The sequence below is a fragment of the Balaenoptera borealis genome (assembly GCF_965194805.1).
Source record: "Balaenoptera borealis genome assembly, chromosome: 13".
Lineage (NCBI taxonomy): Eukaryota > Metazoa > Chordata > Mammalia > Artiodactyla > Balaenopteridae > Balaenoptera > Balaenoptera borealis.
In genome coordinates this window covers 3014979-3258771 of record NC_138870.1, presented here as the reverse complement: position 1 = coordinate 3258771, position 243793 = coordinate 3014979, and the positions used below count along the sequence as shown (strand labels likewise).

Here is a 243793-nt window from a genome sequence, read left to right as displayed (position 1 = left end):
GAAGATGCAGACAGGAGAGACCATCTTCCCAGAGAAGGTGAGAGAATATCTTTCCACTGTGTTTAGTGTCAGAGAGACAGGAGGCGGAGCTTCAGGGAGAGCTGATTTAGCTTCTGTTTCAGCACCAACGAATGAGCAACCAAGATTACTGTTCACCCTTTCTCCTTGTAGGTTTCCCAGCAACCAAGCAAACCTGAGTGGAGGGAAATAATTGGTATTACTCAGGTGAAAACTGCACAAGTCAAAGCTAGTTTTTCAACTTGGATAATTGTCTGTTGACTTGCTGGGGAATCCTCTTCCCTGGGGGCAGAATGCTGGAAGAGAGCTTGTACTGGTTTGGAGGCAATCACAGTGAAGGCTGGAAAGGGAAGCCAGACCCAGCCATAGATGCCAAAAAAGCTTCAAAGCGTATAGTTCTGGTCTGGGTCACGTCTCGAGTTTGAGGACTGCATTCAGGACTCATTTGCTTGGGAGGGAGATGAAGTTATACGCTCTCAGTATGTGAACTGCCTGGGATCTTTCCCAGCCAATGAGCTTTGTTCTGACCCTTCAGCACAACATCTCTGCCCTCTTCCTCTGGTTCCCTTGACTCTCTGTGATGTAGTCTTCCACAGATCCTTCTACAGGGATGGTAAATATTCATCTGTTTCCTAGTCCAGTATGCAAAATGATTTAGGACCACAGATGGTGGAGCTAAGTCTAGGGGCTTGGCCCGGGCTCATACAATTCTTTCTATCAGCCAGACAGAAGGGCTCAACTGCATTGGAAATCAGGAGAAGTAGCCAATAAGAAGCATTCAGTGAGGGTCTCCATCTTCTCCTGGGGTTGACCTCTGCAGTAGCAAACTCTGCAGAAAGATTTGTGAAAGATGGACTCGTGGAAGAAAGGGACAGGAAAAAAAGATGTCTTTAGTAAAGAGCCGCCCAGGCAGCATGGATGAGGGTGGGGAGGAGAGGACGAGAAGAATGATGATGTGGCCGAGCGGGTTACGGACGTGCTGGGAGCGAGCTCACAGTTTCCAGGGTGAATATATTTCTCCAGGGTAGCAACATGTGCAAAGGGAGAAACCAAAAAAGTACCAGGTCTGAACTTCGCAAGCCTGAGTTTGAGTCCCATGTGAGACAGGGTTACCTACATCGCCTTGAGTAAGTTATTTATCGTCTCTGAGCCCATTTCCTACGTGCAAAATGGAATCAGAGAAACCTACAGCTTTGGGTATGGATGAGTTACATGAGTTGACTGTGGCCCTTGGGGATCACTTCAGCACTGTTCATTTCTCTCTCAGGATTTCTCTCAAAGGATCTCAGGCCTCTGTGTCTCAGTCGAAGACACTGGCTTAGTGATGGCCCAGAGTTCCTCACTGATTTATCATTGGAATTTCCAACCAAGGTATCTCCATGAAATACATTTGAATAGCAGGGAAGCTCCCGTAGTAAAAGAGAAGAGGAGGGTGAGGGTCTGTGTTGGTAGAAAGCAATATGGAGGGTGGGGCGGGAGAGGGAGGACTCTCTGGGTGCAATGGGAAGAGCGCCAGAGGCTTAAGATCTGGTTTCAGTCCTGATTCCATCACCACTTACTGGTCATGTGAACTTGGTGCAGGTCACCTTCAAGAAACCGAAGCTTACTTGTGAAGTCTGTCTGTAAAATGGAGAATATCTCCCCTGTTAGTCTCCTGTGATGGTGAGAAATAAAACACACGTGCTGTAAGCTCAAAGGTGCTGCATTACTATCATTATTATTCTTTTGGCCACGCCGCATGACTTGTAGGATCTTAGCTCCTCGACCAGGGATCGAACCCAGGCCCTCGGCAGTGAGAGCGCAGAGTCCTAACCACTGGACTACCAGGGAATTCCGCAAAGGTGCTGCATTATAACGTAGACATCCGGTTTTAGGAAAGGGGAAGGGTAGCGCTGGGGTTATGGGATTTAGTATATTCTGACATCCCTATAGTCTAGAGTAAGAATTGCTCTGGATACAAGAGTTCTGCTAACATACCTACAGGTCACTGGACACCCCTCCCTTTTACAAATCAGAATTTTCTGCTCCCTGTGCTAGCCTCGGCCCATTTTAGAAAGCTTAGGTTGACTTAGAAAGTCTCTTAGAAAGCCTCTGTAATTTGGGAGAAGAACCTTTGTGGTTTGGCTGGACTCTGACATCCTTGCCAAGCCAAAGACAGAGTCTGTCCCATCAATACTACAGGTGACATGCTGGAACTTATTTTCTCCTTTCAGGTACAGTTTGTGTGATATGGCCCTGGGCCATTCAGGGCAGGTGCCAGGGCTGAAGTGGGAGAGTGAAAGGATGGAGAAAATCATCAGAAGAACCAGTGAGCATCCAGTTAAATTGACACGATGATGAGCAGACCTCGGTGGCAATATTATGCCACCAAAAATTGTCACCACAAATACCTCTGGATCTGAGGGAGGATGACAGCAAGCTCAACTGACTGAGAAAGGAATTTGGGTCTCAAAGTCCAGATCCTTCCCTGCTGTGATGTCACTGGGAGTCGAAAAGGGATTCGGAGCAAGTGGTCTGAAATCAGGGTCTGATGTGAGGCAACCACAGGAGGAAAGAGAACAGAAGAGGGAGGGAGAGTCCCAGGAGTCTCCTGGCCTCCTCACCCTTCCCCACCCCTGTGCCCTCTCACCATAAGCAGGAAAGTAACCATCTGTTCAAGGTATAAGAACAGAGGAGGAGTGAGAAAAGGAGGGCACAGAACTGAGAGGTGCAGACTGATCTCTTTCCTTTTCTGAATTTCTTTGGAATTCACTATTTGGACCAGAAACTCTACCTTTAAAGTGTCACTTTTCTTTTTTAGTGGAATATCTTTTTCCTCGACTAGATGGCATGCTCCATGTTTTATATCTCTCCCAGTTCCCACATAATAAACACTTCAAGGGTCTGGTCGACCGAAGTGGTTGCATACTTCTCCCCAGAGGGACAGTCTTTAAGGAGAGAATCATGGGGCTGCCACCAATTTTCATACAAAGTCCTGAAAGTGATTCAGCCTAACGTCCAGGGTGGTTGCCCCCAATGAGAGAGAGAGACTCCACGTGCAGGGGCCCTGGTCACCTCCCACCTGCCTTGGCCAAGCTTGTACCTTCTGGCCGCTCCTGTCTTGGTCTTTTGGAGAGAAAGAAGGGGTGGGAAGTGCACACAGCTGTGGTTTGGACCTTCACAGAGTCATTTCCCTGGGGCTATTAGTAGAGAATTGTCCTTCAGATTCACCTTTTGCTGAAGAACTACACTGAGAATTCTGGGGGACGTTCCATCCTGGGGCTACCTCCCTCCTCAAAGGGTACCAAGTGACAAACAGACGCTGTGCTGCGTCCTAAGGATGTACAGTTCTCCCCCCTTTTTTTTTAAAATTTTTATTGGATTAGAGTTGCTTTATAATGTTGTGTTAGTTTCTACTGTACAACAAAGTGAATCACCTATTCGTACACGTATATCCCCTCTTTTTTTGGATTTCCTTCCCATTTAGGTCACCACAGAGCATTGAGTAGAGCTTCCTGTGCTATACAGTCAGTTCTCATTAGTTATCTATTTTATACATAGTATCAATAGTGTATATAGGTCAATCCCAATCTCCCAATTCATCCCCCACCCCCCCGCCCGACGTCCCCCTTGGTATCCATATGTTTGTTTGTTTGTTCTCTACGTCTGTCTCTATTTCTGCTTTGCAAATAAGATCATCTATGCCATTTCTCTACATTCCACATATATGCATTAATATACCATATTTGTTTTTCAGTTCTCACTTTTGAAGCCTTACAGGGAAGTTGGGAGACTATACTCAAACTCAAAGTGAGTGTGCACCTACCAGTGGGTGGGTACACATCAGGCTGCCAGTTGTGCTAAAGCTCCAAGGAGGATGGGGTTGCTCAGCACTGGGCGGGTCCAAGAAAGCTTCATGGACCTGAAATGGACCTTAGAGGAGGGGTCAGACCTGACCAACTGGACCAACTGGAAAGGAAAATGTGTTGGAGGTGGTGAATAAACTCATTTTAGCTGGAGCAGCTTTCACATGGCCATGTAAAGTTGGAAAAGGTTTCGGAAGACCTTGAATGCCAGATTTACAGTTTGCACCTTAATCAGTAAGCACATTTTCGAGCAGGTGTATGGATGCGTAGAGGATTTTACAAAGACGATCTGGTGGTAGTGGAGAAGATGGGGGGGTGGCAGGTGGGGAGCCTGGAGTTGGGGGGCTAATTAGAAAAGTTCCAAGAGTCCAGTAGGACCTATGGGATGGTTGGACATCCAGCTACAGTGGTAGCAGAGGGAAGGGGAAACCACTCAGTTATGTGAACGGTTGTGTTTCAACAGTATTTGCATGTTGTTCATTTGGCTTTAAAATGTCCGGGAATGCTTTTGACCCCCTGCTTTCCCCCTAGTCTCCTGAGCATTGTCTCCAGGAGAAAAAGCAAAAAAGAAAACTGCAGTGTTCCCCCATGAATGACCTTAGGCAGTCCACTGTGCTCCTCTGGACCTTAATTCTCTCATTTAAATCAGATAATAATGTTTTACCTGCCTGAAGGCAGAGAACTGGAATTCAGAATATCTTGATGAACTTTTTTAACTCTAGGAGTGAGTTTGTGTTTTTGTTGTTGTCATTTTGTTGGTTTCTTTTCTGATTTGTAATTTTTCCTCAGAACCCTCCAACATCCATTCTCCCCCCAGGCTCTGCCATCCTCGTCTGGGAGCAACTACTTGGGTTCACCCTGGGGGCCGTATAACTTTCCCAGGGTTTCTTGGAGATGTGGTTGGGAGAGGAGACCGCGGCTGAATTGAGGCGCCACGGCTCCCCAGCTCCGATGTCTACTCTAAGGCAGGAGTAGGGTCGCTGCGGGCCACGAAACGCCCCAAGCCGCAGCCTCCCCAACACTACCCCCGCCCCGCGCCCCGCGTCTACAAAGCTTCGACCTCACTCGTGCTCGGGGAGCAGAGTGCAGATCATACCTGCCCCACGCACCCCCGGCTGGCGGAGGCGCCGGGGAGTGACCAGCGAGGCCTGAGCGGCCGTCGCCTTCCGGGCCCCGCTCGGGGGCGGGGCCCACCTGTGCCGCGGGGGCGGGGCCGGGCCGGGGGCGGGGCAGGTGGGCGGCGGGCGGAGGCGCGGGCGGCGCGGGAGGGGGCGGGGCGGGGCGCGGCGCGGCGCGGGGCGGGGCGGCGCACCTGGGTAGCCTCCTCGTGGGCAGCCCGAGAGCGGGCGGCGAGTGAGGAGCGGCGGCCGGCAGCGAGCCCGCGTCCGGGTGTGGGCAGGAGCCGGCGGGGCCTCAGGAGGAGCATGAGCCGGCGCCCCGCGGCGGGGCGGCCGGGGCGGGCGGCCGGGGCGCGGCGCTGAGAGACGCTGGGGCCGGGCCGGGGGCGCAGCGCCATGGGGGGCCCCCGGGCCGCGCGGCTGCTGCTGCTCCTGCGCCCGGTCAAGCTGCTGCGGAGGCGCTTCCGGCTGCTGCTGCTGCTCGCCGTGGTGTCCGTGGGGCTCTGGACTCTTTATCTGGAACTGACGGCGTCGGCCCAGGTCGGCGGGAACCCCCTGAACCGGAGTGAGTAGCGCCGGGGCCGCGGCAGGCGCGCAGCAGGGAGGGGGCAGGGCCGGCGGCTCCCGCGTCGGGGGGACCCGCCCCCCATCTCAGACCCGGTCTCCACCTCGCTGGGTCTCCAGGTGCCGGGCGCCCCGCGAGCGGGAAGCCGGGGGAGCCTCGGGGCCACCCCTGGCCGCGCTGGGCTCGCAGACCCGGTGCCAGAGAAACGCGTCCACGCGGGCTGAGGTCCGTGTCTGGGGCGCCCTCGGCCGCCTCCACCAGGCCGCTCGCTCCGGTCTGCGCGGCCCAAACTTTGCTACCCGCCTTCTCCGTGGCTCGCTCCGTTTGCTCCCCTGCGGCGTTTTCGGGGTGGGGGGGTCCTTTATTTTAACGATACCGCCGTGAGCCACTCGCCTCCCCCTCTTCCCACAGGCCACTCCCCTCCCAGCCCCTTCCTCTTCCTTCAAGTCTCCCACCTCCCTCGAGCGGTCCCCTCTCCTGGTCCTGGCCACCCCCGCCCCCGCCCCCCACCGGGTTGTCTGCAGCCCCCCTCGGGAACCCTGCGGAATGAGCTGAACCCCCCGACCCTGCTCAGGGCAGCTCAGTGGACCGGGCAGTGGGTAGATTCCTGCTTCTCTTTTTCCACGGAGCCAGAGCCACTTAAGTTTTCTGTGCCTCAGTTTCTTCCTAGGAAAACGGAGGGGATCCTCTCTTTCTCTTTTTACTTCAACAGGCATGCCTGTCCGAGGTGATTTTCAGTTTACTACTGACGGAGTGAAGTAAAACCTCCCAAGTGTCAGGCACTGTGTAAAAGGTCGCTGCAATAGTTGGAAAAAAGAGAAACTCCCAGAACTACTAGGTGCCCTTCCCAAGCCTGAAGGGTGGAGGCTTATAATTCCAGACAACGTATGGAATTATAAACATTCCCCCTTTCAGGAAACCTAAGGGACGACTGATGAAACTCTGGTGAGAAGATGCTCTAAGTTCTTGTGTCAGCTGTTCTGCCCAGGGCTGGGTGTGGTGCTTTGCCTCCTCTTGTGGCCAAAGACAGGGAATTACTAGGGTCAGTAGTTGAGCTGGTTCAGGACAGAGATGGGTATTTATGGCAGAACCTCTCACTCTGTGGCTGCTGAAATATTTCTGGCTGTGTGTTAGGAGACTGGGCTTCCATTCCTGGTTCTGACGCTAACTAGTTGGGAAATCCAGGCGCAGATGGCAGCTTCTCAGGTAGAAGGAGGGAGTTGGTCCCTTTCAGTGTGGACACTACGATTGTGTGATCTCCCCGCCTGAGCATTTCCAGGGTCAGGGAGCCCAGCACACCACGAGGAAGGGTCTTCCCAAGTCAGGTCCACAGGTCTCAAGTAGGAGAGTTCTTCCTTCTGAAGACCAATCTGCCTTCCCTCAGCTCCCCAAGCCTTGCTCGCTCCTCTGAAAGACAGAGTGTATCTATTCTTCCATACCATGGCCACTCAGAGGGTCCCACGTGGATGAGCCCAGGTGGAGTGTGGGTGGATGGGAGGCCCTGGGAGGGATCTCCCTTCTCTCCTCCTTGGCCACCATCTTGTTAACCTGGTAGCCAGTGGAGTCCTCTGCACAGATTAAAACCAGAGAGGAGGGACTTCCCTGGCGGTCCAGTGGTTAGGACTCCACGTTTCCACTGCAGGGGGCACGGGTTCCATTCGTGGTCAGGGAACTAAGATCCCGCATGCTGTGGCATGGCCAAAAAAAAAAAAACAAACCCAGAGAGCAAAGCAGTTGCTTTGTGACCCTGAAATGAATGGCCTCCCATCCGCCTCCCTCACCCTCCAACACAAACTTTTCCTTTACCCCAAGGGAGCCTCCTCCTCAGAGACCGGAAGCAGTTTGCCATGATCATCATCTCACACCTGGCTCCCAACCTCTGTCTCCTGTTGGCTGTCTCATCCTTAGCCATCAATTCCTGGGTCAGTTTCTTTTCCCTTCTAGATGAATCTTCACTTTCTGACTGGGTTTCCTTATTCTTTGTTTCCTTTTCCAAACTGACCCTTCTCCAGAAGAATGTTCTCAGCTTCCTAGTCCAGAATTGACTTTCCGTTTCCCTAACTGTTGTTTTTAACGGGGGTCCAAGCCTGGGCACTGATGGATCCCTCGTATCCTCTTCTCAGCTTCCTAGAACCCTGAAGCCCACCTGCTGTCAGGGTGGCTTGTCATGCCGGGCTGTCCCATCGTATTCTACTCTTTCCTTGATTTCCTTTTGGAATGAGATTTAGACAGTGGCTGTGCTTTCTGGCTCCTGGTCCCCCATCCTTTGTTTTTAAGAAGCTCAGACATCATGCATCAAAGTCCTGTCTTGTCTTATAGGTCTTAGTCCCAGCCATTCCTCTGGAGGGAGAGTGGGGAAGGAGGGATTAGAAAGCAGAGTGGTAAGAAGAGGGTTGCTAGCCTTCCCTCCCAAACACCCTGGCATACAGCAGCAACCAGAGCCCCAGCTTGGCTCTGCTTCCCAGCAAGCCACCCTGCCTCTCTCTAGCAGCCCCTGCCAGCTCACTCCACCACCAGCCTTCCTGTCATCTGTAAGGCCAGCCTCCGTTACCAAGAACCTTTCATTTGCCTGTCCCTGTGTGACTGCCGCCCTGATCTGGTGCTGGGAGAAGTGTATGGAGAGCTGGTAGTTACAAACTCCAGGGTGGTCAAGTAATGACAGGGAGCGTGCTTCCTGCTTCTTATGGAATAACCCCGTAGTTTGAGATGGGTGATATGCAATTTGGGCTCCATCTGTAGAAAAAGGTACAACCACGTTTGGAGTAACTTCAGGGAGAAGCCACCGAAACTGTTCACGGATAGAAGAATGGGTCCCTTGGACAAAAGAATGAGAGCTGTTTACTCACTCACGCACTTATTTATGTATTTATTATTATTTTTTTATAAATTTATTCATTTATTTATTTTTGGCTGCGTTGGGTCTTTGTTGCTGCGTGCGGGCTTTCTCTAGTTGCGGCGCGCGGGCTTCTCATTGCGGTGGCTTCTCTTGCTGCGGAGCACGGGCTCTAGGCGCGCGGGCTTCATACTCACTCATTTAAACAAATATTTGTTTAGCACATAGCTCGAGCAGGGCATTGTGCTTGGTCACTTAGATGTGGTGATGATTCTGTCACGGTTTCTGCCTCTCACAGCTTTCCCTCTAGGAGGGGAGTTCAGGTGCGTATATGAGAATAATCATAATGGGAGACAACCGTTAGGTTTTACAGAGGTAGAACCTGCACGTTGCTGTGACACTTCTGGAAGTGGGACACGGCTCTTTCAACTAATATTTCATGGAAGTGGTGACATTTCAGGAGATCTTGAGGAGTTGGTAAGACTTTAGCGGACGCAGAAAGAGAAAGCTATTCCAGGCAGAGAGAGCAGCAGAAGCCAAGACCAATAGTCAAGGAAAAGTTAGTGTTTGGAAATGTTGAGCATCTGGGTTTGGTGAAACAGAGGGTGTGAAGGAGGATAGGGGATGGTGCCATAGTATGAAAGACTTTGAATAACAACCTTAAAGTGTGGCATTTATTCAGTAGATAAGAGAAAGCAGTCGAAAGTTTTAGAATAAGGTAGTGTTGTAGAATGGGTAGGGAAATAGTAAAACTGTTTAACCATACTGTACTTTGGTATGGATGGTGGTGCTGGGATGGGGTGGAAGGTTCCTTGCTGTGGCTGGCATTAGTCTTTAGCTGCTGGGTCATGGAGTTTTCCTGAGGACAGGTCAGGGCTCTAGTGGGACATTCAGAGGGCCTGGGGCAGTCACTATATACCAACACGTTCATAAGTGTTCCAGTATTTTGAGAACTGGCACAGGTGTACCAGTATATACTGGCTGAAAGCAACCCCGGGCACAGACTATTATTGGAAGTTAAAGACCCCGTCCTGGCAGCTTTTAACGAGCTATACCCATTTGTTCAGACTGGGTTAGCTACGTCCTGCCTGAGGGCAGAGGTCTGGACTAAAATGGTTTCTAGGTTCTTTGCTCTATAATTGACCTACTTCTGAGACCAACTTGGTGCTGGAACCAAGCGATCACAGCTGGGCACAGAGCCAGGGCCGAGTGGTGGTGCACACCAGCCTCTTTCCACATCTCACAAGGCTGGGTCTGCAATGTTCCCATTTAAGTGTCCAGTGTACCTGCTAAACGCCAAGGTGTTTCCAAGTCTGAAACCTATAACACATCTGTCCGGCTGGCCCCTGCGATTCCTGAGTGACTCTGAGTGGGCTGAGGTGGCACAGCCACAGATGTCAGGCGGGCCCTGCGGCTCCCGGGGTCACCACAGACATTCCGATTTGGAAGGGAGACAAACCCTCCAGTGACAGAGGTAACTCAGGGCAGAACAGTAATCTGAGACGCAGGCCAGGAGAGAGGGAAAAACAGATGAGACAGATGTGTGGGCAGAGCGGGAAGGCTGTGGCTTAGAGCTGAGCCTCAGAGCAGAGGCAAGTGTGGAGGGAAGCACAGCTGCTTCGTGGGCCCCTTGGGCCCGGGACCCTGTCACGTGTCGCCCTGGCTGGGCTGCCCCTCTTTCCCATGGAGCCTCTGGCTCCTTTTCCTCTGTCCTACTTACCTCTCTTTATGCTGCCATTCTGGCCACCCGGCTGCTGCATGGAACTTCAAGTCAGTATTCAATTCAGGGCAAATACTAGGCACTCAAATACCTTCTGGTTATGGATGGTAAGCTCTGAATTTCCAAGCACCTGATATTTTCCACTGGCAGATAACTTTGCTTATCAGTGATGGATCCAAGAATAGAACCTAGGAATTCTTGTTCCTCATACCATAATACATCTAAACAGCAATAGCCTTTAAACACAAATGCAAAGGATAAGAATTAAGCCATCAATGCTTTTCCTATTAAAAGTGTGTTTCCTTTGGACCAGCGCCGTCTGCACCAGGACCACAGGGTGTGAGGACAGGGGCCCTCGCCCAGCCTTGGCCTCTCCTTTCCTGGTCTCTCTAGTCCTTTCTGACGTGGCCGCAGAATCCCAGCAGCACAGCCGGCCCTGCTATCCTGCTGTCATCCAGGGACCCTCGTGTGGGCTGAGGCCCCGATCTCCTGCTCGGTAGTGATTGGGCTGCCGGCCGCCCCTGTCCTGGGAGGTGTCCAGATGCCCCGCACGGTTCTGACTGCTTTGCAGCACGAGGCCTTTGAAGCAGCCACTTCTGTGCTGGCTTTAGGAGTGGCTGGTGGCGCACTGCAGTAGTTTTCCAGGCCCCGGAGCCTGGCCTGGGCTTTATGGAGCAGAGCAGAGCAGCCGCCAGAGCAGAGTTTGCTTTGGAAGGGGGCCTGGAGGCTGTTCTTGGAGTTGGCCGCTGACTGTCTGCTTCTCTACCGGGTTCCACCGCTCTCAGATCCTACCCTTTTAATTTCCACGAGCACCTTCCTTCTATCCGAGGATGATGAGGTCTCAGCGAGGCCAAGCATACGTTCTGAGCTTTCAGACAACCCTCCTTTGACCTTGTGATCCACAATTAATAGATTTCTATGTTACCTGATATAAAAAGTACTACTGGAAGGGGTGAGAGTAGTTTGGATGGGGTATGTATAAAGGGTACTGGGCTGAATATGTTATACATTTGAGCAAAGCATGACGGATAGATTAAATTTTTACAGACTCTTAGGTTCCAACAAGCACTGCTTTCAGTGTTAGAAGTATCCATGAGATGAGCAAAAATGAATATTATTTTTAATCTCTGTGATATTTTAGTATGTAATTTACTTCTTATGCTAAACTTTAAAATTTTTATACCATTGACCAACTCTTTTAGAAAATAAGCATACAAATTATCCATGTGGTCCCTGTTTTTTTTGTTTTGTTTTGTTTTACTTTTCATGGAAGTACCTTTTTTTGTTTGTTGGGTTTTCTTGTTTGGTTTGGTTTTTTTTTTTGGCCGCCCCACGTGGCTTGTGGGATCTTACTTCCCTGACTAGGGATCGAACCTGGGCCCCTGGCATTGAAAGCCCAGAATCCTAACCACTGGACCACCAGGAAATTCCCATGGGAGTATGTTATATGTACAGAAAAGTGCACATGTAAGGGTACAGCTTGATGAATCCCCACAAACTGAGCATACCCTTGTAACGAACACCCCAATGAAGAAACAGAATGGTACCAGCGATTTCTGTCACTACCATAAACATAGATTAATACAGTCTATTTTTATACTTTATGGAAATGGAATCACACAGTATGTGATTTATTTTAAAATAATATTTATTTATGATTATAAAACAACACATGTTCATTATGCCAGATAATGGCTGTGTATCTGGACCACATTAACCCCTATAAAATTACCTTTTTGTGCGTTAGGCACCTAGTACAACTGATCCAATAACTTAAGGAGGGGCAAGACCCAGGACCTAAGTGCTATGAGATATAGCCCTGTGAAATTCTCCAAGGATGGGATTGAGAGTCATTGCTTATCCTGTGTTTGAGAACCTTCCAGAAATGTTTCTTCTGGTCTTTATTTTTTTTTCCAGTTTTAGAGATATAATTGACATATTAAAGTGTACAACATAATGATGTGATATATGTATACATTGCAAAATGATCACCACAATAAGTTTAGTTAACATCCATCATCACACATAATTACAATTTTTTTTCTTGTAATGAGAACATTTCTTCTGATCTTGATATTAGAACTAGCTCTGCTCTCTTGAGCAATCTGTTTGTTTTCATTTTTATTGGCCATGTAAATTATATAACCACTCAGGTTTCTCCATTTGTGTTGGTTACTAGAAAGCTTTAGAATTCATTTTTTGGTTCATTTGGAAAAAAGTGTAAAAGATTTTATGATTTCCACTTTGGTACCAATTTTATTCCTCTATCTTTTTCTTTTTTTCCCACAACTACTATTAGTTTATGTCATCTTATATTCTGTGGTACTTGCCGCTTTAACTTTTTCTGGACCAAATCAAGGCATAAAGAAATCAATAAAAGTGCTATGGTATATATAAAAGTATGAAGAAGAAACTGACAGTCACCTATAATCCCACTACTCTGACCTAGAGATTCTTGAAAAGAAAAAATAAAGTATAATAGCTGTGATAACCAGATGCTGGATTCTGGAAAGAATTCTAGATTAAAAACCCCCCAAAACATGAATTATTATTTTCCTGATTTTTTTGTTTTTAGTTTATTTAGGGATTGAAAAATTGAATGACATTCAAAAATAAATTCTCACCTCCTTATGTGTGACGCGGACATCAAAAGCTTGGAATTTACTGACATGCTGGGGCCTGAGCCACTGTCATTGGAAACAATGACGTAAATGTAAGAAGAATTTAATAAAGCTTGGGGCACCCCTTACAATACTAATAAAACAACCGAGGGGACTGGCCAGGAAGACCAGGAACCTCAAGTTTGTCCTTTGGGCTTCTAACCTCCCCAGGCCTGTGGGGGCACCAGGAGTGTGAAGAGCTGTGGCTTCTGGATGCAGAAGGTCACAAACATCAGCCGTCCAGCCCCTTTGCTAACAGATGAGAAAACAGGCCAGGGGAAGAGGTGTTATCTGCCTCCTACCCATTTCTTCTCTTCTTTTAAACTGTGTTTTTGGGAATTCCCTGGTTAGGACTCGGTGCTTTCTCTGCCAGGGCCCAGGTTCGATCCCTGGTCGGGGAACTAAGATCCCATAAGCCATTGCAGGTGGAATTGTGCTTTATGGCACCAAGACCTGGGAAGAGGGCCCAAGGTGGGAAAAGGAGAAGGAAAGGTGGGGGTGGGAATAGAGAAATGATATTCCAGACAAACCATGGATTTTATAGAGGCAGACCTGGGAGATACTGTGGGTTCAGTTCCAGACCTCCACAATAAAGTGAATATTGCAAGAGGGTCACACAAATGTTTTGGTTTCCCAGTGCATATAACAGTTATGTTTACACTATACTGTAGTCAGTTGAGTGTGCAGTAGCATTATGTCTAAAAAAAAAATCTACATACCTTCATTCAAAAATACTTTATTGGTCGAATTCGGGGAAAAAATAATTTATTGGTTAAAAAAATGCTAACCATCATCTGAGCCTTCAGTGCATCATAATCTTTTTGTAATAGTAACATCATTAAAAAAAGTAAGTAACATCAGCGATCACGGATCACAGATCACCATAACAAAGAGAATAATAATGAAAAAATTTGAAATACTGTGGGAATTACCAAAATGTGACACAGAGACACGAACTGAGCAAAGGCTGTTGGAAAAATGGTGCCGATAGACTTGCTTGACACTCAACGCAGGCTTGCCACAAACCTTCAGTTTGTAGAAAATCCAGTATCTGAATTGGGCGATTAGGATTGACATGTATACACTGATGTGTATAAAATTGATGACTAAGAAGAACCTGCTGTATAAAAAAATAAATTAAAAAATTAAAAGAGAAACTAATACTAAACTTTCTTTGGGTTATTTGTATGGAAATATGTTAATATAAATGTTTCAGACATTACAGGACATTCCTAAAAATCTTATATGTTCTGGTATAATGTTATAAGTCATAATTCTAGTTATTATTTTAAAATGTGTATCAGAAATAATTAAATTTCCTTGTCAATTGCATGATTATGAACTTTCATCAAATCTTTAGCCATGGTCATTTTTAAGTCTTTTGTCATTTATAGACAGTTCTGGGTGTACTCTGATGCTTTTGCAAAAGTGTTCCTATAAAAGGGTTTCACCTTCAAGGAATTCATGGAAAAGTCTCTGACAAGCACAGGTTTCTGGTAACTGACTATACTGCTGAACTGAATGAATAAGCATTTTCAGAACTCTAATGGAAAACTGATGAATTCATAAAAGTGCTAATAAAAGATCAAGATGAAAAAAAAATTAATCACATGGGACTGAGTGAACCATGTGATGAGGATAATTATAATTTTTGTGACTTTCTGTTTGAATTAAAAAAAAAAATCCAATATCTGCGAAGTGCAGTAAAGCAAGGTACGCCTGTATAAATGCCCAGGAAATTGAGTGATGTGTAGTTTTCAATTCTTTTTTATTTTGCAAATCTTGAATGGCTGCAGAGGTGATTTAGTTTAAAACTTAAGTAAAATGTTTATGGAGCATTTACTTTTTTGTGAGGGACTGAGTGGGATAAAAAGCATTGATGACTCCTGGAAAAACTTATGGAATTTAAAGACAGGGCAGGGTTCAAATCCAAGCTTTATTTCTCACCAGCTGCAGGACTTTGTATAAAGTACTTATTCCTTTTCAAGCCTCAGATGCTTCATCTGGGTAATGGGGTTATATGACCTCCCTGTGGAGCTTTTCTTATGATTCGTTTGATAAGATTTAGCCAGCCTTGCACATGTGAAGTGCCCAGTTAGACTGAACATAAGCCTAGCACATGTCGGGAGCGAGGAGAGAGTTGGCTCCCATCTCTTCCCCTGCAGAGTTTACAATCTGGTAGGAAAAAGGCTGGCAGGCAGGAGTATGGAGATGTATTCCTCAGCCGGCCCTCTTGCCACTGTCTCTCCAGCTTCTTGGCCCGTGACACAGCTGTGCCCGGTCCCTCCGCCGTCTCCAGGCCATCCACTCCCGCACCTGCCACCACACGCACATTCTGCCACCAGTCTCTTTTCCATCCTCCGTCTTTCTGTCTGCACCCCAGACACAGATCTGCACTGATGGGGAGGGGTGGGTTAGAAGTCAAGGGTTTTGTGGAGAATGAGAGCCATTTGGCGACGGGCCAGGGCACCAAAGTTCAGCAGTTGGGCAACGTAGCCTGTCGCTCTACTGCGTGTCCCTGAGTGTGCTCGGAGGACTTCCGGGACTCAGAGGCAGGAACACTGGGCTTTATCTCTGTTTTAATCCAAGCTCTGAAGCTGACTTGTCGCGGGTGCTTGCACAGGTCCTGTTTCTTTTGAGGGCTTCAGTTTCGCAGGCTTCCATTCAATGGGATGCTTGTTTCCGGGTCTGGTTTGGAGCCACTACCGTGTCACAGAGGGGCCAAGGGGCCAGTCCATATTTGGACTTTGGGCTCCGGTCTTTCAAGACTCAGTTGCCTGGCGGAGGGGTGGCAGTTATCCCAGAGCTTCTGGCTATTTGGCCTCCAAGGTCATCCCTGACAATGTGGCCTCCATTCAAGCAGTTGCTTCAAAGATTAAAGGCCTCTCTGCTGAGATCTTCTTACAAATCCCCTGATCCTCTCCTTTCCACCCTTCCTGCCAACCGGGGTCCAAATGGATGTGTGCAGGCCTGTGCACATGCACAGCCCCCTCGCCCGCCAGCTGATCTCTGGACCTCTCACCACCGCTTCTTAGCCAAAGATTCGGGGCGGGGGGGGGGTGCGGTGAGGACTTGGGAGGCTTCCCCAGGAGCCAGGCACAGAGTGTCGGGGTGAATTCTCAGTTCCTGGTTCTTCTTTATTTCAGCTGAGCAGAGGGCTGGGAAAAGGGAGAGGCTGAGAGCACATCTCAGGTGAACAACTTCCAGCAACAGAAGGCAGGCAAGCTGCATAGGCACAAAGAAGGGGTAGAAAATTAGGGAGGGACATTGAGACAGAGGCATCTACCCCATTTTTTCTTTTGATTCAATGACTGTATTTTTCATATCTGTAAGTTTTACTTGGTTCTACTTCAGATTTGGTTCCTTCTTAAAAATTGTTCTGTTTTTAATACTCTAAAATTAATTTTGCCTAGTATGTTATCTAGAGCTGCACCAATGTTCACATCTTCATTTTTTGGCCCCTGGAGATTGCCCTTACTTTATGGAGCCCTTAGCTATGTAAATAAGAAGTTTGTCAAATTTTATGCAGCATTTCTTAGTGTTCTGCTGTATTTCCCCAAAGGAAAAGCTCTGGCTTGAAGTTTTTTATTTTTATTTTTTATTTTTTATTTATTTTTTAACATCTTTATTGGAGTGTAATTGCTTTACAATGGTGTATTAGTTTCTGCTTTATAATAAAATGAATCAGCTATACATATACATATTATGGCTTGAATTTTTAAGACCTCCTCCAGCTCCAAGAGTCTGTTGTTATTGGGGTGTGTGTGTGTGTGTGTGTGTGTGTGTGTCTAAGCAAAGGTGGCTATTTCCATTGGAGGGGGTGTCTAGCATAAGCTAACTAAAAGTTTAGGGAACTCAGATCCTGAGGGCAGAGGCTCCCACAGTGTGAAGGAGATGAAACTGGAAGGGTGGTTGTTTGTGACGTGATTGCAGAGTCTTCAGTGCCAGGGTGCTGGGCGTTTGGACTTGGTAGAGAGCAATATAGAATTTTTTTAATTTCTTTTTTTTAATTGAAGTATAGTTGATGTACAATATTATATAAGTTACAGGTGTACAATATAATGATTCACAATTTTTTAAACTTTTTATTTCATATTGGAGTCTAGTTGATTTAACAATGTTGTATTAGTTTCAGGTGTACAACAGTGATTCAGTTATACATATACATGTATCTGTTCTTTTTCCAGTTCTTTTCCCAGTTAGGTTGCTACAGAATATTGAGCAGAGTTCCCTGTGCTATACAGTAGGTCCCTGTTGGTTATCCATTTTAAATATAGCCGTGTGTACATGTCAATCCCAAACTTCCTAACTATCTCTCCGCCCTACCTTTTCCCCCCTGGTACCTTAAGTCTGTTCTCTAAGTCTGTGAGTCTGTTGTGATTCACAATTCTTAAAGGCTATACTCCATTCATAGTTATTATAAAATATTGACTGTATTCTCCGTGTTGTACTATATATCATTGTAGCTGATTTATATTATACATAGTAGTTTGTATCTGTTAACTTCCTACCCCTTTATTGCCCCTCCCCCCTTCCCTCTCCCAACAGGTAGCCACTAGGTTGTTCTCTTTATCTGGGAGTCTATTTCTTTTTTGTTATATTCACTAGTTTGTTGTATTGCAACATAGATTTTTGAAAGCAGGGATTTGATATGATGAAGGCAGTGTTTCTTATTTTCATCCACGGATTCATGCTTTAATTCTTCAGACACTTACTGGACACCTTTTTTTCTTTTTTCTTTTTCTTTAAAGCAGTTCTTTCTTTATTTATTTTAAAATTTATTATTATTTTTTGGCTGTGTCGGGTCTTTAGTTGCAGCTCGCGGGGTCTTCGTTGCAGCACCTGGGCTTCTCTCTTGTTGTGGCGCACGGGCTCCAGAGAGTGTGGGCTCTGTAGTTTGCGGCACGCGGGCTCTCTCGTGAGGCGCGCGAGCTCAGTAGTTGTGGCAGGTGGGCTTAGTGGCTCTGCGGCATGTGGGATCTTAGTTCCCTGACCAGGTATCGAGCCCACATCCCCTACATTGGAAGGCGGATTCTTTACCACTGGACCAGCAGGGAAGTCCGTGGACACCTTTTATGTCCTAGGAACAGTGATTATTGGCAGATGAAGCTGCTGGAGGTTCGTAGGATGGTTTGGCAACAGAGGCCACCTAGGTGGTCACTGCAGTGACCTAAGGTGTGGGCGATGAGTGCCTAGCTGAGGAGGGTGACAGGAAAGCTGAGACCTGTCAAAGAAACACGTGACACTTTGGCAGTATTGTTGGTGCAGAAGGTGATAGGATACTAAAGTTCTGGGTTTCACACCTGGTCCTCTGGCTACGCTCTGCCGTGATCATTTAAATTAAGGGCCGCCTTGCACAGCCAGTATCTCAGAAGTGGTCTCTGGGGAAAAAAGTGCCTCTGTTTCTTCTTACACTTTCCTCTGGGACCTGGATGCCGTGTTGGTCCTTCAAGAGAATACGTACAAAGGGACAGGAGACAGACACTCACTCATTCACCAAATATGTAGTGAGTGTGCGGACATGCTGGCAGTGTTGTAGGTATTAGGGGTGGAGAAGGGAACCAGACATTTCAGGGCTTTGCTGTCAGGGAGCTTACATTTCATGAGGACAAGACAGGTAATGAACACTTCAACAAAGAGATGAGAATTTCAGATGGCGGTGAGGTCTTGGGAGAGAATGAAACAGGTGATGGCACAAAGTGTTTGGATGGAGGGTGGGAGAATTGAGGCCGGGAGAGTGAGGGGCTCCCGAGGGTCAGTGCCACAAGCACCCCAGGAATTCAGAGGATGGGAGCTGGCAGAGGGGGGACGGGTGGACCAGGGTCAGCGCTTGTTTTCAGGAGAGTATCTTCCTGCCACCTCCCATAGTGCTGGAAGAGTGTCCTCCTTCCCCCTCCTTCTGGGGGGATAGGATTGGCCTCAGACTCTGGCTTTCCTGCTGGGAGTACCTGAGCCAGGGGCGCTGGCCAGGGGCTCTGTCTAGGCTTGGGGAGAAGTAATACAGTAAGTCCTCTACAAACGAACGAGTTCCGTAAGTCCAATTTGTTCGTAAATCCAACAAAGTTAGCCTAGGTACCCAACTAACACAATTGGCTATATAGTGCTGTACTGTGATAGGTTTATATTACTTTTCACACAACTAATACATAAAAACAAATAAACCCAAAAATTAAAACATTTTTAATCTTACAGTACATTCCCTTGAAAGATACAGTAGTCCAGCACAACAGCTGGCACACGGGGGCTGGCATCGAGTGAACAGGCAGGAAGAGTTACTGACTGGAGGAGGGAGAGGAGGTGGAAGATGGTAGAGCTGAAGGATCGTCAGCAATAAGAGACGGAGGGCAAGCTGCAGTTTCACTCATGCCTGACGTTGATGGACTGCACGTTTGTATCTTTGAAATTTCGCAACTTGAAGGTTCATATGTAGGGGACTTACTGTAATGTCTGTTTTTCCTTTATTGCAAACTTAGATTCCAAAATTGGGGTGTGGGGAGCACATCCTACGGGCATCCCCGTTGGAATGAACCTCCGCCCCCCTCCCTCACTCTGCTTTTTTGTACTCCGTTAGGGTACTTATCAGAGGCTGCCTTGCCTGAGTTATTTCTGTTTGTCTTCCCCCACGAGATTGCATTTCTTGAGTGCCGGACCTGGGCACTTTCCCCTTGGTCTCCCTGGTGCAGAGATTTTTAACCTTTTGTGGCTTGTGTACAGTTGTAAGAATCTGATGAGGAAACTGGCGACCCTCTCCCCAGAAGTTTGCCTCCCCCCTCATATTTTGCATAATATTCTGGGGAGGTGCACAGGCCCCTGACACCCCTCCGTGGATCCCTAGTTGAGAACTCTGCCTGAGTGCCTTGCCCGATACCTGCACGTGGTAAATTCTCAGAGTTTGGTTGACTTGGGGACATCCTCCCAATTAAATCCCTCTACCCTAGTTGCGGTGGTGGAGAGGGGGACAAAGAGCCAGGAAGCAGTCCGGCTGCTAGGAGATGCAGAAGAGCGTGTATAAACTCCAGGAGTGACTGTCCGGAGAGCAGTAGCTTCATGGTCGCTTCTCGCCTTGGGGAACCAGAGCTGGTGTCTCCTGTCCCTCGGGCTGATCTTCCTCGAGCTCTTCACTGCTGCTCTGCAGGCTCACGATACCCTTCTGCCTGCCGTTCATGCCCCTGCCCGTCCTGTCAGCCTCATCCCTTTCCTGAAGCCTTCCTCGTTGTTTCTGTGCCAGCTGACCTCACCCTTTCTGGAACGTCTGTTGAACTATCTGAAACTTACAGCTGATATTTTCTTTGATGCCTCCTCCGTCTGGGCTGGTCTTGTGAACTCCAGCTTAGGTTGTCAGAGAAGCCAGAGGTGGCTCCCAAGTGTCCGGTCATGGCAGTTTGGTTCACCGCCCCCCCCCCCCCCACCAGCACTGATGGAGTCCTGGGATGGGGCAGGTGGTTAGCTTAGAATTCAGCCCGCACAGGCTTCATTGGGCCTGCATTTCCCCTGTGTGGACACTGCCAGCCCTCCTGCCTTAACTTCTGAGGTTGCTGTGGTGTCCTCCATGCCACCTGCGGGTGTCTTTACTCTTCCCTTTCTCCCTCCCTCCCTCTCTTCTCTCCCTCCCTCCCTCCCTTCCTTCCTAGCGTATGACTGAGCACGTCTCTGAAGTCAGACTACCTGAGTTTAAATCTGTGAGCAGGTGACTGAGCATCAATGTGTCCTGGTTCCTTATCTATAAAATGGAAATATTAATAGTAGTACCTACCTCACTGGGTTTTATCATGACAATTAAGTGAAGTAACACATATAAAGTACTTAGAACAGTTCCTGGTACATACTGTTTAATAAATGTTAGCTATTATTATTATCACTTAAGCAGCTTGTAAAGCCCCTTTGTCTCTCTTTTGATTGGTTTTTGGGTGCTTTCTCTCACATATCATAAAGAATCCGAGGATAGGGATGGAGCACAGAGATTTTAAAATTCTGAGATGGAAAATACCTGCATTTCTTATTCCAGGTCAGTGGCAGGCATCTCCAGTAGAACATGAAATTCTCTTCCTGAGCCCAGTTGCAGACTCAGAATTTTTCTCAACACAGCTCGCCAGGCTGTCATTACAAGTTGACTGGAGTTGCCTCTTAAAGTGCAATGTTTGCCCAGCCTTCTGATTTTACCAGTGAAGGATTTAAGGCCGAGAGTGTTTTCAGCACCTGCCCAGGAAGCAGTGCTGGGCCCAGAACTCCCAGTGCCCACGCAGTGCTCTCACCATCCCTTTTTGTTTGCTGAGAAGCTTCCTTTTAATGTCTGAGTTTCATGTGGTCCTTTTTCCCTGATGTGTACTAAGTATGCATATGACTGGTTCTCAGATCTATTTATCTTGCCAGTTACCTAGCTGAAGTTATTGCCATTTAGCTGGGGGTGGATCATGTGTCCAACTCAGCTGCTGTTGGGCTGATCTGTGGGTTCTCTGAAATTTCTCCAGCGACACTCTGCATTGATAGTGCACTGATGGCTGAAGGTCACCTGCAAGGAAGTTCTTGTTGACGTTGAATTCTCATATTGCAAAGGGCAGCCAAGACGTGACAGTCCTCATCCAGCAGGTCCCTTTGTCCCTTGCACCATCCCATCCTCAAAACAGAGCCCATTCTGCTAAAGAAGCATAGACCTTAAAAAAAAAAAAAAAGCACGTGGAGTTATGATTTCCTATCTTACCTCCCTGAGTTGAGGAGGGATGGGGAATAGGAATAGACAAAGTTGATTTTATTTTCTTATTTATTTATTTATTTATTTATTTATTTATTTATTTATTTATTTATTTATTTAATAGATCTTTATTGAAGTATAATTGCTTACAACCACTATGGAAAACAGTATGGAGGTTCCTTACACAACTAAAAATAGAACTACCATACGACCCAGCAATCCCACTACTAGGCACATACCCTGAGAAAACCATAATTCAAAAAGAGACATGTACCACAATGTTCACTGCGACAAAGTTGATTTTTTTTTTTAAATAAATTTATTTATTTATTTAATTTATTTTGGCTGCGTTGGGTCTTCGTTGCTGCACGTGGGCTTTCTCTAGTTGTGGCGAGCGGGGGCTACTCTTTGTTGTGGTGCGTGGGCTTCTCATTGTGGTGGCTTCTCTTGTTGCAGAGCACGGGCTCTAGGCGCGCAGGCTTCAGTAGTTGTGGCACCTGGGCTCAGTAGTTGTGGCTCGCGGACTCTAGAGCGCAGGCTCAGTACTTGTGGTGCACAGGCTTAGCTGCTCCGCGGCATGTGGGATCTTCCCGGACCAGGGCTCGAACCCGTGTCCCCTGCATTGGCAGGCAGATTCTTAACTACTGGGCCACCAGGAAGCCCGACAAAGTTGATTTTAAATCAGAAGAATCCAGGAGCACGTGAATCATGAAACCCTTTGGTAGGAAAATATGTAACAAATTTTGAAAAATGTTATCTTCTTTCTTCTCTGTAGGATACAAGCGGATGAGGGCTGATGTTTTCATAATCCTAGTATTAGGATTATGGAAGTCTGTAACTGGCAATTCTTTTTGGGGGTAAAAGATGAAATGGATGACAAATTGAAGAAAAATTGCAGGTAGACAGCAATAAGTGGGTTCAGAACGTGTTTGGAAGAGTTCAGAGAGGAGGTGGAAAAAATAATATTAAAGCTTGATATAGCATGTTGAATAAGAATTCAACTTTGCTCTGATGCATGAAAATTGGAAAAATATTTGCATAAGTAACATTCTACAATAGTGAAGCTTTAATTATATTACTTAGGAAATACCACCTGTCTGTTGCAGGGAAACATTTACAGAAGCAGGAGCTATTAAATTGGAAGTTGATATTTACCACTTTGAGAAAAAGAAATGGGCATAAACTGCCCAAGGTACTTGTTGATATAAAAATTAGGGGGGGTTTGATTTCTGGGAAATGAAAATATACTGTAATATTTTTAGGGAAACAACTATGAAGTATTTTTGGCACCCCTTACAGATCCAAAGTAGTTTTCTCTTAGTTTAGCAAGATAAACATACATTGTACATAACTTGGTTTGTACAATAAATGATTATGCTTGGTATATTTAGATGTCGGGAAGCCTGAAAGGCAGAAAAAAACCCCAATGTTGTTTCTTCTAAAACCAAGAAAAAAAAATTCTCAAGAAGGAGTTGTTTTTCTATACTTTTCTGCTCCTTTATGTCTCTGAGAAGGTTTGGAAACTCCCAGGGCGGTGAGCACTTTCCCCAGCTGGCAGGGCTTTCATGAACCAGTCACGTGAGGGACGCAGTGGACGCCTGGGGAGAACAGTGGCCCTTGTTTCACGTGGAACCTTCTTCCCGGGAACTTGGAGCCAGTCAGGCTGCAGGCATACTTTGGGATTAGAGGCTGCTGCTGCCCCTTTTCCCGAAGGAAGATTAGTCATTTCCACCTGTCTGGGAGGGTGTCCTCGGCCAAAGCCTATGGGTGGGGGACCATTTGCGTGCTGAACCCTGGAATTCACTGGGAAGACAGCAGATAGGGCTGCTCCTTTATTAGAGAGGGCAGGCAAGAGGTGCCGGCATAGACAGACCCGTGAGACCCACTGGAGGGTTCCGACTCTCAGAAGAGGAGAGAGATGCGGACGGCTCAGGAGCTCAGCGGGCTGCAGTCTGTGGTCCAGACTCTCCCCTGGGCAGCTCAGCTCCTGCTCAGGGCCTTTGGGTTCACGGCTGTGCCTCAAGGGTGTCACTGTCCTGTCCTGCCCAGAGCCCTCCCCTCCACCAGCTGATGGATGTTCCCTGGGCTGCCAGAGCTGGAATGGGGGAGTGGGATGTGGAATCTGGTCTTCAGCAGAAGGGGCTGCACCTGCAGGGGCCTTTGGCTGTCCACAGCCAGCCAGTGAGGGAGACAGAATGAACCGTGAAGGAAACGTGGAGGAGGAGTCGTGCTGCTAAGGAAGAGACGAGCAGTGGTGTCAGGTGCGGGTGAGAGGTCCCGAAGGGAGGCCTGGCGTGCTTGGCCAAGCAGCAGGAGGTCACTGGTGAGCTGGATGATCGACTGAGGCCTGTCCTAGCAGAAGGGGGAGAGGAGAAGCCATGTTACAGAACCAGAGCATCTGGACTTTCTTTTCAGCGCAGTTTTAGGGGAAAGGACCCTGGGCTGGAGTCAGGGGACCCGGGTTCCAGTCTTGGTTCTGATCTGAACTGGCTCTGTGACTTTGAGCAAGTCAGTTCTGCCCTGTGGGCCTCAGTTTCCTTATTTGCAAATGGAGCAGGCTCCGCTCCTTGGTCCTTGAGGTGCTCTCTGGCTCTGACATTGTTCCCAGAGGAAGCGGTGTTTGCATCAGCACTGAGGATTCTGAGCTGGAGGTGGCTGGAGGAAGATTGGAAGCGAGAAGGTGCCGGATTCAGAGCCCGTCTCTACTCCCTTCCTAGCCGTGTGACCCTGCCTTCCCAGGCAGGCAGAAGTGGGAGGTGGGCACTGGGTCCAGCTCTTACTGGCGAGACAGTGGCCGTCCCCCACCTTCCCCTCCCGCATTCTCTCCCACTCACCTGGGAGTAGGAGGGTAGGCTCCCCAGGTGGGGTCGGTGAGGGAGGGGTGAGGCTGGATGAGCCCTGGGTAATGGTCTTTGGGGCGATGGTCTCGGAAGCCTTTGCCTGGAGAGGCTCAGTGACCTTGCAGGCATTTCACAGCCCCTGGTGACCACGGTCGTCTTCCTTGTAGCCCTCTTACTCCTCTGCATTTCTGAGCAGCCCCCCCACCCCCCGCCCCGAGCCTCCCCGCCGTCCCTCCCTGCCCCTGGGCAGCCCTCTGTGTGCTCAGCCCTCAGAGGCAGGCCTGCTGCCCGGGATTGGCCTCTTATTTTCGCAGCTCCAGCCACAGGCTTCCTGACCAGACCGTCAGAAGCCGGGGGGCTTGGAGGTGGGGGTCAGGGAGCCACGGGCTTGGGCTCTGCCTCAAAAGGTGCCCCTCCCGGAGGAGATGCCCCTCCCAAAGAAAGGGGCGGGCACTTCTGGATTCTCCTCCCTCCCAGGGTCCCCGGCTCAGGTCAGCTGACTCGGCGAGCGTCCCCATGGTCTCTGTGTGATGGGAATGATGATCCTGACCCCACAAGGCCATGGTGGCCGATTGAGGCCCTGGCACATTTAAGCTCTCAGGAGAGTGTGTGTTGCTTTCCTTGCTGGGCCTCTAGCTCAGAACAGGACAGGGTGTACCCAGAGGTGCAGACGCGGAGGAGAAGCTGAGCTGCCACACACACATGCCCCTGCTGCTCCTGTTCCCGGTCCCCCGCCCAAGGCTGACCCTGCGGGGGGAGCGGGGCTCGCTCTGTGCTGTGGTCCCTGCCCCCTTGCTGTCCTGAGGCTCCCAGGCTCCCATTACCTCACCGCAGGGCCCATCTGGCAGAGGGAGCGTGGAGCTGCCTGGGTGGAGAGCAGGAGGCTAATTTTAGACCTGGGGACTCCCTGCCAACAGCTGTGGCCGCCTGGCAGCGGGGCTGGGCTGCCCGCCGGGAGCCCGGGGCCCAGCCCTCCAGGTCTGCTCTCGGGAACACATTCCTGCCTCTGTCCCAGCTGCAGGGATGGCCTGGGGGGACAAGGGTTCCTCTGCACTGGGGGTGGGACCTTGAAGCCACCGCTTTCTCCAAGTCTTCCTTTCCCCTTCTTGCATTAAGATATTTCAGTCCTCCGTCTCTTTCTAGGTGGCTCTATACCCCGGAAACTACTGATAGGGCACCTCCATCGTGGGGCAGCTGGGGCAACATGGAGAAGAGAGAGAATCCCCAGACTGTCCTGGGTTTATGGGCTAAATCCAGCCTCCCGCTCACCACCAAGCTAAGTCTAATATCGTTTTTCTCAACCTTTTTCCTCTTGGCACACATCAAAAATGACAGAAGAAGATATTTGCATCACATATGGAGGTAAAGAGATAAGCATATTTGTGGTTGGAGACAGCCAGCCCTAGGGTTCTGCTGCCCCGGGAACTCAAGGGGTTGGTACTGGCACCTGTGTCACCTACGTGAAGCCCACAAGTGGGTCAGGACACACCTGTTGGAGGCTGTGACATCATTCTCCAGCATGCCAAGTCCCAGCCCCAGGAGACAGCTCCTGGGTTAATTGTAGATTTGTGCTGGAAGGGGACCCAGGGAGCATGGAACCTGTCCTCACCTTTTACAGATGAGGAGACTGAGGACTAGAGAAGCTTGCCCAAGGTTAAGCAGATGAGAATTAAAAAAACCAGCTCTGGTTCTAGTTCTGCTAGGACATTTTTTCATTTATCCAATATTTATTGAATACTGTAAAGTTCAATATTCTGGGGATACAAAGATGAAAAATAGTTGCTGGGACTCAATCTGTTTTTGGTGAAAAGAAAATCAAGGAAAAAACAACAACAACAAAAAGATACCGTTTTTCCCACCATCATATTGGCAAAAATTAAGGATTTTGACCTTCAAAAAAAAGATCAAAGAAACAGTTCAGGAAGGTGGTTATTTTGGGGGGGAGAGAGATGGGAATGAGATTGGACAGAGACACAAGGGGCTTCAAAGGAATTGATTATGTCTACTTCTTAGTCAGACTGATGGGCACACAGGTGTTATTCTTTTTTTGATAAATTTATTTATTTATTTATTTTTGGCTGAGTTGGGTCTTCACTGCTGCGCGCAGGCTTTCTCTAGTTGTGGCGAGCGGGGGCTACTCTTGGTTGCAGTGCGCGGGCTTCTCATTGCAGTGGCTTCTCTTGTTGCGGAGCATGGGCTCTAGGCGCGCGGGCTTCAGTAGTTGTGGCACGTGGGCTCAGTAGTTGTGGCTCGCGGGCTCTAGAGCGCAGGCTCAGTAGTTGTGGCGCACGGGCTTAGTTGCTCCGCGGCATGTGGGATCTTCCCGGACCAGGGCTCGAACCCATGTCCCCTGCATTGGCAGGAGGATTCTTAACCACTGCGCCACCAGGGAAGTCCAGGTGTTATTCTTTAAACCATTCATCTATATCCTTTTATATGTGATATAATTCTTTTAAAAAAGTAATTTTAAAAATACAGGGAGTTTACAAACTAGAGAAAAATGGCCTTTGGGGGGCTTAGGTAAGGAGAAGCGAGACAGGTCAATCAGTTATTACCTGGCAGGTGAGGAGTGCTCGTGCAGAGCTATTGTAATAATAGCCCACCGTGTGTACTTTGCAAGGAGCTCATTCAATCTTCACAATGGCTCTGGGGGGGATGGGAGCCTTTATATAGATTCCACTTTACGGGTGAGAAAACTGAAGTTCAGAGAGGTTACTTACCTTGTTCAGGGTTTTGTGGCGAGTCATCTTTGCAGTCACATTTGAGTGCGGACATCCTAGACATTACATGGGTTGATTTCACAGTCAGTTGGCCTATGGGGTCGGGTGGAGGATGCAAAGGCAGGAAGGTTACTTAATCTCTCTAAACTTCTACTTCCCAATCTGATAAATGGAACTCATTTTACTTGGTGTTCCTTCTTGTGCAAATAATTTGAATATAAAAGCACTGTATCGGTGTGAAAGCTGACACTTACTGAGAAATAATGCTGTGCCAGCTACTTCTCAGGTCGTACCTCCTCTGATCTTCCCTCCGCCCCACTGAGAGCACCAGGCAGTCTGCCTTCTTGCTCTCAGCATTCCTCTGTTAATAAAACTCTCTTCTCCCTGCCTTCTCCAGGGGAGCTGGCTTCAACTTTGCCATGACGTCCATTCCGGAGCTGAGATGCTAGAGATACAAAGCCCTGTCCTTAGCCCACCCCCAGCGTGAGTGATACTGTTCTGTTGGCCCACGCCAAGTTCTGTGGTTCTCTCTGGGGAGGCACCATCACCCTCAGCTGAGAAGGGGAAGGCTTTGAAATCCTTAGTCTGTCCCAGCGGTTCTCAATCTGGCTGCACATTTGAATCACCTGGGGAACTTGAAGGACTATCCTTACCAAGACCTCACCTCAAGTCAATCAGTTAGGTTGAGGGGTGGATGAGGGCTAAGCATCAGCTTTCCAGGTGATTCTAACGAGTAGCCAAGGTAGACCACCTTAGTTTAGGGCTGCGGTTTCTCTCTGCATGGGATGAGCTAAGAAATAAAGGGCGATGAAGAGGAAGGGAGTACACAGCTGAGCAATGACCAGGATGCCCCTGGGCCCCAGGCTGGTCCAGGATTAGGCCAGGGAAGCCTGGAAATGGGACAAGGAACAGGGAAGGAAAGACGGTGAGCAGGAAAGGAAAGAGGAGAAAATGAAAAAAAAAAAAAAAAAGCTTGGTGTTGGAGGATGCTAAATTACCCCCTGTAATGACCCCATACCTGTCCAGCAGTACCTGTTCTGTGAGTTCAGGTCCAGCCAATGAACATTTGATAATTCGGTGTGTGAGAGCTGCAGCAGGTACAGAGAAGTGTGAACCCCACCCTGTTGGTATTGCAGGAGCTATGGTGTTCTTGCACAGACAGATGTGTACATCAGAAATAGTACATCCCCTTGACTTGTTCTCCCCAGTGCCCAGAAACCCCCTCACCTTGGGTAAAGCTTATTACTTTTGTTTAGAGTCTGTCATGTGAGGGCAGGAACCATGTCTGTTTTGGGTCTTAGTTCTGGTATTGCCCAGAACCTAGCATTATGCCTTCTTCAAAGAAAGCCCTCAGCTGATTCCATATTTGTTTAATGGAATTTGATTGTTTGAAATAACTAGTGCAAGGTGAGTGCTAAGGGAAGCTGGAGCATGATTATGTGCTCAAGTGCCTGGTACAGGTAAGAGAGAGAAAATCTAGCTGGGGGAGGAAGGCTTTGTGGTGGAGGTGGGATTTGAACTGGGGCTTAAATGATGCAGAGAACTTAGAGAAATGGAGGTGAGGGACGATGAAGACAGAGGGCCAGGCCAGGCTCTTCCTCACGCCTTGATGGGAGCAGAGGTGGCTGCATTCCCCAGGGAAGATGGGCAGGGGGAGGAAAGAGGTCCTTACAGTCCAAGGGTGGCTAAAATCGAGAGATGCGGAGGGAGGAGCCAGCTATGGGGAATGGCTACAGGCTCAACAGATACGTGAGAGATAGCTGAGGTGACCATTTAAGTAACTTTTGTGTCCCCTTTGAGCCTGATTCTATAATGTTAGGAATCAGCAAATAGGTACTCTTGTGGTGGGTGGTGCTCACAGAGGTTCCATCCAGGAGCAAGACATGTGAAGAAACCAAGACCCAGAAATAAGTGAATAACCTCAGAGTTGGGAGTCCCAAGCCCTTGGCTGGCCACGGAGAATGACAGAGCAGTGGTTCTCAGCCCCAGCTGCATGCTAGACCATCGAGGAAGCTGAATAATCCAGGCAAAGGGGTGGAGGTTATACAGGCATATATGTTTGTCAGCACTCATGCAACTGTTTACTTAAAATGGATACATTTTATTGTATATAAATTATACTCAAATATAGTTAATTTAAAAACAAAACATAGTGGAGCAGAAACCTCCATAAGAACCAGTGCCAGGGTAGGAAAACCTAAGCTGTAACTGACAAATTGCTGGAGGCTCGGTGTGGACAAGTCTGAGAGTTGAAAACTTCAGGGGGGAGAGCTATCGCATAGCATAGTGATTATGGTCAACAATACTGAATTATAAACTTCCAGGTTGCTAAGAGACTTGATCATAATTGTTCCCACCACAAATATGTGACGTGATAGAGCTGTTAGCAAACACTAAGGTGGTAATCATATTGCAACATATAAATGTATGAAATCAACATGTTGTACACTTTATGTCAATTAAATCTCAATAAAAGAAATTTAAAAACCCCCAAAACTTCAGGGGTGCCCAGTCATGGGGGTGGGAGGTTACACTTCTGTGTTTTTACTTCCTGGAGCTCTACCAGGTCCTCGTTCACCTACAGTGAACACTGGAGGAAAATACCCATACGCTTCCGACAGGGAAAGGGGAAAGGACCACTTTGAAATGTGCCAGAGCACTCTGTTCTTCTTAACAAGGTCTGCCCTAAGGAGAAGGTATTTTACCAGAGCCTGACTTACCTGGGGGAAGGGAAATACCCAACTCCAGGCCATTCTAGCCATCCTGTATTAGACCAGGAATTAAAAAATCTATGATTAATATGCTAAGAGCTTTAATGGGAAAAGTAGACCATGCAAAAGCAGATGGATGATGTAAGGAGAAAGATCAAAATTCTAAGAAAGAATGAAAAGGAAATGCTGGAGATCAAAACTGCTGTAACAGAGATGAAGGATGCCTTTGATGGGCTCATGAGTAGACTGGACATGCCAAGGAAAGGATCTCTGAGCTTGAGCATGTGATGATAGAAACTTCCAAAACTGAAAAGTAAAGAGAAAAAAGACTGAGCAAAACAAAACAAAACAGAACAGGATGGACTATCCAAGAACAGCAGGACGACTATCAATACAAAGTGCGTAACGTGTGTAATGGGAATACCAGAGGAGAAGAAAGAGAGAAAGGAACAGAAGAAATATTTGAAGCAATAATGACTGAGAATTTCCCCAAATTAATGTCAAACATCAAACTACAGATGCAGGAAGCTCAGAGAATACCAAGCAGGATAAATCCCCTCTCCCCAATCATATTCAAACTTCAGAATATCAAAGATAAAGAAAAACATCCTGGAAGAAGTTGGGGGGTGGGTGGAACGCCTCACCTATAGAGGAGCAAAGATAAGAATTACATCTGACATCTCAGAAACCATGCAAGCAAGAAGAGAGTGCAGTGAAGTATCTAAAGTGTTGAGAGAAAAAAACACCAACCTAGAACTCTGTACCCTGTGAAATTATCCTTCACAAGTGAAAGAGAAATACTTTCTCAGACAAACAAAAATTGGGGGAATTTATTGCCAGTACACCTGCTTTGCAAGAAATGTTAAAAGAAGTTCTTCAGAGGGAAGGAAAACTATATAGGTGAGAAACTCATCTATATAAAGAAAGGAAGAGCTTTGGAGAATGAATACATGAAAGTAAAATAAAAAAAACTTTTATGTTTCACAGATAACAGTTGTTCAAAATAATAATAGCAACAATGTATTTGATTATGTACGCTTATATGTATGCTTTAAACATCAGTGGGTCTAAATACACCAGTTAAAAGACAGATTGTCACATGGATCCAAAAATAAGATGCAACCTACATTGTCTACAGGAAACCAACTTTAAGTATAAAGATACATATAGATTAAAAGTAAAAGAATGGAGAAAGATATACCATGCTAACATTAATCAAAAGAAAGCAGGAATAGCTATATTTCAGACAGAGCAGATTTCAGAGCAAAGAAAGTTATCAGGGATAAAGAGGGGCATTAGATACTAATACAACAGGAAGACATAACAATCCTTAATGTGTATGTGACTAATAGCAAAGCATCAGAATATGTGAGGCAAAAAATGATGGAATTGCAAGGAGAAATAGATGAATCCACTAAGATAGTTGGAGACTGTAATACCCCTCTATCAGAAGTGGACTGATCCATAAGGACATAGTTGAACTCAACAGCATCATCAATTGACTGGGTATAATTGACTTTTATAGACTGCTTCACCCAACAACACCATATTACACATTCTTCTTAAGCTCACACTGACTATTCACCAAGATCACTTTCTGGGCCATAAAGCACACTTTAACAAATTTAAAAGAGTAGAAATCATACAGTGTCTGCTTTTGGACTGCAATGGAATTAAACTAGAAATAACAAAAAGATTGCTGGAAAACTTCAAATACTTGGAGATTAAACAACATACTTCTAAATAATGAGTCAAAGAAGAAATTTCAAAAATATTTTGAACTAAATGAAAGAGAAAATACCGCTTATTAAAATTTGTGGGATACAGTGAAAGCAGTGCTTAGAGGGAAATTTATAGCATTGTTTTAATGTATATATTAGAAAAGAAAAAAGATCTAAAATCAATAAGCTTCCACCCTAGAATGCTAGAAAAAGAAGAGCAAATTAACTCCAAAGTAAGCAAGGAAAGAAATTTTAAAGGTTAGATCAGAAATATAAGTGAAATTGAAAATAGGAAATCAGTAGAGATAATCTATAAAACCAAGAGCTGGTGGTTCTTTGGAAAGATCAATAAAGTTGATAAGCCTGTAGCCAAGCTAAGAAAAGAAGAGAGAAGACACAAATTACTAGTATCAGAAATGAAAGAGGGGACATCACTGTAGATCCATGGACATTAAGAAGATGATAAAGGAATATTATGAACAGCCCTCTGCCTACAAATTTAATAACCTAGGTGAACTGGACCAATTCTTTGAGAGATCCAGTCTGCTAAAACTTACATAGGAAGAAATGGACAATCTGAATAGGTGTATATCTATTAAACAAATTCAATAAATGATTAATAACCTTCCAAAACAGAAAACACAAAACTCTAGTGGGCTTACTGGTGAATTCTAGTAAACATTTAATGAAGAAAGTATACCAGTTCTCAACAGTCTCTTTCAGAGGATAAAAGCAGAGGGAATACAGTTGACCCTTGAACAATGCAGGGGTTAGTTGGCGTATAATTTATAGTTGGCCCTTAGTATCTATGGTTCCTCTGCATCCATGGATTCAACCAACCACAGATTATGTGGTACTGTAGTGTTTACTATTGAAAAATATCCGTGTATAAGTGGATCCACAAAACTCAAACTAGTGGTGTTCAAGGGTCAACTTAACTTACAGTTCATTCTATGAGGACAGCATTACCCTAATACTAAAACCAGGGGGAGAAAATTACAAGAAAAGAAAACTGCAGACCATTATCTCTCATGAACATAGCTGCAAAAATCCTCAACAAAATATTAGCAACTTGGGGCTTCCCTGGTGGCGCAGTGGTTAAGAATCCGCCTGCCAATGCAGGGGACACGGGTTTGAGCCCTGGTCCGGGAAGATCCCACATGCCGCGGAGCAACTAAGCCCGTGCGCCACAACTACCGAGCCTGCGCTCTAGAGCCCGTGAGCCACAACTACTGAAGCCTGCACACCACAGCTACGGAAGCCTGTGCGCCTAGAGCCTGTGCTCCGCAACAAGAGAAGCCACTGCAGTGAGAAGCCTGCACACCTCAACGAAGAGTAGCCCCTGCTCGCTGCAACTAGAGAAGGGCCGCGCACAGACAAAAATAATAAATTAATTAATTTATTTAAAAATAAATAAATAAAATAAACGTCTTAAAAAATATTAGCAAACTGAATCCACAATGTATAAAAATAATTATACACCATAGTCAAGTGGAATTTATCCCAGGTATGCAAGGCTGGTTCAGTATTCAAAAATCAATTAATGTTATCCATCATATCAACAGGCTAAAGAAAAATCACATGATCATATGGATACATACAGAAAAAACATTTGACAAAATCCAACATCTATTCATGATAAAGTCTCAGCAAACTAGGAATAGAGGTGAACTTCCTCAACTTGACAAAGAACATCTACAAAAACACTTGCAGCTAATATTGTACTTAATGGTAAGAAGCTCAAAGCTTTTGTCAAGTTTAGAAACAAGGCAAGAATGTCCCCTCTTACCACTGTTTTTCATTATACTGGAAGTCCTAGATAATGCAACAAGACAAGAAAAGGAAATAAAAGTACACAGATTGGGAAGGAAGAAACAAAACCACCGGGCTCCCCTGGTGGCGCAGTGGTTGAGAATCTGCCTGCCAATGCAGGGGACACAGGTTCGAGCCCTGGTCTGGGAAGATCCCACATGCCGTGGAGCAACTAGGCCCGTGAGCCACAATTACTGAGCCTGCGCGTCTGGAGCCTGTGCTCCGCAACAAGAGAGGCCGCGATAGTGAGAGGCCCGCGCACCGTGATGAAGAGTGGCCCCCACTTGCCGCAACTAGAGAAAGCCCTCGCACAGAAACGAAGACCCAACACAGCCATAAATAAATAAATAAATAAAATTAAAAAAAAAAACAAACCACCTTTGTTCACAGATGATATCATCTATGCAGAAAATCTGAAAGAATCAACAAAAAACCCTCCAAAACCCCCCAAATTCCTGGAACTAATAAGCAAGTGTAGCAAGGTTGCAGGATACAAGATTAGTATGCAAAAGTTAGTCTCTTTCCCACACGCCAGTAATGAACAAGGAATTTGAAATTAAAAACACATTATCACTTACGTTAGAACCACCCCCCCATGAAATACTTAGGTGTCTAATAAAATATGTACAAAAGTTATGAGGAAAACTATAAACCTCTTATGAAAAATATCAAAGAAGAATTAAATAAATGGAAAGCTATTCTAAGTTCATAGATAGGAAGACTTAATATTGTCAAGATGTCAGTTCTTCCCAACTTGATACATAGATTCAATGCACTCCCAGCCAAAAACTCAGCAAGTTATTTTATGGATATTGACAGTCTGATCTAAAGTTTATATGGTGAGGCAAAAGACCCATAATAACCAACTCACTGTTGAAGGAGAGGAACAAAATTGGAGGACTGATACCACTCAACTTCAAGACTTACTATAACTCTACAGTAGTAATCAAGACAATGTGGTATTGACCAAAAAAAAAGAAAAAAGAAAAGCCAAGTAGGTCAACAGAATGGAATAGAGAGCCCAGAAACAGACCCACATTTAGTCGACTGATCTTTGACAAAGGAGCAAAGGCAGTAAAATGGAGCAAAGATAGTCTTTTCAATGAATGGTGCTGGAACAACTGGACGTCCACATGCGAAAAAATGAATCTAGGGCAGACCTTACACATTTCACAAAAATCAGCTCAAACACATTTCACAAAAATCAGCTCAAAATGGATTACAAGATCTAAAACACAAAACTATAAAACTCCTGGAAGTTAACAGGAGAAAACCATCTCATGTTAGGTATAACAAGGACTTCAGATACAACACCAAAGGCCCAATCCATGAAAGAAATAATTGGTAAACTGGACTTCATTGCAGTTAAAATCTTCTACTCTGCAAAAAGTCAGAAGAATGGGAACACAAGCGACAGACTGGGAGAAATATTTGCAAAAGACACACGTGATACTGGACTGTTATCCAAAATATACAAAGAACTCTTAAAGTCAACAATAAGAAAAAGAATAGCCTGATTTTTAAAAATGGGCAAAAGACCCAAAAAGATACCTCATCAAAGAAGATATCCAGATGACAAGTAAGCATATGTTGAACGTCATATGATATTAGGGAATTGCAAGTTAAAACAACAGTGAGATATCACTACACACCTGTAAGAATGGCCAAAATCAAAAACACTGAGAACACCAAATGCTGGTGAGGATGTGGAGCAACGGAAACTCTCATTCATTGCTGGTGGGAATGCAAAATGGTACAGCCACTTGGAAGACAGTTTGGCTGTTTCTTACAAAACTAAACATTCTCTTACCATCTACTCCAGCAATCATGCTCCTTGGTATTTACCCAAAGGGTTGTGTGCACACCAAAACCTGCACACAGATGTTATAACAGCTTTAATCATAATTACCAAAACTTGGAAGCAACCAAGATGTCCTTCACAGGAATAAAGACGCAGACGTAGAGAATGGACTTGAGGACACGGGGAGGGGGAAGGGTAAGCTGGGACGAAGGGAAAGAGTGGCCTGGACATATATACACTACCAAATGTAAAATAGATAGCTAGTGGGAAGCACCCGCATAGCACAGGGAGATCAGCTTGGTGCTTTGTGACCACCTAGAGGGGTGGGATAGGGTGGGTGGGAGGGAGACGCAAGAGGGAGGGGATATGGGGATGTATGTATATGTATAGCTGATTCACTTTGTTATACAGCAGAAACTAACACACCATTGTAAAGCAATTATACTCCAATAAAGATGTTAAAAAAAAAAAAATGTCCTTCAGGAGGTGAATGGTTCAATAAACTGGTACATCCAGGCAGTGCACTAAGAAGGATTGAGCTGTCAAAGCCATGAAGACATGGAGAAACCTTAAATGTGGATTATTAAATGAAAGAAGCCAGTCTGAAAAGGCCACATGCTGCATGATTCCAACTATTTGACGTTCTGGAAAAGGTGAAATTGTGGAGACAATAAAAAGATCAGCGACTGTCTGGGGTTAGGGCATAGGGGAGGCATGAGTCAGTGGAGTGCGGAGGAGTTTTAGGGCAGGGGATAAAGCCCCTCTTCAATCAGCTCCTCCTGGGCAACCACTGTTCTGATTTCTCTAATAGATTCGCTTTGCCTCTTCTTGAACTTCATTCAGATGTTCCCTGAATTATGATGGTTTGACTTAATGATTTTTCGACTTTATGATGGTACAAATGCAATAGGCATTCAGTAGAAACTGTACTTTGGGGAATTCCCTGGCCGTCCAGTGGTTAGGACTCCACGCTCTCACTACCAGGGGCCCAGGTCGGGGAACTAAGATTCCGCAAGCCTCGGGGCATGGCCAAAAAAAACCCAAAACTGTACTTTGCATTTTGAATTTTGATCTTTTGCAGCAGTAGTAATACGTGATCTGATCCTGTCTCGAGATGCTGGGCAGCAGCAGCACAGCTCCTAGGCAGCTCTGCAGTCATGAAGGGTGAACGACTGATACACTTAGAACCATCCTGTAGCACCCAGACAGCTGTTCTGTCGTTCACTTTCAGTACAGTACCCAATAAATTACATGAGATATTCAACACTTTATTATAAGATAGGCTTTGTGTGAGGTGATTTTGCCCAACTGTAAGCTGATATAAGTGTTCTGAGCATGTTTAAGCTAGGCGGGGTTAAGCTGTGATGGTTGGTAGGTTAGGTGTATTAAATGCATTTTCGGTTTATGATGTTTTCAACTTATGATGGGTTTATTGGGACACGACCCCGTCATAAGTCGAGGAAGATCTGTGTGTGAATGGAGTCGTGCAGTAATGGGCTCGTGTCTGGTACTTTCACTAGAAATGGTTTTGAGATTTGTCCATGTTGTTGTTTGCAGCAGTTTTTTGTTTTTTTTTTTTAATTGATGAGTAGTATTCCTAATTTTGGCTAAACCATAATTTGTTTATCCATTCTTCTCTCGATGGGGATTTGGGTTCTTTCCAGTTTGGGCTATTGTAAATAAAACTACTATAAACTTTCTTATGCAAGACTTTGTGTGGACATATACTTTTATTTCTTTTGGGTATATAAGAGTAGAATTTCTAGGTCATAGGGTAGGTATATATTTAATTTTTGTAAGAAACTGCTAAACTGTTTTCATAGTATCTATCATTTTATACTCTCACTACTAAGGTATAAGCATTACATTTGGTGTACATCCTTACAACATTTGGCAATATCAGTCTTTTAATTTTAGTAATTCAAGTGGTTTTGAGGTGGTATCTCATTATGGTTTTACTTTATATTTCCTAGTTGACCAGTGAGGTTGAGGACCTTGCCATTTGCTTGTTAGCTATTCCTGTATCTTTCATGAAGTATTTAAATCTTAGGTCATTTTTAAATTGAATTGTCTTATTGTAGGTGTTCTTTTTAATATTCTGGTTATGAGTCCTTTGTCAGACACATTTTACACATTTCCCCCTCACTTTCAGGCTTTTTCTTTGTCTTTTAATGAGCAGTTTTTAGTTTTGATGAGGTCCAGTTAATTTTTTTTTGTCTTTTATCATTAGTGCCTTTTATGTCCTGTGTAATAAATCTTTTTCTATCCCAAGGTTATTAAGCTATTATCTTCTAGATATATTTTCTTCTAGAAACTTAGCTTTTGACTTTAGTTCTGTGATCCATTTTGAATTAATTTTTCTGTATGGTGACAGATATGGATTAAGTTTAATTTTTTTCCATGCAGATATCGATATGTTCTAACTCTATTTTAAAATATTTTCCTGTTTTCCTTTCCCCATTGAACTGCATTGGAATCCTTATTGAAAATCAGGTGTGTGTGTGTGTGTGTGTGTGTGTGTATTTCTGGACTCTTCTATTGGACTATCCAAATTTGATATCTATATCATACTGTTTTAATTGCTGTCGCTTTATTGTAAGTTATGAAATCTTATAGTGTAAGTCATCCAACTTTGGTCTTTTTCTTTATGATTTTCCTAACTATGGTCCTTTAGCCTTCCTACAAATTTTAGAATCAGCTCATTAAGTTCTAGAAAAAGTCTGCTGGGATTTTGAATGGAATGAAATTGTGAGAGAATGGACATCTTAGTAATACTGAGTCTTCCAATTAATAAAAATGTAGTATTTCTCTACTTATACAGGTTTTCTTTTTTTTATGGCATCTTTCTTTTCTTTCTTTCTTCCTTCCTTCCTTCCTTCCTTCCTTCCTTCCTCCCTTCCTTCCTCCCTTCCTTCCTTCCTTCCTTCCTTCCTTTCTTTCTTTCTTCCTTTCTTTCCCTCTCTCTCTCCTTCTTTCTTTTTGGCTGTGCCAGGCGGATTGTGGATTTAATTCCCTGACCAGGGATTGAACCTGGGCCCAGGCAGTGAAAGCCCCGAGTCCTAACCACTGGACCACAAGGGAATTCCCTGTAGGTTTTCTTTAATTTCTCTGAACAATGGTTTGTAGTTTTCGATGCCAAGTTCATGCACATCTTTCACTAAATTTATTCCAGTGTGTCTGATGTTTTATGATACTCTTGTAAATATTGTATTTTAAATTTCATTTTCAATTGTTTATTGATAGTATGTAGAAAATACAATTGACTTTTGTATATTGACCTTGTGTCTTGCAACCCTGCTAATTAATTCATTAATTTTTTAAAATACTTTTTTAAAAAATTTATTTTATTTATTTATTTATTTTTGGCTGTGTTGGGTCTTTGTTGCTGTGCGTGGGCTTTCTCTAGTTGCGGCGAGCAGGGGCTATTCTTCGTTGCGGTGCGTGGGCTTCTCATTGCAGTGGCTTCTCTTGTTGTGGAGCACGGGCTCTAGGCGCATGGGCTTCAGTAGTTGTGGCACGTGGGCTCTAGAGCGCAGGCTCAGTAGTTGTAGCGCATAGGCTTAGTTGCTCTGTGGCATGTGGGATCTTCCCAGACCAGGGCTCAAACCCGTGTCCCCTGCATTGGCAGGCAGATTCTCAACCGCTGCGCCACCAGGGAAGCCCCTAATTCATTAATTTTAATAGTTTCTCACTTGCTTTGGGTTTTCTAAGTACATAATCTTTGAATTAAGAATAAATGCAGTTTTATTCATTCCTTTCCTGTCACTATGCCTTTTATTTCTTTTTCTTGCCTTACTGTGGCGGCTAGTAAGTTCAGTGTTGAAATACAATGAATGTTGTTTTGATCTTAGAGGGAAAGCTTTCAGTAATTCACCATTATATCTATCAAGAGTTTAAAAACTGTCAGTATATCAGCCACTCTCCTTAGTAGTTCCTACCTGTATCTACGAGCTTTTAACATGGCCTCAGGTACATTTTCCATCTCATTTAAATGTGAATCATCAAGATTTGGAGGTAGTTTAAAAAATTAATAAAAGTAACAATAGCCATCGAGGTGGGTGGTGCATTTTCTACATCACCTGGAACTGATGGCCCAGCAGCATCAGAGTCCGTGCTGGGAGGTTGACCATGCTTCTGCATCGGTGTCTCAGCCTGAGGTCTTCTCAGTGCAGTTCTCATCCTCATGGGCGTAGGCCACCTTTAGAAAAGGGCCTTATTGTCCATTCTGCAAAATGCACCATCAGTCAGAGAGTTCACATTGCAAGCTCTGGCATTTCAAACACTATTTATTTATTTATTTGTTTATTTATTTATTTATTCATTCATTCATTCATTCATTCATTTTTGGCTGCGTTGGGTCTCCGTTGCTGTGCACGGGCTTTCTCCAGTTATGGTAAGCGGGGGCTACTCTTGGTTGTGGTGCACAGGCTTCTCATTGTGGTGGCTTCTCTTGTTGCGAAGCACGGGCTCTAGCCATGTGAGGTTTGGTAGTTGTAGCATGCAGGCTCAGTAGTTGTGGCTCACAGGCTCTAGAGCACAGGCTCAGTAGTTGTGGCGCACAGGCTTAGTTGCTCCGTGGCATGTGGGATCTTCCTAGACCAGGGCTCGAACCCGTGTCCCCTGCACTGGCAGGCGAGTGCTTATCCACGCCACCAGCAGGGAAAGCCAGTGGCCCTTTACTTAAGCTGAACTCTGCTCACTTAGCCCTACCCTGAATTTAGGAGCCAGGAGGCCAGCAGGTGAGTCCTTGGGCTCTGAGTTTCTTCTCCCTCCTCCCCACTCTGTAGCAACCCTGCAGGATTGGAAGGGACCAGCTTAACATGCAGGTGTAACTCGTATGGCTTGGGAGAATTTCCAGAGGGATATGGCTTTCCTTGTCTCAGAGACCCGTGAGGAGTACTGGAAGCTGAGGCGTTAGGACAGGGATGAAGGAAGACCCACCGATCGGCCCCTGGTCACCAGCCGTGGCGATGAGCAAGTGGCATGAGCACCAAAGCTGGAGCACACAGGGCCCCGAGGGCAGCGATGGGAGAGTGGAAGGCAGGCTGCCTGTCTGATGATGGGGGCCTGGGTTGTCTTTTTTTTTTTTTTTGGCTGTGCCATGAGGCATGCGGGATCTTAGTTCCCCGACCAGGGATCAAACCCATGCCCCCTGCAGTGGAAGCGTGGAGTCCTAACCACTGGACGGCCGGGAAATTCCCTGGGGTGTCTTTTCCTTGGTAACCGAGAGTCATTAGCCAAAGCATTTACGGGATTTAGGATCAGATGTCACGTGTTATTTCAGGAAATACTGTGAGAGTCCCCACCTGGCTCCTTTGGTTAGGAGTTAGGAAATCTGGGGGTGTAAAGGGAGACCTAGAGTTTGTTTGTTAGCTTCAGACTCTGGCATAAACAGGTGCTGGAGGATTAGTAATAACCGGTATTTGTGGAGCACTTTCTATGCAATAGCTCATTTAAATTTTTTTTTTTTCACTGTTCAATCTTTTGTCTCTTGATGTCTAAGGCCTTCTTCAGAAATTGAGGTATGGTTAATGTACAATATTATATGCATCAGGTGTACAACCTAGTGATTCACAATTTTTAAAGGTTATACTCCATTTATAGTTATTATAAAATATTAGCTATAGTCCCTGTGTTGTAATATACACCCTTGTAACTTATTTATTTTATACATAGTAGTTTGTACCTCTTAATCTCCTACCCCCATCTTGCCCCTCCCCTCATTTAAATCTTAAAAGCCCCCTTTCGAAGTAGGTATTATTTTTCTTTTACAGATAAGTAAACTGAGGCTCAGAAAGTTTAGCACAGGCCAACTGTAACAGAGTCAGGATTTCAGTCCAGGTCTATCTGACTTCAGAATCCATGCTCCCAGCTACCTCAATATACTGCTCTTCTCAAATGCTTTTGGCTTAGTGGTTCACTTAACTGGGGGAGGCTTTCCAGTTGCCCTCTTTGAGAGTCCTCATTTCCTCTGGAATTCTTGGGACTTTCTCTTTCCCGTTTGTCACCTTGACTTTCATTGTAAGCCTTCACTCAGTTGACCAGTGCACCCTTCCCCAAATGCACCATCTGAAATAAGAAACTGAAGGGTCGCCTAGACCTCAAATAGGCGATAGGTGATGTGATGTGATGATGTCTAAGTTTGCTTCCTATTTTCAGCACTTAGGAGGTATCCATTATATTTCCAGCCTGTGCTCAGGGCTTGTGTGTACAGTTGTGCAGGTTGTATACTGCACAGATGCTCCCCTTCTGGGGAGTGTGCGGGGACAAAATCTAGCATAAGCTCCACTTACCAAGTTGCGTGCCCAGAGGAAGGGCACCAAGGTACCAGATAGGTTAATGGTAGTCCTGACTATGCTGGAGTAGTGCAGGGTTACGTCTTGCCCTTAGGTAGCTTTCTTTTTTCTTTATTTTTTTTTATTGGAGTAAAATTGGTCTACAATGTTGTGTTAGTTTCTGCTGTACAATGAAGTGAATCAGCTGCATGTATACACATATCCCCTCCCCCTTGGACCTCCCTCCCACCCCCCACCATCCCACCCATCTAGGTCGTCACAGAGCACCAAGCTGAGCTCCCTGTGCTATACGGCAGGTTCCCCTAGCTATCTATTTTATACATGGTAGTGTATTTATGTCAATCCTAATCTCCCAAATTGTATCCCCATGAAATGATGGAAGCAGGGGCCAGGCGGTTACGAAGAGCAGAATTACAAGAATATCAATGCTCATGGATGATTTATATTTTAAAAGTATGTATACATTGTTATACTTTACTGGTAGTATATAATTTGTGTTCATATATGTATCTATAAAATAAAAGCGCTTTCACGTCCTTTTCCCTCACTTGTATTCCAATACGCTTTCTTGAGGCGTGGAGAAAAGGTTGAAATTCGTTAGCTCCTTGAGAGCTGCGAAGAGCCCCATCTATGCCCAAGGATGTGCCATGCCATGTCACCTGTCAAGGATTATGGCAGAGAAAAGGCTGAGAGCAGTGGAGCCAGAGAGCAAGTGATGGTAACTCAGTCCCTTGCCCACCTCTAGTTCCTGTTTTCTCTTTTGGCGTCTCTCAGCCTTGTCCCTTACTGACTATATTCATTCTTCTTCTTCTTCTTCTTTTATTTTTTTGGCTGCATCGGGGTCTTAGTTTCGGCACGCAGGGTCTTCCTTGAGGCGTGCGGGATCTTTCGTTGTGGCACGTGGGCTCTTTGTTGTGGCACGTGGGCTTCTCTCTAGTTGTGGCATGCGGGTTTTCTCTCTCCAGTTGTGGCGTGCAGGCTCCAGGGCGCATGGCCTCTGTAGTTTGCAGCACGCGGGCTCTCTAGTTGAGGCACACGAGCTCAGTAGTTGTGCTGCGTGGGCTTAGTTGCCCTGTGGCACGTGGGATCCCAGTTCCCCAACCAGGGATCAAACCCGCGTCCCCTGCATTGGAAAATGGATTCTGTACCACTGGACCAGCAGGGAAGTCCTTTCTTTTTTTTTTTTTTTTTCTCTCTCTTTTTTTTTTTTAATTGAAGGGAAATTCATGTTACACTGACCTTTTTTTTTTTTTTAATTTATTTTTGGCTGAGTTGGGTCTTTGTTGCTGTGCGTGGGCTTTCTCTAGTTGCAGCAAGCAGGGGTTACTCTTCGCTGCGGTACACGGGCTTCTCATTGCGGTGGCTTCTCTTGTTGCGTAGCATGGGCTCCAGGCGTGCGAGCTTCAGCAGTTGTGGCTTGCAGGCTCTAGAGCGCAGGCTCAGCAGCTGTGGCACACGGGGCCAGCTGCTCTGCGGCATGTGGGATCTTCCTGGACCAGGGATCGACCCCGTGTCCCCTGCATTGGCAGGCGGATTCTTAACCACTGCGCCACCAGGGAAGCCCAACACTGACCTTTTAAAATGTACAGTTCAGTGGCATTTAGTACATCCGCAGTGTTGTGCGACCATCACCTCTGCCCTGTTCCAAGATGTTTTCATCACCCCCAAAGGAGATTCCGTACCCTTCAGGCAGTCACTCTCCATTCCTCTTAGCCCCAACCCTGCCAACCTCTAATCTGCTTTCTGTCTCTATGGATTTACCTATTCTGGATATTTTGTATAAACGAATTCATAGAGTATGTGACCTTTTATGACTGGCTTCCTTCACTTAGCATAACGGTTTTAAGATTCATCCATACTGTAGCGGGTTATTAGTACTTTGTTCCTTTCTCTGGCTGAATAATATTCCATTTTGCAGAACAGACCACATTTTGCGTATCCATTCATCCGTTGATGGACGTTTGGGTTGCTTCCACCTTTGGCTGTTGTGAATAGTGCTAAACACTGGTGCACAAATATTTGTTTTGACACCTGTTTTCAAGTCTTCTGGGCGTACACCTAGGAGTGGAATTGCTGGGTCACATGGTAACTCTTCTTCCTGAGGAATGGCCTTTGTTCATTCTCTCTGAGCACTTTGTGCCATGCTTGGCCTCCCCGTCTCCATCCTTCCACCTTCACCTCGTCTCCACGCCAGGATGTAGACATCCTGTCCTTGGTGAGGCCAGCTTGCCATCTCCTTGTTGCTCCTCTCTTGTGCAGTAGGACAGCCATCCTCCAGGGTGTTTGGATTTCCTGCCCGAAGCACCTCCTAGCCTGTTTGCAGTCACTGAGATCCTTAAGACCCCTCCTGGGTACAATGCCCACTGGGTTTCTTAGTCCCTGCCCACCTCTGCACCCCCCCACCCCTGACTTGGACGCCCATCCCAGATTTCCGGAGCAGTGACTAAACAATAAACAGACCTGCTTCTACTCCTCTAGCCTTATGCCCCTCCCCCGCCCTGGCCACTTGCCAAGTCCTCTGTGTTTGCTCCTGGGCTTATTGATACCTTAGCAGTGCCCTGCAGTTGACCCGAAGAGAGATTGTTTCTCCCTCTTCCCGACTGATGCTGCTTCTGGTGAGTATCATGAGGTTGGCCTTTATGCTTCTTATGCTGAGAGGTGGTTTTGAATGAACGAGATGCTGCCTCGCCATCCCAGCTCCCACACCCCCGTTTCCACCCAAGTCCACTTACCACCCAAAACTGGACACTAAAGACTGCAGGTCACTACAAGGCCACACTCTGCTGGCTTTGGATGCTTCACACCAGTGCCCTGTACTATGCGCTGGAGGGATGCTCTCAGACCCACGATGAATTTTAATAGCTGCGTCTGTGGGCCCATTTAACGCTGACTTCCTGATTTTAGTTGGGTCTTGATCCATTCCTTGGTTTGTGGGGGTTTTTTTCTTTTTCTTTTTTTGGATCCACAGTCATGTTGTTGGTTTTTGATACGCTCTCAGGAGGCGAGGATTCCCGCATGTGTGGGATCATACGTCGGGGTAGGGGGGAGAGGCAGGTATGGCTGGGTTGGTACCTATAAGAGAAGAAAATTTCCTGATTACAACAACAAACTGAGGGAAAGAATACCCAGAACACCAGAGTCGAAGAGTTTGTGTTGATGAGGCAACATTTATAATTTTGTCTTCCTGGATGTTCCCAAGTCCATCCTTAAAAAGCCTCCTTCCAGGAGCTGGACAGCCAAGGGGGCATCGGCCTGCCCTGAAAAGGATCTCAATGATGGTATCTCTTCGACAGTGGAATTGGGAAATCCAATTAAATGGCAAGTTGGTGAATCTAGGGACCTGGCATTGGAGCTTTGGTGTGGCCGGAAGATGGAAAATCTGGTGGGGGTGATCTGGGTCAGAGCCCAGAGAGCCCAACAATGTAAAATCTGCGGACAGACCTCTTTTAGAGGCCTGGGGAGGCTTCTAGGGACTGGTTTCCCCCTTCAGGAAGCTTGAGCTGGTTGGGGGTGGCATCATGAGAGTCGCCTACCTGGCTGTGGTCATTCTGACCTTTGTACGTTTAGCTCGGGTGCGGGGTATCAACAAGTTAAGGTCCAAGCAGGTGACTTAAGTCAAGGAAGCAGGCCCTGTGTGGGTGGAGACGCACGCCGGGTGGGGTGTGAGGACTGGTCAGCGGGCAGATGTGAACCAGAAGGAACGTCTCAGCCGGCTGGGGTGGGGCCTCCCCGGCCCCCCACCCTGTGTTGCTGCCTCTGTCACACATCTTGTCCCACCCCCCGGGAGGGGTCTAGGCCTCCCCTAAAGCTGAGAGCAAAGGCCAAGGGGAGAAGGGGCCCGAGCCTCTTGGGCTTCAGGATAAACCAGACATGCAAGGTGAGGATTGGGTGTCCTTCCAGGAGGGGAGATCCGGTCCAGGCAGATGAACTTGTTTATGGGTGGTTTCGCCGTCACCTCCCTTAGGGCATGGGCCCAGTTGGCCGCCTGTGCAGGCCACCTGTCGACAGCGGCCCCAGCACCCCTGAGCTCTTGGCGGGGCTCTGCCTACAGCAGCTGTTGCCGGGGCCCTTCGCCCGCCCGGGGCTGGGCCTCCCCCGACGGAAGCCATCGTCACAGCCTTGCTGGGTCTGCTCCCAGTGTCGAGTTAGTCCCAATGATCAGGACCATCAGGACGTGGAAGTTGGTACAGGGGACGTGGGGTGGAGACACAGGTGCAGAGAGGTCAGAGGAGGGAGGAGAGACCAGTGGGAGGAGGGAGAGGAAGGGACAGAAAAGCCTCAGGAAGAGAGGCCACGACAGGCCAGGGAAGGAGACGTTGAAGTCTGGGAAGGTGGGGAAGAGGTGGGGAGGTGCTCAGCACCGAAGCGGACAGTGTGGCAGCTCTTCCCATCCTTTCAGGACAGGTGACATCTTTCCTTTCTGTTTAAAAAAGTTCCCAAGTAGCAACTCCTGGGCAGGTGCAGTGGCTCAACAGAGGCAAGCGGGAGGCCGAGGCCGTTTAGGGTTTGCACCCGCTATTCCTGGCGTTGCCCAGGTTGAGATCTGGGTGCCGCGGCCTGGCCCACCTCTTCTCTCTCCTGCACCCCTGTCCTCCACCTACCCAGGGCTGCACCCCATGATCCCACATCCCAGCTGTGCCTCCCCCCTCCACCAGGGCCGTGCCTGCAGCTCACACGCCCCCCCTGCAGCTCACACGCCCCCCAGCAGCTCACATGCCCCCCCCAGCAGCTCACACGCCCCCCTGCAGCTCACACGCCCCCCTGCAGCTCACACGGCCCCCCAGCAGCTCACACGCCCCCCTGCAGCTCACACGGCCCCCCAGCAGCTCACACGGCCGCCCCCCCGCCCCACAAGCCCACCTTTCCCGGGAGCCCCCGACATCGCTGCCATTGGGGGTCAAATCCTCCGCGGCTCTTGCACAAAGCGTTTCTCCTGTCTGTGTCTCAGATTTCTGATCGCTGCTAACCCTCCTTGCTGTGTGGAGCCCTGAATTCATGTCTTTAAGGAACTTGGGGCTTGTCAGATGAAAGATTGTCCGAAGTCGGCTTCTGTCCTCCCCCACCACCCCCAGCAGCCCTGCCTCCCCTTCTTCACCGTCTACCACGCAGACAAGCCCTGATTATCCGGGCAGGTCCCCCACACCCGGGGCCCGGCAGACCCCACTTCTCCAGGCCTCATCCCGCCAGCCTCGGCAGCATCTGACGCCGCTGACCACCTGTGTCCTTCTTGTTAAAATTATACAAGTAATGCATGCCTGTTGTTTAAAAAGAAAAAAAAAGAAGAAGAAAGAAAAAAATCCAACATTGTAGACTTGAATTTAAGTAAAATATAAAAATCACTAGTCCTCCCACCTCTCCCGTATAATCATGAAACATGTCTCAAATCCAGCCCGCTCTGCCCATCCCCTTCTCTAAGCATTTACCAGATTCACATATTTAAGTGTCTGTTAGCTCTTCTTTGAGGTCAGGGACTGTTCATCTTTATCTGTGTCTTCAGTGCTGGGCACAATGCCTAGCCTATGGTCGGCATTTGTTAGGTACCCTTTGAAAGAATAAATGAATGAAGGAATGAGTGAATAATAGGAAAATTGGACTAGCATTCAAATCTCTGCTGCTTCCTTGTTGGGTGAACCTCAATTTCTTCACCCTTAAGACTGGAATAATAATTCACGTCCTTTTCAAGTTAAATACGATGCTAGTGATGGTACCGGCACGGTGCCTGGCACGGCATGAGCCTTCAGTAAGAATCCTGTTGAATCGAATTCTGAAAGGACCCAGTTGTCCTTCTCCCTCCACAAACCTGGACCTGCTCCCCTGCTGCTGAATGCCCCCCTCCCCACCCCGTGCAAGGCCTCTGCTGCCAGCTATTGAGAAAGGGATATGAAGCTGCCAGCTGCCCTTGGGGAGCTTATGGTTGGACTGGGGAGGTGTAGGCAAGCCCCAGACAGTGGGTCGGAATACCGATGCCGAGGCTGAGCCAAAGGCCCAGTGTTGGGGGAGGGCAAGGGAGCACAGGGGAGCATGTGTGGTGATGGGGCCAGGTTGTTGAGAAGAACGGATGAACGAATGTCAGGCCAACGTTTATAGATTCAGACAGGGTATTCCATGTAGGGGACGGGTGTGACATCACCTGCTGACTCTCCCCCAGATCTTAGCTGATCCTTCTGGGTCAGGGACTCAAGCTTTTTGACCATGATCCACAAAAAAGTGCACTTTGCATTGCCAGTGCAAACACATACTTACCGTTATAGATGTAACTGGAACAATTTAACAGCACAATACTTCCTTCAGCTCGGGGGGTGACTGTGATGCTTTCCTTTCATTTTTTTTTTTTTTAAAGATACTGTTGGTGTCCCACTAAGTTGATTTCATGGACCACTGATGGGTGGTGGTCCTCAACCCAAAACACACTGCCCAGCTCAGCGATTCCACGTGAGGTTTTCTTTCAGTTCCATTCTCTTGGAGCTCGTGAGCTCCAGTTTTCCGCTGAAAAGACCACAGCTCAGGGAGGGTCAGAATTTGTCCAAAGATATTTACCAACTAAATGGCAAAGCCAGGAGTCAAACACAGGTCTGTATGACTCCATGGCCCACTGCTGGGTCGGGTCCCTTTCTCTGACACTTTGCCTGGGGGCTCTGCCAACCCCCCGCTGGGCCACGGATCAAGGAATGTTAAACGTGGCCCACTTCTTTGTAGCCTAGGATGCTTGGCCAAGGTGACAGCTAAGCCTGCCTTGTATTATCAAGTGCCACACAGCCTAAAGCTGAGCAAGAAGCCCTTTGACCCCAAGATTTTAGTATCAACCAACCCCCTCCCACTGCTAATATGCAGAGTTGGTTATAGAGAGAAGGTACAGTAAGATTAACCTGCTGCTGGGACTTTGCTGGTGGTCCAGTGGTTAAGACTTCACCTTCCAATGCAGGGGGTGCGGGTTTGATCCCAGGTTGGGGAGCTAAGATCCCACATGCCTCGTGGCCAGAAAACCAAAATATAAAACAGAAGTAATATTGTAACAAATTCAATAAAGACTTTAAAAATGGTCCACACCGAAAAATCTTAAAAAAAAAAAAATTAACCTGCTGCCCATCAGCCAAAGATAACAGGATAAAACCGTGTCTTCACTGCCCACAGCACTGTCCTCATACCTCTCCCTCCTTCCTTTGGAACCCCTAACTCAGAAATCAGGGGCCGGTCTCCTGTGCTACTCCAGGGAAAGAAGGAAAGCTGAAGAAAGGCAATTAGAGGGGAAGGGATGAGTTGGGAAGGAAAGAAGCTGAGGAAAACCAGGAGTACAGACGGAAGATGGGCCTTGGGACTGTAATATCTGAAATCCTAAAGCTACCAGAAGGCGGTGAATTTTATAGGGAGAAGGAGGGGATTAAAGGGGTTGTCCAGTCACAGTTATAAAATCATGGGAGGGGAGAGAGAGAGGGGTCTGGGTGCCCTGTTGAGATAAGGGTGAAGTGAGTGACACTGTGGGCAGAACTGGTGTCCAGCCACGCTGGTCTGTCTCCCTTTTTGCGCCAGGCAGTGGGTCATTGATCGAATTATCGTGCATGCTGACAAGCTCAGGCCAGAAGGAAGTGTAGACCTCATAACAAAGACCACTGTTACATTCGGTTTGCCTTTGAAATCTCTTTTATTTCATATTGGAAACTAACAAACAGAACTTGTTTGAATTGATCTTGGTGCTTTTTCGTTCAGTGGACTTCAGAGCACTAATTATATATATAATGGTTTTTTTGTTTGCTTTTTTTTTTTTTTAATTGATTCTTGTAGCATTCTGGAAAGGGCAGGGGTTGTTATTCTTTGACACAAGCTAAAACAGAAAATGGCCCACCACTGAAGAGTGGCAGCATGGCCGAGTGGCAGAACCAGGATGAAATCTAGGTCTGATTTCTAGATGCAAAGTTCTCTCTGCCTTGAGTGCCAGGGCTGCCACGGTCGTGGCAGGAGGGCCTAGGCTGGGCTTGCACAGATTTACCACTTCCGAGGTTATCTCCATGCAGTTCTAATCACTCCGTTATTCCATGCCCACTAATCAGTTTGTACTATGTTAATTAATATAGTTCAATACGTACTAGTTTAAGATTTGAGCCAGTTAACCATCAGCTTAATACTTACTAGTTTGCACTATATTAATTTATATCTGTTGGTGCTTTTGTAAAAGACTCATCTTTTCCCTTTGTATTCACCACAGGGTTTAGCAGACTTCTACGCTGTGTAAGCGGTGAATTAGCTAGTTATCTGGTACCTTGGCTTTGACTCTCTTCCTAGAATAAATTAACATCAAGTGAAAGGGTAAAGACAGGGATGGGTGACCACCATGCTGACTGCCCCCCCCACCCGGGAACTGGCAGTGGCACCAGTGTCCTTTCCAACCCTGAGAGCCCAGCCAGGGAAAGGAAGGCACATCTACACTGTCTCCCCACCCCCATCCTTTTTGGATTGGAGAGTTTCTTTGGATAAACCCCAAATCGATTAAGAACTGGCTCTTGCTGAAATTTGCCAAGGGGAGAAATTTGCCCCCATCCTTGGGTTGCGCTTTTGCGATTTCTGGCCTTTCTCACGCTTTCTCGTCCCATTTTCGGAATGTTCTCACTGGATGTGATACTGCCTCCCCGCCACACTCCATTGTCGAGTGAAGACCCTCGTTTCACGTTAACCAGGCCCAGGATTGCTATCTGCAGGGAGATAGGGCTCTGAATAAGTCTGCCTCTCAAATCTCCTGGGCATCCGGAGTTGATAGGAGTTGGGGGCGGTGCGTGGGGAGCTGGAAACAAAGCTCTGCGGAGCCCGCCAAGGATTTCCAGCCCTCTCCCATGAAGAGCCCTAGTTTGGGGACAAGCGGGAGGACTGCCATTTGCAACTCCACCCATCTTTTTTGTCTTCTTTCATTTGCATAGATTTGAGCCAGTTAAGCATCAGCCAACACTCTTCTTATAAATCAGACTGTAACCCAATTTCTCTCTCATTTTTTTAACCTCTAAAACTGCATAGGTACAGTGTACCTGTAGACTTGTCCCTGAAAAATTCTGTACAGTTCAGAATTTTTTTTTAGGGATGAAATATTTTAAATGTATTGGGGGGGGGGTCTTTAATATTTAAAGAGGACCCGTGATGGATCTGCCAGCAACATGCAGTTTTCATTTATGTGTGTTTATCATCAAATCACAGAAGGTGACATTTGGAATATCCTTAAATGTCATCATTTGATAGGGAAGAAAACCGAGGGTCAGAGAGTTCCCAAAGCTAGTGAGAGAACAAGGACAAAACCCTGGCCTCCTGCCCCCTGCCCCAGTGCCCTTCCTATCACAGGACAGTGGAATATAGCACAGGTTTCCAATTTTGATTCTCCTTTATTTTTATTTCCATCTCTTTCCTTCTACTTAAAAGCTATCTTTTATTTTATTTTATTTCATTTATTTATTTTTATTTTTGGCTGCATTGGGTCTTCGTTGCAGTGTGCAGGCTTCTCATTGTGGTGGCTTCTCTTGTTGCAGAGCACGGGCTCTAGGCACGCGGGATCAGTAGTTGTGGCGCGTGGGCTCAGTAGTTGTGGCTTGCGGGCTCTAGAGCACAGGCTCAGTAGTTGTGGCGCATGAGCTTAGTTGCTCCGTGACATGTGGGATCTTCCCGGACCAGGGCTCGAACCTACGTCCCCTGCATTGGCAGGTGGATTCTTAAGCACTGCACCATCAGGGAAGCCCAGCATCTTATTTTTATATTTCACCTCTTTAATCCAGATTTGTTCTCTGTAGTTGTCCCTTGGAACACCATAGCGTCTCACCTGCCTTAAACCCTCCCCACCATCCCAAGCCCCATGTCCACTGCCTCAGCCCTGGCCTTTTTCCTCTGACCTCTGACCTCTCCTTTACACAGACCCCTATAGCAGAGCTCCAGGGCCCTTCTTCCCCCGGCCAGGGATTACGAACGGACTCCTTTTAGGCCTGACCTTCTCCGCCTTGGGACTTAGACAAACCAGAGTAAGGGAAGAAAGAGACAACCCTCTGTCTCCTTCCACAAAGCCCCCAGCAGGCTTCCCACACTGAAAAATAGAATAAGTCCTTTCTCAGAAAGGAACAGGGGGGCTGACGTCCTTTCCTCCCTTGCAGCCCAGGGAGGCTGACCAGACAGTGTGTAACCGACGCCAGGCAGAGGTGCCAGGCTCCACTGGGAAAGGTGGAGACCGTACTGGTTTTTCTCACCCGACCGGGAGTCTCTGCCAGGCCCCAGCCGGTGTCTGAGGGCAACACGCTCCTGGGACGCTGCCTTTCTCATCACCGCCTGCTTTCCAGCCCCTCACAGATGATGGACAAGTTGTCCTGAGGCCGACGGGGGCCGAGGACAGACATCTGTACCTAATGACCTTCCCTTGATCCTTGCGTCCCCTCCTTCTAAAACTCAGACCCCATTTAGGTGGGTGGATGGGCTTGTTGAGCAAAAGGCTGACAGCCTAGAAGTACTTTGCAAAATGCAACTGCTTAACAATAAATGAGCATTAGAGGGTGGCCGGGGACCGCTGTGTTTTAAGAAACTCTGCACTGAGAGGATTGGAGACGGGAGGTTCCCAGGGTAGGAGAAGCCTGGGAGGCAGCACTGAATGGGGGAGGGGAGCCCTCCTGGGGGATTTGGATGGTGCTGGAACCCAGATACGGAATAGGAGGAAAAATAGCAGCTTTGCTCCCAGGAGTCTTTACCCTCCCAAATGCTGATTTCATCAACCCAAATCAGGTCTCTGCTCCTGTTTGCTGGGACCTATTTTAAGAGAGTCTTATAAATATACAAAGGCGGAAATTCCTGGATGGGGGGGGTTGGCAGGAGAGGATGTGGTTCCACTCCAGGACAGGATCTGACTCAAATCACACCTCCCTCCCAGATTCCAAGCTGTCACGGGGGGGGATGCCTCCAAGGTAGTGCTTGGAAGGAGATGCCGAGGGCAGATCAGGGTGGTTCTAACTGCGGCCTCCACCGTGTGCGGGGTGGGGTGTGGAAGCAGGGAGCAAAGGGGACCCGGGGCCCTCTTGTCCACACTCCCAGGGAGCCCCTGCACTGTCCTGAGAGTGTGTCCTTGGGGGTCAGCCCTCCCATCCCCCGCTGTCTTCCCCGGGGATGGAGACCTTGTGACAGTTGTCCCCTCCAGGACCCGGTGAACTCAGTCAGTGTTCATGGAACTGAACAGTCACGGGTCTCAGAGCCTGGAGAAATAATCCAGACCCTGGCCCTTGTTTTTAGGTAAGATGAGTGAGGAGCTCCGCCTGCTTCAGCCGGTAAGCTGCAGGGCCTCTCCACAGCACCCAAGCCAAGCACATCTTGACGGGGATGGAGCACCCGAAGATGGGGCAGCGAGGTGCCCTGTGTGGGGCTAAGGGGTGGCAGCAAAGGGTGCTAGATACCCTCCTGGCCGTTTTGCACAAGGACAGGTTTTGGGAGAACCAGGAATTCTACGCGCATTTGCCCGGATGCTGAGCTGGTTGGTGGCCTGCTGGTTTTGTAAGCAGTAGAGATAAGGCTCTTTTTGTCAGCTCTTTGAGGGATCTGTGTGGGCGTCCTAGGGGGTGAGAAAGCACAGTGGGCGGGGGCAGCAAACCGCCCCCCCATCTCAGGCATCCTCCTGCCACCTGAGAAACGCTTTGCTGGGGGGGTGTGCGGGGGGAGGGCCTGGTAAAGAGAGTCTGGGCTGAAAGGGAAGCAGGCCCTTTCCAGTACAAGTCAGACTCTTGTGAGCTGTTTACCCGCCTCCTGCCCAAGGGTGCAGCGTGAGTCATTTAATCTAATTGGTTTAATAAGTAAACGATCTGGGTACAAAGTAGAGAGGGTTGGGTCTGAACAGGGTGGGGGGGGGCAGTGCTATCGACAAACCCTACCGGGCAGCTTTGAAAAGAAACCTGTTGCCAGCTCTCTAGGGATGAGGATCACTGAACTGGAGGTGGAGGTGCTCGGGAAGGCGTGGGGACTGGGGAGCCTCAGGTGTTCGGTGGAAAGAGAAGTAGAGGCCTCGTGGGTGTATTTGCTCACTAAAGTATACAATTCAGTGGTTTCAGTATATTCACGAGGTTGTGCAACCATCACCACTAATTCCAGAAAATTTTCATCATTTTCAAAAGAAACCCAGTACTGCACAGTAGTCACTCCCTATTCCCTTCGCCCAGAGCACTGGCGACCTCTCATCTACCTTCTGTCTCTATGGATTGGCCTCTTGTGGACTTTCACGTGAATGGGATCGTACAGTACGTGGCCCTTTTTGCTGGCTTTTACTTGGCATCATCGTTCGAGGCTCATCCGTTTTTTAGCCTGGATCAGCATTTCATTTCTTTTTATGGCTGAATAATAATTCCATAGTGTGGATACACTACTGCATTTTGTTAGTCATTCATCACTGATGGACATTTGGGTGGTTTCCACTTTTCAGCTATTATCAATAGTGCTGTGATGTTTTTGTTTCTCCTGGGTGTACACCAAGGAGTAGAATCATGGTATCTCCGTTTAACCTTTTGAGGAACTGCCAGACTGTCTTCCGAAGTGGCCGCCCCATTTTGCATTCTCCCCGGCAGGATATGAGGGTTTCCATTTCTTCCACCTCCTCACCAGCACTTGTTGTTTTCTGTCTTTTTGATGACCACTATCCCACTGGGTGTGAAGTGATTCTGTACTTGTTTTAATATAATTTCTACCTTCTCTTGCCAATTAAGGTAGGTCAGCGTCTTTGCTCATAGATCAGCTGTCCCAGGTGGGAAAGAAATGTGCTCCAGGACACAGAGGTGAATTGTATGAGATAAACAGCAGTGTTTACAACAATTGAAAAGATGTCCATGATACTATCGTTGAGGGAAAAAAAAAGGCAAGTTGCAGGATAATATGTATAGTATAAGTCCATCTGTGTTTTAAAAAACACATACTTCCATCAGATTGGCAAAAATTTTAAAGACGAACATGTGGTGCTGATGAAGTTGCCTGGAAACAGACGCTTTTAAATCACGCTGGTGACAACGTGGATTGTTTTCAAACCATTTTGAAAAGTAATATGTCAATTACTAAAATTTAAAAAATATATTGTACCTTGACGTCTCACTTTGAAACTTGATTGCAGAAATCGTAGCAGCCACACAAGCTGGAAGCATCGTTTGGAAACAAGTGAATGTCTGTCAATAGGAAAACAGTCTGCTAACTTGTGCTATAGCCATACCATGAAATGTTATTGCAGCTATTTTTAAAAAATGGATTATGTTTTAACCTAGAGAAATGTCCACAATGTGAGTGAGGAAAGCAAGTTCCAGAGTAATATATGTGTAATATGAATATATCTTTTAAAACAAAAAAAGTTAAGAATTCTGTTAGTGTGTAAACAAGTGCAAAGGTATGGAAGTTGGCCTGACTGTTACCATTAGTTGTGGTGAGGAGAGAGAGAAGGAAGAGAGATACTTAAAAATCATATGCAATTGACCCTTGAACGAGGTAGGGCTTACGGTGATGACTCCCCATACAGTCGAAAGTCTGAGTATTACTTATAGTCAATCCTCTGTATCAGCGGTTCCTCCATCTCTGTGGTTCCTCTGTATCTGCAGCTCCATGTCCACAGATTCAACAAACTGCAGATCATGTAATACTGTTGAACTATTATTATTATTATTACAGTAGTACTAGTACTGTATTTACTATGGACAAAAATCTAATCTAAGTGGACCCACACACCTTAAACCCATGTGGTTCAAGGGCCAACTGTATCTCTCTGTAGTTCACCGGTTGTGGTGAACACTTGGAATTTTTAGAAAACAAAAGGAACCACACATAGGAGGAGTTTGTAATCAAAGCAGAAGAGTGGGTAAGAACAGATGCTGGAACCAGAGACCTTGGGATCAAATCCCGGCTCTGCCACTTACCAGCTGTGTGGTTTTAGGAAAGTTACTTAACCTCTTTGAATTTCAGTTTCCTCATCTGTAAAATGGAGATAATGGCAGTACCTACCTCAAAGGGTTTCTATGAGAATTAAATGAGGTAATATTTATAAAATGTTTAGTACACTGCCTGGCACATTTTAAATGCTAAATGTTTTAACCCTTGTTTTTTCTATTATTATCTCCAGTATTATGGAGCACTTCCTATATGCCACTCTCATTTGATCCTCATAACCAGTAACCCCGTAAGGTGTAAATCCTACTAATATCATTGCTTTAGAGAAGGAAACCAAGGCTTTAGAGATTGAGATCATGTAGCTAGATACCATAGCATCTGACTCTGCAGCTCTTCCTTTTAACCATTGTGTGGAGCTGGATGGATACTCTTAACAGTGACATCATTTCCTCAACAAGTGCCTACTATGTGCTAGGCATAATAAGCAAAATAGGTATGGGGAGAAGATAGATTTTATACACACACACGCATAACATGTCAAGTGGTAATAAGTGCTATTAAGAAAAGTAACGGGGACTTCCCTGACGGTCCAGTGGTAAAGGCTCCGTGCTTCCACTGTAGGGGTTGCGGGTTCAATCCCTGGTCGGGGAACTAAGATCCTGCCAGCCGCGTGGCACGGCCAAAAAAAGAAAAAAGAAAGAAGAATAACACAGGGTAAGAGAAGGTGGTAACTGGGGGCAGAGAGAACTGTTGTAGATGGGATGACCAGGGAAGAGAGAAACAGCCGTGTCCATATCTGGGGGTGTGAAGACCCTGAGGTACTGCATGCCTGGTGATGGGAGGAACAGCTAGGAAACCAGAACAGCTGGAGTGGAAGGGTGATAAGGGGACGGGAGAGGAGATCGGGGCAGAGATTTAACACGAGAGGCATCTTCAGTTGAGTGACCCTATCGTCTGTGGGACACTTTTTAAAAAAATTTATTTTATTGAAGTAGAGTTGATTTACAATGTTGTGTTAATTTCTGCTGTACAGCAAGGTGATTCAGTTATACATACATATACATTCTTTTTCATATTCTTTTCCATGATGGTTTATCCCGGGATACTGAATGCAGTTCCCTGGGCTCTACAGTAAGACCTTGTTGTTTATCCACTCTCTATATAATCATTTGCATCTGCTAATCCCAGACTCCCACTCCATCCCTCCCCCACCCCACCTCCCCCTTGGCAACCACAAGTTTGCTCTCTATGTCTGTGAGTCTGTTTCTGTCTCATAGGTAAGTTCATTTGGGTCATATTTTAGATTCCACATATAAGTGATATCATATGATATTTGTCTCTGTCTGACTTACTTCACTTAGTGTGATCATCTCTAGGTCCATCCATGTTGCTGCAAATGGCATTATTTCATTCTTTTTTATGGCTGAGTCGTATTCCATTGTATATATGTACCACATCTTCTTTATCTATCCCTCTGTTGATGGGCATTTAGGTTGTTTCCGTGTCTTGGCTACTGTAAATAGTGCTGCTGTGAACATTGGGGTGCATGTATCTTTTCGAATTATAGTTTTGTCTGGATATATGCCCAAGAGTAGGATTGCAGGATCATATGGCAGCTCTATTTTTAGTTTTTTGAGGAACCTCCATACCGTTCTCCATAGTGGCTGCACCAGTTTACATTCTGTGGGACACTTTTGATAGTGCAAGTGGGTGCTGATAATAAGGCTGCCAAGACAAACAGTGTAACCTGGGTCTGCCCCCAGTAAGCCTCACTCATAGGATCCAAAGGACCTTGGATCGTATTCGGAGTGAGCTGGGAAGGAACTGGAGCGTTTGAGCAGGAGGTTGACGTGGCCTACATTTTGGTGGGGTCACTCTGGCTGCTGAACTGTAGGGGGTGAGGGTGGAGGCACAGGGACCAGACGAGAGATGGTGGCCGGGACGAGGTGGGGGAAGTAGAGGTGTCAGAAGAAGTCAGACTTTGGGTAGCTTTTGAAGGCACAGATGACTGGACCTGCTGATGGATTGTATGTGGGGAGAGGAATCAAGAATGATTCAAAGATTTCTGACCCGGGCAGTTGGAAGGCTGGAGCTGCCGTTACTAAAATGGGGAGGACGGGGAGCAAGCATGTTTGGCAGGAAAAATCAAGAGTTTGGTTTCAGGCCTGTTGAGTCTGAGATGCCTCCCAAATCTCCAGGCAGGGGAGTGGGTTCGTAAATCAGAGATACAGACGTGGATTTCTGGGGGCGGGCAGGGGGCAGCTAGGGAAGTCATCCACGTGCAGACGGGATTCCCAAGGACCAGAGAGTGGGGGCATAGACAGGAAAGAGGATAGTCCAGACTGAGCCCCAGGGTGGGTTATCCAGCTGTGAAGGTAGGCGTAATGAGGGGCATTATTAGCAAGAGAACTGAGCGGTGGCCCGGAGGGAGGGCAGTGGGGCTTGCAGGGGTCATCGCTTTCTCTTGGTGAACCTCTGCACTCTGACACTGGGGGAGGGTGGTGTTCATCTTTTACTTTCATCTTGGTAAAGACTTCTGTGTTTCACGCGGGGAACCAAGGTGGGTGCCTGGGTGGGGCTTGGAGATGGAAATAAACCAGGTTGCCCTGTAAAAACCATGACTCCTTAAGGGCGGTGACTTACTTCCATTCCCAGGCCCAGCAACTCCACCTGCTTCCCAGAGCACCTGCCCTGGACCTCCTTCGCCACGAGGTCTTCCCGGACCACCAGGATCCTCCTCTCTGAACTCCAGGGGCCTCGCTGCGCCCTGCGTGTGTGAAGCAGACTTGTGTCGTGGAAGCACAGGAGGCCTCAGACCTGTGTGTGGAAGCGGAGCCCCCTGTGCGTTAGCAGCGCTGGCTGAGGCTCCTCCTTCCCACCTGGGCTCGGTCCTTTGCCTCCGTTTCCCCCCGGCCACGGCTCCAGAGCACCGGCGTCGCCGGGCTGCTGGGAGGGTCGACCCGGCAGCGGTGGGAAGACTGTGAACTTTGGAGCCAGACGGGTCTAGTTTGAATTCCAGTTTGGGCACTTATGGGATCTTGAGTAAATCATGTAGACTCTTTATAAAGTTTTATTTTTATTTATTTATTTATTTTATTTGTTTATTATTTTTGGCTGTGTTGGGTCTTCGTTGCTGCGCACGGACTTTCTCTAGTTGTGGTGCGCGGGGGCTACTCTTCGTTGCGGTGTGTGGGCTTCTCTTGTTGCGGAGCACAAGCTCTAGGCGCGTGGGCTTCAGTAGTTGTGGCACATGGGCTCAGTAGTTGTGGCTCGCGGGCTCTAAAGCACAGGCTCAGTAGTTGTGGCACACGGGCTTAGTTGCTCACGGCACGTGAGATCTTCCCGGACCAGGGCTCGAACCCGTGTCCCCTGCATTGGCAGGCAGATTCTTAACCACTGTGCCACCAGGGAAGTCCCAGGTAGACTCTTTAAACCTCAGTTTTATTACTGGGAGAATGGGGAGAGAAATATTTACCTTACAGAGTTAGTGTATGTTGGAAATTAATGAGTGAATAATGCTGGACGGGGTAAACAATCGGTAAATAGCAGCTGGTACCGTGATGCTGAGGCAGCTGCCTGTTACCCCGTCTGCAGGGAGCAAATGTTGGTTTAATTCATTCAAGGATCTCATTAATCTTCCTAAGGGAAAGGGGGGGATGGTGGCGAGCTGACTCAGCTGAGGCCCTGAGAGGCTAAGGAACTTGCCAAAGCTCACACAGCTGGAAGTGACAGGGCTGGGGCTCGATTCCAGATCTTCCTGGCTCCCAAACTGGCCCTTCACGCAGAGCCGGGCAGAGCGGCTACATGTACGTACTAGATGCTCAATAAATCCAGCTAATTGACTGCCTGCAGCTTCTGCTTTAATTCCACAGGTCTCTGTTTTTTTGAGCTTCCTTCCCACTATGAACCATTTAGTGCAGCCCTCGCAACTCTAAGAAGCTGATCCAAGAAGCCACTTCAAAATAAATAAGAGACTGTGCCTTCTTTGTGCGAAGCCTGCATCTGTTTTTGTGTGCTGGTGAGCTCTGGGGAAACCTAGCGCAGTGCTCTGCCCACTCTGGGGAATATTTGCATCTTACTCTTCAAATTGCCTACAACAGGCTCTTTGAAAGACGGAAAACATAGTCCCCTAAGACCTGGGAATGCTAAACAGTTAATAGATCCCCAAGGGTCTTCTGGATTACTAGGATACCGACCGCTATCACGGGTCATTAAATATCAAAGTTTATGCTCAGGAGGCCAAAAAATAATCTAAGTTCTCAGTGCCTCACTTGTCTTCACAAGTACCCCAGAAACCATTTAGGTAACACACAGGTAAAACGAGAGTTGCTCGGACCAAAAGGTTGCGATCTCAAAGGTTGATCGCAGCGCGTGGCTCGGTGGTCGTGAGCCCCGCCTCTGCGTCTTTGGAGCGTGCTTGTGGGCCTGGCTCCTTCTCCAAAGCTCTCTCTTTCACTTTCTCCTATTTTGGGAAGGATCAGCGCCGTCCGTCTGTCCGATTTCGGGCACGAGTCCTTGAGTTCCTCTTTGGTTCCTGCTGGACCTTGATTTGTTGGTTCACTGAGGTTCTTTAAGACACATCGGGCACACGGATTCGGGTTGGGTGACCATGCTTCTTAGCTCAGTATCCTCAGCAAAAAGCGGGTAGAGTGGAGCCTCACCTCACCTTCCGTAGTGCTCGTGGCCATTCTGGGGACGTTTACCCTGAAAGTCTTTTTTTTTGATTTGCCAGGGGAGCCACTTAGACATCGTTGGCTTTCTACCCCTCCATGTGTCCTTGATGTGGGGGAATTTCAAAACATACCTGGCCTCGCAGTGATTCTGTACTGCCCCCTCTTGTATGGTTTGGGCCGGCTGTCCCTCTGTCCAGCATGGCCTGTGCCTCATGGGGAGGAGAGTGCTGGGGAAATGGTGAGGGGTGGGGGGGGGGGTGAGGGCACAGCATGGGGTACAGGGTCTTGGAATGAACTTTATCCTCTTGAGCTATTTGTGCATCTTTGGCCAGATTCCTGTTAACCCAGCTATAGATAGGCTAGATCGAGTTGTATAGATCAGTCCTGTCTGGTCATTTCACCAGTGAGTTTAGCAAATTTGGTGAGGCTAAGACAATGGCGATCTGTGAAACCGATAATTTAGTGTCAAATAAACAATGTGACTGTTTGGCCTGGGTTTCCAGGAAAGATGAACTGTTGCAGACATGCTATTGCCTTGGTCAGACCACATAGCCGGACTTTGGGTTCAGAAAATGTGGTCACTGACACATCAAATAACCAGTTGACTTCATCAAATTTTCACTCTCCTATTTATTGCCCTTTTCTCTATAGACCTAGAGCTGGTGTTTGACTGTTTGGAATATAAAGACCATATACTAATAGTTTAATCAGCCATCCTAGAGGGCAATGTTTCATTGCATTTGTGTGCGTGTTTGTGTTTTTTGTTTTTTGTTTTTTGGCTGTGCCACACGGCATGTGGGATCTTAGTTCCCCGATCAGGGATCGAACCTGTGCCCCCTGCAGTGGAAGCACAGAGTCCTAACCATTGGGCTGCCAGGGAAGTCCTCATTGCATTTGTGAAGCTAAGAATAGCCTGGTAGAGATTCTCTTATGGTATTTAGCTCAGTAGCATTGGCACTAACGTAGATATTTTAACAACTACACTGTAGTCCAATGAGCAGAGTCTTATTTGTGAAGGTAGAAAACAGACATCACATCAACCAAGCTGACCATCGCTGCTCCTGCCTGGCTCCTTTCCCACCAAGTCTAAATTCCTCCCTATTCTCAACTATACTTACCTTTGTTTGTTTATTTTAAAAAGTGGTCATTAACCCAGAGAAAAGGGTTTTTTTTTTCTTCCATGTAGAGTGTTGATAAATAACCTGGCAAAGGAGTATTTAATGTGCTTGTGGATATTTCTGTATACGTGGATTAAATATTTTTTAATAAAGGTGCTTAGAGGACAAACTGTGGTAAAAACAATGAAAGTTATTTCAATGAAATCATTAGTCGTTCGTTGAACATCTTCATTTTTTTAATGCCATAAGTTTATTTACAAGCGTATCTAGTACAGTTGGATTTGTTCCTTAAAGTAGCTTTCTTTTGAACTTTACTATAGCCACTTTTTAGATCACATACAGTAAGTCCCCTACATATGCACCTTCAAGTTGTGAACTGTCAAAGATGCAAACGTGCATTCGCATGTCCAATCACGTAAGTTAGTTCACGTGTCTGGCGTACATTGTCACGTGTCTGCATCCCTTACAAGTGGTTGTGCTTTTGTGTACTTTACTGTACAGTACTGTATAGAGTACAGTAGTACAGTATCTTTATTTCCAGCCCAGAACCTGTGCTGTCAATGTCAGGTGTGAGTGAAATTGCAGCTTCCTCCGTCTCCTATTGCTGACGACCCTTCATCAGGGTCATCGACCCTCTACCATCTCCCACCCCCTCCCCCTCCTCCAGTCAGTAACTCTTCCTGCCTGTTCACTCGGTGCCAGCCCCTGGATGCCAGCTGTTGTACTGGTGCTACTGTACTTTTCAAGGTACTGTACTGTAAGATTAAAAATGTTTTCTTTATTTTCTGTGTTTGTTTTTTATGTATTACTTTGTGTGAAAAGTGTTATAAACCTATCACAGTACAGTACTATATAGCTGATTGTGTTAATTGGGTACCTAGGCTAACTCTGTTGGACTTAGGAACGTGCTCTCGGAATGGATCTCATTCGTATGTAGGGGGCTTACTGTACTGGAAAACATTCCATACAGAAGTAAGCTTGAGTAAACATTTGAGTGTTATGCATTATAATGTACCAAGCTTATTTTATCTTATTTATTTTAAAATTTTTAAAATATTTATTTATTTATTTGGCTGCACTGGGTCTTAGTTGTGGCATGAGGGATCTTTGTTGCAGCATGCGGGCTCCTTAGTTGAGGCATGTGGACTCTTTGTTGTGGCACACGGGCTCCTTAGTTGTGGCATGCGAACTCTTAGTTGCGGCATGCGGGATCTAGTTCCCCGACCAGGAATCGAACCTGGGCCCCCCTGCATTGGGAGCGCAGAGTCTTACCCACTGCACCACCAGGGAAGTCCCATACCAAGCTTATTTTAAATGCAGATATTGCTTTAATGTAGTTGAGTATTTTAAACTGAAGTTTCCAGTTTGTGGGTCTCCCACCCGGCGGGTATGGGATTTGATTATATTGTGAAAGTGCCCCTCCTGCCATGTCATTGTGGCTTCTTTGTTTTCGGATATAGAACATCTTTTTTGGTAGGTTCCAGTCTGTTTTGCCGATGGTTGTTCAGCAGTTAGTTGTGATTTTGGTGTTTTTGTGAGAGGAGGTGACCTCGGTGGAGTCCTTCTCCTCCACCATCTCGTCTCAAAGGAAACCGAACATCTTCATACTTAAAGCTGTGGCTGAAGGGGTCGGAGGTGCATGTGGCACAGCTCTGCTTCTGAAGGGCTCTGAGGCCTGCCTTTATACACTCACAGCTTCTACATCGAGAACTGGTCTGGACCCAAACGAGCAAGCTCTCAAATACCCGGAGAAACGTGTTCTGCAGGCTGCTTTAGACCATGGCCCTTTGCTCAGCAGGGGCCACACTCAGTTGACCACAAAGTGCTGTCACCGCCCCCGATCCTGCTGTACATCTCGTGCCAGGCTCATCACAGGGGACAACCAGGTTAGTCCTACGGTCTGGACGGAAGATCCTGATCTGGAAGAGAGGAGACCTGGGTTCCAGTGCCGGTTCTGCCTCTAACTTGCTTTGTGACCTCAGACAGTGACCTCGGTCTTCACGCCGTCAGTTTTCTTTATGTAGAATGTAGGGGGCTGCAGTGATGATTACTAAGCTCCCCTCGACTGCAGTGCTTACATTTTTTTTTTATAATTATTTCTTTAAATATCTCCTGCTTTAACCATGAACTCTTTTTTTTTTTTTTAATTAATTAATTTATTTATTTATTTTTGGCTGTGTTGGGTCTTCGTTTCTGTGCGAGGGCTTTCTCTAGTTGTGGCAACTGGGGGCCACTCTTCATCGCGGTGCGCGGGCCTCTCACTATCGCGGCCTCTCTTGTTGCGGAGCACAGGCTCCAGACGCGCAGGCTCAGTGATTGTGGTTCACGGGTCTAGTTGCTCCGCGGCATGTGGGATCTTCCCAGACCAGGGCTCAAACCCGTGTCCCCTGCATTGGCAGGCAGATTCTCAACCACTGCGCCACCAGGGAAGCCCCCATTTTTTTTTTTTTTAACCAAGGTTAAAATGAATTGATGAAGTGTTACTTTCAAAGACTCTGACAGATGATGGTTTTACCTCTCTTCCCAAGAACTGTGTTTTGAACATTGTGTGTCTGTATGAGTCTGGAATTTACTTTTCCTGAGGATATTCTAGATAATCAACTCTCCCATCTTCCCCCTATTCTGTAAAGTCTTTTAAGTATTATAGAACCAACTCTGTGTGTCTGTGTCTTTCATACTTTCAGCTATATCTGCATTTTATGTGCCCCTGCTTAAAAAATAGGACTCTCAGACAAGTCCCACTTTTGTTTTAGGAATAATGGTCAATTATTGAGTTCAGCTATTTTTGCATGGAAGATTCAGAAAATCCCCATGATTTTCACGTGGAGGGAGGGAGCAGTCTCCCTCCCTCCACCTGCTCTTCTAGAGGAGCTGCAGGGGTCTCAACCCCACTGCCCACTGCACGCCCCCCTTCTCCACCAGAGGGACACCCGGCCCAAGCTGAGGCCACTCGGACTCTTTCCTGGGAATTTGTATTCTGAGTAGAGACACACAGATACTTGGAGCATCATTGGCCGTCTGGTGAGGTCTCCATCACTGCCCTGGTCCTTGGCCTTTCTGGAGCCTGGTTGTGTGCTTCTGGCTGATTCTCTGAGCCACGCTGTAGTCTTTCCCCAGATTGCCTTTCGTCCAAATTAGGAAGGAGGAGAGGGAAAGGAAGGGAGACAGGCAGGCAGGCCCCTGATGCTAACTGAACAAACTATCTTGAGCGAAGGGCCAGTTTTTCTACTTCTTGATTTTGGCTCCCACCCTGTCACAGGTGTGGTCTCACTGCGCGTTACCAGTAAGCAGCTTGCAGCCCTCACGACTCACCGTGGGAGTTCAAGACATCCAAAGTGGTCCACACCGCACTGTCCTATGTTGGTGTTACAGAAATGTCAGCTTGCATCCACAGGTTCCCAACGTTTACTCTAAGCTCCTGTACCTGTCTCCTTGAGGATGGGTAGCCCCCAGTTTGTGGACCCGTGTTGGCACTGGGCTGGAGTTCTAGGGGCCCAGGTAACTTAGCCTCTCTCAGAAGCTGGGATGTGTTGAAACTGCTCATTTCCACAGAGGCTAGTGGGCTAGGATGTTGCTGTCCATGCGGAGGGCCCCGCCGTGGGCACCCTCGGAAGTTCTGCTCTTCCTCTTAACTTGTTGGCTGGGAGGCTCCACCCTGCTCCCACCCACGGTCCACAGACTTCCTGCATCCTCAGGCGGACACGAGGTTTCCCACCTTGTCTCTGCCATGAGGGCGCAGCAGCCTGGCCCCCCTTGGCCTATCTCTGGAAGAATGGACAAAGTTTTTAGCAGTTTAAAAGAGAGCACCTTCCCAAAAGAAGAGAATGCAGGGATTCGAACGACACTTGCCCACCCATGTTCACCGCGGTGTTATTCACAGTAGCCAAAGGTAGAAACAACCCAAGTGTCCATCGACAGATGAACAGAGAAACACAATGTGGTCCATCCATATGATGGGATATGGTTCGGCTGGAAAAGGAAGGAAATTCTGACACATGCTACCACACAGATGAACCTTGAAAACATTAAGTGAAAGAAGCCAGACCCGAAGGCCAAATATTGTATGATTCTACTTATCTGAGGTGTCTAGTGGTCAGATTCATAGAGACAGGAAGTAGAACGGTGGTTCTAATTCCAGCTGATTTACACAGTGTGAATGTAATGATGAGACCTAGTTCCTGCCAGCACGGTGCTAACGCTCAACCCTCTCCTAGACAGTTGTTCAGCAGGACCCTTCCCCAGCCAGGTTCCCTGTAGCCCACTGAACCCAGCAGCCACGAGTGAGCACGGTCTTAACCCTGACTCCTCTTTGACGGTAGACAAGTCCGTTCACTTATCTGTGGGTCTCTGTATCCCCATCAGCAAAATGGACATGACTCGGGCTTCCCTGGTGGCGCAGTGGTTGAGAATCTGCCTGCCAATGCAGGGGACACGGGTTCGAGCCCTGGTCTGGGAAGATCCCACATGCCACGGAGCAACTAGGCCCGTGAGCCACAACTACTGAGCCTGCGCGTCTGGAGCCTGTGCTCCGCCACAAGAGAGGCCGCGATAGTGAGAGGCCCGCGCACCGCGATGAAGAGGGGCCCCCGCTTGCCGCAACTAGAGAAAGCCCTCGCACAGAAATGAAGACCCAACATAGCAATCAATCAATCAATCAATCAATCATTAAATCTTAAAAAAAAAAAAATGGACATGACTCTAGGATTGGGATGAAAATATAAGAGAGAGCTTGGACATGAAGGCATTGGATGGAGGGGTCGTGGTGGGATGCTGCTGACTCAGGGCTGGGGGCTAACACAGGACGCCGGCCTCCATCCTAGGCGTGGTCTCGCTCTTGAGCTTCTGCTAGTGTGATATTCTGGAGGAACGCAGCGCCCAGGTCCTCGGCTGGAGACCAGAGCTACTACCGGGCATGCCTCCCGGTCTCACGCTTGGCCCTCCTTCCCCGGGACAGGTTACGACAACCTCAGCTTGGCTTTGGCACGTCAGCTCCGTCAGACCTCACCAGCTAGAGGCTGGCAGCCTTCAGATCAGATCCTTCATCTTCCTTGTTCTCAAGGCTGATGGAGAAGAGAGAAGGGTTCGGCTTGAAAGAGTACATTGTTCTCAGCGGAGACATCAGGGGAGAGAGGCCTGGAGGTTGGTGGCTCTAGGTTCCAAACCTAGTCCCTGTGTGGCCCTAGAAAACTCTCTTGGCCTCGGGGTGCCTCTCTCTTCCTGCTTCCTTTGGATTCCATTGTTTCCTCACTCAACAAACAAAAGGGTCTGTATTAGATACCTGTTAAGAAATATTTTTTTGTTTTAAAAGAGTCAGATGATGGGACTTCCCTGGCGTGGAATCAGTCAGATGCCCTGGGTTTGAGAATCCCAGCTCTGTTTTCTAAGGGTTCTGAGGTCTTGAGCAGATTGTACTCTCCGAACTGCCCAGGGCCTCAGTTTTCTCACCTGTAAAATAGGAGGAATATTAACACCATCCTGAAAGGATTGTATGAAGATTAAACGAGACAGTGCCTGTCCGGTGCTTAGCACACACGGGCCTGGGCAAGTGCACACGTGTTAGCTGTGACGGTCACCCTGTTACGTGCACAGGGTACCAGGCTGCTGCTGGGTGGGGCGGGTTAATGGGTGGATGGGGGATTTGTAAGCAGTGCTGCTACCCTTCCCGGTCCCCTCTGGCATTTCACTGTGGTCTCCCCATGGTCTTCATAGTTAACTTTGCTGTCCCATGTTTCCCACTTCTCCCCTCCCGTGTCTCTCGTTAGTTGGCTGGGTGACGCTCTCTTCTTTTTTATTTTTTAAATTTTTAAAAATAATTTTATTTATTTATTTATTTATTTTCGGCTGTGTCGGGTCTCTGTTGCTGCACCCGGGCTTTTCTCTAGTTGCACCGAGCGGGGGCTACTCTTCGTTGCGGTGCGTGGGCTTCTCATTGTGGTGGTTTCTCTTTGTTGCGGAGCACGGGCTCTAGGCGCACAATCTCAGTAGCTGCAGCTCGCGGGCTCAGTAGCTGTGGCACACGGGCTTAGTTGCTCCGCGGCATGTGGGATCTTCCCGGACCAGGGCTCGAACCCGTTTTCCCCTGCATTGGCAGGTGGATTCTTAACCACTGCGCAACCAGGGAAGTTCCTCTCTCTTCTTTTTTAAAGGCACATTCCCAGTGGAATCTCCACCCCCCCCTCCCCCAGTCTTTTTTCCAGCGTTCAGTTTTTCCTTCTGGTTCCCGCTCTTTCTTCCTATGACACCTTCTGTCCCTGACAGTCCTTCGAGAACTTTAACTATGGAAAGTACCCCTCCCACCTCCATCCAGTCGGGAAGGAGAGTTCTGGGATCTCGGGCCTCCACTTCTCCGTCCTTCCACCTGGAAAGGAGTGGGAGCCAGAGCATGGGCTGTGACTAGCTGCTGGGCCATTGTCTGCTGTGGCTCCAAACCCCAGAGCTTCTGTGGGCTGCGTCAGGTCTTCCGGTGGGTCCTGGTGACCTTTCTGCTGGGATGACTCCAGGGCCGTCTTCTGGAACCAGGGTTTTCTTCTCTCTGTGTTGCTTCTCTGGAACTCTGGGATCTTGGAGACCAGTTCTCTGGTCCCAGAAAATGTTTGAAGAGCACTTTGAGGTTCCTGCAAGTCTGGAAAATCATCACAGCATCACACCATCAGCATCTGGTGAGCTCAGCGGCCTGAGGTGCAGCTGTCTGTTGCCTAAAGCAGGAATGGCTTGTGCGTGCCCTGCATGGGGCGCGGTGTGGGTCCAGAGCACATGCACGAGGCCACAGTCACGTGGATCCCTTCATTCACCACGATGCCCACCCCAGGTGTGCCAGGAGTGGATGGAGCTGAATGTCTCCTTTTGTACCTTTCTCCCCATTGCAGCAGTTAGCAGAGCTCTGAGTATACAGCAGGCGCTCAATAAGTGCCTGGGGATTGGTTGGTTCATTGATTCATGCATTCACTCTTCCCAGCCTGCCATTGCTTACCCTTGACCGCCACTGAACTTCCTCTTTGAAAGACTCCAGGAGGGAAGAGGATTGCCCCACTGCTCCTCCACGTTCAGAAGCTTGTCTGTGTCCCAGTGCAGCGGGATGACTGGACAAGAGAGTCTGACCCATGGGGTCCTTGCCCAGGTCCACCTGAGGATTAAAGCACCTCTTCAGTGGGCATGGATCAATTTTAGAAATCCTGGACCCTGTTACCTCTAGATCTTCCTGAAACCATCCCATTTCATCCGGGGTCTTCGTCAAAATTCCCCATGGACAGAACTGTGTTTGTGGCTCTGACTGTCCTGTCATGACCCGGATGAGTACATGGGGCCTGAAAGGTTGTGGGGTTTGTTTTGTTCTTTGTCACGATGATGGTGATGATGACGATATCCTGGAGGTGCCTTGGCGCCTGGCCAGACCTTCGGGGACCTCTGCGGGTCGATCCATGGCTCGGGGGGTGGGAAGTTACAGAGCGGGGCTGGGTGCAGGCCTCACCCACCCCCTTCAAGTCTCATGCTCAGATCTGGATGTCCGGGTGAGCAGGACACAAGCAGCGGGGCTGAAGTGCACAAGCACGTCCCTGGCACAGCTCCGGCGCCCCCCGTTGGGCCCCTCGGTTGGCAGCCGGCAGGGCGGTGGGCACGGCCCCTTGCGTCTTGCTGGCGAGCCCCGGCCTGCCCTGCTGCGGCCCCAGCCCCATGGCAGCTCAGGGCGGGCTCGGCAGGGAGCTGGGGGTGGCTGGCTATTCTGCTCTGAGCCTAAGGGCCGGTGGGCAGGGGGGAGAGGCTCGTCGGGGCCCTTTCCGTATTTCTGCTCATCAAATCGAAGAGTGGCTGGGGAGACCTCGGGACCCCACCGGTCTCCCGCCCTGCATACCCTCCGCCCTGTACCTGTGCTACGAGGGAGCGTGAGATGGAGCTGGACCCACACTTAGGACCCTCCTTGGGGCCCACCCTGCTCCAGACCCGCGGCTGCGTGGTTCACCCTCGTGTTGAGAAAGAAGAGGCTCCGAGACCGGGGCGAGGGCAGCAGGCCCACTCGCAGGTGCTTTCTGCCCAGTGTTCCAGCTGATTGGGGGTGTTTGGGTCTCCATGCGCCCTCTTGCTCTTATTTGGCTTATATGGGGAGGTGTTATTGGTGTTATTGGCGTTAGAGGGAGTGGGGAGCTAGTCAGTGGGGTGTCGGGGTGGGGTATGGGCGGGTGAGTAGGAGGTAATTGGGGAGGGATGGGCCGGTGACTAAGGTGTGCCTGACGCCAGTTGATGAGGAGGTGGCAGAGCTGGACCAGGTTCTCAAGTCTGTTCCGTAGAGAGGCGTGGAATTCAGGACACAGGGTTCAAATCTTCTGTCACTTACTATCTCTGGGACTTTCAGTGAGATTTTTATCCTCTAAGCCTTATTTTCCTATAGGGTTGTTGTACTAAATAAAATCATCTATATTTCATTTACTATAAATATAGGTATATGCCCGACACGTAAATGTTAAGGTTACATTAATAATAGTTCCTCTTGCATCACGTTCTCTGGGGTGTCACGGCTGGAAAGGAAAGGCCATGTCTTTGCTGTCAGAGATTGTGGTTTGCCTTAGGGACTCTCTCCCAGGTGACAGTTCCTGGCTTCATCCCTGACTGTGCCACCTCGGGTTTCTGGTGGCGTCCAGGCCCTGCTGGCGTCCAGCCACGGCAGCTTTGCTCTGCGGAGCCCACATGACTGGCCCTCGGGTGCACTCCAAGGTCAGAGCCTTGCTTTTTCATCCCAGGACTCCGTGCTGGTTCCTGGCCTTTGTGGAGCCGTGCCCGGGTGTCATGACCTCCTGTTCCCTGGACAACCTGCTGTTCTCTAGTGGGACAAGGGCCCTGTCTCTGCTCAGCTCCTCTGGGGTTCACCACCTTTTCTCTCTACAGACGCTGAGCTTCTTAGCAAATCGTCTGCATTCACCCCAGATCTTTGAGTCTTTTACACCTATGGAGCCTGTGGGACCAGCCCTCCTGGCTTGTCCTTGAACCCCACCTTCCTACAGCCCTTGAGGGTGCAGGCCTTCCCCTCTTGCAAAGTGCGTCTTAGGGCAGGTGGGAGCCCTTTCCAGCGGAGCCCTGCCCGAGCTGGAGATGGAGCTTCAGAAACACCACGCTCATTGCACCCCGTCCCCGCCATGCTCCCGCTTCTCTCTTGGGCATTCCTCTCAGCCTCTCCTCTGACACCCGTCCTCCCCATCTCAGTAAGCGCAACTCCAGCCTTCCAACGGCCAGGGCAGACATCCTGAATCATTCTTGATTCCTCTCCCCATGTCCAGTCCCTCAGCTGAAACGTCACAATCTATCCAAAACCTGTCTGAGCAGCCAGGGGCTGCCTTTCCCCCTTGTGTGAATGTCCCTGTGGACCACGTGACACATCAGCGAGAGAATCAGACCAGCGATCAGGAGAAACTAATGCCAGTTTCACATCTGCAATGCTGTGACCGATCGTAAACTGATGAGCTGCAGTGTGTTAATTGCTTGTTGTGTTCCAAGCACTAAGTCCTTAGCGTGGATTATCTTATTCACTGTGTGACTTCACTTCTCTGTTTCCTCATCTCTAAAGAAGATGACAACAGTTCCCAGGGAGTTGGTGAGGATGCAGGGAAATAATGTAGGTGAGAGTTTTTTTTAAAAAAAAAGCACCAAGGGGGACTTCCCTGGTGGCGCAGTGGTTAAGAGTCCACCTGCCAATGCAGGGGACACGGGTTCGAGCCCTGGTCTGGGAAGATCCTACATGCCGCGGAGCAACTAGGCCCGTGTGCCACAACTACTGAGCCTGCACTCTAGAGCCCACGAGCCACAACTGCTGAGCCCACGCGACACAACTACTGAGTCTGCGCTCTAGAGCCTGCGAGCCACAACTACTGAGCCCACATGCCACAACTACTGAGCCCACATGCCACAACTACTGAAGCCCATGTGCCTAGAGCCCGTGCTCCGCAACAAGAGAACCACAACAATGAGAAGCCCGTGCACTGCAACAAAGAGTAGCCCTCGCTCGCCGCAACTAGAGAAAAGCCCGCACAGCAATGAAGACCCAACGCAGCCAAAAATAAAATAAATAAATTTTAAAAAAAAGTATCATCTGAAAAAAAAAAAAAAAAGCACCAAGGGCAGTGCTTATGCTGTATTTTCACCGAAGAACCAAAGAGATGCTCTCCAGGCCTTTGAAGAGTCCACATTGCACAGAGGAGAGATGTTGGCAGAGTTCCGGCTGATGGTGAATTTGATAGCCCAGCTTTGTGAGGGCAGAATGTGAGGCCCACGGTGGTGCTTTATCTGTCACCTGAGATCGGGGCGTCTGTCTCCTGGCACAAATGTGACACCTGTTGCAGGAGAAAGGGGCCCTGGCAGCTGGTGCTCTGGCCAGGAGCAGGAGTTCACTTACCCGAGGGCAGGTGACAAGTGTCAAGAGTTAAATCAGCACATTCTTTAGCTCCTGGTTCCCCCAGGGTACCTCTGGCAGGGTTAACACAGCGGAAAAGCTCCACACCGTGCCTGACGCCTGCTGTGCACTCAGTGAATATTAACGGGGTTGGGGGACAGGTGGGTGATGGGAGGGGTACAGAGAACAGCCGGGCAGCAGAGAGGAAGTGCTGTCTGTTACCCCCACCACTGAGTCGCTGCTGCCCATGGCCCTCTTGCTTCTCTGCACAGAGGAGAGAGGTGGCGACTGGCCGTTTCCGGTTTTTATAAAACTCTCGAGGCGCTGGGACTCACATCTTCTGACGCCCAAGTCCAAAACCCTGAACTCAGACATTGATGGGGGACGGGGTGCTAGTTGTGTCTGACACGCACAGTATTTAATCCTCACGGCAGGGGCAGGGGTCTTATCTCCACCAGCCAGAGACAGAAGACCAGAGAGGTTCAGTTACTTGCTCAAGCAGTTACCGTTTATAATGGTGGCCATCCATGGAGAGCTTCCTGACTCCAAGCCTTACTGTCTTTTCCACACTGTGAGGTCTGCCAAGGGCGTTTCCTGCTCCTTGAATCGCTAAAGGCTGGGCTGTTGACTGTCTTGCTCCAAGTAATTTCAAAGCCATCTAGATGAACCTGTGACCTGGGCAGGGCCTGGTTAGGTTTAACCACTGACCTCCCCTCCCTTCTGTGGATTTGTCCTTGTTTACTGGGAGAGCCACCTGTTACCCTCTTTTAAAGAGAAATAGAGCCAGGCACAAGTTAAAGGTGATGGACAGGTTTAACTCAGTACGATCACAGTGTGGGGAAGAGACTGAGGTATAGAGCTGAGCTCAGTTCCAAAGGCAGCCAGGGATTTACAGCCCACGAGTTGCGTGAGGGGTCAGTGGATGGAGAATTAGCAGGAGGAGACATCAGGGTGGGGGGGTTCTTGCTAAACTGGCCTAGCAGCATCCTGGCTACCTGATTGGGTTCAGGTATCAAGGGTGGAGGGTAAACAGAGTTAACAGGATTCTTCCTAAAAGCTGGGCTGGGCAGGCCAAGGACAGGGCCCAAGGACCACGGCCTAGTCGAAAAGAGTGCTCAGAGGAGCCCTTCCAAAGTTTGGTCCAGGAGAGAGTGTTCCTTGTCACTTCCCAGTAAATGGTGACTTGTCTCACCTTCCAGGAGTCAAAGAATTTGGCTGGCACTGAAAACTAGTGTGTGGGAAAGAACATGCCTGGGAGACACGCCGGAACTCCCTCGGATGCGGCAAATTGCACTTTTAGGGTTATATCCTCACAGCCTTGTCTACAAGTAGGTCGTTTTCAGCCACAGAGCAAAGTCAAGGAAGAGGTGACCCAGTCGTTCTGAGGCAGAAGCAAGGCAGCGCCTCCCCTCCCCTCCCACGGTGCGACTCACTTGTCCCCCAGGCCCCTGAGCCTCCAGCTACTAATCCACAGCCCCCGGGGCCTGGGCAGGGATGGGACTCCTTTGTTAGCAGTGTCTTAGCCAGGTTAGCGCAGGAACACCAGGCAGGAACGTAGGGCTGGGTCTGGGGACATTCTTTCTCTTTCTGTCTCCCTCCCTCCCTCCCTCACCCTTACGTCACCACACTGGCTCAGGGATCCTGCTTCCCCAGAACATCTCTCTGTGTCGAACTAGTCTGACCTGTTTCTGCCTGCCAGCTGGCCAGCCATGGAAACAGCAGAGACCTTGATGGCAGCAGGATAAACCTGCGGAAGTCCCGATAAACATAACATGAGTGGACGGTTAATGTCTGCGCAGAAACCCAGGGGCACAGATCCCCAGCGGACACCTCTGCCCCCGGGTCTCCTCCAAGTCCACACCAAACAGCATCCACAGGAGAAAATGTAGGCGGGAAGAGGAAACGCTGGCTGGTGAGGCAGAGAGGCTCTCTGTTCCGATGCTGGCTTCGAGACAGCGGACTCTGTGACCTTCACCCTGGGCTTCTCTTTCCCCATCTGTGAAGTGGGGGTAATCAGACGTGGCCCAGATGGGATCACGCCTGCGAGGTGCTGAGTAAACCCTGTGGAGCACCCAGCATGTAACTGGGTAAGAAAAGCTCCCCGGCCGCGCCCCACATTCCACCCCCCTTCCTGGAGGTATTCACACACACACGCTGCGGCAAAGTGCTGATGTCCACCTTCTGTGGCCCGTACCTGTGGGCTGTGCTCTTTCCTCTGTGTCTGGTTGGCTGGTTGTGCCTCTACTGGTGCCCGCCTGGGGGTCCTAGGATGCTTCTGCTTCCAGGCACCTCTTGGCTCACGGTGGCCGGTGGTGCCCGTCTAACTCCCGGGCAGCGCCCACGGCAGTGTCCTGGGAGCATCTCGATGAAGCTGTTGGAGAGCTTTCTGCGCTTTTGCAGCCCAGTGGGTTCCATCTGAACTCTTGGGTTCTAGCCTTAGCTTTGTCACTACAGTGGTCCCACCTGATCCGTGATTTCGCTTTCAGTGGTTCCTGTTACCCAAGGTCAACCAGGGTCTGAAAATATTAAATGGGAAATTCTAGAAGTAAACAATTCATAAGCTTTCAAGTGGGTACCGTTCTGATTGGCGTGATGAAATCTCACGCTGTCCTGCTCCATCTTGCCCGGGAAGTGAGTCACCCCCTTTCTCCAGCCCCTCCCACCGTTCGTCATTTACTAGCTGTCTCGGTTACCAGATGGACTGTCCTGGCATCGCAGTGCTTGTGTTCAAGTGACCCTTATTTTACTCAATACTGTCCCCACGGTGCAACGGCAGTGATGCTGGAAATTCGCATTTGCCAAAGGAAAGCCATAAGGTGCTTCTTCTAAGTGAAAAGGTGAAACTTAAAGAAAGAAAAAAAACCGTAGGCTAAGGTTGCTAAAATCTACGGCACGAGCGAATCTTTTCTTCGTGAAATTGTGAAGAAGGGAAAAGAAGTTTTTGGTGGTTTTGCTGTCACACCTCAAACTGCAAAAGCTACAGCCACAGTGAATGATAAGTGCTCCATTAAGATGGCAGAGGCATTCAATGTGTACAATAAAATATTTTGAGAGAGACTCATTCACATAACTTTTATTACAATATATTGTTACAACCGTTCTATTTGATTTTCAGTTAACATTATTAATCTCTCACGGTGCCTAATTTGTGAATTAAACTTAATCATAAGTATGTATAGGAAAAAACATCGTATATATGGGGTTCGGTACTATATGTGGTTTCAGGCATCCACTGGGGGTCTCGAGTGTATCCCCTGTGGACAAGGGGGTCAGCTGTGTTTGCTAAGTGACTCCAGATAGCTGGGCTTCCATTTCCTCACCTGAAATGAAGACTAGGTGGTCTTGAAGGCCCCTCCCAGCTCTTGGTGGCCTGTGATTCTGCCTTATGGTTCCACAAAGTCTCCATCCTGCCCGAGCGTCCCCCTGACCTGTGGGCAGCCCCGGCCCCCAGTGGACAGCGGTGCTGACCACTGAGCTCTGATTCTCCCCCCCGGAACCCTCAGCGGCTCCTTGCCCCTTTGCGTGGCCGTGAATGCACGCGCATCTCCCTCATTCTCACCGTGATTTGGCTGTTACCTTCCCAGGTGTGTGAAAGCCGACCGGCTCCAGGGCCTCAGGGCTCAGATGTCAGCCGTCACACACAGCCTCTAGATGCATCTAGGAGGAGCTGGACCTCAAATCTCATATCTCCAGCTGTTTATAATTCTGACAGGCAAACGCCAAGTCCTGGCCCACGGTCTCCTGGCGCCCCCAGCTCTGGGTCCATCCAGCAGCCCAGCGACTAACGGTGGGCAGGGGGAGGGCCCCCCGTCAGATACCCCGCCGGCTCCCTGGCTCGGAGGCAGGGAGGTTGTGAGGGGAAAGCTCAGCTCGGCCGCCATGCACCCAGTGGCTTTTGGGCGATATTGGCCTCGACAGGCAGCCTGTGGTGGTCACATGGCAGGACAAAGCTCCGGGTTCACCTGGCCTGGTTCCTCCTCTGAATTAGGAAGGACAGCGAGTCCTAACAAGAGATGAGCTCATGCCCTCGCTCTCTGCCGTGTTGACCTTGGCCGAGGTTGTGACTGTCCCCCTACACTCCACCCCACTTCATACCCACCCCATGACGAGGGCTCAGGAGCCACAGAAGGTGGCTGTTATTATGCCCTGAATCTCGCAGATTTATGAGGGCTTCAGGTCATGCTGACCTTGTTCCTCTCTTCTTCTTTCCCTTCCTCAGGGTATGGCAGCTGGAGAGAACTGGCCAAGGCTCTGGCCAGCAGGAACATTCCGGCTGTGGATCCAAATCTCCAGTTCTACCGTCCCCAGAGGCTGGGCCTCAAGGTACGTGGCAGGGTCAGCCCGTCCTCCCTGCTGGTGCGTTAACGTGGGTCCTCGGCTCCCCCTGCCCGCAGAGCCTTCAGGGCGTCCTCACGTCCTGTGTTAGGGCAGGGCAGAGCAGGAGTCCCTGGATGGCAGGCTGGCCTCACGGGCTCTCCCAGCTTCGTGGGTAGAGACGTCCATCCTGCCTTCCCCAAAGCCTTGTCGCATAGTTCAAGATGCCCAAGTCTGAGCCGTCCAGGCATGTGGCCTCCATCAGCAGCCTGAGCCGGACCAGCACCTCTCGCCTCTTGCCGGAATGAGGACTGGGCTGGTACTTTAGTGACAGTCCCAGGTGCTTGCTGCTAGGAGTCAGAGATGATGCGGTAGATACGGCCCCTCCCTGCAAATAGCTGGGGGCAGATTTGTAATGGAGCATTTTCCCTGTGGTGTTTCTTGGGCTGATGGTCCCTAGAAGCTGCTCTGGGTGGGGATTAGGGAACTGGAGGTCCAGTTCAGCCTGGAGCCCTAAGGTTGAGCCTCTGAGCGTAGAACAGACATGGATCTCCAAGGCCGGACCAGAGCCAAACTGAACCCATGGACCTGCAGGGTAGGGAGGAGTTGGGGTGTCTCCCCCAAGGGGGCTCCCACTTGTTAGGACAGATGAGTCACAGAAGAGGGAGGCAAGGTCCCTGCCCTCAGGAGAGCCTGGTCTAATTAGAAAAAATTTTTCCATATGGGAAGACTGAGAAAAGTCAGGAAAGTAGAAGCACCTCAGGGGCATACATTGGAGATATATTCCTGAGGGATATAGTGTGAGCCAGAAAGGGGAGTGTCCGTAAGTTGATAAGCCTCCGACAGCAGGGCTGGGTCTCCTGACCCTCTGCTTCCACAGGCACTTTCAAGGGGCCCCAATCCTGTTGTCACCCTAATATTCCCACCAAGTTCATTCTCCTCTGCTCGGCCAGGACCAAGACTCCGCGAGAGGTGGCCGGGGGGACAGCAGCTACCTGAAGTGGAATAAGCCGGTCCCCTGGCTGTCAGAGGTGAGGCTCTTGGAGAGGGTTAAAAAACAGTGTTTATAGGTAATTCCAGAGGCTACAGAAAATTTTCTTCTAGTGGTTGTTATTGAAAATTTTCATCTAATTTGAAGAAAAAAATTAAAGGGTTCCAGGCTCATTGAATTTTCTTCCTTTAGAGAAGCTCTAACATTTGCAGAGCCTGGGCCTACTGGGTGCCAGGCTTTGTGCATAATCTCCTGTCAGCTTTATGACCCTATAGGATAATACAATAACCTCATTTTATGGGTGAGAAAAGCAAAGCTCAGGAAAGCTACAGGACTTTCATGTCCATGTTAATCCCCAGTTATAAAATTCAGCTTCCCAAACTGTCTTTTATGGACCATTAAGTCTCATAAGATATTCCAGGCAGAAGGGAATCCACTGTTAAATACGGTTTCAGATCTATAGACATCCACTCCCTGGAAATACACATTAGCACATGAAAGGCTCTGAGTTCTGCGGTCATCTGTTTGACTTGGTTTAGCTCAGCACGTACCAAACTTATTTGCCTCCTGAACTACCATTTCCCATGAACCATTAATATTCTATGAAACCAGTGTTCTAAGGGACATACACGAGGAAACTCCGCTTTAGAAACTTTTTATAGGAAGCAGTTAAACGTGTGAATGAAAGTTGTCATAAGCATCATCATACCTTTTGTGTACATAGGATTTGACAGATGCTTTTTCTTTCGGTGAAGAAGCAGAGGCTCAGGAGGTTAATCACATGAGCAAGATCACCTTGAGTAAAAGCTTGTGCGGAGACTCCAGAGCAGCGTGGTGCTTTGGGGGTGAACATTGTAAATTTAGGTTTTGTATCGTACAACTCGTCCAAGCCTTTCTTGGCTGGGTGCTGTCAGCCAGCCCGTCATCTCGTCCACACCTGTCACAGGTTGACCTCTTCCGCCTGGGTGATTTTATTTCCACTCCACCCATTTGCCGTGGGGCGGGCGTGAAGGATGCGGTGTCATACAAAATATGATGGTAGGTTACCTACACCATGAAATTGCCTCTGTTTAAACCCTCAGAGAGGATGGATTACAACACCCGCACACCTGTACCAGGTGATATCATCAGGTAATTAGGCCCTGCCCCGCCCCACCTGGAGATGGCATTGTGCAAACCATTGGTCCAGCGATCCAGCCTTCTGTCCTTTGAGGACAGTTGGATTATTTATTTATTTATTTTTGGCCTCGGCTCTCAGGATCTTAGTTCCCCAGGAATCAAACCCGTGCCCCCTGCCGTGGAAACGCGGAGTCCTAACCACTGGACCGCCAGGGAAGTCCCTGGATCATTTTTCTTAATGAACCAATTATTTTGAAAGATTATAACTACATAATATTCTGCATTTATTAATCATTAGTTTTCTTACCTTTTTTGGCCAATCAAGGATGGAGATATATACGTATATATCTCCATGAAAGCAGTGACAAATAGTAAATAGTGATTAAAATAGGATTGACTTTTTAAAGAAATAGTTGATCTTTTAGTAAGTGTGTTTAGCCTTTTGGTGGTAAATGCCTGATTTCCACTGACTTTGTCCTTTTATTGTTAAAAGTGGCTTATAGGGAATTCCCTGGCGGTCCAGTGGTTAGGACTCTGGGCCCTCACTGCCGAGGGCCGGGGTTCAATCCCTGGTCGGGGAACTAAGATTCCACAAGCCACGCGGCATGGCCAAAAGAAAAAAAAAAAAAGTGGCTTATAAAATCCTCATTACAATCTTCATGGATCTTCAGGGAATCACTGATCCAGTCTCCTTATCTTACCAGCAAGGATAATTAGGCCCTGAATGTTTAAATAACTAGCATATGCCATCTCCCAGCTGCAGTGGTGCCCCCTCCTCCAGCCCGTCGTGGGGACCTCGGTTCCCCTCTCCTTACCTGTCTCCTGCCTTTTGACACACGGTTTCAGCAGGAGGTGCTCAGGTGAAGGACACATGTCACTTACTGAACATCTACTAGCTGTCAGGGCTGTCAGGTTGCACTGTTGTTGCCCCTTTCCTGGCGATGGCTCCAGAGGGGTTGACTCAGTCACTCCCCCAAGGTGGCGTAGCTACTGCAGCCCTGCCCTGCGGGTGAGCACGGACAGAACACGGGAAGGCTGACCGTGGTCTCTCCCTTGACCGTCTCCCCGCCCCAGCCCTTGGCCGACAGCTCAGGGTCTCCGAGGCCAGCAGTCGCTCTCAAGCGAAGCAGGCTTAGTCAGTCCACTGCCTATCAGACCGGGAGTGGACGGCTGGTGGGCTGGGCTTCATGGGGTAACCGCTCTCAAAAACTTGTCCCTGTCAGCCCAGATCATAAGACACTGATTAGCAAACCCCACTAATTAACAAACCTCAATGCCAGTTTATTCACTTACCAGTCAGTATACGGTCCACTGACCAGACACTGTCTGCTGCTCAGGGCGCTCCCCCCAGAAAACCAACATAATTATAAGAAAGAAATTCGGGGAACGCAGAATCAGATCAAAGTAAGTCAGAGTCTGTGGGTGACGTCATGCGGGCTTGGTGAGGTGGCGTCTCTCCTGAGAGGAGGGCTGGGACCCTGATTCCCCTCTCAGACTCCCCCTCCTTTTTTCTCAAACAGTTTTATTGAGATATAGTTCATATACCATATAATTCACCCATTTAATGTGTACAATTCAGTAGCTTTTAGTACATTCATAGAGTTATGCATCCATCACTTTCAATTTAGAACATTTTCCTCACCACTAAGGAAACCCCTCAGCTGTTAGCCATCACCCCTTCACTACCCCCTAGCCCCCAGCCCCCAGCAAGCACTAATCTACTCTGTCTCTCTAGACCTGCCTGTTCTGGACACTTCATATAAAGGGAATCGTACTCTGTGTGGTCTTTTGTGTCTGGCTTCTCTCACTTGGCATTAAGTTTTTGAGGCCCATCCATGTGGCAGCATGTATATCAGAACTTTGTTCACTTTTTTGCTGAATAATCTTCCACTGTGTGGATGGACCACATTTTATTATCCTCGATAGATGGGTATTTGGGTTGTTTCTGCTTTCGGCTCTTGGGAATAAATCTGCCGTGAACGTTTGTGTACGGGTTTCGGTGCAGATCAGGCTGCCCTTTATTCAGGGCCCTGAACCACCACCATCATACACGTCACCGTGGGGAGACACAAGTGACACCACAGTTCAATTACAAACCATCTGTTCCAATGGGGATAATTCCCTCCATCAGAATTTCACCAGATGGGCCTCGGGCCCTGTCCTCCAAATCTAGAGCCACCTCTTATCCTCTTGGAGCCGGGACCCCCTGGTTTCCCAGTGGGAGCTCACTCAAGGGGCAGGTGTGAACAGGAATCAAGTAGCTCGGGTGGGCTTCCCTGGTGACGCAGTGGTTGAGAATCCGCCTGCCAATGCAGGGGACACGTGTTCGAGCCCTGATCTGGGAAGATCCCACATGCCGCGGAGCAACTAAGCCCGTGCGCCACAACTACTGAGCCTGCGCTCTAGGGCCCGCAAGCCACAACTACTGAGCCCACGTGCCACAACTACTGAAGCCCGTGGTGCCTTGAGCCCATGCTCCACAACACGAGAAGCCACCACAATGAGCAGCCCCCGCTTACCGCAACTAGAGAAAGCCCGTGTGCAGCAATGAAGACCCAACACAGCCAAAAATAAATAAGTAAATAAATTTATGAAAAAAGAAAAAATAGTAGCTCGGGTGCTAGAAACTCTGAACAGGAGTCCGGTGTGTAGGAACTGGTGACCTCATTGTCCTGCTGGGTGGAAGTCACGTGGTCCAGCCAGGTGTGCTGGGCTGCTCACCCCTCCTGGAGGTGGACCTGGCCGCCCTGCCTTCGTGCCCTCTGCATCTCAGCCTCTGCAGTAGCCCGGGCACAGGTGGCTCGTTTGTCTGCATGTCTCTCTCCTCTGAGGACCCCTTTTCATCTTTGCATCATCACTGGTACAAAGCAGGCACTTGGTGCTTATAGAATAAATGAAGGAACATATGGTTCCAGACTTAGCTTCTCCAAGCATTTGTTCACTCAGATCATTAAGATGTGCAGGGAACCCACAGGAGGGAGCTGGAACTCTGCCTGGGGAAGTTGCAGAAGCCTAGGGAGAGAGATTTGAAAAGAACCGTGAAGGGTGAGCTGGAGTTTGCCGGGTGGGGAAGAAAGGAAAGGGCCTTCCAAGCAGGAAACAGCATCTGCAAAGGCACAGAGACGTGTGTGCGCTGGGGTGTAGGTATGACCGGGAGTTGGGTGAGGTGAGGCTGGGAAGGCAGGGTGAGGTTTTGTCCAGAAGCCTCTGGGAACCCTAGGAGGTGTGAAGCGGCAGAGTGGGTGATCAGATCTGTCTTTAGAAAGACAGTTCTACAGGCAGTGGGAGGAGTCAGTGGTGGGAGATGCCTCCATCCGGGTGGGAGGCTCTGTGAGCCCAGCGAGGCCTGGCAGAGACCCTGTGGTGGGTGGAGGGCAGTGGACGTGGTGGGTGAGGACCCACCAGGCTGCATCCGCACCCCCAGAAGCCCTCCCACTTCCACAGGGTTCATTGCTGTGTGTCCTCAGGGGCTCAGTTTACCTCTCTGGGCCTCAATAGTCTCACCTCTAAAATGAGAGGGTTCAGGGGACTTCCCTGGTGGTCCAGTGGTTAGGACTCCGAGCTTCCACTGCAGGGGGCGTGGGTTCGATCCCTGGTCAGGGAACTAAGATCCCGCATGCCGTGTGGCGTGGCCAAAAAATAGAAAGAAATAAAAAATAAAATAAAATGAGAGGGTTCAACAGGTATTTTCTCCACTGCTTGTAGGCGGAGGTTTCCAATCCGTCTTTGGCCGTGGACGTGTTCTGGGCATGGGAGTAACCAGTGCTCTTCCTTGGGCCTTAGCTCTGCTGGACAGTGGAGAGAGGGGACAGAGGGCAGTGCCGACAAGCCGGAGTCCCACGTCCCTGCCCGACACAAAGTCTCCAAAGCTTGGAGGGACACAAGCCCTGGGGGTGGGTCACCAGTCAGGGCCTGGGGAGGAAGAAGGTGCCCACTGGTCCCTCGGGGATGGTGTCCATCCCCTCCCACAGCCTGAGGGCAGGTGGAGCATGGCTGCAGGGGTGTCTCTGTGCTGAGTCAGGGCCTAGCCCCCGGGGATGTGGATAGTCCTCCGCCTGCCTGGGTTTCCGGCAGCATCTCAGGCTCCGCTGCTATATAAGCAGGGCCCTGAGGGGCAGGTGGGGGGGGCTAGCCCAGCTCCTTCCTCCTTTCCCTGCCCAAGCCCTTGTAGCCTCTGGCCTCCTGGCTGAGCACAGCAGACTTTTGGGGGCATGCCCCCCCCCAGTTTGCTGTGGACTCAGAGTCTCCCGGGCGGGGCATGGAGGAGGCGGCCTGGAGGAGACAACTGAGTCTTGTAAACGGGACTTAGGAATTTCCCCAGAAGTAGCACAATGTCCCCATTCTTTCGTTCCAAGAAGCCCTAGCCTGCCCCCCACCTACCCAGCCCACATTCTCTCTCCCACCTGTCCCAGCCCCCCACTCATATCCTGGGGAGCTACGGCTGCTACCCGCGGTCCCCCCGCGGTCCCGGGAAGAGCCAAGTTGCTGAGGGCACGGGGTGACGGGCTCTCTGCTTGGGGAGGGGACAGTCCTGTCAGGGGGCTCTCCCCGGCCCCTTCTCTCCCCCGTCATCCCTCCCTGCGGATCTCTTGCTGAAGCCCTTCTATCTGGGCTTCCAGTCTGGGTGTCCCTTCCTCATCTGTCTCCCTTAAGGGCGGCTCGGATTTTGATATCTGACGGCAGGAAGGGCAGGGCCCATTTGTGTGGCCTGATTGGGGCCCACCTCCCGCAACCTGGAGATGAAGCTGGGGAGGGGTGCGGGGAGTGGGGAAGGGCTGAGATGGGGTGATCTGAAGCCCTTTGTCAGGATAATTTGGGACCCTATCCCCACCCCCTCCCCTCTCCAACTCCCCACCCTTCCACCCACTCAGGGTCCCGGCTGCTGCCCTTCCCCTCCCCTCCCCTCCAAGGGGGGCCCTGTGCTCCAGGCCTCCAAGCTCAGTCCCGTGCCCACCGGCCCCACAGCCGAGGAGGGGAGGCAGGTACCTCCTTGCTCCTACCTTCCCAGGGCTTCCCCAAAGGCCCAGGCACCTGGTGGGCATCCCGGCAGAGGCCTGGGCAACATGAGGCTTTGAGCTCCCAGGAGGGCAGTCAGAGCCCTTCTGCCGATGGGGCCCCCAGACCTCTTGCAGCTTTGCCAGCTGCTTCCCCACGAGGGCAGCCAGTAGCACGAAGACCTCGGGTGGATTAGGTTTCACCCAGACAGCTGTGCGGGCGTCCTCTTGCGAGGCGGTAGGGGAGGGAGAGCGGGTCCGGCTGAAACCCCAGCCTGGCGCCTCCCTCCTGCCATTCTGTCCTGGCTGTTACTCCCCCTGCCTGGGGGATGCAGACCAGCCCACTTCCTGCATGGAAAGAGCCGGGAGTGTGTGTATGTGCGTGTACATGCATGTGGGCGTGTGGACACGTGCAAGGACAGAAAGACAGCCCCAGGCCTCAGGGCCAGGCCACGGGGATGAGGTTCCCCAGGCAGCCGTGGGTGCCGAGGATGGGAACGGGCCTGGCGTGGACCAGGACCTTCAACCGTGAGGAGCGCTCGGGCCAGGGCTGCAGGCCGGCCCCATCTCACGCTCACACGCTGTCCCTGCCCCATGCAGTTCCGGGGCCGCGTCAACCTGCACGTGTTTGAAGACTGGTGCGGCAGCTCCATGCGGCAGCTGCGGAGGGATCTCCACTTCCCCTTGTACCCGCACGTGAGTGCCTCCTCCCCCGCTCCCCTCCTGCCCCGCTCCTGGCTCTCACCCCTGCACCCGGCTTCTGTCTTCCTCATCTTCCCTTGCTTTTTTTCTGGTTCTTTTCCTTTCCTTTATCCCGTGGACCCTCTTCTGACGCCCACAGTGTCTCCCTTGTTCCCTTCCCAGGGATTCCTTGGCAATATAGTTTACCTGGGAGGCCTCCACATGCAGTTGTGGGGCTGTGCACTGTTCACGGTCACCTGGATAAAGAAGCAAGTGGGAGCGGGAGGCTTGCCTGCCTCCCGGGTCCCGCCTGCCTCACTCCCTCCTCGTCCTCCCACCATCCCTGAGCAGGCCAACCTCTTCATTTCCCTCTTCCCTCTTCTGGGTGATGATTTCCCTCTGGTTTCCTGGCACAGATCCGCACAACCCTGAGGAAGCTGGCCGTGTCCCCCAAGTGGACCAACTATGGCCTCCGCATCTTTGGCTACCTGCACCCCTTCACCGACGGTGAGGCCAGGCCCGGATCCCGCTCTTCCCCTTCCTGCCCGAGTTCTCAGGGTGCCCGGAGCACATTGCCCGCCCTGGGTCAGCTGGACCCTGTTAGCCCACCCTCGGGGGAGGGGGGGAGTTTGGACGTGGTGAGGCCTCACGCAGGCCCCCAGGCGGCCACTTCACGCCCTGATTTGAAGGGTCTGGAACTAGCTTGTCCCTCCCTGTAAGTCTCCATCTCCATGGGGTCTCCCAGGGTATAGAGACCCCCACTTTACAAAGAGGGGAGCCCAGCAGCAAGCCCCCAAAGAGAATTTAGCCTGAGACGTGAGAGCCCGCTATGTGGAGGCCCGTCCTGCTCTCACCTGGAAACTGCCCCCATGCCCAGGGGAGATCCAGTTTGCCATCGCCGCCGACGACAACGCAGAATTCTGGCTGAGCCGTGACGACCAGGTCTCAGGCCTGCAGCTGCTGGCCAGCGTCGGCAAGGTAGGGTCCCCACGGCCCCATGGGCCCTCCCACCGCCCCCAGGAGCCAGGTCACCTGCCTCCATCAGGACACTCTGGTGTGACAGCCAGGGAAGAGGCATGAGAAGCAGCATTCTCCCCCATTGCCTCCCATCTTACAGAGGGATGGACTGGGTGTGGCCGGGAACAGACCCCGGGAAGACTCAGGACTGGGCCACACCTGTCCTGGGTGCTCTGGTCCTGATGCTGAGGATTCACGCGGTGGGCGCCGGCTGCTGGGGGAGGGGCGTGTGAGGAAGGGGAGTTACTTCCCGAGTGGTCCCGCGTCCCCTCCCACCCTCCCCATCTCCCCTCCTCCCACCTCCCACTTTCCTCCTCTCTCCTTCTGCCTGTGTCTCCTCACTCACCACCTCCCACCCTCCATACTTTGTCTTTGCGTCTGCCCTTCTCTCCCCTTGCTCCTCACACCTCCAGACTGGAAAAGAGTGGACTGCCCCTGGAGAGTTCGGGAAATTTCAGAGTCAAATGTCCAAGCCAGTGAGGTGAGTATGGAGCGTGGTGACAGCGGCAGAAACCCCAGCCTCCGTCAGGTGCCAAGAGGCTAGCTTAGGGCCGGGGCCCGGGCCCGGGGGGAACTACCCCCACCTTCCACCCCATCACAGAGGTTCAGCGAGCCAGGGCCACGTGCGTTCAGGTAAACCAAGTCTTTGATTAGAGACCATCTGGCCCATCCTTCCTCACTTTACAGATGAGGAACTGAGGCCCAGAGAGGGCTGTGACTTAATGAGGGTCACACAGCTGTTCTGTAGCACTCAGGACTGGAAAACAGAATGGGTCTCCTTTCTCCCTGCCCTTGCTTGCCCGTTTTCTCCATCCCTGCAGGGTCTTTTCTGAGCTGCAGAAAGTTCCGAATGGCGGGGGGCCCCTGGGCAGGCTGGAGGGAAGGCCTGGAGTGGCTGGGATGGGAACTATCCCAGCCCCAGAGCGCCACCTGGTGGCCCGCACACACTGGCGAGAACACGTGTTGGCTTGAAGGTGCCAGTGCTGGTGTTGATGGTAGTGAGACAGTACAGCTTGCACAGAGCACTGGCTGTGCCAGCCCCCGAGGTCACCACTTCCCGTGTGACTCGGCACAGCAGCCGAGGATGAGGGCTCTGAAGCCAGACTGCCTGGGTCCAAACCCCAACTGCGCCCCTTATTACCTGGGGACTTTGGGCAAATTACCCAAATTTTCTGCGCCTCGGGGTTCTTATCTGCAGACAGGGATTACGTGAGTTCATGTGTATAAAGCACTTAACACCGTGCCTCCACATAGGAACAGCTCTCTGAGGGTTAACAGAGAGCTGAGTATCCTGGGAGGTTAGTGCTGTTATCCCATCTCACGGGAGGGAAGACTGAGGCCGCCCTGTCAGTAAGTGGTGATGGGGGTTCTGACCCAGACGCTCGCCAGCAGGTCCCTGGGACCAGGAGCAGGGAGGGAGGGATGGGGCGTGTACGGCGCTGGGAGCGGGCTCAGGCGGCGTGGGGGCCTGGGAGACAGCCCCCTGTTCCCTGCCCTCTCCTGCCAGCCTGTCAGCTGCCCGCAGGTACTACTTCGAGGTGCTACACAAGCAGAACGACCAGGGCACCGACCACGTGGAAGTCGCGGTGAGCCCTCGAGGTCCCCTCTGCCTCTGTGCCTGGCCGCCCCTCTGCCCAGGCCCTTGAGCCCTGTTCCAAATCAGCCACCTCCAACCTGCCGCGTCCACCCTCTCTCCTCTCCCAGTGGCGACGGAATGACCCCGGAGCCAAGTTCAGCATCATTGACTCTGCTTCCCTGTCCCTCTTCACAAGTGAGTGTCCTGCCCCAGCCTGGGGACGGGCCGAAGTGGGGCTGGCTTGGGGGGGCCGGGAGGGGTGCTTGGAACGAGGTGTGGAGGGTCCGGACCAAGGAGCAGAGCCTGAAGGGGCGCTACGGTCAGAGATCCTTAGCTCCCGGGGGGTCCGTGACCTGTGAGCGCCTTCCGGAACCTCTCCGAGCCCTCGCCCCAGAAAAACGCCCGTCCGCCTCCACACGGTGTCGTCTGTATGATTTCAAGGGCATCCAGAGACCAAGACGCTCACTCCAGATGAAAAGCCTCTGAGGGAGGCCAGTCCCTGTTTTGCAGATGAGCCGCCATGGTTCTCGCACGGCCGTGGCCAGAGGAGAGAAAGCGTTCTCACCTCTCTCAGGCTGCAGTCAGTGGACTCCCCTTGCATACTTGTTGTTGCTTATGATTTCCCCTGCCTGGAGGCCCCACTGAGAAGTCGCCACCGGCAGGTGGGCCGTGTGGGCCCAGGTATAGGAGGAGTGGGCAGAGCTGAAGCCCTGGCGAGGAAGGGAAGGTGGGTCTGGAGGAGACCGGGAGACGGTGGGAAGAGTGTGTGCGCGGAGGGCAGGATGGAGGGCGGAACGGAAGGTCTGGTTCCCAGGAGAGGGCGGCAGTGAGGAAGGGGCAAGAGGGGTCGGGGGAGGCTGCCGGTGACCGAAGCAGGAGGTCAGGGCAGAAGGGCCAGTTGGTGCCAGAAGAAGGAGGGAGATTGGAATCCATAGATTGAGTGTGAACCAAGAAAAAGGAAGCCCGAGGCAAATTCAGAAAAGAAACCAGTGAGATGGGCCAGAGGTAACCGAGCTCTTATCTGGGGCCAAGGCAGATGATCTCAGGAGGCAGAGAGCAAAGACAAGCAGCCAGCCCCCGGGGCTGGTCAGATAGGGGACAAGTAGTCTTGAACACCAGGCCCCCAGAGGGAGGTGAGGAGCGGGTGCTGGAAGCCTAGGGGCTCCCTGCTTGGTGGGCGTGGGCTTGTCTGCTGGAGAAGCTGAGACACACAGTCTGGGTTCACTCAGCTTTGTGTGATCTCAGGCACATGACTTCGCTTCCCTTTGCCCAAGTTCCTTGTCTGTAAAGTAGGAATGATGATAATAGTACATAAGCCACAGCAGCTCTGAGGATTAAATGGGTTGATATTTGTAAGATGCTTGGATCAGCGCCTGGCTTATTATTTAGTAAGTGCCCTTCACGTGTTTGTTAAATAAACAGACTTCTAATGATGAATTTCCAGCAGATAGCAGTTAAAACATTTTGAGGAAGAGGTGACTTTTCCCAGCTCACACAAAACTGTGGTGTGTGCTGGCCCTGGGGCTGGTGGAGGGGGTCCAAGGGAGACCACAAGTTGTGGAGGCAGGGCTGGGGGGAAGCGGGATTGAGCGCATCCCATACTGTACCAGCCTGGGGATACGGAAGCCTTGAGTCGGCCCCTTCCTGGCCCCTCCAGGAGGCAGGGGCCTGGCTTCTGGGCTGACTTTCTCTGGGAGTCACAGCTGCCCTCTGTTCTTTCCTCCCTGGGCCCAGATGAGACAGTCCTGAGGATGGATGAGGTGGGCCACATCCCGCAGACGGCAGCCAGCCATGCAGGCTCCCCAGACCCTCTTCCCAGCGATGAGCAGCCCCCGGCCGACATGCTGCGGCCTGACCCTCGGGACACCCTCTATCGAGGTACGACCTCACCGCGGACTTGACCTCCCGCCAGGGGACACGCTGCCAGGTCCACGGATGTTGGGGAGGAGGCTTCTGTGCTAGCACAATATCCCCAAATCAGAGACTCTTTTCTTTTACTTGTATGAAATGTACCATGCATACAGAAAGGTACGAAAATATAGATGTACCACTTTGCAATTGTACAAATCATTACACAGCAAACATTATAGGACAAGAAATAGAGCCAGAACCCAGGTGTGCCCTCTGCAATCACGTATGTCGGTTTCTTATTGGATTCTAGCTCTTGCCGTCCGGTGAGAGAAGTACGTCCCCACTAAGGTGTAGGAGTCTTAAGCTGTCCAGAGTGTTTACATTTTAAAAGACGACAAAGTGTCCCCTTCCAGCCCTGTCCCCCCACCCCGCCATGGCAACGGGAAGGGAATTCAGTTACCGGCACTTCACTAGGAGGAGGCTTCGTGGCCTCACTGGGAGTTTCTAAACCTGTTTTGAGACTGGCCCTGTACAGCGATCCCAGCCCTGTACAGCGATCCCAGCACTGTCCTGTGCCTCGAATCAGGCGCCGCGTGCGAGCTCTCTGCCTCCAGCTGCCCCTGGAATCCACCCCCACCCCCAAGAGTGGTGGCAGCCTCCGCTTGGTGGCCTCAGCCGCCGGGCTGGACGCTGCCACGAGTGAATACAGAAATGTGTGGGCTCGGGGCCGCAGATCCAGCCCTCGCCCCGCAGCCGGGAGGCTTTATGGCTGTGAGCCGGCCTGTTTCAGGCTCCCTCACCCAACCTCACCCCGCCTCCTTCTGCCCCAGTGCCCCTGATCCCCAAGTCCCAGCTCCGCCGCGTCCTGCCCGACTGTCCCTACAAGCCCAGCTACCTGGTGGACGGGCTTCGTCTGCAGCGCTACCAGGGACTCCGGTTTGTAAGTCTCGGGCCGGGTGGCGGGGACAGGCGTGGGACGGGGCTCGCTGCCCGTGGCCGGGACTGCAGAGGCTGGCCCCTCCTCCCCACGCCACACGCCAGCGGGCGGGATGCCTCCCGGGGCCCAGAGAACCGGCATTTCGCCGTTGGGCTGCCCTGCGGAGCCCGGAGGCGTGCAGGGTGGGCTGGCTGGGGCCTCCCGCCCTCCGCCCCGAGGGTGGCGGTATTATTAAACTTATAGACAAGGCGCTGGGGAGGCGAAGCTGCGCTTTAGAGAACCCCTAGCCCGCACGGAAGCCCCAGGGGCAGGACCCCGCTGCGCCCCCGGGTCCAGAGGTGACTGCGGGAGAGGCTGGGGGCAGCCGTGGGGCAGGGCTGAGAAGGCTTTTGGTGGCCGAGGCCTTGAGCTATGTTGAAAGGGGGCAAAAGACAGTGCAGGGAGTAACAGGGGTTGTCTCGGGACTGTGGGAGGTGGCGGGAGAGGGAAAGGCCGCAGGAGGGGTGGTGGGGGGGTGGCCTCGGCTGCAGCTGCGGAGAAGGAGCCAGGGCAGGAGACGGGGACATGCACACGGGGAGCTTGACTCGGGCACGTTCATCCGGAGCCCGGGGGAGGGCACGTCAAGGGCGGGCTGGAATCCAGGTGCTGCACCCCCAGCAGCGCTGCTCTCCACCTCCAGGTTCACCTGTCCTTCGTTTACCCCAATGACTACACCCGCCTGAGCCACATGGAGACCCACAACAAGTGCTTCTACCGGGAAAACTCCTACTACCAGGACAGGTGAGACACTGATGGGGCAGGAGCCGGGAGAGCTGCCTGGACCAGAAGGGCCACAGAGACCCTCCACCAAGGAGCCTTGGCGCTTCCTGGGTGCTTCACACAAGCACACGTGCACACACGCAACCTCCCCCCTGCACCACCGGCTGGGCGTGACCTCAGGCCGCCCCTCCCACCCCCGCCATGGCCTGCAGGGTGCCCATGCCAGCCTCCCTCACTCCTGCAGGCTCAACTTTCAGGACTACATCAAGATTGACCAGCCTCCGAAGCAGGGGCCAGAGCAGCCAGGTACAGAGTGACAGCCGAGCTTCCAGGCCAGGCCGGAGGGTGACAGTCCGGACTGTGCCAGCCGCCCCCTCCCCCCACGGGAGCTTAGAATGCAAACCCCACAGCCCTTCCCCCCAGCCCCAAGGGTGGGGGGAGGAGCCCTTCTCCCCCTCTTCCTTTCCAAGGCGCGTGTAGAGGACATAGGGCCCTGGGGGACGCTACCTGAACTGCCCGAGGGCCTCGCTACCCCGGACCATCATTAGGGAAGCTCTGCTCTGCAGAAGCACCGTCTTCCTGTGGCCTCTCTCCTTGCAGTACTGGGGACTAAGTGGGGCTATCTGCTGGGTCCCTGCATGTGCCAAGCCCCGGCTAGTGCTTTCTGTCCTTCGTGTCACTCACTCTTGACAACAGCCCTATGGAAGATGGAGACCCTGGCTTTAGCTGAGGTTGAGTGACTCACCCCGGGCGCAGTGCAGGCCCCGCCAGGGACCCCCACTGGCTCACCCACCGGTCCTCAGCCGTCTTGTGGATCTTGTTGGGGAGAGGTTGAAACCCCATGCGAGGGATGGTTGTTGTTGACAGCAGGTTCTGAGGAAGGCCTTCTAGAAGAATCCCAGTACAGAGAAGTGGCAGAGGACACCCGTGCCCCTGACGGCCAGAACACCAGGACACCAGAGGGGAAGCAAGGGCCCCCGACGGCCCCCGGGCAGGACGCCACCAACCGCCGCCTCCGAAGCCTGCGGAGACTTCTGGCTCGGCCCCAGGAGGGCCTGGTGGTGCCCTCTCCCACGCAGAACTCCACAGCCCCCTTCCCAGCGAGGACCAGCGCCATCCCGGCCCGGCCAGCAGAGAAGAAGGCCAGGAAGCCCAACCCCGAGCCCCACCAGGCCCCACGGCATCCTGACAAGTGGTCCCCGGGACACCCAGCAGGGCACCCGCCTCCAGTGAAGAGGCCCAGACCCGCGGGTGGCAGCCCCGGGAAGACGCTGGGGCAGTCCCAGTGGCTGAATCAAGTTGAGTCGTACATTGCAAAGCAGAGAAGGGGTGACAGGACTGAGCCTCTGGACCCCAGGAGGGGCTGGCCTAAGGAGGAGGAGGAGGTGCTGGCAGCAGCCGCCGGCCAGGAGGGACGAGCGGAGGGAGAGGACGAGGGGGAGGAAGAGGAGGAGGAGGAGGATGTGAGTGAGGTGTTGGAATACCTGTCCATGTTCGACCCGGTGGTGAACTGGGACCAGACCTTCAGTGCCGGCAACCTCGACTTGCAAGCCCTGCGGACCGACTGGATTGACCTGAGCTGTAACACGTCTGGCAACCTGCTGCTTCCCGAGCAGGAGGCGCTCGAGGTCACGCGGGTCTTCTTGAAGAAGCTTAACCAGCGCAGCCGTGGGTAAGGTAAAGGGCTCTCGTGGGCTGGGCAGGGGGGTGGCCCTGGCCGCAGGCACCTGGGAGGATGAGTGCCTGTCGGGTCTCGGTCCCACCATCAGGCAAGGTCTGAGATCCCTGGGGCCTGGCCCAGGACACGGGCTGAACACTGGGAAGGCTGTCAGGGAGGGAGCTGGTAAAGAGATGGGACAGGCAAAACGGGGGCTAAAAAGACACCTTGAGACCCAGATGTGGGCTAGAAGGGCGGGGGCAGAAGGCATGGATGAGTGCTTTGTTCTTTCATTCATTCATTCAACCCACCAGTATTCTTCTGATTGAGATGAAAGGCACGTACCATTCAGTTCACCATGTACAGCTCAGGGGTTTTTAAGTGTGTTCAGGATGTTGTGCAGCCACCACCGCTGTGTGATTCCAGAACATTTTCATCGCTTTTATTTTTTTTCAATTTATTTATTTTTTAAATTAATTAATTTTATTTTTGGCTGCATTAGGTCTTTGTCGCTGCGCGGGCTTTCTCTAGTTGCGGCCAGCGGGGGCTACTCTTCTTTGCAGTGCGTGGGCTACTCATTGCGGTGGCTTCTCTTGTTGTGGAGCACGGGCTCTAGGCGTGCGGACTTCAGTAGTTGTGGCTCACGGGCTCAGTAGTTGTGGCTCACGGGCTCCGTAGTTGTGGCCCACGGGCTTGGTTGTTCCGCGGCATGTGGGATCCTTCCAGACCAGGGCTTGAACCCGTGTCCCCTGCACTGGCAGGCGGATTCTTAACCACTGCGCCACCAGGGAAGCCCAATAGGTGCGTTTTTAAAGATGGCAGCAGTGCTCACTGGAGCGGGTAAGCATCGTGCGAGCATGTTAGCCAACAGCAAAGCTGGGCAAAGACCGAGGTCTCCTGACGACTGGCCTTGCTCCCACGTGCGGGAAGAGTGACCCAAGCCCCTCACCCTTTCCGCCAGGAGGTACCAGCTGCGGCGCATCGTGAACGTGGAGAAGCGTCAGGACCATCTCCGTGGGGGCCGCTACCTGCTGGAGCTTGAGCTGCTGGAACGAGGCCAGCACCTGGTGCGGCTCTCGGAGTTCGTGTCCACGCGTGGCAGGCAGGGCGTCGATGCCGCTGGTGGGGAAGAGGCCGAGGCCCGGAACCTGCAAGGCCTGGTGTGGAGCCCACACGACCGCCAGAGACGTGTCCTGAGTGCCCGGGCCCCGGAGCCCAAGCTGTGCTGGCCCCAGGGCTTCTCCTGGAACCACCACGCCGTGGTCCACTTCATTGTGCCGGGTGAGCCTCCTGCCGCCTGGGCGCTGTCCGCGGAGCAGGGGCCTCACGTGATCACGAGCACCCGTTCTCTGCTCCCCGATGTGATTTCACAAGAACTTGCGGGAGAGGCCACTTTGGGAAACTGGGGCTCACAGGAGAAAAGTAACTAGTCTGAGGTCATGTGGGCAGTCAGGGCTGGAGCTGGGAGGGGCGCTGACTCATAGGCCAGCGTCTCTTCTTACTGAACCAGCATTCAGGGTTGGATGTGAAAATCAGCCGGGGCTGCTGTCCTGGGCTTTACAGCTGGCCTGGGGCAGTGAGACAGGGAGGGCGGGCTGGCTGGCTTCTATAACAAGAGAGGGGAGCCCGTCACAGGAGTGTAACCGTAGGGTCGGACAGGACGTGAAGGATGACCGTAAGATGGACAGCTAGAGGGTTTGAGTGTGAGAGCCCAGGAGGGGTAACCATGACAAGCTGATAACAAGCCCCAGCCCCAGGCCTTCCCGCAGAGCCCTCCCTGGGAGGCTGTGCGGGGAGGGGGGTGTAGAGGCCCCTGTAACGGTGAGCTCTCCCTCTGCCCTCCGTCCCCCGCTGCTCTGCTGACCTTTCCCGTAGCCGCATTACCCTCAGCAAAAGTCTGATGGGACTCCTGAGCACACAGGAACCGGGAGTGGAGGTGCCCTCTTTTGCATTACCTCTGCTTCTTTCTCCCCGCCCGCCCCACCTGCCCCACCGGGCAGTAAAGAACCAGGCGCGCTGGGTGCAGCAGTTCATCAGAGACATGGAGACCCTGTTCGGTGTCACCGGCGACCCGCACTTCAACATCATCATCACCGACTACAGCAGCGAGGACATGGACGTCGAGATGGCCCTGAGAAGGTCCAAGCTGCCAAGGTGAGGGTGTTCTCGGCAGGGCACAGCCTGAGCCAGCTCTTCCTGAAGTCCCGCCAGCTTCCCTGACTCCCAGCCTCTAGCTTTTCCCAGAGGACGCACCCGCCTGCCCGTAGTCCCATCCCAGGAGCACGCGTCACCTCTCCTCTGCCTGCCAGCTTCCACCTGGGACTGCCACAGCCGGGCCCTGAGGCTCAGCCCCTCTCTGTTCTCCCCGCAGCTACCAGTACCTGAAGCTAAGTGGGAACTTCGAACGCTCAGCCGGGCTTCAGGCTGGCGTGGACCTGGTGAAGGTAAGCGGCCTGAGAGACGTGACTAAGGCTGCTGAAGAGACGCACAGACGGCCAGCTCCTCGGGGAGGAAGGGACGAGGACACGGGGTCCTCTCTGCTGCGCCGCAGGGCCGGTACCGGGGTGGGAGCGTTTGTGCGGGGTCCTCGGAGTCCGTGAAAGGTCCGGGAGGAGTCGGGATTCCCTCTCTGACGGTGAGAACTGTGCCCTGATGCCCAGTACCGTGGAAACCCATCCAACAGTTTGCTTCACGCAAGTTTGTCAGTCACTGAGATGGGAAAGAGCCTGAGGGTTGTCCTAGAGAGTGACCTGGGCTCCTGGCCGTGGTCTGCAGGGGCTGCTGACCCTCCCACCTCCGTCCGCAGGACCCGCACAGCATCGTCTTCCTCTGTGACCTCCACATCCACTTCCCAGCTGGGATCATCGACGCCATCCGGAAGCACTGCGTGCAGGGCAAGATGGCCTTCGCGCCCATGGTCATGAGGCTGCACTGTGGCGCCACCCCCCAGTGGCCTGAGGGTGAGCCTGTCCTGGGCTGGGGAGGGTAGGCGAGGCCTCTCTGCCTTGCTTCTTAACCCAGAGCTGGAAACAGTCATGTCTACAACGGCAGCACCCCTCCCCCGCCCTCCCCTCCCGCTCCTCTGCTCCGCTGGACAGACCACAGAGAAGTGCCCCCAGGGCTGAGCTGACAGCAGCAGCAGCAGCGATGAACATTTCCCGCCTCATCTTCCCCTCCTTTTGTTCATCAGACCTTTATTAAGCACTTACTATGTGCCAGACGGTGTGCTGTGTGAGGATACAGAGATGGGAGGAAGATTCCCCACCTGGAGAGGGAGCGGCGCGAGGCTGTGCCCTCGGGGGCTGCTGCCGGCAGAGCCTCCTGTAGGGCTGTCGCCGGCCCTTGGTCCCTCCCTGGTAGGACTGCTGCCTTCCCTGGACCCGGAACCTTAGCTCGGGGGGCTTCCCCCCCACATAGGCAAGGGGCTCGCTCAGATGAGAGTTTTCAGCCTCAGCCTTCTCTGTCCTCCTGGCCCTGGTTCAGCTCATCTGAGGCTTGTCTGTCCACAGGCTACTGGGAGGTGAATGGATTTGGGCTGCTCGGCATCTACAAGTCAGACCTGGACAGGATCGGGGGCATGAACACCAAGGAGTTCCGAGACCGCTGGGGTGGGGAGGACTGGGAGCTGTTGGACAGGTGAGCGGGGAGCCGGGGCACCTGAGAGGCCTGGGGGAGGGGCCCTGGGACGGGGGCAGGGCTAGATCCCCCCCCCCGCCCCCCGGGCCCAGCACCGCCTCTTGGGGGTCACATTCCTTCCCTCGCTGAGGCTGGATCTGTTGGCGGGGATGCCGCCTTTGCCTGTGTCACAGGGCGGGTGTGGTGGGTGCCTGGCAGACTGTCGGGGGGAGAACACACACTCCGAGCTGTGTGGATGCGAACGGTACTGTTCTCGGCAAGGCTCCCACCTGCCCACCCGGGAGAACACGGCTGGGGAGGAGGCTGAGCTTGTGGCGGTGGATAAGAGACCCGGCAGAGGGTCAGGAAAAGAGCCAGTGTGGACCATTAAAGGGCAGCAGGTATCCAGGAGGTTCTGGGTCCCTGGTAGAAGGGAGCTGGGGGGAGGAGGACAGGGTCTGTGGTGTGTAAAGAAGAGGCAGGACCAGCCGCGGCAGGGAGCGGGTGGGAAGAGGGGTGGCAGCAGAGAGCAGGCTGGTGGGACCCCAGGGTGAGGGGATTTCAGAGCATGTGGGTGGTGAGGAGGTGGAGGCTTAGTCTGAGATTCCTCCTTCCAGAATTTTTGCCAAGAGAAGGGGAGGGATGATCCCTTGGGATTTGAGCTTAAGGCGGGGGGTGGGGGCCAAAGAAGGGAGAGGGGAAAAATCCAAGAGAGAAAGGGTGTAATTGCTGGAACAGTGCCCAGAGGAGGCGGACAGGCAAGGTCAGGGGCTCCGGGGGAGAGGAGACCTTGACAGGGAAGAGACGCTCTTCTTCCTGAGACACAGGGCACTTCCTCACCCACCAGTCACTGGGCGCCTGTACTTGGCAGGTGATTTACATCCATCACCTCCTTTATTCCTCCCCAGAACTCTGTGAGGTAGGTGTGATTGTCTCCGTTCTCCAGATGAGAAAACTGAGCCTTGAGGAGAAGTTAACAACTTGCCCCAAATCTCACAGCTATGACTGTTGGAGGCTTAACAACCCGGTCTGCTTGTTTTTTCCCTAGAGAGCAGGCAGGAGGGAAGGTGACAATACTGAGGGAATTTAAGGTGCAAAGGAGGGAGGGTGAGGGAGCTTGTATTAGATAACGCAGCTCCCGTAAAGCTCTGTTAGTCAGACCCCAAGGTGGACAGAAGCCTGGGCTGGTGTTCCCTCCACCGCTGCGAAGAGGCAGACCTCAACCAGTTCTGGACCTGCCTGCCTCCTCTGAAGCCCGAGGAGAGAGAAACGGCTCCAAATGCCAGTTATTTCCACCCGCTGGAAGCACAGGCCTCCCGACAGGCCATGCATGTGGAAAGGGGGCGGGGAGGGATGGGAGAGGTCTTCTCTGTGTCCTCCACACTCCACCCCTGACCCCCGCCTCCATCATCACTGGTCCTCACCTCACCCTCGCCGTACCCAGCCCATCGTTATCCTTTCTAGAGGGAGAGGCTCTGAAAGATGCCGTGCCTCATAGGTCCGGAGCTGGGCTTCCAGCCCAGGCCCTTTGGCTCTCTTTGCACGCCCCACCCGCTCCCCTGCCCCGTGGGGAGTAGCCAGAGGGTGACAGGGACAGGGCCTGGCGGAGACGTGGAAGGCAGGCTCCTCGGGGGCCCCCCTCCCCACCCCCGCCTCTGTGCACCTGTCACTCATCCGGTCCCTTCCCACCCAGGATCCTCCAAGCAGGCCTGGAAGTGGAGCGTCTCTCCCTCCGGAATTTCTTCCATCACTTCCATTCCAAGCGAGGCATGTGGAACCGCCGCCAGATGAAGACGCCATAACCCCGGGGGTGGCCCGCTGGACCCACTGCTTCCGGCCCCTGCACCGCAGTGGCCTGGCCAGTGCCCGCTTGCTGCCGGAGGGGGAGAGGGAGGGGAGCAGGGGCCGCGCTGGGCCCGAGGGGCCTCCGAGCCGACACCCCCTGCGCCGGCAGCCGTCCTCCATGGAAGGAGGCCAAGGCCTCTCCCCACCTCTGGGCCTCCGGGGCCAGGAGATGGGAAGGAGACGGGACAGCTCCCGGGTAGGGCGGTGGAACCGGGTTGAGGAAGGAAAGCCCTCCCTGGGTGACACCACCCTGACCGGGAGGTGCCTTCCAGCGTCCACCCCGGGTTCCTCAGGGGGCAGTGGCCGTGGACTGGGAAGCTCTCCTATTGGACGTATTTTATTGGGGTTTTTATTTTTTTAACAGAAAACCAAAACTGTAACTGTCCAGATCCAGCACTGACTGTGAGGGGGCAGAGTCGTGCATTAAGGGGGGGCCCCGCATACCTCAGACCCACAGGTGCGTCCCTCGGTCCTTGACCAACAGCTGATTTGTAACCCAGGAGCCGGCCTCACGTGGAGCCGTTCTCAGCTCTCCCGCAGGCATGTGGCTCCAGGACACGCATATCTCTCCCAGGTGGCCACCCGACAGCTGGCCACCGATTAGGGCATTAACCTTACCCTCCAGGTGGCACTAACTCCAGACTGGCATCCTCTTCCCGGTGCCACGGGGGGCTGGGAGCCGGGGAACCGATGGGCAGGGGGCTCCTGGCCCCCTGGTGTTGGGTGAATAGGCCGTGTATCATGGGCAAGGTGGGGAAGGCAGGGACGAGAAGCCCCTTTCTGTCCCAGCGGCCTGTGAGCTGGGCCTTGGGGACCATGTGAAGCAGAGCCGGGAGAGGATGAGAGGAGGGGTGGGATCCAGCGGGAAGGGATGAGAAGGGAAGTGGGAAGCTTGAGTGCTCACAGCCCAGCTCCCTCCTGCAGAGAGGGCCCCAGGCCGGCCCGGTGGGGAAGACAGGAGGAAGACACTCTGAACTAGGGAACAGGGACGGTGGGGGGGAAGGTCTGGGGAGGCGAGGGCATCGCTCTGAACTACTTCCTCACATGGAAGGAAGCAGGGCCGGAGGATGAAAAGTGAAGCCGTTTCAGGGAACACAGCCCTTGACCTTCGTAGTCTGGGGCACCCTCTCTGTCACCTACGATCACGCACGTATCTTGCACTAATGATCCCAGACGCCTTCGTGGCTGGGGATTTTTCTACTGCTGCTGCCTCTGCCGCTACTCTGATTCACCAACGGTGCATCGGACACTGCATCTCGAAGCCCAGTGTCTGTGAGGAAGGGCGTAGGGGGAGGTGCAGCTGGGCCCAGGGGGCCAGTCAGCTGGGCCCAGGCTCCGTGCTGTGGCAGAGTCCAAGTCACAGTACGTGGAGCTGCAGGGTCTACTTGGTGGGCCCTGCATTCACCAAGAGCATGAACTTGGCATATGGGAGAGTGGAGCCCCTCGAGAACCTTCTGGAGCTTGAAGAGAATCCCTGCCTCCCTCTTAAGAAATCAGGAAGGACACAGACTTTTCAATTCATAGATTGCGGTTTACGGAGGCCATATCTGCCCTCAGGCTGTGGCTTTTTACGGTCCTTGCTCAGGCTCCGTGCCTTGGGAAAGGGCTGTAGGGAGTAGGTGAGAGCTGCAGTTGGCTGGCTGGGGTGCCACGTTTCTCTTTGGGGCCACTCTCATCCCTGGGCATCGCCCTGCAAGGCCCGAATCTACCCAGACAGCCCTCCCGCTTCACCCCTCCTGATGACAGGAGCCCGCCCAGCCTCCCCTGCCTGATGCATCACCCCCTCTGCCCCAGCCAGTGCCTTGTGTTTGAAGTTTGTTACCTCCACACCGCCTGCCTTAATGGAGAGGGCCTGGCACGGCCCCTACTCTGTAGGGAAATGTGTAGGGTGGGGGGAGGGAAAGCATTGAATACAGCATCTTCTCAGAAAACAAAACGCTCTTGTGTTTTCCTCTTGCCCATCAGGGTGGGAGAGGGGTGGGCCCAGGGTTCACGTCGCCGTCCTGCAGCTGTCAGGCCTCTGATGGACGTGCCAGGGACCCTCCACACCACCCTCCACCCTTCACCGCCTGGGGGGCGGGGGTCAGCCCTCCCTGGGCTGTGGTTTACTCGAAGGGGCGCACCTGGTTCCTGCCTGAGGAGCATTTTCTGAGCAGTAGATTCGTGGAGGTTGGTGGTTTCAGTTGAGAAAGGATGGTGGACACAGGATGGTTGGACAAACAGTGGAGAGAAACTGAGGTGTGGCTTATTGTAACAGAGCAGATAGGGACTTCCTGGGTGGTCCAGTGGTTAAGAATCCACCTTGCGACGCAGGGGACGCGGGTTCGATCCCTGGTCAGGGAACTAAGATCCCACATGCCACGGGGCAACTAAGCCCGCGTGCTGCAACTACGGAGCCCACGGGCTCTGGAGCCCGCGTGCCACAACTAGAGAGCAGCCCGCACGCCGCAACTAGAGAAGCCCGCGCACCGCAACGAAGATCCTGCGTGCCGCAACTAAGACCCAACGCAGCCAAATAAATAAATAAAATGTTAAAATAAATAAATAAAAATAAAATAAGAGAGCAGACAATCTAAAGTCGTTTCTGTTTGAGCTGGGGGTGCCCTGTTGCTGCTTTACAGGTACAAAGGTACTGTCCTAGTCATATTTGGTCTAGGCAGAGATCAAAATTAGTTTTTATTCCTTAAAACTCATGCCCAAGAGGAGGTGCTGCTATGAAAGCTGGGGCAGCCTATAGTAGGGTCTCAAAAAGCATCATGCGTACACACACCAATCCAGAAATGACTCGTCTGCCACTGGTGCAGCAGTTGGTAATTAGCCCAAGGCACTCGGGCCGGGAAATTTGACTCAGCAGGACCCGGAGGAGAGGGAATGACTTAAAAGCCTTTTCTCCCTCCAGGCTTGGGGTTGCTCCTTTGAGCCGTTTCTAGGACACAGATGGAGAGAGCAGCCCGGGTGCTCGAGCCTCCCCAGCTGAAGACATAAAGACTGACTCACAGTGGATTTGCAGAAACCTTTAAAGAGAGAAATCATTCCATCCCACAGAAAGGGAAAACAGGCCTGGAGCAGAGCGGAGGAATGGGGTGGGGTCAGAACCAGAGTCCTTAAGCTGGGCAGGCCCAGCCTTCGGTAGGCATGCCTGAGGTACAGGAGATGCTGCCAGGAGGAAGGTGGGTGGTACCCCAGTCCGAGCTCAGGGCACCAGACCGAGATGAGTTCACTTAAGCTGGTAAAAGGGCCCATCTTTGTTCCGGGGCCGAGGGTAGGAAGCAAGGGCATCTATGTCGCCCTTCCAGGAGCTCTCCCAGGGGCTGCGGACTGTGCCCACCAGCCTGGCAGATGAGCGGGGGAGAGAGGAGGAAGCAGTGGCCGGCCCAGAACCTGCAGGGAAGCAGAGGGATGGTGAGGAGGGCAGGTCAGACCAGTGCCTCAGGCTTAAGTGTCCCACGATTGCCCTGGCAGCCTTCTCAGGACGCAGGTGCGGGTTCAGATCTGAATCTGCAGCGGGGCCTGAGGCTCTGCGCTGCCGGCCAGTTCCCAGTGGTTTTGTTGGCGCTGCCGGCCCGTGGACCACGATTGGAGCTGTACGGGCTCCTGGACAGTGCCAAGGAGAAAACCCACATCTCCCTCTTCCCCCCACTAACCACAGCCTCCACCCAGCCCAGGCTGGAGAGAAGCCCAGCCTAAGAAGAGAGAGCACAAGGGGACGTTGGTGAGTCCCAAGCCAAGCTCTTCTCCAAGAGCCCGTCCCTGCCCCAGGTCTATATTCCTCCCCTTTTGCTTGGCAAGGCTCTCTCTCAGCCCAAACCCCCAGAGGTGAGAAGGGCCACCTGGGGACCTCCCATCCTCCCTCACCTGCCTTCTAGGCTGTGTTCAGAGAGGGGTCCTTGAGGTCCTGGCAGCCAGGAACCCAGTCTTATGTGCCCCGAAGGCCGTGATGAAGACATTGATGATGACGGTGATGAAGACCAAGATGGTGGCTGCATTGTTGAGCTGGTTTAGTCGCCACTGCTTTTCTACCTCGTTGAGGTTCAGTCGAGCTGTGGAGAAGCGGGAGTGGCAGGTAAGGGTCTGGGTGGGGGGCGGTGGCCACAGCCTGGAGCTTCCCCCACCACAGCCGCTAGAGTCCAGAGAAAGTCTGGTCCTTCAGAGATCAAGGGAGGTGGCAGCCATTGTGCTGAGATGCTTTCTCCCCCACTGACCAGTGTGGGGTATCCATGTGGTACTCAATAGTGCTGGGATTTGGGAAGTTATACTGGGTCTTCTAAGAGTAGGGATGCACGCTCCCACAAGAGGCTCAAAGGAACGCTGCTATGAGTTAGCATAGTCATTCAGCAGGTATTATGGAGTGGCCACTAGATGGGATACCAGGAGGTGGGACAGGTGCCTGTCCGTACTGTGTGGTTGTTACTTGGGCATTCGAAGGTGTACAGGGCTAACAGCAGGTTATGGCTCAGAAGGTGGCCTGTGCAAATGCAGGGTGTGACAGGGAGGCACTTGGGGCATTTCTTCCCACCAGGGGGGCACCCCCCCACCCCCACCCCGAGGCCAACTCCAGGCCTGGGCTCCTCACCAATGACCATGAGGAGGATTCCAATGACCACCTGCAGGAGCAGAGAGATGCTGATGAGGGTGACGAGGGTGGTGTAGTGAAGAGAGGACGGCCCCTGCTCCAGCACCACTTTCAGCTGCGTGGCGTTAGACACAAAGAGGGCCACGTCCAGCATGCTCTCTGCCACGCTCTTCTTGGTGGCATAGTGGTTCAGGTTGATGGGCGGGCTCCTCCTGGGGCTGGCGTTCCCAGGCTGTAGGGGACAAAACACAGGCTTACCTGGGAGGCTCCGGAAGGAAAGTGGTTGAGAGGCAGGGAAGAGGAGTGGGGTTTTAAAGGTCTCCCCTCACCAGGTGGGAAACGAGGGCAGGTAACCCCCTTCTCGGTGCTGTGGTCTGAAAGAATAAAGAGGTGGACTAGAAAACCCTTACGTGCGTTTGAACTTGGAAATGATGCTGTGTTGTAATTTCTGTTTCATGGAGGGTCACTCTGCCTCACACCTTCACACCTCGAAAGGGAGGAGGAGCTTGGGCTGCTTGTAAACGAGCAGTCCTCATTTTATTCGCCCTTTTACCTGGGCCAGGCCTGGCCTTGGGTGGCTCTTTTCCTCCGAGAGTAAAGCATCTCAGCTCTGAGGCCTGGCTGGAGAAGGAAAAGGCACCTCTTCTTCCAGAACGATGCGGCCCCGAGGCGGGGTGCAGAGCTTCACAAATGGAACAGGAGCTGCCTGTGGGTCCCACTCGGCCCTCGTGGGGAGCCCTGGAGCCGCAGCCCTGCTCGGGCACACGTCTGTGTGCCCACATGCACGCACACAGCAAAACATACTGGCCAAAAGCTCTTCGTTTGTTTTTGTATTACTTTTTGGTGAGAATTTATTGAAGCATAATTTACATTTGATTTGATTTTGAAATATTAAAACGAAGCTCTTCTTCTTGAGAAGTCGCTCACTCTAAAAGAGAGAGTCACGATGCAGTGCCTGTGGTGTGGGCCTCTGCGCTGGACCAAGAAAGTCACACTGGATGGTGCAGGCAACCCCGCAGTCACTCAGGAGAACCTGGGTAGGTTTTAGGGAGATTGATTTAGTATGGCGCTTGGGATGCATCGGCTCATGAGGGCCCAGAGACAGGGAGACCCATTGAAAGGTTATGGTCTTGATTTAGGGTCAGGCTGTCAAGGAAATGAAGCAGAATGGGGGTGAGAAAGGAGAGGAAGGGAGGTCTCGGAGATGTTACAGCCTGGATGGGATGTCTGTTGAGCGGGCGGGTGCGCAGGTGGTTGGATGGGGCAGGTCTCAGAGGGTTCTGGTTGCCCCTTTTGGATGCTGGGCTTGTCTGGAGCTAGCTGGCCTGGTTGGTTAGGGCCAGGGATCCCAAGGCCAATACCCCACAAAGCCCACACAGTCCCTGTCAGCCCTGAGGCTACAACCTGTGGTCCTAGCTTACCTGGTAAATGTTTGTTCTGGGTATAAAATGCCCTCACAAGGAGAGAGAGTCCATGCGGCAGCCCCCGGCTCTCTTCACGATGCAGAGGCCTCTGCCGGGCACAGCTGTGAGCTGGGACTTCTTTGCCCCCGTTCCCCCCACTACCCTCCAGTTTGCCCATAGCGATGAGCTTTGCACTTTCTCCTCCTTCCAAACCTGGCTCTAAGTCCAAGACCTGATAAACTGTGAAATTACTAAGAAAGCTTCACGGAGAGACCCCCTTCTCTAAAACGTTGCATATGAACAGTGGGCAAAACCATAAATCCCAACCTCTAGTGGTGTTCCGCTTTGTTTTGTTTTGTTTTTGAGCATCAAGCAGATAGTGTGTGCAGGCAGGGGTAGCAGGGGTGGGTATCGCGGGCACAGGTCTTCCAGAGCCTCAGCAAAGACGGCTGTTCCTAGGTTTTAATAGACCTGATGGGCTTTGGTTGTTAAGTGATCTCAGGGCCATCGCTTCACAGAGGATGTGGGTTCCCAGGAGCACAGGAGGGGACAGGCCTCATCCTCTCCTCTTTAATTTAGGGCCTGCTTTTATTTTGATTTGTGCCAGTTGGGGCTGCTTTATAACTGAGAGTGGTGGCGGGAAGCTCTCAGGGGCCCCTCTAAGTCCCCCAGGGCACCGTTCTCCCGTGTCCACGTGGTGGCGCTCAGGGTCCGGAGGAGCAACTTTGGTACCAGCTGCGCGGCGTTGCGGGGTGGAGTGGCGAGGGATCCACTGACAGGACAGGACTGGTGTGAAACCTGGACCCCGTGGAGGCCCGGGACGGGAGCCTGTTCACAGGTCTGCACAGGCCGGCCTAAAACCCACCAAGCGTGTCAAATGAGGGTTCAAATGATCCAGTCCTGATATTGGGGCCTGCGTGGGTGGGTCACCTTGCAGGGTGGGGACTTGGTTAGAAGACAGATGGCTGGGAGACCCTGAGAGACGCTGCCTAGAAAGGGATCGCCCCGTGGTAGTATCTTTAAAAAGCAGGAAAAGGGTTTTCTTAATCCCTCAGAGCCACTTTAGGTGCAGCCCTGCCCTGAGGCAGAGGGATGATTGAAATGACCTGAGGGCCCTCCCTTATGGCCTGAGGATTCGATTGGATGAACCCCTGAATCCTGCAGGTCGCCCCCCTTTCTGCCGACAGCCCGGAGCCCAGGAGCGACCCCAGGAGGAGTGGGGGCGGGGGCGGGGGCGGGGGGAGGCCGCCGGGCGCGCTCCTGCCTCGGGCGCTGGCCCTTTAAGGCCGGCGTCCCGGGAACAAAGGCCCGGCCTGAGCACCGGCCTGAGTCACTTCAGTTCCTCCGCCCGCGCCCTCCCCGCCCGGCCCGGCCCGGCCCCTTCCCACCCGGGACTACCGGCGGCTCCACGGGGTCCGCCCCTTGTGCCCGGGGGTCTGCGGAGCGCGCGGGCGCGGTGGGCGCGGGCCTCCCCAGGCCCCTGTCGTCGTCTGGCTCCTCCGGGCGCGAGCCGGGGGCTGGCGGCCGGGACCCCCGACTCTGGGCCTCCCACTTTGGGCCTCAGTTTCCACATCCACAAACCGGGGAGATCCCTTTCTGGAGGCCGAGTGAGCGGGCTCCTCCCCACAGCAAAGAGAACTCCGAGCCTCGGACTCTTCCCGTCTGAAGTGCGTCTTGCCGTGACCCCTGACCCTCTGTGTCTATGTCTCAGGCCCCCACCCCCGCCCTGCACTGTTTCTCCAGGACAGCGCCAAGTTCAGCTTGGTTCCTCCAGCGCCAAGCCTGAGACGAGCCCTTGCTGGAGATGCGCGCGCCCCTCAACCTGCCCACCCGCGGCAGCTGAGCGCCTAGGCAGGGCCCTGCTGATAGGAAGTCCGGGCTCCGGGGTTCTGGGCGGCAAGAGGACCTGGGTTTGGAGCTGGGGTGGGATGACACCACAGACCCCTCCCCGGGTCCCCCGAGTCCTCCCCCCGCCTGGCCTTGCCCTAGCACAGCCGTTTCCCTCCCTTTTCCTCGCCCTGCCCTCCATCCCGCTCAGACTTCCCTGTTCCCGGGCTCTGGCTCTGGCTTGCTCGCCAAGTCCCAGCTCCCAAGGCTGGTGTGGATTCCATCCCTTGAAGTCATGGATTGCTCCATTGTTCTGCCAGACAATTATTTATCCCTTAATCCTTGCTGGCCTATATTTTTGTTTCTTGACAAAACTTGAGTTGGATAGGAAAGGAATGCCTCTTTTAACAGAAAAATAAACACAATTTTATATTGTTTATTGACCCTAAGGTCCGTGGGAACACCAGCTCCAACAGATCATTCTGCCCTTTCTTGGAAACAAGATTCCAGGGGTGTTCTTCCAAAGGGGTAAGTAACTGTCCTACCAAAAAGCCATGGGATCCACTGCTCAGAGTGTTTAGGACCTGGAGCCCGAGGCAGGAGTGAGGGCGCTGTGGTTGGAAGGCCCAGAGGTGGGGATCTACAGCAGCCCAGAGGGAACCACAGAGGTCACGGCAGGTACAAATCCTGCTCCTGCAACAAGCTGGCTGTGTGCCTGTTCTCACCACCAGGTTCCCTTTCTTATCTGCGAGATGAGGGAGGTGGGGTAAATGATTTCTTGGCTCCCTTCCAACCCAGAGTGATCTAGGAGCGGGGAAGCCCCCTCCTCTGCCTGGAGTCTCAGGGGCCGAGGACATGGCTTCCGAGAGGCAGAGGCCATGACTCACTTGCCCTCGGCAGCTCCAGGGCAGGGGTGACCCTCCAGTGAGTCATTCCTGTCAGCCCTGAGAAAAGCCATATGGCAGCTTCCCCGTGTATCAGCTCAAACTCAGGGCATTAGACAAAATAGGCCCAGAGGAGCCGTGGGCTGTCATCCCCTCTGTCAAAATGCTTGACTACCCAGAAAAGCCACCTGAAAGGAGACAGTGAAGAGCCCGCCTTTGGAGGGCTGGTTTCACAAAAGGGAAGGGCAGATCCCAGCCCAGGAAGAGTGAGCGATTGGTTCAGATACATGGATTTGAGTGACCTACTGTGCCGATTTGCCTTTGATGAGGTGCCTGAGATCCCCGATTCTCTGTCAGGATTAAGTGTGAGAGGGTGCCCAGGTCTGTCATACTGCAGACACACGCAGGCCCCAGAACACTGGGAATGATGGCAGTTCCCACTTACAGATTACAGACCTTGAGCCTGACGCACGGCTAAACACGGGACATAAGTCATCTTATCCAGTCCCCACACAGCCCTCCGAAGTTGGTGAGGGCATCCTTATCGTAGTTGAAAAAACAGAGGCTCAGAGAGCCTAAGTAACTTGTCCCACAGCACAGTCTTTATCCCAGTTCTCCATATGCCAGAGCCTCTAACTTGAACCCCTACTCTGTGACCTCCCAGAAATTGAAGATAGGATAGACTCCCTGCCTCCAAGGAGTTTAGGCTCTAAAGATAGACTTATGTGGCCTCAGATGAAAGAAGACCAAATGGACACTTGCTCAGAGGAGGTATAACACCCCTCCTGGGGTGGCACTTATGTTGGGCTTTCCTGAATCTACAGGGGGCCTGTGTCCTGGGCCCCTGCCTCACTGCGGCAGAAAGGGCCCTACACCCATAGTCAAAAGGCTTGAGTTCAAACTGGTAAGAGGTGATCCTGGCAGCTGGAAGAATAGGGTTGACAGAGAAACTTTCATCCGGACATTTTGAATTTTGACTCATGTAAATGTTTGAACTATCTACAAATAAATAATAAATAAATAAATAAATAAAACAGAAACGAATATGCACCCCAAAAGGCCAATGGTTTATATAAAGCAGAATTTATAACTTCACCTCACCTAGGCCTTAGCTTCTCCATGTGTGAAATGGGAATAATATGCCCTGTTTAGCCCAAAGTGCCGTTAAAAAGATCAGTGAGGTAATGTGGGTGAATGTGCTTTGAAAGCTGTGCAGCCTTAGAACAAGGAGGAGGTGAGAGAGAAGGCTCTCCTACTCAGGACCACACTCCCACCTGTGGGCCTGGAGGCATTTAAGGCCTGGGTGCTGACTCAGCCCGACCCGGCCCACCTTCCGAAGGTTTGTCTTCTCAGCAGCACCCCTGGTCTTTGAAACCCTTCTCTACCGATCCGGGAACCTGTCTCCTCGCCCACCTGGGGGACGCTCCCCTTCAAGCTGCTCCAGGCCCATCTCTCAGGGAGGGAAATTCTCAGACAAGCCCCCCTACGCTGGGTCCCCAAGGTCTCTGCTGTGCAGGGCCCCCCGGCCGGCTTCCACCTGCATCTCCAGCCGGTGTCCCGCTCCGCTGCCCTCCCTGGAGGGGCCAAGGGCCGCCCCTCCTTACTGGGCCGCACCACATGACTGACTGTTCCCTGAACACACCCCGGCCTTCCACCTGCCCCTGCTCCCTCCAGGGCTAAAGGCCTTTCTTCCCCGTGCCCCTTGGGAGGCCGGCCCCCCCGTCTAGACCCTGGGCTGTGTTCGGAGCCCTCCAGGGGGCCCCTCCGGCCACCTGCTTTCCTGTGGGGAATCCATCTTCCATATTCCTGGGTCTCCACGGTGCCAGGCTCAGTGATTTGCCCACATTAAATGCACAGTAAACGATCACAGCATTGAATATTTTATGTGAAAGAGTTACTTCAAAGAGTTTTTTTGAAAAAGACCAAAGAATGGATCTCTGAGGGTGGGATTTTAGGCCCAAGGACCGCTGGGTGAGGGGCGTGCTGTTTGGACAGTGAATCTGTGCCCCTGGTCCAGGGATAGCCCATTTCCCCGGGTATCCTGCCTCAGGGAACCAGTGACTCAGGCCGGCTGCTGCCGCTGGTCTTCAGGCCAAAGCCTGCCAAGGCCCGGACCCCTGAGGCACTCAGCCTGCAGCGTTCCTGTGCCAAGAGCAGTGGGTCCCTTAAACGTCAACAGGCTCTGATACACCGCGGGTGGTGTGTCCGCGTGCTGTTCCCGTCATAACACCATACTGGCCCAGAAATCTCCTCTGAGCCCTGGGCGCAGTCTTGCGAGGCGCCAGCCCTGCCCCAGGTGCACGCGGTTGCAGCCGGCGCTCAGGGCTCAGGCCCTGCAGAGGCCACCCTGGGAAGGTGTGCAGCGCCTCCTCATCCTCCAGGGGGCCCACGACACTGCGTGGGCCCTGGGGCAGCCCGGCCTGGCCAGGGGCCCCAGGGATTTTGATCCCCCTGTGAGTCCAGAGGTGACAGGCTTTCTCTCTGACGAAAGGGGGCTGTGGACATGCGGGAGCAGAGTGGGCAGGCAGGGGCGGGAAGGCGCGGGGGCTGTGATAGGAACCCCGTGGGGCCTGCTTCCTTTTTCTTAGGCAGCATTTTCCACCTCCCCTGCGAGAGGTCACCTTGTCAGCCATCTGGGTCAGGGTCCAAAGTTAATTGTGGATTTGCCACATAGAAACTTCCATAGAATTGGAAAACGAGTTCTTTCCGAATTAGCACATTGCTCTGGGGCTTCCAGATCCATCCGGCGCTTTGCTCCGGGCTTTGGGGCTCTCAGCAGCATCCCCCAAGCCCGCCTGACCCATCTCTGCTCGTGGTAATCCTACCCATCCTTCAAGGGCCAACAAACTGAGCCAAAATTCAAACAATAATAACTAAATACTGAGAATGCTGTATGCCAGGCACGACCCCATGAAGTTGGTTTTTTTCTTTGTTTGGGTTTTTTTTTTTTTTGGCCACACTGAGAAACTTGCAGGATCTTAGTTCCCTGACCAGGAATTGAACCGGGGCCCTTAGCAGTGAAAGCCCAGAGTCCTAACCACTGGACCACCAGGGAATTCCTGTGAAGTGGGTATTAAGAGTCCCATTTTACAAGCAAAGACATTGAGGCTTAAAGAGATTAACTGCCCAAAGTCACCAGACACTGAGGGATGGTCCCAGCTCCCACATCCTACACCTGAGTTCTCCCTTCTCTAGACCAGTGGTTCTCAAAGTGCGGTCCCTAAAGCAGCAACTGCAGCATCACCTGGGAACTTGTTGGAAATGCAGATTCTCAGATTCTACCCTAGACCTGCTGAATCTGAAACTCGGGGTGGTACCCAGCCCTCTGTGTTTTAACAAGCCTTCAGGGGAGTCTGATGCACCTCAAGCGTGAGGGCTGTTGGCTACATCGCACTGCCACACCGAGCTCGTCGCCAACGCCTCACATGCTTACCATCTTCTAAGCTCCGTGCTAGACACTTCCATCGACGGTCACTGAGTTCTTTTAACAACACCTGTTTTACAGATGAGAAAGTCGAGGCTCAGAACAGTTCAGTACTTTTGCCCAGGATCACCCAGCTGTTGAAATTAGAGTTGGGATTTGAACCCAGGCAGGCTCTGGAGCCTGTGTCCTTTTTTATTTTTTTCTGGCCGTGCCACACAGCATATAGGATCTTAGTTCCCCAACCAGGGATCAAACCTGAAGCCCCCACAGTGGAAGCACAGAGTCTTAACCACTGGACCACCAGGGAAGTTCCAAACAGCCTGTGTCCTTAACCACTACAGTCTTTAGTCCCTGGAAGCGTAGGTCCTGAAACCCCTCAGAGGTGGACCCTGAAGGATGCAGAGGGCATCTCTTCAGATCTCCCCACTGAATGGCGAATAAAACCAATTTATTCATTTGGCCCCAGCCGCACACGCCAGCAGCTCCCGTCCCCAGTGCCGGGTCATGCCCACCGCGTGCCTGTTTACAGGTCCTGACACGTTTATCCTTAGACCCTCTTCATGTCTTCACTCAAACATTTACTGAGCCTTTCTTGGTTTTGTAGAACCTTAGATTTTGCGGTGGAACCTGTGTCCAGATAGGAAGCCTACACACGGGTAAGTGAAAATGACTCCCGGAACAATTCATCATAAAGCAAAATATCAACATTCCACACGACAGTGCATATGAGTTTTGTATGTTCCCACTAGAGGATATGTTTGCAAAAGGCGAGCGTTATTTCCTTGGAACCTCAGGCAATTAGAATGAGAAGCAGTGAGAGTTGCGCCGGCAGTCCCTGGCTTCAGTCCAGGGGAGCAGACCTCATCGGGAGATCATATCTGTCACGGAGATGGGAAAAGGGAAGGTGGTGAATTTCCCACCCCACCCAACCGTGCGCAGACCTGCCAACGTCCTATGTGTTCTCTGCTCCTAGCGTGTGCTGGGCAGCGAGGATACCACGAGATCCCCGCCTTCCCGACACCCCTGTTCCCCTAATCCCCTAAAACGACAAGGATTAGCAGAGCATCAAGTGCATAAAGGGGGAAGCATAAGGGAGATAAAAAGACCTTTTCAGTCCCACCCCCGTAGATAAGCTTTACGGAAACAAGGACTTTATCCGTCTTGCTCATGGCTGTATCCCAGAGCCCGGCACCTAGCCTGGCGAGCTGAATGAGCCAGCGATGGCTCTGGCACCCCTGTATTCGTTCACCAGGGGCTGAGGAGGGAGGACCACTGTGAGCTGTGCTCCCGGGCTGGACCTCTTACACGGAGCCCTCTGTGGGTGCTGGAAGTGCCTGTCTTCCGTAGGCGCGTCCACTCCTGACGCAGCCCTCCGTGCGGCATCACAGCCTCAGCACGTGTGCATGTGTGTGCATGTGTGTCCACTGTCCCTGGGGTCGGCACTGCCAGGGGCCGGGCATAGACAGGCGGGCACAGAGGACGGGGGATGCTGTTGTTTTCACTGGAAGAAGCCCAGCTGCAGCTCCAGGTGGGTGGGATCAAGATGGTGAGGCGTCCCCAGGGCACTGGGTCCCAGATAGCAAAGCCAGGTGCAAACAGCCCTCAGGGTCGGCCAGCCCTGAGTTAGATGCCCTCTCGGCCCAGAGCCTGCCTGCCAGGATTGCTGCCGCCCCCCGCCGCAGCCCCAGGAGTCACCCGGTCTCCCCCCAGGCCCAGCAGACCCCTCTTCCTGCCTCAGGATCACAACTCCCAGCCCCAACTCCTGCACCCTGAGTGGCAGCTCTGGTGTCGTGGGCCAGGGTCTGGGGGAGATGAAGGTCAGCAGACGGGCGGCCCTGGGCTTGGAGCCGGCTGCCATTTCTTTCCCTGGTGACCTCGGGCAGCTCCCACAACCCCACTGCTTCCCAGCCTCCTCTTTGGCAAAAGGAGAGGATGCCGGCCCCCTCCTTCACTGTGAGGAGCTAGCGTGTGGTGAAAGGGGTGAGCCGCTGCCAGACTGCCAAGCCCTTGGCTGAAGGGCCGTGAAAGCCCCAGGCCCGTTCTCAGCCAAGCCCCACGGCATCCTCTGGAATGATCCACCCGTGGTGCTGACCCTGCTGGACAGCCCGAGCTCCAGAATGCTTCCAGAGGTATAGCCTCTCTTTCCATAACTGCGTTTATCCAGCCCTTACCAGGTTCCAGGCCTTCTTCTAAGTGTGTTTATGCACTATCTCATTTGCTTCTCATAGACCTTAAGGGGGGAAATGCAGGTTCAGAGAGATTAAGCAACTTGCCTGAGGTCACACAGCTAGAGACAGGGGAGTCAAGATTTGAACCTGGGTCTGTCTGAGGCCAGAGCTCTCGCTCTTAACCGCTATTGTTCTGTAAGCCTCTGGTCAGCTCTCGTTCTTTTGCCACCTTCGTGGAAGGCCAGGGCCCTGAGGAAGTCTTTCCTCTAGTGCCTAACTCAGTATTTGGCTAGTAGTGTGTGCTCAGGAAGGAGGGAGGGAGGGGGTAGGGAAAGAAGGAAGGGAGGCGGCCCGTCCTGCCCTTAGCCACCAGCCTGGACACAGGCTGGAAGCCCCTTTCCACCGCCCAGGGCGTTGCCCAGGCAGCGAGGCAGTTGCTGGGTCACTGCTGTGCCCTCACTTTTTCTAAAAATACAAAGAGACAAGCCCTCCAAGGCCACCAAACAGATATCCAGTTGCTCTCTAGGGTCAGTGCTGTGGCCCGGTTCTGCCACCTGACACCTGCTCCCTCTGGGCCCCTGCCTGACAGCTGACCCCGTATCCCTGTGACTGTTGACTGCCAGGCAAAGTCCAGATTTGCAGAGGAGGGAACTCTGAGCCACCGGGCCTGGCCCGGCCCCGCCTGTGCTGAGCTGTGGGACACGCAGGCAGTTTCGGCATGTTTTCCCTGAAGCCCAGTCCGAGCAAACCCTTCTTGGCTGGGGCTCCGTTCCCATGGCCATCAGCCCCTCCGGCCCCTGTGGAGTCTGGGTCGCAGCCGGGTTCAGGGATACAGACACCAGCATCCGAGTCAGGACACCAGCGTCAGGCCCTAGCTCTGCCCCTAGCAGCTGTATGACCTGCGACCTCTGTTAGCCTCCTGTAAAACTGGGAATAGTAAGATTACAAAGCAGTGACAGTGTTATCCTGTTTGACAGGTATGTATTATGTGCAGAGATAAATCTCATGAGATACGGACTAAAATGTTAACAGTGTCATCTCTAGGCCCTAGGATTTGAGGTGTCCTTGTTCTTTGGGCTTTATCTGCATTTCCTAACTTTTCCTGCAGGAATATACTCAGTGAAAGAAAAAATGTTAGAACAACAACCCACAGTTGGTATTTGGAGTATTCATCTTGACTTGCAAGACAGTTTGAGGAGAAAGTTAATGAAAGTGGGTTTTAAACTTTAAAGGACTTTGCAAGTGTCGGGGGGTCTTAATACCATTTCCTGCAGGGCATTTTGGCACTGGAACCCCAGGGGTGGGGAGGGAATAGTCCTTCCACCTGCGCACCAGGAAACCCTGGCCTATCCTTCCTTCCTCACCAGGTCGGAAGGGGAGAGAATGATGGTCCATGTGATGCCTTGGCTGAGGACAGGCACGGCCACGTGGTGCAACGCCCCAGCCTGCTCTGTGCGCGAGTCAGCAGCGTTGATTGAGCACCCACTGTGTGCACTGCCCTGTACCCTGTTCTGAGAAGATAGCTCTGTTTGCTTTCCTCAGTCAACAAACGTTTATCGAGCATCCTCTATTTTGAGGAAGTCAGAGTACAGAGGGCACGGCCTGGGGGTGAGGAGTCTGGGATGAGTTACAGAAAGAGGTGGGTGCCATGTGAGAGAGACAAAGGAAGCGGGAAACAGGAGACCACCCACTTGGGGAGGTTGGAGGAGAATTTGTGGACTTGAATGCCGTCTCAGCTGATCTTGAGGGCCTAGAAGAATCCTTCAGGATGTCCTTCCTCTGGAGATCACAGAGTCCTGCCTTGGGAACCAGTACCCTAATGGAGAGACTGGTGAAGGTTTCAAAGTGGGTGTTCATATAATACTTTGCAGGTCCAGTACAAAATGAACCTGAGGGCCCCTAGTTCAAAATGTATTAGGAGGGACTACCCTGGCGGTCCAGTGGTTAAGACTTAACGTTCCCAATCCAGGGGGCACGGGTTTGATCCCTGGTCGAGGAACTAAGATCCTGCATCCCGCATGGCAGCGGAAAAAAGAAAAAGAAAAAAAAAGTATAAAGAATTTCAAGATGGTAATGGCATTAAACCAAGCACGGGCCCTTTCTCAGTGCTGGCCCTTCTGAGCAGGCCCCTTGAAGCCAGCCCAGTCTGCTAGTAAGTGCAGGGGAAAAGGCTTAAGGATTTCTGTCGCCAAGAGGACCACCGCCCTTGGGAAACCCAGTGACTCTTCACTGCATCTCGGGTTAAGGTTGGCCTCCAGAGGTGAGATAACCTGCCAGATCTGGTTCTGTACTTAGCTCTTCCTGTTGGTGGCCAGTGGCGTTTACTGCCTCTCTTAAATAAATAATGGTGCCAAAAAGGCCAGAGGCTCCTAGCTCCTTTCCCAAGCGCCAGGACTGGGGAGCAGCAAAGAACACGAACACAGGTGCCTTCCATAGTGGAAGTGGCAGGAAATGCTTCTCATGGGAAATGCCGGCCTCACTTTAAGGTGTTCAGCCCCAAACCAACCGTGCACACTCCTGTCTGCCATCAGGGCATCAGTTTCAGCCCTGTGCCCGACCCTCTTTTTTACCGAAGAGGAAACCGAGAACCAGAGAGGGCAAGGGACCCGTCCAAGGTCACACGACCAGCCAGTGCTGAAACCGGAACCCAGGTTTCCGAACTCCCACCAAGCGCCCTTCCTGCAGAGGAGCCCTACGCACTGGACTGTGGGTGCCAGGCTCGGGGGCTGCCCTCCGCAGTGGTCTTCAGACCTCCAGGACTCTGCTCTCCTGAGACAACCACTGCCGCCCACTGGAGGACGCTGTTGGCTGGGCTCTAGTGGTGTGGAGAGGAGTTGAGGTCTGGCTGCTCGCTGCCCTTTCACCCTTAATCTGAGCAGATGGTGGAACTGCCAGGGATGGAGAGGGCCCACACTAGTGTCTGGGGAAAACAAGGCCAAAAGCGCCTGCGAGCAATTTCTAATTGCCGAAACCTGTCCGGGGAGGAGGCTCAGCCCTTCCTGGGTGGGAGCTTTGTCAGGGTTAAAGGGTGCTGGAGTAGAGCCCTGATCTGGGTCAACAACAGGACTAGGAGAGTCAGGGGTGGAGACGCAGGCGACCAGGAAGGGGTGCAAACATGGAGGCCTGGGTCCCTGTGAAGCTGCCCCACTTCAGGGAGCAGGGCGGAGCCCCAGGGAAAGCAGCGGCCTAACCCACAGTGAAGCCCCCAGGCGGGAGCAACTGCAGTCACCACTTAGCAGCAGAAAGTGCCCGAGGGTCTCAGATATTTATGTTTTACAGGACAGAATGTTTGCACATGTGTAATCGTCTAGAATTTGCACAGCTGCCTAAGGACACAAGCTGAGGCTGCATTTTAAGGATGAGCGAATGAGCGCAGAGGAGTGAAGTCACTTCCTTAAGACCATCTGACTAGTTAAGTCCTGGAACTGAGAGAGAAGCCAGATTTCCTGTCTTAGTCTCGGCTCCTTGCTCTGGCCTCTGGCTGGTCTCCACCTCACCACCTCCTTCCAGCACCACACCCCGGGGCCGCGGGCAGAGGTAGCGGGAGGGTCTGGCGTGTGTTTGCAGAGCCTCGATGGAACATCCTGTCCCTGTGTTGGGAACGTCCTCTGCACCCCTCCTCGCCACCACCCTGTACGTCTCCTCCCATCAGGGATGTTTTCACCCCACGAGACCTTCAGTGACACCTTCCGTCTGATGACTAGTCTGTCCTCTTGTTGGACTGTGAATTCCTTTAGGGTCAGAAACCTGGCATGAGGCTGCCACTTATGGACAAGCAGAAGTGGTTTAGTTAATGAAGCAGGGGTGACCTTCCCAGGCCCACCCTTTAGACATGAAACGACAGCTGCTGTCATCCATTTCCCAAAGCACTGTGCCTTCTCCCTTCCCTGGTCCTTGCACATGATGGAAACACAGGCAGGCCTCCCCTTTAAAACCATCCCGAATTAACTTAGAAGGAACACAGCGGGGGAGGGCTGGGGAGGGGAGATCCCTTTTGCAAATGGACTCCCCCACAGACTCCTTTAAATGGCACGCTTGGTGGATATTTTTCTAATCTTAGATTGAGGAAAGCCTTTCTAAGCATGGCGTGAAATCCAGAAGTCATAAAGGATCAGTGAATTTGATTGCATAAGAATGAAAGCTATTTGAATACAAGATGATAATAGCAACAGCATATACCCCCGTAGCACTTTTTTCATGCTAAACACTGTGCCACACCCTTTGTACACATTTAACTCATTTCATTCTCATAAAAACCCGTGAACCCGAGGTTAAGTAACTGAATCTTGGTCACTGAGCTGGTAAATTAGAGACAAACGAGGATTACCTAGTAGTCTGCCTTCAGATTCTGTGCTGTAGCCACTCCCCACACTGCCACACAACGTAAAATGTCAGAGGACAAAGACAAGCGAGGAAAAATTGCAACACATAGGACAAAGGACTGATTTCCCTGCTTTACACAGAGGTCTTCAAAGAGAACCCAATAGAAAAATAGAGAATATGGACAAACAAGCACTGAAGAATAATCACAAATAGCTATATCGTGTGTGTGTGTGTGTGTGTGTGTGTGTGTGTGTGTGTGTGGTGTGTCCTTTTAGATTGGCAAAGATTTAAGAGACTGATCATTCTCAGTGTTGGTGAATGTGGATAAACAAGCATTTTCACACACTTGGTAGGAATATAAATTATTACCCAAATTACCCAAATTTACTACAATCTTTTTTTGAAGGACAATTTGGCAATTATCTATTAAAATTTAAAATATTCTTATCCATTTACCTAATAAGTCCACTGCTAAGAGTTTCTCCCACAGAAAATGTTCCCCAAAGTGCAAAAAGACAAGATATTCACTGCATCATTGTTGGGAATGCAATAAAATTGGAAATGACCCAACTTCTAACCCATGACATGTTAGCTAAATAAATCAGACTACATCCACACAATGAAATACTATGTATGTCTTTAAAAAGATTGAGGTAGGACTTCCCTGGTGGCGCAGTGGTTAAGAATCCACCTGCCAATGTAGGGTACGTGGGTTCGAGCCCTGGTCCGGGAAGATCCCACATGCCACAGAGCAACTAAGCCCGTGCTCCGCAACTACTGAGCCTGTGCTCTGGAGCCCGTGAGCCACAACTACTGAGCCCATGTGCCACAACTACTGAAGCCCGCGTGCCTAGAGCCCATGCTCAGCAACAAGAGAAGCCACCACAATGAGAAGCCTGTGCACTGCAAAGAACAGTAGCCCCCGCTCGCTGCAACTAGAGAAAGCCCGTGTGCAGCAACAAAGACCCAACACAGCCAAAAACAAATAAATAAATAAATAAATGTATTAAAAAAAAAAAGTTTAAAAAAATTGAGGTAGATGTGGGATCCCATGCATAGATGTGGAAAGATATATACAATGTAATATGAAATGTATTTAAAGGGGAAAAGTCATTATGAATATAATATATTTTCAATTGAAGTATGGTTGATTTACAGTGTTGTGTTAGTTTCAGGTGTACAGCAAAGTGATTCAGACAAATATATATACACACACACATTCTTTTTCAAATTCTTTGCCATTATAGGTTATTACAAGACATTGAGTATAGTTCCTTGTGCTATACAGTAGGTCCTTGTTGTTTATATATAGTAGTGTATATATGTTAATCCCAAATTCCTAATTTATCCCCCCCCTTTGGTAATCATAAGTTTGTTCTCAGTGTCTGTGAGTCTATTTCTCTTTTGTAAATAAGTTCATTTGTATCATATTTTAGATTCCACCTATAAGTTATATCATATGATATTCGTCTTTGTCTGGCTTACTTCACTTAGTGTGATAATCTCTAGGTCCATCCATGTTGCTGCAAATTGCATTATTTCATTCTTTTTATGGATGAGTAGTATTACATTGTGTGTGTGTGTGTGTGTGTGTGTGTGTGTGTGTGTGTGTGTACACACCTATATACCACATCTTCTTTATCCAGTCATCTGTCGATGGACATTTGGGTTGCTTCCATGTCTTGGCTATTGTAAATAGTGCTGCTGTGAACACTGGGGTGCATCTATCTTCTCAAATTAGAGTTTTCCTCTTTTCCGGATATATGCCCAGCAGTGGGATTGCTGGATCATATGGTAGCTCTATTTTTATTTTTTAAGGAAGCTCCATACTGTTTTCCATAGTGGCTGCACCAACTTACATTTCCACCAACAGTGTTGGAGGGTTCTCTTTTCTCCACATTCTCACCAACACTTGTTATTTCTTGTCTTTTTGATGATAGCCATTCTAACAGGTATGAGGTAATACCTCATTGTAGTTTTGTTTTGCATTTTTCTAATAAATAGCGATGTTGAGCATCTTTTCATGTGCCTGTTGGCCATCTGTATGTCTTCTTTGGAGAAATGTCTGTTTAAGTCTTCTGCCCATTTTTTTTTTTTTAATATTTTTATTTATGTATTTATTTGGCTGTGCCGGGTCTTAGTTGCGGCATGCGAACTCTTAGTTGCAGCATGTGGGATCTAGTTCCCTGACCAGGGATCGAACCCAGGCCCCCTGCGTTGGGAGCGCGGAGTCTTAGCCACTGGACCACCAGGGAAGTCCCCCATTTTTTGATTGGGTTGTTTTTTTGATATTGAGCTGTATGAGCTGTTTATAAGATATGATCTTATATTGGTAAAAACTAAACGAAATATTCAGAGTATCTATTTTATACTACTGTGCATTAGTGTAAGCATAGTATAAAATATGGAAGGAATTTATCTCACAGTAAGGACTTTCCCTTTCTAAGTTATATATTTTCTCAATTTCAATCTTTGACAACTAACACGTCTTTTTTTTTTTCTGTCATGCTTTATTTTAGATGAGCACAGAGAAAATAGGTAACAACTAGGCAAGGCAACTATAGTTATTATAGAGTAAAAAGTTGTTGATGAAAAAAATGGTTGAAATAACTAATTGTAGGGTACAGTGAAGATTTGACCTAGGTGTGCTAAAAATAGTAAAATATGAAAACCTCATTCCTTTACGATTCCATGCCAGACATTAAATGCAAACTGTGGTCATTCCAAGGGTATCTACAGGAGCTTAACCTGGTGTTGATGACTGAATCTTACTTAAAATTTCTCAGTAGTTGTGGCTCATGGGCTCTAGAGCACAGGCTCAGTAGTTGTGGCGCACGGGTTTAGTTGCTCCGTGGCATGAGGGATCTTCCTGGACCAGGGCTCGAACCCGTGTCCCCTGCATTGGCAGGCGGATTCTTAACCACTGCACCACCAGGGAAGCCCTCCTTACATTTTAGAAGGATCACCACGGAGGCAGCACCAGGTTGGACGGGAGGGCAGAGTCAGGAGTCCGGGAGACAGGGCGGGGCGGTGGGGATGGAAGTGGAATTGGGGGAGCTGCTGAATGATGGAGGTGGAGGGTGTGGGAAAGGGAGGGGTAAGGATGACCCCTGGGTTTCTGGTTGAACCCGCAGTCTGGAATCTCGCCTGCAGCAGTGCAGCCCTATAGGATTCAGCTCATGAACGGCTTTCCAGGAGCGCGGCTCTGCATCAGGCGAGGGGCACCTATTTGCCTGGTGCCGATGACAACAGTCTAGCAGGGTCACTGCGCCAGGGCATCTAGAAGCCTGTCACGGGCCAGAGTCCACCACCCAGGGCAATACCACTTCCGAGCAGGTGGCAAATTGTGCATCACGATCCAGACCATGGGGTGGTGTGATGGTCCCCGGGTCCTCTGGCTCTTGCCTGGATGTCAGGGTTGTCAGGGCCCCGCTCCTTCCCATGGTTTTTGTGAACCAACAGCAGAGGCAGCTTTACGTCCTACAGGCTGATGGGGCCCCAGCCCTCAGCAAGGTCCCAGCGGCACTGCACCTAGATTTCACAGCTCCCTGCAGCGTCACCCCTCACCTCCTGCCTGCTGACAGCACTCCGCTGGGGCAGAAATAGCCCTGCACGTTCACCACACCAGCCCCGCTCACGTCTGCCGTGTGAGGGCTGACTCTCCTGATGTCCCTGCTCTCTCCCAGCCGCAGCTGCTGAGAGCCCCCTGCCCAGGACTGAAGGCTGGCTCATCTGCTGCCTTGGCCAGAGGGTCGGGGGCAATTCTGATTGCAGAAGCCTCTGGAAGGGCAGCGCTTATCGGAGCTCCGTAGAGCTGGTCTTAAACCAGAGGGCTCTGGGCTGAGCCCTGAGTCCCTGGAGGGATGGTGTCTGCTGTGGACGGACGTCATGGAGGGAGCAGTCGGGCGTCACCAGGCTGGCCTCTTTCCCCAGGTCCCTCCGCGTGTCTTATCTCATGGTGCGGCTGGGCTGGGGGCGCTGCCAGGCTTCGTGGGGGCAGGGCCTGGGCGTCATTTTAACTGGAGAGCTTTCTGAGAGCGGGAACCAGCTAACAGCAGGTGTACTCTGTGAAATGAGCTGTCAGTTTTGAGCAGAGAGATCCCCCATTTTGGCCAAGTCACCCCTCACTCCTGCTCTGCTCATCCCTCTAACTGTCTAAAATCTAGGCCAGGCTGTAGCCAAAATGCATATCTTGTTTGCATTCTTGTTGCATTCTTGCAAGAATCTATAACAGATAAAAATGTGGACTTTGAACTCAGAGTGGGGTCAGGCCTGGCTTTCCTAGTTGCCCGCTTGGTGACCTTGGACCAGCTGGGTTCCCTGAGCCTTAGTTTCCTGAAGATGGGGACAAATAATGGTCCGTACCTCACTGGACTGCTGTGCAGATGAAAAGGGAAAATATATGTAAAATAGTGCAGTACCTGTGGAATCATGCCAGAGATGTTACTACCAATGATAATTACTATCATTGCTTGAGGTATTCAGCTTTTTGGCTTTTTTCACCATTTCTAGAAACTCTGTTTTGTTAGTTTGTTAATATTTCAAGTTTATTTTGATAGTCTCTTTTCTTCCTCTATCCTTTCAATCTTCTTCTTTATTCCTTTAAGCATATTAGTAATTCTAAGTCTGTAGAATTCAGTGTGTATTTTATACTTAGAGCACATCTCAACTGGATATCTATACGCAAAAGGCTGAACTTGGACCCTGGTCTCACATCATATACAGAAATTAACTCAAAATAGAATATAGACCTAAATTAAAGAATTAAAACTATAAAACACTTAGAAGAAAATATAGGAGTAAATCTTTGTGACCTTGGGTTAGACGGTGTTTTTTTTAGAAACGACACCAAAAACATAAGTGATAAGAGAAAAATTAATTGGACTTCATCAAAATTAAAAACTTTTGGGAATTCCCTGGTGGTCCAGTGGTTAGGACTCCACGCTTCCACTGCAGGGGGCATGGGTTCAGTCCCTGGTCGGGGAACTAAGATCCCAAATGCCTCACAGCGTGGCCAAAATAAATAAATAAATACATAAATGAAGCATTAAAAAATTTTTTTGTTTGTGTGTTTCAAATGACACCCTCGAGAAAATGAAAAGAGAACTCACGGAATGGGAGAAAATATTTACAAATCATATATCTGATAAGGGGTTAATATCCAGCATATATAAAGAACTCTTACAACCCAATAAATAAGAAGACAAAAACCCTAATTTAAAATGACCGTTTTCTTTAAAAGCTACATGAACAGCTGATAAGCACATGAAAAGATGCTCAACATAATTAGTCATCATAAGTTATCACTGCGAATCAGTGAGACACCACTTCACACCCACTAGAATGGCTACAGTAAAAATGATTGAAATGCCAACAGTTGATGAGGATGTGCAGAAACTGGAACTCTCATCGCTCGTGGGAATGTAAACTGCTGGAACCACCTCGGACTGCTTGGCAGTTCTCCAAAGGCTAAACAGAGAGTTACCATATAACCCAGCAATTCCACTCCTAGATGTCCACCCAAGAGAAATGAAAACATTTGTCCACATGAAAACTTGTACATGAATGTTCATAGCAGCACTGTATTCATAATAGCTGTAGCAGAAACAACCCAGATATCCATCAGTCAGGGAACAGATAAATCAGATGTAGAATCTACATACAGTGGAATGTTATTTGGCCATAAAAAGGAATGGAGTTCTGATACAGGCCATGACATGATGAACCTTGAAAACATGCTAAGTGTAAGAAGCCAGACATAAAAGACCACGTATTACATCTTTGCATTTATATGAAATGTCTGGAATAGGCAAATCTATTGAGATAGAAAGTAGAGCAGTAGTTGCCAGGGTCGGGTGGAGGGAGGAGTGAGAGGTAAATGACAGCAGGTACAGGGTTTCTTTTAGGCTAACAGAAATGTTCTAAGATTAGCTTCTGGTGCTGGTTGTACAGCTCTCTAAACTGCACACTGTAAACAGGTGAATTTGATGGTATGTAAATTATATTCCAAAAATGCTGTTTAAAAAAAATCATTACAGCCTCTCTTGCCTTCTGAGATGGCCCACACTCTGTCTGCGGAGTGTGTATCTCCCTGAATAAAACTTCCTTCTCTTTAAAAACAAAAATCATTTACAGACTCTTTAGCTAATTATGAGAATCAGAACATATTATGGAATGTAGTCAAAATTGTATTAAAGGTAAATGCTGCCAGTATAAGAAATGATGAAAATAAGCAAACTGAAATTCACCTCGGAAAAGTTATGAAAAGAACAGTTAAACACACATAAGGAAAATAGAAAAAAAGAACAAAATTAAGATGATTCCAGAAATTTGTGACATTACAGAGCGTAGCGTCAATAGATTTAGTATATAAACCTCTGGGATTGATTTTTGTTGTTTGAAAGAAGAGTATATTGGGAATTCCCTGGTGGTCCAGTGGTTAGGACTTGGCACTATCACTGCTGTGGCCCAGGTTCAATCCCTGGTCGGGGAACTAAGATCCTGCAAGCTGCGCAGCATGGCCCAAAAAAAAAAAAAAAGTATAATAAACCATTCTCTGTAAATGTAATCAAGAAAAAACAAAAAGAAAATACAAGTAGACAAAAGGACAATTGATAAAGATGTTACAAATATGGTAGGAGATGATTTTTTTAATGGAAAAAATTAGAAATCTGAGTATCTTAAATATATCAACTCTTCTCAAAATAATTTGTTAGGTTTGTTGCCAAGCCAACTTGATGTAATAATTCTATTGTTCATTTGGCAAAATATTAAGGCATTTTGGCAAAATGTTAAAACACTTAGAAAAAAAGACTGAAGAGGGAAGACTTGCCCTACAAAATAACATCTATTAAATAAACAGATCAGTCAACAGATCTTAAGGAAATATCAAAACTTACCCCAGGGAAAGGGATACATTATTCATCGAATAAATTTCAAATAGCTCATATTGCTAAAGGTAAAAAAGAAACGATAAAACCAGAAGACAAGATAATGACCCTTTAATGGGGAAGGATTTTTTCAAACATTAAAAAAAAAACAAACCTGTGACTTCATGTGGCAGAAATCACAAAGAAAAAAATGAATAGATATCAAAATGTTAAACTTTTCTGCCACATGAAGAACTTCTTAAAAGTAAAAGGCAAATATTACAAACTTATATCCTGAACAAAGAAACACACATCACCTATTAAGTATATCTATGATCCCAATTTTCTAAAATAAAACAAAATGGTTTACATACACAGGTAAAAAGTGGACTGCTATACACTAAAATGTTAGCAGTTAGAGGTGGTGAGCTCTTGAGTACTGTCTGGTGCTACCAGCTGTGTGACCTTGGGCGAGACAGTTAACCTCTCTGTGCCTCAGTTTTCTTACAGGTGAAATGAAAATAATAATGCCTTCCTGATAGGGTTGCTGTGAGGACTAAATGGGTTAATGCACTTAAAGGACTCTCAACAGTGCCTGGCAGATGGTAACTGCTCAATGACCCTTAGAATTGCTACTGTTACCATATGCTCTGTTACAGACGGGCTTCTTTTTTGTTGACAGGGATACTAAGGGTTGTACCGAGAACATGGTAACACATTGACACTGACAGACTTACCAGTTATAAGGAATGGACAAGTGAAAATAGGTCAGACACATCAAGGAATAAAGGCAGCGCACATTATTCATATTACATAAAGTCAAGGAGATGTTTTATACATATGATGAATCGAAAAAGTCTCCAAAAAATTGTACCTTGAAGCAGAATAGGGCCAAGTGCAATTCCCACTCCTTGTCGTTGGCCAAGAAGATGTCATAGAGGAGGAAGGGGCATTTCCTAGTTGGAATTACCAGCAGCAATTAGCACTAGGAGATGGCATAGGAACTGTAGCAGGAGAAGTGGAGGGAACTCTGAATGGAAGGCGAGGATGCACTGGGGTGAGGCTGGTCTGCAGGGATGTTGGACTGTTACAGGCCCGAGGGCCTGAAGGCTTTTGCCTGGCTGCGCTTCTAGTATAATATTGAACCTTCCAGCATAAGAGACCTCTTATGATCACCAGTAGGGTTTTTCTTTGTGACTCTGGGCTCTTTTGTTTAGGTGGGAGGTTCCCTCCAGAGACAAGTTAGTCTCTCATATATAAACATATCTCACAAGTATCTGAAGATAAGTTTTCTGTTGAGAAACGAGCATGTTGGTAGATGGGGGGAGTGGTAGGGAGCTTGGTGGACAGAATCCAGGTGCTGTGTGTGAGCCCACGGCTGTGAACCCCATGTGCGTGTGGATACGTACAGATAGTACTTTCCAGTGACCTGATTCTCGTGTGCCTAGGAGGATTCCAGACTTGGCCATATCACAGGGGCTTTCACTCACTGCCCCTGGGCAGCAAGGGGCTGAGTGCCAGAACCTGCGTCCACCAGGTGAATGTCTCCTCTGCTCCGTTCTGGTGGCCCTTCCCTCTCCTCCTGTTCCTGGGGAGGGGACCGGCGGTGGATCCAGAGAGGGGCCGAGGTGCCCGCCCCAGCTTGTCTGTGTTGCCAGCTTGGGTTGAGCCAAGTATGCGGATGGCGCAGTCCTGGCCACAGGCAACCTTCAAAGAAGGAGCTCTCTCATGACTCAGCCTGGGCTTGTGAGGAACGAGGGAAAGCGGGGAGACGTTTAGAAAGTGGCCGTCAGTTGAGTCCAACCACTTGGTGTCATGTGAGGTGCTCCTGATATACACCAAACTGTTAGTAGCATTATCTCTGGACAGTAGAGTTCAGGGAAATTTAAATCCTTTTTAATATATGTTTCTATAATTAAAAAAAATTTTTTGGACAAGAATGTATTTCTTTTATAAGTAGAAAAAGAGAGAAATGTTAAACAGATAAAACACAAACTTAAAAAGTATTTCCTTCCCAGTTAATTTGTGAGTGGGTCTCAAAAGCCTGACCTAGTAGTTCCATTTTAGAAATTTATCCTGGGAAAATAATCAGAAATGTGTGCAAGGATTTAGCTTTAAGAATGTTCATGATGGTACTATTTGTAATAGTGAATACCAGATGTAACTAACAATACCAGATTGGTTAAGTCATTATGCTATAATCATGCTATGGGATATTAGTACTTTTAAATGCTAGTTATTTTAAATGCTTTTATATAAGTATTATGATGACATGGGTAATGTTCAAATAATTTCATTAGGATACAAAATAGGACATAAAGATGTGTAATTTATCATACTATGCACATAGAGCAAATACTGGGAGACTATACGTGAAAGTGTTAACTGGTTGTTTCTGAGTGGTCAGATTATAGATTATTTTGATTTCGTGTTGTTTTCTGAAAAATTTCAAAGATGCTATAAGAGGATGTATTACTTTGTAGTCATATTGCAAAAGAAGCCTTTTAACGTTAAAAAAATTCTACTCCCGTTGTGATGAGAATAACAAAGCTGACTCCTAGAAATTTAGGGGGATCGCAGCCCCTGAGAATAGGGTAGGTGTCCTAGACACAGCGCAAGCCACCATCCCTGAGAACCGAGGCCGTGCCAGACTTTACAGCACATCTCTGACCCTCAAACCTTCTGCAAGGCAGCGACTTGCCTCTGCAGAGCTGGGCACGGCGGCCCTCTGCCCCCCTCCTTTGGCCTCTGCTGCGTGGTTTCTGAGTCGTGCGGAATGCGCCCAGAAGTGAGCTGGTGCTGGGATTCACATTTACTCCTTTGCCCCCCACCCCAGGCTCCTGAGCAACTGGGGAGTCCTGGCTGACACCAGGCTTCAACGCTTCGGGTCTGAAATTCTCAGTGAGTCTCAGGAGGTCCTTTGAACTGGGTCCTCGGAGAGACAGGCAACGAAGGTGGACAAAGCTCTGGGGGAAATGGAGCTGGAAGCTTTAAAAAATGGGTGGAGTGGAGAAGAGTTTTGAAATTAGATTGATGGGGGAGGACCAGGTGGCAGAATTGCTGTAGACTTCCTTTTTTCCATTTCTGTTAGTCTTATTCTAATATTTATGTAATTTTAAAAACTCAACCTTGAGTTCTCAAAGGGAAAAAAATAGATGGATAGACCTTTCTCTGAACGTCTCAATAGTTAAAACAGCACCAAGTCCTCTGGCAGGGAGATCCCTGTCCTTTGACACTGACCTAAAGGCTTATTTATTTAGCTCTCTCCTCTCTGTAATTTGTTCACCATTGCCTTCACGGAATCTGGTAGAGTAGCCAGTGCATAGTGAATACTCGATAAATATTTGTTGATTAAATGAATGAACTGGGTTTGTATCCTCATTTAAGAATGCATTGCCAGGCTGGCAAGTAGGCAGGTGCTCTTTGTATTATTTGCTATTAATAAAAAGAGATCTCTTCTTTAAAAATAAAAGAAACCGTTTCCTATGTAATAAGAGAGTGAAGTCAGGCACAGTTTATTAATTTGTCTGACTATGTAAACACCATTTTTAGGTACATCCCCTAATGAAGCCAATAGCAATCTGGTAAAGTACCATTAGGTTAAGAACAAACGTGTGACTTCGGATTTGATCCCCTAACGTGGTGATAACTGAGAAGCCCTGTACGTCAGACATGCTGGAGACGCCCACAGTCAAAGCTGATGGCACTGGAGACCTGCAGTCAGACCTGGTGGGCCAGCTCCGTTACAACCACTTCATGGACATACCATACGATTCACCTATTTAGAGTGTGCAATTCAGTAGCTTTTAGTGTGGTCACAGAGTTGTGCAACCATCGCCACAGTCCATCTTAGAACATTTTCATTACCCCCAAAAGAAACCCTATACCCATTTCCTCCCCCCCACAAGGTCCCAGACTAGGCAACCGCTAAGCTACTTTCTGTCTGTATAGATTTCCCTATTCTGGACATCTTATATAAATGGAATCATATAAAAGTGATCCATTGTGACTTTCACTTAGCATAATGTTTTCAAAATTCATTCACGTTGTAGCATGTATCAATGCTTTATTTCTTTTTCATTGTTGAAAAATAGTCCATTGTATGGATGTACCACGTTTTATTTATCCATTCTTCAACTGATGGATGTTTGAGTTGTTTCCACTTTTTAGCTATTATGAATAACGTTGCTTTGGACAGTTGTTCACTGCGTCAATATATATACCTAAGAGTGGAATTGCTGGGTTATATGGTCTATGTTTAACTTTTTGAGGAACCGCCAGACTGTTTTCCAAAGTGGCTGCACCATTTTACATTCCCACCAGTAGTATGTGTGGTTCCAATTTCTCCACATCCTTAACAACACTTGTTATTATCTGTCTTTTTGATAATAGCCTCCCAGTGAGTATAAAGTATTTCATTATGGTTTAAATTTGTATTTCCCTGATGGCTAATGATGTTGAGTATCTTTTCATGTGCTGTTGTATATCTTCTTTGGGAAAATGTCTGTTTAGATCCTTTGCTTATTTAAATTTTGAGTCATTTGTCTTTTTATCATAGATTGTAAAAGTTTTTTTTTTTAATATATTCTGCATACAAGTCTCTCATCAGATATATGATCTGCAAATATTTTCTCCCAATGTGTAGGTTCTCTTTTCACTTTCTTGATGGTGTCATTTGAGACACAAAAGTTTTTAATTTTCATGAGTCCAATTTATTTTTCCCTATGTTACTTGTGCTTTCGGTATCATATCTAAGAAGGCTTTGCCTCATGAAGATTTACTCTTATATTTTCTAAGAGTTTTTAAATTTTAGCTCTTACATTTAGGTCTATGATTCATTTTGAGTTAGTTTTTGTGTACGGTGTGAGGTAGATGTTCAACTTCATTCTTTTGCACGTGGATATCTAGTGTCTCAGCAACACTTGCTGAAAAACTATTCCCCCACCCACCCCCGCATCAAATTGTCTTGGCACCGTAGTTGAAGATCAGTTGATCATAGAGCTGAGGGTTTATTTCTGAACTCTCAGTTCTATTCCACTGACCCATATGTCTATCCTTAGGCCACTATCACACTTGATTACTTGATCAGTGTAGCTTTGTTGTAAGTTTTGAAGTTGGACGATGTGAGTTCTCCAAACTTGTTCTTTTTTTTTCAAGACGGTTTTGTCTATTCTGGGTCCCTTGAAATTCTATATGAATTTTAGTATCAACTCTGCAAAGAAATCAGCTGGGATTTTGATAGGGATTTCATTAAATCTGTACATCAATGTGGGGAGTATTGCCATCTTAACAACAATATATGTATTTTTAAAAGTATAAACTGCAAGGGCAAAGAGAATGGGGACAGAAATGGGTAGAACGAGGAGGCGTACGTGACTCTGCTGAGCAGTAGATGCTGTGTCCTGATGCCTGCAGAAGGGACCTGAGCAGTTCAGGAAGGCACTAGATTTGGAAACAGGGTACCAAGGCGTGTGAGAGCGAAGTGCAGAGCTGAGGTGGGGGATGGCCCGAAAGCCTATTTACAGAGCAGTTCCACCCTCCAGATTCCCCCCCTCGGCCCCGCAAGCCTGGTGGCAGCTCCTCCTCAAGGCAACAGTCTAGAGATTTGTTCTTTTCTAGAGCAGCTCTCAGAGTGTGGTTGTGAACTGGTTTAGGTCCACGGGCTTTGTTACTAGCCCCAAGAAGATACAGAAGTACAAAAAGTAAGAGTGTTTAGAATTTTTATAGAAATCTGAAATTGCCTCAACATTCAGGTGTATGCTCAGTGGCTTCTTGCTGAACAGGATACAGGCCAGTTTGGATGTTTGACCCCCTACTGTGGGTCACGTCTGGTGGGTCACATGTACTATCATGTGCAGTAGGACTATGTGTGGGTCCTGACAGATTGGGAGATTAATTACTGGTCCTTCAACACAGATAGTTTGAGAAACAGGTGCTAGAGGCCGACAGGTCGGTTGTATGTGTAATTGGGAGAGGGTTGAGGTCCCTGGCTGAAAATCTGCATTCTGAACGGTGGGATTTTCAGCCTTCCTTCCACCCTCATTCAAGAAAACTGTCAGGGACTTCCCTGGTGGCGCAGTGGTTGAGAATCTGCCTGCCAATGCAGGGGACACGGGTTCGAGCCCTGGTCCGGGAAGATCCCACATGCCTCAGAGCAACTAAGCCCATGAGCCACAACTACTGAGCCTGCGCGCCTGGAGCCTGTGCTCCGCAACAAGAGAGGCCACCTCAATGAGACACCCATGCACTGCAACGAAGAGTGGCCCCTGCTTGCCACAACTTGAGAAAGCCCATGCACAGCAACGAAGACCCAATGCAGCCATAAATAAACAGATGCATAGATAGATAGATAGATAGATAGACAGGTAGATAGCAGAGACTTGCGAATGGAAGGAACTAATCATGTGAAGAGTATGCAAAGAGGGGCGTTTCATACAAAAGGAGAGCAGGTGAAAACAGAAAGCAGGGGTGATGGGACGTGTTTAAAAAAAAAAAAAAAAAAAAAAGAAAACTGTCAGCCAGGTGGATACCCTCCCCCAACACCTATCCCCAGACACAGGTCTAGAAGATTCTCATCAGAAAAGACTTGATGGGGGCTTCCCTGGTGGCGCAGTGGTTGAGAGTCTGCCTGCCAATGCAGGGGATACGGGTTCGAGCCCTGGTCTGGGAAGATCCCATATGCCGCGGAGCAACTGAGCCCGTGAGCCACAAGTACTGAGCCTGCGCGTCTGGAGCCTGTGCTCCGCAACAAGAGAGGCCACGATAATGAGAGGCCCGCGCACCGCGATGAAGAGTGGCCCCCACTTGCCGCAACTGGGGAAGGCCCTCGCACAGAAACGAAGACCCAACACAGCCATAAAAATAAATAAATAAATAAACCCAAAGTTAAAAAAAAAAAAAAAAAGAAAAGACTTGATGACCCAGAGAGAAGACTTTTAAACACTGACATTTAGAAGTCCCCTCTATTTGTCTACAGTGAAGTTCTTCAATGGACGAGCTACACCCATGCACATAAAGCTTAAAATAAACTTTAAAAACTTTTGTTTTTTGAATACACTTTCTGCTAATGTGGCTCAGAATTCAAAGGAATGAAAAGGGTACAATGAAGAGGTCTTCTATCTGTCACTACTTAGTTCCCCTTCCAGTAAACTGGTTAGTGCCTCGCCCTTTAATATAAATAGAAAGTTACATGAAAGAGACCATAAGTAAGAAACCAGAAACTCAGAGAAAAGAATGTAGAGAGAAAAAACTTCAAAAAAGGAAAATAGGGGCTTCCTTGGTGGCGCAGTGGTTGAGAATCTGCCTGCCAATGCAGGGGACACAGGTTTGAGCCCTGGTCTGGGAAGATCCCACATCCCACGGAGCAACTAGGCCCATGAGCCACAACTACTGAGCCTGCGCGTCTGTAGCCTGTGCCCTGCAACAAGAGAGGCCGTGACAGTGAAAGGCCCGTGCACTGCGATGAAGAGTGGCCCCCACTCTCCACAACTAGAGAAAGCCCTCGCACAGAAACGAAGACCCAACACAGCCAAAAATAAATAAATAAATTAATTAATTTTCTTAAAAAAAGGAAAATAATAATAATATCCCTGGAGACAGTAGAGAAGCTATTACATCAGTGAAATAAGAACAGTATTCCGTTAAAAGAAGGAATAGGGACTTCCCCAGTGGTCCGGTGGTAAAGAATCCGCCTTCCAATTCAGGGGACATGGGTTCGATCCCTGGTCGGGGAACTAAGATCCCACATGCCATGAAGCAACTAAGCCCGCACACCACAACTGCTGAGCTCGTGCGCCTCAGTTAGAGCCCGCATGCTGCAAACTACAGAGCCCACATGCCCTGGAGCCCATGCGCCACAAGTAGAGAGAGAAAAACCTGCATGCCACAACTAGAGAGAAGCCCGAGCGCCATAATGAAAGATCCCGCATGCCGCAACAAAGATCCTGCATGCTGCAACTAAGACATGACGCAGCCAAAGAAATAAGGAAAATAAATAAATAAATATTTTTTTGTTTGTTTGTTTGTTTTGTTTTTTTTTGTTTTGTTTTTTTTAAACATCTTTATTGAAGTATAATTGCCTTACAATGGTGTGTTAGCTTCTGCTTTATAACAAAGTTAATCAGTTATACATATACAATATGTTCCCATATCTCTTCCCTCTTGCATCTCCCTGCCTCCCACCCTCCCCATCCCACCCCTCTAGGTGGTCACAAAGCACCGAGCTGATCTCCCTGTGCTATGCGGCTGCTTCCCACTAGCTATCTATTTTACATTTGGTAGTGTATATATGTCCATGACACTCTCTCACCCTGTCACATCTCACCCCACCCCCTCCCCATATCCTCAAGTCCATTCTCTAGTAGGTCTGTGTCTTTATTCCCGTCTTGCCACTAGGTTCTTCATGGCCTTTTTTTTTTTTCCTTAGATTCCGTATATATGTGTTAGCATACTGTATTTGTTTTTCTCTTTCTGACTTACTTCACTCTGTATGACAGACTCTAACTCCATCCACCTCATTACAAATACCTCCATTTCATTTCTTTTTATGGCTGAGTAATATTCCATTGTATATATGTGCCACATCTTCTTTATCCATTCATCTGTCGATGGACATTTAGGTTGCTTCCATGTCCTGGCTATTGTAAATAGAGCTGCAATGAACATTTTGGTACATGACTCTTTTTGAACTATGGTTTTCTCAGGGTATATGCCCAGTAGTGGGATTGCTGGGTCGTATGGTAGTTCTATTTGTAGTTTTTTAAGGAACCTCCATACTGTTCTCCATAGTGGCTGTATCAATTGACATTCCCACCAACAGTGCAAGAGAGTTCCCTTTCCTCCACACCCTCTCCAGCATTTATTGTTTCTAGATTTTTTGATGATGGCCATTCTGACCGGTGTGAGATGATATCTCATTGTAGTTTTGATTTGCATTTCTCTAATGATTAATGATGTTGAGCATTCTTTCATGTGTCTGTAGGCCATCTGTATATCTTCTTTGGAGAAATGTCTATTTAGGTCTTCTGCCCATTTTTGGATTGGGTTGTTCGTTTTTTTGTTATTGAGCTGCATGAGCTGCTTGTAAATCTTGGAGATTAATCCTTTGTCAGTTGCTTCATTTGCAAATATTTTCTCCCATTCTGATGGTTGTCTTTTGGTCTTGTTTATGGTTTCCTTTGCTGTGCAAAAGCTTTTAAGTTTCATTAGGTCCCATTTGTTTATTTGTGTTCTTATTTCCACTTCTCTGTGAGCTGGGTCAAAAAGAATCTTGCTGTGATGTATGTCATAGAGTGTTCTGCCTATGTTTTCCTCTAAGAGTTTGATAGTGTCTGCCCTTACACTTAGGTCTTTAATCCATTTTGAGTTTATTTTTGTGCATGGTGTCAGGGAGTGTTCTAATTTCATACTTTTACATGTATCTGTCCAATTTTCCCAGCACCACTTATTGAAGAGGCTGTCTTTTCTCCACTGTATATGCTTGCCTCCTTTATCAAAGATAAGGTGACCATATGTGCGTGGGTTTATCTCTGGGCTTTCTATCCTGTTCCATTGATCTATATTTCTGTTTTTGTGCCAGTACCAAACTGTCTTGATTACTGTAGCTTTGTAATATAGTCTGAAGTCAGGGAGCCTGATTCCCCCAGCTCCATTTTTCGTTCTCAAGATTGCTTTGGCTATTCGGGGTCTTTTGTGTTTCCATACAAATTGTGAAATTTTTTGTTCTAGTTCTGTGAAAAATGCCAGTGGTAGTTTGATAGGGATTGCATTGAATCTGTAGATTGCTTTGGGTAGTAGAGTCATTTTCACAATGTTGATTCTTCCAATCCAGGAACATGGTATATCTTTCCATCTATTTGTATCATCTTTAATTTCTTTCATCAGTGTCTTATAATTTTCTTCATACAGGTCTTTTGTCTCCTTAGGTAGGTTTATTCCTAGATATTTTATTCTTTTTGTTGCAATGGTAAACGGGAGTGTTTTCTTAATTTCACTTTCAGATTTTTCGTCATTAGTGTATAGAAATGCAAGAGATTTCTGTGCATTAATTTTGTATCCTGCTACTTTACCAAATTCATTGATTAGCTCTAGGAGTTTTCTGGTAGCATCTTTAGGATTCTTTATGTATAGTATCATGTCATCTGCAAACAGTGACAGCTTTACTTCTTCTTTTCCGATTTGGATTCCTTTTATTTCTTTGTCTTCTCTGATTGCTGTGGCTAACACTTCCAAAACTATGTTGAATAATAGTGGTGAGAGTGGGCAACCTTGTCTTGTTCCTGATCTTAGTGGAAATGGTTTCAGTTTTTCACCACTGAGGACAATGTTGGCTGTGGGTTTGTCATATATGGCCTTTATTACGTTGAGGAAAGTTCCCTCTATGCCTACTTTCTGCAGGGCTTTTATCATAAATGGGTGTTGAATTTTGTCGAAAGCTTTCTCTGCATCTATTGAGATGATCATATGGTTTTTCTCCTTCAATTTGTTAATATGGTGTATCACATTGATTGATTTGCATATATTGAAGAATCCTTGCATTCCTGGGATAAACCCCACTTGATCATGGTGTATGATCCTTTTAATGTGCTGTTGGATTCTGTTTGCGAGTATTTTGTTGAGGATTTTTGCATCTATGTTCATCAGTGATATTGGCCTGTAGTTTTCTTTCTTTGTGACATCTTTGTCTGGTTTTGGTATCAGGGTGATGGTGGCCTCGTAGAATGAGTTGGGGAGTGTTCCTCCCTCTGCAATATTTTGGAAGAGTTTGAGAAGGATAGGTGTTAGCTCTTCTCTAAATGTTTGATAGAATTCACCTGTGAAGCCATCTGGTCCTGGGCTTTTGTTTGTTGGAAGGTTTTTAATCACAGTTTCAATTTCAGTGCTTGTGATTGGTCTGTTCATATTTTCTCTTTCTTCCTGGTTCAGTCTCGGCAGTTTGTGCATTTCTAAGAATCTGTCCATTTCTTCCAGGTTGTCCATTTTATTGGCGTAGAGTTGCTTGTAGTAATCTCTCATGATCTTTTGTATTTCTGCAGTGTCAGTGGTTACTTCTCCTTTTTCATTTCTAATTCTATTGATTTGAGTCTTCTCCCTTTTTCTCTTGATGAGTCTGGCTAATGGTTTATCAATTTTGTTTATCTTCTCAAAGAACCAACTTTTAGTTTTATTGATTTTTGCTATTGTTTCCTTCATTTCTTTTTCATTTATTTCTGACCTGATCTTTATGATTTCTTTCCTTCTGCTAGCTTTGGGGTTTTTTTGTTCTTCTTTCTCTAATTGCTTTAGGTGCAAGGTTAGGTTGTTTATTCGAGATGTTTCCTGTTTCTTGAGGTAGGCTTGTATTGCTATAAACTTCCCTCTTAGCACTGCTTTTGCTGCGTCCCATAGGTTTTGGGTTGTCATATCTCCATTGTCATTTGTTTCTAGGTATTTTTTGATTTCCCCTTTGATTTCTTCAGTGATCACTTCGTTATTAAGTAGTGTATTGTGTAGCCTCCATGTGTTTGTATTTTTTACACATCTTTTCCTGTAATTGATATCTAGTCTCATAGCGTTGTGGTCGGAAAAGATACTTGATACGATTTCAATTTTCTTAAATTTACCAAGGCTTGATTTGTGACCCAAGATATGATCTATCCTGGAGAATGTTCCATGCGCACTTGAGAAAAATGTGTATTCTGTTGTTTTTGGGTGGAATGTCCTATAAATATCAATTAAGTCCATCTTGTTTAATGTATCATTTAAAGCTTGTGTTTCCTTATTTATTTTCATTTTGGATGATCTGTCCATTGGTGAAAGTGGGGTGTTAAAGTCCCCTACTATGATTGTGTTGCTGTCGATTTCCCCTTTTAGGGCTGTTAGTATTTGCCTTATGTATTGAGGTGCTCCTATGTTGGGTGCATAAATATTTACAATTGTTATACCTTCCTCTTGGATCGATCCCTTGATCATTATATAGTGTCCTTCTTTGTCTCTTATAATATTCTTTATTTTAAAGTCTATTTTGTCTGATATGAGAATTGCTACTCCAGCTTTCTTTTGATTTCCATTTGCATGGAATATCTTTTTCCATCCCCTCACTTTCAGTCTGTATGTGTCTCTAGGTCTGAAGTGGGTCTCTTGTAGACAGCATATATATGGGTCTTGTTTTTGTATCCATTCAGCCAGTCTGTGTCTTTTGGTGGGAGCATTTAATCCATTTACATTCAAGGTAATTATCGATATGTATGTTCCTATTCCCATTTTCTTAAATGTTTTGGGTTTGTTATTGTAGGTGTTTTCCTTCTCTTGTGTTTCTTGCCTAGAGACGCTTCTTTAGCATTTGTTGTAAAGCTGGTTTGGTGGTGCTGAACTCTCTCAGCTTTTGCTTGTCTGTAAAGGTTTTAATTTCTCCATCATATCTGAATGAGATCCTTGCTGGGTAGAGTAATCTTGGTTGTAGGTTTTTCTCCTTCATCACTTTAAGTATATCCTGCCACTCCCTTCTGGCTTGCAGAGTTTCTGCTGAAAGATCAGATGTTAACCTTATGGGGATTCCCTTGTGTGTTATTTGTTGTTTTTCCCTTGCTGCTTTTAATATGTTTTCTTTATATTTAATTTTTGACAGTTTGATTAATATGTGTCTTGGCGTGTTTCTCCTTGGGTTTATCCTGTATGGGACTCTCTGTGCTTCCTGGACTTGATTAACTATTTCCTTTCCCATATTAGGGAAGTTTTCAACTATAATCTCTTCAAATATTTTCTCAGTCCCTTTCTTTTTCTCTTCTTCTTCTGGGACCCCTATAATTCAAATGTTGGTGCGTTTAATGTTGTCCCAGAGGTCTCTGAGACTGTCCTCAGTTCTTTTCATTCTTTTTTCTTTATCCTGCTCTGCAGTAGTTATTTCCACCATTTTATCTTCCAGGTCACTTATCCTTTCTTCTGCCTCAGTTATTCTGCTATTGATCCCATCTAGAGTATTTTTAATTTCATTTATTGTGTTTTTCATCGTTGCTTGGTTCCTCTTTAGTTCTTCTACGTCCTTGTTAAATGTTTCTTGCATTTTGTCTATTCTATTTCCAAGATTTTGGATCATCCTTACTATCATTATTCTGAATTCTTTTTCAGGTAGACTACCTATTTCCTCTTCATTTGTTAGGTCTGGTGTGTTTTGACCCTGCTCCTTCATCTGCTGTGTGTTTTTCTGTCGTCTCATTTTGCTTATCTTACTGTGTTTTAAAAAAAGAAAAAGAAGAAGGAGTATTCCGAGAATAACAACAAAAAAAGAACTCTTGGAAATTAAAAATATGAAATAAAAATATAAATTTTTTAAACTCAACTTGAAAAGTTAAAAAAAGAGGTTTGTGAAACCTCACAGAAATTAAAACAAAGAGATAGAGATGGACAATTAGATACAGAAGATAAGAAGATTAAAGGATCCCGTCAGGAGATCCAACATCCTAATAACAGGCTCCTGGCAGATTGAACAAAGAAAAGAGAGGGAAAGAAATAACGAAATAAATAATAAAAAAATTTTTTTTCTAGAGCAGGAGGACAAAAGTTTCCAGGTCATAAGGACTCGTCAAGTGCCCAGTATAATGAACGAGAAAAAACCCATCCCAGGGCACACCACTGTGAAGCTTGAGAACACTGGAGAGCAGAGAGAAGAATCTAAAAATTTTCAGACACGAGGTACGAAGGATAGAGAATGGAAATGGCATCTGTTATCACAATAGCCACTCTGGAAGCTAAAATTCTATACTCGGGCAGATTGTCAATCAAGTGTAAAGATATTTTCAGTTATGTAAGCAGCAAAAATTTTACTTGCTCACTTTCTTAGGAAGTTACTGGAAGATATGCACGAGCAAATCGAAGAGTAGATCAAGGAAGAAGACACGGAACCCACAGGCCTGTGGGGAGTGCTGCTTGGCACTAGCCAGAACAGAGCGGACGGAAGGAGGGCACAGAGGAAGAGCAAAGCCGTGAAGCGGGCGCAAGGAGAGAGCAGAGGCCGGAGGCCGGGAGGGTCCTCCCGGGCTCCAGCTCTTCCCGAGGCCCAGCTTTCGTGCCGTAGCTGGCCTTGTGAGACACTCGACATCCTCGTAATAAATTCCTCTTCCTGCCTAACCAGTTCACATTGGATTTCAGTCACTTGCAACCAGAATGTTCTGCCAGATACATTTGCTCCTCAAAGAGTTAGAACCAGCAGCATCAATATCACCTGGGAGCTTGCGAGAAATGCAGGCTCTCAGGCCTCCCCCAGACCTATTCAGCCGAATCTGCGTTTTAACACGATTCCCAGGTGGCTTATATGCACATTCACGTGTGAGAAGCACTGCGAGGTTGGGTGCTGGGTGGATTAAAGATACTGTGTAAAATACCTGACCCCATGGCCAGTCCTCTGCAAGGTATTCTGTAGATGATGACGGTGAGGATGCTGGAGCTGGGACTACTTTGGGGTGACCATCTCGGGAAGCGTTCCTGGGACCGTGGCACATGGTGCTCGGACCAAATTACAAAGACAGGCACACAGCAGAGAAGGCAGAAAGCATGTTTATAGCAGGAAACAGGTGACAGCTCTACTCCAGGAACCTGTTAGGCCAGGTGTTGACATGGGAAGCCATGAGGAACACCACCTCTCAGGTGTGACGATTGGCTGTGAGTGAGTGAGTGAGCCCGGGATGACGCCTGGCGGGTGGGCTGCGGAGGGGGGCGAGGCTGAACTAGGGCCACCTTCTCAGCAGAGTGGGTGTCCTGCCCCAGCGCTCGGGAGCGGGTAGGGTTGGAATCGCATCCCACTCTTGGCAGGAGCAGGGCTGCCTGCGCCACAGTTTTCCTGGCTCTGGTCCCCTTGGCTTTCAGCCACCTTCTTTGTGCTGAGGGTTCTGTTGACTTTCCAACGCTGAGCAAATTTGAATAAAAGCTGGGATTTTAAAGATTTTTAAAGGAAAAGGAGATGTGTCTGTAGGAAGCTGGTGTCCCATCTCAGCCCTCAGGGTGTGTGGATAGAGGACGTCCTCCCAGGTCTCTACCTCCCCAGGAGTTATTGGTCACTGCTTTCTAACCGTCCACCAGCTGGACAGCCCTGTACTCAGTCCTTGACCGTCTCTACGGGAGAAGCGCCCAGTCCTCCAAGAGTTTGCAGAGCCCCCAGTCCTTTAAAACACCTGTGGGAATCTCGTCCTATCTGGAAACAACAAACTCCACCATCAGCAAAAGGCTGTCCTGTGAAGGCCAACTGTAGTCACCACCTGTATAAAGGCCTGACACTTAACAGCCTCAAACAGCCGCGGACACTTAACTATGGGCACTCTGTGCGCCAGGACCTTCCTAAGCACAGCAGCCTTGTGACCTGAAATACCATCTCGATCCCCATTTTCCAGATGAGGAAGCTGAGGCATAAAGGGATGAAATGCGGTCATGTAGCTCATGAGTGGCCGAACTGGGACTCCAACCCCGGGCAGTCTGGCTCCAGAGCCCCTGCTCCTCAGCCTCTGTACTTGAGCCCCGGGCACCGGTGCCCTGGCGGGCAGGGATCCGCGACAGCTCTCCTGCAGACCAATCCCTTTCCGGCCTTTATGCTGTTAGCCAACCAAGCCGGGGACAGTGCGGTGAGGGGTGGGAGCAGAGGCACTGGAGGTGAAAGATAGGAATCCGAGTCGGGCGCTGCCACTTGGAGAGGAAGGGCCCTGGTGCTGATGAGCAGAGGCCCGTCCCGACTGGGGCTCTCCAGGCCTGTGGTCCCCGCTGGCCCGTGTCACCTAGGCCAGTCTCCGTCCCTTGCTGGCTTTCAGTTTCCTTGCATGTAAATGGACCAGTCGATCCCAGGGGTTCGGTCCGCACGGTGCGCACGGAGGGGTCACTACACACACGGAGGTGTGTCCAGGTGCAGGTGCTGAAGGGCACGGAGACCAGTGAGCACAGACCTGACCTTTGCCAGTGCTCTTCATTGTGTAAATCCTTAGATTCAACAAGACAGTTATTATCTGGGTTTTTTGTTTGTTTGTTTGTTTGTTTTGTTTTATTTTATTTTTGGCTGCATTGGGTCTTCGTTGCTGCGCACGGGCTTTCTCTAGTTGCGGCAAGCGAGGGCTACTCTTGGTTGCGGTGTGTGGGCTTCTCATTGCGGTGGCTTTTCTTGTTGTGGAGCACAGGCTCTAGAGTGTGTGGGCTTCAGTAGTTGTGGCACGCGGGCTCAGTAGTTGTGGCTCGCGGGCTCTAGAGCTCAGGCTCAGTAGTTGTGGCGCACGGGCTTCATTGCTCTGTGGCATGTGGGATCTTCCCGGACCAGGGCTCGAACCCGTGTCCCCTGCATTGGCAGGCGGATTCTTAACTACTGCGCCACGGGGTAAGTCCCTATCCGGTTTTTTACAATGGGGGAAATGATATTTGAACGTGGAAGTTCGCTCAGATCAGTCGGAGCCACGTAGCGTTAGGCCGCAGGTGGACCCTGGCTCGGCTCTGTGCCGCCGGCTCTCCTCCCACCCTGGACATCACCGTGACCGAGAGCTGCGAGGTCCACCGCTAGTTCCTGCTCCTTTATCCACCCCCCGCCTCCCCCATCCCGACACCTAACAGGCACAGAACCAGTGCTGCCCAGGGACGGGCATCGGCCCCCCTGGCATCTCCTCTCTGGCCCAAAGCGCAGTGCAGGGTGGTGACTGCTCAGCCGCAAAACTGCCCTGTGCACCGTGACTCATGACCCATCCATTCGCTGACGCCAAGCCTCTCGCCCGTCAAGTGAGTACTGGTGAGCCGGAAGCTTGTGGCTGAAGAGAAGGTCAGGCTGGCGGCCGAGAGGAGGGACAGTGGGCTTAGCCTCCTCCGCCACGGGTCCCGCCCAGCAGCCAGCACCTGCCCTGCATGCAGCAGGAGCTCCGCACGGCCTCACTGCTGGATCAGCTGCTCCCAACACAGCCGAGGGACGGGGTTGGCCGGCAGGAGCACAGCGTGTGGGCCCGGTGCTTGCAGGAAGAGACTTCAGCTCCCCTAGGCCAGCAGCCCGCGCTGGGGCTACGAGAACCGCAGCCCTGGAAACCGCCTCTTTACAGGACCCCCTGTCATCACCCTGACTTCTGCAACCTGGCCCAAGAACGTCCTGTTCCGCACCCTGAATTAGGGGAGGGGAAGAGGCGTTTCCTCGCCGTGGTGTAAGAGAGCAGAACGTTTAGACATCGCTGGTGTGAGCTCGGCCAGCCCATCTTCCTTGGCAGGGCCCACGTTGATGGTCTTCCCGTGCTGGCCACGCTCTTCCGTGGCATAACCTCCTCCCAAAGACACAGTCAGGAGAGGCAGACACCTCGCTGAGTTCCCAGGAACCAAGGCCATATCGCCCTGTGTAGGACGTCGTCCCCAGCATCTACTTGACCTCACAGGGTTGTTGACCGGGTGCAGGACCACCTAGCTGGTCATCCTTTCCCCATCTCTCTCTTGCACCATGTCCACATTACCAAGTGCTGGCCGTTGAGAAGTTAGCAGCAGTGACTGTGCCCTTAAAGGGAAGGCCCATGCCTTCCCTCCCCGCCTTTCCTCGACTGCAAATGTGGACATTGTGGGGAGCCATCCTCACCCATGTGCACAAGGCAAACGTCCTTAGGGAAGAGCTACAAGCAAGAGGAGCCTGGGTCCCCAACACCGTGGAACCACCGTATTATCCCTGGACTGTTTGCGCCGACACCGCTACACACGGAGAGAAATAATCGTCTTGCCTAAGCCTCTGTTCTCTGGAGTCTGGTTACAGCAGCCCAACACGTGTCCTGACTAACACAACCCCCGTTGGGCTGTCAGGCCAGTCACAACCTCCCCTGCTGTGAGATCCCCCCCGCCGCCCCGCATCCACTCACCAGGAGGCAGCCTAGTGAGATCGTATCTACAGGATTATCACAGTGGCCCATGCATGCCTGGCTCCTCTGGCTGAGGCTGAGTGGACTCAGCACCCACCAGGGCAGGGCCAATCAGATTCTCTCCCCCCTGCATTTGGAAATGAGGTCACTGTTGCTATTAAGCCTGTGCTGATGACGTGAACCAAGATGCGCAGGGAGGAGCAGAAGTGAGAGGCACAGGGAAGGAAGCCGCTGGCGTCGGCAGGGCGTCCTGGTCTCTGCTTCCAGTGATGGGCCCCCTGACCACCCTGCCTGTGGTTTCTGGGAATGACCCTGCCACCTGTAATAAATCCCCCTCCTGATCTTAGTTGCTTCAGGTTCATTTCTGTCCCGTAACCAGAAGCGCCTGAGTCTCCTCTGATCCTTATAAAGATCTGGGTATCCTTGTAAAATGGGGGCCCCCGCCTCTGCAGCCCCCCTACCCCTCACTTGGGATGCGTTCATCATTGCGACGATAGAAGTGTCAGAGGTGAACTGAATGGATGGATAGATTGATCGCCTGACTGACTGGCTAGCAGACCAGTCCATGGACTGTCCAAGGGATGCCAGGAGGCCTCATGGAATCGCGGCATCGGGGTGAAAGGGACAAAAGGCACCAGGCAAAGTGTGGCCACGGAGGTTAAGTGATGCACCCAAAGCCACGCAGTCCAGTGGCTGAGCCTGGATGGGACCCTGGCCCTGGCCCCCGGGTTCCTCTTCACACCCCCTCCCGTGCCCCCCAGGCTGGCCTGATTTGGGTGCTCTGAGCCACCCACCTGCTGAGGAGCAAACCCCACGATGGCTGTGTCTAACCTGCCATTTCTGCGGCTCCTAGAAAAGCGCGCACGGATCCTTTTCTCTTGTTTCTGGGTCATTCTCTCTACTTTTGAATCTCACCATGTATTTTAAAGAGTAAATGGCTTTTCTTCCACTGAAGGAGTAACAAGAGTGTCTCCACTGAGTGCCAGGCGTGGCATGTGGCACTTTCCAAGGTGCTGTCTCATTTAAACCCTGCAAGTGTGAGGGAGAGAAATTGGGAGTTTGGGATTAACACATACACACCACTATATATAAAACAGATAAAAAACAAGGACCTGCTGTACAGCACAGGGAGCTCTGCTCAGTATCTTGTAATAACCTATAAGGGCAAAGAATCTGAGAAAGAATAGATATATAAACCGGAATCTCTTTGCCGTACACCTGAAACTAACACAATGTTGTAAATCGGCTATACTTCAATTAAAAAAAAAACAAAGACCCTACAAGAACCCATCTTCCAGAAGAGGAAAATGAGGTTGAGGGAGGAGAAGCAACTCGCCCGAGACCTGTGGCTGGGGAGATGGTACCAGGGAGAGAGTCGGTGGTCTAGCGGGAACGGCGGGTCTTTGATGCCGGGTCGTACTCCACCTGAAGACCCATCCCTTCCGTCCTTTTGCCTTTGCTTTCCAGCCTTCTCCAGGGGCACCTGCTCAGCAGAGCTGGGCTGTGGGCCCCAGGGCGGGTGGGGGAGGGAGGTGTGCCCGTGTCCGCAGGAGCCTTGGCAGGTGGCCCTCTTCGCTGGCCACGTGCTGCCCTCTCACCTCCTCCCCCAGTCCTTGCCTCTGCCCACGTTTCCCGCTCACCCACGGCCACCCTCCCCCTCCATCCCCAGACGCTCTGTAGCGCCCGGGGTCCTGGCCGATTCCGTCTCCCTCTTATCCTCTGCTCCGCGGCCGCCCGAGAGCTGCCTTCTTCTGAGGGGTCCTGAGCCAGCTCACTTTTTCCTCAGACAAGGAGACGGAGGCCTCGGACCTCAGGGCCCAGCCTGCCTGCTCTTTTCGGGCTGAGTTTGCACCCAGAGCTGAGTCTCTCTCTAGCTCAGGTTCCCCGGGGCCTGAGGGCAGGACTGTGTCTTCACACGCCGGGTGGCATGCAGTGTCAGCGCCCTGAGAACAGCACCGCTCTCAGGCAAAGCCGAGGAAGCTGCCTGGCTCGGGAGGCTGTGGTCCAGCCCAAGGTCTTGACCTCTCCCGCTCACATGCTCACGCCCCTGACGTGACCACAGAGGCCAAGCAGGGACCTCAGGGAGGTTCTCTGAAGAATCAGGGGTGAGCCGTGGTGTGAACGTGCAAAAGGTGTGTGTGTGTGTGTGTGTGTGTGTGTGTGTGTGTGTGTGTGTGTGTGTGTGTATGTGCATGCACGGAGGAACCCTTTCTGGTTTCACTGTGATGGTAGAAATGACAATCTATAGTTATCTCTCACTTTAGTGAGTGATTCTCAAAGGAGAGATGCAGGCCCCACTAGGAAGGCACATCGGAATCTCAGGTGATAGAGTGATACGTGGGAACTTATTACGTTTATCAAAAGGAGCATGATTTTTTAAAAGGATTGATCCTGCCCTTTCAAAAGCTATACCTGTCTCCTGTTCTTTTTTCTACTTGAAGAAACCCCACTTACCCTTCAGAGCCCAGCTCAACTGGGAAGCCTTTCTCAGCCCCGTAGGCTAAATTTATCCCTCTTTCTCAATCCTCCCAAAGCGTCGGGTTCATCCCCCAGGACAGCGTGTACCATGGGGTAGTGACGAGGGCTACGTGTGAGACTCAGCCCATGGGCTGCGTGCTCCTGGAACACAGGAAGCGTGCCCCACGCAATTTCCTGTACCTGCTTCAGTACCCACGGATAGGCAAGAGCAGGCCCGGTTGGTTGGTGTGGGTGTGGGAAGCACAGGGAAGGACAGGGCTGAGAAGTGAGGACTGCTCTCCGAGACGTGGGGTGGCCATCCTAGCGGGCCCCATCTGGGGTGAAGGGCTACAGAGAGCTCTTTTAATGGGATGGGCTAGAGGTAAACTGGTTAAAAAAGCTGATGAGAATTCCTGGGAGCAGAGGAAGTTCTCGGGAAGGTGAAGAACTGGCTCAAGGGGATTTCTGGATGTGGAAACCCAGAACCACGCCGCCATCCTGAGTGTCTGCCTGGCCAAGACTGAAGCAAAGTCCTACAGACAGAATAGTTCTAGGAGCAGAGCAGGACTTCTCCAGGAGCCGGGGCCAGAGGAGAGAGGCAGGAAAGAGAGGCAGTGATGATGACCTGGTCATTGGGGTCAACTGTCACGCTGCACTGAGCAACTGGGTAGTGCACCTACAAATTACTAACCTCTTTCTGGTTTGTGCCTCAAGATGCCTTGCATTCTGCTGATTAATTATGGGTTGCACTGCAGAGAAAAGGAATGTGTGTAGGTTCAAGGGCCTGATCTAGGGAAGACCCGTGTCTGGATCCTTGGGTGGTAGCAGCACAAAGTTTTCAAGGATGGAATGATGGAAAATCATCCGTATGCGTGCTCTCTTCAGGACAGTGGAAATGTATGCTCTGGTCCAGGGCAAATGACAACGACAGTGTTACAGTTTCACCAGGAAGCCCACCCCCGCCCTGTCCCTAAATAGGAAGGAGGTCAAGGTGCCAAGATCAGGGGCCTCTTAACTATGACGTGGGCCTATCTCCCAACTTCTAAATTAGAAGCAAGACTTGTGAATGGTGCAAGGAAACTGCATGGTGCTCTCCTTCCTCATACCTTTAAGATTTGTCCCAAATGGAACACCCTTCCGTACAGCAGCCTCTTCTTGACCTAATCCTGGAGATAAGAATCCCTAGTTATAGTCTTTTCCATGTATTTCTTGAAGATGAAACCCTTTTATAGGAACATATTTGCTCTGACAAGTACAGGTTTCTGGTAACGGACTGTACTGCTGAACTGAATGAATAAGCATTTTCAGAACTCTAATGAAAAACTGATGAACTCATAAAAGTGCTAACAAAAGATCAAGATGAAAAAAAAAAAAAAGAATCCCTAGTTATGCCAATAAAGGATTAAAAATCCCCAGGCGCTTGCCTTCCAAAATGAATGTGGCAAGTCTCTGGCACTTGCAATGCTCAAGTTGCCTGCATTTCATGAGGAGTGTGGTCACCCCTGCTCTTGTCCTGGGTCCCCTAACCTAGGAAGGTTGTTGTTGTGAAGCCTGGCACGTGCCTAGATGGCGTCAGAAGAAAGATGCTGGGACCAGTGTGTGCCCCGCACAGGCTCCCAGGCTCCTCCTTTGAAGTCAAAGCCCCGGCTGAGCTGAGAAACCATGTCTAACACCTGCCCCCGCGAACCCACCGCCCCGCATCCCTCTACCTCCAGACCTGTCTTCACGACAGCTGCTAAGGCCCGTGTCCCGGCCAAAGCACAGTCCACCTCCCCTTCCCTCCTGGGCGTGTAATTAAGGGGTGTCTGTGAAGCCCTCAAGCTCTTCGGGGTGAAAGGACCAGTCTGGCCCCTGTGCTTTTTCTCCCGGGTCCCTGAGTCTCCAAGGAGGTGACTGCGGGCGGAGGCTTGCAGGGTGTCCCTGCCCCGCCATGGTGTCGGCGTGTTCTCTGTCCCCTGCTTGCACCCCAGGAAGTTCTGACTTCCTCACCCCAGCTCTCTGTTGAGCCGCAGAAGTTGGGCAACTGCCCTGGGTCCTCGGAACTGGCTTCTGCTTCACAAGTTGATCTGAAGCCACTGCTGTCCAGAGGCCTCAGTCGCCACCAAGCCTGGCTGTCCCCGACTCTGGCTTCTCCTCTGGGCGCTGCGGGTCAAAGACCCCCGCGTGGAGGCAGCGCTGTGCTCTGGGCAAGAGTGCAAGCTCCGGGTCACCCTTCCTGAGTGTAAACCTGGCTCTGCCCGTGGGCTAGCGACCTTGACCTTTACCCCCTGTAAAACGCGGTGCCAAAGAGTTCCTCTCTTATAGAGATGTTGCAAGGTTTAAACGAGATAATTTTAAAATGTTTAGCCTTGAGTAAGTACCAGTGCAGTGGTCTTCTTTTCTAAGAAATGTTGTCAATTGTAGCTCTGCGGTCACCCTATGGATTCTGGTCAGCAGGTCTCCCTGGGATGACCCAGATGAGTGGCCTTTCCTGCCGCAGAGCGGTTGACTTCCTTCCTGTCCTGGGGGACAGTAGATAAAGTTGTAGAAGAGCTGCCCTGAGGTCACCTGACTTGCCTCTCCAGACGGTACATGATGTGGGTATAGAGGTCTTGCGTCACCTTCTCAAGGGTCACCTCGTTTTCCTTTGCCCAATTTAGGTGATTGTATACTTTAACTTAGTCACCATTTTCAAAGTCTTTCTGGAGAGAAGACTTAGACTCTGCCCCATTCTAGCAGGAGGCTCGGTCCCAGCGGGGCCTGGCCCGTGCGAGTCAGAGAACTGGGGCGCGTGGAGGGGTCACAGCTGTGGAGCTCCCTCCCTCCCTCCCTGCCTTCCTGGGGTGGGGACAGCTTCGTGAAGGACCCAGAGCCCAAGTCCGGTTCTCTTTTCCTGTCCAGCTCTGGGCAGAGCTGCAGGGTGTGGAGAGGAGCCACATGTAGCAGTTCTTTTCCCTTTCTGTGCCCTTCGCTGGCCCAGATCCCCGCTGCCCTTCCCACTCCCTCTCTCCCCCGACAAGAACTGTCAGGAGAGAGAACAAAGACGGCTGGAAATGGCCCCATATCCTCTTCCTCACAGCCTCCTCGGCTTTCTCTGGCTTCCGCTTGTGGGAAGGGATTGAATGAGAGCTGCCATGTCCCTTTGCAAGAGGCCTCCAAGCTCTTGGCTCAAAACCTCCAGAGCCACACTTACATGTTATTTGCATATAATTTATATATTAGTGAGATTGTTCCTTAAAATGCTTCACTGACTTCTCCTGTGGTAAAGTAAGAATCCTTAAAAGGGTGTGTATTTGCTCCTGGCTTCCAGGGACCTATGGTTTCTGTCGGGACATTCATTCTCAGCGCTGTGATTTTGGTGGGGTAACTTAGGTAAATCCAACCGTTCATCTGGTATATAAAATGGGAATAATAATCCCTGTCTTCTACATGGGGTTGTCATGAGGATTTTTAAATTGAGTTTGTAGCTGTAAAATCATTTCATAAACTGTAAAGAAGAGGTCAAATTTTCAGATGTTATTGTTATTAAAATCATTCAGTGAATAATAGTACTGCAGTAAAAGGTAACTTTTAGACTACCAAAAGGTAACTTTTCCAAAGGTAACTAGGGGAGAATCTGACTTACTGATTCAGGATCAAACTGAGTAAAGGCCCCTGTGTCCCCGCCGCCGCCGCGCGCCCCAGTTTTCTAGGGTGCTGGATGGCGGCAACCCTATTCTGTCGACAGGCCTATCCCAGCGCGTGGGAGCTCCTAGCTGGACGATGCCGAGGCTCTGCCCTGACTGTAGTGAGGTTCAAAGTCCTGGGGCAGTCGGTGTCGGGATGGGGGTAGCAGTGGGGGAGGTGTTGAGAAGGCCGTGTTATTTTAGGGCCCTAGAACATTGCTGCAGGGAGGAATCTAGTGCTCAATGGTGCCCAACCCCTCCACTTTACAGATCAAGAAACTGAGGTTCAGAGAGGTGTGTGGCTGGCCCAAGACTCCCGCAGGTTAGCAGTCTGGGCTGACCCAGCGAAGGTCCAGGGGACAGCACCACGGCCGGGGGCCCACTCAGTCACGGTGCCAGGGAGCTGGGCTTGGGGGAGACAGGGGTGTCGGAGCAGGAGCTGAACTGCCTCTTACCCCGAGACGTCCCATCTCAGTCTGCAGAGAAAAAGAGGCTCTCAGCCTCCCAGGGTAGCAAAAGGCAAACACACTTGGTTCACAAGAGCCCTGGAGAAGTGACAGGAGTGGAGCTGACCACGCCTTCCTCGTATCTGCCTCAGACCCACCGCCCTGGACTCCTGAGCCGCGGAGAAACAGGTCTCACGTCTTCCAGGCAGAGCCACGGGGCCCCCACAGACAAAAGGTCCTCGGAAAGGTCAGGCTTCTTTCTGAAAAGGGGCCAAAAACAAACCCCAGCAGGTTCATGAGCCTCATGGGGAGGGGGTAGGGAGTGGGGGGCCCGTAGCATCTGGAGGGAGCAGTAGCCCAAATGATATTTCCTTCTGGAGGGAAGACATTTGTTCTCAGGATCATTGGATTTAATTCAGCAAGTTCTATTTGCGGGCCGTGGTGTGTCCAGCCCTGAGCTGGGAGCTTGGGCCCGGGGAGACAGAATACGTCTAAGACTTGGCCCCTGCTTTCAAGGAGCTTGCTGCGGTGTCAGACTCTCACGCATGAGTCAGAAGAGACAAAAGGCAGAAGCTGTGTTTAAGGCCAAAGAGAAGATGCTTCGGAAGGAATGAAAAAAATCAGTGTGGAATCACGTGGTTCTGAAGGGCTTCCTGGGGAAGGGAAGCCTTTACCTGGGCCCATTCCCTTTAGTTAGTAAGCGAGTTGGGGAGGGGGCGTCTTAGGACGGAGAGCGGCCTGAGCAGAGGTGGGAATGAGCAGAGGAGCTGGCCCTCTCCAGCCTCCTTTGTATGTGACTTTGAAAGGCTCAGCGCCTCTGCCCTCAAGGGTGGAGTGTCGTCCCTGGAAGGTGTGGCGAAGATACCCCCAGGCTCCCGGAAGAGAGGGGCTTCTGCGTTCCTGCTAAGCTGCGACTGGGTTTAGAATGATTCCCTGAGCGCTGGGGTAGCAAAATAAGTTAGTCCTAAAGTGGGACCGAGAATCTGGAGCCCAGCCAGCCTCACGGGCCGTCACATTGCAAAGCGGTCAGCAGCTCGGGGTCTGGATTTACACTTGGCATTGAATCCTCTCTCTGAAGCCTTCAGCGACTGTGTGACCTTGTCATTACCTCTTTAAACTTCCGTCTCCTCCTCTGTAAAATGAAGATGATAAGGATAATTCTTAACTCTGTTGTGAGGACTGAAGGAGGTGGGCTTTCCCAGCCCGTTCACCCTCAGCCCATGGAGGCCGTCGTCAGGGCTTTGTGGTCCAGTTTGCTGCCAAGGCCTGGCATTACATGGTTGACTGTCTTCTCTGATTGTTTCCCAGACCCCGCAAGCCCTGAGGAGTCATTCCTTCCCTCGGGTGCCCTTCAGAGGCGTCTTAGTGCAGGGAGCAGATGTGGGAGGGGGAGCAGTCCCAGGGCTAATGGGAGACTGGGCGCCCTAAGAGCCTCCTACAAAGAGCCCAGGAGATAGTTAGGGGACCTGCGTTCTGTAATGAAGCGCTTCGTTTTCTAGACCACAGTTTCCTCAACTGTGAAGTGCAGAGCTGAAATTAGACCAGTGATTCCGCTTTGTGAGATAGGGGAGGGTCCTCAGTTACAGTAGGGGGTCCTTGACACTACATGCACACGAGGCATTGCCTGTAGACCAAATAAATCACCTTGCAAGTAGGTGCTGTGCTGCTTTCCAAGCACACAGAGACGCTGCTGTAATTTTAAAAGTACATATTAAAAGGATTATTGAATGCCCTGTAGCTTTCTATCAGCGTGTAGCTTTTCATTCACGGACACTAAAAGTACGGTGACAATTACTTGGAGGAATCCAGAGGAGTTTTTGAAGCGTTCAAGAGGTACAAGCTTGAGGAGTTTGGCTCCTACGGGGTCAGATGAAGGGCGTGCTCAGCCTTTCCTGGACCGGCTCCTATTCCGGCCTGACAAACGAGCCCCCTCCCCTCCTGGCCTCGGTCCCCTTGCACCGCAAGGAGCAGAGAGTGGAGTAGGCGGCCCTGTGGCAGTGAAGGCAAGATGGAAGGATGGGGACAGGTGAGAAGGGTGGTGTTACTGGAGGGGAGGAGGACAACTTTTATAAGAAAACCCCGGAAAGCCTCAGAATGCTGCCCGTTTGAAGGTCTTTTTTAAAAGGTGACCTGTCACTTCCCTGCATTTGTCATTGTTTCCCACTGCACACATGTTTGCAGCACATGGGAAGTGGGAGGAGTTGGAATGTCCTACAAATTCCCCTGACACCCAGTTCCCACCTTTATCCTCTAGAAAAATGCTTTGTGTTGTTTTGTTTAACTTTTCAGGAGGTCACAGACCTATTAAGAATCTGATAAAGGTTACAGACCCTTGTTCCAAAAAAAAAATGCAGCCACACCTACCCGTACATGGATAATTTTCACACATAGTTTCAGCGGGTTCACCATCCCCTGAATTCCCCGTGGACCCCGGGTGAGGAGATCCTGCTCTCACGTGGGTTGCTTTCAATACGTTTACATTTACCTTCTCCTCGTTTTCCACAGATCTAAGCCCTGAAGTCCCACAAGACTTTTAATGGGACCTCGAAGCGTCCCATTTCCCAACCTGCTATTACAGGCTCCTTAGGTTTGGAAAGACACGTCAGACTCAGGCTGCGTGCTCTAAGGTGGAGCATCGCGTGTGCAGACCTCACCTGGAGGCCAGGCTCTCTGGGCAACAGGTGCAAGGTGAATGGAGCCAAGAAGGGGGCCTGGGAACAGAATCCTGCCTCTGGAGGGGTCCAGAGGCAGGACCCCTCCCCCGACAGTGCTGTTTTTATACATTTCTACCCTCGAGACTGTGGGCCTGCAGCCCTGTCGTCCCAGAAATGGAAAGCTGGTCTCATCTCTGGGAAGGATCCCCAGCTCCCAGGCTCCCCCCACCGCCCCCCGCAGGTGCAGCTCCCCTTTCACCTTCAGATCCTGCATAAAGACGCCTGTCCTGGGGCTCGTCCTCCTGCCGAGACAGCCCTCTCAGCATGCTCAGTGCTGGGAGACCCCGAATGAATGAGCTCAAGTCAGGGAGGGGCTTTTCCCATCCACACAAGACATCGCTCTGAACCTAAAGGCCCAGTGGTCATTTATCAACCCGGGCCCAAGCTCGACTGGCCCAAGAGCATCCATCCTTAGACTTAGTTTGTATCTATCATGTGCCCCGGGATGAGTGAGGGGGCAGGAGGTCTGGAGGGGCTCAGAGGAAAACCATCCGGTCCACCAGGGAGAGTCTAGGCTGCCAGGCTTGGCGAGGGTGCCACAGTTCACACCGGACAAGGGAGGTACATTCCCCAAATACCAGGATGTTGGGCAATATTGCAAAGAATGAAATGCATTTCTATTACAGCCTTTCCTCTCCCCCACCCTAAACTCTAGTCCCATCCTTTTCCTGAACAATGTGCTGTGCAAATGATGCATTGTTCTCCACAATCTCACCCTGCTGGGTTCAATTCTGTCCCAGCTTTCTAGGGCCCTAAACGTATACTTGTCTAGATATCTTTGCAAGTTGTGTAGTGGTAGGAGCCCCTCGAAGGCAGATTGGCAGGGGAGGGCCCTACACATTCAGATCCGCCCACTGAATTATTTTATTCTTTGATTTTAAAAATTAACTTATCCAATAAATATTTATGGAGCGCTAATCGGGTTAGGATGCTAGGATATGGAAGAACATAAAGATATAACTAGGATATGGGAAAATAGAAGACCAAGTGAGATTTGGATTCTGCTTTCAAAGAACTAGCTGTCCTCTGGAGAAAATAAGATGCATAAACAAATACATGTTTTTAAAATATATAAATAAATATACTCTAGCTTAGTAATTGTCTGTCACATAGCAAGTGACATTTCAGCGGGACCTTGAAGGGTGGGTAAGAGTTGGAGAGACCAAGATGAGGAAGAGATTCTAGGTGGAAGGAGTGGCCTGAAGGTGATCAGAAGCAGTGGTGGTGACGGCACACGGAACAGCAAACAGTTCTATTTGGCAAGAACACGGGGGAGGGAGCAGAAAGGAGGCTGGAGAGCCTGGATGGACCTGGCCCTGGGGACCTTGAATGTCAGGCTTAAGAGTAGTTTGGGATTTTTAGGGGGATCACTAAAGGTTTCTGAGCAAAGGAGTTCATGATGATCATAGCTGTATCTTAGAAAGGTTAATTTGGTAGTTCTGTGGAGGCTAGCTTGGAGAAAAAGTTAAAAAAAAAAAAAGAAGAAGGAAGAGTCATCTAGCAGAGACTTCTACAGGATCCTCTTCCACCAAGATGCTCTGGTCAACTAAGCCAAAAGTGACCTTGATCTCTGTTTTCATTGGTGCTCAGTCTGAACCTCTCAAGAGAACAGCAGACTCCAAGGTCCAACAAACCTGGGCTTGAATAGTAACTCTGTTACAAATTAACTCCTCAGAGCTTTAACCACCATGTGTGGAGTGGGGATAATTATATCCAGATTTGTTATAAAGATTAAATGAGATAAACTCTATTAGAACATTTATTAGCACAGATGCAAAGGGTAAGCAGTTAATAAATGGTTGCTAGGATAATCATTATCACACAACTCATGTTGTAGATACGTGTGTCTAGAGCTAGAATCGTCTCCTGTGTGAGACTGTAAGCTGCTGGAGGGCAGGAAGCCAGGTTTTGTGTGTGTGTGTGTCTTTGGTGCTTACATAGCTTCTTATACTAAGCAGGCGGTCAATAAATATGAAAGAAATAGATAACATGATAGGTGAGTAACTAGCACGTGAGCAAGATTTTCATTAAGCTTCAGGGAATCTGTCCCATGAATGAGGACGGATATTTTCTTGCCTGAAGTGCTCTCTGTTCTCAGACGTACAACCCCTGTAACTTGGCAGATGTGGTAAGAAATCCCGAAGATGCTGGAGGCTGGTACATCTGGGGGTGGATGAGTCTGTCCTCGAGGCGGGACAGTCCCTGTTCCAGGCGCTGTCTGCGTCTCCCTGGTCCTGGTAAGCATTAACCCGAAGTCACTATGGCTTCTGGGCCTGTTCCCAGTGGGCCTATGTCACATAAGGCCTCCTAAGTCCTAGCTGGATGCCTGCCTGGTCTGGGCTGGGGGTAGGCACGGGGTTAGCAAGGAGGCAGTGTGAGCCAGAAGTCAGTACAGAGCAGTGGCTGGGCCCTGGAGCCCTGGACTCCTTTCCCAATTCTGTTGCCCCAGACCTAAGGACTCGTGGGCGACCGCTTCTCCTCTGTGCTGCTCAGCCTGTTGGCCACGGCCTCCCTGGACACAGCGCTCACGACCTGCACACAGCCCCACCTACGGAGGCGGCGACGCACCAAGGGCTGCAGGGCTGTGAGGAGGGAAGAGACGAGGGGCCTGTCTCTGGGGGTTTCACTCTCATTGGACAGAGAAGGCGAAACCCAGGGCAAATACGGCACAGAGGCTAAGAGCATAGCAGCCGAGTCAAGCAGCCTGGTTCACACACCGGCTCTCTCGTGAGCTGACGCCGGGCAATCGTCTAACCTTCTTGCGGCTTAGTTTCCTTATCTGTAAAGTAGTAATAATAGCACTTACCTAACAGGAGGGCTATCACAGGTCAAATAGTCCACGTAAAGTTCTTAGAACAGGACCAACACACAGCGAGTACCCCTCAATTGTTTATTATCACTGTCACTGAGTTAAATAATACCATCAGACCTGAAAAGCAACATATGGAAGGAAGGAGTTTTCCAGGCCATCCCTTTAGAATCTAAGCTTCTTGATAGAAGATGACCTTTCCTTCTAGAGATGTCCCTCAACACCTCCCCCCAGTGCCTTGCAGTCAAACGAGTGCTCGAATATTGGGGGACGTACAATTAAGTAAATTCCTAATTTCCAAATGAATGGAACAGGTAACTAGGAAACTTAGGAGTGAGACTGGTGTTGTGAGCTGGGCAGGCAGGGAGGGCTTCATGGAGGAGGTGAGACTGACATGGACGTGACAGATTTAGGTAGGATTTGGATGGACAAAGCAAAGCAAGGACTCTGATTGTAAAAGCCCAGAGTGGACTGGGGCTTCAGGACATGCAGGGGCAGACTTAGGGGACATGGCTGTGGCCCTCTACACACACCGAGGACGGCACCAGTGAGCCCGGAGTCTGGGCTCTGAGTGCGGGGCCAGGCCCGGAGGCAGAGCCAGAGTCTCTGGGGCGAATTTCGGGCCCAGTGACAGGAGCCCATTAGCTAGCTGCTCGAGAGACCCTGGCCAGAATCTCCGTCAGTCGGCAAGGCCAAGTTCTTTTTTTTTTTTTTTTCACTCATTTAATATTAGTCTTTATTTTCTTATTTTTGAATTTTATTTATTTTTTTATACAGCAGTTTCTTATTAGTCATCTATTTTATACAAAGTAGTGCATATATGTCAATCCCAATCTCCCAGTACATCCCACCACCACCCCTGGGTGTCCATACGTTTGTTCTCTACGTCTGTGTCCCTCTTTCTGACTGCAAGGCCAAGTTCTGTCAGTCCTCCAGCTCCTCTTTCGCACCTCGCGCCAGACAGTAGGCCGCCCAGCGCGAGGAGTGGCCGGCCGTGTCAGAGGCCCGCAGACCCCTCCGCAGCTCCCTCCGACCCCGGGCTGAGCTGGCGTCCCGCTCGGGGTGGGGAAGTGCTCCCGGGCCCGAGCCTGTGACAGGCCTCTGTGTCACGGCCCTTTCCACGAGGGAGGGTGGGGAGCGGGTTTCTGCCTCGTTGCGTATTTTCTGGGAGTCTCTCTGGGAGTCTCTCGGGGAGTCTCGGGCCCTCCCAGAGGGTGGAAGCCAGGCCCTTCCTTCCCTGCGCGTCTCCTCCTGGCGTCACCCACACACAGTGGACACGCTTGCTGTCCACCGGGCAGAAGGACCAGCACAGCAGGTAATAGCATGTCCTCAGTTTACAGACAAAGAAAGAGAACGTGTCATTATGGTGTTGCTTATGTGCTATAGGCCAGTGCCCATCCTACGCAACCGTCCGGTAAGGTAGGTGCCACTGGTGAGGAACTTGCCCAAGTTCACACAGCTAGTAAGCAGGTCTCACAACCAGCAACGTGGGGTTTGAACCCAGGCCGTCCAGCTCCACTGGCCGCTGTGCCAGCTGGATGGAGAAAGCACAGGTCTGCAAAGCGGGCGGTAGCTCGCCTTCCTGGTCCGTCCGTGCAGCGAACCGAGGCTCACTGACCGTCTAGGTGATGGACAGGCCCTCTCCGGCCCCTCAGAGAAATTGGCCCAAACTCCTCCCAGGCTCCTTCCTCGGGAGACTGAGTGCTCCGGGGCCGCCTGCCTGTGAGTGAGGCTTTAAAGAAAATGCTAAACGCCTGAAAATAGAGCTTTGAAGGAAAGTGGCTCTCCAGTCACAGTTATAGCCAGAGTGGCCCTCTGGCCTGCACTAGCAGGAGAGCCGGTTCTAAGTAGAGCAGGACGCCGACCTTCCCTTCGTGGGCATCCTCACTCAGGGGCTGTGCGTCTGGGCCAAGGGCCCCCTTCCGAGAGACCCCAGCTCAGCCTCTTCCCCTCCCAGGCGGGGGGCAGCCATGCCACCCACCCACGTGAGGGCGGGTGATGGACGGGGCTTGGCTTTATGCCTGATGTTCTGGACCGCGCATCTGAAAGCATTTAGACATGCCCCAACTGTTGAGTGAGGAAAGGGTTAAGCCTGGGATCTTGAGGAGGAGGAGGATGAGGAGATGCAAGTGCAAAGGGCGTGTGGGGAGGACTGGGCCACAGCTCCCGTCTCAGGCTCCCACTGGGTCTTGAAGCTCAGTTTCTGTTTCTAACCCAGTGCCAGGCCCTTGCGCACGGCTGTACTCAACCTAGCAATTTGGCGACGGCCGTGGGTATGTATATAACAGAACAGGATGCTCTCAGGACAAAAGTTCTAAAAGAAACCCCAGACGGAAGGCTGGCCCCCCGCCCCCGCTGGGCAGTCTCTAATGACTGGGAATGCTCTGGACATGCGTGGGCATCTGCAAATTTACTTACCTGAGAGCTGCCTCTACCTCCTGACCCCTGGGTGCAGAAGCAGGCAGGGTAAAGACGCCTCATACTGTGTGTGCTGTTTTCTAATCATTCTGCTTCAGAGCCCCTTTTCATGCCCCTCACCCCATTTTCAGTTAGAGGGAAAAAGAGGTGAAAAATATAACGCCAAGGCACAAAGCTTTCTAAGACATCTTGTCTGAAACTCCTGGAAGGCTGGAATTAGGTATGAATAGGGTAGAATTCCAGATTTCTGCAACACCCCTTAGGGGGCTGAGCTTACTGTACGCCCTTTAACATTAGAGATTTTTCACCACTTCAGAATTATACCAGAAAGGCATGCAGATTCGAAGATAACTACATTGTGAGGAAGCCCAAAATATCTGGTAAGGATGCTCAAGTTTGGGGAAGTTCAGCTGAAATAGTAATTTGTGGGTAAAATATTAGCCAGGAATTGGCTGCAGAATCACCCACAGATTGAAGGGACGTTGCGGGTGAAGGGGAAGGATAAAGTTTGTACCAGGCTCAGGATATGGAAAAGGATTCAGTAAAGCTAGGAGTCGAGTGTGCTCAGGGTTTAAAGTCCTAACCAGCCCCAGGGTGTCTGAGGCATGACTGGTAAATAGAATCAGAGATTCCATTCAGCAAAAGCAGACAGGAAAACAAACCCCTTCTCTTTGTTTGTCCTGGTTGAAAACCAAACACAGTAGCCATCTGAGGAGATGCCAGAGTCGGGAGTATTCAGTCAGGGAGGGGAGGGTAAAAATGCAGCTAGCCTCTGACCACAGGGGATGTTAGCCTCATGGTTCTCCACACGGCGTCATCCAGCACTGCACTCCAGAATGTTCACCGGTGTCCTTGCATCTCTCTGATTCTAGCCCCCAGGACACTTCCTGCTTAGCTTCTGTTTTCCTGTGACCCCCAGAATGTCACCTGGCAAGGCTCAACATTCCTGTCTGGGACTGAGCGGCTTGAATGCCTTGTGTGTGTCACAGGCAGTTTTCAGCTGTTGTGGGAAAGCACTGAGTGAAGAGGAAGTACCAGGTCCTGATGAGGCTCAGCATCTCGGGAAGGGAGGTGGGAGGAGGGGGGAGAAACGGCGAGAAGGCTCTAAAGGTCAGCTGCAGTGTCCCCCAGTTTTCCTGCACCTTCTCAACACAGACAAATTCCAGCTGACCCACTAATAGCTTTAGAAAACTTGACCTTTTGTAAAAATGAAGAAACTAAAATTACAGCCCTGCCTGTAGCTTGGAAGCTTTGGAAACATGGCACCATGATGAGGCAGTCTGGGGAGGGTGCCAAAGCAAAACAGAACCGGCAGTGGAAATCTTATGCCACAAAAGGTTAGTGGGCTGGGTTGAATGTGGGTAAGATCTCATAGGATCTTAGCTCCAGTGCATTTTCTAACAGCAGATTTCAGTAAGAAGGGTTGTCAATACACCTCAGTCTGGAGTTGGACTTGGGGCAGAGAGCTACTACTTTTCTTTCCAGGGAAGCCCTAATGAGAAATGAATCAATTCCTCTTCTCCAATAATCTATCCCACATCCCCTCCTGGACCAACCTACCTAAAACAGGACCCCACTCCTCCATTCAGAAAATTAATCACATCATTTAAGAACTTTTAAGGGTGACCTACTGTCTAATCAATCAGGTGCACATTCCTTTGCCTGGTTATTTAAAATCCTACATAATTTAGCCGCACCCCACCCATCCACTCATGCTCTCCCACACACACCTGCTAATCTAGTTGGGCTGTCCTTCTCACTGTCCCCAGAGAGCTTACTCATTCCTGCCTTTGTGTTTCAATACCCAGTATTCTTCACTTTCAACCCTGAATCTTAATATACTCTTCCTCTTTAACAATCCCCTGAAGACCTCACCTTTGGAGATTTTGCCAACTATTTCAGTTTTCATCTCTCCCATCTCCAAGTACTCATCAAGTCACACGTATATATACATACTTTGCCTCTCCAACTACACTGTAAGCCACCATGAATATGAATTTTATGTTACAGTGCCCCACATAAAGTGTACTCAATAAATAACTGTTGTTTAATTGCAAACCTCCTTCTTCTGTGAGTTAAAAGCTAAACACACATACGACATCAGTCTCATTCGCATTGTGTGGGATTTCAAAACAACATGGCTTGAAGCATATTTGGGTCCTCTAAGTTTGGTAACAGGGGAAAAAATGTAGAGAATGTTCATGCCTTAGTAAGTGGATGGATTCAGATAGAATAAATAGCTTGCTCAACACCAACAATTTGAATGCTTATCTGAAAACTGGGCACCTCAAGAAGGTTGCACTTGTCCTGGCATTCAAATCCAGGGCCCCATAACATTAAATTCCTTTGTGATTAAGCCTTTTCCTCCTCATTCTTTCTTTGAGTGAGTGGATACAAGTATTAGGAGGAGGTTGGAAGAGACCATATACATCTTAAAATGGAACAGAGCAGGCATACAGACCAATGGAGCAGAGAACCCAGAAATAATTGATTTCTGACAAAGGTGCCAAGACCATTCAATGGGGGAAAGAGCAGTCTTTTCAGCAGACTGGAAAAACTGGATATTCCCACATGCAAAAGAATGAAATTGGACCCTTACCTTACACCATATACAAAAATTAGCTCAGAATGGATCAAAGACCTAAACTTAAGAGCTAAAACTGTAGAACTCTTAGAAGAAAACATAGAGGAAAATCTTTGTGACACTGGATGAGGCAATGATTTCTAAGATATGACACCAAAAGCACAAACAAAAGAAAAATAGATAATTTCGACTTCATCAAAATTAAAAACTTTTGTGCATTAAAGGACACTATGAAGAGAGCGAAAAGATGACCCACAGAAAGGGAGGAAAATATTCGCAAATTATATATCTGATAAGGGATTAACACCTAGAATATGAAAAGAACTTCTATAACTTAAAGAAAAACAAACAACCCGATTAAAAAATGGATAAATGACTTGAATAGACGTTTCTCCAAAGAAGATATACAAATGGCCAATAAGCACATAAAAAGATGCTCAACATTATTAGTCATTAAGGAGATGCGAATCAAAACCTCAATGAGATACTACCTCTTACCATTAGGATGACTATTATGAAAAATAAATAAATGCAAAAAAAAAAAGGGTTGGCAAGGATGTGGAGAAATTGGACGCCTCATGAGAATCAGAAGCTGGTGAGAATGTAAAATGATGCAGCCACTGTGGAAAACAGTCAGACAGTTCCTCAAAAAGATAAACAGAGTCACCATATGACCCAGCAATTCCACTCCCAGGTATTTACCCCAAAGGAGTGAAAGCAGGGACTCAAACAGGTACTTGTGCCCCACTGTTCATATCAACAGTGTACACAGTAGCCAAAAGTTGGAGACAACCCAAGTTGTCTGTCCACAGATGAGTGGATAAACAAAATGTGGTACATACAATGGAATATTATTCAGCCTTAAAAAGGAAGGAAATTCTGACCCATGCTTCAACAGGGATGAACCTTGAAAACATTATGCTAAGTGAAATGTCAATCACAAAAAGACAAATATCATCTGATTCTACTTATATGAGGTACCTAGAATAGGCAAGTTCATAGACATGGAAGGAATAGAATAATGGTTGCCAGGAGCTGGGGGTTCAGGATATGGGGAGTTAGTGTTTAATGGGTATGGAATTTCTGTCTGAGATGATGAAAACATAATGGAAATGGATAGTGGTGATGGTTGCACCATATTATGAATGTACTTATTGCCACTGAATTGACACTTAAACATGGTTAAAATGGTAAATTTTGTGGTACAGATGTTTCACCACCATAATTTTAAGAAAAAGAAATAGAACCTACTTTCAATCATGAGAAAACAGACAAATCCAAATTGTGGGTCATTCTCCAAAATGACTGACCTGCACTCCTCAAAAATGACAAGATGATGAAAGGGAAAAAGAAGGGGAGTAGGGTCCTGTTACAGATTAAAAGAGACTTGAGAAACAGGGCACCCAAATTCAATGACTAATCCTTGATTCTATTTCAATTTTTTTTAAAAAAGGAGAAAAGCTATAGAGGGCATTGTGCGGACAATTGGGAAATGTGACTATGAACTGTGTATCAGTGTTCAGTTTCTTCAGAGTAACGTGATATTGGGGCTATGCAGGAGAATACCTTTTTTTAGAAGATCTGTGTTGAAGTATTTAGGGATGGTATCTGCAACTTACTTCCAAGTGAGGGGGAAATGTGTAACTATAGAAAGAGATAAAGTAAATGTGAGAGCATTGATGAATGTAGGTGAAGGGTTTAAGGATATTCATTGCACAAGCCTTTCCACTTCTCTGTATCGGAAAATTCAAAATTAGAGGAAAAAGTGGGGTAGTCATTCAAATGACCGGGGAAACACTGACTTTCTGTGACCCTGTGACCAGACGTGGATCTGTTTGCTACACTGGGTCATCCTGTCCTACTGAACTCACTCCCCAGAGATGCTGACGTGGATTCTTTGGGAGGTGAGAATAGACGCTCCTGTCAAGAGCGTCTTGGTAGGGGCCCTCCACTCCCTTCCAGGTTGCTTCTCTGCTCTCCCACGCCACCGGCTGTGACCACTTGGGGACCTACTGTGTTGTGTTCCTCTGTGTATCAAGGTATTAAGCCCCTAAGGCAAGACCCTGTCTCTCTTTTCCTATAACCCTCCCTCCCCCCAAATCCCTAACCCCAGGCTTTGTATGAAGCTAAATCCATAGGAAGTACCTAGTAAATATTTTTCTGTTCATTGACTATTGACTTTGTCCATACAGAGGCACGTGTGGAAGCATAAGTGGTCAAGGATGAGGCTGAAAGGTTTACCCCCACTAAGGTATGAAAATGTCGCTGGGTAGGGCCTCACGGAAGGAATGTCAAGTGTGGGCTTTGACACCACCTATTTCTCTGAGGCAGCCAAGTGTTACTGATTTAGGTAGTGACTCGTGCTCAGGGCTGGGGTAAAAGAAAGACAGCCTCAGCAAAAGCTTCTGAGTACCTATGCACAGAATGTCCCCAGCCGGGCCTATGGGGCAACTGCTCTCACGACCCAGTGAATTCTTCCCAAGGAAGCAGAGCCAAACAGAGGACTGAGGACCTCAAAGAAGGGAGCTCTCATTCTGGCTCGTGGAACAGAGTTGCTGTGCCTGGAGGGGTCTGCACCAGCTGGGATTCAGGGAGAGCAGCACGAGCCCTCGTCAGAAGGTGGAGGGGAGGACGGGCCCCTGCAGCGCGTTAGCAGGAAGGGGCTGCCCACCCCTAGCCAGCTGCAGGAGACACCAGGCCTGCAGCGTTTCACCGCCAGCTGGGACACCAGTGCTGCTGTGTCGCACTGTTGTTAAGTGAGCGCAGGCTGGTGCTTCCTGTCTTGAGTAATTTTTCAATGAGGCTGGAAGAATTAATGGGTATATTTCCTCTCTATCCCAGCCAGGGCTTCCAGGAGGCAGGCCCTCAGCTCCACTGTTACAATCTGTTGTTATTCCTATTAAATCACTAGCATGGACACAAATTCAATTTAATGTTTTATTACATACTGTCTTGTACTTGTCTCTGATTATTTAATCTAAGTCCTGAATCCCCCCACAAAATTACAAGCGTCTTGGGGAACATGCTCTATGCTGCTTTGCCACCTATGCTCCCGTCCACATCCTGTATGGACACAGAAAACATTAGGTACACAAGAAATATATGGGAATGGGTAAAGAGTCTATTTATATCCATATTATGTAATACTGCACAGCAGTTAAAAAGAACGAGGTGGATCTACATGTTCTGACATGGAAAGATTTCCAATTCATATTACTGTGTCAAAAAAGCATAATCAGGCATAGTATGAAACCCTTTACATAGAAGGACTAATAGAAGAAACAAGGCCTTGGTCCAAATATGTTTATTTCCTTTCTTATATATCCCCCCAGTCACAGACATTGTTATAACTAGTGTAGAACTCAGTAACTTCCTGTATTTTCCTTTTCAGAAGGAATTGTTGATAATGTTAAATAAATAATACGTGGAAGGCAGTTAGCACAGACTCGCCATGATAATAGTCACACTCACAGAGCACTTATATGGGGCAGGCATTGCTCTTGGTGCTTTACATCAATTAATTCATTTCACCCTCATAATAGTCCTGTAAGCACCTGAGGCACAGAGAGGTTAAGTAATTTGCCTTCGGTTAGACAGCACAGCAAGAAAATTGAAGACCCAGGATTCAAGCCCAAGCAGTCTAGCTCCAGAGCCTGTTTTCTTAACCACTGTGCTGAAGGTGTTGAAAACTGTGCCCTTTCCCACCCCTTCTCTTCCTTCCCTCAGTGATGACACTCAGAACGTGGTGTGACAATTAACTGAAAAGAAAAAAGGATTCTGTGTCCCACCCTAACCTATGGCTTTATCTGTGGATTTGAAGGTTTGAGGTACCTATAAGGAGCTACTGATGCCTTCTGGAAACTATGTGTGGGTTGCTACTGAGAGATCATGGCCATTTGCCATGATTGTGTGTAGTCATGGGATATACATAGATTCTCCGGCAAGTGCCTCCTGAGGACGATTTCAGTCCCAACTGTGGATCCTATTAAGTAGAACCTCGACTTAGCAGACAAGGCTAATGGTTAGGGGTGTAATGACCCCTACCTGACGGAAGGCAGGGGTAGGCCTGATAACCTTTTGAGGATCGTAGGTAGGCGAAGGTTCTTGGCTCCTCCAAGCCCCGAGGCATGGCAACCAATGCTACCTGAAAGTGAATCGGGAGGCTTTGCCCCAGGCCCAGGCCCCCAGTAGTCTGTTGGGGACTGCATTGTGTTTCGTGCTGTTTCAGGTTAAACCAGCACGCCTCAAGTTTGCCAGACCTAGCATCCCAACAACATGTACCCCCAGCTCACACAAGGAATGTTTGCTCTATGGCAGCCAAATGCACTTGGAACTGGCACGGATGATCTCATAAAGCAGGGAAGCTGAACAGTTAGTCAGATGATTAACACGTTGTTGAGATGGAGGAGGTGAGCATCATTTAATGAAAATATCTGGACGCTGCAGAATCAGGAGTTTCCAAATTGGGGGCAGCTTAGGAACCATCTTATCCGAAGAACGTATTTTACAAATGTGGAAACTGAAGGTTTAAAAAGGGTTAACTATAAGGGCTTTCCACCTGATAAAGTGTAGTTTTTAAAAATACAGTATACCTGGAGCCACGGCGCTGTGGGCTGCTCAGACCTTCCCCTGCCTGGCTCCAGGGCCTTCAACTACAGTCATCAATTCATCTCAGGTGCCTGGTAACTTCTGTTCCTCCTCCCCTTTTAACCGTATTTAAAATTTTTCATTGTTCTGTTCATATTGTGTTTACTCACATGTAGAAGGAGAATCATTCCCACCCCACCCCTCTGTGGCTCTATTACCGCAGACATCTCCCACCTTCAGTACCAGATGAATGGAGGGCTGTAGGTTGGAGATGGGGTAAGAAGTGACCTTCATAAATTGTCTGCATGCCCTTTGTCGAGGGATCTTAAGGCATGGGTCCTCCAGGTGGTTTTCAGGCTTTTCTCTTATGTAGTTATGTTTACAAGGTGGAATTACTTGGCGATTGGCTTGTACTATTTTTATTTTTTTAAAAATTTTATTTATTTATTTATTTATTTATTTATGGCTGTGTTGGGTCTTCGTTTCTCTGCGAGGGCTTTCTCTAGTTGTGGCAAGCGGGGGCCACTCTTCATCACGGTGCGCGGTCCCCTCACTGTCGCGGGCCTCTCTTGTTGCGGAGCACAGGCTCCAGACGCGCAGGCTCAGTAGTTGTGGCTCACGGGCCCAGCTGCTCTGCGGCATGTGGGATCTTCCCAGACCAGGGCTCGAACCCGTGTCCCCTGCATTGGCAGGCAGATTCTCAACCACTGCGCCACCAGGGAAGCTCTATTTTTATAATAAATGATAAAAACCAGCCATGGCCTTACCGATGTCTCATCAAAACAAAAACCCTGTCTTCCACGTGTACAATGTGTCTGATTTTCAAAGCTGTCACTTACACCTTCTCACACAGTCCTGCCCTCTCACTGAGAAGACGTTTTTCTGGGGGTGTGAGATGTGTCTACTCCGTGGGGACAAGTGGGAGAGGACCTGTGAGACTTGTCCTTCTCAAGCACTCTGCCCACTGGAGGGGAACTGCCCAGAAGCGCCCTGTGCCTTACTTTCCCCTTCTCTAGGTTCATGATGTTTATGCCTGATTTGCTGATGAGTTCCCATTGGAGAGGCTTTGGACTAATGCGGTGCCTTGTTCTTTCTCTGCAGGGTCAAGGGGCGGGAAGGGGCATGAGGATGGGAGGCGGAATGTGCCCCAAGCCTGGGTGTTTCTCACAGAAGCCAGGAAAGAATTCCAGATCACAAGCTTTGATTAGATCCCTGTGCTAAAGAAACAGGCTCTAGGGGAAATCTTTTCTAACAATTCCCTAGAGCTGGGTTATTTCCTAGCCTGGCCCCCCAAATGTGACTCCAGGGCAGAATGGGGCTGACCACAACCATTCTTCAGCATGGTCCTGGCATGGCCTCACCCGGAGGGAGGGCAGGCAGGGGTAAAGTGCACAGCGCTGCAGTCAGACAGCGAGGAGGTGAATCCCAGCTGAACCACTTCTTAACTGTGACATTCAGCAAATTAAGTTCTCTGAACTGCATGTTTTCTCTTTTGTAAATGGGGGTTAATGATAGCCGCACTGTCGCCCTGAAAAATCAGGCAAAGAAATACGCAAAGGGTCTGCTGGACGTAAAGTAAGTGCTCGGAAAGTGGTGTCTGTGGTCACTAATGGCCTAAGGGAAGCGCAGGGAAACTACAGGAAGCCAAAGACTCGGGGCAAAGAAGGCACCGAAATAGCCCCGTCGGCCCCGCCCACGGTCAGGGCGTCCGCCCCGCGAGGCGCGGCGGGAAGAGGCCCCTCTGCCCTCGGGCCGGAGCCACGGGGCGGGGAGGGGGTGTTTTGCTTCAGAAAAGGGCGAGGGCTGGCCTCGGCCTGCTGCTGGGGAAGGAAGCAATACAGCCACGTAACAAAAGCTCAAGGCCAAACCCACCACCCGCCCAGCGCCAGACCTCGGCTTCCTCTCCGCGGGCTCAACCCAGTCAGCTGACCTCGCTTTCGCTGGGCCGGGCCCGCGGAGTGGTCCAACGGGTCTCCTCGCAGCCAATCGGGGGTGGCCCGGCTTCCTCTCGGCCAATCGGCGACGGCCCTGCCTCTTCGCAGCCAATTGGCGGCTGCCCGGCCTCCTTGCGGCCAATCGAAGGCGGCCCGGCTCCTCGCAGCCAATCGGCGGCGGTCCGGCGCGCGGCCTCCTGGCCCTGCGCCGGCCGGCCTCTCGTGGCGCGAGGGGCGGGAAAGGCCAGATGCAGTGGACGCCCTGTAGAGGATGTGATAGCCTCCGTGTAAGGAGTGTTCTCGTTTGTAAAGAGTGTTCTGGTTTTCACGGGGCCCTTGCCAGCGGCTGCACTGGGCCGAGTCTGTTCTGGGGCCCTCAGAGCATCCGTTAGGGGCTGCCCCGGCCCGGGAAACAGCGCGCCTTCTCTTCGCTCCAGAACCAGCCACTCGCGACCCCGGCTGACCACAGCTGACCGCTGACTGGCTGTTTCGGCCGCTCAGCCCCGCAGCCCGGGCTGGGGGGTGGTCTTGCCAAGTACATATCGGAAGAAATGCTTGCAGCGTCAGAGGTCCAGCCCACGCGGGCCCAGATGCTGCTGCACAGCCCAGAACTCGGGAACCCTTGCCTCTGCCCTGCTGTGTTCCTGGGACTGGACCTCCTGCCTTTCACTTAATTCTTACAGGAACCCTGTAGGGGCATATCATTTTCGTCCTGCAAATGAGGAAGCCAAGGTGCCCAGCATAACAGTTCTACAACTACTGAGGGTCAGTTGGCAACGTAGCCAAAATTTCTTTTAAGTGACTGGGCTTCGTACCAGGACACCACGTAGGGTCCAGACTCAAATCCCCATGGCTCCCTTGTCTGCCTGGGGGAGCAAACAGCAAGGCCAGTCGATCTAGACCTACTTAGTAGATCTTTGCTCCCTAGAGCAACGTTTAAGCCCTTTCCAGCCCCTCTCACACTGTGGGAGCAGTCAGTCCACCGTTTAAATAGGAACCACACTTTGGGGGTGAATCCTGAGTTACCAGCTCGTCTTTCAGCTCTTCGATTTAAATAGCACTTTCCTTGACCCAGCAAGCCGGGGTCAGCTGCCTCTGAAGCACCTCTGCATCCTTTTCTTGGTAGCCGGTGTCACACCACCTACTGCAATCACCTCTTTCCTTCTGTCTCCTGCAGATGGAGGGAGGCTACCTGAGTGCAGGGAACAAACACGTCTTGACTGTAACCTCAGCATTTAGCTGGGATGCGCCCAGGATGCCAGTGTTCCCCAGGAACTCCGTTTGAAAACCACTGAACTAGAGTTTGGAAGTTAAAAGTAAGTCAAGAGGGGAAACTGGAGACAACTATGAAAGCTTGACCTTTAATAGTCATGATGATAGTAATCAACACGGCTGTCATTTATTGAGTGTTTATTGAGTAACAGGCATTTTCATAAGTGCTTTAGCGCAGTGCTTCTCACACTTAAATGTGCCTTTGAATCACAGGGGGATCTTGTTCTGATTCCGTCCATCTGGGTGGGGGGCTGAGATTCTGCATTTCTAACGAGCTTCCAGGTGATGGTTCATGAATCATACTTCATGAACCATCCTCTTAACTTATCCTCTTAAAACGTATCCTATGAGGTATTGCTATTATTCCTGTTTTATTAAAACGTATTTTACACACAAGGAAACTGAGGTTAAGTATCTGTGACCTTAGGTCAAAATAAATAAACTGCAGGGCAATGAAGGAGGGGAGAATGGTGTGAGTACTTACAGCTGTAGAAGGAGAAACAATTCTAGGCAGAGTAAATAATATTTACAAAAGGGATGCAGGGGAGGTGGCCCCGGGCTACACAGAGGGCTGTTTCACCCATTAGGGCACCATGTGCATAGTGCTTATGAGCTTTCCAAAGGCCCCAAATATTTGAGGCCTGAAAAAAAATGCATTGGCACCTACATATGAAAGCTGAATTTTTAAATTAATCATTTCAACGTTCAAATTATTAAAAGTCCTTTCAAATTTTTATACATGAAAAAATTCATATTTAGTGAATGATATGGGTGTATTTTAGTACATTTTATAAAAAATGGGGTAGGGCCTGCCTACTAGGCCTAAGGTCTACTAAGGATAGGAGAGGCCCTGGCCACATTGGGTCTGGATGTAATCCTGAGGGCAACTGGGAACCACTCCTGGGAGCAAGAAAATGTTCTCTGTGGCTACAGTGAGGAGAATGGCTTGGAGGGGGGCCAGGCTGGAGGCCCAGCAGCTCAAGACCAGATAGCCATTTACAGCCTCCAGACTGCAGGACAGCTTCTGCTGAGTGCCAAGAGGACAGAACGATAGCATTATACAGCCCAGTTATTTTTTGATTCCTCCAGCCCCAATCTGACTCAGCATTCTAAATTTACTTAAGATTTGGGGACACAGGTTTTGCCAAATCCTTTCTCATTAAGGCCAGTGATGCTACAGTCCAGGGGAGGTGTTTAAGAGCACATGCCTTGAGTGGACAGCCATGAATGTGAACCTCAGCTCTGCTCCTAGCTGCGTGACTTGGCATAAATGATTTAACTCCTCTGAGCCTTGGATTCCTTTTCGGGCATATTACGTTCCTCGCAGAATTAAGTGAGATAAACTACGTTTACAGCGTCTCCTGCAGAATAGGTAGTGCTTAGAAGTAGTGGCTTTTATCCTATGGGTGCCATTGTTCTGAGACCTAGTCGAGTTTTCTTTAGGAGGGAACAGAGGGTGGGGTAAATAATTTAAACTTTTCATCAGTCTTCTGAGGTAGAAATTCTTATCCCCATTTTGCAGATGAGGAAACTGGGGCTCAGAGATGAGATACCTCAGCTCAGTGAACTAGGGGCAGACAGTGGGGAAGCTGCACGAGCTGGCATTTTGTCTGATTTTCCCTGTGTTTGTGCACTCTCTCCAGCAGTCGGGATCTGCTTCTCCCGCCACTCCTTCTGCGCCCCATACCTCTTCCCCTTAGTCATGGCATGACTCGGGCCTGATGGCCAGCGGCCACCGCTGAGCACTGTCCTCCAGTGCCACCCACCTCTATCCCCCTTCTTCCCAGCCTTGCCTCACCTCCCTACCGCCTTGCCCCCCGATTTTACAGCTTCTGGATTTCCATTATTAAAGAGCTCGTCTCTTTGAAACTCAGAACTGCCCTGGACTGGGATGCCTTCCAGGGTCCCTCCCTTTAAAGGGTGTAGATAAGTAGGTCACATCAGGGTGGTGGGGGAGGACGCTGACTTCTTATGGGAGGAGGAAAAAATACTGCAGGTCCCATGGAGAATGGAAAACAAAATAACGGCTCCCCTCTGTCCCTGTCTCTCTGTCCCTCTGTCCCTCAGCCTCTCTGTCCCCCCGTCTTTTTTTTTTTTTAACATCTTTATTGGAGTATAATTGCTTTACAATGGTGTGTTAGTTTCTGCTTTATAACAAAGTGAATCAGCTATACATATACATATATCCCCATATCCCCTCCCTCTTGCGTCTCCCTCCCACCCTCCCTATCCCACCCCTCTAGGTGGTCACAAAGCACCGAGCTGATCTCCCTGTGCTATGCGGGTGCTTCCCACTAGCTATCTATTTTACGTTTGGTAGTGTATATATGTCCATGCCACTCTCTCACTTTGTCACAGCTTACCCTTCCCCCTCCCCACATCCTCAAGTCCGTTCTCTAGTAGGTCTGTGTCTTTATCCCCCCTGTCTTGCACAGTGACAGTCCCCTGCGGGCTGCTGTTACTGGGAAATGCATGTCAGGACAGTACAGGCGATCCTGAACTCTTGGGGTCTGGGGACACCAGTGGACGCTGCACTGAACAGAAGCTTGTCTACCGCTTGCTCTCCTCCTTCCCCCCGCCTCCTCTTCCAGCTCCCTGCACACCCGCTAGGCTGCTGGAGAGATCTCAGCTTTCACCCAGAGCCTGCAGCTTCCGCAGCCTGGAAGCCGCCTGGGGCCGGGAAGGCCCTGGCTGTCCGTCCGGCTCACAGAGGCTGCTATGGCAACCAGAACAATCACGGGTTTGGCAAGATCTCCTGTTTCCCCACCCCCACCCCTCCCCCTCCCGAAGGCCGTTCACAGCAGGGGGTGTAGATGAGCATTAAATCATGTAGGTTGCTGGGAAAACCAGGAAGGCAGAGGCAGAGACAGGGCGTGGCACTAAAGGTCCAGCACTGCCAGCCCCGCCCTGCCCTGCTATCCATAGGGACCGAGCGCTGTTTGAATCATAACACGGGGCGGCCACATTTCTAGGAAACTGCAGCTGAAGGGGAAAGGTCCCGGCTGCATGAAGGAGAGCAGCCTGGCCGCGTACAGATTAGGACTGAAAACGTGTTCCCCTGGCACGAGGCAAGCACACAAAACAGAGACCGAAGCCTGAGCCTCGTACCCGGGGGTGAACTACCCTGGTTCCTGGGTGGGGGCCGTGGAAGCAGGGAGGTCACCTCGGAGAGGCCCAGGGGTTTCCCATTTTCCTGGCTGGGGCCTGGCGAGCTCCCAGCTCCGAGGCTGGCCGTCCATGACACCGCAGCCCTTTTGTAGTGACACGCCGGATTGCATGACCCCACCTGGCTGGTGTTTGAGAACTGCCCCTGCCCTCCCTCCTCCTGTCCCCAAGGCCCGTAGATGCAGGGCTGGGTGACGGGAGAGAGACATCCGTCTTCACCGGTGCCCTTCATCATGCTTAATCTCCCTAGCGGGGTGGGCCTGTCTAAAACACCTGTTTCCCAGGCTGCAGTAACCCCAAACCATCTCTCATCAGAGTGGGTGTAAATTCCCGCAAGTATGTGGCAGGCAGGTAGCAGCAGTGACAGTGTGGGGTGCCTGCATCAAAACGAGAAGTTTGGACTTGCGAGGCTCAGAGCCTTTGTGCTCTCAGAAAGTGACTGGCAACCCCGCCTCCCTGGCATCTGCTCCAGCCTGGGCCCTTGCTTTGCCACCCTCCCTGTCTGACCCTGGGTGGGCTGCCTTCCTCTAGGTCTGGTGCCAGTGCTACCCCTTGGCTTATCGATCTAGCATTACCCGGGAGAAACGGGGCCAGTCCTGGAGCCTCCATACTGCCCGCCGTCCCAGCATCAATCAGCCATGTCTCTCAGCAGTGGTTCTGAAACTTTATGTGCATCAGAATCACCAAGGGACGTGTTAAGATACAGATTGCTGGGCCCAGTGCCCAGGGTTTCTGATCCTGCAGATCTGGAGCGGGGACTGAGAATTTGCATTTCTAACAAGCTCCCAAGGGACGGGAAGCAGCTGCCCCAGGACCACATCTGAAAACCACTGAGCCAGCGCAGAGCAAAAAGAAACCCTAGATTTGAGTCCTGCCCTGTCACTCTCCTGCCCTGATGCTGCTGTGGCCTCCCTGAGCTTCAGTTTCTCCTCCGTTAAAGGCGGAGTCGTGGCCACGGGGGTGGGTGGGAGGGAGGATTATTTGCTTCTAGTATTCGAAAGACCCTTTCACTGTGCCTGGCAAATTGAGTACGTGGGTGAGTCAACAGATACAGTATTTATTTTACTGAGGAGTTTGTCTGCTGTCTAGATACGTGGCCCAGTGTGGTGGCTGATTTGGACAGGTCACTTGTGAGGATTCTAAGGCCCAATTAAACATCACACATCTCTGGACCTCAGTTTTCTTCTGAAGGCCTTCGGTCTGCTAGGTCTGCCCCTCCAGGTCCCATTTCTAAGCCCAGCTCTGGGAGGGGGTTAGGTCTTGGGAGGCACAGCCACGTTTTTCATTCCTTTCCCACCTCTTTCCAGGTCCTCCATCTGAGAGCCCAGGTGATTCTGCAAAGCACAGAACATCCATCACCAGAGTCATTGGTCACTTCATCCCAGAGGAGGGTGACACGGCCTTCAAGGTCCATCATGATCTGGTTCCAACCTACCTTTCTAATCATATTTCTCGCTGTCTCTCCTCCATTTACCATGTAGTCTAGACGAACTGGGTTACTCATCCTTCCCCAAAGATGCCCCATGATTTTCTGCCTTTGTTCACACTGTCCTCACCACTAGAATGTCCTCTGCCGCTCAGAGTCCTGTTCGTGCTTCCGAGTTCACCCAGTGACCACCTCCTCCGAGAAGCCATCCCAGATCTTTCTGTCATCGGTCTGTCTGTCTAGCTATCACCTCTGTATCTCTCTATTTAATACAAGTGATTTTTACATTTTTCTGTGGGTGGTAGCTGGACATGCTATTAGAATCGCCAGGTATAGAATGTAACTCAGTTAGGGATGCAGCCCCCCACTCTCCAGCTCGTGTCTGATAGTATCCCTCCGAAGGGGCTCAGTGGTCTGCAGGCTTGTCCCTGGATTTTGCATTTTTGAAGTCTGTTCTTGGAGCACTCTCAGATGTGAAAAACAAGAGTTGCGATACTACGTAAAACTTTTAAAAAGTGGGACAACCACTTAAAAGGAGAAGCCTACTTACATAAAAGATTAGTCAGCTGTTTATTTCTGTGGTAATCAGAGATGGGGAATTAATACATTTGTGTATATATATCCGCTATGGCTCATGGTCACAAATCTTCTCATTTGCGTATAGGCACATCTGCTTCTTTGATTTTCTTTTTTAAACTGCAGGTTTTTTTCTCTTCTAAATATAATATATGGGTTGGTAGAAAACATGTAGAGGAAATAAAAAGTAAAAATATAACAAAAGTGAGAGAAGAAAATAAGTATTTATAATCCAGAAATAACCAGTATTAACATTTTGGCGTGTTTCTTGTGAATAGTTTTCCTGCACGTATTTACTCTATATGATTTTTAAAGGAAATTGGGATAAATGTTTTTATACTTCTGTATAAACATTCTGAATATATTACTTTTTTGAATTAAGATATAATTAGCATTTTGGTATTCCTTTAAATAGTCTTCCCAAACATAGAAAAAAAATATTCCATGTTACCATTCACAGAGGTACCAAAATTTACTTAACCATTCCTTCAATGTTGGACACTCCATTTTTGTTATGAATAATATTTCAGTGAACATCCTCACACCTCTGAACATGTGTCTGATTATTAGACTGATTCTAGAAGTGGGGTTACTGGGTCATTTTTAAGTCTCTTGATACGTACTAACAAGTTGTTTTCTGGACTTCCATTTGAAAATATTTCCCGAGCACTTTGTCTACAGCCTCCTATTCATGAGTAGTTTTTTCTCCACTCCCATTGCATTCTATCTGTCTCTTGCTGTACTTCACCCCTTCCACACTGCATTTGCATTTGGTATGTACGAGTCTTAGTTATTCTACTAGGAGACCATCTCCGACCATCTTCCTGTCTGCTTCCACTTCCAGCACAGGTGGAAAAAAGGGGGCGGAGGACTGAATCTATTTAGGGGAATCTGCAAACAGGAGAAGAGCTCAGTTTGGGAAGGAGCAGGGAGAGCAGCTTGGACTCCACACTCCGGGTCGGGGTGCAACGCTGGTTGAAGGGGAAGAAAGGGATTGTCCTCACCCCTTCATACATCCAGACTCTGGGAGCTGGGGAAAGATGGAAAACGAGTCAAGTCCAGAGCCTGGGAGGGGGGCGGGTCCCGTCGTTCCCCGGGTAGGGGCAACCTGCTTTGAGGACTGTGTCACTCTTTTTCACTCGGAACTGTCCCACTACAGCCATCCCAGGCTCACAGGTCCTGACCTGGGAAAGCACCTGCAGTGTTGATTGCAGAAGCTTAAATTAATGCTTTTTAGATTGGAGTTCCCCAAACTTCAGCTGTACCTTGTTCGAGATTTCAGTGTTTTAGTGAAAAGAAACCAGCAGTACGCACAGACACACACACCCGTGATTCATATCATCTGAACCATCACACTTCTGAACAGGTAAGACATACAGTTGTTCAAACATTCAGGGTGTGACCACGTGAGTCGCAAGGTCTGCCTAAGGTATTAAAGTGTATCATGCCACTTACTTTAGCGTCATCCTAAGCAGTAAAAATTTTGAAATCACAGGTTTAATGGATTAGTTACACTTTTTGTAATACACACTAAAACTATAACGATAACCGTGACAATAAAAAATTGTCAGGGACTTCCCTGGTGGCACAGTGGATAAGAATCCGCCTGCCAATGCAGGGGACATGGGTTCGATCCCTCGTCCGGGAAGATCCTACATGCCGCGGAGCAACTAAGCCAGCATGCCACAACTACTGACCCCACGTGCCACAACTACTGAAGCCCACACACCTAGAGCCCATGCTCCACAACAAGAGAAACCACTACAAGGAGAAGCCCGTGCACCACAACAAAGAGTAGCCCCTGCTCGCCGCAACTAGAGAAAGCCCACGTGCAGCAACGAAGACCCAATGCAGCCAAAAATAAATTAAAAAATTAAAATCTTAAAAAAAAAAAATCTTTCCAAAAGAATTGTCAGCCATTGGTAGTACCTTTTCTACCCATCGGTGGTAATTATACTACATCTTTGGGAAACACCGTTTTAACTAAACAGTTTATATTATAGTTAATTGTGTATATTTCCTTCACTTAATTATAAGCTTTCTAAGGTCAGGTATCATGGTTTCTTTGGTGCTTGGAGTGCTGAAGCTTAATAAATATTTTTCTTTCTTTGGTTTGGTTTGTTTTGGTGATGTGGTACTGAGCAATAAGACTTAACCTATGTACTTAACATAAGTGAAGTCTCTAAGGTCAGGATTATAGAGGGGAGAACAATATTTATATGGTAAAGAAAGTTGCCTGGTTTAAATACTGTGCTATCATTATTTGGACTGGGGTGATTAGGATGGAACACAGTAAATCGTTCACATTCTAGCTGTCATTCTTGGAATAAATAACACATTTACAAGTTTAAGAATTAGTCTTGGGGTTATAGAACAGAGCAACATTATTTAGCTCATATAGAAATTCAACCCACTATATTGACCTCATGAAATAAGATAACTTTTCTATACCTAGCAAGCATGGAGTGAAGTATATTGTCAATTCATTGATCAGAGGGCACGAGTTGAATGAATGGATAAAATGCTGAGTTACAGTCAATAGAGCTTTACCACCCCTGGGAAACCATCCCCCAAACAGAGCAGGAACTATTTATTCAGTCAGTAATATCCCAGGGTCTTTATACATGTCTTTCCTCTGGATTTCACGTGGCAGCTGCCATGTGAGGAGAGGGTGAAATCGTGCCACGAGGTGACAGACACCTCCACCTGTCCTTAACCGAAGCTCACCTTCTCAGATGACTGCAGTTTCCCCAAAAGGATCCAAGACTTAATGTGATCCAGAGAGCTGGTCGGGAAGTTGTGGAAACTAATGGATAACCTTCTGACCAACCAAGTAAACAAATGACCTAAGGGAGGTGTGAATAAGATTCCAGAATAAAAGAGTATATTAGGGACTTCCCTGGTGGCGCAGTGGTTAAGAATCCACCTGCCAATGCAGGGGACATGGGTTCGATCCCTGGTCCGGGAAGATCCCGTATGCCGCGGAGCAACCAAGCCCACGTGCCACAACTACTGAGCCTGTGCTCTAGAGCCCACGAACCACAACTACTGAGCCTGCGTGCCACAACTACTGAAGTCTGCGCCCCTAGAGCCCATGCTCCGCAACAAGAGAAGCCACCGCAATGAGAAGCTCATGTACCGCAACGAGGAGTAGCCCCCGCTCGCCACAACTAGAGAAAAAGCCCACGTGCAGTAACGAAGACCCAAAGCAGCCAAAAATAAATAAATAAAAAATAAAAATAAATTTAAAGAAAGAAGTGTATTAAGAGAGAGAGAATAACTCTCCTTCTAGTGAAGAAGAGAAGGGCACCCTCATGGCAGCTACCTGCCAGAGGTAGAGAGATGTTTTTCAAGGTCTGGCTGGTCCTTCCTCCGCAGTCCTACCGACCTCTTTCTTTCTGAACCTTTCTTTCAAGTGCAGAGTCCTTAGCCTGTAACTTAGGATTGTTTGACCCATCCGCACATAAGAAACTTGTTCTTCAGGGACTGAAAATGAACAGTACTGTTTCCTTAGCTACTCAGGATCCAGTGGAAGCAAGAACCAGACGAAGTAAAAAGAGAAAACACCCCTGGTCAGAAACTTGGGTTGGAGTCCTGACTGACGACCTTATAGTTGACCCCCTCATGGTTTCCTTAACTCCTTCATTGAACAGATATTTTCTGAGCAACTGCTGTGTACCAAGTGCAGCTCTGGACACTAGGGATCCAGCAATAAATAAACAGAGGAGGCCCTGCTCTCATGGAGTTTATGTCCTGATAAGAGTGATCAGGTTGAATAAGTAAGCAATAAACAAATAGCGTAACTGCAGATAGTGATGGATAAGGACAAACTGGGAGGAGGTTTTCTCTGAGAGCAGGGAGGGAAGGTCTCCCCGAGGCAGTGGCATTCCAGCCAAGACCTGAATGTGTTAGAGGAGACCAGGCAAGCAAAAGAGCATTCCAGGTGGAGGGACCAGCAAACGAGGTGGGACCACGTTTGGGGCTGGATGACAAGGAAAGCCACACTGAGATGTGGTCATACTGCACCAATGGTTTGGACACAGGTCTCCAAGCAATCCTAGAACCTCCCTGGTTTTGTCCCAGGGGTGGAGGGGCCGAGGCGGAGGCTCCCACCACCCTGCCCCACACACCCAGGAGCTCCCCTTCGATCTGAAGCATGTATGGGGTGCTGCTTACGATTGTGCTTGAAGAACAGATTCTGTGATCAAAAATGCTTGATCTCCAGAGTCCTTCTCCATCCTTCAGCTGTTCGACTCTGAAAGTTTCTCATCAACCTCTGTGGTCTCTAAATTAGGAGGGTCGACCTTGTTCAGTAGACAGAGTCAGAAAGTACTGATCCCAGCGACCTGACCCCCTCCCACCGGAACCCTCCTCTGCCTACTGCGATGCTGGACTGGACCTTCGGGTGCCGCCACACCTGTCCCAGGGAGGGGAGCACAGGTCTCTGCTTCCTCCTGGTCAATTACCCTGATGTCCTTCCCTTGCCCTGTTCAAATGAGACGCTCTGTCCTGTGGGGAGATTTGGGGAATGGCTCCAGTTTTTTCCAAGCTGTGAAATGCAGAGCTGGCCAGCTGCCCCCTCCCTAACCCCAAACTCCTATCTTTCCCCCTCTCTGGAGAACTGCCTGGCAGCCCTCAAATAAGTCCTGGGGTTTGGGGAAAAGAACCCTGCGGAATGTGAAATGGTTTTCTGGTAATACCAGCGTAATTAACTCTTTGACAGGAGGAAGCAGAGGCCAAGAGGGATTTAAACAGTACATTTCTCACATATTTCAGAACAAGCGGAGGACCAGGCAGGGAAGCAGAGACAAAGGGAATAGACGCAAGGGGAGAATATCAAGTGACCAAAACATTTATCCTTCCTCCCCAACTTCACCTCTGCTCCCCGTCTCCACTCCCCTTTCTCCCACAGAGAACTTACTGGAAGGTCGATGATTCCGCTTTCTGGTTCCATCCTGCTGCCTTCACAGGCCAGTGTTGGTCAGACGGCGTGGGCTGCCCAGGCTCTGCCTTCTGGTCTCTGCTGTTTTCTCTGGGTGGGAGAGAGCTCCCGGCTGCCGGGACAGACCTGCTATCCACCCGTCTGATGTGGGATGCCGTCCTGGCCTCGGCCCCTGGGGAGTGTACACGTGCATACACGTGTGTGTATGTGTGTGTGTGTGCCCACGTGTGCATGCTCCAGGCAGTGGCATGTGGCACGTTGACAGGTGGCCTTTTGAGTTGGTGGTGACAGCATTGTTTACCCCCCCCAGTGGCCCCAACGCCCCTCCTGCCCGAGAGGAGCCGTCTGAGGTCACCCAGTCTGCTTTGAGCTAGAGCTTTACTAAACCCTGTGGATTTATCCTGGAAATTGAGGAACAGCCTGAGGACACCGTCTGACTTCACGCTGGTGGAACTGAGTGGGGTCTCCAGTCACCAAGGGTGGGTGGCCTCCAGCATATTCCCAAGACTGAGGCTTAGGGATTTCTGCTCTTTCCTTTGTTCCCTCTGTCCCTAAAAGTTAAAAAAAAAAATTGTAGTTTACCTAATAGACCCAAAGCATAAGCCTTATTCTACGAAGTGAGTGAACAATACATTTTTATTGACAGGTTGGTTGTCATTTTCTCCCTTGATTAGCTAGAAAGAGAGCAGAAAAAAGTTGTGCTTTCAAATTCTGTTTATGCAAGGAGTTGCATTTTCCCTGCTTTTAAAATAAAGCTACCAGGAATGAGTCTTTTTTTTTGGAAAGGTTTTCTTTCTCTTGTTTACCTTAGAGCCGAAAACTCCTCGGGCTTGTTTCTGAAGCTGGTTTTAGACACCAGCTTGTGCATGTGTGGGCGTGAGAGGCGACGTTAAGCGTGTAATCCAGTTTAAAGGTGGGGGGAGAGTGGCAGAGTCACAAATGTACTCCTGCCACCCTCAAATGTGCAACAATAAAAAGGGCAATTTCTTTATTTCTACTGAATGATCTAATATGTTTATAAGTGCCCATCCTGCTGGACAAGTGGTGAGAGGGAGGGCTGGACCGTGAGATGAGGACTATATTTCAACCTAATCTAATAAACACACTTGGATTTTTTTAAAAAGAGTTATTTATTTATTTATTTATTTATTTATTTTATTTTTGGCTGCGTTGGGTCTTCGTTGCTGCGCGCAGGCTTTCTCTAGTTGCGGCGAGCGGGGGCTACTCTTGGTTGCTGTGCACGGGTTTCTCATTGCGGTGGTTTCTCTTGTTGCGGAGCGTGGGCTCTAGGCGTGCGGGCTTCTTTAGTTGCAGCACATGGGCTCAGTAGTTGTGGTTCGCGGGCCCTAGAGCACAGGCTCAGTAGTTGTGGCACACGGGCTTAGCTGCTCCGCGGCATGTGGGATCTTCCCAGACCAGGGATCGAACCCGTGTCCCCTGCAGTGGCAGGCGGATTCTTAACCACTGTGCCACCAGGGAAGTCTGAACATACTTGGATTTAATTTAAATAGTAAACAGTCCAGTTTAGATAGAATGCACAGTCTTTCCAGTTTCCACCCCTCTTCCGCACAGGAGAGGGGTGTGGTTTCCAAATGCTTGGTGGTGGAGGAGTGGTGGCCTGTCCATCTCTGCTGGTTTCTACTCTGGAGTTGTTGGCAGGGGCCAGGCCCCCGCTGGATTGGTGACTGCTGGGGTGAGGCTGGGCCTGCTCCTGGGCCTCCTGCTGGCGTCGGTGGCTCATGGCTGTGGCCAGGATAACTCGTGGTCCTTCTCTCTTTGCTCTTAGGGACGTGGTGGGCTCCCTTGCTGACTCTGCCCCATCTGGGCTCTGGTGGTGACTGGACCATCTGAGACCTGCTATGACTCAGATGCCCTCCCAGTGGTCCCATCCTAGTGGTCCCGGCTCAGTGGTCTCCTCGCCGCCCCCCACCCCCCCCCAAAGACGATTCCCTCTGGAAACCCTCCTACCAGACGCTCGGCTCTTGGTCCTGAGTCTCTGGAGAAGGACAAGCTCAGCCCCACTTCTGGTGAAGAATTTGCTTTGATGGGGCTGCTCCAGGTTGGTGCAGGGGCAGCCTTTAGGGTGGTCTCCTTCCAGACCCCAAAATGGGAGTGAGAGATAGAGCCCACCCTCTTCTCAGCGTTCCTTCCAAGATCTACCGTAACATCCATCCCCTGCATCCTCCACCACAGTGCCACTAAGTAAACAAACACTCTTCTAAGCTCTTCAACACTCACTCACTCTGTTCTCATAACAATTCTGCAAGGAAGGTAATACCATTACCCCTGTTTTACAGATGAGGAAACAGAAACACAAAGAGGTTAAATTGCCCAGGGTTGAACCAAGATTTTAACCCAGGCAATCTGGATTCAGAGTCATGCTCTTACCCATGATTTTGGCTCAGAGAGGGGAGATGGACACCCATGTCAGAATACCTGCTTTCTCTTCCTCTGCTTTCCTTCTTCCCACAATCCACATAATCTAGGATCAGAAAAGGTGGGCTTTGTCTTCTTTTTTCTGTTTGGTTGGGACTTGCCTTATGTGGGACTCTATGATAATAATCCAAAAAGGAAATAAAGAAATTTAGAAAATCCTCGTTCTCGACAAAACCTGGCTATCAAAAATATCGTCTTGCTGCAAAACCTTATTTTGGATGTCAGAAGCAAAATATCAACTATTAATTTCTCCTTGCAGTTCTATTTGTAACAATCCCAATCATCCTGTAGACAATATGGATGCACCTGGCTAAATAGAGGGGAAATCAGAACATGAAAATTCAAAAGAGAAAATCACCTGAATATATTCACCCCCCAAATCCTTATTAATAACCACATTGGTTTTAAAAGGAAACAGCTGTAATTGGCTATAATAATGGTTTTAGTTTGGCAAGATTTTCCTGGATTTGGGCCTTTCCCCACCTCATAAGCATCATTTGGAAGTAAATAACAAGCAGGATTTAGAAAGTGGTTTATCTTCTGTGACTCTGGACCAGGGCTCGGCAAACTTTTTCTGTAAAGGGACAGAGAACAGATATTTTTTAGCCTTTTAGGCCCTCTGGTTTCTGTTGCAACTACTCAACTCTGCTATTGCAGCCTGAAAGCAGCCATAGACAATATGTAAATAAGGGACTGTTGCCATGTTTCAATAAAACTTTATTTACAAAAACAGATAGTGGACCCAGTTTGGCCCTACAGGTCATAGTCTGCTGACTTCTGTTTCTAAACAGAAAGAGGATCTGGAGTCTTCATTATCACAGCCATGTCCAAGCTCCCAGACCAGGTCCTTTTTTAAAAATTTATCTTATTTTTTATAACCTTTTTTTAAAAATTGAAGGATAGTTAATTTATAATGTTGTGTTAGTTTCAGGTGTACAGCAAAGTGATTCAGTTATATGTGTGTGTATATATGTGTGTGTGTGCATATATTTACATATATGTTGTGCATGTGTGTGTGTATATATATATATGTTCTTTTTCAGATTCTTTTCCATTATAGGTTATTACAAAATATTGAATATGGTTCCCTGTGCTAAATAGTAGGTCCTTGTTGTTTATATATTTTATATATAGTAGTGTGTATATGTCAATCCCAAACTCCTAATTTATCCCCCCTGCTCCCCCCGCCACTATCCCCATTGGTAACCATAAGTTTGTTTTCTATGCCAGACCACGTCTTTCAAGTCTTATTCCCACTTGAGAGGCGACAGCTGAGCTCCCACTGCAAGGATAATATGACATAAAATAAAAAATACATGCCTTTATGAGACACATGCATGGAAAGTTAAGCTCTAGTGGAGAGTACTTCTGACCTTTGGCTGTAATACTGAAACTATACCTACAAGGAGGCTCTTCAGTCTGTTTCTCTTTACTGCTAGGGTGACTTCTGCAGTGGGAAGCCCAAGGGACATTTTTAGGGAAACTGCCTCTTGGGAAGTATGAATTTTTATTTTTAATATGCTTGAACTTATAGATAAGTAAACACTCAGAGCAACTCAGGAAGTGGTCATGGGATAGGGGGCCTACTGTGAGACCTGAGGGCTGTCTTGCTATGTAGGAGGAGCAAAGAGCTGTCGGGTCCTACAGAAACCAGCAGTAAGAAGACCCCTTAATGCTGAATTGTGAGAGAAGCCCTGGGGTGAAAACCGGGTGACCTGGGATCCTGTGTGTTCTGAGTCACTGTAGGTTCTCAGGCACATCACTGAACCTCTCTGGGTCTTATATTCTCCTTCGTGCAAAGTGATGCTGTCAAAAAAGATGATTCCTAAATCCCTTCAGCTCTTAAATTCTGTTTCTAATGTGTGTTTATATTAAACACTTCTTGTGTAACAGTATAAGATCTCAGATCCAGGTCTGAATTTTAGTAAGTAAAAGTTAAGGATTTCTCAAAGAGTCTTTATGTAATTAGACAAATTTTAGGAAAAATTACCCCTATCTGTTACCTTTGCTAGTGGAGACGGGGCAGACATACAACGAACAAGATACAGAAGTGAGAATAAAGGCACACTTCAGAACATACTTACAAACTCATTTATGCTCACTTACACATTAATTCAGCCACTTCCAAAGTCACTGCTCCAGGAATCCTAGAGCTAGGATGGATGGGAAAGGGAAACTTTTGGGGGGATCTTTGGAGAGAGCTACCAGTGCAGGGACTGATAAGGAGCCCAGTTGGCCAAAGGGATCATTAAGAATGAGGCTGGGTGACTCTGGCACTTTCCAACAGAACATTTCCATCTTCACTGTTTGGCAAAACAACCATTAGTCACATGGAGGAATTGAGCACATGAAATGTGGCTAGTGTGACAGAATCTGAATTTTAAATTTTATTTAATTTCAGTATGTTTACGTTTAAATAGCCAGTAGCTACCATATTGGACAGTGAAGTTCGAAACCAAAATTCGTACATTCAAAGTGTTTCTGAGCAGTGGCCACCACGTATTAAACATTCCCACCATGGACATGCATCTCTCGATGCATGTTCAGTAGGCAAAGGGTGATTTGACATGAATAGGAACTCAGGGCACACAGCTCTCACGGGAATGCCCCACGAAGCCCAGGGATGCTCTTGGTGGCGGTAAGTAAAATTCCCCTGTGCTCTTTTGCATTCAGAGGACGGGGATTTTAACTGTGACTCACAGTTCTCTGAATGATTAATAACAGGGCCTCCTCGTGTTGGTACGAAACACCTCTCACCTCTGTGATTAAAAGGTGCCTGGCACTCTCTTGGGGGCTTAAGGGAGAGTAATAGCTGATGTCTTCTTAGTAGTAGGAGAGAGAGACTGCAAACTTTTCAAAGCAAGGGAACCGTTTCTTAGATGAAATCTTGTACAGATATTACTATAAAGCAGGTTAAAGTGAAGCTGCTGGGACCCTGGAGTCACATCACTCCCGCCTCACCTGTCCCATCCTCTATTTCTCAAGTTATCCCTTAAGGTACCTCCTGGGAACCCCTCAAATTCTGAGCAGGTAGCATGGTTCATAAGCCTCTAAGGGCCTTTGGGTGTGTCGGGGCTGGGTGATCACAAGTCACACAAAATTGTGTGGAGTTTTTCAAGTCTTGAAATGACATATTAGGGGAAAAAAAGAACAGGAAGAAGAACATTTTAAAAGCACAGTCAGAATTATGGCCGTTTACCCCAGCAGCAGGTCGATGCTGGTCCACAGAGCCTCTTTGCTGACAGAGTGTCCCCAGACAGTGAAGTCTGAGTGTCACTGTGGCACCAGGACTTGGGCTTGGGTGTGGGGAGGATGGAGGCCAGCAGGTGCCGCGAGGAGCAGGTGGGAGAGGGGCTGTGCACGCGGCCCCAGGACTGGCGGGAAGGGCGGGGCTCAGGCAGTGCTGCTGTGGAGTTCTGAGCAGAGCGCGGAAATCAGAGCCCAGAGACCGAGGCCGAGGTACCGGTCCAGCCACTGCATCTTACAGGTGGCGGGCGGCTTAGTGGTGAACGTGGAATTCGAGAGTTGGAAGCCAAGGTTCCTTGTTACCCCTTTAATCCCGTGGACGTGTACATGTGTGTGTGTTTGTGTATGTGTGTGTGCGCGTGTGTGTGACACAGCTAATATGGGGAGAGTTGCTTATGATTTCAAAGAACTCTGTACATACTTTATTTCATTTAACCCTCCCAGTGACCCAGTTGCAATTTACAGATGAGGAAACTGAAACCAAAGTGACCAGCCCAGGATCAGGCAACTTCCAGGTGATGGAGGCAAGCCTCGTTCTAAGATGTCTTCTTTCCAGTTCTTTCTGTTTTCTCCATGGGTGAGTGCTTAACACACGCAGAGACACACCAGTGTGATCTAGAGTAGGATGTCTCACACACACACACTCTATCATTATTGCTACCTGTGCAGTAGAGCTCGGGTTTTTGAAGACAGTATCTCACTATCACCTAAGGACACAGACCTAGTTTTAACTCCTGGTCCTGCTATTTACTAGTTTGTGTGTGTGTGTGTGTGTGTGTGTGTGTGTGTGTGTGTGTGTGAGATGGACTTTATTTTGTAGAGCAGCTTTAGGCTCACGGCACAGTCGAGCACATAGCATAGAGGGTCCCTGTAGACACCCCCCCACGTGCACAGTCTCCTCCACTGTCACATCCCCGCCACAGGGGTACCTCTTTTACAGTCAGGAAACCTACATCACATGTCATGATCACCCAAAGTCCTAGGCGTACATTAGGGTTCGCTCTTGGTGTCATACGTTCTATGGGTTTTGACTAGCTGTGTTGAGCAAGTGACTTTGCTTCCTTTCACCTGGTAAAAGCGGGGACCACAGTGCCTGATTTATCAAGATCATTATGAGGATGAAACTAAATCCGATCATGGACGTAAAGCAAACTACCTGCCTGGCACGGAGTAAGAAGAACTCCATAATGGAGCTAACGATAATTTTCATGTGAGGATCACCGGCGTGAGCCTGGCTGTTTAACTCTCCTGAGAGCTTCCCCTGTTTTCATCTCAGCCCAGAGCCTCGAGTCTGAGCCTAGAAAATTCTGCCGGAGATGAGTTCTAAAGGTCCTTAAAGACGCTGGTGTATGAAGGTCTGGTGCTTGGAGGATGCAGTTTGGGTTAAGCGGGATAAAGTGTGCAGACCTTCACGGGACATTCGTGGTGGCAGGGTGGGGGAACAGCACCAAAAGTTCGGATTTGGATGCTCACCAAGAGAAGCAGGAGGGGAAGAGGAAGCGCAGGAGGGGATGTCAGAGGGCGGGGCTGCTGCTTGGGCTCTGTGAGTGTGAAATACAGAAACCTCGGTGGGATTTTTGTCAGAGACCTTTAATGCCGCGAACTGTGGAAAATACAAACGGGATTATCCTGCGCGTTTATACCGCCCTCCTTCCCTCTGCTCACCTCTGGATACCTTCGCAGGGGGGAGCGTGGTGGGGGGCATTCAAAGGAGCCAACTCCAGCATCCCTCCTGTTTTCCTGGTGAGCAGCCCTACTGAAAAGGCTTTGTGCTAAACGCTCTCAGTTGTTCTTCTGACAGCCAGTTCCTCCGCCGCTGTTCTCGCAGCAGCTAGAGTGCACACGGCAGTATTTACTTCACCATCTTGTGTACAGCTAGTCTGGAAACCCTTGGAGAACAGGACCGTGGCTTCTGCTTCTGAAGCTCCCAGAGCAGTCAGCCCGAGTGGGTGCACACAGGGCCGTGATCCTGGGCTTCTGACAGGTCCTTCTGCAGAGCGTGGTGCTGGCTCCCAAACCAAGTCAGAGGCCCAAAGAGACTCTTGTTGGAAACACTGGGTAACTCAGACCCGAGAGAGGGGTGCAGAACTAGAAGCCCAGTTTCCTACTCACATGTCAGAATGTGGCCTTAGGTGAGTCATTTCCTATCTGTTATCTTGGTTTTACTCATCTGCAAAATGGGGAGAACAATTTTATAAAGGAACATGTATTCATTTTTTTTTCTTGATTAAAAAAGTAATATATGTTCATTACAGAAAATGTAGAATACACAGAAGGATAAGCAATAAAATAAAAATCACCCAAAGATAAAAAATTATTACAAATTTTAAGATGGCAGCAGCATAACATTAAACCAAGTTCGGAGCCCTTCCAAGTACCAGGCCCCATGTGGCCACAGTCATATGCCGCTGGCTCTTTCTAGTCCCTCCTCAAAATAATAATAAGATCATTTATTGGTGCTTTCTATGTGTCAAGTGTTTCACTTAAATTAGTTCTAATTTAATTCAACTTTCCTGAAATAAATCTTGTTCTTTCCCCACCCTCTCCATTTTGCAGATAAGACAACAGGGGAGCAGAGAGTTTATACAGGTAGTAAGCAGCGGAGACCATATTCACACCTTAGTTTTTCTGACTGCAGGTCCATGCTTTCTCTAACTATGGCACACTGCCTCTCATACTAACTTATAAATCAGTAAAAAAAAAATTTCATCACATTGAGATTATACTATATGTAAAACCGTGCATTCTTTCCATTTTATACCATGAGTACTTTTTTCCTAACGTGTCTTAGTCGGTTCGGGCTGCTGTAAGAAAGTACCACAGACTGGGTAGCTTATGAACAACAGAAATTTATTGCTCCCTGTTCTGGAGGCTGGAGGTCCGAGATCAGGGTACCAGCGTGGCTGGGTGAGGGCCGTCTTCCAGGCTACAGACCTCTCTTTGTAACCTCACGTGGTAGAAGGGGCCAGGGGCCTTCGAGCTTTTATAAGAGCACTAATCCCATTCAGAAGGGCTCCATCCTTGTGAACTAATCACCTTCCAAGGCTCCGCTTAATAACATTACCTTTGGGGGTTAGGATTTCAACATGTGAATTTGGTAGGGGACAAAGACATTCAGACCATAGACTGTCATTAAATACAGGAGAAAATTAGAAGTGGCTATTTGTGACAAATAGTGAAGTTCCAGATGCACAACACTGAGAATAATTCCACTGCAAGATGATATTAAATACAAAGCATGAATGATCCAAAGCAGGAAAATGTAGCCAGTGGAGACTGAACCTACATCCCCCATCTGATAAGTAGACCATAAACATCTCACTCTCCCTGCTCAGAATGTCCTCCATATTAAGGAAGATATCTTTGCATATCCTCAATAGCCAAGAAGATATTTGTCAAATTTTACTTTCTACAATTTGCCAAAGGAAATCAATAGGGTTTGTTTTCCAACCACACATAAAATTATTATATTGAATATAATTTCAGCCTTCCCCTTGGAGACACACCTACACACGCATGCACACATGCACACATGCTCAAATATCCCTGTAGGAGGTGTGCACTTGCCTTCTCCCCCTTGGCAATCACTGAGCTATGTGTAAAAAGAACCAGTTCTGAAACTAATATTAAAGACCTTACCATACACCATTCCAGACTCTGGGAAATGTAATCTCTCTAAGTCTCAGTAGCCACATCTGTAACATGGAGCCCATAAGAGCTCCTCCAACAGTGTAACGAGGAAAGGTCCTAATAGGTAGGCCTTTCCCAAAGCTAGGGGTTTCTAAGCCAAGAGCCAAGCTTAAGTCACTGCAAATTAGAATTTCTTTGGAGGCCTTAGTTCCTCAGTGAAAACTGCCACCATATTTGTGGTCCCAGGGATCAGGAACTGGGGACTGGGGGGCGGGGCGGGCCTGAAGGCCTCCTCCTATACGTCACACACGCCGCGATTTTTTTTTTTTTTTTCTGGTGAACTGTGGTTTAAAGGAAGACAGTGTACAATTAACCTTTTAGGTGAAAGAAAAATTACAAAATGCAGCCTTAGGGGTGCGTGAGGGAAAGAACACACATGTCGTGGCAGTTGTCACTCCCTGGAGTCAACCGAATCTTGGGGAGCTGAAGCAGCTGAGTCAGGGACACCAGCCTGAGGCCAGTTTCTTCGATAACAGTATCCGGCGATGCCATCCCCTCCCCCCACCCCGAAGGTGAAGGGCACTGGGGTAGACCTAGATGACGTGGAACCCTTTGCCGGCAAGCACTCTGAACCCGATGTTGTACAAGGAGATCTGATGAGGAATAACATCATTAGACTTTAGGTAGACACAATGCGTGTGCAACGTGTTCTTCCCCCAAATCGCCGTGTCCTGAGCGTGCCCCCTGGAAGATGGCCCCAGGTCAGTCACAGAAGAAGGCGGGGACAGGCATGGATTGGTCCCCGTGTTGTGTGCACCGCTCTCTGTCGTGGGCAACCTTTCCGCCCTGCCCCCGGCTTGGAGCTGTTTTTCTCTCCGCTGTTTGCAAAAGCACTGGCACCCTTTTCTCACTAGTAATAACTCACCTGAGTTATTAAAGGGAACTTCAGCGTTTACCAAGTGCTTTCACAGACGTTGTTGCCTGTGGGGCTCATGACAGCCCTGGGTGTGACCTGTATTTCACAGGCGAGGTTGAGTGACCTGCCCACGGGCAGTCAGAGCCCCGGCTCACACTTTTTGTGCACCAGATCTCCTGGCCTTCTTTCCCCGTACCTGCTGCCTTGCTAGCCAGGCGTGAAAACCTCTTCCAGGACCCCCATGAACTTTGCCTCCTCGCTCCATTCTGGTCCTCCCCCTCCATCACAGCACTTTTTCTCGGCACCTTCAGTCACAGCATTTGGGCCACTTCCTCCCCCATCCTGGGTGAGCCTGCAGGTTTCTAGCACTTTCACATTGACTTTGAAAAACTTACAAATGAGAAAGGCCCTTATGCTTTTCTTTGATTTCTCCCTCCACTTGAAGTAAACGCCTAATTGAGAAACTGAGAATCCTTGTAATCGCAGTGGGTTACATTTTGGTTTTGTTTCTCGTTATGATTTTTGAATTATTAATATAGTATAAGTCTATTATAGGATGTTTGGGGACTAGAGAAAAAGAAAAAAATACCATAAAAACGTCATGATCCTAATACACTGCTGCACAGAGTCAACTTTAATAATGACGAGGTTTTAGGAAAAATTTGAATCTCCGCTTACTGCTATATTCACCACAGTAATCTTGCCCTTAGAATGTCTTTTAAGCTAATGTTCCCTTTTCAAGACACTATTGACAGTGCATGAGCACAGGGCACCGTTGACTGCTCTGCCTTGGTCTGTTAGAGAGTAACCACAAATCCAGTTTCATTTAAAGGACTGGTCAGCTTATTTTAAACAGTTCTTTTGCCCACGAGGTCAGAGAAGTCCTCTGTGAAGAGGGCATTTGGACTGGCTGATCTTCAGGTAACAGTAACTGTGTGTAACAAACACAGCTGTGTCCAGATCTGGCCATTCCAAAGTTCTTTGTAATTTAGGCAAATCCAGAATATGTCCTCTGTTCAGGGAAGAGGTTACTTAGGGATAGAAGGAATATATAAAATGCATCTGTATATTTAGTAGAACTCTTTGTAGCTTGGTTTAAAATGTCCTTGGTTTGGGTGTATATATGTATCTGTATCAAGTCATGACATGGATACATAAAATGTTAGAGATTAAAATGACTTTAAAAAAAAAAAAAAAGGGACTTACCTGGTTGGTGCAGTGGTTGAGAATCCGCCTGCCAATGCAGGTGACACGGGTTCGATCTCTGGTCCAGGAAGATCCCACATGCCGCAGAGCAACTAAGCCCGTGTGCCACAACTACCGAGCCTGTGCACACCACAACTACTGAGCCTGTGTGCTGCAACTACTGAAGCCCGCATGCCTAGAGCCTGCGCTCCGCAGCAAGAGAAGCCCGTGCACCGCAACGAAGAGTAGCCCCCGCTCGCCGCAACTAGAGAAAGCCCGCGCGCAGCAACGAAAACCCAACACAGGCAAAAAAAAAAAAAAAAAAGTAATGACTTTAGTGGCGGGTGATGTGTAGGTGGAGGAGGTACCAGAATCACCTGGAGATAGCCACATAGTAACAGATGAATCATTAGATTCAAAATGTATAACAACTACTACAAATCCACAGGAAAAACATAAACAACCCAGAAGAGAAATGGGCAAGGAATTTGAACAGTGTTGCACAGAAAAAGAAATGCAACTGCTAACTATGAAAAAATGCTAATTTCACTGGTAATCAGGGGCACATGACCTAAAACAATGAGATGCTATTTCCCACTCATGGGATTGGCCAGAAGTAGAATGTCTGCCAATAGCAAGCATTGACATATGATCCAGCATCCCACTCCTGGGTATATACCCAGACAAAACTAGATACGTGCACCCCTATGTACATAGCAGCACTATTTACAATAGCCAAGACAAACAACCTAAATGTCCATTGACAGATAAATGGATAAAGAAGATGAGGTATATATACACAATGGAATATTACTCAGCCATAAAAAAGAATGAAATAATGCCATTTGCAGCAACATGGATGGACCTAGAGATTATCATACTAAGTGAGGTAAGTCAGAAAGAGAAAGACAAATACCATGTGATATCACGTATATGTGGAATCTAAAATACAACACAAATGAACTTATCTACGAAAGAGAAACAGACTCACAGACTTAGAGAACATGGTTTATGGTTACCAAGTGGGAGGGAGATGGGGGAGGGAAAGTTTGGGGGTTTGGGATTAGCAGATGCAAACTATTATATATAGGATAGGTAAACAACAAGGTCCTACTGTATAACACAGGGAACTATGGTCAGTATCCTGTGGTAAACCATAATGGAAAAGAATATGAAAAAGAATATATATATGTATAACTGAGTCACTTTGCTGTGCAGAAGAAATTAACACAACATTGTAAATCAACTATACTTCAGTAAAACTTTTTTTTAAATTAAAAAAAAATAACAAATGTTGGTAAAGGTGTCAGAAAAAGAGAACTCATTCACATCTGATGGGAATTACAATTTTTGGAGAATAATCTGGCAATACATAGAAAAGTTGAAAATGTCCATATTTTAAATTTTATTTATTTATTTATTTTTTATTGCGTTGGGTCTTCGTTGCTGCGCACGGGCTCTCTCTAGTTGCGGTGAGCAGGGGCTACTCTCCGTTGCAGTGCGCGTGCTTCTCATTGTGGTGGCTTCTCTTGTTGCGGAGCACGGGCTCTAGGCGCGTGGGCTTCAGTAGTTGTGGCACGTGGGCTCAGTAGTTGTGGCTCGCGGGCTCTAGAGTGCAGGCTCAGTAGTTGTGGCTCTCGGGCTTAGTTGCTCCGCGGCATGTGGGATCCTCCCAGACCAGGGCTCGAACCTGTGTCCCCTGCATTGGCAGGCGGATTCTTAACCACTGCGCCACCAGGGAAGTCCGAAAATGTCCATATTTTAAAACCTTGCCATCTACTTCTATGTTATACTCTCAGCAAATTCTCATATGGGTTCTTCATATGAACCACGGAACACAGACAATTATTTGAGTGACTACTTTCTCAACTCGCCCAAGGATCGTTCATACTGGTATTATTCTAGATGCTTAGGAGGGAAGTTAATTCATTACATACAGTGGTTGCATTTTGACATTCGTCTTGTTAAACCCAGTTGAGAAAGACTGCCAGGGGATACTCCCAAACATATTTACAATACACACTACCAGTAATTATAAAAAGTTAGAAACAGTTTGTTCATCTGTAGGGGATGGATAAATAAGTCACAGTCTATTGATGGTATGGAATTCTATGCAGCAGATTAAGTAAATGAGCCAAATCAATATGACTCATCATAAATAAATCCTGAAAACAAAATGTTCATTTAAAAAATTGTAGGATAACATAAAAGTGTTAACATATCATTAACAAATGTTTTGTGAAACACACAAATTGATGGTATATATTATTTATAAATGCTTCTTTGCAGTAAAAATATAAAATAGGGTCTAGATATGTACCTAGTTCATGGTAGTGGCTGAATAGAAAGGAAACTCTATCTGGGGAGAGAAGCACAGGGGACATCGTTGGGTCTGTTCATGAATATTCTGGCTTTCCTCAACGGCACGGTAGGACTGTACTTCCTCACATTCTCAGCAGGTAGGAATGGCCCTGTGACTTACCTTAGCCAGAAGAATGTGAGTAGAGGTGTTACTTCTGGGTGGAAGATTTAAGAAGCACGGGGAACTATATTCAATTTCCTGTGATAAACCATAATGGAAAAGAATATTAAAAAATATATATATATAATTGAATCACTTTGCCATACAGCAGAAACTAACACAACATTGTAAATCAACTATACTTCAATTTAAAAAACGTAAAAAAAAATTAAAAAGAACCACATGCACAATTTACTGTGCCTTTTTCCTTTTGCTGTAGTGACTAGCGATGTTTCAGGCTACTTCTTCATCCTGGGTCCTGGAGTGAGGACAGCGCACAACAAAGTCCCCAAATGCCCCACAGTGAACCTGAAGCGTGATCGAGAAACAGACCTTTGCTGTTTTCAGCCCCTAAGATGATGGAACTCTATGTCTGTTACTGCAGTAGAGCCTAGCCCATCCTAACTGATACAGGGACTTCATCTTTATCTGTAATGTTTTATTCCTTCTTTTTACTTTTAAGGTCTAAAGAACATACGACTAAATGTTAACAGTTGTTCATTTCAAGTGGAGAGTAGTACATGAGTGTTATGTTACCCTCATTACTGTTAAGTCATCTGGAATGATTTTTCACAAAGCATTTGATATGCAGGTGGTAGGGAGAATGTAAAAAACGTGTATTTTGAATAAACTCGCAGATGAATTTGATAGGTTTTCCTACCTCTTCTCTGATCTAAAAGGCAATTCCTTCATTTTATAGGAGAGGAAACTGAGGCCTAGAAATAGTAAGTATCTTGCTCTTCATCAGAGACCAGTCTGATGCCGTAGCTTGTTTACAGGAAACAAGCTTGGATTGAAAATTTCTGCATTTATTATAAAACCACTGTCCAGGACATTGTCCATTATATTGCACAGTAGCCCCTAAAATAAGGTCTTAGGTGAAAAAAATTTTTTAAAGAATCTAGTTCCAGGAAACTCTTTTTCTATTGTGGATAATTGGTAGGCATCCACGTTTCTTTATAACATGTTTCCCTTTTTGTTGTGGTTGCCGGAAAGCTCAGAGACAAATGTATCCTCAGTATGTATGGTGGGCTTTCTGCTTTGCTTCCTCTTACTTTCAACAATCCTGATACTTTATGGTGTGCATGTCCTTCTTCAAGCTGTCTCAAACCTCTTCAGAAAACAAAAGTGCATAGAGCATGAATCCTGTGTCACGTGACCTCCTCTTCAGGCTCTGTCTGGTGACTGCGCTCCATTTCTCCTGCAGCGTCGGGAGCCCCAGCTCCGGGGGTGGGCATGCTGCTCGTCCCTCCTTAGCACGACCACTAAACTAAGGAAGCGCCTGACGTAACCAAGGCGACGCTCTACCCGGGATTGGTTCTCCGTGTAACGAGGGGGTTCCCCTGTGGAGATATATTGTTGGGTCCACTTTATATTTCTAAAGCAGATGTTTCCACGACTGTCTCTTCCTTCCCTCCCCACACAGTATTTCATGCTAAACATCCAAATGAGAAACACAGAATCTGGATAATTCAAAGGGCTCAGTCATATGCCTAACCTGCACACTTAAGCCAAGGAATCACTTCAGTAGTGAAAACCGGCCTTGAGCCAGGAGACAGGATACTTCACTTCTGTTTCTAGGAGTGCTGTGGTCTTTTTTTAAAAAAGTTTATTTAATTTAATTAATTAATTTTTTGGCTACATTGGGTCTTCGTTGCGCGCAGGCTTTCTCTAGTTGCGGCGAGCGGGGGCTACTCTTGGTTGCGGTGCACGGGCTTCTCATTGCGGTGGCTTCTCTTGTTGTGGAGCACGGGCTCTAGACGCGCGGGCTTCAGTAGTTGTGGCTCACGGGGTCTAGAGCACAGGCTCAGTAGTTGTGGCGCATGGGCTTAGTTGCTCCGCGGCATATGGGATCTTCCTGGACCAGGGCTCGAACCCGTGTCCCCTGCATTGGCAGGCGGATTCTTAACCACTGCACCACCAGGGAAGTCCCCTTGTTAATTTTAAAAAGGACAAAATAAAGAGCTGAAATATTGCACATTAGCAAGTGTGTGACCAAGGCAAGCCGTGGAGGGAATCAGCTCCCCGTGTGTGTAATGACTTGTGATATAGGAATGAGATCTTAGTCTCCAGGGTGGGACCAGAGGGATGCGGGAGTAGAATAACTTCAGACATGGTTATTTTTCAGCATTCCAAGAGCAGCTTGAATTTATAATGGAAAGGAATCAGATGAGTAGAATTCATACCAGTATCCTCCTCAACTCAGGCCCTGCTTCTAAACTAGTGCTCTGAGGAAAACTATCTTAAGAATTGCTAAGTAGGTAGGGCTGTGGTCACATCTGCAAAAGTAAGTATTCTCTGTCTTTCTGTTGGTGAATCCTAATGCACATTGGCAGGTGAAAGGTTGAAGTGCTGCAGAAAAGAAGCCTGTCTTAACTGTGTTTAATCCAGCGTTCCCATTTCATTTGAGCCGGAATACTCTTCCTGCTCACTTCTGGAAGACTCGCATGACAGTCCACGCCACATGGGAAGTGGTGCACTAAGGCGGTGTCGTGGCCTCTGAACCGGGGGTCCTGGACGCTTTTGTGCGGCTCTGTCACAGAGTTGCTGATAACCAGACCAGGCCTGTTAGGGTCTTGATTCCCCCACCTGAAAAACGAGGAAGATAACGCTTGTCCCCCCCTCAGTAGGGACGAGTTAGACAATGTCCATGGGGCTTTGAACACCTTAGGAACTAGGTTCTATGGAAACAATGTCATTGTCTCAGCCACTGCCGCAGACAGAGCAGTAAGTCACATCATTAGATACCACAGATCTGGACCAAGCAGAGGCTGCATGCTTAGCTTTCTATCCTGGCCACTGAAGGGATTTGTATGAATTCCATACACTTCAGTAAGCAAACCCATTTCATGCTGGTGCCTGTTTCAGACCTCGACTGAGAAGAGAAGAAAGGAAATAAAGAGGAGCGAACAAAGTGAAGGAGTAGAGGGTACAGTACCAACAGCAACGGTAGTTAATGCCTACCGAGTATGTCCTGTGTGCTAGGTATTGTGCTACACAGATGAAGTACACTCTACGTAACGTTATCCCGTTTAATCCTCACCAAAATCCCGAGGGAGACACTTCATATGACAAAATTGAAGTTTAGAGAGATTAAGTGACTTGTCCAAGGTCATATACGTAGTAAGCGGCAGTGCTTAACCAGGCCTGACTCCAAAACCCACATTATACTAGTGTTTCCTGAGGTGGTGCACACACAGTGATCTTAGGTGGTAAAAAATATGTTTTGGTTTTTTTTTTTTGGTAATAGTTTTGCATTTTTAATATTCGTTAGAAAAAATATAATATGCATTACAAGCCTATGGTTTCATTAATGAATATTATAGGTTAGGAGAAACAAAATTTTAAAAATACATATATTTGTAAATAGTAAGAAAATTATAGTCCAGGTGGTATGTGGAAATGTCAAAAATCCTAAAAGCAGCGCTAGTGACTAAAGTTGGAGAATCTCTACTTCCCAACAGAGATTAGAGGCAAAAAGCCAAGACCAGTTGGATTCACTTTAATAAGGCTTTGAGCTTATTTCTGTCCCCAACCAACCAAAAGTGTCCTCCAGGTGCTTCAGAAAGAAGTGCATGAGAGGCAATTAAATTGTGTGAGTGCTGAAGGCTGGCAACAGTTGCTGTGTTTACCTGGATGGGGGTGGGCCCAAGGGAAACACCTGTGGTTGAGAGCTCTGATTCACAGAAAATCACAGCCTGACCAGCACTACCACCTACAGAGACGGAAACAATCACTGCCTTCCAGTCCTTGGCAAGCCTCTCCCTGACCTCCCAGCCAGGGGCAGCTGCCCCATTCACCTTTCAGCTCTGGGAAGAAGGGGAGGGTCTTACTTAAGACTTCCTGGTTGCAAAGGAAACCCACTCAACTCGTTCAGGCCAAAGGGAAAAAAAGGAAGAAAGGGGAATAGAGAGGGCTTGGTGGATTTATTGGGTTTCCTACAGACCACAAAGAGCTGAAACCAGGAGTGGGAATCAGGACCCAAGATCACTGTCTGTTTCTTTGAGTGTCTCACCTCTGCTTCTCTGAGATTCTGCTTCATTTTCTCTTTCACAGCTTCATCAGGCATGGCCATCTGGACCCTAGGTTTACATCACTGCACGATTCTAGCCTCCAAAGGACACATACCAGTGTGTTAGATCTCAATTCTAAACTGCCATTAGAGAGTCGGATTGGCCCAGCTTGAGTCAGGAGTTCCTTGCTGCCAGTACATTGTAGCCAGGATATAACAGGCTCTTCTGAAATCCAGCACCTTCACACTCATTGGTATCAGGTCCTGTGAGTCCTACTAGACAAGACTTGGGTCAACTTCCATGATATTATGTCCCATATGAGCCCCATCTATCAGGCTCTTTCAGTTCAGCAAGTTGTATTTTGATATTTGGTGTTTCAAATAAAGGAGTGGATTTCCTGCATCAGTAACAATGTGTCTTTCATTGTACCAACTCTGGTCTCCTTGAGTTTTGAGGGTGATGGACACTCATTGGGTGATAAAGCTGGAATCATTTGGGATATAAGGAAAAAGAGTTAAGGGGCTGGGCCATCAGTAATGGTTACAGAGCACGCACTGGCACCATGCAGGGTGCTCTGGGGCGCTGCTGAGTCGTGATGTTGATTGACATTATGATGATGGTAATGGTGACAAAGGAAATTAGAAGATGGGACCTCATGTAAAGACATAAGAATATTGACTGAGAAAAGAAGCACAGGTAGAGACTTCCATGCAGTAAAAACAGAAAATCTTGAACTACAGACTCAAAGACTTGAGTTCTGGACATGGCTTTGTTCCTTAACCAGTTTAGGGACCTCAGACAAATGACTTAGCTAGTTGGGGTCCTTATCTATAAACATTGGGATAATCCTCTAAGTCAGAAATGGCTGTGGTCCTATGGTCTATAATTCTTTGCTTGAAAGAGAAAGAGGATCTCGGAGTAAATGGGGTGATCCGAGTCAGGTGAGGATCAGAAAGGTCTGATTTCTCAAAGAAGATGAATTTTCAAGAGACATTTGACAGGTTTGAGGGCAGGCTTTGGTAGAAAGGAGAAAGCAAGGTTTGGAATTATAGGGATAATGGCTTAGGAGTCGGAAAGAGAGATGTGATGCTGGAGAAGGAGCCCTGGACCCAAATGTGATCTGGGTCAATCACCTCTCTTTTCTGGGTCTCAGCTTCCTCCGGCTCTGTTTTTTAGAGAAGGAAATTGCATGGGGAAGGAGATGGTAATAGGTGTGTCCAGCTGAAGCAGAGTCTGAGTTGAAGCATAAAAAAATTAAGGTGAGGAGGGCTGGTGAGATATCTCGAAACCTGTATTAAGGAATTTCCCTGGCTCAGAACAGGGCAGTTGGTTTTTACCATTAAATTCCTGTTGGTTTTTACCAGTAAAATTCCAAGACTGCAACCCTCTCTTCCTCACTGTAAATGTCGGTTAGCCTGCTGAATGCTAACCGAGCATAATGCGTTACCAATGCTTGGGGGCAAGGAATCAAGACTGTGGCAAACTATTTTATACGCTGGCAGCAGTAGCAGGTCTACAGGAAGGTAGTGTCACTGCAGGCAGCCAAAGAAGATCAACTGCAATCCTAGGAGGAACCAAAAAAGGCCATTTCCAATACGCAGAATTACGTTCTATGAACACAGCACCTTGCTGGGCTCTATTTTGATTTTAGTGACTGTGTGGCTCAGGATAAGGGCTGGCAAGTTGCGACCTGCATTCTCCCTCAGCTCCATCTGGGGGGTGGGCGGCAGGGGAGGCGTTGGCAGTAGACTGTACTGACCCATTTTTCAAATAAAGCCCTCAAGGATCCTCGCAAGCCAACTGCAAGGAATTCCTAGTGCCTTAGGCTAAAGGAGAGCAGAATGAGTGGCTGGGCAGAGGCAGAAGACAGAAGGGAAATAGGAGGCATGTAAGGAGTCCAGGGGCTTACTTTTTGACTGTTTATGAAGGTAAGGGAGCTCAGTGCAACAGTCTGAGTTCTCTTTAAAGGACATCAGTGTGTTTTTCCCCCTCTAGCTACACTGAGAGCAGAGTCTCAGCTTTCCTTACAGAGAGAGAGAGAGAGAGAGAGAGAGAGAGAGAGAGAGAAGGGGGGGGGAATGGAAGGGGAGGGAGAGAGTGATGAAAATAGTAATTGTTTTCTCTGAGATAAACCCCAAGCTCTGTTCTATTCTAAAGAAAGAACACTGTCTCTCTGGGGTTTTTTTCCATCACCCATCATGTTTCATTCAGGAATGAATAATGAAAGGGAGGGAAATAAAAGAATGCTAACATTTCCTGAGGGCCTCTCATCTACTATTTCTTTTAATCTCCGCATTTTCACAGATGAGGAAACCGTAAGGTCAGAGTATCTCAGTCATTTAAGGTCTCCCCGTTACAAAAGGCAGAAGTGGGATTTGACCCCAATTCTGACTTTGAAGCCCTGGCTCTTTCCACAGGGAAGGACAGCAAAGCAGGCCCACCACAGGCCAATAGCCACCAGGGGGACCAGCTGAGTTGCATGGCTTAGAGCAGTGTTGTCAAACTTGCGGGCACAGCACAATCTCCTGGAGGGCTTTTTAAAACCCAGATTGCTGGATCCATCGCCAGAGATTCTGATCCTGTAGATCTGAGTAGGGCCTGAGAATTTACATTTCTTTTATTTTTTTAAATTGAAGTGTAGTTGACTTACAATGTTGTGTCAGTTTCAGGTGTACAGCACAGTGACTCAGTTGTGCATATATATATATACACACACACATCTTTTTCATATTCTCTTCCATTATGGTTTATCACAGGATATTGAATACAGTTCCCTGTGCTATAGAATGGGACCTTGTTGTTTACCCATTCTATATGTAATAGTTTGCATCTGCTAGAGAATTTTCATTTCTAACAGTTCCATCCAGGGCCATACTTTGAGAATCGCTGGCTTCCAGCTAGTACATGGCCAATAACAGAAAACCATCTCCCAATATGTGGTCTAATGACAGTGGAGTTAGGGAACGTGGCACTGTCACTTCTATGCACGAAGGCTAGTGCATCCCAAAGTGTACTTGGAATAGAATTCTCCACGTTCTGAAAGCTGAAGAAGCACGTTTTCTTGATTTCTGGTTACATGCAAGATTTCACCCACACAACATTCGCATTCTCTACTTTGTACAGTTACAGGATTCTGTATTTGTGAATTTGTCTGCTTGCTACAATGTATTTGTAACCCCAGAGTCAGAGCTGGCAGGGCTTCCGAGGACATGCAGACAGGCGCAGAGCCCAAGCGCCCGCGTGTTCCCGGCTCTGGTGGGTGGAAGCAATGCTCGCCTTCTTGGTTCTGCTCCTTTTGGAAACAAGTGTCTTATTCACTCTTAAACAAGAGGTCCACGCTGTGCCACATTTTCGCAGTTTTGTACTTTTTGTTGGTGTTTTTGCTGTAGACAATGGCCTCCGGGCATCGTGCTGAACTGCTGCCTTGTGGTCTTAAGTGCAGAAGCCTGCGCTGTGCCTCACAGAGAAACTAGCGCTCCCGGTGAGCACAAGTTACGTGCTGTGGGCCCTAAGTTTAGTGGTAATGACTTCAGTCGACGAAAACGTGGCCAGAGACGTGCAGGGCCCTAACCTGCAGTGACTTCAGAGAACATACCTACCCTGGAAAGTGCAAATTCACTACATATCTAAGGAATCCGAGGGATGGCGGTGCAGGAAAGCACCATAAAAGTTAAGAAAAAAAAGTAGAAAAACTTGAAAATTGACTCAGAGATTACATAAGGCTTGGCAGATGCAAATATATGTATATAAATTATGCAAAACTATGTTGTTTCTCTAGCTATTGCATATGCAGAATATAGGAAAATATTAGTGCTAACGGCTCAGCCTCCTCCTACCGTTTCCTTGCAGGTGGTATTTTGTGCATAACGAGTGGTCTGGTGCCCCCATCTCCATGAACTCTGTCTTTGGAGAGCTGTCAGAACCGGCTGTACTGAGGCGGGGCTTCTCACATTCCGCAGCGGGGCCTCCGAGGCGGAGGGGCAGGGGCCTCACAGCTGCTGTTTATCCCACTCGTGTTGCAGCCCGAGAACAATGCGTCCTGCTGACGGAGGGAGGAGAGTAATGCTCCGTTGTTGGCGCGGTGGCTAAAGGGGGGCTCTGAGCGTGGGGATCCCTGCATGCTCTCTCCTTTCGTCCGGAGTTTTCTCAGGAGCTTAGCCGCTTTTCTAAGATGTGCTGTTATGCTGGGAAGTCGGGGGGAAATCCAGTATCCAATACAACGCCGCGCACACACACACCAGAACTCAGACCACACTTAGCCCAGAGGAGGCCCTTCTCGCAGGTTTGGGTGGGCTTAGCTCTGCAGACTCCTACGATCCTGAGCGAAGCAGGAGTAAGACGTCTAGGGGGAGAGGTCCAACTCACGTGCATGGGATGGTGCAGGACTCCATTCAAGTCAGAAAAATTAAAGATCATTTGTCAGTCAAGTGTATGAAGGCACTCTCATTTTTGTTTCTTTTGTTTTGCTTTATGTTCTAGCTTGAAATGTTCGTGACTTTTATACACATTGTGTATCGGTCTTCTTGTCTCATCGTCTCCTTAACCTGCTTCACGGCAGCATCCAAGTCCTACTGCATTTGTGCTTGTAGTGGATGTGCCTACAGGGGCAGTTCCTAGGGAGGGGTCACGAGGGGTTGGGTCTTGAGGAGGAGGAGGAAGATGAAAAGTAGTGGGGTGACCGGAAAGAGGAAAGGGAGTGGGAGTCACAATTTTGCTACAAGTAAGATCCTCTAAATATTCAGAGAACCAATTCCCTGTCGTGTTTTCAAATTGTTTAATTTGTTGCCCTTTGATTTTCAAGTTCACTTGGACACTCTTTTCCCGGCCATTTTTATTATTTTCTCTGTGTGTCTCATTTCTCACTAGTGCTGTGCTGCCTTGTTCATTTTCTTAAAATTAATTAATTAATTAATTTTTGGCTGCGTTGGGTCTTCGTTGCTGCGTGCGGGCTTTCTCTAGTTGTGGTGAGCAGGGGCTACTCCTCGTTGTGGTGCATGGGCTTCTCATTGCGGTGGCTTCTCTTGTTGCGGAGCACGGGCTCTAGGCGCACGGGCTTCGGTAGTTGTGGCATGTAGGCTTTAGTAGTTGTGGCTCGCGGGCTCTAGAGCGCAGGCTCAGTAGTTGTGGCTCTCGGACTTAGTTGCTCCGTGGCATGTGGGATCTTCCCGGACCAGGGCTCGAACCCGTGTGCCCTGCAGTGGCAGGTGGATTCTTAACCACTGAGCCACCAGGGAAGTCCCTGCCTTGTTCATTTTCATTGTTCATTTTGCACCTGGCTCTCTGAATCCTCACCTTCCTTCCAGTTTACCGCGGATTCTATAGTTTCTAAAGCCCCTATCTTCATTCAGAGCTGTCATGAAACTCCATATATCTGTGAAAATAGTTACACATACGGTGCTTGTTATGGGTGTGACACGATGGTAAGCGCTTATATGAGACAGATTCTAGTATGACCCCTCGTCACAGGAGGAAACTAAAGCACAGGAGGTTAATAACCTGACCAAGGTCATCCAGCTGGGAAGGACAGAACCAAGGATTCCCACCCAGGTGGTCTGTGCTCTTCACCACCACACACAGACCCTCCTACTCACAGCGAATGACCTGCTTTGTACTAACACGGCCACATTTTCAAAAATGTATTTTTATTGAAGTAGAGTTGATTTACAATGTTGCGTTAATTTCTTCTGCACAGCAAAGTGATTCAGTTATACATATATATATTCATTCTTTTTCATATTCTTTTCCATTATGGTTTATCACAGGATATTGAACATAGTTCCCTGTGCTATACAGTAAGACCTTGTTTTTTATCCATTCTATATATATTAGTTTTCATCTGCTAATCCCAAACTCCCAACCCTTCCCTCCCCCAACCCCTCCACTCCCCGCTTGGCAAGCACAAGTCTGTTCTCTATGTCTGTGGGTCTGTTTCATAGATAAGTTCATTTGTGTCATATTTTAGATTCCACATATAAGTGATATCATATGATAGCATGGCCACATTCCCGCTGGTACCCGTGGACCAAGACCTTCTATACTTCTGAAGCTTTCCTCAGTAGTCTTTCCCAGAAACTACTGTGGTGGACATGGTGATCTGCCACACGACTCCCCTTCAAGGATGGACGTGTGGCCCCAGCTGCTGGAATGTGGCTGACAGCTGCTGGCTCCAGAACCCGTCTCAGCTGCAGAGGGTTCCCTAGCTCAACGCTGTGTCCTTTCCAAGGCAGCCCATATTCAGTGACCAAGGAGGGTATAAAGACTCCGCTGTTTCGGCCCGACACAGAATTACATGATGAGCCATTTTGGAGCCTGAGCGCCTTGTGGGCCTGGGTGAGGCTGCCGTCACGCCTGCCATCACGCCTGCATGGCAGCTCAACTCCTCCTTCTACTCACTCCTCCTTCCTCCTCTGCTGTGGATCCCAAAGGCACTCTCCAACAAACTGAGACTGTTACCAGAGGCCTCGGGTACTCAGAGAACTGTACCATCTTCACTCTGTAGGCTAAAATGAAAGGCAAGAAAGGGGTCTAAGGAAAAGCCAAGAACAAAGAAAATATTGACGATGAATTTTAAAGATGCCAAAGATATCATCTTGCATTAGTTTAATCCAGTCTCCTCCATTGATCATTTCTGGGTGACTTTGTTATCCTCTAAAACTTTTATGTAACAGTATAGCAGTTCCTAAAAAAAATTAAAAATAGAATTACCATATGATCCAGCAATCCTGCTTCTGGGTATATACCCAAAAGCAATGAAAAGTATTTATACACCCATGTTCATAGCAGCATTGTTCATGACAGCCAAAAGGTGGAAACAACCCAAAATCCATCAACGGATGAATAGATAAGCAAAATGTGGTGTATATGCACAATGGAATATTATTCAGCCTTAAAAAGGAAGGAGATTCTTATACATGCTACAACATGGATAAACCTTGAAAGTGTTATGCTAAGTGAAATAAGCCAGACACCAAAAGACAATTATTGCACGATTCCACTTACATGAGGTACAGACTAGTCAGATTCACAGAGACTGAAAGTAGGATGGTGGTACCAGGGGCTGGGTGGAGGAGGGGGAAGGGGAGTTTCTGTTTAATGGGGACAGAGTTTCAGTTTTACAAGCCGAAAAGGGTTCTGGGGGTTGGTTGCACAACAATGTGAATATACTCAACACTGCTGAACTGCACACTTAAAAATGCTTAAGATGGTAAATTTTATGTTTGGTGTTTTTTACCACAATTAAAAAAAGAAAACTTTCATGTGGCAAAATGTCAAAATTAAATTTCATCAAGAGAGCATTTAAGGGAACATTTCTCAGACTTTTTCCCATGCACACAGTTCTCTGAAAATGGTCATCGGTCTGATGCTGCCCAGCGTAAGCTAAATCCCCCCACAGGGTACGAAAGACAAAGCCTTGAAGAATCACGGAAAAGAGCGGGCAGGAAGTTCTCAGGGAAAACAGTGCCACAGGCAGGAATGCCCACCACGGGGCTGGACGTGTGGTGGCTGTGAGGACAGGCGCTTCTTGTGTCCAACAAAGATAGTCCGAAGGCAGAATGCGGAAGAGAGTGGAGAGAACGCCTGGATTCCTGGCCGCACACCAGCTGGAGCAGGTCGTACGCCACGGTCAAAGGAAACGGCAAGGAAGGCCCATTTGCTGTGACTCTCGGAGGGCAGTCACAATAGCAGGTGCAAAACAGGAAGAACAAGAACAACGGTTCTGAAGCCCATTCAGCACCTCTGGCGAAAAGTGCCTAGAAGGGCTCAAAGACTGACGTTTTAAAAGCAAAGATAACACAGCAGGATCAATAGCGGCCGTGGCAGAAGCTGAAGAGACACTCCTGAATCCTGGCTGCCAGGTGGCGATCTGGCCTTGGCCTTGGCTCATTGCAACGAAAGAGCAGCCAAACAAAGAGGTCAAGAGGAAAGCTCAACCTCGAAGGGGTTCGATTTCAGAGTAACCCTAGCCAACTGCCCAACCTGAACCTGCTTTTCTCAAAGCATTGTCACTACCAGGCACGGCAGCTAGAGATGCCCCACTTGACACACAGGTGACAGTCACCTGTCCTGCTCATCCAGTTTGCCTTATTGCCTATTCCAGAGGCCCCTAAAAATGGTGTTATTAATTTAAGACGTTACCAATTTGCCCTTGATGTTGCTGAAGGGGTCCCTTTGAAGAACTTTTGACATCATTCTGTTCCTTCCTTCCTTCCTCCCTCCCTCCCTCTCTTCCTTCCTTCCTTTTGGCACTGTTTTTTTTATTGTGGCAAAATACATGTAACATAAAATTTACCATTTTAACCATTTTTAATATGTAATTCAGTGGTAATTAATTACATTCACAGTGTTGTGCAACCATCACCAATATCTGTTTCCAAAACTTTTTTGTGACCCCACGCAGAAACTCTGTACCCACTAAACAATAACCACATACCTCCCGCCCCAGGCCTTGGTAACCTTGGATCTGCTTTCTGTCCCTATGAATGTGCCTATTCTAGGTACCTCATATAAGCAGAATCATACGGTATTTGTTCTTTTGTGTCTGGCTTAGTTCACATAGTATAATGTCTTCAAGGTTCATCCATGTTGTAGCATGCGTCAGAATTTCCTTTCTTTTTAGGACTGAATAATATTCCAGTGCATGGATGGACCACTTTTTTTTATCCATTCATCCTTGGAACTTGTGGTTGTGTCTACCTTTTGACTGTGGTGAATGATTCTTCTATGAACATGGGTGTAAAATATCTCAGTTCCTGCTTTCAATTCCTTTGGGTGTATACCCAGAAGTGGAATTGATAGATCATATGGTAATACTATGTTTAGCTTTTGAGGAACTGTCAAACTGTTTTCCATAGTGGCTGCACTATTTTACATTCCCATCAGCAGTGCACTAGGGTTTCAATTTCCCCACATCCTTACCAACATTTGTCACTTTCGTTTTTTTAAAAAAATATGTATAATAGCCATTCTAATGGATGTGAAGTGGTATCTCATTGTGGTCTTGACTTGCTTTTTCCTAATGACTGGTGATGTTGATCATCTTTTTATGCGCTTATTGGCCATCTGAATATCTGCTTTGAAGAAATGTCTATGCAAGTCTTTTGCCCATTTTTGTATTGAGTAGTGTGTTTTTTTTGGTTATTGAAATGTAGGAGTTCTTTATATATTCTGGATACTAATTCCTTATCTGATATATGATCTGCAAATATTTTCCCCCATTCTGTAGGCTGTCTTTTCACTCTCTTGGTAGTATTCTTGGATGCACAAATGTTTTGAATTTTGATCAAGTCCAATTTATTTACTTTTTCTTTTCTTGCCTGTACTTTTGTTGTCAGGTGCCAAATCATTGCTGAATCCAATGTCATGAAAATTTTCCCTATGTTTTCTTCTAAGAGCATTATAGTTTTAGTACTTATGTTTAGGTCTTTCATCCATTTCAAGTTAGTTTTTGTGTATGGTGTGAAGTAAGGATCCAACTTCATGCATGTGAATATCTAGTTTTCCCAGCACCATTTGTTGAAAAGACTATCTTTCCCCAGTCTTATTTTCTTTTATGTTTACATGTTTTTAAGTTTCCTGCTAAGATAAGGAAAGTGAGAATTACTTAAATTGTAAGCAATATATAAACAAAATATATTTAAGTAAATACAATAATGAAACCAGATATTATATGGAGCTATGTTAATATTACAAGTCTAAGTTTTGCCTCTTTCATGATTCCCTACTTCTTCAGCCTGAAACAATTCCATCTTGTATTGATCTCTTAACTTTCATTGCCTATATTTTTTTTCATGCATTTAAAAAATTTTATTTATTTTATTTATTTATTTTTGGCTGCGTTGGGTCTTCGTTGCTGCGTGCGGGCTTTCTCTAGTTGTGGTGAGCAGGGGCTACTCTTCATTGCGGTGCGCGGGCTTCTCATTGCGGTGGCTTCTCTTGTTGCAGAGCATGGGCTCTAGGCGCGTGGGCTTCAGTAGTTGTGGCACGTGGGCTCTAGAGCGCAGGCTCAGTAGTTGTGGCACACGGGCTTAGTTGATCCATGGCATGTGGGATCCTCCCAGACCAGGGATTGAACCTGTGTCCCCTGCATTGGCAGGCAGATTCTTAACCACTGTGCCACCAGGGAAGTCCTTTTGCATGCATTTTTAAATTGAAATGTATTTGACATTAACACTGTGTAAAGTTAAGGTGTTATAATTTTTAAAAAATTATTAATTGGCTACCTTTTACTCCAGCCTCCCAACTTTTTTTCTCACAAACTACATAAACTTATTTTTCACAGTGTTTGGTGAGGGCTTATTTCCTAGACTACACCTTCTCTATAGCTACACCTTCTCAGCAAATTGGTGCTGGCTGTTGGCAGGAAGCCTTAGATCTTCTTAGGTTTTCTCTGTAGGGCTGCTTGAGTGTCCTCACAACATGGTACTTAGCTGTCCCCAGAGGAGCAGTCTAGGAGACCAAGGAAGGGGCTCCTATGATCTCTCGGTAGCTGCACAGCTCATTATGACTCTCTTAATGTCAGGTTAAGCATCTGCGTTAGGCATGATTTTACATGCATCCAATGTCCTCTGATGCAGTGTCAGGCTGAGAAGTCTCACAATCTGCTGTCAGCAAGATGGAGGCCACGGAGAGCTGGTGATGCAGCTCCAGTCCAAACCTGAAGTCCTGAGACCCAGGGGAGCCAATGGTGTAAGTCCCATGGAGAAGCCACCAACTTTTCTTGGGCGCAATTCTTGTCTTCTGCCCCAGAACTCAGAGACTGAGGTGAGGTATACCTGCAGAATCCACTCAGAACTCACGCACTCACAACCCAGAAGTGCAGGGGAGTCAGTGCCCTGTGGGGAGAACATTGACCAATGGGATCAGGAACCAGTCCTTCCCGATCTAAGGTGGATAATTCTGAGGCCATTCAACATGGCTCCTCAAAAAGTCCTACAGAGACGGAGACTCAGTTTCCTACAACAACCCTTCTGAAAACACACCTTTGTACTGGTTTTCCCTCCTTTCCTGTTTTACTTTCCCCAGTTCCATGAGATTACTGCCCACCTAGCCCCCGCCAGCTCCAACGCTTTTACTCAAGCCTTGGTCTCAATCCTTGCTTTCCAGGAAGAACACAGGCTAATACAGCAACCTTAGTCTTTTGATATCTCTTCTTTTTTTTTTTTTTTAGTCAAAAATAACCAATGATTTCTTGTGACCAGCGATATAAGATAAAAGGAAAATAAATGTTAAGAGTCAGCAAGGAAGGATTTGGCTATGTGGTTAAGATAGAAATACTTGGTTTCTGTATTAGGCTAAGCAAAAGCAATAGCCTGAAAATAGCCACTATTATGGAATCAGCTATCTTGAAGTCACTGTCAGTTGACCGGAAGCTATCATTTCTCCTGCCTGTCATTATAGCTCTTCACAGTGCATTGTTTTGTGCAGGGACCGCCAGTGTGACAACTTCTCCTGTGTAGCTGGGTCACACGCCTTCCTTTTGCTTTTTTAATCAAAGGTTTATTTACTAATTTGTTTTTAAAGTGTACAGTTCAGTGGTTCTCAGTATAGTCACAAAGTTGTACAATCATCCCCACCATCTAACGCCCAAACCTTTTCATCGCTTCAAACAGAAACCCGTATTCACTAACCGTCACTCCCAGTTCTCCCCTCCTCCAGGTCCCCACGAACCACTAATCTGCCTTCTCTCTCTAGAAACTGGCCCATTCTGGACATTTAATATTAATGGAATCATACAATACATGACCTTTTGTGTCTGGATTCGTTCACTTAGCGTAATGGCTTCAGGGTTCATCCATGTTGTAGCCTGTGTCAGTACTCCTGAGTTCTTTCTTCCTGACACCAGCCAATTCTTTGCCACCAGCTGGGTGCCCTACAGTTCAATTCAGTTTTTCCACTAACTCCTGGAGTGAGCCCCAGACCCCACAGATTAAGGGCTCAGTTCCACGAGACTGCTCTCACTTCAGACACCAACTGCAAATGGGGTGCCCAGGCTACCCACATTTCTGCCCAGGAAACTACAAATTCAGGGGTTCCCATGACCACTCCCCCCTTAAGTTTGATAATTCACTAGAATGACTCCGACTCACAGAACTGAGGAAAGCACTCCACTTAGAGTAACCAGTTTATTATAAAGGCTCCAGCTCAGGACCAGGCAATGGAAGAGGTGCATGGGGCCAAGCATGGTGAGGGGAGGCCCAGAGCTTGAAGCCTTCTCAGGGCACACCACCCTCCCAGCACCTTGATGTGTTCATCAACCCAGAAGCTCTCTGAGCCCCACTATTTAGGGGGTTCTATGGAGTTTCATTACATGGTTGATTAAATCAATAGCCGTTGGTGATTGAACTCAATCTCCTGCCCCTCTTCCCTCCCTGGATGTTGGGGATGGAGCTGAAAGGTCCAACTTTCTAATCATGGATTGGTCTTTCTTGCAACCAGCTGCCAACCTGAAGCCTTCTAGGGGCCCACCAAGAGTCAATTCATTAGCTAAACTCAGTGTGGTTGAAAGGGGCTTGTTATGCATAACAAAAGACTCTCCTATTACTTAGGAAATTCCAAGGGTTTTAGGAGCTCTGTGCCAGAAACCAAGGACAGAGACTAGATATATATTTTTTATTGTTCCATAATACTTTATTCCTTGTTATGGCGGAATAGTATTCCATTGTATGGATATACCACATTTTGTTTATCCATTCCTCGGTTGAGAGACATTTGGGTTGTTTCTACCTTTTGGCTATTGTGAATAGTACTGATGTGAACAGAACATTCATATACAAGTTTTGTGTGGACAAAACTTGGGTACATACCTAGGAGTAGAATCAAATGGTAACTCCATGTTTAACTGTTTTAGGAACTGCCAAACTGTTTCCCAAACACTTGTATTTTTTTTAAACTTTCTATATACACTATTTAGGCTTTATCTCCCCACTAACTTTATAAACTCTTTGAAGGAAGGACCAGTGTTTTCCACTCCCCTGAACCTGCCACAGTATTTATCCTAATGCCTTACACCTCGTAGGAACTCAGTATTTGTGTGTGATCATGTCATTACGACAATACGCCCTTTACCCTGGGAGTCAGTAGCAAAAACAGTCTTACTGTCGGTTGGTGGACATATATATGGCTTTCTTTGCTTCTTTGCTCTCCACACTGGAAATTTCAGGCAGTGGTTGGTGTGTGTATGTTGTGGGAACGGACAGAGTGTGGTGATGGTAGTTGGGTGGTAGTTAAGAGGAGTGGAGTTAGAAGGAGTGGCTTCTTCTGGTCACGTGCTTGTACAGATCCCCAGAGAATGTTGATCGGTTCTCATTCAAAGTGATGTGTCTAGTTTATACCACACTCACATTTGGAAGGATCGTCTCTGTGCCATCAACTCATCCCAACTCTCCACCCATGCACATTATAGAGCCTTGCTCCAGGCATTAATCGGGACTCTTTCATCCACAAGTGACAGAAAACCAATTTAAACTTACTCGTGGGGAAAAAAAAAAAAAAAAAAAGCAGAGGAGCAATTTCTTGGCCTATAGCCAAGATGGTCAAGTCCTCATCTTCGGCAAGGCTGGGTCCACCGTCATCAGATGGGTTGCTCACGTCTGCCGTCTCCCCGAGTCTGTGGACTCTGTTTTCTTCTGTCTTGACTTTATTCTCAGAAAGATTCTTTCCACCTGGCAGTATGACGCCCCCTGGCAGCTCCATCTGCTTCTCATTATCTCTGTGACATAAATACTGGAAAGCAAGGCAACTACCAGGAGCTTGGCTAAATTCCATTTACCGTCGTGCTGGTGACCGTGGTGGCCTCACATCGGGCTGAAGCTTATCCTTCTCGGGGGGAGACCTTGGACATCCATCCACGGTCTGCTCTCCTCACCACAACTTCCTGTGGACATCCTTGCCTAGCCCCCCTACCCCCGCACCTCCTGTGTGAGAGCAAGTGCCTCATCCTGTTCTTGGCAAGGACACAGGCTGAGATCAGCTGCGGAAAGGCCGGAAAACACAACGTCTGGGGACCCGTTCTTCAAGACTTCCTGCCGCGCCTTTCCTTCTCTACGTGCACCTTTGCTGCGCTCATCAAGCCCGCGGGAAGGCACCTGGTACTGCCGGGCAATCACTCATGGAGAGGACCTTGAGAGGCTGGGGAGTGAACCCCAAGGTGTGCAGGGCGCGGGTGACGGCGTGCACCTGAGTGCCGTCCTCAGTTGACGCCAGCTTTCCTGCATCTTCCCCGATACTGAGGACTGAATTCCCATCGTGATCCTAAAACCAGGATGTCCTCACAAGCCCAGCTTGGCTCCAGGGCAAGATTTGGAAGTTCTCTGTCCCCAGTGCCCTCCGTCCCTCTGTGGCTACTGCTTCATCGCCTCCAAAACGTTTTCAGCCGCGAATGGGGAGAGACGTGGAGAGGACCGGAGGCCGGCTCACTTCACGCTGTCACTTTCCAGCAAAAACTCCAACTTTAAACCAAGCCAGCGTTATGAAAATATGTTTGTCAAAGTAGAAGCATATAAGATTTTAACAGCTTGTTAGCCTAAGTTTTAAATTTTAAATATTAACTCTGTAGTGTGTTTCTTTGTCTGTATTTGTGCCTTGAGCCCTGCAAACGCCAGAAACAGACCTGCCTCTCTTTTTCCTTCCCTCACTAACTCTGCGGATCTGTTGTCTCAGGCCCCCTCACAGGAGGAAGGGGACCGAAAGCGCTAGCTCCGCCCAGCCCAGTCCTGCGTCCGCATCTGCCTGTACCTCCTGCACGGGGCAGTCACTGATGGACCCAAGCCCTAGCAGAGACAGCTTGGGAGAGAGAATGATGTGATCGAAGTATTTAACCCTCATGTGGAAAAACGAAGAAAAAAATCCCATCGGTGGGGTTAAGAACAGAAAGCCTCAGCTGCGGGAAACCAGGGCACGCCGAGCAGTGATGCCCCAGACGCAGCCGAGGGCTTACTCCGTGGGAAGAGTCACCCGGTCGGAGGAGCCCACGGAACTCACATTCGTTGTCCCATCACCCACCTCAGAGGGGCTTCATCACGGTGACTTGAAGATGAGGAAACGGAGGCACCACTGGGTCAGGGATGACAGCATGTGAATTGTATCTCAATTTTCAAAAAGTCAAAAATCAACATTTGGCCAGGACCCGTGCATAACTTGCAGGGCCCAGTACAGAATGAAAATGTGCGGCCCCTTGTTCAGATACTACGAGGAACTTGAAGGTGGTGACAGCAGACCCCTAAACCGAGCCCGGGGTCCTTCTGAGCCTCTGAGGCCACACAGGCCACACTCCGTGAAGCCAGCCTGGCCTCGGGTTCCCGTCCCGAGTCCGGTGTGTGAACGCCTCCAGCAGGTCAGTGACTCTCAAGCTGGGGACCCAAATTCCTGGGTCCCTCTGACAAAATGTTTCATGTCTTGAGGCTTTTTTCATTTACTGTCATCACTCAAGTTCTAGAAACGCTGGGCCATCTCTCCTCTTATCAAAAGTCAGTCCCTCCACGCTGGGGATGTGTGTGTAGAAGAGCCAGGTTTTGCGCGGGCCCGCAGCCTATGTAACTTGGGGGCCCTCTTTAAGAAAAAGAACACAAAATTACAAATCGAAACTAGGCCTTGAAAGGGCCGCAGGCAGGGAGGAGCCCTGAGGCTGGAGCTTTCCACCCCCGTGGCCCATCTCCTCTCCTCCACCACTCGAGGGCTATGTCCCTTCGCTCATGCCTGTCCCATCCCGTGTCCTTAATCCCACCCGGCTATCACCGTTCCCGCACTCTTCTCTCTCCGGGTGCCCTCCTCGAGCCAAACTTCTTGGAAGGGCTAAGTCTTCACCGCGGACTGCCCCTCCGTCTGCCACCATCTCCCTCCCTTCCTGCGCCGACAAGTGGCCTCGTTGGGTTCAGCGCTGGATCCGGCCCCACGTAGCCAGGACCTGTGGACTCTGTCGGTGCTTCTCCACTGGACTGTCCGGCTAGTTGTCAGCGCTGGGAACGCTCTTTCTCAGGCTCCTCCCTTGGTTCGGTGGCACCACGACTCCCCTGTGTCCCTCTTAGGTCTCTGTTCCTTTGCTACCCTTTGCGGGCCCTTGTCTTTACGGCGCATGAACTAACTGGCCCACCGGGGCCCCGTGCTCCAGCCCTCTTCTCTTTTTCTCTACACCATCTCCCTAACCCCATGTACCTCTTATGTGCTCAAAATTTTCTCCCTAGTCTAGTCCAAACCTCTCCTCTGAGCTCCGGCCTCAGAGCTGCCAGCTTGACACCTCCTTTAGGAGGGGCTATCTCAGTATGTCCAACACCGGGCTTGGGATTCCCTTCCCACCCCTCCCCTGGTTTTACTCATCCCAGTAACAGCACTTCCATGTAACCGGCTGCTCAAGTCAGAAATGTGGGAGTCATCCTTGATTCATCAGTAAATCCTACAGATCCATCCCCCATCACCGCCAAAAACCAGACCGCAAATGCATTTATTGGTACTTCTCTCCATTTTCCATGCTGACACCCTCGCCATCATGATAACTAGTCCATCGTTTCTAAATTCCAGCGAGAGCCTCATCACTGGTCAGCTCCCTTCCCCCATTGCTCCCTCTCAGATCTGCTTTTCTTTTTCTCTCTGTCCACACCGCACAGCTTGCGGGATCTCAGTTCCCCAACCAGGGATTGAACCCGGACCACAGCCGTGAACGCGCCGAATCCTAACCACTAGACCACTAGGGAAGTCCCTCAAATCTGTTTTTCGTAAACAGCAAGAGCAGCAGTGTCCACAGAAATAGAACATGACCGCATGTGTAAACAAAATTCTTCCAGTAGCCACTTTAAAACAAAACAAAACAAAACTGGTGAAATTAATTTTAATCACACATTCTATTAACCTAATATATTCAAAATATCATTTCAATGTGTAATCAGTATAAAAATTACTAATAAGACACTTTACATTTTTAATGTCATTTTAAATATACCAAACCATGTATACTGTACACTTACAGTACACCTCAGCTCTGCCGTGCCGTATTTCAAGTGCTCAGTGGCCACATGTGGCTGGTAGCTGCCATACCCATACAAGAGTCAGAGTGAGTTTTTAACGAAGCAAGTTGGATTAGGTCATCACCCGCTTAATAACTCCTCAGTGGTGGCACGGTGCACAGAGACCTGCAAGGGGATGCACGGTCTGGCCTCATCTTGCCAACATCCTCAACATCCTCGAGGCCTTCTTCTTGTCGTTCGCTTTGCCCCAGCTGCCTCGGCCTCCTGTCAGCTCTGAGAACACACCAGATCTCCGTGTCCGCGTGTGCCGTGGCTGACTCTTCCTCACCCTCAAATTTCAGCTTAAATACTTTCTCCTCAGACGGGCCTTCCTTGCCCGTATCGAAGAGGGTCCATCTCCGTTATCATCCGTCGCAGTATTCTCTCTGTTACCTTCATAGTGCTTCTTCCAGTTTGTAACTGTATGTTTACTAGTCAGTTTATTGTGTGTCTCCCCCAGGAGACCATGAATTTCATGGAGGCAGGAGTTATCTCCAGCGCCGTATAAGATCCTGGCTCTAGTTGGCACTCAGTAAATGAATATCTGAGCACCCTCTCTCCCCTCTCTAAGGGAACTAGCAAACAGATTTATTTCAGTAATGCTGTGCATCAAATTACAATAAATGCACAATGAATAAATGCATCATGGCCGGCAGAGCTTCCTTCCTATTAAACAAGGAAGGTTTGACTATAGGCAAAATTAGATTTGGTTTATCTTTGAAGAGATCTTAATTATTCACTCTGCAAACAAGGCAGTTTCCTTGAAAAACTAAGGGGAGCGGTGCCTCTAGGTGTCCCAGATCTCAGTCGAATGGCTCCATGAAAGTGAAGCTGTTACTCTGTGAGCCAGAGCCAGGGACTTCAAAGTCTGGGTGGCTCTGGGGAGATGGGAGATGGTGGATCTCCTTGATGCCAGCCAGAGGGATTCGTCACCGGTTCATTCATTCAGCAGATGTCTGTGAGCCTGTGAACACCTTTACAGCAGGCACTGTGCTAGGCTCTGGGGCTACAGCGCTCAACCAAACAGACGAAAATCCCTGCCTACATTCTAGTGAGGGGAGACAGATGCTAATTAAGAAACTAAGTATGCTGTTATTTCTGGCAAGAGAAATAAAGTCAGGAACGGGGGTGGGGAGCACAGGGCTTACAGTGTTAGGTAGGGTGACCAGAAAAAGCCTCCCTGAGATGGTGACCTTTGCATAAAGATCTGAAGGAGGTGAGGGACTGGCCCGTGGGGCCGTCTGAGGTGAGAGGGCTCCTGGGGCTAAGGGGACAGTGAGGAGGCCAGCGTGGCTGGAGGAGAGTGAAGAGCAGGGAGAGGAGCTGGAGGTGAGGTCACAGGCTTTGGGATGGGCGGGCGCATCACGGGGAACCAGATGTCGACCGCTATGAGGACTCGGGTTCTCTCTCTGGGCGAGGTGGCAGGTCAGGGGAGGGCTGTGAGCCCAAGAGTGACTCGGTGCTGACTTGCGTTTCAAAAGGATCCTCCCACACGTGTGCGGAATGAGAATGCACGAAGCAAGAAAGAAAAGGGGAGAGCTAGCAGGCCTTCACTTGGCACCCAAGCAACAACGCTGGAAACCGCCTCTTCAGAAGTGTGGCTCCGGATTCACCTTCTCCGTGTGCTATAGGCCGGGGCGCCCGCGCACGGGGCCTGGGCTGTGCTCCGGGAGGGCAGGCAGGACGCTGGAGCTCGCGTGACAAGAGCAGCTGATCGCTGGTGAGGCTGCAGGAGGTCCTGGAGCAGCTTCTTTGTCGCTGGGAAGCTGACCCTCCCGGGTGCGGTCACACAGTGATGGCCGTGGCCCGGGAGGGTTGGGGAAACCGGCTACGTCTACCGTCGGCCTCTCTCAGCCTGGACAATCTTTGAGAGAGGCGCGTCTCTTTTGAACTTGCACAGATGAGATGGGACAGAGGGGAGAACTAACATTTCTCATTGGTGCAGCTTGCAGACTGTGTCAGAATGTGTTGCTGAATCTATTTTGCTCCAACCGTGAGAAAGCAAGACTTACCGTAAACAGAAGATGTAATTGTGGGGTTGAGAATTTAAGGAGCTCCAAAATGGCTCCTCTAGATAAATTTATCTCTGCTAATCGTTGTTTACCTCTGCTGCATTCTTTTACTTTTTCTGTTTTTTATTTGAATGGAAACGCGCTTTTTCCTGGTCTCAAAAAATAAGACATGGACATGGTTAAAAAGTCAAGCGGTACAAAAGGGTAAACAATGCTAAGAAATGATATTGACATGTAGAGTCCCAATTATACAAACATGTAAATTCTTCTTAAATTCATCCATATATTTGACCCTATCCCCCAAAAAATGCCATCAGAACTTTTCTAGAACTAGACAAGGCAATGCTAAAGTAAATGCTGAAAGGTAAGCGTGCAAAAATTGTGATAAAATTCTGAAAAGGAAAAATAACAGGGTAAGATTAGCCCTAGAAGATTGAAATATATTATAAAATTACCATAATTAAAAGTTTGGGGGCTTCCCTGGTGGCGCAGTGGTTGAGAATCTGCCTGCCAATGCAGGGGACACGGGTTCGAGCCCTGATCTGGGAAGATCCCACATGCCACGGAGCAACTGGGCCCGTGAGCCACAATTACTGAGCCTGCGCGTCTGGAGCCTGTGCTCCGCAACAAGAGAGGCCGCGATGGTGAGAGGCCCGCGCACCACGATGAAGAGTGGTCCCCACTTGCCACAACTAGAGAAAGCCCTCGCACAGAAACGAAGACTCAACACAGTCATAAATAAATAAATAAATAAATAAAAATAAAAGAATGTGAATTTCTTTAAAAAAAAAAAAAAGTTTGCAAGTGGCACAGGAATTGACAGATTAGTGGTATAAAATAGTATCCAGAAATAGACCCAAATATACATGAGAAATGTGTATAAGAAAAAAGGTAGAGGGCTTCCCTGGTGGCTCAGTGGTTAAGAATCCACCTGCCGGGCTTCCCTGGTGGCGCAGTGGTTGGGAGTCTGCCTGCCAATGCAGGGGACACGGGTTCGAGCCCTGGTCTGGGAGGATCCCACGTGCCGCGGAGCAGCTGGGCCCGTGAGCCACAACTGCTGAGCCTGAGCGTCTGGAGCCTCTGCTCCGCAACAAGAGAGGCCGCGATAGTGACAGGCCCGCGCACCGCGATGAAGAGTGGCCCCCACTCGCCGCAACTGGAGAAAGCCCTCACACAGAAACGAAGACCCAACACAGCCAAAAATAAACATAATAAATAAATAATAAATAAAAATTAAAAAAAAAAAAAAGAAACATTTATTAAAAAAAAAAAAAAAAAAGAATCCACCTGCCAAGGCAGGGGACACGGGTTCGATCGCTGGTCTGGGAAGATCCCACATGCCATGGAGCAACAGTGCCCGTGGGCCACAACTACTGAGCCCACGCGCCACAGCTACTGAAGCCCACACGCCTAGAGCCCATGCTCCGCAGCAAAAGAGGCCACCACAATGAGAAGCCCACGCACCGCAACGAAGAGTAGCCCCCGCTCGCTGCAACTAGAGAAACCCCGCACACAGCAACAAAGACCCAACGCAGCCAAAAATAAAATAAATAAATTAAAAAAAAAAAAAAGAAAAAGAAAAAGGTAGAATGTCAAGATTTTGGGGGGAAAATTATTAATAAATGGAGTTGAAACATTTAACTTACTATCTAGAAAAAAAATTAGATCCCTACCTCATTCCTTATACCAAAGCAAATTCCAGATGGATCAAATATTTGGATGTTAAAAATAAAACCATAAAAGTAAAACAGTTGGAGAATTTAAGGAAATAATCTTGGATGATGTTAGGGGCTGAATTGTGTTCCCTCAAAATTCATATGTTGAAGTCCTAACCCCCAGTATCTCAGAATGTGACTGCCTTTGGAGATAGGGAAGGTAATTAAATTTAAAATAAGGTCATAGCAGTAGGCCCTAATCCGATATGACTGGTATCCATGTAAGAAGAGATTAGGACACAGACAGGCACAGAGAGAAGACACAGGGAGAAGACAGCTGTCTAAAGCCAAGGAGAGAGGCCTCAGAAGAAACCAACCCTGACGACACCTTGATTTGGACCTCCAGCCTCCAGAACTGAGAGGAAATAAATTTCTATTGTTTAAGCCACCCTGTCTGTGGTACTCTGTTATGGCAGGTTTGCAAACTCATACAGGTGACTAAAATCTTTCTGAGCAAGATATGAAATTCAGAAGTCATAGAAGAAATGATAAATTTGACTACATAATAATTTAAAATTTCTGCACCGAAATAAAAACAAATGACAACAATTAAAAGCCCCCCAAAATTAAAAAGACAGCACACCAGGAAAAAATATGACACCCAAAGGGCTAATTTCCTTAATTAAAAAAAAAAAGAGCCCTTGATTATCAGACCTTCCTTCCTGCCCTCCTTCCCTCCTTCCCTCCTTCCTTCCTTCCTTCCCTCCCTCCCTCCCTTCTTTCTTTCTTTCTCTTTCTTTCAATAAAAGCTGAAAATCCAAAAATGTATACGGTACTTCCTGGTGGTTTCCCGTTGAATACTAACTTCAGTTGTAAGCGCAGTACCGTCCGACACTGCGTGGGGCTCCTAGCCGAGGACCTGTAGTCTAGACGCCCGCCACACGGAGCCTTGCCTTAAGCAGGTCTGCTCAAAGTGGGCCTGCGTCCTTTTAAGCTCTCACTGCCATTGAGAGATGCAGAATTAGGGTTTCTTCCTAGTCATCCAGAATCACACACAAGCAGACTCACACGCGCACACACACGACTAATATTAACTCTCCAGTACGGTGCTCTCCGGAGCAGCCTTATAGAAGAAACCATTTCCCCATAAACAACATGATGCTTTCTGACCCAAGTGGGAATAGCCTTAGAGTTTTGGTGCAGAGCTGTGGCAGCCACTTCCTTTGTCCTCACCTTACAAGAGGCCCATCTGCCTGGGAATCATCTTCCACAGAGCTGTCGTTGATTGATGGCTACACTGAGAGCCTGAAGAGGCTTTAAAAAACCCTTCTGTGTGCTTTAAGCCAAATCACATTCCCAGGCAGACATCTCCAGAAGGGAAAGAGGAAACGGGAGGATTTATGATACCCGGGAACCCCCTCCCATGAGCAAGTGTGAGGTGAGGGTAGGGACAGTGCGCTGTCTGCAAGCGTGGGGAGGATGGGCTGGAAAACTTCACACTTCACGCTGTTAACTGTGGTTAATCTCGGGTAATGAGATTTGCAATGGTTTTGCTTTTCTTCTATTTAATTTTCTAGATTTTCCACAGTGAAATTGTATTGCTTTTCTAGACAAGAGAAAGAACAATAAATGTTATAAAAACCATTTTGTATGTTAATCTTATCTTCCTAACTAGACCATATAAACTCCCTGAAAGAGAAGTCACATATTTTTCTTTTCCTTCTTCTTCTTCTTCTCCTTCTTCTCTTTCTCTTTCTCTCTTTTTAAAAAATTTTTTAAAATTTATTTATTTTATTTATTTATTTTTGGCTGCGTTGGGTCTTTGTTGCTGCACGTGGGCTTTCTCTAGGTATGGCGAGTGGGGGCTACTCTTCGTTGCAGTGTGCGGGCTCATTGCAGTGGCTTCTCTTGTTGTGGAGCACGGGCTCTTGGTGCACGGGCTTCAGTAGTTGTGGCACGTGGGCTCAGTAGTTCTGGCTCATGGGCTGTAGAGCACAGGCTCAGTAGTTGTGGTGCATGGGCTTAGTTGCTCCACGGCATGTGGGATCTTCCTGGACCAGGGCTCGAACTCGTGTCCCCTGCGTTGGCAGGCGGATTCTTAACCACTGCGCCACCAGGGAAGTCCTTTTTTTTTTTAAAGATTTTTTTTTTTTTATGTGGACCATTTGTAAAGTCTTTATTGAATTTGTTACAATATTGCTTCTGTTTTATGTTTTGGTTTTTTGGCCGCGAGGCATGTGGGATCTTAGCTCTCGGACCAGGGATCAAACCCGTACCCGCTGCATTGGAAGGCGAAGTCTTAACCACTGGACCGCCAGGTAAGTCCCTCTCTCTCTCTTTTTGATATCCTTTCCCATACCTTGGCTCAGGGCTCATGGTGTGTGCTTTATAAACTCTTGCCGACAGTCATTAATTTGGAGTGTTTCCCAGACTAAAGTCACCTGGGCAGGAGAAACCTTGCCTGGGTCAGAATGACCCTGTGGAGCCGCCTGGAAAGTAGAATCTGTGGGTTGGACATGTGTTACCCTCTCCTGATCTCATAGGCACGTTCATCATCCCCATTGGGCACCCAGCCTCATGATGCTGTATTCCAGGGCTCGGTTACTTGGTGCTTTTTTTTAAAATGAATTTATTTTTTGGGCTTCCCTGGTGGCGCAGTGGTTGAGAGTCTGCCTGCCAATGCAGGGGACACGGGTTCGAGCCCTGGTCTGGGAAGATCCCACATGCCGCGGAGCAACTAGGCCCGTGAGCCACAACTACTGAGCCTGCGCGTCTGGAGCCTGTGCTCCGCAAGAGAGGCCGCGATAGTGAGAGGCCCGCGCACCGCGATGAAGAGTGGCCCCCGCTTGCTGCAACTAGAGAAAGCCCTCGCACAGAAACGAAGACCCAACACAGCCATAAATAAATAAATAAATAAATAAGTTAAAAAAAAAAAAAAAAGAATTTATTTTTTTTGGCTGTGTTGGGTCTTTATTGCTGCGCGCAGGCTTTCTCTAGTTGAGGCGAGCGGGGGCTACTCTTTGTTGCGGTGCGCGGGCTTCTCATTGTGGTGGCTTCTCTTGTTGCAGAGCACGGGCTCTAGGCGTGCAGGCTTCAGTAGTTGTGGTGTGTGGGCTCAGTAGTTGTGGCGCATGGGCTTAGTTGCTCCACGGCATGTGGGATCTTCCCCGACCAGGGCTTGAACCTGTGTCCCCTGCGTTGGCAGGTGGATTCTTAACCACTGTGCCACCAGGGAAGTCCCTTGGTGCTGTTTTAAACTTTAGATGGTACTTACTGGTTGACAAGAGGGTTGCCACTCACAGGTTTATTACTGGTCAGTGTAAATATCATCCATCAACTTGAATGCTATTTTATGCAAGAAGTCTTCTCTGATTTCCTCACCTAGAAGTAATCTTTCCTTCCTCTAAATTTCACCATGCATGATTTCTACCATCATAGCATCCATCACTTTCTAAATTTGTATTAAGTTATTTACACACACATCTTGTCTCCCCTCCCAAACCATGTGTTTCCTGAATCAGGATCCTGATTGTTTTTACACAGACAATCCTATTTAAACCTCACAACTACCCACCACCCCATGACATAGGTGCTTTATCTCTACTTTACAAGTGAAAAACCTGAGGACCCAAGAGGTTAACAATATCTAGTATAGTAGATTAATATCTAGTATCTAGTAGAGTAGATCTTTAATAGGTCACACTGCTCCTAAGTGATGGAGCCTGGATTCACACTCAAGCAGTCTGACCCGAGTCCATGCTCTTTGTTCCCGGGCCTCAGCGTCCCCCAACCATGCTTCCTGCACATGGTAGGCAGTAACAGTGCAGTAAATACTTGTTAAATGAGTTCATTAATCCGTTATACAACAAGAAGGTTGGTCAGCTGGTAGGAGATCCTCCCAGTTTCTGATGCCTCCTCCGACCTACAGCATTAGGACAGTTTAGACTGTAAAGGATTTAGGAGTAAAATTAGGGGTTATTGAAGGGCTATATCTGCCTCCAGACCACGTTTGACCAATACGGACATAAGTTGCATTAGAATTAGCCTAGGACGCTGCTTCACAATCATACGGAAACCTAGCTAAGACTGATAACTTCCTAAAGAGGAGAGGTTACACATCTTAAAGAACTAAATTATGTAACTCTTTGAACCTTGTTGTTGTGTGTGTTTGGAGGGTGGGGTAAGGGCATATATATTGTATGTGTAATATACGTACACACATATATATATACGTATATATACACACACACACACGTATATTATATATCTTCCAGGTTTGTTGTGAGGTTTCATGAGATAATGTGACGTGCCCAGCACAGTGCTTGGTGCACAGTAGGAACTCCGTACGTGTGAGCCCCGCCCTCCACTCCACCCTCGTTTCCCACTTTGCAGCTAAGCCGAAAGAAGGCACAAAGCCAGAGGAAAGATGAATGGATGACAGCTGGCAATAAGAGACATGTTGGTCAAATTCCACAAGAGAAATTGGCTGTGAATCAGAGGTGGCAAAGTCCACTTCCAAGACTCCAAAGAGCAGCTTTTATTCTTGCAAGAAAAGTTAGTCAGGAGAGGGACAAGTGAGAGGTCTCCTGGAAGAAGGAGGAGGTAGTTATTCGCAGCAGAGCGTGAAATTGGTTCTTGGGAGGCCTTCCCTGTAATAAGTGACTATTTTGCTGGGCAGGATTGGATTAGCTCAGGGGTATTTAGCAATCTATATAGCTCGCTGGGTCCTCGGCACTTTACTGAGGAATAGGAAGATTAATTGCAGGCACCTGTCTGCTCATCCCATGTAATATAACCAACACTGGAAGGTTCCTCTCGTTGCAGAAACTGCTCAGTCTCCCGCCTCTGTGAAGTTTGCCCATCTGTCTGGAAAAAGGCAGTTCAGGCCATGTTTTTCCCAAGCAATAGAAAAAACCAGTCTCAACAAAGCGAGAAGTTTGTCCTAAGAAGCTGGAAGTTTACTTAAGAGATATTTCAAGAACCTATGTCTTCGGTAAGTCTCCCCTGAAACAGACTCCTAGATGGAGACATGCATACAGGGTGTTGGGGTTATTTTGTTTTTTGTGTGTGTTTTTTGGAGGTGGAGTATATTCTTAGGAATGACACGTGTACGGCAGTAAGGGAAGCAGAATTGGGCAGAGGGAGAAGGTGAACTTCGATGCTGTGGCACCAGGGGCCTCAGCTGAGCCCGTGGAGGCTGGATAACGGTGCAGAGTTGTCCCCAATAAAACGAGGTGTGGCCTCACATCCCCAGTGACCAGCCATTTGATGCTGGTGGCCCCAGGGAGGGGTGGAACCTTGGCCAAGGCAGCTCCCTCGCCAAGGGCCCTTCAGAGGGAGCTCAGCTGTGAACCACCAACAGCCAACACTGCAGCTGCTATAACCTGCTCTAACCTGCCGTGCAGCTGTGAGCCACATTCAGAGTTCAAAATCTAGGGAAAATGTTGAACTGCCACGATGTCAGACAGGACAGACAGATTTCAGACGGACAACTGTCCTAGATTTCATCTAGGAGCTGAGATTTGGGAAGGGGAGGAGAAAGGGCCATCGTGTGATTGGCAGTTTTCTGCAGTGGAGATGGGCCAGAGCCAGGCCTAGATGGCCTGATACAAGCCAGCTATGTCTGTGGCTTGACGGAGAAGTCTGTGTTTTTCTTCTCGACTGCAGAAATTAAGGAAGTAGAATAACTGGACTGCTACACCTGGAAACTTAACCCCATAGCCCAGAATCAGAGCAGGTACTCTACGCATGTCTTTTTGCATTGAATAGCATTTCACTGGTTTGGCGTTTCTGACTGAGGGATCCATTGGCTGTCTTTGCAGAAAGTGGGGGAATTTTTCTTGGAGTATACCTGCACCAGTATGCCCACCTTGATTTAATTGTATGGGGGTAGACAAGTCTTGTTCATAAAGTGTGTCAAGCTCGAGGAAGAAAAGGTAAGAAGATGAGTTTATTAGACCTTGGAAAACAAAACAAACAAAACACCACAACTGAGCAAGCAACCTCATCCACCTGTGGTTCCCTCCGTGGCTGACACTTTACATTCCCATAGCATTTTCCTTGTATATCTCACTTAGCATCTATCTTTTGTTAAAGGGCTTCTTGATTTTGTTTGTTTTTAAAGCTGCTGTTCTATCAGGTTGTAAATGCCTGGAGAGGAGGATCTCCAGACATCCTGCCTTGTTTTCTTCACAGTCAGGGATGATATTCAAGATAGTTAACACCCAGTACAGAACAGGAACCAACCAAATCAAATGGACACTGGTCTTGGCAATTTGTACAGCCACACTGGTGTATACAGCTGAGTATGTTTTCTGCACATAGAAGGCTTCCAATAAACGACTGTTGGATTGAATTTCATTGGTTTGGTGTCCTGGCCCTGGCATCTAATGGCTTTCTTTCAGAATTCAGGCTACTTTTTCTTGCCAAGATAGGACCATAACCATTTTTCCTCCTTGATTTAATCCTGCAAGAGTCTTTGAGTAATTGTGAAGAACTTTGTGAGTTCTTCAAACCTGCATTGTCCAATATGGTAGACACTAGCCACATATATAAGGTTGCTAGATAAAATATGGGACACCCAGTTAAATTTGAATTTCAGATAAATAAAGAATAAATTTGTAGTGTAAATGTGTCCCATGCAATATTTGGGATATACTTAAACTACAAAATTATCTGTTGCTTATCTGAAATTAATAATTAACTGAGCATCCTGTATTTTCATTTGCTAAATCTGGTAACCCTACACACGTGGCTATCTAAACTTAAATTAATTGAAATGTAATAAAAAATTTAAAATTTATTTTCTCAGCCTCACTGGCCACATTTCAAGAGCTCTGTAGCCACATATGTGGCTAATGGTTCCCATCTTGAACAGCACAGATATAGAACATTTCTATCATTGCATAAAGTTTTATTGGACACTAACTTTGCCAAGCAAACGATAGCAGGAAAGTTTTGTGTATTTTACACATTAAAAAAATATGTATTTGGAGCCTAGAAGACCCCTTCTAACATAGCCAAGAAGCCACATTCTTCATGTTTCGGTCTGTTACTTTTACTGAATATGCAGGATATTTGTTCCAGATAAATGAGCCTGTATGAGAGAAGCAGCTCCTGCAAACCTACGTTTGTGGACGCTGTTGTCCTGCTTTTCTCCTGGGACTACCAGGAAATGTCAGCTGTCAGATCAGAGCAAGTCAAAATTTAAAGAGTTCTAAATGAAAAATAAATGTGTTGTTATTTGACTTAATAGTCTCATTATTCATAGATTTTCCTAAATTGATAAGCAGATAACATTATCACCTAGAATATTTGTTTATAACCCAAGTCTGTGATGAACTTGGTAAACACAGCAGAAGTCTTCCCTCTCTTAATTAGCCTTTTGGGAGAAAACCTGTTTTGAATCACTGCCTGCAGCCCCAGGAGTCTTATAAGGAGCAAGAGTAGATTAAGCTCTAGGAGGGGCACACTCCGAAAGCTGATTTTTACGTATGACTTGGTGAATCTCAAACAGAAACTGGCTAACATGCCAGATGTGACCAGCTTAAAAGTGACAAGACTACATCAACGTCAAGGGCAGGGATCTAAAGGATTTGACATATTAAACAGTTGTACACCAAAATATTATAAAAAACAAAATTAAAGACAAATGACTTAAGTTTTAAAATTTTGCTACGTGTGTGACAGAGTTGATGCCATCTGTACATAAGAAATTCTCACAGATCAATAAGAAAAAGACAAATGCCTCAGTAGAAAAATGACCAAATGATAGGAAAGTCACAAAATAAAAAATACAAAAGGCTAATATACCCTTTAGTGTCTAGAATAGTGACTGTCACATAGCGGGCACTCAGTAAATACCCACTGTATGAATGAATGTCTATGAAAAACATTTGATTTCAGGAATAATAAAGAACTGCAAATTAAAATAACAGTGAAATAAATTGTTTTCACTGGCCAGCTTTGTAACACTGAAAAAAAAAAAAAGTACCTGGTGTTGGTAATGGTGAGGGGAAATGTACCAATTACCCACTGTGGGTGGGAGGGTGAAGTGGTATCAACTTTTCAGTGGAACAGTTGACAATATGAAAAAAGCTTTGTCTAAAACCTTTGACACAGCAATTTACAGGAAGTTATTATGAGAAAATACTTACAAATGCTCAAACCTACGTGTACAATAGTAAGGTAGATGATATACATTTTTGATTGTTGCTTCTTGGGTCAGTCTTTTAACATACCCTCTAGGGCTTAGTGGTTGGCGCATAGACATGGGATACATCCAAGTCAGGCCCCTCCTTCCACCAAATTATCCAAGTTGGAGATGGAAAAGGAGTTCTGTCTTTGTCCTTGGCATGCTGGCTGTCAGGGTGGGCTCTAGAGCTGACAGCGGCTGTGACCTCCACTCCAATGTGGCCAAAATATAGAAGTAGAAATGAGACAGACAGACAGAGGGAGAGAGAAAGAGAAAGTGTTCTGGTGAAACTTGAGTCAATAAATCCAGTCAACTTTAAGGCCAGTATACTTTCTTCCTTTCTGTGGTTTTGTGACCCAGTTAATTCTACTTTTTTGCTAAATTTAGCATGAGCTTGGACTTCCACTTCTATCAAGATGGAGTAAAAGGGGCCAAATTTACCCACCCACCAGAAACAACTAAAAATCTAGACAAAATATTTTTTTTAAATAGCCATTTTCGAGATATTGGACATCAGGCCTGATGAAATAGGAAACAAATGAGGTAAGCCCTGTGAGTGCCCAGCCTACTGCCTTGAGAGATTTTCCAGATGGTGGCATGGAAAGGTGGAATCTGGGTAGAGCCTCGAAGATTCCCTGAGGTGAGGAGCTGAAGCTAGAGTCCAGAGAGACCAAGACAGCTAGAGTTTGCAAGACAGAATACCAGATAGGAGAGAGCTACACACAGAGAGAAAAATGACAACAACAAAAATCTAGAGATCTTCAGAGGGTCCCCCTTAGGTATTCAGTAGAATACTCACCAGCACATGAATGTGAGGAAACTGTTCAAGGTCAGGGAAAGAACCACCTGAAAGTATTACGGGAACAGTAACAAGAACTCATACAGGGCCTGAATAGTGCCTGTGCCCACTAGCCAGACCAGAAATCTTATAATTCACAAGTCATTAGGCAAAGTACTCAGAAGGATTTTGCCTCAGCTGTGGGGCAAAATTGGCTGTCGACTAAATGCCGCTCTGGTCCTGCCTAACAAATTTAAAAAAAAAAAAAAAAAAAAACACTTGAAAGGATCAAATTGTTTCCAAACAACTGTGCCCCAGAACAAACTCAAGAATTGGGACTCCAAAAATATCCAGCACTCAGCAAGGTAAATTCACAGTGAAAGGAATTAATGAAAATTTACTGGGCATACTGGGAAATATGACCTGTAATGAGGAAAGTAAACAAACTGACTCAGAACTGATGCAGATATTAGAATTAGCAGGCAAAGACATTAAAATAGCTATTATAACTCTGTTCCATAGCTTCAGAGGCTCAAGGAAGGATTGACTACGTTAAGTAGAGATGTGGAAGATATTTTTAAAAGACCCAAAATCAACTTCTAGAAATAAAAACTGTAATGTCTGAGATAATGAGTATACTGGATGGGATTAACAGCAGATTATTCATAATGTTTTCAAAGTCCATCCATGTTGTAGCATGTGTTAGTACTTCATTCATTTTCATGCCTGAATTATATTCCATTGTATGGATATACCACAATTTATTTATCCATTCATTGGTTGATGGACATTTGAGTTGTTTCCACTTTTTGGCTATTATGAATAATGCTGCTATGAACATTCATGTACAATTTTTTGTTTGGACATGTTTTATTTCTCTTGGGTATGTACTTTGGAGTGGAATTTTCCTAAGCTTTTTTATCCTCTTATCTCCATTTATCAAATATATAAATAACATAATTCCAGCTGGAGTTGCTGGAATTGCATGGTAATCCTGTGTTTAACCTTTTGAGGAAGTGCCAGACTGTTTTCCAAAGCAGCTGCACCGCTTTACGTTCCTAACAACAGTGAAGTCCAGTGAATCTATTTTTTGTTGTTGTTGCTTGTGCTTTTGGTGTCGTATCTAAGAAACCATAGCCTAGCTAAAGCTCACAAAGATTCACTCCTAGGTTTTCTTCTAGGTGTTTTATAAGTTTTGCTCTTACATTTGGATCTGTGATTCATTTTGAGTTAACTTTTGTGTATGGTATGAAGTAGGTATTCACTTTCTTTTTTTTTGTCTGTGGCTACCCAGTTGTCCCAGCACCATTTGTTGAAAAGACTATTTTTTCCCATTGAGTGGTCTTGGCATTCTTGTTGAAAATCAACTTATCACAAATGTGAGGGATTATTTCTAGACTCTCAATTCTATTCCATTGATCTATCTGTTTATCTGTATCCCAGTACCACCTTACCTTGATTACTGTAGCTTTGTAGTATGTTTTTGAAATCAGAAAGTGTGAGTGCTTACATTAATTCTTGATTACATTAATTACATTAATTCTTGCTTACATTAAGCTAAAATATGTCTCCTTGTAACTTCTCCCAGTCTGCCCTTTGGAGACACCCAGTTAGTTTGTCTAGAGAATACACGTGCTTATACAGCTTTGTGTTTTAAAAATCCCAAATTCTTGGACTTCCCTGGCAGCGCAGTGGTTAAGAATCCACCTGCCAATGCAGGGGACACAGGTTCGATCCCTGGTCCGAGAAGATCCCACATGCTGTGGAGCGGCTGGGCCTGTGTGCCACAACTACTGAGCCCGTGTGCCACAACTACTGAAGCCCATGCACCTAGAGCCCATGCTCCCCAACAGGAGAGGCCACCACAGTGAGAAGCCTGCGCACTGCAACGAAGAGTAGCCCCCGCTCGCCGCAACGAGAGAAAGCCTACACACAGCAACAAAGACCCAGTGCAGCCAAAAATAAATAAATAAATTAAAAATATATATATCCCAAATTCAGTGTAAGGAAAACTCTTGGATCATCATCTGCAAATTTAGTTTCCTCTCTCAGGATTTCTGCCCTGGTTCCAGATTGCATATCAGTCAAAGAGAACGAAAGAGCACCCTTAGCACTTGCTATTTGCCCAGAAAGGTATACTTTCAGATAGGAAATTTCTTTCTCACCAGCAAATACGAGGGGGAAAAAATTTGTAAGATCCAATGCCTTGGTCTAGCTGGACTTGATAATTTGGATGTAAGAGAATCCACTGATCTAGTTTAGTCACTGGCTGGGTGACCAGGGCCACACGCTTCCCTTTCTGTGTCTTTGTTTTCCCACCTGTTTTATCCCATACCCCTCCCTTCCTCAGAGGGAGTGTGGGAAAATGAAAATAAGAGTACAACTATGTGAAAAGCTTTTAGTTTGAAAGATACTAGGAAAATACAGGATGCTATTAGAGTGGATCTGTTCTGAACAATAACCATTAAAGACCAATTAACACATTTTAAGAATTAAAACTACAGTAAAATAACCAGTTTGAGTATGTCATTGCATCACCTTTCAAACACACAGACATGCAGACCCAGCTAGAAAACTGTTTAATCCTAAATTAAATGTGAGGATTAGGACTGCTGGCCTCGTTTAGATTCAGTCACTCAAATTGCCACTGCAAGTTCGGCGACTACTGTCAATTTTTAACTGTGCAGTGGACTCTTGTCAGGATTAAGCAGGTCAGACTTTATTCAACACAACATTGACTGTCCCTGGTGCCTTATTTTTACCTGAAAAAAAATAAAGGAAGGCCTTTAAAAAAAAACTCTGGTTAATAATAAATACTTAAAGATTATAGTGTGTTAGAAGCTTACAGGTATCGTAATATCTAAATGGATTTGTTGACCTTTAAATGGAGCTTGGCTCTCATGTCTATTTGTCACGATTTCCTACTTATTTCCTTCCCCACTTTTTCCCCATTGTCAACTCTTGTTATTCTCAGTGATCACGGAAAAAAAAAATATGTTAGTTTGAGGGACTTAACCTGCCAGCCTGTGTTGTTTTTGTCACATTATCTCTCCTCCTTGACTGAACTATTTCTCTTCTTCCTTGTTTTTTTTTAGTTAAGGTATAATTGACATACAACATTATATCAGTTTCAGGTGTCCAATGTAGTGATTTGGTATTTGTATATATTTCAAAATGATCACGGCAATAAGTCTAGTTAACATCTCTTAACTGAACTACTTCTAATCGGGCTCATTACAGAGCCTCTAACAGTAAGAATTAAAGGCTCTAATACAAGCTTGTACCGACAAACAGAATCTCATTAAGAAGTTCGTTTTGGTCCTCCCCCCAGCTCCTCAAGAGAACGCGCTAGTGATAATATCCAGTCTAATTATGTATTTTCTACATGTGATTACAATGCAGCAGGATTATCGGATTGCATAAAGTTTGAAGCGTTCTTCTCATGAAGTAAACTGTCATTAGTATTAGTGAAGACAGAAACCAATTTTTGGAAAGGAGGAATGAATATAAATATGAGTTAGGGCAAATTGGATGACTGGGTGAGCCACGCTGGGATGCAGAGGTAAAGAAATTGAAGCTCTATGTCCTATATTTAGTATTTAAATAACGATAATTTTAAAGATCTTTCTTAGGGGAAGTCTGTTGATGTGCCAGGCCTGGAAGAGAAGAAGGATGTCTCTGTCATAGTGCAGACAGCTCACATTTTTACCCTTTCTCTATTCCCCACTGCACATAACTTCCACTCATAGGCCTGGGGATAGAGACAGATCTTCCACAAGCATCTTGTTATCTAGTAGTGAAATATTAGTAACAACTTAAAAGTCCCAACTGAAGTAGTGTTTAAATAAGTTTTAGTTCAGCCATGTGATGAAAGATTATGCTGTCACTTAAAATAATATTGTATATTTAAAAATTAGTGATAATTTTGATGGAAATATGGAAATATGATTATAGTGTTAGGTTAAAAAATAAAACATGTTCATGAAGTAAAAAAAAAAGAAAGGAAGAAACGTATTTAAAAGTAAAAGCATAGAAAAATATTGGAAGGAAATATATCAAAATGTTAATATGGTTATCTCTGTGGTAGAATTATGAGTGGTTTTTACACTTTTTTTTTTTTTGCTTACCTCTATTTTGTAAATTTTCTAAATATAAAATGTATACTCCTGGAAGAATAAAACAATGAAGGTTAGTTTTTAAAGAGTGTTAACAAATAAAATGGTTTTCTGGCCTTTATAGAGATAAAATAATGTAATTTTTTAAAGTATGTCTTTTGCTGTTCTGATGAATAGAATTTATTATAGACCTAGTTTGTTGTGTGTATGTATGAATGTGTGTGTGTGTGTGTGTGTGTATGTGTGTGTTGGGGGGGGTGATCTTGGATACACAGAGTTAAATTTAACATTTTAAATTAATCACATGGTTGACATCTGCTATGACCAGGGCCCCTTCCCAGGTATTGCAGAGGACACAGTTGTTATGAGGCACAGACCTTGTTTACAGAAGGCCTACATCAGATGTGGAAAAAAGGCTTAAACGTGGAAAAGTCAATAACAATCCCCATAGCAAGCTGATAGGTTTTTCCACAAGTCATTACATGATGTTCCGTTCATGTAATTTGATGACCAGAAGATGCTTCTTGAGAGGACCTGTCCACTTGAAAACATCTTAGTCAGTCTTTTTTGGAATGTTATCTGTCTTTAGGTAATAACCGTGTGTCACAGGAATCTGCAGAGGTAAGATTTTTTTCCCATTTATAAAAAAATTGAACCAAAGTTGATTTGGCAATAAGATAGGGGCTAAGGCTCTACAAGGGCTTTAAATTTCTCTTTGGGCCAGGGTTCAGCCTTTTGGACCCCTTCTAATTACTACCTGTGACTATTTTTTCTAACCAAGGTCTAGCCCTTATGTTCTGATTCTTGGGTAGCTGATCCAGCACTTCAATCTGTCCTGGTTTGTTACAGGCAGAGATAAGTGATAAGATTCCCCAATCCTATTCTGTCATAGCTTAATACCTCTGTTGAAGCTTGGGGATAAGAGCTGCAGAGATGCACGGATGGAGAGCTGAAGTCAGCCTGGCAGTAGGAAAGGTCTACTCTGACAAGCTGCTCCCAAGGTGCACTAAGCTGTGAGGCAGCACCGCCTTGTCTTTCTCTAGGGAACCCCCGCGTTCCAGACTTAGATTCCGCACGCACATCCCTAACCTGGCTCTTATTAGCACCGCGACTTGTGTTAGTGTTTAAGCACCCTTATTCAAGAATTAAAATCATTACTGCATATAAAATGTGAAATCAGACATGCTTCCTCTCCAGTGGTCTAGAGAGTCACACAAAAGAAATTGAGAAGTATTTTAGGAGAGGGTGAGAGAATGAAAGTAGTGGAGGGGGAAAGAAGTAATCATTTCAGGATTTTTCTAGAGAAATTATAAAGAAACTTCACCGGAAGTCCCAAAGGGAGTAGGTTGAAGTAACTTGCCACTCTGACAAAGGAAAACCAACTGATTATGAATTCAGTTCAGCGAAGGGCCTGGTTCTGCTAGTCTCATCACTACAGCCCTAGATGGCCCAGGTTCCTCTTCCTTCATCACCTGCCCCGATTGTTTCCTTGTATTGTGTATACTTTTATGAGCTTTGTGATTCTAGAACCAGGTGCTCTGCATCCTTATCAACACTTGGTATTCTCTGTCTCCTTTAGTCATTCTAGTAAGTACGTGGTAATATTACACTGTGGTTTTAATTTTCACTACATCAATGACTAATTATGATGCAATACATCTGTTCATGTGCCTATTTGTCATCCATTTATCTTCTTTGGTAAAGTATCTGTTCAAATCTTTTGCACACTTTTTAAAAATTGCACTATTTATCTTAATGTTGAGTTGTAAGAGTTCCCTACATATTTTGTTTACAAATATTTTTCCAGATATTTGTTTCGCAATGTTTATTCTGTGGCCTTTTCATTTTTACAACATTTCTTTTAAAAAACAAATTTAAAAAATTTTTATGAAGTCCAGTTTAACAATTTTTTCTTTATGTGCATTTTGTGTCCAAAAATTCTGTGCCTAACCCAAGATCACAAAGATTTTCTCCTACATTTTCTTCTGGAAGTTTTACAGTTTTAACTCTTATATTTAAGTGTATGACCCAACTCAAGTAAAGTTTTATGTACTGTGTGAGGAAAGGATTGGCCACCCAATTGTTCCAGCATTATTTGTTGTAAAGGCTACCCTTTCTTCTTTGAATTACCTTGGCACCTTTGTCTATTTGTATTTTGGCACTCACTATTCTGATCAACTGATCATTCGTCAGTCTTTATGTCAGGACCACACTGTTTGGATGACTGCAGCTTTATAGTGAGTCTTGAAATCAGGTAGTGTAAGTCTTTCAACTTTGTTCTTTTTCAAAATTGTTTCTGCTATATCAGGTCCTTTTATGTCTATGTAAATTTAGAATCAGTCTGTCAAATTTTTTTTTTTGAGACTCCTCCATTATATGCTGTCTTAAAGTATTACGGTGGCTGTATTTTCCTAGTCTCTTTTACACGTAGGTATTGAAAAAATCAGAGCAGTTTTCTTTTCTTTTTTTTTTTTGGCTGCGTTGGGTCTTAGTTGTGGAACGCGGGATCTTTCGTTGCGGCCATGGGCTCTTCTGTGGCGTGCTGGCTTCTCTCTAGTTGTGGCGCAGGCTCCAGAGCACATGGGCTCTGTAGTTTTCAGCATGCAGCCTCTCTTGTTGAGGCACACGAGCTCAGTAGTTGTGGCGCGTGGGCTTACTTGCCCCACGGCATGTGGGATCTTAGTTCCCCACCAGGGATCGAACCTGTGTCCCCTGCATTGGAAGGCGGATTATTTACTACTGGACCACCAGGGAAGTCCCTGTCAATTTTCATTTTTAAAAAGTCTGCTGGGATTTTGATTGAGGTTGCATTGAATCTATAGATCAATTTTGGGAGAACTGACATCTTAACACTATTGAGTGTTCTGGTCCAAAACAGGATATATCTTCCCATTTATTTAGGTCTTTAATTTCTCTCAGTAATATTTTGTGGCTTTTAGTATATAAATCTTGTGCATAGTTTGCTAAATTTATTCCTAAGTATAGCATGTTCTTGACACTATTTTAATTAATATTAAATTTATTTATATTTTTTAAAATAAAAATTGTATATGTTTTTGATGATTTGATATACATATCCATAATGAAATTATTAGTATAGTAAAGCTAATTAACATATCATCTTCTCAGATAATTACCATTTTTGGATGTGATGAGTTTGCCTGAAATCTACTCTCTTAGCATATTTTCAGTGTTCAATACAGTATTATTAGGTATAGTCATCATGCCTGTAATTAGATCTCTGGACTTATTCATCCTACACGACTGCAGTTTTGTACCCTTTGACCAACATCTCCTTGTTTCCTCCACTGCCACTGCCCCCGCCCATTCTTATTCTTTGCTTCTATGAATTCAATCATTTTTTTCCCCAGATTCCATATGTAAGTGAGATCATATAGTATTTGTCTTTCTCCATCTGGCTTATTTCACTTAGCATAATGTTTTCAAGGTTCATCCATGTTGCCACAAATGGCAGGATTTTCTTTTACCTCATGGCTGAATAATATTCCATTTTGTATATATACCTCATCTTCTTTATCCATTCATCCATTGATGGACACTTAGGTTGCTTCCATGTCTTGGCTACTGTAAATAATGCTACTACAAACATGGGAGTGCACATATCTTTCCGAGTTAGTGTTTTCATTTCCTTCAAATAAATACCCAGAGGTAGAATTGCTGGATCATATAGTAGTTCTATTTTTACTTTCTTGAGGAACCTCCATACTGTTTTCCATAGTGGCTGCACTAAGTGACATTCCCACCAACAGTGCACAAGGGTCCCCTTTTCTCCACATCCTTGCCAACACTTATTTCTTGTCTTTTTGGTGACAGTCATTCTAACTGGTGTGAGGTGTTATCTCATTGAGGTTTTGACTTGCATTTCCTTGATGATTCGTGACACTGAGCACTTTTTCATATATCTGTTGGCTGTTTAGATGTCTTCTTCTGAAAAATATCTATTCAGGTCCTTTGCTCATTCTTAAATCAGGTTATTTGTTTTTTTGCTGTCGAGTTGTATGAGTTCCTTACATATTTTAGATATTAATCCCTTATCAGCTCTATGGTTTGCAAAAATTTTCTCCCATTCTGTAGGTTGCCTTTTCATTTTTTTTGATTACTTCCTTTGCATTGTGGAAGCTTTTTAGTTTGATGTAGTCCCACTTGTTTATTTTTGCTTTTGTTGCTTGTGCTTTTGGTGTCATACCCAGGAAATCACTAGTTTCATTTAGTTGTTTGTATTTTCTTGTATTTCACTGAATTTCTTTAAGAGGATTATTCTCAATTTTTGGTCGGACAGTTCATAGATCTCCATTACTTTAGGATCAGTTATTGGAGCTCTATTATTTTACTTTGGTGATACCATGTGTACTTGATTATTTGTGATCCTTGTGGCCTCGTGTTGATGTAGGTACACTTGAAGAAGTAGGCACCTCTTCTAGTCTTTACAGACTGATTTCGGCAGGGAAAGCCCTTCACCAGGCGGCCCATCCAGAGAGTCTGGGTTGCACATCTGTTGGTTATCTCCAGGCTTCCTCTGGAGCCCTTCAGCAAGCGAATCTGGTGCCTGGGTCAACAGGTGGGCAGGCCTAATGCCTCAGTCCGTCATGGGGTGGGCCTGAAGCCTGGGTCCACTGGGTTGAGCTTGGCACTTGGATCCATGGGGCGGGTCTGGTACCTAAGGCTGTGGTGGTAGGCTGAAGACTACACCAGGTGGCAGGCCTGGTGTCTAGGACTGTAATATTAGGCATCAAGCCTGGTCCCATGGGGGCTGGCCCAGTGCTGAGGTCTGCTGGGGCAGGCCGGGGCTCTGGTTCTGCTGGAGCCTGGGGCCACAGGGGTCAGTCTGGCTTTGGGGTAGGCCTGGTCCTGGGGCTTCAGTAAAGTCAAGTGTTCATTTCATTCTCTTTCTCCCACTGGGAGGGTGTCTCTCTTCACACTGGGCTGCCTGGGGTTGGGGAAAGGGTGACAGAGATAATGTGAAACTGTCTTTCCTTCCCTCCTCAATGCATCTTTTCTTACTTCTGTGCTCCACCCAGGTGCTCTAATACCCACCTGGAATCCTTAGCTCTTGTGAAGGTATTTTTGCATGTGGATATTCGTTCAAATTGATGTTTCTGTGAGGGGACAATCACTAGAAACTTGCTGAAGTCTGAAAGCCAAGCGAAATATTTAAATTTTAGATTGTCCATTGCTTGTATATAGAAATGCAATTGATTTTTGTATATTGACCTTGTATCCAGTGTCCTTGTTAAATCACTTCTTAGTTCTAGTAGTGCTATTTTTTTTTTTTACATTCCTTAGGCTATCTGTGAATAAAGGCAGTTTTACTTCTTTCTTTATAGTCTGCATGCCTCTCATCTTTTATCCTCTCTTGTTGCATTGGGCAGGACTGCCAGTACCATGTTATATAAAGTAGTGGGAGTGAATATTCTTACCTTGTCTGCCATCTTAGAGAGAAAGCATTTGTTCTTCCACCATTAAGCATGATGTTAGCTCTAGGTTTTTTGTAGATGAACTTTATCACATTGAAAAAGTTCCCTTTTATTTATAGTCAGTGGAAGGATTTTTTTAATAATGAATAATTGTTGAGTTATGTCAAGTGATTTTTATGCATCTATTGAGATGATCATATGTTTTTTTGTTTGCTGATATGGCCAGTCACACTGATTATTTTTGTATTATATTATGTTTATTATTATATCTTGAGAAAAACCCAACTTGAACATGATGTATTATCCTTTTTAAAAAAATATCACTGGTTTTTATTTACTAAAATTTTGTTCAGGATTTTTGTATCATGTTCATGATAGATATTAAACTGTAGTTTTCTTTTTGTGTAGTATCTTTGTCTGGTTTTGGTAACTGGGTAATGCTAGCCTGATAGTATGAGCTGGGAATTGTTTCTACTCTCTTTTCTGAAAAGTTTGCATACAGTTTGTATTATACGATTATATTTCCTTATGTGCTTGGTATAATTCACCGATGAAGTCATTGGGCCTGGAGTTTTCTCTGTGAGAAGATTAACTATAAATTCAATTTCCTTGATATAGGGCCACTAAGTTTTCTTTTTTCTTGAGTGAACATTAATAGTTTGTGTTTTAAGATATTTGTTCATCTTATTTGTCAATATATTGACATAAAGTAGTTCAGCATGTTCTCCAATTACCCTTTTAATTCTGCAGGATATACTATGATGTCCCCACTTGCATTCCTGACATTGGTAAGTTGACTTTTCTCTATTTGTGATTAATCTGGCTAGAGGTTTATCAAATTTATCAATCTTTTCAAAGAAACTTGGAGGTTTCATTGATATGAGCTACTGTTTTTCCACTTTCTATTTCACTGATTTCCACTCTTCATTTAATATTTTCTTCTTTCTGCTTACTCTGAGCTAATTTCCCATTTTCTTTTTAATTTTTTAGGATAGAATCTTGAGAAGTTGATTTTAGATCTTTCTTCTTTTCCAGTATAACCATTTAATGTTGTACATTTCCCTCTAAGCACTGCTTTAGCTTTATCCTGCAAATTTTTACCTTGTACCATATATCCGTAATGATGTTGTCTACTTGCTCTATAATGAATGAAGAATTTTGAAATATCCTACCATAGTTACGGACTTAGTCTACTTTTTCTTTTCAGAGTTTTTGCGTCATGTAGTTTGAAGTCTTGTTATTAGGTGCATACATATTTAGGACTGAAATGTCTTCTTGATGAGTTGACCCTTTATCATTATGAGATATTCCTTTCTATCCCTGTTAATAGTCCTTTTTAGTATTAATATAGCCACTCTTGTTTTCCTTTGATTAGTATTTGCATGATGTATCTTTTTTCATCCTTTTACTTCTAATCTGTCTTGATATTTAAAGTGTTTTTTTTTTTTTTTTTTTTAAAGATATCTTTATTGATTGACTGATTGATTGCTATGTTGGGTCTTCGTTTCTGTGCTAGGGCTTTCTGCAGTTGCGGCAAGTGGGGGCCACTCTTCATCGCGGTGCGCGGACCTCTCGCTATTGTGGCTTCTCTTGTTGCGGAGCACAGGCTCCAGACGTGCAGGCTCAGTAGTTGTGGCTTACGGGCCTAATTGCTCCGCAGCATGTGGGATCTTCCCAGACCAGGGCTCGAACCCATGTCCCCTGCATTAGCAGGCAGATTCTCAACCACTGCGCCACCAGGGAAGCCCTAAAGTGTTTTTTTTTTTTAAAAATAGGTAGCATATGGTTGGATGTTGCTTTTTTTATCCACTCTGTCAATATCTTCCTTTTAATTATAGAGTTTAGAAGAGTTTAAACCATTTACATTTATTGATACTGTCAGTATGGTTGGATTGAAATTTTCCTGTTGCTTTCTGTTTTCTAGTTGCTCCATGTGTTTTATTTTTCTTCTTTTTCTGCCTTCTTTTAAGTATTTTTTTAATGATTCAATTTTATCTCTATTGGCTTATTAATTATAACTTTGTTTTATAATTTTAGTGATTTAGTGTTTACTGTATATATTTTTAACTTATTATAATTTACCCTCAAATAATATTATGCCATTTCACATATAGTGTTAAGAACTTTATAATGGTATTCTTCCATTACCCCCATCTGTCCTTTGTGCTGTAACTGTTACCCATTTTCTTTTATAGATAAAAGTAATTTATAAATTTATAAAGGTAAATTATATACATTATTATTATATTTTCTTTAAATTGATATTTATCTTTTAATGTGATTTAAAAGGATGCTTTTCTATTTCCCATCAAATTTATTTTTTCCAGTGTTTCTCATTCCCTGTTTAAATCCTAATTTACTAATCCATCTACTAACATTTTCTTTTCCTAAAGAACTTAAAAAAAAACCCCACTTTTATTGTAGTGCAGGTCTGCTTGCAATGAATTCTTTCACCAAAAATACACCCAAGTTGGGTGGGGTGGTGGTGGTGAAACGCTCCAACAGGTGTATTTTGTAATAGCTTCCTAGGTAATTCTGATAAATCTCTTCTTGTGAGAACTTGTTAAGGCCTGGAAGATGGTATGGATTCCCATTTTAAAATATTTTCCCCAGGGAATTCTCTGGCAGTCCAGTGCTTAGGCATCCATGCTTTCACTACCAAGGTCCCAGGTTCAATCCCTGCCCCCCACGGAACTAAGACCCTGCAAGCTGTGCAGTGTGGCTAAAAAAAATAAATAAAAATTTAAAAAAATACTTTGAATCCTGGGAATTGCCTGGCAATCCAGTGGTTAGGACTCCGTGCTTCCACTGCAGGGGGCATGGATTCAATCCCTGTTCAGGGAACTAAGATCCTGCATGCTGCACGGTGTGGCCAAAAAAATAAATGAAATGAAATGAAATAAAATGAAATAAAATAAAATAAAATAAAATAAAATATTTTCCCCAATGTTCTTTCTAGATGATCTAATAAACTTATACTTGGTAATGTCATATGATGGAATATTATGCAGCCATTAAAAGTTATGTTTCTAAAGAATATTTAATGACATTGGAAATGCTTATAACATAACTATAAACATTTTTCTACCAGTCTGGAAAGAAGGACACCTAAGTACCAAAGGCTGATATCTCTGGCTAGTAGAGTTGCTGGTGATTTTCACTTTCATATTTTCTTCTGTATTTTTCAAACTGTCTGCAATAAATGAGAATATATTAAGAAATTCATGCTATACAGACATGAGTACTCCCAGGAATTAACTTCCCTTTTCATTTTGGTGGGTATTGCCCAGACTTTTTCTCTGTGCATTTAAATACATATAGACACATAATTTAAAAATATAACATATGATCTAATACCTATTATTCTGCAACTTGAGTTTTTTACTATTTTTATGTGACCACATATATATTTACTTCCTGCTCTTCTACTGCTGCATGGTGTTGTCAAAATTAAGTATACCATAGTTTATTTTCTTGTCAACATACAAGTAGATTGTTTCACTTTTTGGTTACAAAGCTGTAGTGGACCTTCTTATTTTTCGTGCACATGCGCAAGTATTTCTCTCAGGTAGGTACCAGAAAGGGAGACTGCTGGATCAACGGCTGTGCACATTGTACATTTTAACTAACAAATTGCCCTCAAAAAAAGTTGTACTAATTTATGTTATCATTAATAGCACATGAGTTTCTCCACACCCCTGCCAACACTTGATATTATAAATCCTTAAAAATTTTGCTAATTTTTTTGAAGAAAAAATATATATTCTTATTTTAGCTTGCACTTCCCTAGTTACTGGATTCCAGAATTTTTTCAGTCATTTGCATTTCCTACTGTCTCAATTGTCTTTTCCTATCTTCTCCCCCCTTTTCTATATAGATGTCTTTTTCTTTGCGGTTTAAGGTGTTATTTATGTATTTTGGTTATTAGGCTTTTGTTATATAGGTTCTAAGTTTTTCTGCCAGCTCATCATTTGTGCTTTATTGACCAGAATTGTCAACTTTGATAATAGTCAAATGTTTTTCTTTATGGCTCTTGGATTGTTCTTTGAAGTCCTTTCCTATCCCATGTTCCCTTATATTTTAAAAATTCTTACAGCTCTTTAAAAAAAATAGCTCTTTAAACTGTGTGGATATTAATTTTGTAAATGGTGTGAGGTAGACATCTAACCTAATTTGTTTTTCAAATTAATACCTAATTGATCAAGCACTGTTTACTAACCTTTCCCCCCACTGACTTGAAACGCCGTATTTCTCATTTATGGCATGCTCATACACACATGGAACTCTCAACACACATGTTTCTGTATTCTCTCCATTATCTATGCTTATCTCAGTACCACACAGATTTAATCCTATGGTTTTCCAATTTGCTTTGATATAGGGCAAGTCTCATCCCCCTTTATTTCATTTATAATTAAAAAAGGTTTAAAAATCTATTCTTCATTGTTTAACTGTCTGATTCTCCCTTTTTCCTTGAGTTGCAAATAACAAGGAGGTAAAATAAGAAGTATTATAGACAAGACAAAAGAGCATGAGAAATGAGGGAAAAGAGACAAAAAAAGAGGAATTTTCTTAAGATGGTATTTTTTTTCTCTACACTTCAAGGTGCTACCCTATGAATTATGCCACATACAAAATAAAATAGATTTTGTGTATTCAGCCACTGTCTAAATCAAAGGTATCTCTGGCTTTCATTGCTGGCCAGTTACCAATGGCAGGGACCATGTAAACATAAAATGTGAATGGATGGGAACTAGAAAGAAACATGAATCAACGTGAGAAAATGAATAAGGACTAAAGTGAATTAAGAACATGGTGAGAGAAAATAAAATACTTGTATTCTTCGTATGGACCTACCCACCAGGAAGTCAAATCTCTGAGCTTAGTGCATCCATGGTGTCCTGGGTTCTTTCTCCTACCTCTTGATGTTTTATATGAATTACAGGGAGGTCAATTCTTTACTTGATAATTAAAGTGACAGAGAAAGGAAAATAACTATTAGGGATATAATAGTAATGAGTAATAGAAAATACCATGCTGACTGAAAGTGGGTAAGTGTTGAAAAGGGAGCTGAACAAATAAGTGTCCGTAGTAAAATATTCACATAAACAGTTTAAGCTTTAAATCTAACATTGTACCTGTTTTCCTGGTGAAGCTAACATAACACAAGTAGGAAAAGCTGTCACATGGGCAAGCCTAGTTTTAAGTCAACAATTAAATTATTTACAATGAATTTAGTTGTTCCCTGCTGAAATAACATGTCAGTAGGGCATGGTGGTTGTCATGGGACTTGTGTCCAATGCAGTGTGGCCAAAGGTTCATGGCCCAGTAAGCAGGGCCAGGTAGTAATAAAGGCTTTTAATGACCATTCACACAGAAATATCCTCATTTTTTTTATGGTGCCAAAACAAGAACATTGTGATTTACTGATCTCCCTTTAACTCATCAATTTATAATTAGTTGTCTCATGTTTTAAAGTAGACTACTTTTCCTAGTAAAGCAACAGTTGTGCAAGTTCTAAGAAGCTGCCTCAAGAAGTACCATACAAATGTACTTTGAAGACATTTCTCCCCTTGCTTTGCACCGAGTTTACGGTTGAGACAAACCACTTAATACATATACCATAATGATATTTGCCGTTACCATAGCAAATGAGTGAAGGGGATATTCTTTAAAAAATGGAACTCTAATATTTGAAGACTCTAGTGGCCCCTACTAAACTCGCATTTTAAAATGTTCATAATCTTCCACCTTCATAAAACCTAACAACCATCGGTTTTAAAGCAACTTTTTTTGTATACCTCAAAGGGTAGCTTTTGATAAAAAATTGAGAAATAAACTATTCTACGTATCAGATGAATTGCTATGAATCGTAGAGACAAACTTCTCCAAGTGGAGCTCATGCAGCCCGTTTGGGCATTTGCTAGGAAACTAAGCGCTAAGGAATCTTCCGTCCGGCTGCTTCCAACCGCTGTCCTCCCTGTGCGGCCGCGCGGGCCGTGCGCTCCGGAGCGGGTGCCCAGAGGGCTCGGGGGCCGGAGCCGGAGCGCAGCGCGCGCGCTCGGCGCGGTTGCGCACGTTTCAGCGCTTCCCGCTCCTACCGTTGGGCTAGACTTTCAACCGCCATCTGGGTTTGGCTTCCTCCTCCGTCGGGCGCCCCCTGGTGCTCATCACCTGCACCATCTTGAGTGGCTGCGAGGAGCAAAGGTCCCGGGAGCCCAAGGATGCTTTCGAGAAAGCCGCACGTCCAAAGCCGTGGTGTCAATCACACGGGTACATGCAGGCACCTCTAGAGGAAGCTGGATGCTGTTTTACTAAGCACCAAGCAAACACAAACACAGGCGGACATTAAGTTTCATCCGAGTCAACTCGGCTCTCTCAAGTTTGTGGTAAAAGCCGCAAAGATACGTTAGACCCCGTCTCTTCTTGAATCCGCCCCCTCCCGCGCGCGCTGCGCGCTTTTTCCGGGCGGAGTTCGCTGTGACCCTTGACTGCAGTGGGGCGGCCCGTCACTTGAGAGTCAGAATCTCTGTCCTGGGCTGCAGCCGAGGATGCGGCCTTAAGTGCCATGGAAGGGAGGTTCCCCCACCTATCCAATCAATGTTATGCACAAAGTCTGTCGCCCCAGAAAAGGGGTCCAGCTCCCCCGGCTCTCCGCCCACGCCCCGCTCGCGGCACCAACGCCGCTCCGCATTAAACAGGAACAGCAGCTCTTTTTCCATCCATGGCAACCCAAGAGCTCGCTCTCCCCTCAGCACAGCATGGTGGGAGTCTCTCCCCTTGTTCTGCCTCCCTCTCCTTTTCTTCTGCCTCCCCTCCTTCCACAATTAATGCCTAAGTCATGATTTTCCTAGCTAGCGCCCACTGAAGGATGGGGCTTAGCGACTCACGGTGACGCTCCCATCCGCCTTCCAAAAGGGGCGGTTTCAGAGAGAACTACAGCTCCCGTCAGGCATCAGCCTAAGCCACCGCAGGGCATCACGGGAGTCGTAGGCGCCTTCCTCCTCTGTCCCGTTCATTCCTCAAGGCGCCAACTACAAGTCCCAGTGGGCCTCGGGGCGGGCACGCCTGCGCGAGAGCCCCGCGAGCGGGGTGGGGGTGGGGGTGGGGCGCCCCGGGCAGCGGGGGGCGGGGCCCGAGCGGGCTGTGTGGAGGCTTCAGACGCCCGGCGCCATTTAGCGCCGAGTTTCGCCCGCGGACGGCGCGTTTCTCCCGCGGCGTCTCTGCACCCGTCTTCGTGACAGAAGGTGCCCAACCGGGTGACTGCCCTTCTTCTCCCGGCCCTCCTCGGCCCGGAGGAGCAGCAGGCTCGGGCCCTCCCACGCCAGCCCTCCCTCCGTCAGCCCCCGGCCCCGGCCCAGAGAGGACGGGGTCCGCCCGGCCCGGGGCGGGCGGCGAGGCCCGGGGCGGGGGGCAGCTCCTCCGCGTCGCGCGTCGGCCCCTCGCGTCGGGCGATGGGCGGCCTGTGAGGCCGTCCAGCAGGGCGGGGAGGAGGAGCGGCCGCCCGCCTGGCCGCGAGCCCCGGCGCGGCCTCCCCTGCCTCCGCGCCGAGCCGCCGCCGCTTGGGGGTCCGCGCGCGCCACCGCCCCAGGGCCCAGCCCGCCCCGGGCCGCGGCGGCGGCGGGCAGCCGGGCCGCCTCCGTCTGGACTCTGTGCGGGCCGCCGCGCCGCCCCCATGACCGCGCGCCCCCGCCGCTCCAGCCCGCCCGGCAGCCGCTTGCCGCACGATGGCTGCGGCCCGTGAGGCGCCAGCCCCCGTGCCTCCGCCCCGCCGCCGCCCCCGACCAGCGCGCCTCGAGAGCCGCAGCGGCCGCCGCAACCGGGCCCGCGGCCCCGCCTCCCGCTCGGGCCGCCGAGTCAGTGCCGAGTGAGGGGCCGTCGGCCCGCAGCCTCGCCGCCCCGGGCCGGCCCCCTTCTTCCGCGAATTCGAGCCGCCCGCCTCGCTCCCGCTCCCACCATGTCTGGCGGCGCCGCCGACCAGCAGAGCAGCGCGCCGGGCTCCCTGTTCCTCTCGCCGCCGGCGCCTCCCCCAAAGAATGGCTCCAGTTCGGACTCCTCAGTGGGAGAGAAACTGGGCGCCGCGGCGGCAGACGCCGGAGCCGGCAGGACGGAGGAGTACCGGCGTCGCCGCCACACCATGGACAAGGACAGCCGGGGTGCGGCCGCGACCACCACCACGGAGCACCGCTTCTTCCGCCGCAGCGTCATCTGTGACTCCAACGCCACGGCGCTGGAGCTGCCCGGCCTCCCCCTCGCGCTGCCCCAGACGAGCGCGGCCGCTGTGGTCCCGCAGAGGAGCCCCCCGGAGCCCCAGCGCGAGGAAACCCTGACCCCCGCTGCCGCCCATGTGGCCCAGCAGCCGCCCGCCGCCGCCGCCGCCGCCCCCGCCCCCGGGGAGCCGGTCGCCGCGGGCCCAGCCGCTGCCTCGGCCCCGGGCAGCGCCGGCAGAGACCGCCAGGTTGCCCAGCCCGGCCACGCGGGGAGCAAAGAGGAGCCCCCGTCATCGAGAAGTGGCAGCGGCGGCGGCAGCGCCAAGGAACCCCAGGAGGAACGGAGCCAGCAGCAGGATGACATCGAAGAGCTGGAGACCAAGGCCGTGGGAATGTCCAATGATGGCCGCTTTCTCAAGTTTGACATCGAGATCGGCAGGGGCTCCTTTAAGACGGTCTACAAAGGTCTGGACACCGAAACCACCGTGGAGGTCGCCTGGTGTGAACTGCAGGTATGCCCCACCTACTTCTTTATTTCTCGGTGGTTTGGATTCCCGATTTGGCTCGGTTCGGCCAGTTTCCCGAGTTCGCCCTTTGCATGTCTTTCTCTGATTGTTTGCTCCGAAAAGGGGGGAGGCCACCTTTTGGAAGAGAAACCAGAATTTGGGGCATGCACCTAGGTGTTTGGATAGGATAGGAGTTAGTATTGGTAGCTAAAGAGATTTGTTCCTAGGGAGGAGTGATGAAAGTCATCCTGATATAAATGCATTGCCTATTCGTCATTGTTTTACTCGTCTGGCAGGAAACGGAATCAGTGGGGAAGTTTTTGGGTTAGGAAAGTACAGTCTTCTTGCCTTGTGCTCCTCAGGGGGTCTGCAGTGATGAGCTGCTTGTGTGTTAGGTGCGTGTTTCCGTTCCTGAGATCAGGCTGTCCTTTTAAATTAAGAACGACCTTGTTCCTCCTGACTGGCTTTCCTTTGGATATATCTTAGTTGGTGATCACACAGGCATCTAATAAACTATAAGAAGGGCTTCCTTCTCTGGATAATTTGGGACCAGAAAGTTATAGTAAGTGTTTGATATTGTTTCACCTAATGATGCATAAACCTTATGATAGCTAGCAGTGATCTGACGTTGTTAATTAAAACTAGTATGTCTTCAGCCCATTCACTATACTGTGGGTAGTACAGGAGCTTATGTAAAATTGTATATGTGCTTTGAGAGTCGTCATGTCATTATCGTTGTTTTAACTTTGTTGTAAAAAGTTTTTAAGCCAAACTTTCCCAGGAGTACAAAGGAGTCACAAAGCTTCCTTTTTCACCTCTCTGGGAGATTTTCATGGTGTAAATGAAATGATTTTCATGGTGTGTCATCCTGGTTGACAAGGATATTCTAGGTTTAAATAGCTGGGTTTGGGCTACTTATTGCTTGACCTGGAGCAGCTTGATTGACTGTTGTCCTCACCGGGAAGTGAACATACATAGGTTATTGGAAGAAGCAGAGTTGAACTGAATGAAAAAGCCACTTACATTATACATGAAAAATGCCAGTATCCATATTCTTCTTGCCAAGAAAATGGACCAAGCTGAATTAGGATATGAAAGTACCTGAATGATCTAGGAATTTATCTATTATCCATGAACTAATATGTTAACACTTAACCGTTTGAATGTCACCTTCCAAATGACCAAGGCTATATCAAGTGTGAAGGGAAATTAACATGTGGAAGGAAGTAAACTTCAAAACTGACAGGTTTTTTAGGAATGTAATTTCTTAAGTTTTATAGTTAGTGATATAGAACTTCTAAGGCACTGTGAAATAAAACCTACTCAATTTTATAGTGTTTTAGAGTTGGGAAGGTAGCAGACCTTTTTTTAAAATAAATTGTGAAACTATAACTTTATTCTGGTTGGTCAGTCATACTCAAAAACTTAGGTCTGATTTCTTTTGGTTTACAGGCAGACACCTGTTTCTTTTTTGTACCTCGGGTGCTTATTGCTACTGGTCCTGGATTTTATTCTTCTGTAGTTTCATATTTGAATAGGTGCTTTTTTAACAGTTTTTTTTTTTTTCCCTTAATTAGTTACCTTACTCTCTTAAGACTAGACCCAAGTAAATGTTGAGCACTTTATGGATGTAATGTGTGTGTTTTCCTTTTTTGTCACTTGGAATTTTCTGATAGTTTATTATCCTGAAACTAATGATACAGTGGGGAAAAAACCCTCAATTTGTCTAATGTCAGAATAAGAATTTTGTCTAAGCTTCTCAGTTTTTCCTGGAACTGTTGACTTTTTTGATTTTTGTTCTCTACCTAGGCATGGTCATGGTTAAACAAAAGAATATCTGCTATCTTTACATATATTACAATAATATTGCCATATTATTTTTACGTTAGTTCAGGGTTTGGCTGGAGAACCAAATGAATCCTAGTTCATTGAGTGGTACCCTGGTTTGGAACCTTCCATACATGTCATTTGACTGTACTTCTACAGTTTTTCTTTTTGGTTTTTAAAATGTGATTATCTTAGCTCCAGGATCCTTTATAGCAGTAGTTGGACAGTGTTTATGATTTTTTGGGCAGAACTTTTGCCTAATAACCTATTCAGTAGGTTAGTGTTTGGGTTTTTGTCTTTGGATATAAACTGAAGGACAAGCCAAGGGATTACTAAATCACTGGGAAAAAAGGAAAGCTTTTTTCACTAAATGTATATTTATTAATATGCATATTTTTCTGTAGGAGGACTGGAGAAATACTGTGTTCAGTTGTTGAGTTAAAAATCTTGTGTATTAAAACTGGAAGACATCTTAGGTTATTCTTCCCAGCTGCTTATTTGATAAATAAAGAACCTGAAGTCATGCAGCAGGTAAATGACTTGCTTGGGTTGATAAAGAACGGAAATTAAACTGGTTAGGATCTAATAATTTGAGAAATGTTAAAGCATTTGTAGTGCAGTAGATGGTTAATTAGTAAATCTCAAATGAAGCAGTTCTGTTTTGGCGTGGAAGTTACTGTCAGATTTTTGGAGAAATCCTATCCTGTAACCATGGGAAATTCCAGACTTCTGATTTGGGTGTTGATTTTATCACTTCAAATGGAGAAATAAATAGGCTTTTTGGGGTGGAGAATGGGTGAGTGTGGTATATAAGTCAAATTTGTTTACATCAAGCTTATTTTTAGAGTCACAATATGCATAGTTACTTAGTAAAACAAATATTGACTCTTAATAAATAATATATAGGTAATACTTTGATACCACAGGATTTTAAGAGATAACAGATCTTTTAAGATGAAAATTTCTTTACCTGGTTTTATTAGGTAGGCTGTGCTTTAATTTTACTTCTATGTTGGCTTGGTCAGAAAATGTTATTGCTGGACTTTGCAGAATTTACATTGCTTTTTTAGGGAGGGTTCTTTTTTGTTTTTTGTTTTAAAGAAGCATAGCATAGTTTGCTTGAAGAAAACATGG

At 48.2% G+C, this 243793-nt stretch overlaps 4 protein-coding genes and 2 long non-coding RNA genes across 30 annotated transcripts in view; 3 read left to right on the top strand and 3 right to left on the bottom strand.

The window, feature by feature from the left end:
• Nucleotides 1-5176: 5176 nt before the first annotated feature.
• Nucleotides 5177-99285, top strand: B4GALNT3 (beta-1,4-N-acetyl-galactosaminyltransferase 3). Of its 5 annotated transcripts, none has more exons than XM_082349090.1 (20): nt 5178-5546; nt 75586-75689; nt 76634-76711; nt 83385-83480; nt 83882-83972; nt 84343-84443; nt 84896-84963; nt 85990-86068; nt 86187-86253; nt 87793-87936; nt 88740-88849; nt 89526-89626; nt 89850-89911; nt 90476-91277; nt 92224-92543; nt 93263-93416; nt 93634-93706; nt 94069-94222; nt 94772-94898; nt 96571-99285. In XM_082349090.1, exons 1-20 carry the CDS (start codon nt 5378-5380, stop codon nt 96677-96679), a joined length of 3009 nt encoding a protein of 1002 aa, XP_082205216.1. In that variant the 5' UTR covers nt 5178-5377; the 3' UTR covers nt 96680-99285. The 5 variants fall into 5 exon arrangements, with proteins under 5 accessions (XP_082205217.1, XP_082205216.1, XP_082205215.1 ...); XM_082349089.1 differs by having other exon boundaries at nt 90473-91277; XM_082349092.1 differs by lacking the exon at nt 5178-5546 and adding an exon at nt 72995-73453 and having other exon boundaries at nt 76561-76711; nt 90473-91277.
• On the bottom strand, nt 80362-83377 carry LOC309608716. Its single transcript, XR_014233082.1, has 2 exons — nt 81295-83377; nt 80362-80802 (listed from the first exon to the last, which is right to left on the bottom strand). It is a non-coding gene; the product is annotated as an uncharacterized lncRNA (long non-coding RNA).
• Nucleotides 99286-99403: 118 nt separating the features above from the next.
• NINJ2 (ninjurin 2) lies at nt 99404-175284 on the bottom strand. 3 transcript variants are annotated; one of them, XM_082349142.1, is made up of 4 exons: nt 174966-175284; nt 101296-101527; nt 100578-100762; nt 99404-100103 (listed from the first exon to the last, which is right to left on the bottom strand). In XM_082349142.1, exons 1-3 carry the CDS (start codon nt 174996-174998, stop codon nt 100596-100598), a joined length of 432 nt encoding a protein of 143 aa, XP_082205268.1. In that variant the 5' UTR covers nt 174999-175284; the 3' UTR covers nt 99404-100103; nt 100578-100595. The 3 variants fall into 3 exon arrangements, with proteins under 3 accessions (XP_082205268.1, XP_082205267.1, XP_082205269.1); XM_082349141.1 differs by having other exon boundaries at nt 100582-100762; XM_082349143.1 differs by lacking the exon at nt 174966-175284 and adding an exon at nt 102717-103916 and having other exon boundaries at nt 100582-100762.
• On the top strand, nt 101952-136296 carry LOC309609097 (uncharacterized protein; the record flags this gene model as incomplete). Its single annotated transcript, XM_082350044.1, has 6 exons — nt 101952-102061; nt 103810-104365; nt 104976-105053; nt 109438-109489; nt 135715-135861; nt 136010-136296. 6 exons carry the CDS (start codon nt 101952-101954, stop codon nt 136153-136155), a joined length of 1089 nt encoding a protein of 362 aa, XP_082206170.1. The 3' UTR covers nt 136156-136296.
• Nucleotides 175285-235137: 59853 nt separating the features above from the next.
• On the bottom strand, nt 235138-239152 carry LOC309608713. Its single transcript, XR_014233079.1, has 2 exons — nt 239007-239152; nt 235138-238430 (listed from the first exon to the last, which is right to left on the bottom strand). It is a non-coding gene; the product is annotated as an uncharacterized lncRNA (long non-coding RNA).
• Nucleotides 239153-239729: 577 nt separating this feature from the next.
• Nucleotides 239730-243793, top strand: part of WNK1 (WNK lysine deficient protein kinase 1) — a 133941-nt gene continuing 129877 nt past the window's right edge. For 3 of the 19 annotated variants that reach the window (XM_082349036.1, XM_082349035.1, XM_082349030.1), the window contains exon 1: nt 239766-240838. In XM_082349036.1, the coding sequence (XP_082205162.1) occupies nt 240074-240838 (765 nt within the window). In that variant the 5' untranslated portion in view covers nt 239766-240073. Of the gene's footprint in view, nt 240839-243793 lie in introns of all 19 variants that reach the window. The other 16 variants (XM_082349040.1, XM_082349042.1, XM_082349043.1 and 13 more) reach the window with 11 other exon arrangements.

Excerpts from the sequence above, each read along its gene's own strand:
- B4GALNT3 (XM_082349089.1), top strand. The coding sequence starts at position 5,378 with ATGGGGGGCCCCCGGGCCGCGCGGCTGCTGCTGCTCCTGCGCCCGGTC. Across the intron at positions 5,547-75,585 it reads CGGGAACCCCCTGAACCGGA|GGTATGGCAGCTGGAGAGAA; the intron begins GTGAGTAGCGCC and ends TCCCTTCCTCAG. Across the intron at positions 92,544-93,262 it reads GGTCCACTTCATTGTGCCGG|TAAAGAACCAGGCGCGCTGG; the intron begins GTGAGCCTCCTG and ends CCCACCGGGCAG.
- NINJ2 (XM_082349142.1), bottom strand. The coding sequence starts at position 174,998 with ATGGAACCAGAAAGCGGAATCATCGACCTTCCA. Across the intron at positions 101,528-174,965 it reads GCGGAATCATCGACCTTCCA|CCTGGGAACGCCAGCCCCAG; the intron begins GTAAGTTCTCTG and ends TGTCCCCTACAG. Across the intron at positions 100,763-101,295 it reads AATCCTCCTCATGGTCATTG|CTCGACTGAACCTCAACGAG; the intron begins GTGAGGAGCCCA and ends GCTTCTCCACAG.